Source organism: Ornithodoros turicata, chromosome 1 (genome assembly GCF_037126465.1).
Source record: "Ornithodoros turicata isolate Travis chromosome 1, ASM3712646v1, whole genome shotgun sequence".
Classification (NCBI taxonomy): Eukaryota; Metazoa; Arthropoda; class Arachnida; order Ixodida; family Argasidae; genus Ornithodoros; species Ornithodoros turicata.
The window spans coordinates 121,500,830-121,765,222 of record NC_088201.1 but is presented as its reverse complement, the minus strand read 5'-3'; the positions used below and the strand labels follow the sequence as shown (position 1 = coordinate 121,765,222).

Here is a 264,393-nt window from a genome sequence, read left to right as displayed (position 1 = left end):
TCAGAAACTGTATCTAAATATAACGAATGAAGCTTATAAGAAAACTTTATTACACTAGATTTTCTTGTAACGTGCATTGCCTTACATTTACTAGTATTTAAGCTCATGCCCCATTTGTCACACCACGAAACGATTCGACTTACATCTGCCTGGAGAAGTTGAGCATCGGAAAGGTTTAAAATGTCTTTATATCAAACGCAATCGTCTGCGAACAGCCTAATTTTGGTAGTTAATTGACTGTGTTATGTCATTAGTAGAAATAAGAGAGGTCCCAGAACAGATCATTGGTGGGACACCAGACCGCACAAAACTTGCCGATGATGCTTTACCTTCGACTATATTACACGTTGAACCCTATTACTTAGGTAGTCGGCAAGTGTTGGACATAAACAAAAACGATTCGATCTAAGCGTGTTGCACTCCTCCGCAGGCAACTCAAGGTCTAACTCAACTGCTCACGCATGCTGCACCTGACTACTGCTATTTTGTGTCCGAAGTAACTTGGAAGTAACTCGTTCTTTTTTTTAAGTAACTCAGTAACTACGAGTTACATTTCAGGCTGAAGAACTTCGTTATTAACTTAGTTACATTTCGCACACGGTAACTTAACTTGTAACGAGTTCTTTTTGACGGGGAACTTCTCAATCTATGGTTTTTTCCAATGATTACTAGAAGTCAGCATAAGAGACATCGTAAACCGTGGATGACTTCTGACCTTCCAAAAATTATACGCCGAAGGGACAAGATGTACAAGGTATTCCTAAGGGACAGAAATGAACGCACTCTTGCCGAGTACAAGAAGTTCAGAAATTATGTCACATCTGAAATCAAACGTACAAAGAAAGATTATTATGGGATGCTATTTTCCACTGCTTCACCTAGGTGTTTGTGGAAAAATATTAATACTTTGCTGGGCAAGACTGCTGAACGCAAATCTATTGACAGTGTCTTTGTCGGAAACAGGGCTGTGACCGGACAGGGAATGGTAGAAAGCTTTAATATATTTTTGACGAACCAATTCTTGTCCAATGATGAAACGACAGCAGCCTCTGCGTATGTGTCTTACAGCTCTCCTCACTCACTTTTTCTTAGTCCAACAGATGAACACGAAGTTACCCCTTGTATTCTTTCTCTTAAAAATATTAAAAGTACTGACGTATATGATATGCAAATTACACCGATCAAAAGGGTAGCAAAAGATATTTCACCTTGGCTCTCATGGCTATTCAACTGTTGTATTTCATCTGGGGTCTTTCCACGCAAAATGCAAACAAGTAAGGTGTGCCTTATACATAAAAATGGTGATACGCGCATAATGTCAAATTATCGTCCGATATCTATCCTTCCAGTTTTTTTCGAAAGTTTTCGAGAAAATTATATACACCAGAATGGTAGATTTCTTCGAGCGCTTCCATATGTTAACACTTGCACAATTCGGTTTCCGCAAGTTTAAATCCACTGAAATGGCGCTTATAAATATTAAGGAGCCCATATTGCAGAATATTGAAAATAAACTCCTCACACTTGGCATTTTCGCTAATTACTCCAAAGCATTTAACTGTCTAAATCACAGTATTTTAATAAAAAAACTTTCGTGCTATGGTGTACGGGGCTCAGCACGGTCCCTACTTCAATCTTACCTCAGTAACAGAGTTCAAACCGTAGTTATTGACAACCTTCGGTCATCACCACGCCCTATTACGTGTGGAGTTCTGCAAGGTAGTTTGCTGGGACCCCTCCTCTTTAACATCTATATTAATGACGTCGTTAATCTCTGCTCCCGGACCTAGTTTGTGCTTTACGCTGACGACACCAGCATGCTTCTCTCTGGAACGGATATTAACGAATTAATCGCAAGAGCGAATTCGTTGCTGCACAATTTGTTGACATGGTCTGAAGCGAACATGCTGAAACTAAACCCCACCAAAACAAAAGCAATTGTTTTCCGACCAAGAAATAAGAATATTAATGTACAGAATTGCCTCTACTTAAATGGGAGAACGGTTGACATAGTGATACTGTCAAGGTTTTGGGTGTGCACTTTTCAGCCACATTGTCTTGGGATGCCCACATACAGTACGTTCGTTCGAGGATTTGCTTCATTTTGGGAATACTGCATCGATGCAAATATTTTCTCTCACGTCAGGCACTAAAATCAATATACTACGCGCACATCAACTCGCATCTTAGTTACTGTCTGTTAGTTTGGGGAACAACTTCCAGGCATTCACTTTCCAAACTACTGGTTCTCCAAAAGTAATTCTTACGTATTCTAGAAGACGTAAGCTACAACTATACGACAGCGGGGCTATTCGAGAAGTATCGCCTACCCAGAATTCACAACCTTTATTGCTATAGGCTCATCCTGGCGTACCGAAGGGCAGTTAAGGAAACCTTCAGTGACCTCCTGGACGTAGCGAGCTTAGAAATTACTAATCCTGTTTACAATTACCGCCACCCTTTAACATACAAAGTTCCACAGTGCCGGACGTCGTATGGGTTCCACAGGTTGCAATATAATTTAGTTAGATTACTCAATGATAATACATGCGATCTGCTCTCTTTACATAGAAATGATTTGCTAACATACTTTTGTAATTTAGAATAATCACTACTGCATATAAACGTTACATTGCTGTAGCATGAGTAAGGTTCGAAGCTGATCTCTATTATTGATGACTGAGTGACATTTCTGTACTTGTTTACCATTGTGCATAGTGTTGCATATATTGTGATTATTTAATGTGCTGCTGTAGGGGGTAGAGGCCTTGTCAAGTCTCCTGTGACTTTTTAGCCTCCGCTCCTAATCACTTGTGTGATGAAATAAATAAATAAATAAATAAATAAAAGTACTTATGGAATCTTATAATGACCGTCGGTAGTCACAAAACACTGTATGACACTGTTTGAAGCAGCGGTAGTCCCTTAAAAGCAATTCATGGCACCATATCATGAAAATAGTCATAATGACAAAATGCAGTCCTAAACACCGCATGACCATGCAAAAACCAGGTGTTGTTGGATCAGTATTCATAAACTTGTGATACATTGACGTAACCATGAAAGTCTTAGTCATTACAATTACCATGACGGAATAACACAGAATACCTTTACACATGTTGCTCGTATTAGATTACGTAGCGTTTACATTAAATTTGTTGGTGTTTGTATTATTTTGGTTGTCCAATGGATTAACTTGGGTAGCGCTTGGATGAAAGTGAGTGACCAGTGGATTAAAATGAGCGAGAAAACCTGTAGTAATTACACAACAGTCGCACAAGTATGCAGTTGAGGCAGTGTTTCCATTTGGAAGGCACAGTCCCTTTGCATATGGGAACTGTATGAACATCTCAGACAACATTTGTCCTAGATGATAACAGTTCTCAAATTGTTGTGCAAGTTCCCTGAGCAGTGAAAGAAGGACGGGGTCATATATTTGTGTACTACAATTCTATCCAATGTTCAAGGCCACACTATTCACACCATACGCATTCCTAAACCTGTGTTTCCCCTTTCATAGGATACACATGTGCCAGTGACACCGTGCATCATGTTCGCTGGGAGCAGCATTGAAGAAGCGGAGCATATGGACCTCTATGTCGGCGAGTAGCGCCTCCTCAGAACCATAGACCTTGAAGAGGGCCTGGCTGCCATTCGTGCAGCTATTGGTTATTTCATATTGTCTGCAGTTCAAAGCCGCACCGTACATCTTGAAGCCTGGAAGAGCGGTGCCTGAAAGTGAGTGACTGTCGTGCAAGAAGCCCCGTGGATCAATTTTTTCAACAGTTACGGAAAAGAGCTTGTGAATGCTTTGAACACCTAAAACATTTGCTACTTTAACTGACTTGTAGTGAGCCCTGCATCTCCCCCCCCCCCCCCACCCACCTCCCAAACACGCAGCCATTTCGTCAAGGAATTGGAAATTCTTCGGAAGCACGGGTGTGTTCTTTCTTGTTCTTTGGCACTGAACTCTCATAAGCATGGGGGATTACCATTCTTCTGGCAATGTAGCCGTCCATTTGTCAACATACCTGGCACAGCGCATTACATTTAGGGAAATTACTTTGGGTATTCTGTGCTTCCATTTCTAGTCTTTAGTATGTGCTCTTGTTAAGAGGTAGTCTTCTATCCGTTTTCTTTCGTTTTTTCTTTGCTTGCCAGAAAAGCTGTTTTCTTTTGTAAACGCTGTTTGCTGGCTGTTTTCATTACCCTTTCGCGTCAACGTGCTATATTTGCACTAGCTTCTTATTTTGTGTACTGGATCTGTAGTGGCCCCTTATGTGGATTTAAACAATTAATATGCCGTTTCACCTTATTTTTTGTCTCATTGCTGCTGTTTCAATTAGTTATGTTATCAAGAACTCAGTTCTGCTTTGCCTTCCTGCTACATACTGTGCATATTGTTTCACTCTGGGCAACGTTATAAGGAATTTAGTTTCACATGTGTACATGCACTTGTACTTCGCCAATAAACATAACTTTGTCTTCATACATTGTTCCAGGCATATTCCTCACATTCAGGCACGCTGTTGAGCTGGTCGGGCTATCCTTCTTTTCCAATCTGCGGAACATCAGTCCTCCAGTGACCTGCCATAATGGTGTTCTATTGCTCGTCTGGTACGCCAAAAAACACGGATTATACAAGGTGACAAGCCGAGGCCTCGCAAGATTTCCGTGAACAGCATGTGCAGCTATGCAACAACCAGCTCAACAGCGGAGGTCCGTGCAATGCTGCGTCCGAAACACTCCATTGTAAGGGTGTTTGTTCTGCAAAACACCCCTTTCAATCGGTGTTTTTGGCAGCTTACACCTGATGGAAGGGGTGTTTTGTGCACGTTACACCTTTTGAAAAGGTGTTTTGTGCCGATTACACCCTTTTAGAAAGGTGTAAAAAATTACACCTTGATGTGTGGTGTAAAATTTACACTGATACGGAGTGCGCTATGGGACAAGCCATTTACACCAAAATGGTGTAAAAAAATTTACTGTGTAACGAACGTTTCCATTCCGCATATGTTTCCATTCCGAATAAGAAACAAGGAAACTGTGTCAGCTTGATGGCTTTATTTGCGGCTACGTACAACACTCGTTTCCCCAGAGTTCGCTAAGCCGCGTCCCCATGGATTTGACGAGCTTAGCCTTGTCTCCGTCCCAGCCTGCTTTGCGTGTGTGCTCAAGCGCCGTGAAATCTGCAAAATTCACAAGATGATCAGCATAAAGTCAAATGAAACGGTGTATAAACAAGATGGACGCTAGCACTGCGTGCCTAGAACGGCTCGTACTCCCGGTTCGTACAGTCCAGGCCGCTGTTGATCCACCTTGCCCTTTGGACCGTTTGCGATGCCGCCACAAACGGAGCAGGTTCGCACCGCCTCCTCCGTAAAAACACGGGCAAGCAGCGCCCTTGCCATAACCGTAGCTGTCTTCGCCAGACTAGCTGCTGCGATGACGGTGTATGGCACGAAGATACCGGACCCCACTACCAGCTCGGCACCTGCAGTTAAGCAGAGGTGAAGTTAGTCGCCAATCTACATACTGATAGATGCTGATAGGACAGAGATGAAAGTGGCCATGAGTGCACTGAAAGCATGGAGAACGCTGATCACCAACATAAAACATCCATGTGAGTGAACATTTGTCTATCCAGCGACGATAAGACACCCCTTCTTAAGTGCCATGATATCGAAGATGACACCTGTCTGCGTCTCTCTATGCCGATAACTGCCGTGCGGATCCAGGAAAAGCAGCGCCCAAGGTATTGCGCTCGGAGGGCTGGCTTTGGGTTTGATTCGTTAGCAAGCTGCAACACTTGTGACGTCGCCTTCGGCGGCCGATACTTTCTGTAGCTTCCGCACTCGCCCGCGGACGTTGCGAAGAAGATCGCTCAAGTCTATTAAAATATGACGGTATTACGTACTTACTTGATATATCCAATAGCATGGCCGGGTAGTGACCACGTCAGTTCAAGCGCATCTTCACCCTGTCTCCAACTTGCGGGTCGCTCCTCTTTCTCCTGGGCTTGATGCATTCGATTTTACATACATCGTACAGATTTTCGTTAAAGAAATTGACAAGTGAAAAAACCATGCTGGATCCGCTCCACGTTGTGCCCGTTGCAAAGTGACGTCCGTGTACAAGGGTTCCCGTGTCAGCCGAGTGTTAGTTCTACAGGTCAGGGATGAATAAGGGAGCAGTATCCGTCAGCCAATGGCCAAATGGGGCATGGACAACGGCTCCGAAATGTTGGAGGATTATGACCGTGGTTATGGCCATGGAGGCTTATGGTGGATGGCGCGAAGCTGCAGCACTAAGCAAAATGGCCAGCACATGCATCTCCCTCTAACTCCTTGCCGAGCTCAACTGCTGGGGTCTCAATCGGCAAAAGAAAAAAAGAAAAGGGCAATAAATAAAGAATACTAAACTAATAATTAAAATAAATAAAAAGAAGCGAAAATTTGTATCGTATATCCCAATTTATGCCCTGTTACTCAGCGATACTCTGCGTACCTCACGGTGTACCGTATCCCAGCCGTTCATTGTGTCATCGCGGAGCTTCCACCTCTCCTGCGCAAGAGATTCCAGATCCTGTCATCGCTATGGTTCGGTTGCAAGCCACACAACAATACCTTCTCGTTCCGTCCTGCAGAGAGGTTGCAGCATTGTACTCAACAGGACTAAAATGGTTACACACAAGAGAACAAATGGTGTCTTATGTCACAGCACAAATTTGTTCAGCTGATGCTGTCACAAGAGCAATGATCCAGAATATTAAGCAATTCAATGGGAAGTATGGATGTTCATTATGCAAACACCCCGGGCAATCCAGCCCTGGAGAAGATGGCACGGGCAAGAGATCACATGTTTATCCTCCCACTTATGCACAGCGCTTATGCAACGGGGCCAGAATGAAGATGCAAGCTCTGACAGCAGTAAACGAAAACAAGATTGTTAAATGTGTGAAAGGCCAATCGGTGCTGAGCCTGCTTCCACACTTTGACCTTGCCTCGAGCTTCCCAGTTGATTATATATGCATAGTGTCCTCCTTGGTATGATGCGAATGTTTCTCTTAAAGTGGTTGGACAGCAAACATAGGAAGAAAGCGTGGTACATAGGAAACCAGAAGCAAGCAATCGACAAGAAACTGAAAACAAGAATCAGCTTTCAGAACTTGAACATCTCGCTCTGTGAATGACAGGATATACTGGAAAGCCAACGAATATCGGAGCTGGCTGCTGTGCTCCCGGTTGCCAGTGCTGTATAGCATGTTACCGCAACAGCACTTTGACCATTTCTTGCTCTTAGTCACTGCAGTTTTCATGTTGCTTCAGGACTCCATATGTCGGGGTGATGTGAACTGTGCTGAACGTTTGCTCAAGTGGGCGACCTATATGGACATGAATTTTACACGTTCAGCATGCACCAGCTACTCCACACAGTGCTCTCTGTTCGACGGTAGGGACCACTCTGGGCAACACCAGCTTTTTCCTTTGAGAGCAGAAATGCTGACGTTCTTCGAATGGTGCATCTGACGAAAAAACATAGCCGAACAGGTAGCTTCTTTTGTTGGAGTAGGGAACGGACTGGTGTGCTTGGAGAACCATATAAAAATGCCATCGTTATGTAATGCACTACCCCAAGAGCTATAAGCAGTGCACTTCTCCAAAGCAACTCCAAAAAGTGGAGCCATTCTGTTCCACAGGAAGCCATGTAAAGCCAGAGAATGTGTATCATCAGTTGTAGAAATACTTCGACAGCCAGGAGAATGTGTGATGTTCTGATGTATGCCTACGAAGGGAACATGTACTTTCACATCAAAGCTCTACAGATATGAACATCGGCGGAATGATCAGAAAGTGATGTTCGTCAAGACATCGCAAAAAGAGTACGGTAGCATTGTGTGGTTTGCTGAGATGGACAGTGGCGAGTACGTAGTGACTGAGAAGCTTCATGTTGAGCGTACTGGATAGTTTCTCAACAGAAACATGGACATGGCTGTGCCCCACATTGCCCTTGTTACAGACACTGAGCAGATCATAATTACTCCTGCAAGTATTCCTTTTGTTAAATGTGTTCGTGCTTTAAATTATCTTTATCACAAACCGAATGTAGTCGAGCAAAACTTTGAGACGACATACAATCGTTAAGTGGCTTCTTATGTAGCGGCATTGAAACCTCGCGGCCAGTTTGGTTCTGGCCGCCGAACGAACTGGCTGTCTCGCTATGACTCCTATTGCCTAGTCGCGACAACTGATGACCCGAAGTTCGAACACCGGCTTTACCCCAGCTGCGCCGCCATGGCCTCGGGAGACGTAACGTGCAGCCCGTCCCCCCCCCCCCTCCAACCGGTTCCCCCAGCCAGGCTCAGCAGCCCGCCGCCATCTCCGCCGTCAGCACCAAGCTTTTTGGGATCGGAACCCGGTCACTTGGTTCGTCAAAGCCGAAGCTCAGTTCCATCTGTCCGGCATTACAGCGCATGCCACCAAATTCTATCATGTCATCTCCGCGCCCTCTTCATCTGCCGCTGAACAGGTGTATGATATCACTGCTTCGCCTCATTTGGATTCTCTGTACGACATGCTCAAGCACGCCCTGCTTCAGCGAACGTCTCCTCACGACTGCTCACGACTGCGACAGGTTCTTTCTGCTGAACACCTCGGGGACCGACGCTCTACGCGGCTGTTGCGGCGTATGAAGCAATTGTTCGGTGGCGGGCCCGCCTCAGCGAGTGACGGTTTTATTCGGGAGCTATTCCTGCAATGGTTTCCGCGCTACGTGCAAATGGTTCTCGCCGCAGCCTCGAATCTTTCCACGGACGCGCTTGCCACCCTTGATGACTCTGTAATGGAGGTCGCCTCACCCTCTGTCATGAACGTGGACGTTTTGCCCCCCCCCCTCCACACACACATCCTAGGGTTTTCCTACGCCTTCTTCATCAACTCCACAAGCTCTTGCGGCTTGCATGTCCGCCATAGAAACCCTCACGTAGAAAGTCAATCACCTCAGTCAACTTGTCGCGGCGCTCACGACACTCAGCCGCTCTCCAAGTCCCCACCCACGTCGCTCCCGCCGACGTTCTCGCTCTCCTCGGGGTCGTCGCTCCCGAATTCCCCAGTCCACCGCCATGTATGGTACCATCAGCAGTTCAGCAGCGAGGTCCAGCATTGCTTTGCAACCGTGTTCATGGACGCGAAACGCCCCGCACAGTCATTAATGGCGATAAATGGACGTAACGGAAAGTCTTTACAGAAAGACTTTACGGAACGTCGCCTCTTCTACATCATAGACCGTGTTCCTGGCATACGCTTCCTCGTTGATACCGGTGCCGATGTGAGCCTCCTTCGTGCGACTCAACTCCATCGCCGCCGTGAGCCTTGCTTTTTACTGAAAGCTGCGACTGCTTCGACAATTCCTGTTAATGGCCAGCGGTCCTTGACCCTCAGCCTCGGTCTCCGCAGGGCTTTCCGTTGACTGCTACACGTCGCCGACGTTTCCCAGGATATTATCGGTGCCGATTTTCTCACTCACTTTCAACTGCTGGTCAACGTCTCCCGAAAACGCCCGGAAGCGTCACTACGTTCACGGCATTCAAAGCCGTGTACGAAGCGGACACAAACTTTCATACTCTGTGCCTCAGTCGGGGTATTCGGCGATTCTCGAAAACTTTCCCGAACTCACCAAGCCACGGTTCTGGACACGCCCTGTATAGCATGATGTCGTCCATCATGTCGTTACTTTCCTGCTGGAAATAGTAGGCACGATCTCTTTCATTTCTTCCCGAAATTTTATTGAGGTTCAGTGAGAAATCAAGCTGCCAATTCGTTCAACGTGTGAAAGCCGACGCTTTCTCATTGACTGAATTGCAAGTTAAGCAGGGAATCTGCCTTCGAGAAACCGGGCTCCGCCGTGTTCTGTGGCGAAGGCCACATCAACGAAGTAAGGAATCAATTCAACAAATTGATTTAGGGGGCGTCAATGAGAAATGTTGATTTCCAAAAATTAGCTCCAGAAAATGAACTAATTCGAGAACGCGTACAATTCAAACAAATGAAATTGCAGAACACGAATCGTATCGCAAATATTGCAAGTGAAATTTGAATGAAAATTTTAAATTAAAATTTATTCCGAACATATCAACTGAGGATGCGAGCAGACCGCCGGCCGCGATGGAGGTAAGAAACTAAGGAGATGCCCTAAGCGCCTCTCCCAATGCAAGCGAGCGTGCTGTGACCCGCGCATGGCATTGTGGTTAGTTGCCCACACACGGACCCATAAACGTCACGGCAAGACGTCATAAAACATGGCGTCCTCCATGTCCGCGGCGTATCTTACCTAAATACAGAGACGAGCTGCGGCCGAATAACTTGTTTCCGCTTTCATAACATCTTCGGAGTTAGAAGTTATCACGCCCGTTGAAACACAAGATAGATCATCTCAGTGCGGAAGCAATGAATCACTAAATCGCTAGAAGACGTACGTACGTCATCGTGACATTGCCTGGCTTCTCTTCTGTTTTGCTCAACTTTTGCTGCGATTTATCACGCGGCAAATGTTGAAACAACCCATAACCTTCAAAGTATTGTGCGAAAGGACTCTTTTAAGGTAAGGCATTTGCTGACGATGAGGTTTGCTAAACTTCAAAGCCTCCGCGCAGACCGCCATAACGCCGAAACATGTGGGGATCGCGTGACCGGGCAACTAGATGGGCGTGGTATTGCCAGGAGCGACCGCTAGAGGGGTCCCACAGCCTTCCGCTATTATAGCCCTCTCCTTGGTTTCTCACCTGCATGCCGGCCACGATATCGCCAAGATGGCGCGTTGCAATACATTTCCGTGTCGCACCACATAGTGGCTCGTGCGAGTTGAAAATAGTTCGCGTTATTTCAAATGTTTGTGACATATCCTCCAAAGTACATGTGCCGTGGTACCTCGGTATTACACCTTTTACTGTAAGCTATGGTTAATGCATTCCGTACAAGATTGGGTGGATGTATGTGGACGCGTCCTCCGGAACCGACAGGACCACCACCAACGGATTAATCAGTCTCTCACGAAATGTTGGAGCGTTAGGATGTGCGCGGTCGCTCACGAGTAGTTGGCGTCATTCGCGCTTGATTTCGAGGATTTTATCCGTGCCTGAGGTAAGTAGTCAATTTGTCAAGCATTACCGTTTTTTCAACGCCACTTTGCATGTATTTACCCCTGCGCGCAGGCACTACGGCCGTTGATGGGAGGATCGTGCAGTCAGTGTGTTGCCACACGCGCTGTGTGCAACGGTATGTAATATATTTTGACACTCACTTACGTTGACATGCTGCTGCTCCAGCACCTTTTGCATTATTTTTCGAAATGGTATTACTTGAAGGTTAACCTCGTACAACGCGACTGGCATAGGGGCGTCGGCATTTTTCAGCAGGTGGTCAAAATGGAATCTCAACGACGCTGGATGGCCTTAATTTTCACGCAAGAAAGGCAAGCTGGACGGGGCATTAGAAATCTCCTAATAAACACAGAAGAGCATTATGCCATCGAGTCTTTTTTTTTTTTTCGTCAGCACTGTTCGGACATGGGGATACATCTCTAGAATTTACTCATTGCGGATTTATGTTGCGTGTGTTGGTGATGGACAGAATGCTTTCACAACATGTAAGTGCTCTTTTAGTTTTCTATTATTGGTGTTTACTATGTCTTGCTAGCGATTTCCAACCGCTTGGTAAATATTGGCTCTTATAGAAAACATCACAAATAACTTTCACCTTTGTATCTCCCACTTGCAATATTTTCACATCTACTGTATTGTTATATGTGTAAGAATAAATGTTCACACGGGGACGGTATTGTGTGTAATTCATTTTTACAGCGAAAGCATGCTTTCTGATGCAACAGAATAGTCACTGCACATTCAAAAAGTGCATCGACAATGAGAACTTTAATGTGAATCTAATGGGAAAATCTTTGCTGCTGTACATTTGGCCAATAGGAAACTAGGCTGGCCTCCAATGCGTACGACCGAGCGCGGTTCCACTTCGTTCCCATTGACATTTTCCATAATTTCTTATTGAAAGCCACTAAATTATTGTTGGTTTCTATATGGTATTTGTCCAATATTGTCGATTCGGAATGAGAAGTTTTGGTCACTTTGAATGAGAAGATGTGAATGTGATATCCACTTCAACCGAATGAGATTTCTGGTCCATTTTGAATTGGACTATTTCCAGCAGGGTCGCCGTCCACCAGTCCACTTTCGCGCGTCGGTGAAGAAGAGGAAGTAGAGAAGCTTCTCCTGGTCGTCGATCCGTCCATGAGATTGATGCGACCGAAGGAACAGGGCCCGCTTGCACGAAACATTCCTAAGTGCAACACTTGGCAAGTGTTGCACTAACGCGTTAGTGCACTAAGTTTAGGGTTGCGGTTAAGTGGCTTGCACGAACACTTCGACGACCGCCCTAAGTTAAGTGTTCTAAAGTGGATCGTGGCTACGAGCAGTAGCAGTTTTCGGAGGCTCTCATTGGTAGAAAGAGAACTTCCGGAGTTCATCCCAGGAAGTCGTGCGTCACGGCATGTTTGGATTGTGGGAAGTCGTCTGCTTCTGCCGTCGCACGTAAACAGTTTGTAGAACCAAAATAAGGTATTGTTATATCATTGTAGCGGCAAGAACGCGTTAGGTCACTTGTTGCGTACTTTCGTTAAATAAAATAAAGCCTGTGGCCCAAAGTATGTCTCGAATTGCTCGATGATTGGGAAATTATCGCCACTGGCAGTGCCGGTGAGAGGCACTTCGCGCGGCGATCATTTTGAGAGATGTTGCTAACGAAAAGCACAAAACGTACGGCACCCACAGCATAAAAAAAGACGTTGTTGGTATTGCGAGGAAAATGCGTACTGTATTGTGAGGCACAGTTGGTGCCGACGACGAATCTTCGCTACACGGTTCATAGCGGCTGACATGTTAGTTCTAAGCTTTAGTGCGGTAGTTTAGGGTGCTCCTAGGACCCTTGGCCAGCGTCCTAAATTGGGCGCCACCACTTTAGTGTTGTAGAAGTTTCGTGCAAGCCACTTACGGCTCCGGCACTACACTAAGTGGGGAACTCGTTAAGTATTACACTAAGCTTGTTTCGTGCAAGCGGGCCCTGATGCTTCTGGAAGCATCGCTCGCTAATCAGCGTGTCGTGGATCTTAGCCCGTCGCTCGACGCCTCCCCTCCCGCTGCCGCTCTTCGGTGCAGTCGCTTCAAAGATGATAGGTGGCAATAATAACAACATTCACTAATACATACACTGCATGGGGGGGGGGGGGCAGGGCAGTCTGAAAACACAGACAACAACTATTAATATCATCTACATATAATGATATGACAATAGACCTACATAATCTGAAAGAGAACATAATATTAATGGCGGCATTCACTAATACATACACTGGGAGGTGAGTGCTGAGTCTGAAAAAAAGATATCTGCTATTAATACCAAATATGGTAACATCACTATGCAACTACGCTCAGATTATGATGGTGGTACCCACTGATTATTTAAAGATATTTACAATTAAGATCAGCCAGTCAAAGTCATATGCTGGTACATACTTGCATTATTTCCCAGACAAACCGAGTCGTCTGAAATGAAATTCATGTATTAACATCAAATCAATGAAATGTCGTATAATACATGCAACTTGGAGGTGGTGATTCAGGCGCTGAAAAGAGAGGAACTTTAGATACTTCTCACTTTTCATATTCGCCATTTCCTTCCCATCTCCGAGGAAGAAAACTGGACTTGTGGTGAATACTGAGTAAGACAACATTCTTAAGGAAACTAACTTGAGGAGAAAAACCACCAAAACTCACCACTATCATCATCATCATCTTCAATTGTAATAGAAGATGAACTCGAGAAAACTGAGAAAGACAACTTTCGTAAGAAACCTAACTTTAAGGTAAAAAACACCAAAACTTACCAGTATCGTTGGACATGTTGCTTTGAAGTGATGCTCTAAGAAACAAATCTTCGTTTTTTAAAGCCGACACATCCTCATTATCATATCACATCCTCTCCTCCCACATTGTATAAATGACTTTTAGCAACAAGGTGGGGGACTCAGCTGTGGGAAAAATCTGTACGCAGCAAAGTCTTTGTAGTAAACAATCAATTGCATACTATGGAAAATGCAACCAATATGGAAAGTGCGCACATCCTTTCCATCGGATTCCTTTTCAACATCCCCCTTACAGTTGACGATGGAAGCGCAGAAGTTTTTTTTTTCTTTCGTTTTTCCCATTCTAAAAATGTGATTCTTTGTTCAGATTGTGATTGTCTTCTGATGGGGGCCTTCCTCTTGTCAAGGCATTGAAGACACCACCCAGAACTTTCTTTATACAATATGATGAGCATCTGAGACGCTGTCGTTATGGTGTCGTCTCTGCTTCAATCGGTGGCACACCAAAGCTGTATGGAGTCAGGTCATATAGTAATCGATGGAGTGTCCAATTCACGATTCCGTCGAATTTCGTGGAATGTCGTAGACCTTAGCTACCGTATCTGCCGTAGCTAGCTGTAGTAGCTAGCTTAGCTGTCGTAGGCCGTAGAACTTAGCTGTTTGCCAAGGACAATAACCAACAAAAATGTCCAAGCACCGCACATTGAGATTGTCGGCCAGGTGCATGAAGTGTAATAGCTGCAGATGTCTTCTCGCATCCTGACGCTAGCTCTATTTCCTTTTTTTTTTCTGACTTTTGAATTTACCAACCCGTTAATCAGCGCAGCTCATTTGTAGTAGGCAAGGTCGTGCTGAAGCCTGGGATGCGGCGGTTTCGAATCCTGCCTGCCGCCGGCTGTGCTGGCTGAGGTTTTCCCTGGGTTTCCCGAAGACTTTCCAGACGAAGGTCGGCACAGTTCCCCCTGAAGTCGGCCCAGGGCGAATACCATCCCTTCCTGCTGTCCTGTCTCCATCTGTCCACGTCTCTACACCGCTCATAGCGGCAGTTGCTTCGCGGCGCTAACTAGAAATAAAATATGCCGTTAATGGATAGAAAATTTAGCCTTGGAGTCTTCCTGCTGTAAATTGACTTACCCATTCATCAGTCATCGTTCAGCGAATAAATTTTGCGTCGTCGCTCTCGATGAATTCCTTTATCAATTATGCTGTTTACCATAAGGTACTTTAACGATAGTCTATCTCGGGCTTCTAGGGACGCAAAAAATATATTACACTGCAAGATTGCGATATGCGAAATGCAGATCCTACGAATGTTTGATACCAAATACTCTCTGAAATTCCTGGCAAGTAAAAAATCCGCATTTCCAGAAAACGATTCGACGTTCCGACCGCTGTGGTGTCGCTCGTGATCATGTAGTTGTCTCGCGATGTATAGTAGTGTCTTTCTTCTCAAGGCACTGTTTGCAGGCACAACAATTAAGGCAGGTGCACAGTACATTCAAAAACACCCTTTCTGGGTAAAAAAAACGGTGTTTTTAAGCAAATGCACCTTTCTTAATACCACAAATGTAAGCACAGGGCACAAAAAGGTCGCTAAAAAAGGTGTATGGGAAAATACACTCTTTATTACACCAAGTGCTGCTATCAAACAGGGTGTTCTTATGCGTTTTCATCTGTTTCTTCCCCTTTTACACCCATCAAGTGACACTTGTGTAGAAAATGATGTTTTTACGTAGCAATAAGGCTGACCGCTTTCTGGTCTAACATGGTGTGTGCAGGTGGTCATGCACAGGAAAAAGCAAACGCCACTGACTGTAAAATTTATCACTTGGTATCCAACAAGTTTATTTTACACTTTTGAAGCACGATCTCGTAGCAGCAACCTGACAACAATGTGGTTTGCCTGCACAGTAAATCATTTTACACCTTTATTCGCTCAAAACAGGTGTATTGCTATAAAAACACCATTTTCTATCCTGCAGATTGAAGAAAAGGTGTAAAAAGAGCATCTTTGAAAGTATAACATCGACATACACCACATTTTATCCCATGTCGATCATTAAGGGTGTAAAAAGATGTGTCGAAAAATGTGTTTACGTTATATACACCCGTTTTACACCCCATTTGAACTGTGAATATGGTGTTGAAAATGGTGTTTTAATTCGTGAAACAAAAATTGTATTGGTTTGGCAGCTCCGCTCATTAGGTAATCACATTATAGGCGATAACTTGAGTTAAAAACACAATATTTGATAGGGAGGGATGTCAGGAAGTTAGCTGATATCTTTGACTCGCTGCAGGCGTGCGCGTTAATTGCAAAGACACATTTCCGTCACCGTTACAGACGAGTTCTGCCGTACTGAGCTTAACGAACTTACCCTAACAAATTGTATTTCAGTATATGATCAATCTGGTACGGCAATATAGGTTACAGAGAGTGCCCAGGCTCATTGCTGGCATCGTAACGCATCGTAACATTTCACGAGCACGGACGGCGTTACGATGATGCCATCTTCACCTCTTCCCTTACGCATGTCCCACAATGTTGTTTCCATTTTCTTTTTCTTTTTTTGCTCACTCGCTCACTCACAGTGTTGCTAGGACGATGAGGGGTGCTTGTGACGCGCTGCGCTCCGGTGTAGGTCGTGCGTTGGAACCACGGCTGGAACTGTGCCGTCTCCACGGTAGTTGTTGCCATACAAGCAAAAACGTCGTACTGCACCCTCGTGAAAATAAATTTGTCCTGTCTATTGACGCTCTGTGGACATTTTTTGTCCACTTTGGCTTTTCTTTTTGCCTTGCTTTTTTATAGACAATTGTACAAATAACGTCTGAAGACGGCCTTTAGACGCCCCTTTTCCGATATGTCCGAACCGCTCTGCCAAAGGAAGTCTAGAGACGTTCTTTGAAAATTATTTTTCTCCACGTTTAATAGACAATAGGAAATTGAAATACAAAAGACACTTCATTCGAAAACTTGGTGGAAGGAAAGACAGCATCGTGCTGTCATGCTATTTCAGTCCCTCCTGTTTCTACATATACAGCACATTTTCAGAAGCTTGATTATAATTTTTAATTTGTGTTTATATGCACATCAATGTGTGACTACCGCATGTATAAAGGGATGAATGCACATCACCACACCAAAAATGTGTTGTGTCCTCGCAATGATGAAAGCTATAACAATCCTTTACGGAACAGTTTATGAATTAAAACAGGTGTTTTAATGGTGTCACTGTACGAAAGAGGTCAAACAAACACTAAGGTCATTACACAATTACATGCGAAAGAGATTGACAAGCAGACCTGCCCAAGGTATTGGAGGAGGTCAGCAGAACAGATCACCTTACTTGGTCTCATGAACAAGATTTTCATGTATAACACACATGTACATTGTTTCGTCAATTTCAAAGAACAGACACTTCTTGGTAGAGAAATCATAGATTTCTTCAACTATATCAGTAGGCTGAACTTCGACAATAGCATTGATCTGTAACTTTTTATCCAGCACTGAAAGAATATTTATTTTCACCCGATATTGCTGAGCTCTTAGAGCAACAGTTTTCTCACAACTGCAGTTACCAGGATGTGTGGGAGTGGTACAGGAGAGTGCTAATTGATGAATGCAGCTGGAAGGCATTTTCATGCAGGAAATATGAGTTTTTGCGCCGAGACTTCTTAACTTTATTAACGGAAGACGTTAGGGAGCCAAAAAGACACTTTCTTAAACAGACACTTATTGTTCTCTGACACCCCTTTGCCATAGATCATGATGTTCCCAATTTGCTGTGCGAACCTGCGTGGCTTGTACCCCATTATAATGCTGCCGAAAACATTCATGAAACTAGTGTCTGGCTTTGGCAAGGAAGCGAACTTCTGAAGCTGAACCGACATGAGATATTTTTCGCATATTTGCTGTCCCACGAACCGTGTGCCTTGAAATAATTTGAGCAGCTCGCCATTCATATTCTCAAAAGAGAATGCTGAATAATTCAATAAAGTGCCCCAGTTTTTCACACTGTCTGTCATACACTCTTAACTTGGTACCCTTTATTGTAACTTTTAGCAACGTGTAACCTTTATATAGATGTAGATTTCCAAATATCGTAACGGTTACACGTCAGATACCTCTATTTAGAGGTTAAACACGACTTGTAACGTGACACTGGAGGAGCAATAAAGGTTACTTCAGAGGACAACGGAAATCCAGTCATCGTAACTTATAACTGTATCCTTTATAGGAACGTTGAACTTACGTTTTCGCTGGACAGTCTGGGAACATTAATCGCGGCACAGTTTGTCTCTCCAACACGGTTCAACGGTTCAGTACAGTGTGTACGTGTGTATGTTACGTCGTTATTTGCTTAGTCCTTTGCCATCCTTGTGATTTACTTCTTCGTGTGCTTCTCATTAACCATAGCCGCGTTGCCGATGTGTCATTTTGACATACGAGAAAATAATAGAAATGTTTTCGGCGTACTGGAGAGGGAGTTGCAACAACGTGAGGACTGTAAAGAGCATGCCTCCTTGAAACTAAATGTCGTTCACCACAGCTGAAGTGTTGGTATTGTGACGTCTTCGTGCTCTTGCCTCGGCTGTAGTTCCAGGTTTGCCAATTAAATAATACATATGCTCCAGTTGCAATTATTTCTTTCTTTCATTTGTTGTGCATAAGAATCTGTACATGTAGTGATCACTCGCTTTTCGCCACTGGATGCCTTTAGATGAATTACGTGTATTATATATATATGTTGCGAATGACAGCATGCGTTCAGCACTGATGATATCACATTTTGAGCACCATTTGTTCTGTAGCGTCTGCTAAGAGACCGACGTCTTAGAGACAGCCATGCCTGCGAAACTATAACTTTTACGTCGGTGTGGCGGTTAGGAGACAGTAACTTCTATTTATAGGTGATCTGTGTAACGTTTATAGAGGGTATTACGGGTTAGGTAAGGGGTATTAGGTTAGGTAGGTAAGGGGAGGTTACGGGGTAACTTCTGAAATAGAGGGTAAAATTTTGAAATTTTTACCTTTTACTAGAAGGTACCAGATTTAGAGTGTATGCAAAAGAATGTGTGCATTGAAAGTCATTTTTTTCTTTTCCATACAGAGTCTGGTACTCTGTTAGGAAATTGACCAACTCCTTACGGATCAGGTGAATGTTATGAAGAGGGACAGGCTCATTCAACAAAACATGCATTGTTTGCACAAATTTCATCCAGTTCACGTAGTACCTTCTAGGTAGTACGCCCTTTAAGACAATTGGCGAAAAAAAAACAGTAAGAAGTTCCGCCACTCTGATGCTTTCCAATACTTCCACTGTTTAGTTGATAGAGGAAGTCGAGGAGTTTGTGAAATAGAGCTCAGACTTTCAATCCTGAAATCTATTTCAGATAATTTTTTTTCCAATGTTGTATTTGTGTGGCCGTTTGTGGTTAAACCACATGCATCCTGTCGCTCAACAAAGCCAAGACGCACAGCATGCATTTAGTCAACCACAAACCATGCGGTCAGCCTGAAGTAAGAGAGCAAGGAAAGTATGCTTCAGCCCTTCACCCCACCGCTAACTTCTCCAGTATCGTGAGCTTTCTTCGCATGGCTCTTAAAACTTTGATCAGTTCTTTGTGCCAATGGCTCCTGCAGGATCAGATAAACTCTGCAGTGGCCGTGCCCTACTTGGAGAACCTCACCTTCTCGCTCACACCAAGGGCATCCTTGATAGCCATTAAACTGAACCATGTTTAACAGCTGGCATCTGGCCACGCTGTCCACACTACAAGGACCAGGGAATACTTTTGACCTCTTTTCCTCACCAGATTTTGACACCCACGTGAAGCCAATCGTGGGAAGTATGTTCATTGTGTCTGTTGTGACTCTTCACTGGACGTCGCACGGCTGAACCAGGCTCGCCAGTACAACCGAGGACGTCGGAACCTCACCTACAGCGTCGGTGACCTCGTCCTTCGTCGGACTCACCCGCTAAGTGATGCCGCACGCGGCTTTGCAGCTTCACTCGCAGATAGGTGGGACGGCCCCTTCGAGGTAAGTGCGTGCTCCTCCGGCCTCACTTACAGGCTTCGTCGCTGTGGCACGGGCGAAGAAACTGGGCCAGTACATATCTCGGACCTGAAGACTTACCACCTCCGAGACCCCGAGGGCGAAGAAGCAGACGGTCAGCTTCCTCCTCAAGACCTGGACCAGGATCCCGTTACCGGACCCTCCAGTCGCTACAGTGTGCGTCCCCGCAGGCGGCGCACGTAGCTGCCACTATCCTAGTCGCTAAATCCTAGTGCTCTTGTATAGTTGGTCTTTCTTAGTGTGATTTCTGTTTCACACTCTTCAGTTATAACCTTCTGGGGGAGAACCTTTTCAGGTTCTCACGATTTGAAATTTATTTCTCACCGGATTCCCCTTTTCCTTTCCTCGCAGACTAGGATGCCTCATCAACGTAAGAGGTCCGTGGGGCCTCATCCCCCAAGTGCCGGTCACTCCTCTGACCCTCCCAGGCCACCAGCTGGAACCTCGACGGGTACCAGGCAATCCGTCGCAACGTGGACGGTCGTGTCGGAGGGACGACCTATTGCTTGGGCTTCCCGGTCCCGGTGGACCGCCCAACCACGGCCTCTACGCTCAGATGACCCCAGGAGGGCCCTTCCGAGGGCTGCTGCTCACAGACCGCCATCTAAATGATCCACCCCTCCCGCTATCAGAAGAAGCAAGGCGCCTCCTGTGCCCGGTGTGTCGGGTACCGGAAATTCCTTGCCGGACCCACCGCCGGGGCACACTTCATCGGACAAGGGTCCAGACGGCTTCCCACCCCCGGTACAATGATTTGTCAGCGGCTCTGGACACCATACGGACGCTGCAACCGGAACTCCTGAGGGACCCACCTCCGGCCCACCCAGTCCCCCAGGTTGAAGACGTCCTCCTGGACTTCGCCGAAGACGAGGACTTGTAATCGTGATGGACATTTTGAGGATGGGGTAGTGTGGGAACCAGTTGTTCTGAGCACCACCAGATGGCGACACAGTGGGTCTGTGCACAGACAAGTGGAGGGCGTGTCCGCAAGGACATAAAAACGCGGCCATATAAGATACCAGGGCATTCCAAGGTAAATATTGTTACATGAAGACGAGTGGGTGTTTTCCCTGAGCGCGTGCCACCGTCCCCTCGGCTCGCTCTCTGACATTCTCTCTGGACATGAAAGACAGTCTCAGCGCCAGTCAGTCTACCCGCGTCATTTTGGTGGAGGTGCTGGCTCGCCCCGACCGACCTGCTGCTGCCATGGCCATCGTCACCCTAGCCCCGACCTGCCGACAGACCTACGAGACCAAAGATGACCCGACCTGACCAGAAGCCCCCCGGCCCCGTTGAGAACCGACGCCCGTGACAGCAGCACCCAGTGATGACTCAGCTCCCGCCCTCGGACCACCGACGTTCCAGCGAGCAGCACAGCGTCCCCATCGCCTCATCGCCCCATCGTCAACATCGTTGCCGAACGTCATTCCTAGCCCTGTGCCTTGTCGTCCACGTCGCCACCATCCATCAGGCGGCACCGGGCTACTACTGCGGGCAGCACAGCGTCACTTCATATTTCGCTCACTTGACCACCATTGTTCATCGTGCCCAGGAGGTCACAACTTCGAGGGGGGGGGGGCGTATCATTTGCCCCGCACCTCCACCAAATGATACGGGCAGCACAGCGCGGCGATGGCAATGATTTAATGGACAGAATGATAATGCGCGTGGCATGAGTCGCGTGAGATGAGTCCTCATTGTCGTCGTCATGATACACATGATACGTGGTTGTTGAGGGGCAAACTACGAAGGTAAACAAAAATAATGTAATCGGAGGCGCGAATAATGTATGTACTAATACAATATGCATGTTTTTAATGTAGCAATTCGCGCGGTCTGCCAGTAATACGTAGGATTATAGACAGAGCCGCGTACTCTTCCGGTTCCTGTCGCTCTCCATGTTGTTAGCTACGAGTTTGCTGTACGTTGACTGCGCACTTTGTGACTGTTCATAGCCGTTTTCTTCTTCATCGTCGTCTTTTCAATTTCAAACCACCAAGTCCAACTTGGGACATTCGTCGGGGGAATGCCACATTTCAGGACAGTAGCCAGCTGTTGCTTTATTTGAGTGTCAAGAATGTGGACAGTACTGACTTTGGAGCTGTCGGTTCCTCTTCCTCCCTTTGCGACGTTTGTGGGTGCGTGTGAGGAAGCCTTCAAAGCCAACGTTAAGACATTCCTCACCTCCCAAGGCGTCAGGTCCAAGCTGTGTGAAGCGTTGGACATACTTGTGCCAAAGACATTGAGTTTGTGTTTTTCATCCGTGTATGATGATCTATTTCACTTTTTTCTGAGGGTACGACTGTTCTGGTTTGCACGAGAAAGGAATGAGGAAGCACGAAGTAGTACGTTACGTCAGAAGGCACTGCAGCAGGCAGCGAGACTAAGTTCGTAATCTCTGCACGTTGTTGTGATGTAACCAGACGTTTTCTTTCCGTGCAAAGGGATATGCATGGTTCTGTTGTCTATCCAGTGCTTTCAGTTGTAACCTAGATTACACATGATCTCTTGTAATTCTTTAATTCCTGTGAAGCATACGATTTCTCAAAGTGCACTTTTGCACATAGCTCCTTACTGTGTTGTTTGTATTTTGACAGCCATGCAGAGTTCAGTAGTCTGTGCCGATTATTTATATGTTTAGTGTTTGTACACCTGTGTACAGAGATACCTAGCATACATTTTCTATTTTGAATCTTCAGCAGTTTGCCTATTCTTTGATACGTATTAAGAGTATACTTGTGTACATAGATCCCTAGCACGTAATTTTATATTTTGAATCTTGCACTGAGTTCAGTAGTTGTGTGCAAGTATGTAGGAGCAGTTATGTGCAGGGCTAAGCACCTTGTGCAGCTTGCAAATCTACACCACATGGCAAAATGTGCACAAAATAGCAGAAGCACACAACATTGTCGATGCTTTTACATTCCTTTAATACAAAAATGCTGTTGTAATCAAAGTAGAAGTAGTCATCAGCAGGGTATGTACACACTGAACAAGGCTGTCATTGCTGAAGTTGATACTGTTGTGGCTGCTTTGCAAGATAAAGTGTCACAGACTTCTAAAATGAGCTAATGGACCTGTGCCTTCTTATTCCCCCATAGCATACGTTACAGTGCCAAAAACTGTGGGCTGACATAGCACCACACAGTATGCAAATATCATATAATGTGATCTTCAAGTGCAAATATGTTCACTTCCACCTTCTTTGTACGAGAGATATGTGGAAAGTTCCAGATGTACATGAGGACAGCTATAGCAGCATGCCTTGGACCCAGCTGTGTTTGCTGGAATTAGTACATTATCCTTTCGTGCTTATTCAGTACATGGACTGTCATACTGGTTATTTTGCACATTATTCTGTCGTGGGTATTTATGATGAAAGATGGAAGTTACTGAAAAGTCACTGTGTTCCAGCCTCAGAACATCAATTGTCTCATGTGGGTATTTATACTGTTTACAACGGCATGGCGAATTTACCTGTGATAAAAGAAAGCAAGCCCCCGCCTGGTCTCCTGTGTCCTTTGTTGCACGCATGTCGCTAGTGTTGATTCTTCTCTGTTTACAAATTGTTTGAGTTTTTGCTCTTGGATTTGCTTTCAACAGCGGTTCTGACATTCCGCGGCTCGACATCGCGATGGAACGCACGCGCAGCGCGAGCGCCGGCCCCGCGCTATACGTAATGGTGACGTACCAGGTGACGTCATTATGACGGAATTTGTAGTTTGCCCCGCAACGGACGGATGGCGCTGACGGTCTTTATCATGGCCGCCCTTGAAGACGTGGTGGCCAATGCAAGCTTCGCTACCATCTATATTTACCTTGGGCATTCCCTCTTGGGTAGAAGGCAAGGCTGGTCGCGAGAGCCGTTGTAAGTCATGGAATAAACCTTTGTTATTGTTCTTCACACTTTTCGCTTGCTCCACTCTTGCGCCACTCTCCAAAGCCAAAATAAAGTTGTTGTTGTTCGCTTGCTGTGTCTTCCTTGGCGACGGAACGCTGACGGGCTGACGCCCCGAGGTTGTGGAAACACGGCTTCGCACAACTGTCGCCCAACGTTTCGGGGTTCAAGGCTCGTCCGCCCGGCCGTTGGGGGAAGCGCAGCACCGCTGTTTGTACTTGGTTAAGTTAGCGGGAGACTGTGATATTATCTTGTTTTCCGCCGTTTTGTTTTTGCGGGGCTTTCCGCTTTGTTTTTAGTTGTTTTTTTGCAGCTCCCGGCCGTATAGGCCACATCCTTGGAGGAGATGAACCATACACCGCCTCCGTTCCAAAGTACGCCAACTACGGTACCTGCAGTGCCGCAGTTGGACTCCGCTATAAAGACACAACTCTTGTCACGCATGACGGAGTTATGTTCGATGGTGGCACAACGCCTTGATGCCGGGTCGGTTTCGCCGCCGCAGGCACAAGCGGCCCTGCGACTGAATTTACCGGTCCCTACCTTCTCAGGGTACACCGATAAAAAGTCGGTCGCAGACTTCTTGGATGACCTTACAGCCTATCAGACTGGTATGGGAATTTCTGATGAAATCCTGATACAACGCATCCTGCAGGTTGCTTTGATCGGAGACGCCACTCGCTGACTTCGGCTGCAGTCGAGGTTTACATCCGTTAAAGGAGCATTAAAGTGGTATCTAACATGGCCAAAAACTGCTGTCATCTTGTAAAGCAGTATGTGAAAAGCATTCCCACAAAATATTTCTGTCCAAAGTTGTTTCACCACGGTGCAATTAATTCGGAAAATCGCTGCCGCGGTGACAGGCCGGAGCGCTCCAACTGCAGACCACACCCACTCTACTGTGACGTTTGTGGCAGAGAGCCCCTCATTCGTTCGTAGGAAAAACCGTCTGCTACGAACATTGCGAGCTGTTTCTTGTTGACTTCTATTCTTTATATGATTTATATCCCGTGTTCTAAAAAAAAACAAAGCATATATGCAGCCTGAGAAAATAATATTACGATTACAAGAGTAATATATCCGTGGCTTCTGTGCAATCTCAGAATTCACAGTAGCAGAAAGCAAGCGATGGCGGCGGTATTGTGGCGCCACCGTCGCATTCACGCATAAGAGCGGAACGAAACGTCGAACTGGCCAAAAATTTGGTAATGTAATGACACATCCGTGAAGCATAATCGTCAAAATTACGCACTATGCTTTGCTATCGCCGCGTCATCGGAGTTTAGGTTCCAGGCCAGTCTCAAGGTCGAGGCTCAAAGTTATGGCGACCACACGTGCCCTTACCGAGCGCCAGTGTTGCGCCATTTCTTACGCGAGAGCAGAGGCTTCAAGGTCCTAGCTCTACCGGAAGAAGCAGACGACAGCGGCTCACATATCCCGAGCCGAGCGCTACCGATGCGCCATCTGTTAGGCAAGAGCAGAGGCCGCAGCGCTCCGCCTCCCGAGTCCTCCTATCGGCGCGCCATTTGGAGGCGGAGCCTTCCTCGCTCTTGGTCAGCAAAGTCAAGGATAGTCTACCTCGATCATGTGATCCCAGGTCCAATGAGGAGCGTGCCTATTGTGAAGGCGAAGGAGGGTGTTTCGCGCACGGGAGGTTCGGGGAATTATTGAAGGCGTCAAAATTTCGCTACGGTTGCACTAATTGTGGGAAAACTGTTTTTGGCCGCCTAACATTCCATACTGACCAAAAACAGAAACAAGGTTGTGGGCCTCTAGACTGCTCCTTCAAGGACTTCCAGAAGCAGTTTTAGAGCGAATTCGTTCGGGCCTTGCAAGACCTGTATAGCAGAGCTGAACCTACTGCTACAGAGGAGCAGCGTGTGGCACGGGCTATCCGTCAGTGTCATCCTCGCTACCGGCCCTATCTTCGAGCCCATCGCTTTAATAGCCTTGAAGCGCTGGCGCAAGAGGCTCGCACAATTGAAGGTGACCCCTTAACGGAACTCGAATATCGGCCCCCGCCGCCGCCTGAATTGGCGTTAGAACCGCGCTGTGCGTGGTCAGTGGGAGCAGCCTCGGTTGAGCGCCCTCCTGCAGTGGGACTGGATGAGTACAAACCGCAATTATCATGCGGAGCCATCACGCCGAGCACCTGATCTCTTCCGTCATGAACAGAGGGCGATCCCCGCAGGAACGAGCCTTGGCTGACCCGTCCTTTGACGCCAAACTGCTATTCCATGAACATGTCACAGCGGTCCGCATCTCTTCGCACGCTGGGCCTCCTGTCATATACATGCCAGGAGTTTCAGACTCCTGCTGTCTTCGTTAAACTTTACAAGTCCCATGTTCTTCCTAGGCTTGAATATGCCTCTGTTGCTTGGAACCCACTTTCAGGTACTGATACAAAGCGTCTTGAGGTTGTACAAAAACGAGCGCTCCATATCATACACAATGGCTTTTTACGAAAAAAGTTATTGTATGACTATGACACACTATTGCAATATTTTCACCTTCACCCACTGGCCACACGTCGCTCTATCGCCGACGCCCTATTTCTGTACAAATGTGTCCATGCCCGTGTTGATTCGCCACTCCTGCTGAGCCTCCTAAACTTTTGTATTCCTCGCGCGGCTTTTCGTAATCCACCAGTCTTCTACGTTAAACGCTTCTGCCCCAGCGATCCAATTACCCGATGACAAATTCTTCTGAACTCGCTTCCCCCCACATGTGATATTTCCCACACCTCAAGCGCATCCCTTAAACGCGACGTTATTTCTTTCCTTCATCAGTGAATTTTCAATCGTGATATTCTTTCCTTTGTTTTGTACAGTATATCGTCTCATTCCATCTTATTACTTATGTGCTGCGCGTAATCTATGTATTGTAGTTTTGTTGCTGATATTTCATTGCATGTACTGCGTGGTATACTTGTCTGTAGATATGTAAGTACGTATGCGTGTCATGTAGTTTTGTTGCTGATGTTTCATCGCGTGTACTGCGTGGTATATTTGTCTGTAAATATGTAAGTACGTATGCCTGTTATGTTTGTAAGTACCTCTGCTAGTATCCCACTGTATATGTATTATATATATGTCTGTACATAATTATTTGTGCGTTTATGTCTGTATTGTATCCACTGTTAGTTATGTGTATTGTGTGCGCCAACACCATGGCCTTAGCGGCCGTTCTTGGGCACTAATAAAAATTATTATTATTATTATTATAACCACGGTCGACCCGGCTATTTAGCTGGCGAAACCCCTAGCTGGGAAAAAGCTGGGATAGAGAGTAATGGGGAAGCTCATAGGACTGGTACGGAGGCGATGCCTCATTTCAACATCGAAGTCCCGGTGCCGCCATGGTCGATATGGCCACGGCTTTTCAATGCGTCTCAACGCCAGTCTGCTTCGGCATCTCTGGTATCCAATTCAATCCAGGTCCTATTTTTCCTGCTGGGCTCCGTGCGTGAAATGCCTGAGTTTTGTCTGTTATCATCATAAGTTGCTTCGCATTCCGCAACGAAAGGGTACACTGTTTAAACCTTCTGCTGCCTTCTGCTGAACGGCACTCCGAGGTTATCCGAGGTAGCGTTCGTAGCACGTTAGGACTACTGTATCCATCGCGGCAGCTCACTTGCTGAAATACGCCTCTTTCCCACCTCGGTTTCTACTTATTGTGAACCCTATGCTTTGTGCGTTCTATCGAATGCGTTGCAATGCGGCATCTTCGTGTGCGTTTCGTACCACTGCAACTCCCTTCTCTTCGCACTGGTCGATCACTTGAAAGTGTGTGCGCCGACTGATCCCAAGGCTGCGGATTCGATCCCGGCCGAGGACGCCAGCAACTTGGGTACTTGCTTGATATTGTTCGAGTTGCTTACTTGCACACGCCGTCTTTCGCATGGGAAAGTAAATACGGTGTTCAATGTGCTGAAATTTCGACTTACGTCAAATAACATTCTCGTGAGCAAAATCAATCCACGGACAGGCTGCTGTGACATCACTCATGATCATAGTTGCTGAACACACCAGAAGAAGGCAAGCGAGCTGGTGGTTTCGTGGAACACACAACATTTCCTTCAGTCCGAGGAAGATAACAAATAAGGGTGGGGTCTCCCTGTCAACTCCGTTCGTGTCTCTGTCCTTATTTGTTACCTTCCTCAGACACAAGGAAATGCTGTCTGTTCCAACTTTAGTTGTCTCGCGACAATCCATGGCGACAACCCATGCAGCTACAAAGTAAAAGCCTGCACACATTTGCCCTTTCCACTTGGTCAGGCTTATGATTATCATCACTTTTTCTTTTCTTTCTTCTTCTCTCCCCATAACTGTTATGGACGGACCTACACGGCTGTCGACATTGGCTCACCCTGTTATGCAGTCGCTTTAAAATGAAAAAATACAATAAAGAATATTTCAGGAGGAAGTGACAACGCTATAATAAATTTAATACAAGGTATCGAGAGTCATATCTCAGCAGCCAACTTCCTTTTCTCAACTGCCAACAGATATTTTCAACAAAGTCTACAAATTATTTTGATGATACATTAAATAGGCCATAAACAGGCTGCCAAACATTTCACAATTAATGGTACCCCACGAAAGAACGCAGGTCATAATACCCAAATATGCATTTCATTATGCTTGTGCGAGCTCTGTGACTCATATAACTGCTCACAAAGATGAGTAACCAGCGCGCTTCTCTCCACCACGCATACGTCACATAGCTACGTAGCTTTTGCCGTCCAATCGGAGGGCCGAGCTCCGAACATGACGTTTGAAATTACCAGCCAGTAAACAGGCTTCATTATCAGCTATGAGGCGGAGTGCTCCGTTTGTTGGTGTGGAACTTCATTTTGCGCTCTGTGGTTCCGAAAGTCAGCGTCATGACCTCTCCAACAACTTCGGTTGGCGCAAACGTCAACAATTGGACTGCTGTCATATTGCGCGATTCGAACCCGGGTACCTCCCAGTCACGACATGACATGGCCAGCATGCTATGCACTGTGCCACGCGAGCTGGTGACGCGATGCCGCGTGGCTCAAACCAAAGTACGGCAGCCCAGTCGCCAGAACCATTCGAGGATATCGAAGATGGCCCATCGCACATCAACCTAATAGCGGCCTCGATAAACTTGCTCCGGAATTGCCCCGAAACCACCGTGGCGCGTGGCGTTCTACACTGGCGGTGCCCTGGGCGGAGGCATTATCGAACATGAAACTGCACCGCACTGGTGGATCTCGTGGATACTAGCGTGCGCCACCTAGAGATCTGTGCTCGCTGTGGTTCGTAGGCTGCGCGACCAGTAGCGAGCGGCACCTGGCGAGCTGCACCGATCGAATGCCATTCTGACGATGGCTGTCTGCTGCTGCTTGCCCGGCTACACCTGGCTACTTGCCGCTTCCGCCTTCCTCCGTGCTTCCGGCAATCGCGATGCTTCTTGGGATTGCACTCTGGCGCTCGGCCGATTTTCTCGGTGTGGGTTCGGGGCAACTCAGTGCTGCACTGAACGGGTGCATTCCTGGACGTTCAGTGCGCACCAGTGCAGTTTATCGAGGATGGCAAGCCGCACTAGGTCGCACCGGGGCGCACCGGTGCAGTTTATCGAGGACGCTATAAGATTCCGGAACTGTAGCGCCCGATATTCATTCGCACTCGTGGAGTGCCGCGTCCTACTGCGCGGAAAACGCAGTGCGCGTGTGATACCTAGATTGGACGCATTTCTTTTCCAGTTTGAGGTTGTAACTATTTAGATTTTGAACAGAAGAAGACTTACCAGTGAAATAAATTATACGTGGAACCTTCGATCGTAATTGGTGAGGAAAGCTCCACGTCAAAATGAGGTAAAGTTCGAGTGCAGGGCGGAGCTGACAAGCGGAAGAGCGCAGTGAATATTTCACCCGCTGCCTAAGTTGCAATAATATAAGGCAGAGAAATGCGCATCTTATATACCTGCTTCTTCAATTTTTTTAACCATTCCTTTTCGTAACTTCTTCTACTTTTTGTAACTTGATAACGTTTTCCTTTTGCGCACATGGTTTATTTGGTACCAGTTTTTACACCTTCATGAAGTAAAAAGTCTGTTCCAACCAGATTGAGGTGATGTGCACACAATTTTCTTTTTCTTTCTTTCTTCTTTTTTTTGAAAACCAGTGCAGTGCAACATACTTGTACACTGAACAGCGCAGTGCAGCACTTGTCGGAAAATCCCTCCCTAGTGCATGTTCCTAGCGACGAGTGAAAATGTGTGACTTTTGAGAAGTCAGAAAGCGTGATCTTGAACTTTGCTGTTTGTAGCACTCTTCGGATGCTGTTATTCATTCCAACGTACTGCTCGGGTGATTGAAGGAGACGAATAGGTATTCCATAGCAGCTGTAGCACCTCGTCAGAACAGCGCTTTGAGAGATTTTTGTTTTCGAACAGCTGCCACTTGCGTGCTCGAGCGTTCTCATCGAATTAAAAATAAATGTCAAAACGCGAGCAAATTGTGTCTATAAGCAGTCTCTGATGGAAATATCAGCCTCTCCCCTCCAGCTGAGACATTATTCTTGACACTAATCAACGTCAGTTAGTAGAAATTGTTTATGCCTACTCAAGATTCCAGAAAGCACTTGAAAGCATATCTGTCGCACTCGAACTTCAGTTGTATCCCGCATGCTCCTTGTCGCGTAGTTGACGTACTCAGCGTTCGACGCACATGCAGGATCTGTCTATTAAATAACGAAACAGATATCATAACCCATCTTTATCTATATGCGTTACAATTCAGCTCATCTGCCATACGAATCCCTGAACCGGCTATGCTGTTTAAGGCTTCCCCTGTGTTTTCGCGCAGACTTTCCAGACAGAATGTCACCACAGTTCCTCAGAACACGGCCGAGAATACATAGCAGCCCCCGTGTCCTCCACGCCTTCCCGCTGCCCACTGTCCACTTTTGTACGCCGCCCATAGGCACACTTGCTTCGTGGCACTAACAGGGTATTAAAAAGACGTAACCTTCTATTTAGACACGGCGAAGGTTGACACGGCGAACGCAGTTTTGTTCACACAACGCACAGAATCTGAGCACCTGTGATGGCGAAGTCTGTAATTAGATCCAAGCATTGAACGGCGAGGCAGGACGGAACACGGCTAGACGAAACGGAAACGTCTTGACGGAAACCTTTTTTAAGACGCGTGTCTAAAGATGATAAACAATGAAGTAGCTTAATCACTTCCATCGTTCGCTAACGAGCCAACGAGGGGCGGACCTCTCGTTAACACGAACACGTGACGCGTGACGCGCTTTTTTCGTTAACGGGACAAAGGCGTAATCTCTTGCTCGCGCAACGACCGACGGTGTCGTCTGCCTAACAAATGTGTTCACGTGCTCACAGGCTTCATTGCCTACATGGCTCATGATCTAACGAGGCGCGATGCACTCGGGATCTCGAGCACGTGGTGTATGACGCGCTCTTTTCGTTAAAGTGACAGGGGCGTAATCCCTCGGTCCAGTTCCGATCAAATTAGATCGTTTGCCTAACGAGTGGGTCTACCCACTCGTTAGAATGTGAAACATCTTCATTTGGAGATTTGCAGAAACGGAATTTCTGCAGAAACGAACATGTATTGCTCCACGACTGTGTACAAAATGACATGTTCCCCCTTTCATCGTATTTACACCAGTGGTTACATGAGGGCTGTCAGATATTCTCGAGAAGATGCAGATGAAGGCGAGAAAGAAGACGAAGAAGTGACAACGACAAGCCATAGACAAACCATAGACAAACCATGCGAGCAATCCAAACAAAATTAAACAACCTCATTGGTCGACAAGATTACAGCCTCGTTGGCAGCTGTAGTTGGTTCAGGGCGGTGACATCAGAACACGTAACGGCTCGTTACGAGCACGATAGCCTCAACGAAGAAGCTAAAAGAGGAGCAGGGATTGTGCCACAGCAGGGCGTCGATAAGTTTCTTCGTTTCGTTATTCGTAACGACACGCTGACGTTGAAGCTGCCCAAGAAAGATGGCGGAGTGATTCTTCGCTTGGGCGATCACACAAGCAGCTAACTGTGCCCCATGGACGTGATGGCGTCAGGATGCCTTTCAACTGGACGAGACAGATTCTGTAAAGTTCTTCCGTCCGCCAAGAAAAGCTCTCCGCACCGTTTGTGAGGACTTGTGACCGTGTAGTTCACTCCGTCTTGATAGCTACGGGTGTTGTGATGAACAACAAAGGCGAAATGGATGCATATAGTAGTGTCCGAATTGTTCTCTTTAATAGTACATTGCGGACATAGTGTTGATGTAGCAATGAAAGGAAGAGCAAAGGATTCTGTGGATTTTCTGGGGTCGATTGTCTTGAATAGTTTCATAACATTCTCTTGCTTCGCGCTGCTAACATGGAATTAAAACAGTTCACTGGCATTCTGTACAAGCTCACTAGAAAACTGTTGCACTGCGGATTTATTTTATTTTAGGCGTCAGGATGCCTTTCAACTGGACCAGATAGAAAGTTTTTCCGTCCGGGAAGAAATGCTGTTCGCACTGTTTATGAAGCCTGATTGTAAGGCTGCGCGTTGTACTTCCATGCTTGGAGAAAAAGTTACATAAAGTTAATGAAATAAGTGTACACGTACAACTCTGCAAAATGGAGTGGAGAAAGTTCGACATGTCGAACTTCTTGACTCGGTGGCTATCCCCTGAGAACGCCCAATATGCAGATCTACCTCCGCCGCCTGCAAACGATGCCACGTCCTGCGTCACCAGGAAGGAACTGGCCATTACAGTTACATCTTTGCCTGGCAACCTCTGTAGCCGGTGGCATGTCTACCTTATTCGATTCGTCGTTTTCTTCGGTCCACGGGTGCGCACTTCAGTCAGCCTTTTTCTTTTTTCAATACTCTCAAACACCTTCTTGCCGCTGCTTGACACTGCGCAGTACTGGTGCACTGTGAGTAGCAGTTGTCTCCAGTTGCAGAGCTCCTGGAGTTGTGTCATTTGTGCCATAAATTACCAGGACACTGACCTCTTATCCGATATTAGAGAGAGTGCCCAGGAAGGAATGAGACTCAAGCCAGTATGTTTTGAGGCGTTCAGTCAAATGAAGCTAATTTGAACAGCTGTGAATAAAGAACCCTCATATTATAACTGCTATTACATAAATCACGAGCGAATGGGAATATCACCCAGGTAGCACATGGTGGGATAGTAAACGTCTAAATGACGTCTAAAGAAAGAGATACGGAATGTCTATATAATGTCTAGGCACTAGACCAAATGTCTAGTATCCGTCCACTAGACGTCAAATAACACGTCTAACATTACGCCACCTAGACATCTAGCCCTAGACATCCGATGTCTATGTACCTAGCCGTGATTTAGACATTCTTTTGACCTGGATGTCTGGAACAGGGTCAGACACTTAACCATGTATTAGACATGAAGTCTACAGCTAGACCAATTTTATCCCTCCATTCAGGCGACAGGTCTAGGGTTATAGATTTCCTGTACCTTACTTTAGCCACCTTTAGACCTACTTTAGACCATGACTAGTCCTGCTACCGTCCTGGCATGCATTCATGCAGAAATGTGATATAATTGGTAGCAACACGGATCTCAGCATAAACATTTATTCGCAGTAAACCACACACGAAGTCTACGGTACAAAACTCTGTCTAAAACTGGATTGACTTTGCCGCCAAGCAGGTGTCTTGTGTTTTGACTGAGGAGTGTTGAACTGGCAGCAGGGTGTTGATGGCCACCTCATTCCTTTCTTCCAATGAGTGATTGTTGGTGCTGCAGCACTGCCTCCAATGACTCACTGTGGCTAGAAAATAGAACAAAACATGTCAGAAAGCATTATGTAGCCTGCTAGTTTACATTATGCATCATCTTCACCAGCTCGCTTGCTTCCTAGCCATTTTTTCATTGTCAGTTCTAACTAGTTTGTTTAGTGGCTATGCACACTCTTTCACGGGATGCTTGTCTGGCCACATAAGAGCAAAAGCTGTATCAACACTGATCTGAGAGACACAAAGAAAAGAAGCTGCACGTACAAAAATCACAGGACCGTTACAGCTACACAACACAAATTGCAGCAACAGCTGAAAATCTGTTTGCGCGTCACTACCTGATGTGGACGCTAGAGCCCTGCACCATCCGCGGATGGAAGCGGATATCCGTAAGATACTTGCGGATTCGGATGATAATTTATCAGTTTCTGCGGTGCGCGGATCGGATGGCTCGAGGTCGGATGCGGATATACCGCATGCTGTAATTTTTCTACTAGCAATTTATTTGTATTGCGCACCGACAGCGAGCGCATGCAGGGGTTCACCTTTGACAATGCACGGCCAAGACGGGAGAGAAGGCATTTTGGCGTCCACACGAGCACCGGTTAGGAAGCGTTCCAGAAGTCTCTCCATATCGCGTTTGTTGAAAGGTTTACCTTTGCTTGTCGCCGTGAGTCCTTCCATGAGAGCATGGAGGCATCCGAAATTATACCAACATTCTTCCGGCTGTGTTTACGCGTCCTTCGAAACTTGCGGATCTAAACGGTTATGTATGCAACGGTGCGGATCGGATACGTGTGCGCGGATGCTAAAAATCTTATCTGCGCAGGGCTCTAGCGGACGCTGCCAGGATCTCAGGGAAATGAGGAGCTGTCACTGTGAAAGTACATCAATGTGACAGGCGTTTTCTCGTGACACACAACCTTACCTAGTGGAGCAGGCGACTGCTAAGCACTCCATGATTGGCGCAGCACTTCCATCACTGCATTACGCTAAAACAACATCTGTGCTGCTCTCATAACTTTGGTGCAAAAATTCTGTACGGGATAAAAATAAACACCGTGTATATTATAAAAGACAATACAAAGCAAGAGCTGTATCACCACGTCAAATATTATAAGTACGTACAAGTAGTATACAAGTTTATTCACATGACGTCATCCGCAGGAGACCGCCACTGTCGCTAGCAGGCAGATTTGCTGCCATCGGCCTTGGTAGATCTCGGCCTTATTGTAGATTTCAGTCAAGCTGTTACCCATATTATACTCACCGTATATCTGTTATTTAAAACTTGTTGCTCTGTGATTTGTAGAATATCTGAGCAATTTCCATATTTTTGGTGTTAATAGTCAGCTAAAAAGTATAATGCAGCGAACAAATGCAAGGACTAAACATTGAGGGACCTATAGTATGGCGCTGAGGTGACTTCAGTGAATAAACCTTTTAGGAACTCAGATCTTGCACTACTGCCAGATAGCTGTTTGGGCGAAGTAAGACGGAATGACGTAGTCACGCTTTTCTCCATACAATACCAAGGATGTTTCGAAACGACCAAGCACAAAAATACTAGTTTTGTACCGTTTGATGAATATTTTGTCTGCTGCCCATACAAGTTGTGCAGTTCTTTAGCAAGCTTCTGGCAGTCGTTTCTTCTACATCGCACTTCCCTGCTGACTTTCACAGCATCTGAAAAAAAGTTCGATTTCGTTAACCACAAGACAACCATGTAAATGGAAAGCAGTTAGAGTCTTCCACCAACTGTATTTGCAATACTTTGTTGACAAAAAATTTAAAGAGGCTCCCTCTAGACTAAGATTAGGGGGCACATCGAACACCAGGAACATTGGGGGACAACACAGTCACACGTCAGAGACAACTGCTTCCCCTTACCTCACAGGGAACTGTCAAGCTTATGGGCAAACAGATGTTTCGTAGGGTAGGCTACCACTATTTTCATATCCACTGATGCAAGATAGTCCAAGCACCTATAGAAAGAAAAATGCAGTTACTATGAAACCAGGATATGCAAACAAAACTACTTGCGCAAAATTTTCAGTGTGTAGTTTCACTACCAGCGAAAAATGCAACAAACGAAGTCGGGCTGACAAGACAATGAACTAACCAGCATTTATGTTCCGGCATGTCCGCCCTGCAAACCGTAACTGTCGACTTTCGTTTACTCAAGACTTCAACAGTCATCGAAAACTCGAGAATCTCGATGGTTAATTAGTGATACCGTATTTGTTTTAGCACCAAGACGAATCAAGGCACCTAATGAGACGTTGTACTGCCGAACATACAACGTTAATCACTACTTTGAATGCAAGTGCAGTCACGTCAACCCACACTTCCAATATGTTTCAATCGGTGATACGAAGCCGAAATAAAGGAAACGATATTCCGATATTATGCCACGCATCTCTACTACATGCGATTTGGTGCACAGAAAAGGCACATACTTTAATGAAGAGTGAACTCACCCCTTAAACTTGAAAGCCAGAGAACAAAGAAACGTTGTCCACCACAGTACTCTGGGAGCTCTGTTGCGCTCAACAGCTTTTATCATTGGACAGCACGGCGTACGTTCTCGCTATGCTCAAAAATTGCAAGACAAAACGCGCGGGAGATTAGAACTTCGAAAGATTTTCGTATAACAACCAGTGGAATGCAGCCGCGAAGACCCCACCTGCTACCCGTTGCGCGTCCGGAAAGTTTGAAGTTTCAACTGTTGAAACTGAACTGGTCCGAACTGGCTGGATGGATGGATGATGGATGGTGATTGGGTAGACGGGCAGACGTCATTGCCATTGCTTTAGCTCGTGCTTATTGAGTACTTATTTTTTGTAATATCTTTAATTTCCGTGGCCGTTCATTATAATTGGGTGGTGGAGGTTAAATGTTAAATAACACATATGCCAATCCAGCGGAAGTGACACGAACATCATCATCATTATGCCATCGCCATCGTTGTTGCAGCGACGAGTGTCGTATTTTGTGATGTGTGTGTTGAAAATCGCTGTTCTTTTTACAAACATTTTATCAGTGCCTTTGCTACTGAGCTACACGTGTGCCTAATATGTAGCGCATTGCCTGTTCAGCGGTTTCAAAGAGATACCATGGGCAGTTTCAAGATTTTTTGAAGGGTCCTGAAATCCCTGAGTCACGTCAGATTCCATTTTACTGCTGCAGCTATGTAGCTTGTGGGAAAATGTTATGTGCAGTAAACAAACACCTGCTATCTAATGCCCACAGTACGTGCAAAGTGCTTCTGTGTTTGTGGAGCTATGGTTTATAGTGCTGCGCTGCACGATTCGTCGGAGTCGTCGACTTTTTTATTGACGTTTCAGTGATTCGATATTTAGTTGCTGATTTCTTTAAGTTGGTGTAGCGTAGTATTCTGCAGGGGAGTTACTAAAGTACAAAATTTACATTTACCAGCAACGGTAACGCCATCAGGAACGCTAGTTCAAGAAACATTGCCCCGAACAAATGCGGGCTTTCGTTAAGAAAAAAAGATAAAATGAAATATTACTTCACAGCCGTTAGATTCTGGTAATGTCTTCTAGTTGTGGATGCTGTCAGTGTATATGCATGTCAGTGAGCCAAAAACACTCGGATCATCATATGTAAGGGCATTATTTAAATTATCTACGTACCTCAGTCAGACTGCCTTCATCTGACTGATCTTTTGTTACAATATATGGGCATACAACTCACATAGCATGAAAGACTACATACTATCCATTTGGTCATAATATAATTGGACAAAGTTAATGTGGTCCATTCATGCATAGTTTCTGAGGGTTGTTGCAGAGTCCAGTTTTATTACCTCAGTATGATCATTTGCAAACAGATTATACTTGCTGCTCCACACACGTGTGACGGAAAGTAAGAGAATAAGGAATTTCCTTCATGTATGAGGATCATCCAACAAAATTTCCTCTGCTGTGAACAAAATAATAAAACTATAGCACAACATTGAAAAAAAAATATGTACAGATTAGAGCTCAGCGTTACTCCCTAATATAGTCACTTTATTTTAGCTGAACATTTTTGATACTGTGATACCAAGTATTCAATACGATGTCTGTGCCATGCTATGCCCTGTTTACAAAATGAGGCATTCACTTTGCGTTTCACCTGATCAATTTGTGTTTCATGATCACTTGCGAATTGGTTACTGCCGAGGGGTGCTTTGAGAGGAAGATGGAACAGCAGATTGGGCATATTTTCATTGAAGTAGGAATCATCACCTTGAGCACGAGGAGAACGAAGAGTACAGGAAGCTCACGAAAAGGAAACTCACGTTTGTGAGTCTCCTGTATACTTCATTCTCCTCATGCTCAAGGTGATGCTTCCTACTTCAACGCGTGTGAGATAATCTACAAGTTGCACACAATAATAGTCCTAAAACATTGTCGGCATAGCCTTTCCAGACGAAAACGCAAGTTTGGCCTCCTTCAGAATGCTTTCACCGGGCACCCATCATGACTTCCTATGGTATTTTGTCTCAGCACTTGCATAATGCACCCACGTTTCATTAATAATAATTGTTCCAAGAAATTCGTCTTGACCGTCTTGATACCATTGAAGGAAAATGCAAGCTGCATTCATTCGTTGCTCTTTACGAACGTTACCGAGCAAATGTGGCCCCCATCTCGCATAACTTTCGTTTGCCAAGCTGAAGGAAATTTGTTCCCATTAGTATCAGAGTGCAGTACCAGTGACCCGCCAGTCTCCGTTAACAATTTCTTGGAATTTCAGAAAAGAAACGTTGTTTCGTGGTGTTATAGCTGATCTCCCACTGTACTGTTCATTGTGCAGATTTTCATGACCCTGTATACAGGACACACCATTTCAATTCCTGTAAAGTGTTTTGTATAAACAGCTGCTAACTGTCAGTGGATATTCTCTAAAGCACTCTTTTTTTCTTTAACGAAAAGTAGGATAACTCTTCCTTATTCAGATAGTCAGACGTACTCGGAAATATTACATCCATGCTTGAATGCCTGACACATAGGTGAACGGCACTCCATTAACCAACGTCTGCAGTGCCGGGATGTCACACCCAACTACTACACCATTCGGTTTGTCCTGTGGTGTTTCCTTTGAATAACAAATATCGGGAAACTTATTTTTGGATGACCCTCCTAATTCCAGTTATCTTTCTGCATTTGGCTATATTTTTTAGATTTCTTGCGACGACTCTAGTGGACAGATACCAGCATGGAAGACTTACTAATAATTGGGGTTTACATTGCCAGACTACTGAGATCATGAGCGACGCCACAGCAGTCGGTCTGTGGATTGCCCACCTGAGTGTCCTTAAATGTGCAATGAAAGCTCACCACACAACACACCGTATTTAATGTCTCTTGTGGAAGATGGCATGTCTAAGCAACCTGTATCCTGGCACTAAGTTGCTGGTGTTTTTGGCCGGGTTCGAACCAGCGATCTCGGGATCAGAAGGCGAACAGACTCAGTCACCAGGGCCGGTTCACGGACAACTTGAACAACACAATTATGTTAACTCTTCCATCAAGTAATTCAGTTTCCTGCATATGTTTTGTAACAATTGAACTTCAGTTTTGTAAGCCTGAAAGCTAAGCTTAGAACCACCTCTTATAATATAGTGACTGTATTTGACGTGTGAATGTGTTCACACCTCTTAAAAAGGTAATAAAACAAAATCTTGATGATTTCTAATATGTGGTATATACAAGGCCAGCTACAAGACGTCTACAATTAGACGTCAATTACTAAATGTCTACCAGATGTCTAGTAAATCACTAATTTTAGACGTCTAAATAATGGTAAGACTTTTAGACGTCTAGTCAACGTCTAGTTTGGGTACTATCCCTAATGTCTAGGGCTAGAACAGGTCTGGACGTCTAGTAGACTACCATGTGTTCCCTGGGCAATGATAGCGGCATAATAAAGGGCCGGTACCAACAATGCAAGTTGGGCTTGCTGTTTGTGTTGTCCTGTGCATTTAGTTTGCCTTTTCATGTCGCTGCTGATATGACACAAGTATGCGGAGCGAATCCACAGTGGCTTGGAGTTTCGTAAGGTATCAAGCGCTCCAGACATAGTTCCTCCAGTGCTACAACTATACCTACCCTAGAAATGGGAAATAAAGGGCGCACAATGCTGATTTCATGCGCCGGGAAACGCAAACAGCTAAACAACTGGGATCGAGTGACTCCATCAAAGGCTACTCCCGCCGATGACTTAGTATCATATAACTGCCGTAGTAGTTCTAGCTCAGTTAGTGTACACTCAGGAATAAGTTTAAGGTATCAACCTCGAACACATGTACTGGAGAAAATCCAATGTTTATGCCTGTCACTGTGTCAGAAGTACGAATGTCCCTAGATGCACTTAGAAGAGGTTTTATTCTGAAAGCAAGCGGAAACGCCAGTCTAATCAGCACCTGTACAATAGTATTTTTTCCAAGCTACGCCATCTTTACCTCGTGAACGTAAGCGGCAAGGGATTACGTACAGATGTGCGATAATCTTACCGCAATCTCTCCTCCACGTGTCAAAGTCTTCGTAACGCGGTATCGCAGAAACCTAGCTTTTTTATGTGCATGTTTAGTGGACAGTAATCAATATTTACGACGACATTTCTTAAATGTTTGGAAATGGTCACACAACCCCTTTAAAAGGACCATGGAAGGATATCTGACAGGCCTACGATCGTTTTGAATATGACGCATAATGTAAAACCCCGAGACTAGGGAACACGGAAGGACAGATACAACACGTGTTCCCTTGACTTCCGTGTTCCCTAGTCTCGGGGTTTTACATTATGCATCATCTTCACCAGCTCGCTTGCTTCCTTGCCATTTTTTCATTTTGAATATGTTCGTCTGTACCAAATCATTCACCCTGTGAAATATGAAGTCGAAAATCGCTGAAATAGCGCAAATATTCTATATTACCAGGGTCGTAAACGACCCACCTTCGAGGCGAGCTGGCCATGATATCCTAAAAAGGGGATGCTGCCGATTCGCGGACCTTTTGCGAGCAAATTGCAAAACTTCGCAATGAAATATGTTTTAATTTGACCTGGAGCTAAGATCGTATCTAATCGTTGGCACAGAATCCTACCAGAAGTGTAATACAGCCGTTGATTGTCAGCATGGCTACCGGAGCACGTTTTCCTCTCTGAGCTGCTTTGTCGTCAGGAAACGTCACTGTCGGTGGTCATTTGGGAGCTGCTGCATGCGGAACGTTTCCTAGACGCTGTATGCGTTGCATAATCTCATTATCCATCACTGACAATTTCCGTTTCGCATTATTTATGCTGATTTCGATGGCAGATACAGGACGTCGTTGTTGTCCAAACCGTAACCTACACTAAACTACATTTGCGCGGTAAATGCGCCCCCGGTGCACTGAATTTGGTTACAAGTCGGTTTTTGTGTGTGATAGTAAGTGATCACGAGAACCGTCTCCGGCAGAGTACTCCGAATTCGCGAAAATCATTTCACGGACCATTTAAGGTATTGTCTCAATACCGGATTCTATATTGCCGAAGAAAGACTCTTATTGTTGAGGGAGGGACTGTGGGTAGTAGAAGGCGAGATTCCTGTCACACATTTCGCCAAACCCCACAAAAATAAAAATATTTAGGGCACACAGAAACCCTACTCCAATTTATCGAAGAAACTGTAATACGTCTTGGAAGCGTAACAATAAAGGATAGCCCTTATTAATCGCGACACACGCGCTATTCACATGCTGCGGAGTGTCTTTCCGGCTCACTGCCAATAATAGCGAGTTTTAGTAGATCGTACGCAAAGGCGATAGCGTACGTAACGGATAGCGTTGGTGGTACTGTGCACTGCACGGAGATCTCTTTCTCTTATACCGCAGAACCATCAACGCTGTCCCTTACATCCGCAAAGGCGATAGCGTACGATGTACTAACACTCTCTATTATCTTGGCAACGGAAATTTCATTGCACATTGCTTGCACTCGTGACCAAGTGCAAAAGAGAACTATGAGAGGAGCTACCCGGTGCGGATGCTGGTACATGCTGGTCTGTCTCCCTGTGCCTACTCTTCAAACTCAAGGATATGTTTTCCTCATGCACACGAGAGGGATTTGACATTCCTTCACACTGACACTGTGTCCACTAAAAGGCTTGCGATGTTCAATGGTGCGTGTAATTGTGCCGCTGCATAGCTAGCATCCTTTATTTAGCACTGCCTTCAAATCCGAAGACATTCCTGCGGCAGCGGGCGCTTATGGACACTTTTGCATAGTGCAGCTCTTAGTGTGTATTATTTCATCCTAGTAAAAAGATACGTTTCAGGTCCATTCACTGACTGCAGTCCCCTTTCTCTAATTCAGACTATTGCTCGGCACGGTGGAATATATAAGCTGCGCAGTCGACGTACACAGATTAAAAATCGTGTGTGTACGTGGTACCACCTAAAGTAACACCTACCATGGAAAGTCCTCAACGATATTCGTGGGGATTCAAGGACAACGGTAAATGGTGAGTATTAATGAACTGTAAGAGATGGAGTGCATGCTCGTTTAGTGACATGATGAATTAACGCAAGAGCGACATGGAATAACACCGGAGGACACCGTTTACTAGCAACAACATCATAGGAGAATAGGGCGCCCCGTCAGGGCCCAACAACTACCCATAGAGCCCATAGGTTGAGGCAGTTCAGGCAACAGCGGCCATGCAACCAATGAACATGAGCTATGATGCCTGCTAGTCGGCCAATCAGCAGCCTCTCCGTTTCGCTCGCCTTTCGGCCGGTCCTGGCTGCCATCGACTTCTAATGATTTTCACGCCTGACGCTCGTTATTCCGTAAAGGCCAACCTCCATGGAGCGAATTCTTTCCAACGAAGTTCGCGCAGCAGACTGTGACGCGCCTTCAGCCGCCAGTTGTTCGCCTGCACTACCTTCCATGGCACGAAAAACCAGCGGACGGCGTGGGAAAGTAACGCTCTGATGTCGCTGCTATCAGAGTACAAAGTGAAAGCTTAGTGCAATCGGTTGCTAAAAAAAATGCACTTCATGTCACAAATTTTGCAACTAAATCCAACAACTGTCTAACAAAATGCGCCTAGTAATATACCGATGGGCATATTTAATACTGCGAGAGGAAAACATGTTTCTTGGTAGAGGATGCCTGGCGTTGTAGAGGTGCAGTAGGCGACACAGCGAGCAGACGACAACACCCCATAGCAAGAAGGCGACGACGACGACGACGACTCACGAGAACGAACAACCACGTGCAAACGACAAGGCAGCGCCTTTAGGCTACGTGCCACTTCCTCTTGGCACTCACTCACTCAAGGCAGCGCCGCTTGCAGAGATTCGTAGCAGAAGGGCGCTTCGATTGGCCGATTGGGCAGAAGGGTTGTGGAAAAACATGTGAGAAGCACAAAGAGTAAAATATTTCCTGCGTACTGCGAGCTCTTGAAGACCAAGAGAAAGTTTTAATTGCTGTGATACTCCGGTAACTCTAGTTGTTAGATGTAAAGTGTGTTGCACGACTCTGGCATGTTTCAAGGACTGTAGTAAGGTTAGTATAAGGGTGAGGTGCCAAATACGGCTAGCGTACTCTAGCTTCGAGCGAACGATTGTGGTGTATGCCAGTTGTTTAATGGAAGATGGGGCGTGCCTCAAGTTCGGGCGAAGAAATCCAAGCTTACGATTAGCGTCACTTACTATGGAGTAATGTGAGTTGTCCAGCTGAGATTGGGAGTGATATGCAGCCCCAGGTACTTCTATGAACCAATGAACCGTCCAGTTTGTAGTAGTTGGTTTAGGGCTGCTTTGAGCAAGAAAAGGAAACGTGCGAGCATTTGGTGACGTTTAGAGAAAGCTTCCTGGTGGATCACCATTGGAACACGTTATTGAGGTCGCTTTGAAGCAGTTGCTGGTCTGAAGTAGTTGCGACACTGGCTTAGACTACGTAGTAGTTTTAGACGAATAAGACGTTTAGACGAAAAAGACGAATAAACGCTGAAAAAGAATTAGGTAGGTCGTTAATAAAAATAAGGAAGAGGACGGGACGGAGCAGTGAACCTTGTGGTAGGCCAGAGGGTACGGGACGAAAGGGAAAGAGAGAGTCGTTGATTAGAGATGCTTGCGAACGATTCCGTATATAGTTTTTGAGCCAGGCGAAAACGAAAGAGTTAAAGTTGAGCCGTGAAAGCTTACGAAGGAGGAAAGCGTGACTGACTGTATCAAAGGCTTTAGCACAGTCAAGAGAAATGGCGTCTGTTCGCACAGCAAGAGCCAAGTTCTTCTGGATATCGAGAGTGAAAGAATACAGTTATGTATCACAGGCGTGACTCTTACGAAACCCATACTGGCTGTGGAGAAAGAAGTTATTAGATTCGAGATGAAGAGAAACAGCCGAAAATATTATGTGTTCGATAATTTTAGAAGCAACACTTATAAGTGATATTTGTCAGTAGTTCAGGGGATTCGATTCGTTATCCGTTTTGAAAATTCGACAGCCGCCAGTCAATAGGTGAACTAGATCACAACTCTGTGATGAATGGATTGCTAAAAAATCAAAGATAAATAGTGGGGCGACATAATTTTTGTGTTCTTAAGCACTTGTACGTTAATACCATTACTGCCGCAGGTTAATGTAAGTTTAATTTTGTCGATTACGGTAACGATATCATTAGTGGAAGTAACAAGCGGATCGATGGGAGAAACACAGTAGGCTTGCGGCATTGGTGGAAGGGCGGAATAATCTTCAATAAATACACTTGCAAATGCGTTGTTGAACACGTTAGAGCACTCTCAGCATCAGGAATAATGGATGCATAGTGACGTTGCTGGCAGATGTCGTTAGATGGGAACCGGTTTAGAATCGTGCACAATTTTGGGTGTTCGACTCGAGCATGCTAGGGAGAACGTTAAAGTAGAAATTACGTTTGGGTATTCGTATAGTAGTCTTGAATAGTTTAGCACGTGAACAATGAAGCGCGAATGTCGACTCGGATTTTTGAATGAATGTTTCTTCCTGTTCCCAAGCCTCCTCAACTTCATTTGTAAACTTGGGCTGAGACGAAATAGTTATTGATTGGACATTGGTGTTAACAAGACTATTGAAATTATTCTTAAATATTTCAGAATTCCGATAAACAGGCAGGTTCTGATAATTGGCTAGTAAGGTGGGATAGCATGCTGCTAGATCACCATTTATTGTATCAAAATTCCTCTTTTCATAGAGCTTAATCGTTTTCATCTCAGATTCGCGGGGTTCAGTTGCGTGGTTAAGCTGGACATAAGTCGCTTTCTGATCACTCAAAAATGAAGGAAAGCACAGAGTGCCAGATATATCAGGATGACTTCTAAGAATTAAATGTAGAATATGTGAAGTGGATGAAGTAACTCGCGTTGGTTCCGATGTTACTGGGTAAGCCCGAATGTCAAGATTGAATCAATAAAATTATTTTTCCCGCTGAGTCACAAGACGTTATCGACCAATCAATACCAGGGTCATTGAAACCGCCGAGAATGAAAATTTTATTTCTGGGAAAGTGTGAGTTAAGTGACATAATAGTTCTGCGAGCAGTGGCACAAAGTCAATCCAGCCTGGGAGAGGATAAAAAGTTGCTATCAAGGATTCTGCGACCCCAATTTTCCCAGTTACCCAACACATGGAACGGGCATTTGTATCGAGCAAAGCTGTATTGAACCCGAGGCCGAGGAAAGAACGAGGAAAGCGTATTGTGGTCCTCATGCCGATAAAAACGCCGCCCCCTCAACGTGACATGCGATCATGGGATGCGATGTGCCAATCGTATCCTCGAACCTAGGCAGGGATTCGAGATTCGGGAATACGAATTCCAGTGCCCGAAACGGCGGATCGAACCTTTCCCAAGCAGCACAATGTACTGGGAGTCGAGTGCAATAGGGGTGGACGGTATGTGTCTTAGCAATGTTCTTTAGTTTCACCAGTCTGTTCAAGGCCTTCCACCTACCCGTCCACCCCTACTGCACTCGACTTTCAGAACATTGTGCTGCTTGGGTTCGAATCCGCCAACTACGTTTTTTTTTTTTTATTCATGTTAAAACTGACGCCTCCAGAGTCCGCCGAAAGCCTAATTGACCGACGGGCCCCGGGCCAATTAATTTAACACTTTCAGCTGTGGTTTCTAGTTTGTTTACTTAGATTGCTCTGCACTGAAAAGAGTTCAGGTATGAAATTTAATAGCGAATTCAGCTGGTCGTTTGAGTGCAGGCCAGCGTAGTGCGGCGGGGTACGGCCCCTGCAGGAAAACTGCGCCAGTGCTGCTTGCATCGAATCGCCCAGCAGATCATGCTGAATAGTGTCGGTGTTGAGCAAAAACTAATGCAACTGGTATACCAGATGGAGTCGCAGTCGCTGGACCACCACTTTAATAATCACTTTCAACATAAAATACATGACAATGGGAGAATCCACATTCACAACCCACATTCATACCATGCGAGTCCGAGTTCGAGTCCATCACCGTCCGATTAGCGGGGAACAGTGTCCACGACGCATAGTTCTCCACTTTCGGACGCAGTATAGGCCCGTGGTTTCCGTAGCGACCATGTTGAACAAGTGTAAACGTGTAAACCATGGAAAGGAGGGTGAGAAGGAGCCGAAAGCGGAACTCCAGAGCTCGTGTTCCGGCCCACACGACGGATACGCTCGGTGTGGCCTAACCTGCGCAGATTCAGTGCTCGCGAGCGCACGATGCACGCGAACGACCAGCGGAAACAACTAGCGCCTTCGGATACAACGAGCACCGGTGCGTACGAGGATTACGAAGCTTGCAGACGAAAGAGGTCACTCATGCAGCGATCTTCTCCACCGGGGGAAGAATTAGAAGTGAAACTCACGTCCTAACTACGAAGGCTTCGTTTCTTGCGGATCTTAACTTAGAGATATCCTATATAATACCCTCAGCGATATCTGATTTCGCTGTTGTTTGCGTACGTAATCGTGTTAAACTTAGCCACCTTGCCAATTATTTTGATTAAGATGCGAGCAAGACTCTCAAATTTGTAGAACCCCGCATAACAAACAATATACGCGATATTGTATCTGTTATCTTTTTAGAAGGAAATGCAAATGCATTTCTGAGTGAGCTGCGACTAGGCGCATTGATATTTCCCTCTTATTGCTTTTTAAAACGTCGCGCTCATTGTCCTTCATGAGAAATTCAAGAAACAAAGCAACAACAGCAACAGAGAATGAAAGGTGCGGCACTAGGTAGTGGAACAAAATGGCATAAAGAAAAATATCGATTTTAACGTAAACGTTAGATAAATGTATTACTCCTATACAGATGCTTGTAACTCCGTACAGCCCTGAAGCTCTCTGCAGCAAGATACACGTACATGAGTAAGTCCGTAGAGCGTCCACAGATCTCCTTGCAACATCCTTTGAAGGCATGACCGATATATTTGGGAAGTCCGAACCGCGGCCGCTCAGATATCTGGGGGATGTCCGTCGGAAAAATGTCTCTCTCCCAAAAGACAGGAATTTCCGTGAAATTATATCCCCAGGAACACCACAGTAGTATTTGTTCTGTTTGAGAAGAGGATGTTCTCATTCAGCCTAACCTTGTTGTTCATGTCCCGTCATGCTGCAGTGCTACATTAGTTACGACACCCGGTCACCTGAGCACCATTTCCTCCATGCTTTCATCCCTTGTGCGTCATGCCCGTTCGTTTTACTTTGTTCTACTTTAGTTCTTTTTTCTTTTCTGTGTGTATTAGTGTTGAACAGTAAATATATTCCGTACAATTTCAAAATATAATGATGCCGTACAATAAACGACGGTCCTCAATCATCATTGAAAACACTTGGTATTGAGCACGTGTTGTATATTTGAAGGGGTTTAATGCGCCTAAAACCAAATGCCTATACACTCCTAACTCGGTACCTTTTATTGTAACGTTTAGCGACGTGCAACTTCTATATAGACGAATATTTCAGATTATCGTAGAGGTTACGTGTCCGATACCTCTATTTAGAGGTTAAAAACCACTTGTAACCTTGCATTGTAGGAGCAAGAGAAGTTATTACTGAGTTCAACCCAAATGCAATCGTCGTAACTTATAATGTGTCCTTTATAGGGACGCTGTGCGCTCTAAGAAAAAAAAAGGGAGTATGGGAAACTCCCTTAGGGGTGTTCCCGCTCATCACACATATAACTCAATTTGCGGTGTTTAGGCTACTACTAAGGGTGATCTCCTGACTCCCTCGCTAAGGGTGTCCCCTCAACTCCTCTCCCTGAAGGTGTTCCCCTGACAGTCTTCCTGCAGGTGTTCCCTTGACGGCCCTACCAACCACATTCCACAGAACGCTAAGCACTGTGCTTTCCACTCTGTCCTTAAGTGATGTTATCTCATTTGATTTTGTGTGTGTGTGTGTGTGTGTGTGTGTGTGTGTGTGTGTGTGTGTGTGTGTGTGTGTGTGTGTGTGTGTGTGTGTGCGTGCAGGTGCTGACCTGCGTTGCACCGTGTTACAAAAACAATACTGTCCTTGCCCCAAAACACGAACTACAGGTGCAGTGCCTCTCCATCTTGCTCAAGAGTTTAGGTAGTCCCATAGAACTTCCCAACTGGAACATCCCTCAGAAGCGGTCATTGGAATTACACTACTATGCCGCCTAAAATTTTACAACCCGCTCTTACACTCTCAGCCAAATGTATCCCTTTTGCGGTATAAACGGCTTGTCCTGTGGCTCATCGCCCAAAAGGGATAGATGTATGCCTTCAAAGGAAGTATAAAATAATTATCCCCTCTCTGTGGTATATAAACTTAGACCTCAGGGTGCAAAATTATACCACGGCGAAGATGCAAACGTTATACCTGTAGGGCTATATAATATACCTGCAAGGCGGTGTAATAAGTAAGCCTCGTGGTACAGTTTCTGCACCCGCCGCGAGGGATAAAAGTATACCTTGGGGTGTTAAACGCGCGTCGTTTATAAACCCTCGATGAGGTATAACTGAAGTATGATCTCCGTTTACACCCATTAAAGCACCCATCAGGTGCAAACTTTAAGCCCAATGGACGCGATAGTTTTATACCTTCACTTAAACCTTTCAGATACCATTTGATTACGAATATAGCTTTATCACCACAGAGACGTGAAAATGCGCTCAAACTTTTTATTGGTACTTAGCAGTAAAGAAGCTGATAAGGTTCAGCCATTTTGCTCGGGGCTTCGTCACGTTAAGTTTACATATTGCCCTTTCAATGAAAGTCAGGGTGTCACCGCCTTTTTTGGGATATTTAACATTGAAAATCCAGTAGGCCGCAAAGAGTAGCGACAGCGCAATCGTCATCGAGGAGCAGCGGCACACATGTTGTCCATCAACGAACAGACTGACGTCGTCGCCACTGACGCGCAGGACAGGGAACAGTGGCAAGTCCTCTTTCTGCAATAAAAGGTTCCGTAAACATGTGTTGCCCTTGGAAGATGATAAACCTAGCTCTGTGATAAACACTGTCAGCTGTTCTTTCACGATAGGCAAGCCTGAGCGATCGGCAAGAACACGTAAACAAACACAAACGCGAAGGCTATCCACGAAGTCTTATGCACCAGCTAGCCTGCATTTACGCCATTCTGTCAGCTGTTCTTTGCACCGCTCTGCGACCACCCTTAGTGCGAGCTGAGACGTGTCATCTGAAATATTTTACATGTAACATGTTAATGTGGTAGAGAACATCAGGAAGCAAGCCTACCGATGCTCTCGGTGATGAGCAGAACTTCCTCTTCGGACCCGTGCACGGTCACGACATCCAGGAGGCGCTTCAAACCTCTCTCCATCAGTGGAAGGATGTCCGTTTGATAGAGCACCTCGAACTCCATCAAAAGCTACATACAAAATGGCCTTACCCCAAGAACACTCGCGATCCTCAGGACGTCCTCAAACTGTCATCGCGTCCTCGTCCGTGATGGGATCTCCGGAGGACATCCGGAGAGTGTCATCATGGGATCTTCCAGTGAGAGTCATTTGCGTACATCTTGCGGCCGCCAGCCGGAGGACATATATAGGAGAAGTAAATTAGTTTAATAATGCAATGTGCATTTCTATGCCTGCGCCCATTAATTAGTTTTTCGGTTTGTTTGTCATAACCGAATTCAACCAAATCAGCAGTGATCATTTATAAACTACAAGAATACTACAAAGCGAAAATACAAAAAATACAGTGGTACAAATACAAATTGAATGATTTCAATGGATACTCCACGCACTGGGTTCAACGTGCGATAAGATATAGCTTGCTAGACCTTTTATTGTGATCTTGTTGCCATGAACATCCGTGCAACGTCCCTGAGGGGATGGTGCACGGAGCATTTTCGTGGAAGATACAGAAAAGTGATGGCATTTTACAGCGCGTGCTTGGCTTTCGTTGGATGTTTTGAATCAACTACGTAGGAAACACGGACGTTATCTTGGTTGTATCGTTATCATCAAAGGAATTCGTCACTGGTGTGTTGCTAATACATGGAATTGAAATAAACTTAGGTACCTGACCCTTGGTTTTGACTGCGATGCTAGGCATAGTTGTGGCATAAAAGTGGCATTTCCTTTCTGCGAAAGGAAATGCCACTTTTGGATGTTCCACTGCATTGTTCGTCATCGAAAAACAATCAAAAATGAGAGACGGAAAATGACAATCTGGTGGCCGAGGTTGAAAACTGCAAGAGAGAGAGTCCGTTTCCACTGTAAGCGTCTGCACACTTCTAGATGTAAGAAATGAACGCAGATTTACTGGAGGATTTTACATGATCCTATAGTGCTCCTGAGTGTATCCCAGTCTTGTCCGCAGATGTTGTCCCTAGGACCATCTCTGGAGTCTCATTCTAACAATTTTCTAACAAATTGAGGATCATGTGGGGATATTCCCAGGATGTCACTGCTGTCCCGCAATGACCAGCATGGGTATGTCAACATGGGTATGTCAACTTTCTCCTGAGGCCTTCTTTCCATCTCTCCTGTAAGTGCAACAGGGATAAGCTCTTGATGACAGGCATGAATAGCAACACAGCTGTAACTTATTAATACGTTTTCAATTTGAATTCTGTTACGCAACATTCCATGTGGAACTGTTTCAGCAGCACAAAATAAAACGCAAGTAACGCGTGGAAGATGCTAATATGGCGTCGCAGAGCACACAAGAAAAGCATTACCATGCCATCTTCCAGATGGTCATTCAAGTGCGGATGCTTTGTGAGCAGCATGTCAATCACTCGATGATACAGTCGCTGAGATGGGAACCTGCATATGTATAACAAAAGCCATTAGTATAGCCAGGAAAGAATGCAATAATTGGAGTCAATACAAGATATATGTTGCTGCGCTACACTGTTGTTCCCAGCCTGAGTGATCTTTCCCGCTTCTCTGCGCTCACATTTTTAAAATACTCTGAGAAAACAGAAGCTACTTTAGCCAGCTCGGTTACACGCTGTCACCATCTCTCAGAGTATGCTTATTTTTGGAGAGTTTGTTTGAAGCAGTCCGGCTGTAAATCGTATAAAAAGACTCAAAAGGCAATGAAATGAGAGTGCAACACGAACGCAAGTAACTCACCATGTGATCTTCACGCATGATTGGAAAAGTTCGCAGATAATAAATCTACGAACTTTCCTACTTGGGGGCTTCCCAGCTTCCAGAATGCGATCCTACGATCCAGACGATGTGAGAACTGCTTTCTTGTAATCGTATGGGTCTTTCAGGAAGACATCCTCCTGGTGAAATAGAGGCTGTGGAAGCAAGGTACTAAGAAGAAGTAAACATAAAGGTCAAACACGAAATTTGTAACTGAAGGAATTTAACAGCGCATCATTATATACCTACCGAGGCTCCGGAACAGCAAACGACACACCATGTGGTTCTGTAATCCCTGCGCTCCGCCCTGCCACCTGAGCCTGCACAAGCATTTCAATGCATTACGAACCCATGTCCACTTGTAGACTTACAGGGCAATGATTTACTGAAACAGTTGAAAAGCTAGTTAATAGCAACGCGCGAATAACGTTGCACGCTCATGTACATATTGCCGCTACGTTTAAGCTGAAGAAATTGTTTCATGTCTCATAGCAAACTCACCTGCGGCATCAGACCTGCCTCAGAGACCTGTTTCCTCGTCAGCATTATCTTCGCAGCATCTGGAATGGCTTCCTCCTCATCGATATCTATGTAATCTTTTACATCCTCATCGTAGATCTGGCAACAAAATATGGTTAGGTTAGTGCATGCTGGGGATTTCCATAGCTTTAGCACTAATGCCAAGCGTTTGTCCTGCTAAGCCTTCCGTGTGTGTTTTCTTTTCGTTCTTCTTTTCCCCCTGCTAGTAAACACATTGCTCCGAGCTTTCGCAGATCGGTAGTTTTAACGCGTCGCGATCAGCGCTGCTGGCGCAATGGCCGTTTGTTAGTATCTACAGAGCACAAGTAATTGTCACGCTATGAAATAACAAACGGCAGCGCGGTACATAATTGAAAATGTAATACTGCGCAGGGAGTCGTCCAATGGCTATGATTACTTAAATAGTAGCTCCTATCCTCAGTGCCAGACGACGGTAAGCTATGCATGGGGTAACCCATGTTTAAGTCTATCACTCCTGCAGTCAGCAGTGGTCGTTACTGTTCATTATGGGAGCAAGGGGGTAAAGCATCCACCGGTTGAAATTAGCATCAACTTATCGGGGAAAGGTTATAGTTACACGAGCTATTGGTGCTGAATCTCATACACTGCCACGACATATGGCTTACCCTTGACTTTCCGGCATTATCGCGTAATTTATATCCTTGTGCTTACCAAGATGTTGCAGGCGCTGCAGTCGATGAATACCGACAAACTTTCAAGCAAGTTCTCGTAGGTTGGGGCTACAAGCTTCACCTTCTTGCGGCTGCCACAAGGCAAGATCAACATGCAGAAGAGCGGCATGATTCCTGGGTGGCACTTTACCGACTGACTTCTGACCCACTGACGATACTGACTGCTTTTGGGCAACCACAACCGACCACTGAATGGCCTTGACGGACGCAAGCCCTCGAACGAAAAAGAAACAGCGAAAAACCGTCGAAGAGCACAATGCCCCTTGTGGGCCATACATGTTCAACTGGGGCACTGACAATGACGAGTTCTCAGGATTATGGCAGGTCGTCCAAGGGAGGTTACCCCGAGGGGAACACCAGGGAAGAGAGCAGTGCATGGCAAAGAAAAGAAGGCCCCGTTAATTGTGCGTTCCCTGTGGTTTTTCCAAAACGTATGTGGATGGAAGCTCGAACTGAAATTAAAGACACGTGTGTACATTTCAGAAATTCGTGCGCGGGAAAAGAAAGAAAAAGAGAGAGAGAGAATTGGCAGTCATGATAATGGACGATTAATTGAAATTACGGCTATAGTTGGTAAGATGTAGAACCGGCGCTAAGGACGGTCCTAGAGCTGGCGTCAGTTTTCCATTGAGGACTTTTGCTTCCTGAAACTTTCCCGTCCACTAAATTTCACGAAGTTTGCTGTAAGAGGCCCTGCAGGGCCAATCCTGCCAAATTAGGTATACTGCAGGTAGAAGCTACACAACACGTCCCGTTGATGAAACCAGGTCCCACGAGGTGCACTATTTGTCAGTGTACAGCAACCACTGCTGCCCCGTTTGATAGTAGTCCGAGCCGTCTACTACGTCGCCAAAACTCGCTGGACCAGCTAAAAGCTCGCTATAGCTGCCTTCGTACTGAAATTTCTGCGAGGGGCCGCTGAAACATCAACTGATATAATTATCGAAACCGTTTAGAAATTGCATGCGGCCGCAAGCGCTGAGGAATTCGAGATTATGACGAGAATGGGATCTGCTGCGACGCGAGCTGCACTAGCCACACCTGTATTTGCACTGACCACAAGCGGTGCGCCATGATGACGACGTGGAGGTCAGCCTGCTAATGCGCTTGTTGGTGCAACATCGATCATTGTTTTCGATCGTCGTGGCGGTCGCGTGGCTGAATGCTGAATTGAAAAGCTTTTGGATGTCTTAATTGCTTTTCGGCCTCGTCACTGAACAGTTTTCAAGCTTCCGGAGTACAGATGTAACCACTGTCACTGAGCAGGGTATTTTTTCACAAAAAGCTAAAAAATATATTGCGCTATAGTCTGAGTCAACATTGGAGACAACGCGGCACAGCATGACCCGCGCTGTTATTAAGCCAATAAACCCGCAACGGATAGTAATCCACATTGACGGACTGGGTACACCCGCGTTCAGGGTGCAGTAAAAAATGGTCCCGGAAGAAATGTCCCGAAGGCAAGGACGGCAAAAAATAAAATGTCCAGGGGCTAACCGATGCCGGAATATAATTTAAAAAAAAAAACCTCAACGGAGCGTTTCCCCAAGTAAAAAGTCTGGTTTTTGTGGATAATGCTATTTAGCAATACTGAAGTGCAAACATAACGGCAGAACACGGAGGGTCCTAGGGTTACCGTGTTCCATCCGTGTCCCTCTACGTGTTCTGCCATAATCGTAGCAGGTTGAAGAAAGCGGTGTTGTGACAAACAAATAAAAATGACGAGCACAAAGCCCACCAATTTGTGCCGGACCAGATGATGCGCCGATTTCTATCTTTTATTGTTTTCCATGTTTGTATTATTAGTTTTAATATAGTCACCCCTCAATTTATGAACAGCCTTGGATTCCCGAAAAATCGTTCAAAGGTCGAGGGATTCGTAGTCGTGGTGCCAGAGGAAACAATGTACACAAGCGGACGCTGTACCCTTCCCTTTAGTTATTGTGTTTACGTGTCTGTAAGTGGGCTTGATGACATCAGTTACATAAATCCGTTCGTGATGGCATGTTGTTCGCCTACAGCCGTGCTTGTCAATTTAAACCGGTTATTTGCCGGTTATCGCTGGGAGTGCAATTTCATGCATATGCGGCAGTCAGTAAGGCTCAGGTACCGGAGTTTATTCCGCGCGCAATCCAGACAAACGGTCCCGGCAGGAATCGAGATCAGCATGGTGTTAGCGTTTCCTGAGTAGCAGCAACATGGCCATTCACCTCGCTGGCGCCAACGATCCTTTTGCAGTTGTTCCTTAAGGGTGAATCACAGTTTTTTTTTTTTTGCCTGTGACCGCGTAACATTGGAGTTCACACTTGTTATTTCTCAATCTATGTAGGCCCGCTGCCTTTTTCTCCCCGTTCGTTAACCTCTAGATGCCTGAGCTGACGTCACTCCGTTCATACATCGAGTTCAAAAACGCATGGGTATTCGAGGTTGCCCCGAAAATCCGTTCACAGTTCGGATAACGAGGTGTTCATAAAACAAAGGAGAGATATACATAGAAAAAGTTTGGTTCCACGAGGTACTGATCATAAACTGAGCGAATTCATAATTCGACGGTTTATAAAACAAATGTTGACTGTACGTATTTATGTACTGACTGTATCCTGATTATTTATTTTATTAGTCTAGGTTTTTATTTAGTGCCAATTTATATTAGCTTAATTTAATTTTAGTTTCTTAGTTTAGTTTAATTTCTATAAAGTGACAGGAATTCAGGATGCTGCTGTGTAGCGGCATGATCAATAGGCTTTTATATATCTTGTCAAAAGGAGGAGTAAAAAACAGCCTGGCTAACCTGCGACGGGGAGCTTGTTGGACAATGTCACGGCAGATTAATTCCCGTTGGAGACCCTTTTGTTCCATTTATGTAGACTGGAGTTTGTGTACTCGGAGTGGACCGCTCCAAGCAGTTACAAACCAAAGCAATTTACAAATGAGTGTCCTGCCCCACATTGCCCAAGAACAACTTCCTGGTTGTCAGAGAATGGAGATTTTTTTTCGACACCTGGAGCGTGTTTATTTGGTCATCTTCAAGCGTAACTATCGTCTTTATGCACCTGGGAAGAAAAATTAAGTTTGGGACATCGATAAACATGATATCCTTCACATGAAAAACTTGGCATCACTAACGCAAAACGCGTTGGACCGGTTGGACACACCATGACCAACCATGACCATGAACCGGAAGGTAAACAAGGCTGTCTTGAACGCAATACCTCGTATATTTATCTTAATTAATGTATAGCTGGTCTATAAAAGAGCCCATAGCAGGTCTGTATTAAAATGAAAATTTGCTGCACAGCAGAACGTGGGTAAATTAACCAAGTGTGAGGTTCCGATAATCTTCTCTCAAACCGAAAAGCACTGCAAGTGCGGTTTCCGAATTCCGATACCTATATTTTGGCCTTGTCTCTTACACACAAAAGCTTCTGATATATGTGCGAGCAGAAAAATCGTACCAAAGAATAAAATGAAAACCCGAACAAGCAAACTTCGCAACTGCTTTCAATCCGGATCACTGCCATCTCACCCGTCACCGTATCACGACTCTGTCATGCAGTTTGCTTCCCACCCACCAAAATTAGCGGCATTCCCCTTTGTGGCATTTTGCGTCAGGGGCTTTTGCGTTAGCGGGTTCCCGGATTTTGTGCGTCAAGGTTTCGACGGGCTCGTCCTCTGGCAGATTGACAACACTGTATAGCAACCACCGCGGTATACGAACATCATGCATCATCCAACATCATCCATGACGAACATTGTTTTGCAGCTGCTCACTGCTCATCTCGGTGACGGAATGTACGGTACGATATTTACACTTTCTTTGAGTTAGTGGAAACCTTCGTTCTGCGTTTTCACTGGTATACAGAGACAGTCACCTTCTTGCTGCGCAGTGTCATCGCATGAATTAGTAAGAACGCCGTGCGCTCAGCGGAGGATTGATCCCCCACGCCGGCTGGCAGGTAAGGCTACCGTGTGATTTTCTCTACAGTATGTCCTAATTTCGTTGTGCTTCGTTTATTCTCACACTTTATGACCTGCCGAAAAACCGATTCAACTTTCCTTTATTTTTGTGCTGCTTTGGACGGGGCAGCAAAACGTTGGGGTTTTAGACGGTTGTATCTGTATCCTGAACACTTGTACTATGTTCTGCTGTAGGTGTGGCCGCCGTGCAAATGAACCATTTTTCTTTTTTCGATTTTCAGATGGAATCAGTGCCTGTCTACGTTTGTAGAAGATGCAGCCAGAGGGCACAGACGGTTAAAGCGCTCTTCAGACACCTTACAATTTGGCACAGCCATGAGAGCAATTGGTCCTGCTCCTTTGATGGATGTGCAAGAACCTACACTGTTAGAAAAAAAGGTATAAGTAAGGTATAATAATGTGGTCTTATACCTCTTTTATACCTTCTGCTTCAGATATATACCTTTGGAGGGTATAGAAGAGGTACAAATTTCCTATTTATACCTCCAATCCTTCTCAAGGGTATGAAAGAGGTATAAAGGAGGGCTAACGTACCATATTTATACCTCATCACCACATGTTTATATCCGGTACCAGGAATATAGATCACCAGGCTATGCCTTTCACGGTATAGATGAGGCTGCTATACCTTCTGTTTCTTTATACCTTTACGGTTTTTTATACCTTTACTTCCGCAACGTGCTGTATCACATCATTATTATTTTTTCTTGAGACGGTATCAGCTGAGTTAAACGGATATTTAATTAAGACACACAGGCATCAGTACAGTACTATCTGAATCCACACGGTTAGTTTATGGCTGTATAATATCTGTATTGCTGGAATGTTGAATCTAGATGTCCTCACCCTTAGGGTTGCGTACCAGACGAAAGCTGCTCCACAGGTTGTCAAGTCGACACCGGTATATCAGTATTTGTTGCTCTGTAAATGTCTATCTCGCGATACATCGTGATACACACTTGATGACTGCGCGGAGCGATCCTGCTCCTTGAAAATTTCCTTTAGTTTTTAACTCCATATTTTCTTTTTTTTTTTGCTTTTTTTTACATGGCGAGTAATGCGCATGAGCTTTGCTTTCTACTTCACAACCATATGCGTTTGCAGTACGTTTGTGTATGTGTGTATGTCAAAAACTTTTCTTCCCTCCAAAAGTTATTTTTCTAGTTCCCTCCTCTAAAAATGCCTATGCCTAGGTGTGATTTAATACCATGATGGTACTCTTGCACACTCTCACAGGGGTATAGAGCTGTACCCCTAAAGGTATGGCATATAGCCCTTTGTTGAGGACTATTTTTTTATACCTGTAAGGGGGGTATAAAATAATACCTAAGAAGGGCTAAGTTATTGAGCAGGCGATCTATACCTCTAAAGGTATAGATTTTTCTCTGAGTGTACCAGTTGTACTCATCGTTCAAAAAGCATGCGGACCGTCATCACAGCCACATTTTTGATAATGCCTCTCAGTCCAACAGTCACCGTAGTGTCCACGTGGGGACCACACCTGAAGTACATCAAGGAAGCCAGGATGAGCCTCTGGAATACTTTCCTGACGCCTCCACCAGTGGCACATGCCTAGAATTGCCCTCATCATTGACTTGCCATGAACGTGACCCTGTTGAGCAGCTTTCACTGTTGGTGTTAAAGTGTAAGGAGCAGCGACAGCTACCAGAATCTACAGTAAACGAGATTTGTAATGATATCATAGACTACCTGGGGACCCTCAGACAACACCCTTCATCTCAACCATACGACTTCAGCATGTTAGCTACAAGGCGACAAGGAGAAAAATACTGGACAAGTGCACTGAACTACATCCCTCCTGTGACCATGCCACTTCCCAATGCCGAAGGCCGCTGTAAAAGGGACAGCTTTGAGTATGTTCCCATATGTGATGTGATCTCAGCATTGATGGAAGCTGAGACGTACAAGACAGGTGACCGTGGCAGTAACGTTTTGCTTCAGGATGTGTATGACGGCTGCTATTTTAAGTCATACCCTGTTTTTGGACAAGGGGATGAGAAAATTATCATCCAGTTGTACTTTGATGAATTCGAAGTCTGTAACCCCATTGGCAGTAAAAGAGGGAAGCATAAGATATTAGCAGGATACTTCACCTTGCTGAACACCCCACTGCAGTGTAGATCAAAGGTAAATGACAAACATCTGGTCCTCCTTGCAAAGATGTCATCTGTGAACTTCCACGGTCTCAAAAAGATCATGGAGCCATTAGTGAACGACATAAAAAGGCTAGAAACTGAAGGGATACTAATACGTGGGAGACGGCTTACTGGCACAGTGTTGTACGCTACAGGCGACAATATAGCATCACACCAGATTGGCGGATTCCGCATGTGTTTTTCCAGTGGTGCTATGTGCAGATTTTGCATGGCTATAAGAGATGAGATAAACCTCAAGTGGGAAGAACGGGACTTCAATCCCCGGACACCAAGTGCTCACGCACGCCATGTGACGCTTGTTGAGAGCGATCCGTCACTTTCCAAGGTGCATGGAGTAAGTCGTGAAAGTTGTCTGAATGAACTGAGCAGCTATGACGCAACACGGAGTTTACCTCCTGACATTATGCACGATCTCTTTGAAGGGGTCATACCTTTTGTTCTTAAACATGTTGTCAAGAAGTGACGGATGGTGTGATAACGTTAGCAATGTTGAACAGCCGTTTAGAGCGGTTCAAGTTCCAAGGCAATGATAAAAAGTCGCAGCCTCCAAGCCTGACACGTGCTGCTATATTTGGTTGCACCAGCATAACTGGATCAGCCTCTGAGAAGTGGTGTCTCTTCCGCTTCTTTTCATTTCTTGTTGGAGACATCGTGCCTCCTGATAATGAGGCCTTTGATGTGTACCTATGTTTGAGGGAGTTGATATTGTTGCTGCGCCGCAGTTGACGCCTCACATCATTCCATTTCTGCAAGTTCAGATTACTCACTTCTTTTCTTCCTTCACAGAAGTTTTCGCTAATGTACCCTGTATTCCCAAAATGCACTTCATGATTCATTACCCAAAACTAATACTGATGTATGGTCCGCTGACAAGTTTGTCTTCGATCAGGTTTGAAGCGAAGCACCAGTACTTCAAGTCACTAGCAAGGAAGGCTCATAATTTTTTTTTAATATATGTCGGTCTCTCAGCAAGTGGCACCAAATGAACCAGATGTATACTATTGCCGAACCAGTTGAAGAGATGGTAACCTAAGGCTGCAGACGAGTACCCTATGAAGCATTGCCACAGCTGCTGAAGGAACGAGTGGAGGACCTCGAAAAATGGACAATGAACGAATCAGCTCTCTTCTCTCTATTACTGTAAAGGGTCGATCCTTTCGGGTTGGATGTGTCATTCCAGTGCGAGTGTTTGATGATGACCTGCCGGACTTTGCTCACGTGACACTTATTCTTGTATGCAAGCAGAGGCTGTTTGTACACTGCCAGCTGCTTGATACAAAGGTCTTCGGCGAGCATTTTCATGCTTTTGTTGTAGAACGCAAACTGGAGGCCATTGTTATTGAGGACTGCGAGCACTATTGTGAATTTCCTGACTTGGTATACCTATACGAAGTTTGCAATAGGACTTACCTAAACTTGCGTTACACAATGTTCACAGGAAGGTATGTCTACTGACCAGCAGTTGTGCAACAGTGCATTTCAACTACATAGAGTTACATTATGCAGTCAGTTTGTTGTCATGTGTTCAACCTCAATCATTTCCCTTCGCGTTCATGGTTTAAGCCCATTTTTTCTCTTTGTCCAGAAGGTGATTTTAGTTATGCATTTGTGACCTTTACAAGAAGTGACCTTTCATTGTACTGTCGGCTGCTTTTGAGTTAATAAACATGTGTCTGTTTGTCGAAACACAAAACCATATTCCGCTTGGCTCTAATTTCTTGTCACGTAATGCACACTTATTATGGAATTCCCCCAGCGTTGAGCACGGTGCAGGGGAAGCAAGGAGCCTTCATGACACGCAAAAGCTGTGTCATTGACTATAAAATTGTAACTGACTGTGACGTACGTATTGCATGACAGTGCCTCAAGGAAACCGAACACATGCTTGGAGCAACCGTTGCTGGCAGTTGTTCGGAGCAATGAACCCCACCAAGGCAATGTAGCTTGTGGAAGATTCAGTGGCAATAATTGTAGCTGGCCCTAATTTTTCATCATGTAATGCACACCTATTATGGAATTCCCCACAGCATTGAGCACGGTGCAGGGTAAGCAAGGAGCCTTCATGACACGCAAAAGCTGTCATTGACTATAAAATTGTAACTGACTGTGACGTACGCATTGCATGACAGTGCCTCAAGGAAACCGAACACATGCTTCGAGCAACCGTTGTTGGCTGTTGTTCAGAGCAATGGACCTCACCAAGGCAATGTCGCTTGTGGAAGATTCAGTGGCAATAATTGTGGCTGGCCCTAATTTTTCATCACGTAATATACACATATTATGGAATTCCCCACAACATTGAGCACGGTGCAGGGGAAGCAAGGAGCCTTCATGACACGCAAAAGCTGTGTCATTGACTATAAAATTGTAACTGACTGTGACGTACGCATTCAATGACAGTGCCTCAAGCAAACCGAACACATACATTGAACATGCTTGGAGCAAACCGTTGCTGCTGTTGTACAAAGAAATGGAATGGCTTTCACTTTTCATCATGTAATGTGCAACCATCATACAGAACATATGAGTAAAATTGTTTATAGAAAATAATGTTTACAGAAAATATATGAATAAATGTTCATTCCTATAAGCCATTTATTAAAATTTTAAGACGTTCTGACCTTTTCGTAGCAGAGACGTGTTAGGCATACCTAATATTTTCATTTTGAAGTACAGAAGGTACAGTACCCTACCTTCCAAGAACTTGTTTTTATTTTTCAATGTCTTTCTCTCTATAATACTTCAACTTAGCTGATGTAATGAAACAACTCGTCAAACTTAACAAATGCACACTCACATTGAAATAGCCAAAGCAATTTTTGATTGTGAAAGAAACATCATAGATGATGACATTCCCACCAAAAGAAAAAAATGTTTTCAGTACCTTTATTTTGTTGCGACTTACGGGCGGATTTGTGTATATTTTAGAGCGTAGTTCAATCACACTTTATACGATGAAAGTTGAAAGTCACTGAAAAGGTTAGCCAGCTGTAGGAGTCGAACCCACATCTTCTGGATCTCTGGAGCCTCAAATTGAGGTTTTGTATGTATTTGTCCCTTCTATGTTGTTCCAGCCTCAGAACATCAGTTCTCTCATGTTCACACTTTATACATTGTGCTATCGGAGATGACACCAGTTTCTGCATATTGCGTTATACATAGGTTCGCAACAAAAGTGGGCAAGAGCGCTTCACAAAGACAGCGATGAACATAAAATGGAGGCTACCTTTGTGGTACCTGCATTACAGATGCTACTATTCATGTTGCACCTGTTTGTAACTCAAATACCATAAAGACAGCCTAAAGTTTTCGTTTATGGCTCTCTCCGTGAAGCGATCTGCTCCGCTCTTCCTGGGACACCCTGTGTGACGATGAACTGATGGACAGCGCTGGCGGGATAATGCAGCTCTGACGCACAATATAAGTGGTTGCAAGTTTGGAATACACATGCGGCACTGAACACGACAATCACAACGTGATTGGCTTCGCCGGTTCGCTGCAGGACAAACAACTCTCATCCACGGAGGAGCTGAAATTATGCGAGTCGATCAAAACACGCGAGTGAAACATGCCCGTATGTCGGAGAACTGTACGGAAACGTACGTGGCATGGATATCTTCTAATATAGCACTCTAGAGAGAAGAGAAGATCAATGGGGGAACATTTATTCACTTTTATCTTCGACGGAACAGAAGAACGAGAATCACTGACACAGCTATTTAAATTATACCTTTGAGTTTGCAGGTTGCCAACCTCGTCCACTACTTGGAAACGGATATTTAAAAAAATCCCAGAAGGTGCAAATGAGAAATATCTGTCCCTCATTATACCTTCCGGCTAGGCGGAAGGTATATTATTGGGACATGGCACTAAATTATACCTCCCAAAAGGCATAAAATTAGTCCCGGTGGTATAAACGACGGTACTTGATCCTCAAATAGACCTCGCTGGTCCCTTTTTCACACCTTCTTGGCTGAGAGTGTAGAGTACAAAGCAGCGAAACACTTTCGTAACGGTTTCAACTCGCCCTGCAACTGCAGTAACTTCGAGGCGCATAACTTTACCGAACAGACATCCCGCTCTATCGGATATTCCGTTTCTTACTTGACTTACCGCTTCCCTTGTCATTAGAAAGTATTCCCACGGCCATTTTACTTCGGATGAGACGACCGATCCGAGCGTCAATACAATTATAACAAAAACACTGCATTGTAGAAACAGGCATCTTTATGGGCAGAAAAAAGAAGATATAGGCATTAGCTTGTTTGTAGTGTTGCAGTACCTGTTTCTCAGCACGTTTTTAATTTTGCGAGGATATCTGCTACCAATGGTTTTTCTTGCGGACTTGCGAAAAGTAAATATCATCCGCAGGGAAACAACTACTTTGGCGATGGCAAACACAGGGTTGTTCATCTCTCTTTTCATTAGTTGCAGGTGTGTCTCGCTAGGCTTAACAAACGTACACAGTAAACTTTTTTACACTTTTTTGGTGTAAATGGCTTGTCCCATGGCGCACACCTTTTTGGTGTTGCCTTTGCACTCAAATGATGGGTGTTTTCTAATGCACCCTTTAGTTAAGTGTATTCCTAATAAATCACTGTTATAATGGGTGTTTAAAAACAAACACACCCTTAAAATGGAAGTATTCTATTGAAAACACCTTTTATGATGGAATTATTTGCTAGCAAATATTCCCTCGAAAATAGTGTAATAGGAGCTTCCGCGGCAGCATACCGACACCACTGGCCGAGACATACAGTTCGACGTTCTTGCTTCTATGGCAAGCAGCACCGCAAACGCGGTAGACTTCCAGCCGTGGTTCCATCGTAGAACCTAAACAGGAGTGCAATGAGTCGCAGGCACACCTCGTTAGCTTTTTAACACTGTGGGACCAACGTGAGTGCAGAGGCATAGAGAGACCTGGGGCACGTGTCGGATGTATCATATACTGAAATAAAATTTGTTGGGGCACGTTCGTTACATGTGGTGGGGCGGGAAACGTTTGTAACGGTGGCGGGAATGTGTTTTTGCAATTAACACCCGCGCTTGCAACGAGTCAAAGGTATAAGCTAAATTTCTAACATCCCTCCCTGTCAAATACTGTGTTTTTAACTCAGGTTATCGTCTATAATGTGATTACTTGCTGAGCGGAGCTGTGAAACCAGCATAATTTTGCTCTCACGAAATAAAACACCATTTTTAACACCATACTGCCAATTCAAATGAGTGTAAAAAAGGTGCATTCGACGGAAAACACCTGTTTCAACACCCCACTTTACATACATAAGAATACACTTTGTTTGAGCAAATAAAGGTGTAAAATGATTTACTGTGATAAAAGTACGAGGCTGCACTGTTGCATAGTCTGGAAGGACGTCGTCGTGTACATTGGGGACTAAGGCTAACACCCCTCCATGAAGAAAGTGCATGCAACACCCGCATTAAATACGGCTGAGGAAGGGTGTCGCTGCAATGTCATCTCTGTTCGCGAGGGTGTCCGAGCATCATTTGACTCCCTTTTTTCTGACAGTGTACCTCCTGGGTTGATGGTTTATCTGGGCCGCGAAGGGGTGTATCTGGCCGCGAAGTCAGTGCCTACTCCAATCAGCCTCATTGCGTCAACAGACGTGGCCGTCGGACGTGGGCAGGCGTTGTTTTTCCTGCAGTCCTGACGCGCGTGGTTATGATTTCGGCTCGTTTCTATATCAAAGCGCATAATTCTATATTCGATTTGGTTTCCAAGACGAATACGGAATTCTATCTTCAAATTTGGAGCGGGATCGATATTTCATCCAAACCAAATTTCTGTGAATAGTCCCGAAGCCGCACACGCGAGTGTGATGATACACGGTTACGGTTGGCACCTGCAAACGCGTTCACTTTCTGTTAAGCCGATGTACTCTTCGGTGCGCGTTTGTGAGCATCTGCGCTGTATCTGTACATCGATCGGCACGAGTTATCGCAAGTCGCTTTCTGGCATTATCGACCTCACACCGCTTACCTTCCTCATTTTGGGCCATCGCGTCTACATCTCCCGCAGCAATGAAGGCGAACTGTGACTTCTGCAGACCGGCTACGGTGAAACCCCACGGCGTCCGTGTTGCAGGACGATACGGATCACATTACGCGAGCCGCCCTATGGAAACACTCAACCAGCGTTGCCAACCTGAACCTGCATCTTCCCCAGAGCAGACAGCCAAATTTCCCCAGGTTTCCTTACACTGCATTTCCGTGCTCTCTGATTTGACACTCAGATTTGTCACGGGTTACAGCCACTCACCTGTATCCCACCCATAGATATGTTCACATTTGCATTCATGAAAGAAAAAATAGTTTCCGGTGTATTTTATTGGGCATCGTATGTGCGCCATTTAGTTCGACTTGCATATCACCATATTATCATAGGAGAGATACAGTGCCAATTATTTTCGCTGATTTCTTATAGAAAGTGCCTCAAAAGCACATTTAGGAAAAAATGAAGTGACAGTGCATTTAGTTCGCAATGCGAGTGATCCAGTGGAACAAACGAAGTTTGGTAAACACTGTGGAAACGTGTACAACGGTAAGCTGTTACCATTACCACCGCCATCTGCGGAAACGTGCAGTGTACGTATTGTACGGTGTAGTATTTGTAAGTACGTAGAAAAATGTGGTTATAAGTCGGTGCCAGCCCCACCACCATCGCTCGGTATGGAATAATGAAAAGTTGAGCACCGAGCCCCTGATCTTCTTTGGTCCTGTACGAAGTCTTGTCTGGTGTCTGAATGAAGCGACACATAACACACTCACCACAGACGAAGTCGCAAGCGCAACACTGAACCAGAAAATCATAGTAAATAACGTAGGCAACGGAGAGACATGCTTTCAATGTCTTTTTTCCGCGATGAACATTGTCACATATTGGTACCATTTTTATTTCATTTCAGTTGGTGGAAATTTAAATTCTTTAATTGAAGTCCGAAATGTCCCAAGTCAACCTACCGTTTTCTTTGCCGAAACGGGATCCTCGTAGTCATTTTACTCAGTATGGCACCACAAGATAATGACGATTGCTGAAATATATTTGCCGAAAGGCCGGTTAATGAGTTCTTGGCTCCACCTCTTTCTTCTGGGCTCTAGTGTGAGCGCCCACGTGCGACGAAAGGAGCGTACAAGGCCGTGGGAATAAGTGCACACGCCATACGGGGGAGGGGGGGAGGTTAGAATCCCCCCACACAGAACAAACACGAGCGATGGGTGCGGGTAAAACAGAACTGTCTTATGAAAAGGGATGTCACCCGACGTTTTGACAGGCAAGGAAGGAAATAATTTTTTTACTCAAATCAAGAAATCATTTTTTTTGCCAATGCTACATTTCCGCCGATTTTAGGCGAAATTATTTGTGTAATTTTTTCTTTAGAGTGCATTACAGGTGCTATACTGAGTAACATGACAGCGAGGAACCCATTTCTGAGAAGAAAAAAAAAACGGAAAATCGTTAGGCTGACTTGCTAAATTTCGGAGTTCAATTTAAGAGCTTCAGTTTACCCACCATTATGCCAACCAACACACGTAGGAATTCGTGGGGAGAGCAACCTATTTTGTTCATGAAATTCACCATCTGTACCACTTTCTTTTCCACCGGGTTCAATTCTTTTTCATGTACTTTTTCTTTTTTCTTTTCGATGTCTTTTTTTCTCTATGTCCTTTCCACTAGGATCGAGCGTGTAATACGTCGCTTCATTTGGAAATATGTACCCACCTGCCTGGTGCCTACAATCATGTCTAGTCGTCTGCGCAATGTGACCGTCTTGTTAATTGTTGTTGTTAGGCATCCCCGTGTAGGATATTGTTTTTCGCGGTTTGATCTGTCTGTAGCACGGTCTGTTGCCGGCGGAAAAACAGGCTTGGTCATGCAAGAGTGCCCCGCTTTTTAATGCAGCTCACTACATTACAAGTGTTATAACGTCGAATTCTCTGCATGTATGGTGCCACAGCTATGATGCCAACTTACCTTATGCAGCAGATGTATAGCGATGCCTTATGCACAGCACTTGACATCTTTGCTGATCTGAAGCTTTTTAAAAGAGTGTGCCGTAGTCTTTTCTGCTAATTTGTGCTCGTTTTTTTAGTCCATACTTATCATGTGTTACATTTCCTTCATTCCTGTTGTGACATTACTTGTGCTTTATTGATCCCGTTTACAATTGAAAATTTACGTGTCTGCTTTTAGGTGTTCCGTTCAGGTTCCGGTGTTAGGTTTCTTTTAGGTGTTCCGTTTCTGCATATAGGTGTACTGACTTGTAGGCTCTAATCCAGCTATTGTCAAGCACCAGGTCAAATAAATTACAATCAAAATCATAATCACAGCGAAATTCTCTAGATCTTGGAAAGAATACCCTTTTTCTGAGTGAACTCAAGATTAGGTGAGATCTAGGGAATTTTCTCCACAGTTGGCAACGCTGCACTGATTTAGCGCTTCTCGTTGCTTTCTTCTCAGCCGGGGTGGCACGGGGAGAGGATGTGTCTGGACAGTGAGAGGGCCTCTCCCCGGGCATGTTTTCTTATTCAACCCGAGCTGGATAATCACGTGAAACCAAGTGACCCGAGCGTAGCCACCTTTGATCGGAATTTTCGAACGGCTAGAGTTACTCTGCGCTTAAAATGGCGGACTGGGCCTGATGGGCGAGAGGATGTGGAAGTGGTGGCATTCTCCAGCTTCGTCATACTGTCTGTTTAACGAATTACTGTTTAATGCAGATGCGTGCACTCCATGCACATTTTGAAAATGTTATGCAGTTTTTAAGCACCACCTCCACGTCCTCCACCTAAGCACCTCCTTAAGTCCTCCATTTCCAAATCACAGAGGGAAGGCCACCCAAATTGTCTGTCAACAGGACGGTTCGTAGCAGACGACAGGTAGCTTCTGTGTGATGTCATAATTCCGGCTTACCCTACATCAGTGTAGAGAAGACCCAAGCAGCACGCAAATATTGGTCCCATATGGGCTGCCAAGGTTGCCAATATTGGACCAATATGGGGAGTGCAACCAGGCTCCATATTGGACTAATATGGGCTGTCCATATTGGCAAGCCCATTTTGCGCCAATAATGCGAATATTCTTGTGATAATGCCAACGGGGAGTCCGTGTAATAATAAAGCATTATCCGGTTTAATCCACCACTGATGTTATTTCTTTTTTTTTTTTATTTCTGCAGATCTCATTGATCTACTTTGCATACAACTCCAAAAAAGAAAAAAATGCTGCATCGCCCGAAAACGAAGAACGGGTGCTACGCCCGTCTTGCTGAAGGACACCAGCAGTCACACGGAACTGCCAATGACAAACATCCATCAGAAGCCTTCATTGGGATCGCAATATGAACCAAAAACTTCCAACCCTCTCCGAGAGTACAAAGGAGCAAAACACTCTCGTGACGGTGACAGACATACGCCAGAGCAACTCACACTGCTTGCAGCAACTTCAAACCACCTAACTTTATAGAAGAGTCATCCATTCCTATCAAACATTGTGTTTTTTACTTGACCTGCCGCAATTCCGTTATCATTACAGGAACCAGCGACATTTCAGCCCGTATGATACGTCCGATCAGACTGCCGCGCATGCGCATTAGTTGTAGGACGCGTGATTTCGCTCAAACGACCACGCTCGCTCTCAGTCGGCTCGGCCGATTGTCATTGGCAATGGCATCGCAAAGCAAGATGGCTGCTGCTTCCAGAACGTGGAAAGTTGAGTTGTGGAGTTCTACTGAACGTTACAATGGAATTGCCACGTATGTTGACTGTTTCGAACAATTGTATCTGCGGAAAGTTGTTGGATGTAACGACGTACAGAATTGGGCATCTCACACGCTTCAACGTCCAATCTTGCCATGCTGCTTGGGCATTTGTGCAACACGGGTGCCATTTTCTGTATTTTCAGTCAATATGGGGTGTACATGGGCAATATGGGGCCCACATTGCCGGGATTTTCCCAATATTGGCTCAAACTGGGCAATATAGGGCCCATATTGCCCAGTTTCAGCAAATATGGGGGCAATCTTGGCGAAGCGTGCCCCATATTGGACCCGTATTGCCAACGACCAGCCAATATGGGCCCAATATTGTGTGCTGCCTGGGGAGTTGTTATTCCCTGGCTACTCTGGCTAATTTTTGCCGCAGAGTTATGACATCATTTTCGCTACTCTGACTATTTTTCGCCGGCTCAAAGTAACTCAGAGTTGCCAGGCTTGAATAACAAAACGCTCCCTTCGATGCCCCTCTCTCTGAAACTGATGCAGCACGGATTCGCTTCAAAGGAGATGTTGTCGCAATTGAAATAATTATTCGCAAATGTCTGCTCACTTCAACAGCAAAACTGGGTGATGGATGTCTCAGAGTACGTGCTTGTGTCAGCATGTTAAAAAGATGAGGGTGGCTTTTAATAATAACAGGCTCTGCTATCTGACACTTCCACGGAAACCTCCGAATGAACAGTTAATTAATTCAAAAATTAATTCTAGGCATCATTCGTCATGGTATTGATATATTCTGTTTGACAGAGAATGTCCGTGTCGCCGTATAACCGATCTGCATAAACGGCATCTAGGCTGTTCTCATATATTTTTTAAATAAATAATCCGTATCAACTGAACAAAAAAGCTGAATGCGAGACTGTTTCCCGACAGTGTCCTATGAAATCCAGAAACAGGAACGAAATAACTAGAAAGAGAAGAGTTAAAATCTGAGTGCTTTTATAGATTTTACACTGGAGGTAAAATTACAAGAGGTGGAGCTTTTTTTAGGTAGGGAAATTAGCTCGATGCTCTCTAACTACATTTAATTGCTAACCTTTGTTGTTGTCTCGACCATGATGATGCGGACCAGGAAAGAACGCACAAGTGAGTCGCGATCAGGTTCGCAAAACTCCAGTACTGCTTTATACACTAACTAATACATCTTCACTGTTGTACGAGCAAATGTTGTGCCCATAGACTGGAACAGCAGACTTCCCTGAAAACACAGCGAGTGGTGGTCAACAGTTAGGCGGTTACGACGCTGAAAATATCCACATCCTGCGCTTTCAACGTTAGGAGAGAAACAGAGCACTTACATGCGATTGGCGAACCCACGAAGACCACAAGGAGGGTCACCTCCGCGCTGGATCTAACCTAAATGTACACATTCGCGGTATCGGAACACCCAAGAATTTGTCACAAATATGAACACGCCATTGTAAACGTTGCAAATAAGCGTACAGTCCACGAATGTCGATACAAGGAAAGATTGAATAAATACGTTAGAATAATGACTTACTGATATGGACACATACGCAGCATGTTGAGCCGTGTGAAATTTCCACTTGTGCATAAAGCGCTAACTTGGTTCTGCATTTCTCTAAAATTGCGGTATTGCTTACGTAGGCCAATCCTAGAAGAATGCGATAGGAGTCTTTGTTCGATTGACCTTATCCTGACACGGCGAATTGAATTGGTTCATTGCATATGTATTACACAGTTATTTGAATCGTTATGAACGTTTCAATTTCATTGTACGTCACATCATTATTTTCTCACGAAGCCTAGCCATGTGGCATTCAAGTTACATCGTGCCTCATATAACCTACTCGTTTGGCATTGAAACCGCTTTGGCGTAATGTCACAGAAAAGTTCACAGCTGTATTAAAGTTGACGTTGTTGATACAGACGTCGGCTACAAAGTACCTATTGTTCCTTAGCATTTTGTGAATCGTTGTACGTAGAACTTACTCGTAGTCTTCCAAGAAATATCGACGTCTAATAAACAGTGTCCGACTTGCTGGAACAGACGTCCTCTCTATCCTTGACATAGGTTTTTTCTAATGACATGTTCTCTTTGAAGACTATGTATAGTTCACCCTGACTGGTATGACCATGTAGCTGTGAGATAGAAATACAGCCACAATGAGCCGTGTTATCTTCGTTCGTTGGGACACAAATCTCATGTGAAGGTAATATGATTTACTGCACCTTTCCGATGGCTAAGTGGGAAGTCTTCTTCATCATAGCCTAGACAGCGAGGAGATATTTGCCTCAATACGCTACATGATGCAGGCCTTCTGGTAAATGACGCGTTTAACGTTACATGATGCAGGTACTTGCTAAACATTTTAATGCTCAGTTCTGCGCACAATTAGCACGTTTTGATACTTCAAATTGTGTATGTCATACTGCACTTAAAGCACTTTCTGCTACTTTAATACTCCACTACAAGTACAACTATTTAAATACTTAAATAACTTAAAGTATCTACAGTCATTTCCCTTTTTTAGTACTTTGCCGTCAAGTACTGAAGTACCCAACTGGGTCTGCTGACACAGATTGGAAAATATCAAGAAATTAAGGACAAAGGAGAGATGGTACAGGCAAGCTGGTATAAGCTCATGGTGAAGGACGCCGAGAGACACGGTCCTTGTCCTTGTTTGACCGTGTCTCTCGGTGCCGCTCACCATGTGACCAGGTCATGTGATCAATAAATTGCTTGTTATTCAACGTGCATTTTTGAAGAAGAGAATCTATTGTTGGCAGGCTCAAACTGTTGACAGGTTGTTAGGCCGAGTTAGGCCGAGGATTTGGTGTCGCAAAGTTGTAGGGTTCTGACGCCTTTGACCACAGTGTGCTGCACGCAGCTGGCATCGCTTTTCAGGTTTCTGTATAAAACCCAAGAAATACATGTTCTGCAATCGTGATCTTGATTTATTTAGGCACGTATTATATAGGCACGGATGTTCCTTAACAGCTTCGATCAAAGACTCAATGGACGACGCCATGTTTGGAAATGCGAGTCCACCGGAGCCCGCGCCGTACACAGCTCGTTGGCCACCACAGGATGTAGAACATTGCTCTACTCCCCCGACGGCGGCTGACGTAACGCGCGTAGCTGCCACGCCGCGCTTCGCCGAGTGTCGTTGAACTATGAACTCACCGACGGTGGCTCGCGATGCGCGGCCGTGGGCTGCGCGTCGTTAGGCCCCGCTCCGCCGGACTCTAAACCAGCCTTAAAACAGCCTTTAGGTTAGAGCTGGGCGCATCTCTCTCAGAAACGGACGACGAGCCGATAGAGAATGAAGACTAAGCTTCGTTTGGTTGCTGGCGTTGTTGGTACAGGAGCAGTACAGGGGGAACGGTGATGTCATGGGTGACAGACATGATGCGATCCGAATTTGGAAAATGAGCTACTTTTTGCGGACAGCATTACTTCAACAGTATGAAGCAGATATAGGCATTATGCGCACAGCGTTCATCGAATCTTCTTCTACAATTCTTTGTACCGACTAAGCCAAGAATATGAAAGCTTAACGAGTAGAGCCTGAAGTTTTCGGGAAATATTTTTTTTCTAAATTCGGGGGGTAGAAATTCGGTAACTAAACATGTGCCCTAAATTCACGTGAATTCGGGTGGAAAAACGTCCAGTATGCTAAATTCGGGGGAAAATTGGGCTCAGTTACTCAAACTAACTGTACTGGCTTGATACAAACAGTGATGTAGCTGTATTTGCTGCCAAACAAGTATGTTAATGCATTCCTACAGACATCACAGTGAGGGGAATTTTCCGGGTAAAAATCGAGTTCCCAAAAGAGGCAACCTTCAATTCAGGGTGCAAATTCGGGGAAGAACAGGGTAAAACCCTAAAACTTCAGGCTCTGTTAATGAGCAAGAAGTGTATATTGTGTGAGCCCGAATCCACGTGTCACGTTACTTGGTCATAGTGCTCAGTATTCGCAAGATCCGCATATTTGAAGCAAGACGTAAGTTGTGTAAGCAGCAATGGCAACGATGGAAGAAATACAGAAGTGGGTGAAACATGTGTAAGGATTTGCTGTGAGCCAGACTAGAACAGAACTCTGACGCCATTAGTGTGGAAAGCTTCCAGAAAACACCCACAACAACATTCTTTGCACAGTTTGAAACCAAGGAGGTCTCTTCTATCGAACAGTTTGAAACCTACACTTCCTCAACTACTGCATGACATTGACACACTTAATACTATGCCTAGTTTTAGCCATGAGGATAAAAATATCTATCATCAATAATTTAAAATAAAATATCTACCATCAATAATGAACTAGATAGCATGTGACAACAAAACAGAGGAACAAAGTGAGACCAGCATATTTACCTATGACAGCATTGACGCGTATCGGGTCGAGGGCATCTTTAGCTGGTCTCTCTTCTGAGCATTGCTCTTCATACCAAAGAGGGATGTTCCTCGCCACTCTTCTTCGGCAAACACATGACGCAAGAGAGAGAGCGCAAGCTTCCCAGGGCCACTCTGACAATTGCGTTCCAATCTCTCAATAATGTTCTGTTCAACGAGTACTCCGCTGCCAATGTCGACCCGCAAGCACATTTTTGTTTCAAGATCAGAAATTTTCCATTTCAGTTTTGCTCAGGCACTTGACACGCAAACTGGAAAAAGCAAAGTGCCTATAATGAAATGCTACGTTCTAATTTGAATTTCACTTAAACTGCAACTAGCTGGAAGAGGTCTACTGGGCTACCTCAATGAAGGTTGACATACCATGTGTTCACACGAACGACATTCTCACGGAATATACTAGTGGAAGAAAAACGAAAACCGTGCTCACGGAGCCGAAGTTCCGTCCCATGTTATGTTGAACATTCACAAGATGCCGGGATATTGGAAGTACAGGGTGGGTGCCCTAAAAGGTCAGTAATATTTTCTTGCGTGAAGCGATGCTTCCTTGACCGATACCCTGTTGACGCGAAGGCTTCCACTGCCTCAGAGTTGGTTACAAAGCACTTTGCAAGAAAATAAGTACGACCACGCAAACTTTCGTCTCAATCCATCGGTATAGCGCATAGGAAATGCCAATAGGAAATGGTGCCAAGTTTTGTGGTGATGTTTTCATCCATTCCATTTAAAAGAGTATTGATTTGTGTAGTTTCCAATTCTTTTCGGAAACACGCGTCCTAGAGTAGCCAGTCCAGAGTGGCTCGAGACTAACATCTCCATTTTTTTCTTTTACAAATCAATCAATCAAATGCACAAAGACAAAAGTCTGCGTGGTCATATTATTTTTTTTACATAGTGCATGGCAACCACGATCTTTTTTACATTTCTCTGGCACAAATTATTTACTGTGTGGTGGCAAAAGTTTGTCTCTCAATCGATATAGCGTCACAGGCGAGAATGTGAGTGGCCTTTTATAGCACCCACCATATAGCGTACAGCACACTTAACAGACGACATCGTCAGCGTCTTTTACTGTCGTCTGCTACTGAATATCTTGTGACTACGTCGCAGGATATTCCCCACGGTTAGCAGTGTACGTGAAGACACGACGTTGAGCGCTTGCGATCACGTGACATCAGCAAACTTTGACGTTTTTCGCATGTTCCGCTGCAGCATTGTGGGGAATGTCGATCGTGTGAACACACGGTTACACGTCTGTCCACGAAAAACAACAATAACTGATGATGGATGTGGAAATTGTCCACGAAAAAGAGACAATATCTTCTGAGTTTGGAGTTGATGGCGTGGTACACCTGACGTTGCAAGCATCTGCATTTAACTGAGCTTCACTAAAAGAATAAAGAAAAATAGATGGGCATGCATCCGAAGTGTCAAAAAATATTTTTTGTCAGACTCAGTGTAGCAGCTTGCTGCGCGATAAGTACCTCCCTGGCGCAGTTGTCTCGCCGTTTTATTTATTTGTTACATATTTTTTTATTAAAAAGCGACGAGATCTGCAGAGATGCAATGTTTGCAGTTTCAGTTACATTCCCAGGCAGATGCCGTCTCGTGGACAATATATAACTAATAGATGACAAATTACCTAAAATTCATTAAGTATTTGTTTAAGGTCTTCAGGGCAAATGTGAGGTAGCAGAAGGGGAGCAGTCCTGGTTGAGATCCATTACATTATTAATCAATAATTAAACAAGCTCATGTCACGGTGGATAATTGTTATCTGCACTCTGCTGAAGTCAACCAAGCCTTAGAGTAAGTTGTTTAAGTCATTGAAATTATTGATTACCAGTAAGTAGACGTGAATACACGCTAAGCTGCAAACAATGCTTCATGGCAGTTAGATTGACTCACTCTAGCTCCCCGGTACTGGTGTCGACTGGTGGTTTCAGAGATTTTAATTAAGTTGTGTTGGAACAGTGCGATTCTGAGCCAAAGGGCACGTTGTCGTTGTCACTGACCGCCGCTGTGCTATTACGTCGTCGTTAGAGTGAAGTGGCTGTAGAACAAAGACAGAGCACGGATAAGAGCAAGTGCAAAGAGAGAGTTCGACCCATTTTCGAATCATTAGCGATTCTTTAATACGATGTCGGTATGGTTGTTCTTACACCTTTTATTTCAAATGTGGAAGGACAGCCTGTGGGGTACACCTTTTTCGTGATGCTGACCAGAACGAGGGAGGCTGGCCCTTTACTTTGGAAGGAGCTCATATAAGGTCCCACGCATTATGTGTGAGTGATCACATCTGCAGCTACAGTTAGGGTCGACACCCTACATAGCTGAGGCTGATTAGTATACTATTATTATATGGCCCTTCATGAATGCTACCAAAAACTGTCGTTGATCCCTAATCTATATATACAGGGTATTCCTAGCTTTCACAGAATGTTTATGAAAAAAGTCTGACAGCAGCATAGACGTCTTTTCCCAGTTGAGCTCTACGGCCATGCGGACATCCTCTCGAAAAAAGAATGTGGAACTACAAGATGAGCTTGTTACCTAAAATTAATTATTTAAATTTTAATTAGGGATTTCGTGCAAAAGCGAGATAGCAGATGGAGAGACTATCCTAGATGCAAGCTATTTCACATTTAACAAATCCTGAAACACGTACGTTTAATATCCATTTCCCAATTTTGATATGCAAATGCGCCAAAACCGAAACCACTGCGACCAGGAACGTGGTGAGTACAGCCAACACCACCTAGACAAAGAGAGCCTGCTTGCTCATCAACGTGGCATAACAGTAAAGGAATGTGGGCTTGTTGGTACACGAACACGACGAAAAGCGCGCTGCAAGACGAGGACAAGACACGTAAGAGACACACCAGTGCGCTACCGGTGTGTCTCTTACGTTTCTTGTCTTCGTCTTGCAGCACTCTTTTCATTATGTTCGTGACATAACAATTAAGAGTCAGCCAATCAGGATCATATTTTAAATGGTTTCAAATGGCCGTAGTCAATCATGAACGTGCTTTCGGTCGTCTGCGAGTTGTGATTGAACGTCCCCGCGTACTAAATGGGAAAGCTTGGAAGTAAAGCGCAAAACGGTCTCAATCATTCCCTATGACTGATTTTCTGGAAAGCGTCTTGCACTTTTTGTCTAAACATTTAGGTCTGCGTGTTCTTGGAGAGCTTCAATCATTTGCGGATTCTCACAACGGTGAATCGCAGTAGGAGACGAAGTCTCTTAATTGAAGGATGGAGAGGAGGCAATGCACAGGTTTTCTCTATCTAGGTAGTGTTAGCACCTATTTCACATCAGAGGGCCACATGCTTTGGAGCACTGGAGATAATTGGAGTACGTGCAGCTAAGCTGGTCAGAGGAACCGCTTTCCAGCCCAGATAAGCTGCTGACGGTGAGGATAACGTGATCCTCAGCCGCATTTTCAGTTTCGGTTCACCTGTGTATCAAAAGTTGAGGATGGATATTCTGGTGTGCGTACATATTTCAGGATTTTTTAAACGTGGTATGGCGTTGAACGATAGTCCTTCAATCTCCTATCTCACTTACTTTTGTCCAAAGTTCTCTTATAAAAAAGTTAATGAATTTCAGGTAATTATTCATTTGGTAGTTACACACCCTGCTTGGCCGTAGAACTCAACTGCAAAACCTACATCTAAATCGCTCTCAAAGCTTTTGTTACAAAAATCCTGTAAACGCTAAAAAAAAGGGACACATCATGTATTTGTGTGTTTATCTAAGACATTGGTAGTCATAGCAGTTTTAAGTTACCATCTTTCCTGCTGTTATTTCGCTACTCCAGAAAATGCAGAGCATTTTTGCAGGGCATGACTTTTCAGCAAGCATGCAAGAAGGATACGAAGCTAATTAAAGGAGAGAAAAAAAAGAAGAAGAAAATACTTAAAAGCGGATTTTATATTCATGTGGAACATGCACAGTTCCGCCTTTAGATTCCGCATGAACCGTTATTTGAATCGGTCACCGGTATTTTTTAACGGCTATGTTACAAGATGGCGTAGACAGTTTCGATTCGGTTCAGTTCAGATTCGAACAAAAATAACGCTTATGTTGAATTTCAATGGCAGAGTCGGAGCAAGTGGCAGGCTCCGCAGTGGAGCGGCTTGATCTGGCCTAGAGCCAGTGATCCGAATCTGCGACTGGAACACTTCCGCACAACTTGGAGTTAGCGCTGGGTAACCTCCCTTGGTGGATGGCGGCCAGAGACGGAGGAAGAAGAAGAAGATGCTCATGTTCCATTATAACGCCATGTTTTGCAACATCAAGGTCCTCCTAATCTCCTAACGTTGGCCTGGTAATGTCTGATTCTCGCTTCCTTCATGAAACAAAATCGCCAACGTACGACGCGAAATACTAGTCACGGCGAAGACGCGTTGCAAAGCAGCCATGTTGGCGAAATAGAGACAGGAAATAGGAAGCACGAGGGACAAGTGACACGTCACGTAGAGTTCCGGTTGAATCTGCCTAGTTTGGCGGAGCAGTCTGGGTTGCTCCCTGGAGCGACCTTGGCTCGAATGCCGCTCCGAAGCTCCCATTGAAAGACTCCAGGACTGTTCTCAATCTGCCATTCGAACAGACTTGCTCTCGGCGGAGCAACAAAACTTGCTCCGGAGGCGCTCCGAATCTGCCATTGGAATTCAACATTAATAACGGTTTTTGGTTCGGATTTGGTTCGAATCTATGATCCAAACTACTCTGTTCAGAAGCAACTGCAGTTATGGAACAGGCTCATCCACTTGCATGGTTACAAAGAACAATCACGCGACAATGTAACTCTTGGTTTTGCTGGTACCCACCTTCGGTGATTGTAGTACAACCTCTGGCATGTCTCTCTTGTCTAGTATCTTTCGCAGCCTTTTTACCATTTTGGCTGGCTCTGGAACAATCAAGCAGGGACATTGTTCTAGGTAATACGTGCAATACCCAGGTCTCCTTTGCACTGATGTAAAGCTGGCTTGCGCACACATGACAATTAATAATATTACTCTGGTATGCACAGCCAATGTATTTAAGCAGCACTTACAGCTCAAGGGGGTACCAGAGTGAAAATGCATCATATATTCAGAAACAATACACTGCTAGGCTACTCCATACCAGATGCCTTCTCAGCTGCCTCTAGTGACCTTTTCAGGGCGTCATTTTCGTCCTTTAGCCCGAGGTTTTCAGCAGTCAGGGCCTCAATTTTGGTTGCACACATGCTGCCGTCATCCTATAAATTACAAAGCAGATTCACCTCTACAGAAATACAATGTAGTGAGTAAAGTAACAAAATGCTGTGGCACATTCATACAGATGCAGAAAAGTGTAACACACGTGAAAGACCCTGAGTACAAAATATATAGCTCGAAGCCCTTTCTCGACTACTGGAAACTGAACATATGACAACACTTCTATTGAATGAGCGTGAACTGTGCAGATAAATTAAGCAGGGAATAGGATGGATAAGCCACTCTAGGCTAGTGCATTAACCAGCAGTGATGGGCAGTAGTTCAATTACATGTAGTTGAATTACTAGTTAAATTACTTTTCGAGTAGTTACTTGGTAATTATAACTACTCTGTCATATGTAGTTGCAGGTTGGTAGTTAAATTACATTTTTTGTAGTTAACTACTGTAGTTTAACTACGAAGCCGCGCCCGCGACCTCGTGGTGATCGCGCGAAGCCGTAGCAGACGCCTTAGCCCGAGGCACCCGCTTGGTCGCGGCCGGAGGCAATCCAATCCAAGTATTAGCGTTCTAGGTTGCAGCGAGCATGCGTTCGTTGTTGTTTACACGTTCTTCTTCTTGTCGGCGTTATTGCCTGTGTCACTGTCGGGATGGACTCCTTCGTGATTGAGTACTGCTACAAGAATATTAAGGTCAAGGAGGGAAGCGCAAACTTCACTGCAGAGTGCCGGTTTTGCCCCTGTCGTACGTTGTCCGGCAGCGTGAGAAGTTCCAGTAACTTCTTGAAACACGTGCGGGTGAGTAAATTCACTTGCGTTAATAAATGATCTGTGTATTCAAGTGCTTTGCTATAGACAATTTCCACCGATTAACGGCAACTCCTATTTTAATGGCAACGCGGCAGTGCACATTCGTTTAGGATTACCATTTTCTGTTCGCATTGCAAATACCCTCTTTCACTACATCGCGTGCACCTTTGCTGAGACATTTGGTTGTCGTGATCTACAAGGCGTCAACCATAAAAAATGTCCCGGCTCCTTTGTTTCTGAATGGCGTTGGACGATGCATACCCTGTGTTGATGTAGCAAATGGCGCGCACGCCTGTATGTGGTGAGATGTTGCTCGTACCTGCTCGCAGGACGTTTTCTTCTCTTTTTCTTTTTTGTTCCTACGCGTCTGTCGCCAGTAGTCATACTAGGTTGTGTGACGGTCTCTTGACGTTCCCGTTGTGAGGAAGATTTCAGTTTCTCGCCCGACAAATTTCCCAACGAGCTCCGATATGACCATTATTTTTATTCCTCTTCATCCTCAGGAGCAACATCCTGTCCAGTTCACGGACTACGAGAGACAAAAGAACAGCAAGAGACGAAAAAAGAAAGGGGACGTCGACGGTGCGCAAAGGAGTGCTGACTCGAACCAGGGTCCCCATGGCAGCAAACAAGCGAGCCTGTACCAGATTGTGGAAAATGCGTGCGACAAGAAGATAACACAAGAAGCATTTGACAAAGCTGTTACAGAACTGATAGTCACTGACATGATGCCAACTGCAACAGTTGAGAGAACAGGATTTGAGAACTTCTGCAGAACAGTGGCTCCTAGGTTGTCAATTCCAAGTCGAAGAACAGTGGTGCGGCGCATAACAGCAATGTTCTATGAAAAGAAAACGGAGATAATTGAGGAAATCTCAAACGCACTGTGGGTGTCTTCAACAGCCGATCTATGGAGCTCTCATCATCGGGCATATATGGGAGTAACAGTTCACTATGTTGATGCAGCTTCCCTCGAGAGAAAGGGTTTCGTGATAGCATGCCGACGATTTAAGTATGAGCACACTGCTGAAAGGATTGCTGAAATGCTTATCGACATCTACAATGAATTCAGTATCATGGAAAAGGTCAAGGACTGCGTCACTGACAACGCAGCAAATTTTGCAAAGGCATTTCGTATGTTCAGCAGAGACTCTGCAACTTCTGAAGCCACTGTTGAGGAAAGTGACGAGGATGAAGAAGATATCACCGACATGTCTGAATCAGTGGAATGCGAAGAAATTTTTGGATTGCTGAACAGTGTTACTGACGACGATGCTGGTTTGACTTCACTGCTTCCTCCGCAAAAGAGGTGTGCAAATCATTTACTCAACTTAGTCGCCTCGGTGGATGCTCCCAAAGCAAGTTTTGTCAAGTTTAACGCTTCACTGCCCAGTAGTGCAGTTGTTGAAAGGTTGTTTAGCTTAGCTGGCCAGATATTGACACCGAGAAGGTGCAGAATTTCGGACACACTGTTCGAAAAGATGGTGGTGCTGAGATCACTGGCTTCGTCCGCTAAGAATCTGATTCAAGCGTAAGCACAGCCAGCACAAGGCATTGGTGCTTTTGTGATATAATTTGGAAGCTGTGTGCAGAGTCACCGATGCCAGTTCAGTTAGAGCACTGGACTAGTGTTATGTCAGATGAATAGTAATGTGGCATTACAAAGGTGATGGCTTCGCTTAAACTGTAATGCGACTTTGGGCTGAACAGCCAATTTTTCTTAATAGTTCACTATGTTAACACCTCGTTAGTCAACTTGCCCAAAGGAACAGGAAGGCCTGAAAATATTTTCCTTTGTTTTGTTGAATTGCCTTCTGGAAAAATTTGAAGCTCACTGGAGCACTAGAAGAGTTTTGTATCTGCTCTGTACCAATTTATGACCGCAGACAGGTGAGCGCTTTGGGACTCAGGGGCACCAGGATGGTGTGAACGCATTACGAATGTACATCGAATTAAATTATTACTTCAACCGATATTGCTGTCTATTATTACTTATTAGTGACACCTTTATTGTTCTTACAGCCATTTTCCACAAAGTAGTTGGAAAAGTAATTGAAACTACTTTGTAGTAGTTACAAATATAGTTTAATTACTTTTTGCAAGATGTAGTTAATTAGTAATTCCAATTACTTTTAAGGGAAGTAGTTAGTAGTTGTAGTTAAACTACCTCATGAGTAGTTACTGCCCATCACTGTTAACCAGTGCACATACGAAAGCTACGTAATCTAAACTCAACTAAATTTACTGACAGTGCTTGCAGTGGAAGTGAGTGGCTCGGATTCCTCCCACGGTATGTGTGGCGTCTCCTCAGAAGCTGACGCCACGAGTTTGTTCCGCTTTCTCTCCAGCGTGTGTGGTTTCCCTAACAGAAAAATACGACCATCACCACACGAGCACACCATTAGACTTGAGGTGTACGCTTGAATGAGCAGTACTCACCGAAATGAAGCAGCGTTGCGGAAGGCGGTGTTTCGCCTTCTTTCCAGCTTACACGCACAATTGGACCTCGCAAATCCTTGATTGCGTTAGGCTCTGTTAGCAGCCGCAGACCAACCGATGGATCCACGATGCTTCGCACAGGGTAGACATCCCATTTTTCTTCTCCGAGCCGCTTCACCAAAACATGACTCATAACAGAAACTTGCTACGCTAAAGAGACGCTACGACGCTATACTGAACCACGCCGCCAAAAACCGCTTCTGCAACGGAATGGATCGGCCAGCGACACAATAGCCAAGTGAAGGTCACTGCATTGGTTGCCGGTTGCTTGCACGATTGTTCCATTGTTCACCGCGCGTTCGCTGGCAGAAGTAGGAAGAAGTAGATACGCTTGGAACAAAAGTTTACGGAACACTGTCATATTTCTTCATCGGAGCGACTGTTGTATAAGAAACGGGTGTCTGGCCGTTCTGTGTACCTCTCAGTATGCGTGTCCGCTCCTGTTTGGTGCTAGGCTCTCGCTCCAATGTTCTGTGTTCTGTGAACTTTTGTCCCAAGTTGTACATCACTATTTCCACTGCCGATAACAAGCACTATCACACCAGCGATGTCGATAAAATGATTATGCATGAAAATGTTGGAGGCAACAACGCAACTATGGGATTATTGTTTCTTGCACGAAGGCAGTCCGTTTTCCCACGTTCATTTTTTTTTTCGTCTTCTTCTCTTTCCTTTTTTTTCTCTTTTCTTTTCTTTATTTTTTAATGGAATAGCATGTCGACCTTGGTCTGTCAGATCTTTCCTTTTAATAAATGTATATCCTCCCCTTTCTTCGAACACACATGTGTATCGACATTTCATTCTGAAACCACGAAACATCTGAGGAGTGTTTTCACTTTTCGGTCACGTCACGATTCCTGAGTTTCCAAGCAGGACAACTGAACGCCTGGGACTTAAATTGCTCATCTTGTCCACAATGCCGCCAAAAAGGCAATTTCGAACGTATCTTTGGGACTCGCAAGCCGCGCAAGGGGAACGGCTTTTGTCGCGTCTACCCTCCAGTGTGTACAGCACCAAAACTGAGGACCCCATATTCCTCCGCAGAACATGCTGAAAAAGCAAGGGCCCAGCAAGCGTCAAGTTGCGGTGTAAAGGGAAGTAGTGTTGTTACACTGCTTGCTTTCTTCTCGTTTGCCACAGGATTTGTGGTTGACTATATGCACTCGGTATGCTTGGGTTTCGTCCGGGCAACTTTACTCATGTGGCTCAAGTCTAAGAGGTGTCGGCACTTCGAAATTCGCCGTTCCCTTGATGCTGCAGACAAGTGCTACCTCAGCCTTACTCCGACATGGGAACTATCAAGGCTGCCGGCGTCATTGCGTAATGTCAAAGACTGGAAGGCATCGGACTGGAGGAATTGGATGCTTTTTTTACTCCCCTATTGTCCTGAAAAATTATATCCCGCCACGTCACTACAAACACTGGATGAGCTTTGTTTCAATTATGCATTATTTGCTTGGACCATCAGTTTCCATGGAAGAGCTACCTAAAATTCGGCATCAGGTAACAGACTTCCTTGTCGATTATGAGGCACTGTACGGAACTGAATACTTGAGCTACAGTGCACACCTTCTTATACATCTTGTTGACAGCGTCATGAACTGGGGTCCGCCGTGGGGATATTCATTGTTTCCGTTCGAGTCTATGAATGGCACACTTGTGAGATTTGTCCAGGGTACTCGATACCCACACTACCACATTGTACAGAAATTCTGCATTCTACAGGGACTTTCGAAACTGTGGTCACAAAGATGCGCTAAGCAGGCGTTGTCCATTCAAGAACGTGACTTTAAAAGTTTGCTGAAGGGGTATATCCTGCGAAAGAAGTTTGTACGACATGACAGCATGATTCTTCTTGTGAAACGTGAACCAAAACCAGGAGGGACAGATTTCCAGAAAATTGTGGTTGGTAGATCAACCTTCTGCACCGCACGACTGGATAAATCAAGGCGAAAGAACTCCTATGTGTATGCGAATGGTTGCTTCGGAGGCATTTCCAGGATCTTTTATAAATCCAGCGCTCTTGGTGAACGTGGTCAAATTGAAGTGCACTTACATGTCTTCAGTGTGGAAGAAAAGTTGTTCTTAGATTTTCCTCAGGGTGGCTCCGTGGAGTTTGTAAAGGCACAGCCAACAGACCAAAGCCTGGCTGTTGAGGCAGAATGTTTCAAAAAGTGTATATGTCTCCAAAATGCAGCACATCTCTTCCTGTTCACACTACATGAAAACATCATGGTAGAGGCTCTTTAAGCGTGTGTCTTACAGGGCCGACATTCCCAGGCGTCCATAAATATATACTCTCTTCTTTTTTTGTGTGTGTGGGGGGGGGTTCGTCATAAGACAACGGAGATCATGAGCGACGCCACAGAGGTCGCGGTATATGCAGATTGCTTTTGCGCACCTGAAGGTTCTCTAACATGCAATGAAAGCTCACCACAAGGCGCACCGTATAACGTCCCTCGCGAAATAAGACTGCGTGTCTAAGCTACTTGTACCCTGCCACCAAGTTGCTGGCATCCTCGGCCAGATTCGAGCCCCGATCACTGGATCAGAAGGATACTCACACCAAGGTTACTGACCAGGTGTTGAACTGCAACGACTTTTAGTGACTGCGTCCCACGTTCTGTGTCAGTGTGTTTTTGTAGCATTCTTTCAACACGTCTCAGTCAAACCAACACGCTATTGTTGTCCTATTTTTAATCTACTAAGATAACACAAAATGAAAGGATGAGCATGTATCGGCGCTTTATAATATTGGGCCTGAACATATCTTAGTAGCTTGCTTGTTATGGAAGCGTAATACTTACTTATTTGAGTTTATTTATGTGCACCTTGAAAGACAGCTCTGTATCTTTGTGAGAAAGCACCCTGCACACATGTTTATTATTAAGTGTGGCATTACTTGTATAGAGTGTGATATGATATGCTGCTCTTGAGAGACAGTAAGGAAGAAGTGCATCTCAGCACGTTTTACGAAATAGCAGTTTGCATGGTGTTGTTTGAAATTCAAAAGAAAGCTGGAACTGCACAACAGGTTTTGCATCGAGTAATGATATCGAACCGCTCTTGAGAATTTATGAAGTGCGTGACAATAAAAATAATGTTCAGCTAATGTTGAGCAAATTTATATGAAATGTGTGACAATAAAAATTATGTTGAGCTGTTGTTGAGCAAATTTATATAGAGTGCTTGGCAATGAAAATTCTGTGGATTATTGTTGAGCCCATTTATGTAAACAGTTTGGCAATAAAAATTAAGTTGAGCAACTGTTGAACACATTTGTATAGAGTGTTTGACAATAAAAATTCAGTTGGGCTACTGTTGACCTTGCTCAATTCACATTGCAGTTCTGTTGAGTTTATGTTGACTCAACAAATAACCAACAAGATGTTCATAGAAATTCAACTTGTTTTTGTAAGGTGTCAGGGGCCTGTGGTCTGTCAGGACATAAAATGAGCGGCCCTCAAGAAAGCACCTGAAGTGACTGATGGTAAGGTATACGGCGAGTAGTTCGCGACTAAAGGTACTGTAATTTCGCTCGGCGGGTCGAAGGGGTTTGGAGAAAAAGCCAAGTGGCGTCCAGGCGTCATTGATCTCCTGTTGAAGGACCGCGCCGACCGCTTCTGTGGAAGCATCGACAACGAGGTTTGTCGGAGCATCAGGAAGCGGGTGGGTCAACAGCGCTTTTTCCGCGAGTGCGGGCTTGAGCTGATGGAATGCCTGGAGGGGCAGCGTCCGACCATGAAATGCATGCCGACCTTGATTTCTTCGGGGACAACAGCACGTGGAGTGGCTGCATAATCTGAGCGCAATGGGGGATAAAGCGCCGATAGAGGTTGATCATCCCAATGAATTCCCGCAACTTCTTGGATGACTGTGGAAGTGGGAAATCACGGATGACCTGAACTCGTTGTGGAAGAGGCTGTATTCCGTGTCTGTTGATAAGGTGACCGAGGAATTCTAGCTCTTCAACGCCGAATAAACACTTGCTGGGGTTGATGATGAGGGCGTACTCTTGGAAACGTGAAAAGAGCTCTCGTAGATGGGCGCGATGTTCTTCAGCTGAGGAGCTGGCTACGAGGATGTCATCGATGTACATGTTGCAAAAATGAAGGCCTCGCGTGACTTCATCCACGAAACATTGGAAGGACTGCGCTGCCTTGCGAAGACCAAAGTGCATGCGATCATACTCAAAGATCCCGAAAGGTGTTGTTATGGTGGTCTTCGCGATGCTATCAGGGTGCATGAGAATTTGGTGATAGGCCTTCACCAGGGCAATTTTTGAGAATGTAGTAGCGCCGTGGAGGGAAAAGGTGAAGTCGTGAATATGAGGGATAGGTTAACGGTCAGGTATCGTGACATGGTTGAGTGCACGGTAATCTCCACAGGGCCTCCAGTCGCCTGTCTTCTTTGACATCATGTGGATTGGAGACGCCCAAGAGCTGGAAGACGGGCGAACGATCCCAAGCTCCAACATGTGCTCAAATTCGGCACGTGCGATTTTCTGCTTCTCAGGAGTTAGGCGTCGTAGTCTTGCGAAAATGGGAGGCCCCGTGGTTTCAATATGATGGTAGATGTTGTGCTTCACGGGACGAAGATCGTTGGATGGTGACGTGAACTCAGGAAACTCAGCGAGGAGGGCAGAAAATGAAGGCTTGGATTCAGGCACCAATACGTCTAGTTTAGTTTAGTAGTAGTACAGTGGTCGTGCCGTCAGTGAGTCGCTTGTGCCGCATGTCAACGAGGAGATAGAAGTGCCGCAGGAAGTCGGCTTCAACAATTGGATGGGCCACGTCAGCGATTTAAAAAAACCATCGAAATTTGCGACGGAGTCCCAGGTCCAAGGCTAATGAGCGTTCGCCATACACTCTGAGAAAAAAAGGAGTCGAACCGGAGTTTTAAGTATTTTTGTGCCCCCTACTGCATATAAACTCCCAGTTAACACCCTTGCAACCCCTACCCCGTATGCAATTTTCTGTTTTGCTCTTTGTTTACTCCCACAACTCACATTTGACTCCCCAGCCGGAATAACGCATATGTCAATTCTATGATTTAACCGATGGAAGACTTAGTCAATTGATTTGATTATATAGAAATTACTTTTATGCCCTGTCGTTTAACCCGATATGCTGCAAGATATTATCAGGGACAGATTTTGGTGCTGTTTCATTTTTTTTATAAAAGCTGTAATGCCTGCATGCACTATAACCTCTTACTCGCACAAAGAGAGAAAGAAAATATATGTATATGAAAAGCTCTTGCTTTATTTGTAGTAGGACATCATGTATAGCAAACTACATGTTATATGTGAGAAACTTGCAATACATGTATACAAATACAGCATGACAATATCGAGATTGCAAAAACAATCAAACATGTGTTTATAAACATAATCAATTAGCGCAGGATATTTCCACAGTTGAAGCAATTTAGAAGGTCTCTTCACTGCTACAGGAAAGCAAAAAGAACATGTCAGTGATGTTTGGCTATATATCAGCAGGGTCCCTTGGTTCTTTTTTTCAACCACATAGCATGTTACTCTGATCATGCCTCCATGTACTACCCGGTTCCACTAGCAGGATCCTCTTCATACAGCTCGAAGTGTGGAATCACCTCATATCTATCCTGGTGTTTATATAAGTCTAATGCACTGTATTCTGGATGCTGCCCTGCAGATAGCAGTGTGTGCACACCTGAACGCCTTACCTCATAACTATGCCTATGTTCATTGAACTGAAGTGTGTCAAGCAATTCAACGAATAACAATAGCGTTCCTCTGTGAATAATCATTACAGACAGCTGTGCAAAAACTGGAGCTTCTTCTTTCCAGCTTGCACAGTGCACATCCTCAACTTGGTAGGTGTTAGCATCGACACTTGCAGATCGGACACTGTAGAGTATTTCATTCTCGGAAACACCTGCAGGGAACACAGACTTTACTGCATCTGGAAGTTCTGACCACAGTACGCTCTTCCCTGTACTCGTAGAAAGAGGTTTTGAAAAGCGAGTTGCCGAGAAGTGATAGCATTGTTGCAGCTGTGCCCTGGTTGACATCGTCTTGCAAATGCTCACGAAGGATTTCGACTTCATAGCAATGTTCTTGAAATACGAGTGCTTTGGCTCAAATCGCATTCTCCAGTACCTTCTTGGTGGCCCATACAAGTACATAAAGCGGGGATAGTGGACAAGGAAATGCATTTTTGGGATTAACTTCTGGTTTGGAAACATCAGCAAACTTTTGAAGAAAAACATCTACTTTCACTTGCAAGTATTGAATGCACTCTGCTGGAACCTTGTCTGCCAGAATAATGTCAACAATGTGCCTGTATAGCAGGTATACTTCCCATGCTGGATGTCCTTCAGGTACCAAGTGGCTGATCATCTGAGGCAAGATACGAAGAATACACCACTTCTGGCTTGCGGTTCCTTTGATGTGGCTATTTGATCTAAGGAAAGAATCTGGCAGGGGAACGGGCTTAGATTTCTTATCATTAATCCCATATTTAAATGTGGATATCACCTTCAGACTTGACGCACTGATTAATCCTGAATCTGCCAGTGACATCAACACATGTTTTAGAACAAAAGCAATGCCACCTTCAAGAATGTCATGCATTGCGTCCGGTAGCAGCTGTTGTGTGACATCAAAATCAGGAATGTGCAGCAAAGGCGACCTGGCGACAACTCCATAAAGCCTGGATTTGGTGTGGTCAGCCTCAACAGCAGCAATATGGTCTTCATGCACAGAAGCCGTACGTATTTGACAGTTGTGTTCACTAGTCACCTTGTTTATGTACTTTGAGTCTGTCACACAAAACCTGCAAAAGTGGCCACTACCAAATGAACTGCTGAAGCCACCAATTCGATTAAGTGACAGGTTGTCACCGACAATACCCAATATGCATATCTTGTCTACTCTTGTCCGTCCGTCAACTGTGATTTGCAGTCCATGCTGCTGCAGATGTGAGATTTCCTTGATCAGTGGATCAAGCACCCTTTCGATTCCAAGAGATTTTACATGAGCGTACTTCACCAACATGACCTGATGAATAGCGTTTAGTCGTGACCTGTATTTGGGGTGTAAACTAATCACAGAAAAGTATGCAGCAAGAATCTTGTGTGTGCCTGCAGCAGACCCTAATGTATTGACAAGTTCCAACTCGTCTGTGTACAAAAGAAGCACTATAGTTTCAGCATCACTGTTGCGGAGAATGGCCCTCTGCCTTGCATAATCACCATCCAGAATATCAGAGAGGACACCCGAGTTACTTGGCTCACAGTTTGCGCCCAGTGTGTTCTCAACTGCATCATCTGCAGAAAGCATATTGATCAAGACTTTGCCTATGGGCATATAATATAACAAGCGGCACGGAGTGACGGATTCATCCAGACGAATCTCCTGAGGTTCTGTGTATGGCAGTGATTCTTTAACATACTTCATGAAGATGTAGTCGCTCTTTATAGTTGTCCACAGCACATCTAACACATCACTCGAGAGAAACATCAAGAGTTTCTCGTACGCGTCCTGTGGCGTGTTCTGTTCGGCAACAGTTTTCAAGTGACGCTGAAAAAAGTCAAACAGCAACTGGACGAAAACTTGAAAGTCCCCGAAGATGCTACGTACAACGGTGCGTGGCAATCGGTACTCCTCTCGTGTCTCCAAGAATAGCATGGCGAGATGTTTCTTCATCATGTTCAAGAATGACACTGGGTCTGAAATATTCTCCTCACTTTGCTCTTGGGGGTTTTGTTCCCGGGCTTCCGACTCCCTGCTGGACGAGGGCTGTGTATGCGGGCTCTGCACGGAATCCTGTTCGATACTTCCCATGCTGTCATCTGCGCCTTGATTCGTGCTGATTCTGCTGTCATTTTGTCCGTGTGCTCTTCCATGCACCGGGTGGTCGCGTTTCACGTGTTTCATCAGCCCTCTGTAGCTGTGAAATGTTCGAGCACACCCACGAAGACCGCATGTGACGTCGAATCCAGGTTCCGTATCCATCTGAATCCATCCGTATTGGCTTCTGGCTACGGCAAAGCTCACAACTAAGACCGCCAAGACAACGTTGCAAAAGCAGCAAAGATCAAAGAGCAACTAACCATAGTATGTATAGCCTTCAAAAACGTGCGTATCGATAAACAAAAAAACTTGATGCGAAGGAAGAATGAAGACCGGCTCCGAATCCGTCTAAATCTGAAATCCAATTCAAGCCAATCACAAGTTTTTGTCTGTTGCCGCCAATTCACCGGTCGTTCGTTGCGTTCGTAGGTTTTCGCGTGTCGAACCTTCCAAATTACACTGCTGTTCTCGCGTATGATAAGTACAATTAGCTCATTCCTTGGCGACCTCAACTATGGGAACCGTGGAGTGCCTTTTTATGTACAAGGAACATCAGAAAAAAATACGTGTTGGCGGAGATCGGCGTATCAACGATGTCCGGGACGCCTTTCTGAGGTCGGAGCTGGGAAGTGCTGTACCGCCGGGTTCATCACTAATTATACAGGTGGGTTCCTACATTTGTGATTACGTCTGGTTGATGTCACTCATTCTTTCGAGCATTGAAAGTTCAGGGCAACGAAAAGACTACCCATAACTACAAATGTTTGCTCACGTGTAGATCCTTCTTTGCGACTTTGCGAAAACGCAGCATAAATGTTCATCGCTATTCTACATCTGAATTATTCATATACTACTTCTTACAGCTCTACAGGAAGAAATTTTCAGAGTATGTAGACATGGAAGACAGCGACCTTATAGAGGACCTCGACAAACTTAATGTCGTTCTGAAAGTTAGCTCACACGAGGAGGCAGGGGGCTCATCTGAGGCACTTCATGTTGTCACGTGAGCACAGTAAAGCATGCAGCAACTCTGACAATGGCTGAACTAGCCAGCTGCCTACCTAGACTCTCGAGAGAAGTGCATGATTTTGAACATGAGCGCTGCGCGGGGTCTCAATCACTATTTGTGACTGTGCGCGATCTGTGACGTGCCTTGCATTGGCACTCAATACCCCCATATGTCCCACCTTTTTGTACAGGGAGCAAACTGTTGCACAAGCTTCTGGACCGTACAGGCTTCCTGAACCTACGTACGATGTCCTTCAGTGTATTAAAGATGTGCAGCAGACAAACATCAACCCTGACCTTCGCAACAGACTTGTTAAATGGCTCCATGCCGACATTTTACGATATGACCTGTAAGTTCCTACTTTGCAAGACTGTGCAACGTTTGCTGCAGTTGTGGGTGCAAATTAGCCAGTACATTGCATGTGCTAGCTTTCATTTGCATATCAACATTTTTATTTTTGTTTTTTTTAACATAGATACCCAGGTCGCAAGAATCTCTACTACGAAGCTGCCCGCCAGCTAGTGTTTGCATACCCAGTGCTAAAGGATGCGGCAGGAAGTGGCTTTGTGAGCTGAATGTTCAAATGTTTCACTGTTTCATAGCACTCAGAAATTTCTGGCAATTAGTCTTATTCATGGTTATGTTCATTCTCTTTCCTGGGGCTAGCAGTTCGGCTCCCATGCTGGTGTTAATGTGTGCTGTGTGCGATGTAATCTCAATGTATTAAAATCAGCCAAACATGGCTTTGAAATGCAGGACTCATGGCAACGGGCCTTAAGATTCCGCACAAAAAACCAAAGAAAAAAACTATCACATGTGCCAGCTGTCCAAGAGCAACGAGAAAGATTCCAGCTGCATAAAAGGAGGGCGGTGCCTGAGTGCAGTCAAACCAAGAGGCAGTGATGGCCACTAACTACGTCTACAGTAGTTTAACTATAACTACTAACTACTTTGTGATTGAGTAGTTTAACTAGTAGTTCAACTACTTTTCAGGGGAGTAGTTAAAACTACCTTTTTAACTACTGCAATGTAGTTTAACTACATCTATAACTACCTAAAGTTGTCCACCAACACCAATCCCTTGTAGTGTTCTTGGACACCTAAATATCAATCACATGCAATAATAAACTTTGGCTCAAGCCATTGCTACGATCGTCAAATACAAAGCTTGCGGCGGGATTCTTTCTATGCCTACGCGATAAACTAAGTTGCAGAATTATTTCACAGCATATGAGGCTTCACTAGACAAGCATTAAAAGTAGAGGTATGCAAATATTCGAAATTTCGAATATTTGCGATATTCGATTCGTAAGTTTTCCAATATTCGTAAAAGTTCGAATATGTATTCGATTTTTTTTTCGCATATCAGAGCAGCTTATTCCGAAGCTGTTTCGGGCTGCGCACTGGAATTTGTACGTTGTGGCGACGAACATGAATAGTAGAACAGCTGCAAAGCGACGCGCGGAGCTTCCCAGGTACGCTCGTTTGCGAATGCGTCGCTATACGTTCGGTAACCGAAACCGAAACTAGTACGGAGTTGTGTGCGGTCGCCATTTTAGAGTCCGCCCCAGCGAAACCCGAGACCGCGGTACGTTTCATACATCGTCAGCACTGTCGCGGCTTTAGTGGATTGCTAGCGAACGCTGAACAATGAGGCCTACAGTTCGGTGAAATTACGGTTAAATATCGAAATTTTTTTGACGTTGAGCTGAACACCGCTGTTCAGCGTCCAACTGCATGCATAGCCAAAACCTGCGTTTCGAATGCGTCTTTTTCGGTTTCGTTTTGTGGTTGTCAGCGATATATGATAGACTCATGGTCGGGTGCGATGACGGCGATAATCGAGGAGTGGGACGTGTTGATAATTCGACATAGTTTCTCCAACTCCGGCGCTCTGCGACCGTATGAAAGCGCAAACTAGGGCGACAGTAACGCTGCAGTCATTTGAAACTGCGCTAGCTGTTGTTACAGATGATAGCAAGACGCATATGTAGCCTTAAGTCCGACCTTCACGGAGTGATTTTGCTCGCGACTCACGCGCGTCGCCGTCGGCGCGACAAAGTTTGAGGCCCGCGCGCATATTTCCCCCGTGAAATGAAAGGAGCGCTGAACACGAACGTCGCGGAAACAATCACGCGTGATGCAGCCATACAACATCGTCGAGGATCGCAGTTTTACTGCGCTATAATGCATGAGGCCGTTCCAAACTATGCATTACCGTAAGTAACGGTGGTCTCACGCGTGATGTCACGCGTGAGAGCAGTGAAACCGTGCAGTTTCTCGCCTTCACGACAAATGCGGAAGGCATTGTCAATGCAAGAAGAGATCACTTGCCACCATCATTTTCCTTCTGAGGTGCTCATCACTAAATCATCCCACACTCTGAACATGTCATTGCTCTTCACTTCCATTCTGTCTGTTTCACCAGCACTTTACAATGCCAACACAGGTGTTCACTGTTCATGAAAGATTTTTGAAATGAAAGTTTTTTTCTTGTAGTTTTCAGCTTGCCTCATGAGAACAGGACACTGTTTCATTTTAAAAATAATTTTACTGTACATGTGCATATAAGCACGTATGCCCTATGCTAAGCCAATACATTAATACATATTCCTCATTAGCACTTGGGATATTTTTCTAAGGATCAGCAGAACACAACTGTGACGATGCTTGTTTTCGGGGCTTAATTAACTTAATGAACTCTTAGAAGCCGTTATCCTATGTGTGACATTCGATATTCGATTCGTATTCTAAAATTTCAATATTCGCACACCTCTAATTAAAAGTGAAGATTTAGTACACATGCACGACACAATTGCTCTGCACCCCCGTTCTCATCAAACAAGTAGCTCAAGGCAAAATTCGGAAGCACAATCGTGCCCTAGAGCTTGCGGCAAAATTGGAAGTAGTTGGCTCCTTCAGTAACCTAACTACTGTAGTTAACTACTTAAAATAGTAGTTTAACTAGTAGTTGCCACTACATTTCTGCAAGTAGTTGATAACTACTTTTTAACTACAATGAGATAGTTTAACTAGTAGTTTAACTACATGTAGTTAACTACTGGCCATCACTGCCAAGAGGAGATGCTTACATACTGTGGTGTGTTCACAATAGTAGCCAGAGAAGTGCGACACATATCTTTGTACATTTGGGGGTGCGTAATTATCCGTGTACATTAATGCTATTGCAGAATGCACAAACTTTTGTGGAACGGTCAAGTGATGATGACAAATTCCCTGAGAGACGAGCATGGTTGCAAAATGATGCACCAGCTGTGCAGGAGGTGGTGCAACGGTATCCAACACTAGGAACTGCCACTGGGGTTGGTATTTGTTGCTGTTAATATTCCTTTGTCTGTACGCCGAAGATGAGTTGAACCAAGTTTTGATTGTGTCATGACTAATTGTTTCAGGTTCATGACGAGTTCATGCGGCTCACTGGGAAAGATTCAGAAAAAGAGTTTCTCGAATTTATTAACACAAAGGGAGAACGCATTATGAAGCTCGCGAGACAGAAAAAGAGCACAGCGAGGGTGATGTCACTTATAAATGACAAGCTGAGTGAGTCATCAAGTCTTGATGCACAGAAATGTAAGTCCAAGGCACATAGACAATTTCTGCAATGTGTCATGTAGTACTGTCGTTTGTGTGGAAAAAAGATAAATTAGGCCATAACATTTACAGCATACTGAGGGACTAGGGTCGTTGGTACTGAACATTCATACTGTATGTGCAATTACGATACAGACGCAAAATGACAAAGACCAGCACGTACTTCCAACGTAGTTTATAATTCCAAACATTCGCATATCCTGAATACACATATATGCAAACAAACAACGCCCCTATGATCTACCAGTGGCTGCTCTGGTTGTGGTGAGCTCTTTATCTCTGAGCGCAACCGAATTGTGGCTTACGCGTCCGCTCATCATTCTGATAAACGCGGCCTCGACTACCTCCCTTTCAATCCCATTATCAGCCTTGTATACAACCTTTCTATGTTCTTACATTTGCCTGCACCCCCGTCAGTGGGTACGTTCTTTTTAGGTAGCCAGGTCATTACCAAGCAGAGTTGTACGTAACTCGTTACCCAGTAACCAGTTACTTTTCGGTAACGAAGTAACGACCTAGTTACTTTTCTAAAAATTGTAACTAATAACTAGGGCCCGGAAATTTAGGCACTAAAAAGGACGGAAATAGGCAGGCATTTAAGCCCCCCAAATACCAAAATAGGTAATAAAAAGCAAAAGTAGGCACGTTAATCTGGTACGCTCTTTGGCATTGTTGGTGTTGGGTGTTGGTTTGAAGGGTACAGTACCGTACAAGCCTTGACGTTTGGTACATGAATGCTGAGGCAGCCGGGAAACACGCGATATTGAATCATATTTTTAATTTTCCGCCCTCGGAAGATCTTGAAAGGCACCGAGAGGCCAAATCTTTGAATCAAATGTACGCAAAAAAAGAAAAAGGAAAAACGAAGGCACAGACACGCAGTAACGAAAAGCAAAATGCAGCACTCAGCACGAGCCTGAAGGCCCCACTGGAACTTACACCTCTAAAAAAAGGCTTTTATGGCGTCTAAAAATGTTTAAAAAATGCTACAATTCAATAGAGTCGATAAAAAGGCAAGCAACCCCGAAAATGTCGTATTTAGGCGTTTCTAGACATTTCTAGGCATTTATAGGCAAATGTCTAAAAATCCGGGCCCGACTAATAACGTATTCAGTTACAAAAATCGGTAACTCGTTACACACGTTACTCGTTCCTTTCCTACGTTTACACTCGGCTTCAACATGGACTACATGGTCAATTACTATGTGGAAATTCCCGAAATCTCGTACGCTTCTAACACGAGGTGACCTGGCCTGGATGTTCAGCTCCTCGAAGCCTCTGGTCGACAGTCATTCTTTTGTTGAGTCCTAAAGTGGCCTGCATGACGAATGCCGAAACAGTTCCCGGTCGTGTCATTGACCATGAAATCATTCTTGGGAAAATACCCTGGTTTTGTTTGTGTGTGTATGTGTTGTCTCCCAGCAGCTGCCAATGGAGATACTAGAGTAACTAAGCTCGTCGAAACTCTGATCCGGAGATGGCATTGTCATTCTCTGCTGATTCCCTGTGCTGTTGTAAAGTCGACCCACCCGACCTGACCACGAGATCCTGGGCTTATTATATGCAGCTCGCGCGTGTCATTGGCCTAGCAGCGTATCCCGGGAAGAAACCTTAGTCCCTGTATTTTCTCTTCCACCTCCACACTTGTGGACTCCAGTGAGGATCACTCGTTGGATTATAAGGTGGTACAGATGATAATCACGTGAGTGTGGCCTGTGTTGTACGAGACGTTCAGGGTGAAGGTTGCAAAAGGTGACGGTAATATAGTATTTTAGTGTCTTCTTTGCCTTCCCAAGCTAAAGTGACCGAATATTCGCATTCGAATTTGGAGAAGTGTGCTCAGGTAAGAGCCTTCAATATTGTAGTTAGCTATAGCAGTTACCGTATCGAGGATTATACGTTAAAGGCACTGCTTTTCACGAATCAATCGAATACCTCCTGGAGCCAATGTCGTGTTGTGAGGAGGCAGCTCAAGAACCCTGACTGATCTGATGGTTTACAACGGAGGGGGGATCATGTTTATTAAAAGAAAGGAAAAGTTAGCCATGCAAACAGCCAGCTTATACACCGGCTTGTAGACGTTGGTGTAGACATTGATGTAGCGTTTATCAGTTCAAATAAATGCACAATATTGCACTGACGTCGTGTAGCCTCCTAACAGTGGTGCCAAAATAAGGGAATAAAATCAGCTGTTGACCTTGAATTCACAGAACAAAAAAAGAAGGAAAATCAGCCTTGTTACTGATCAGGCACATCAAATACGTGCATCAAACAAAGGTGGCCGTATCTGATGCAGCCATGCCTTTCTACAGTAATTTTTCAGTCTTGCCACAGAGACTCTCGAGCAAACGCACCAAAAATAACCGATGCCCATTTCGAGTGCCAACTATTCTTGAAAACGAATTCCATGGAAATTGTCGGACCAAATAAAGCACGTGTCAGTATTGATGTTGACATTGGTGTGGCTCTGTGACAGAGTGGTAACGTAAAAGTTACTCGTTACTATCGAGTAACGGGAACGCGTTCCTTTTGCTGCTTTGGTAACGTATTTAGTTCCTTCTTTTTTTCGTGGTAACGAGTAACGGTATTTAGTTCCTTTTTTTTCGGTAACGTGTACAAGTCTGTTACCAAGCAATGACCTTCTATGCTCGTTTAACCTATTGTTAATACATCGGCCAGTTTGGCCGATGTAAGACTGCCCGAGGACAGTGTAAATTTATACACCACACCGCTGGCACATGTGGTGTATTTGCTAACATTCTGTCTAGAACACACTGCTCGTTCTACGGGGATCATTAATCATGCCCATGAGAGAAGTCAGTCTACCGTCTGTGATCACCATAGATTGAGAAGTTACCCGTCAAAAAGTACTCGTTACAAGTTAAGTTACCGTGTGCAAAATGTAACTAAGTTAATAAGGAAGTTCTTCAGCCTGAAATGTAACTCGCAGTTACTGAGTTACTTAAAAAAAGAACGAGTTACTTCCAAGTTACTTCGATTTGTTTCGGTTTCAGTCTGTCTACCAATGTCATGATGACGTTTCTCTGATAGAGGTCTATTCGAACGCTAGCATCTTACTCCGTGTGGGCGCACAATGAGTCAGCTTCATTTCAATGGCAGCGGTTCTTACTTCCTGAATAAAGTACTGTCATTGATTGAATGTCACGTTTTATGGCAAAATGCCATGAAGGAACCAGAGAGAAAGCAAGAAAATATGTGGACGTGAGTGAAAAGCCAGTTAGAAGTAACTTGGAACTTAACTTAACTTACTCTGGCAAAGCTACCTGAAAAAGGAACGAGTTCCTCTGAAAGTTACCACGGCGCAAAAGCACCGAGTTAAGTTACAAGTTACCAAAAAAAAAAGGAACTTAGTTACAGTAACGAGTTACTTGTAGCGAGTTACCTCGAACTCTGGTGATCACCAAGTGTGAACCCCGTGCCCATTAATTAATTGAACTATATTTTTTATTGTTTTGCATGTGGTCTTACATCGGCCAAACCAGCTGATGTAATAATAGGTTAAAAGAGCGTAGAAGGTCATTTCTCGGTAATGACCCGGTTACCATGAAAGAACATAGCGGCAGACGTTGGTGAAGTCAATGGTAGAAGATACCAAGGTTGTATACATTGGCTGATACTGGGATTGAAAGGGAGATAGTTGAGGGCGCACTTATCAGAATGACAAGCATATGCATCAGTAATGAGGTGGTTGCGCTCACAGAAAATGAATTAATATGAACCTGGACAGCTGCTGATAGACCATAGGGGGTGTTGTTTGTTTGTATATTCAGGACATGTGAATGTTTGGAAGCACTGTACATGTTGGAAGTGCTGGATTTTGTCCTTTTCCGTCCATGTCTTACTTTGCACATACAGTATGACCATTTACAAAGCGGTATGTCCAGGGGGCAGGGCAACAGACAGGGACAGTGTTTGATGCTCTTCCTTTGTGTTACACCCCTGCTTTCTCCTCTGTCACCAGAGGTTTAAAAAGATAGGTGGCAGTCCACAAGTCAGTGGAGTGGGCTTGTTAAACAAAATGTTTCTACAAGCTACGTGCTCTAACTTTTCCCCTTCTCTTGATAATGTGCTGGAGCTATAGGTTCTTTACACACGGTATCTATTAATGAGTGTTATCATGTGTACAACAGTGAAACCCGAGACACGGAAGAAAACTGTCGTAATTATGTACCAGCTCGCCCTTGCCCTTCTGCTGTTATCATATGTGTTTTGTTCTCCATTTGACCGACCCTCAGAAAATTGAAAAAGCTGCCTGTTTCACCTCTTGAGTTAGGCTGTGTTAGATTTGTTGCGCTTCCTGGTTTTGCATTGCATCCACACTAGAATTGAAGTCTGTGCAAAAATAACACACATCCCCATCGTACTAATCTGCTCTCTCTCTCACTTCTCTGCACCAATTTCATTTAGGAGGACACAGCTGTGTATCCAACAATTGTGACACAGGATCCTTTCAAGTTCCAGTCATGTCGATTTGCAGTGGAAGGCTGCACTTATGAGGCGGTTGACACCATAGCAGCCATATGTATCATATTTGAACTTTACTGGGTTTTTAATTTAAAGTATGCACCGTTACTTACAAGAACACTGAGCCTTTTTGAACACTACCTTGGACTCGGCAGCAGTAAAAAAAATTGTATTCTTGTGTCACGAGTAATCTCTGACCTCGCCGCACTAGAGGCTAAGCATTAGAGTCAAAGAATTACCACAGCGGTAGTCTGCGAGAGCCACTGATAGAGACTGATGCAGACAGAAAGACCACAGAGCTTTTTGATGTCATTTATGTTTGTTGAAAACTTCTGTGTTTGGAGTTATCAAGCTCTAATCAAGTGTGTTTAAGCTTAAGTGTGTAAACACCAGGGAAGGTCACTGGGTGGTTACTAGTCAGGTGAAATATTTTTTATTTTATTGGTAAAGTGTGCAATCTACATGTAATGTCTTAACTAACTTAGACACAAGCTGTTGCATGATGTATTAAGTCTTTGGTCCCACTGTAATTCAAGCTGAGTACTGTAGGTTATTTCTTTTTCCACCACGCTATTTTTTAAATGTAGTTTCCTGAGAACGCCCAATTTTACCAAGCTCCCCCTTCGGCCTGTTTGAGATAGCAGTCAGCTGCTGCAGTAAGTTCATATAACAGGGGATAACTGTGATACTTTGTACTGTTTTGTTTTCTCATCTTATAAATTTGTAATCGAGTTATAATAAATGTATTTCACTTGAAATTGCTGTGGTCAAGAATTTTGTTGCATGGCTATGGAGGTGGAACCAGAAAACTGGAGTAATTTGTACTCCATTGCTGGAGTAATAATACTCCTTAAATTGGCTTACATTAACTCCCAAATAGCATTAAATTTACCTTATATGTGGGGTTATACTTACACCTCATGGTGGAGTCAATGCAGGAGTTTCGTTAGAGTAACATTAACTCCCTTAAGGAAGTGTACGTTTCACTCTGTTAGAGAAATATTAACTCCCTTAGTGAGATGTACGTTTTACTCTCTGTTAGAGTAACATTAACTCTCTAAGGGGGTTTAAGTTTCAGTCTCTGATCCCTGGAGTTCTTGTTACTCCTAAAAAGGGGTGTTATTTTGCACCCCGGAGTTAAGCCGTTTTACCCCACAAAGGCATTGGCAAGACTCCTTTTTTTTTCAGAGTGTACACAGTAAATCATTTTACACCTTTATTTGCTCAAAAAAGGTGTATTCTTATAAAAACACCATTTTCTATTCCGCAAAGGGTGCAACAAGAGCATTACTAAAGGTGTAATATCGACATACATCACGTTTTATCCAATGCCGACCATTAAGGGTGTAAAGTGTGGTGTTGAAACAGGTGCTTAACGTCTAATCACCTTCTTTACACTCCATTTGAATTGGGAATATGGTGTTAAAAATGGTATTTTATTTCGTGAGAGAAAAATTATGCTGGTTTCACAGCTCCACTCACCAAATAATCACATTATAGACGATAACAACCTGTGTTAAAACACAGTATTTGACATGGAAGGATGTTAGGTATTTAGCTGATATATTTGAGTCGTTGCAAGCGTGGGTGTTAATTGCAAAAACACATTTCCGTCACCGTTGCAAACGTTTCCCGCACCACCACATGTAATGGACGTGCCCCAACAAATTGTATTTCAGTATATGATCCATCCGACACGCCCATATAGGCTACTGAGGGTGCCCGAGGTGTCCTTCAAGCCTCGGCACTCACGTTGGCTCGACAGTGTTACCAAGCTAACGAGGCGTGCCTGCGACGCATTGCGCTCCGGGTTAGGTTCTACGATTGAACCACGGCTGGCAGCCTGCCGTGTTCAGGGTGGTGCTTGCCATAGGAGCAAGAGCGTCGAACTGTATGTCTCGGCCACTGGTCTCGGCATGCTGCCGCAGAAGCTTATATTACACTAGCTAGGGAATATTTGCCAGCAAACAATTCCATCATAAAAGGTGTTTTCAATAGAATACTCCTTTTTTAAGGGTGTTTTTGTTTTTAAACGCCCATTATAACATCCGTTGTATCCATCCGTAGTATCCGTCGGTTTGCATTTCACACATGAACACCTGCACGACGAAAAAACAGCGCTTGTTTCGGCTTACACAAGTGCTTCTCCCTGATACATAGAAATTTCACAAAGCAGTCCATGTTCACGGCACGGTGAGCTATTGCTGAGGACGAATGTGACTCCAATTAATCTCTGGACGAGGAATCTTCTGCTGCGAAGAACACACTTTCCACCACGCTAACGCACGAACAACAGTTCTGCGTGAGCGACAGTTCTCGAATGCGGAGTTCCAGCACACTCATGTTCAAGAGTACAGTGAGCTAGAAATACTGTATTCAAGAGGCTCGACATTCTCGACGAAGAAAGTGGTCACAAATGCCCACTGCCATTTTTGTTTTCGCCGGATTAGCGCCCGGAAGTTCACGTGTTACATGCGTCCCCGACAGATGGCGCGGGGTCATGCAATTGTTGACAGACTGCTCGGTTTCCTACTAGGTCCCTGGACATACAATTATGGAAAATTCGATTACAGAAAAACTACAGCAATTTCAGCGGAGTTCTTTGATATTTGAACTTTCAATCCCAAAATTCGCGGTCACCCCCCTGCCGGCGCACTCCGCCACTATGCTCAGCCGCTATGCGGGAAGCGGCCTTACAGCATGTGAATTCAATGGGAGACAGGGTTTATACCAATTAACAGCAAAACAGAATACAATTTTTAAGATGTCATCGTCTAGTAGAGAAGAACACCATGTAAAGAACCCCTGGAGACACGAAAGGCGCTAGCAGAATATAAACCTAGTGCACCCTGGCCAAATGAATTTTAATGCATTGCGCCTATGGGTATTCCGTCGATTTTTGCACAGCGCCCATGTTTAGACTACGATTTTTCGACAATGACAGTCAAATTTTCGAAATGTCATCACCTATTTTTGTTCAGTACGTCCTCCAGGCTACATACGACAAAGGCACAGTGTGTGAGTGTTAATCCTGATGCACCCAGTGCCTTCAAAGTTGCGACTCAGACAGGGTTCCCCTCCTAGGCCGCTAGACGGACTAAGTCCCGAGGAGGAGGAGGAGGAGTGTCGTTGGGAGGAACCGAGAGGTCTGCCTGCCTGATTAGGCGGCATGTTTCTCGGGAAGGGAAAGGTGGTGGATAGGAGGAGAGGAAAGGGTGAAGTGGAAGACCGAGCGGAATCCGCTCGGGGGGAGGATAGCTGCGTCCATGGGCCGACTTCAGGGGAACTGTGCCGGCATACGCCTATTACACATCTGGGGGAAACCCAGGAAAAACCCCAGACGGCCCAGCCGGCCCGCGGATTCGAACCACGGACCTCCCAGTCTCCAAGCGCACGCGTTACCGCTGCGCCACCGGAGCTGGTGGACTAAGTCCCAGTGTTATCGTAATACGCATTCGCTTAGACTGTACGGCCGGTCTGAAGGAGTTCGAAAGGCGAACGGTCATTTTTTCCAGAACTCGAAAGGGCTGACAGAACAGACAACTTTATGTTGAGTGAGTAATATACAAATGATACCGTTTGGTATTTTATATCGCTTTTATATGAAACGAGGTGAATATGAACGAGGTTATATGAAACGAAAAGTGATTTTGTCAAACGCGACCTTTCAGGGTGCAACAGGAGAACAAGATACGGGGTTCAAACGCCGTGATCTTACTTTCACACATACATATTACAAAATCAGTTTCGGACATCTTTAATATTATTTTTATATCAAATGATATTAAGCCCCGAAGTTGACGAAATTGGCCACTTGGCCATTTTGAGTGCCGTTTTGGAAGCGATTTTGTCAAACGCTACCTCTCAGGGTGCAACAGGGTAACAAAGTACGTGGTCCAAACCCCGTGATCTTACTTTCTCATATACATACTACAAAATCACCTTAGGACATCTTTAATAATATTTTTATATCAAACGATATTAAGCCCCGAAGATGAGGAAATTCGCCACTTGGCCATTTTGAGTGCCGTTTTGGAAGCGATTTTGTCAAACGTGACCTCTCAGGGTGCAACAGGGGAACAAGATACAGGGTTCAAACCCCGTGATCTTACTTTCATATATACATATTACAAAATCAGCTTAGGACATATTTAATATTATTTTTATACCAAATGGTATTAAGCCTCGAAGTTGACGAAATTGGCCACTTGGCCATTTTGAGTGCCGTTTTGGAAGCGATTTTGTCAAACGCGACCTCTCAGGGTGCAACAGAGGAACAAGATACGGGGTTCAAACCCCGTGATCTTACTTTCACATATACATATTACAAAGTCAGCTTAAGACATCTTTAATGTTATTTTTATATCAAATGATATTAAGCCTCGAAGTTGACGAAATTGGCCACTTGGCCATTTTGGGTGCCGTTTTGGCGATTTTGTCAAACGCGACCTCTCAGGGTGCAACAGGGGAACAAGGTACGGGGTCCAAACCCCGTGATCTTACTTTCTCATATGCATACAACAAAATCACCTTAGGACATCTTTAATAATATTTTTATATCAAATGATATTAAGCCCCGAAGATGACGAAATGGGCCACTTGACCATTTTGAGTGCGGTTTTGGAAGAGATTTTGTCAAACGCGACCTCTCAGGGTGCAACAGGGGAACAAGATACGGCGTTCAAACCCCGTGATCTTACTTTCACATATACATATTACAAAATCAGCATAGGACATCTTTAATATTATTTTTATATCAAAGGATATTAAGCCCCGAAGTTGACGAAATTGGCCACTTGGTCATTTTGAGTGCCGTTTTGGAAGCGATTTTGTCAAACGCGACCTCTCAGGGTGCAACAGGGGAACAAGATACGGCGTTCAAACCCCGTGATCTTACTTTCACATATACATATTACAAAATCAGCATAGGACATCTTTAATAATATTTTTATATCAAAGGATATTAAGCCCCGAAGTTGACGAAATTGGCCACTTGGTCATTTTGAGTGCCGTTTTGGAAGCGATTTTGTCAAACGCGACCTCTCAGGGTGCAACAGGGGAACAAGGTACGGGGTCCAAACCCCGTGATCTTACTTTCTCATATATATACTACAAAATCACCTTAGGACATCTTTAATAATATTTTTATATCAAATGATATTAAGCCCCGAAGTTGACGAAATTGGCCACTTGGCCATTTTGAGTGCCGTTTTGGAAGCGATTTTGTCAAACGCTACCTCTCAGGGTGCAACAGGGTAACAAAGTACGTGGTCCAAACCCCGTGATCTTACTTTCTCATATACATACTACAAAATCACCTTAGGACATCTTTAATAATATTTTTATATCAAACGATATTAAGCCCCGAAGATGACGAAATTGGCCACTTGGCCATTTTGAGTCCCGTTTTGGAAGCGATTTTGTCAAACGCGACCTCTGAGCCTGCAACAGGGGAACAAGGTACGGGGTCCAAACCCCGTGATCTTACTTTCTCATATACATACAACAAAATCACCTTAGGACATCTTTAATAATATTTTTATATCAAATGATATTAAGCCCCGAAGATGACGAAATTGGCCACTTGACCACTTTGAGTGCGGTTTTGGAAGCGATTTTGTCAAACGCGACCTCTCAGGGTGCAACAGGGGAACAAGATACGGCGTTCAAACCCCGTGATCTTACTTTCACATATACATATTACAAAATCAGCATAGGACATCTTTAATATTATTTTTATATCAAAGGATATTAAGCCTCGAAGTTGACGAAATTGGCCACTTGGCCATTTTGAGTGCCGTTTTGGCGATTTTGTCAAACGCGACCTCTCAGGGTGCAACAGGGGAACAAGATACGGGGTTCAAACCCCGTGATCTTACCTTCACACATACATATTACAAAATCAGTTTCGGACATCTTTAATATTATTTTTATATCAAATGATATTAAGCCCCGAAGTTGACGAAATTGGCCACTTGGCCATTTTGAGCGCCGTTTTGGAAGCGATTTTGTCAAACGCTACCTCTCAGGGTGCAACAGGGTAACAAAGTACGTGGTCCAAACCCCGTGATCTTACTTTCTCATATACATACTACAAAATCACCTTAGGACATCTTTAATGTTATTTTTATATCAAATGATATTAAGCCTCGAAGTTGACGAAATTGGCCACTTGGCCATTTTGAGTGCCGTTTTGGAAGCGATTTTGTCAAACGCGACCTCTGAGAGTGCAACAGGGGAACAAGGTACGGGGTCCAAACCCCGTGATCTTACTTTCTCATGTACATACAACAAAATCACCTTAGGACATCTTTAATGTTATTTTTATATCAAATGATATTAAGCCTCGAAGTTGACGAAATTGGCCACTTGGCCATTTTGAGTGCCGTTTTGGAAGCGATTTTGTCAAACGCGACCTCTGAGAGTGCAACAGGGGAACAAGGTACGGGGTCCAAACCCCGTGATCTTACTTTCTCATATACATACTACAAAATCACCTTAGGACATCTTTAATGTTATTTTTATATCAAATGATATTAAGCCTCGAAGTTGACGAAATTGGCCACTTGGCCATTTTGAGTGCCGTTTTGGAAGCGATTTTGTCAAACGCGACCTCTGAGAGTGCAACAGGGGAACAAGGTACGGGGTCCAAACCCCGTGATCTTACTTTCTCATATACATACTACAAAATCACCTTAGGACATCTTTAATGTTATTTTTATATCAAATGATATTAAGCCTCGAAGTTGACGAAATTGGCCACTTGGCCATTTTGAGTGCCGTTTTGGAAGCGATTTTGTCAAACGCGACCTCTCAGGGTGCAACAGGGGAACAAGATACGGGGTTCAAACCCCGTGATCTTACCTTCACACATACATATTACAAAATCAGTTTCGGACATCTTTAATATTATTTTTATATCAAATGATATTAAGCCCCGAAGTTGACGAAATTGGCCACTTGGCCATTTTGAGCGCCGTTTTGGAAGCGATTTTGTCAAACGCTACCTCTCAGGGTGCAACAGGGTAACAAAGTACGTAGTCCAAACCCCGTGATCTTACTTTCTCATATACATACTACAAAATCACCTTAGGACATCTTTAATGTTATTTTTATATCAAATGATATTAAGCCTCGAAGTTGACGAAATTGGCCACTTGGCCATTTTGAGTGCCGTTTTGGAAGCGATTTTGTCAAACGCGACCTCTGAGAGTGCAACAGGGGAACAAGGTACGGGGTCCAAACCCCGTGATCTTACTTTCTCATGTACATACAACAAAATCACCTTAGGACATCTTTAATGTTATTTTTATATCAAATGATATTAAGCCTCGAAGTTGACGAAATTGGCCACTTGGCCATTTTGAGTGCCGTTTTGGAAGCGATTTTGTCAAACGCGACCTCTGAGAGTGCAACAGGGGAACAAGGTACGGGGTCCAAACCCCGTGATCTTACTTTCTCATATACATACTACAAAATCACCTTAGGACATCTTTAATGTTATTTTTATATCAAATGATATTAAGCCTCGAAGTTGACGAAATTGGCCACTTGGCCATTTTGAGTGCCGTTTTGGAAGCGATTTTGTCAAACGCGACCTCTGAGAGTGCAACAGGGGAACAAGGTACGGGGTCCAAACCCCGTGATCTTACTTTCTCATGTACATACAACAAAATCACCTTGTAACATCTTTAATAATATTTTTATATGAAATGATATTAAGCCCCGAAGATGATGAAATTGGCCACTTGGCCATTTTGAGTGCGGTTTTGGAAGCGATTTTGTCAAACGCGACCTCTCAGGGTGCAACAGGGGAACAAGATACGGCGTTCAAACCCCGCGATCTTACTTTCACATATACATATTACAAAATCAGCTTAGGACATCTTTAATGTTATTTTTATATCAAATGATATTAAGCCTCGAAGTTGACGAAATTGGCCACTTGGCCATTTTGAGTGCCGTTTTGGAAGCGATTTTGTCAAACGCGACCTCTGAGGCTGCAACAGGGGAACAAGGTACGGGGTCCAAACCCCGTGATCTTACTTTCTCATATACATACAACAAAATCACCTTAGGACATCTTTAATAATATTTTTATATCAAATGATATTAAGCCCCGAAGATGACGAAATTGGCCACTTGACCATTTTGAGTGCGGTTTTGGAAGCGATTTTGTCAAACGCGACCTCTCAGGGTGCAACAGGGGAACAAGATACGGCGTTCAAATCCCGTGATCTTACTTTCACATATACATATTACAAAATCAGCATAGGACATCTTTAATATTATTTTTATATCAAAGGATATTAAGCCTCGAATTTGACGAAATTGGCCACTTGGCCATTTTGAGTGCCGTTTTGGCGATTTTGTCAAACGCGACCTCTCAGGGTGCAACAGGGGAACAAGATACGGGGTTCAAACCCCGTGATCTTACCTTCACATATACATATTACAAAATCAGCTTAGGACATCTTTAATGTTATTTTTATATCAAATGATATTAAGCCTCGAAGTTGACGAAATTGGCCACTTGGCCATTTTGAGTGCCGTTTTGGAAGCGATTTTGTCAAACGCGACCTCTGAGAGTGCAACAGGGGAACAAGGTACGGGGTCCAAACCCCGTGATCTTACTTTCTCATGTACATACAACAAAATCACCTTGTAACATCTTTAATAATATTTTTATATGAAATGATATTAAGCCCCGAAGATGATGAAATTGGCCACTTGGCCATTTTGAGTGCGGTTTTGGAAGCGATTTTGTCAAACGCGACCTCTCAGGGTGCATCAGGGGAACAAGATACGGCGTTCAAACCCCGCGATCTTACTTTCACATATACATATTACAAAATCAGCTTAGGACATCTTTAATGTTATTTTTATATCAAATGATATTAAGCAATGAAGTTGTCGAAATTGGCCACTTGGCCATTTTGAGTGCCGTTTTGGAAGCGATTTTGTCAAACGCGACCTCTGAGCCTGCAACAGGGGAACAAGGTACGGGGTCCAAACCCCGTGATCTTACTTTCTCATATACATACAACAAAATCACCTTAGGACATCTTTAATAATATTTTTATATCAAATGATATTAAGCCCCGAAGATGACGAAATTGGCCACTTGACCATTTTGAGTGCGGTTTTGGAAGCGATTTTGTCAAACGCGACCTCTCAGGGTGCAACAGGGGAACAAGATACGGCGTTCAAACCCCGTGATCTTACTTTCACATATACATATTACAAAATCAGCATAGGACACCTCTAATATTATTTTTATATCAAAGGATATTAAGCCCCGAAGTTGACGAAATTGGCCACTTGGTCATTTTGAGTGCCGTTTTGGAAGCGATTTTGTCAAACGCGACCTCTCAGGGTGCAACAGGGGAACAAGGTACGGGGTCCAAACCCCGTGATCTTACTTTCTGATATATATATATACTACAAAATCACCTTAGGACATCTTTAATAATATTTTTATATCAAATGATATTAAGCCCTGAAGTTGACGAAATTGGCCACTTGGCCATTTCGAGTGCCGTTTTGGAAGCGATTTTGTCAAACGCGACCTCTCAGGGTGCAACAGCGGAACAAGATGCAGGGTTCAAACCCCGTGATTTTACTTTCACATATATATATTACAAAATTACCTTAGGACATCTTTAATAATATTTTTATATCAAATCATATTAAGTCCCGAATTTGACGAAACTGGTAATTTTGCCATTTCGAGTGCCGTTTTGGAAGCGATTTTTTCAAACGCGACCTCTCAGGGTGCAACAGGGGAACAAGATACGGGGTTTAAGCCCCGTGATCTTACTTTCACATATGCATACTACAAAATCAGCTTAGGACATCTTTAATAATATGTTTATATCAAATGATATTAAGCCCCGAAGATGACGAAACTGGCCATTTCGGCATTTCGAGTGCCGTTTTGGAGGCGATTTTGTCAAACGCGACCTCTCAGGGTGCAGGGTGGTGCACGATTAAAGGGGTTTCGAACGTTTTAAAGCGGTCGATCTGCTGCCGAACGTTGCGGTAACCTCTGTTACAATGCCAGTACAAGCCGTTCATAGTATCTTTTTGGCACCATGATACATGTCATTTGAGTCATAGTAAAGGGCCCTGCTGCCGCCTTTTCCAAATTTTGCGGTGGTTTCCGATGCAATCACAGGAGAGGGGCATAACATAAGCCGTCGCATCTTTATATGTGTGTAAAATGTCTGCCACCATGTTTAAAGGGGTTTCGTCCGTTTTAAAGGGCTCCGCTGGAACCATTTATGGAGTTTGCGGCTGCGTCCGTTATAATTCCAGTAGAATGGCAATAGCATAAACCGCTGCGAATACGTATATGACTTTGGAACTATGACACAAGAGGTGTCGACCGTTTTAAAGGGCTCTGCTCCCGCATTTTCTGTATTTTGCGGTAGCCTTTGTTACACTCGCAGTAGAAGGGCATAGCACCAGCCATTGGTGATATGTCATTGGCAGCATGATACAAGGGGTCTCGCCCGTTCTGAAGGGCTATGCTGCATCCTTTTCCGATATTTGCGGTCGCTTGTGTTATGATCTCGGTAGAATGACATAGTATAAGTTGTTGATAATATGTCTTTGGCAGCATGACACAAGGGGTTTTGCTCGTTTAAGAGGGCTCTGCTGCCACGTTTTTCGAATATGGCGATCGCCTGTGTTATAACTCCAGCAGAATAGCATTGCACAAGCCACTGATAACTTTCTTTCTTTCGCTCCATGATACAGGGAGTATCGCCCGTTTTAAAAGGCCTTGCTGCCGCCGTATCCAAATTTTGCGGTCCCCTCTTGCGCAATTCCGGTAGAAAGGCACAAGCCGTCATGAATATGCCTTTGGTACCATGATACAAGGGGTTTCGTACGTTTTGAAGGACTCTGCTGCTGCCTTTTCCGAAGTTTGTGGTCGCTTCTGTTGCGATCCCTGTAGAAGAGCATCATAAGCCCTTGATAATATCTGTTTGGAACCATGATTAAAGAGGTTTCGCCCGTTCTAAAGGGCTCTCCCGCGGTCTTTTACGGATTTAGCGATCACCACTGTTAAAATCCCAGTACAAGGGCATAGTATAAGTCGTTGATAATGGCTTCGCTATGCAGAATACACCAGTGACGCTTTGTGGTGTATTCCTTGGTTGCCCCTGCCATCATTGGGGTGGCAGAAAGGTTACTTTTTACTTTTCTCAAAGAAGTTGGCAAGTGATGCAATGTTTCAGAAGGATACTGTGGGTCATTTCTTGCAGGTCGACGTGTAAGCGAATCATGGACTTCTTTATGCGTGCTGCACTTCGAGAAAAATTGGTTGATTACCATGAACAGTGAAATTCAAACGGCTGCGTAACGGATATGTATTTTCATCTATGATGTCTTTTCCTCACACTTTAGCACCAGTGCTCGTTGGTGTCTGTTGCCGTGTAACCGGACTGCCGGCGATTTGCTGTGCAAGTTCACTTTTGTGCCCCGTAGCTTGACAAGTTTTTTACCTTGCCATATCGTCGCGGCTCTCTCATGCTGAATTCAAACGGAAGGTATCAGCTTTTAGTCCGTTGCGCAACTCGTATCAGCAGCGAAGAGGAACGACAATTTCTTTTTTGTCATTGTTGTTGCGGCTGGCACTATCATCAATGCGCATAGAAGCCAAGATGCGGTACCCGGCGTGATAAGATGTCTGCGTGATTTCTAGTGGAGCGAACCATAGGGTGGTATATCTACAGGGTGTCCCAGAAAACGTGTCATTGAATTATAATAAAAAAAACTACGCCACCTAGACTCATGCGGTCAACGGCATTTGTTCTTATTAGGTTTTTGCCACCTTGTAAAGTTAATGTCATGTACCCCAAGTTTAATTATGCAAATATTTGCGAACTGAACTCAGAAATTTGCCAAGGGAAGGTCACTTTTTTACCCCACCAATATGAAGAGCGTGCCGAATTCACTCCAATTCATGATAATTGACAGTGATATTCACGAGCTATCCCATCGGAAATAGCCGAATATCATGCTTTTCAGAGCACCGGACCATAACGCGCGATGTCTTTTTGAGCGCAATCGCTCGCAGTGCGACGAAAGGAGGTTCCGAAGCCAGCCCAAAGAGTGATAGTAGAAAAAGTAGTGTTCCTAAAATTGGGGGAGGGAAAGCATTATCCCAGCGAAAGTCGGACGTGATAAGCCATGCCTGCGTTATCTCTTTTTGCGATGCCGGGGTGGGCTGGGTTTCCAACCTCCTTTCGTCGGACTGACAAAGATTGCGCTGAAAAAGTCATCGTGCGCTATTCTGTGCGACATCCGTAGAGCATGATGTTCGGCTATTTTTTCCGATGGGATACCTCCTGAATATCCCTGTCAATTATCATTAATTTGAGTAAATTAGACACGCTCTTCACATTGGTGGGGTAAAAAAGTGACATTTACTAGGCAAATTTCCGAGTTCAGTTCGCAAAAATTTACATAATTAAACTTACGTTACACGACATTTACATGAGGAGGTGGCAAAAACCCAGTAAGAACAAATGCCGTTGACCGCATGACTCTAGGTGGTGTAGTTTTTTTATTATAATTCAATGACACGTTTACTGGGACACCCTGTATATGGATACATATCTATGGGTAGATGCAGTGGTGGCCAAGCTGTATCGGGAAACCTCATGAATTACAGGGGAGTGGTTGGAAAAATTCAGGGGGAGTGTGCACCTCCCTGGGGGGTGGGAGTTATAACCCTGGAAAGGACCGCAATTATAGCAAAGTACCTTAGCGTAAACAGCTGAGCGGTATAGTTATTAGGCATTCGCACATACAATTCGTCAATGAAAAACTTCACTTGACTCGCCAACAGCAACAAATGAGCTTCTTTTCCAAATGAGACATTGAAAATTTGAAAGGCGTTGCAAGTTCTTCGTTCATAGTTCTTCACGAACGATTATCCCAACGTTCAGGGGCACTGAAATTGTCGGTTTACACACTGTATTGTTGATTTTGCTTGCATTTTTATCGTGAAAAAGAAAAAATCAGGGAAAGAGAAATAATTAAAAATTTTCACACAATGACCCTCGTACATAACTACTCCATCTATTTCTTTTTTTTTTTCTCTCTCTCTGCACCTCTCTGTGCTCCGTATATAGTTTTTCGCGCATGATATCCGGAGAGGCTGCTGCTATGCTGTAAGCCCATACACTTAGTGTAATAATTAAGATGATGTCATTCTCTGCACTTGTCTCCACTATTACTTCTCAGTTATCATATTACTTACAGTGTAGTTTATCAAAATGCACGTTCAGTCCAGATCGCTAGAACTACATGTTGAGGTTCATGAGTCACAAGAACTGCTCGAATGTGAATGTACTTCCTAACGTCGACAGGAGCAGCACTACGTCGAGCAAGGGCAAAAACAATGCCTGAAAACCTGGTTTCATTCCAAATTCTTCATTATTGGTGTGTGCGTGTGTGTGTGTGTGGGGGGGGGGGCGGCAGCTTTATTCCATTTAGTGGTCAAGAGCCCTCGGGACACAGAATAGCTGACTTGAAGCCATGCACATGCGGCCCGCGTGTGTGAGAGCCCTGATTGCCCTGATCTAAGCATTGCTTCATCTTAAGCGAGAAATAAATACTGTACTCGAGGGCGCGTAGCACTTGTTTAGCGTTATCTCCAAATCTGGTATTTAGTTCTGCTCCAAAATCTCTGTTCCAAAGAAGTCGCGTTTGATCACATAATTGCCACTCGCAGACGCCACCAGTCGCATCGCCGCAGTACTCGCAGACGCCACCAGTCGCATCGCCGCAGCACTCGCAGACGCCAAATTGTCCATATCTTCCATTTCATTTAGTAATAATTCTGGATATAAACGTGATATCGAAGATGTCATCACTTAATTACGTAGTATGTATATCCATGCTTAATAGCTATGAGTCCTCGGCCCATACCTGTTTCCCTTGCTAGAGCCTGCCAAGTAGCGTTTGGTCAAATCATTCATTTTCAAGCGACCAAAGAACAAACAGAAGACAAGATCACACACAAGTCGCTCTGTTGTCGTTTCGTGGTTGTTCTTTGGTCGCTTGTGGATTTACACCAACCAGCCCAATCTATATACTTCAGACATTTTGCCAAATCGTCGCCCAAGTGGCACTCACTGGCGCCAATTTGTCAGTTTCCTCTATTTTAGCTCGTAATAACTCTTGATACCAATTTGATACTGACGGCATCATCATAAAATTACGTAGTCTGTGTGTCGTCTGCGGACCGTAGCTGCTGTCCTTGCTGCACTCTTAGAACTCGCATTTAGTCAATTTGTCGTCCAGAAGGCTATCAAAGGCGCCAACCTGCCAATTTCATCCGGCAATCTCCCGATGTCTGGAAAGTCTCATGCTCGTTCCCACAGTTATACATGACTCCTTATTCTTTATCTTACGCGAATGCACCCGGGCGTGTTATCGGTGTTGTTATCAGGTCGGGACGCGAAAAGGGAATTGTTCGCTTCATATATGTCCTCCTCTTCCTGCCCAGATCTGTTCCTCCTCACGTACTCACGCACCACCCTGTAAACTTAGCTTCCTTGCGTAGTCCTCTGCTATCAGGTCAAGCCCGGTTTCAGAGGGGGTGTCCCTGAATGCTGCTCTTGTGAAGGTTCAAGCTTTTCGCTGAACATAAAGTTTCGATAGGTTTATATTCATTCAGCTTCGGTCCCTTTAAGTGTTTTTACTTGGAAAGCTTGGGCCACTTTCACTTACGATTCCGCGTGGAGAATACACTGCAATCAATTGTAATGTTTGTTGAGACAACGTGCACGCTTGGCTGGTATATTCTTTTGTTTCTTTCTTCTTATACTAAGAAGTATATCCTGCGTGACGTCACTGGTGTGCAATCAGAACGCCGGGACTTTGCGGCTGTAGATTTTAGGCCTGATGACACAGCTACCTTTTCAGGTTTGAGGGAATTAAGAGCGGGACGTACATTTTTCTGTACCAGCTCCCGTGGAGTAGCGGTTAGGATGATCGCCTTTCACGTCGAGACCGGAACGTGGCGCGGGTTCGAATTCCTGTGCCGGCTGCTGTCTGAAGGTTTACCTGGGTTTTCCGTTGCACTTTCCTCACGAATGCCGGTACACTTAGCCCTGAAGTCGGCCCCGGACGAATACTAACCCCCTGTCACCCTCCTTCCTGCTGTCCTCTGTCCAGGCCACCGCGTACAACAACAGTTGCTTCGCGGCGCCAACACGGAAAAATATTTTTTCAACAGTGTCACAGAAAGGAGTACGCCGCTCAGTTTCAACAAATCAGGAGAGAAGATGTCATTCGGAATGGCTAGGATCATGTAAAGTTCTTTTTTAAAAATCGACGTGCAGGGTTATACGTAAAAAGAGAAATAAAGTGCGGGGGGAAAGCAACAAAATTGACAGGCAAAAATGTATTTCATTATGTCTAGCGGTGTCACGCGTTGCGTGACGGGGGCCCATGACTGTATAGGCCGCTTTATTGCGAGACACGACGAAGTAAATTCACCAAAACTGACCCTGGTGACCCACAGCGACAGGCAAAGAAATGCTATGTGGGAATAGTCATTTTAAAACGAAATTCAATACGAATAAATGAAGCGACTCGTTGAATAATCGTAATTGGTTCCATATACAACATATATTGGAATATAAACATGCACGATATGTATGCGTAAGTATATAGCTCATATAGCGCTCACTCTATTTTATGCCCTCCATGTGCCGGCCTTACGTGTGCAGCTTCGGGATTATTCAAATATATTCAGTTTAGAAGAAACATCAATTAGATTCGGTATTCGAACATTTAATTCCACATTTGATTCCGAAATGGAATAGGATATACGATTTCTCGCTTCGGTGCTCAAAAATCCAAATATTCACATCGTCCTAGTAAAAAGTCAACGCTCGAAGTCAACCAGTCCACACGTACCAAAAGTGAATTTCCATCGGGGAACATTTTTTTCGGCGGCATTTCTTCCTGGACCCGAATTTTTCACCCTCCCGGGCATTTTTAGACGTCTCTAGATGTAGAATTATGAATCTGACAATTAATTCATTCCAATTCATTAAATGGGCACATCATTAATCGGATCATGTCACTGCAACCATCTAACCCACAGTAAAAAGGAGCTGAGAAATGTTATACGCACAGAAAATGGCACTGGAAACGAAACGCTCACACAGAGGAGTACACTTTTTAAACTAATTTAATAATCCAAGTCATCACTATGTATATTTAATTCATTAATGACTCAGCAGCAGCATCAGGCTAGGTAACTGCATAAGGCCATGGACGCCGCCATCACTGGATGTGACGTCATCATCGACAGGTCTGGGCAGGTCAGGACAAGAATGGCTCCGCTCAATCAAGGAGAAGGAGACTTTTGTGGAAGGCATAACAAAATATGCTAAAGAGGGTAATGCACAGCAACAAGATTCACAAGGGCTGTCACAAGGGCTGTTTGATCGAAACGGCAGCGGCCGTTTGATCGATTTTGTTTTTTTTATTGGTTCACCTGGAGCGTTGCAGAAGAAGAAGAAGAAGAAGAAAATAAACTGTTATCCTAAGAAACATTTCATTGTGGGAAATCCGCTTGCCTGTAAACACATTCCTAATGCAAAGCCACTTTTTTGCTTCTAAAAAGCGGCCCCAGCCTCCAAGGGCCTGGGTTTTTCTCCTGTTCGACAACTTCATAGGTTTTTCCGCTCTGACACATATACCCATATTCACCAACTTACATTGGTTTCGTAAACCATTGGTTTCGTGACGGCGGGTCTAAACAGATCACGTGGGACTTTCGTTCGCCAGTCCTGGAATCACCACCCAATGCCTTATGACCTGCGTTGTCAATGCGCCATTAAAACTCCAATCATCATCATCATCACCACCCAATGCCCTACCCATTGCCCTACCACCTGCTCCTGCGAAGCCTAGGGCACCGCACATAGCGAGCTTTTTGCACGGAGCATGTGCATTTCGCGAGAGTCTGCCAGAAGCGATGGTGACCGGTAGGCCTAATCTCCGGCTCACACAAAATTTTTCATAAAATATTGAGTAAGTTTGGATTCATATACTTATTAGAAGCGCCGAGGAGACGAATTTGATCACAATGGGACGAATATTGGCCTCGAATATTCCATTTCGATCATCCACCCAAGCTACTTAAACTTGTGGTTTAAGCCTCAAGTATTTGAATGGGGCATATTTTAAACTAGGGGAGGGGCTAGAGTAACGTCGGTCTAAGTACGTTGCAACTGTGAGCGTGTGTGTTGAAAAAAAGAAAAACTATCGTAGAGTGGTTGCTGTAGGTGATGTTGCACTAATTCGAAGTCTAACTGGTAAGAATAAAGCAGAATCGTTTTAAATGCACGGTTAGTAAAGAAAACGGCGTAAAGCTTGACGGGGAGCACGAAATATGGCAGTTGTTTTTAGAAGTCGCGCGAACTCTTGCATGGGAAAACAAAAAAACAAAAAAAAACCGTCAAAGTGTGGTGAAAGAGAAGGACATCGCCATGTGCCACTGAACAAAATCCCTATACCAATACGAGGGACCGAGAGAGCGTGCGGATGGCGGAACGTAAATGTACTTCTTCAAAAAGAAGTATAAATACACACTGTAAGTGCCCCCGCCATTGTACAGCAAGAGCAATAACATGCTAGGTGGCTGTTGCGGGCCCCGATGGAGAAATTCAGGGGCGTTATCCACTGGCATGATTATCAACCATCCCAGTATTTCTTCCTGGTATCATCTCTTCGTAGCGTGTCTAATCTCCAGAGACGTTTAACAATGCAATAGGATTGATCATAAAGAGCATTAGTGTTTTGCGGCTGTTGTGTGCATACTATCGAGGCATCGAGATATTGAATGTTGTTGCACTACACTGAACACGAAATTTGAGCAGATTTTACGTTCCCAGATTACGAAGCTAATGGAACAAAAGCGAACGAGGACCCCATTCCACCGGAGTCACATGCAAGCGTAGATGAAACTGAAATGTGTGTTTCAGCACGCCACAAAACTATCGAACAGAACACACAATACGGCCACAGCCACAGCAGAGCATACCAGTGAAAAACAATTCTTCAGGTATCGTGTTACTACTGCTTCATTAGTAAATGTTCAAAGATGATGATGATGATTAGAGTTTTTATGGCCCAGCAGCGACGAAGGTTATAAAAATGTTCAAAGAACCAGCTGCTTATTTCTATATTGATTTATCATCTGGTAACATTAGATATGCTTTTGTAGGGCTCATTCTGCAAAATGACACTACACAGCAATGTGCCAAAGGAGGCCACAAACCCTTTCGAAGCATCATTAATTTTGGAGGTTAACTATTCCAGGTAAATAACCATGACCAATCACTGACATCTTTTGTACATTGTATAAACACAGATATTCTTGCGATCCGTTCTCGAAAATTCTGTTCTGGACATATTTCATCACAACAACTTTGTATTCGTAAATTTTTTGTTTGCTTTCAGACAATAAGTGCTATTACGTAGTTCCACAAGGATGACTTCTTTCATAGAAGCGTGCACTCTGGATGTCCTGCTCAATTAGTTGCCAAGGGCACATGAGAACATGAGTAAGCAACGGCGCACAGGGGGAAAAATCCTTGCTACATTCCGCATGCTGACTCCGTTAATATATCTGAGGTGTCGTACTGCAATAGAGTTGAACTGCACAGGAATAAAGAGAAACGCGTACAGAAACTTTGAAGCTCCCTTGCTCCCAGTGCACTCAAACTTGAAAATTAGATGAAAATTGCAATTACGGCATATAGGACCTTCCAGATGAATATAACAAAGCATAGCCTATAGAGTCATCAACAGATGGTATTGACAATTATAATAGTAGTCAGCTGGTACATGCAACAGCAAAATGGAAATGTAGTCCTGCCATAACTGTAGCATGTGCACATAGATAAATTGCACATGGTCGCATGACAGTTATCAACTAATTATCAAGGATAATTTGAGTTTACATGGAAGCAGGTTTGTCCTGCTAGTACAGCTGTCTATACCCACACTGAACACACAAGTAGGTGGAAGAACAAGGACCCATGTTAACAGCAGTTCTCGTTCTTTTACGTATTGAGGGCGGCCGTATGGCCGCATAGTTTATTTCTGTGCTGATGCGTTCAGTGTGGATATAGCGCTAAAAGAGAGAGAGAGAAAAAAGTGACCATTTTGTTTCTCCTCAAGCTCAAGGTTTTTCGTTCAAGCAAAAACGTATGCATCCTGTTCTGCATCATTTTATGAGCGGGACTGTTAAAAATTGCTCGACGACACTGCAGTTTTAGACTGGTGTGATCTATGCGCTCTTGTTGTGTAGCCTCTTATCCTGTACAGGTATTCCTACGGAATCATGCCACATGATTTATCTTATACACCTGCATCCACATTGTAATCATGCCTATATTTATCACGAATCCCGCAATACCTCTAATTTAACTGCTGTGCCTGTCTTGAGCGTGTTCCACAATAGCTGAGTTCCAAAATGGAGAAGCAGACCAATACCCACTTCTAGTATGCATATGTGTAATACTTAACTGTAGTTTCAATTATATTACAACTTGTTCTCCTTATACCAGCTCAGGTGCACGCTAAATGTCCACGTTTTTCCTGTATGGCAAGTCCTGTACATTACGTACGTAGAACAGGTACTCTCACTTCACACCAGCGCCCCTGTGCCTTGACTCACACTCCACCCTAAATGTATGGCAGTGGATGGAGGATGAACAGAATATGGGCACACTACGGTCAAAAAGTTCTGATGTAACTAAGTGTGTCATCAGCGCCATGACAAATGATTCTAACATCTATGGATCTGCCACTCCAAAGAGAACCTCAATGCTGTTGCAATAACGACACCACGACATAGATTTAAGTAGTAAGAGGGCGGTCAGAAACTACGGTGGTGAGAGTTAGAAACCTGGACCCCTGGACCCTGCCCTGAGCCCTGCGCGTATTTTTCCTCGCGCGGCGGGTGTGCGGAGGGTTGTCCGCGCGCTTATCGGCGGGGGAGGGCTGCGTGCGCGCTTACACTCTCACATTTTTCAGCCCTGGCAGACTTCTTTGGCCATACGTGCGCAGACTTCACATATTTTTTCCGTTTACATGCAAAGGATAACCATACACAAAAGTACAAGTGAAAATACAGGGTGTTACCCTATAAAAGTCTACCCGTGCCGCCATGCCGTACTCGCCAATTACTCAATGCAGGTGGCACATTGTGCGATCTTCATATAAAGCTCATAAGGACATTTAATCTTGGTGAATTTCGAAGTGATTAAGCGCCGCAACACGAAGTTATAACTCAAAACGTGAGATTCCCGTAATCAAAACAATCAAGATGGCGGCGTTGAGAAGAGCACTTGCCATGCTGCTCCCCAGACGACGACATGTCGCATATCCTGCCAGCCGGATGGAACTGCAGTTTTCATTGCGCATTCGTGTAACTGTCGTATTTTGCTCAGAAGTAAGCAAGTGAGGTACGAAAAATGCCGACGTACTCAGCAGACGACACCCAAAAGGGATGTCGTCTGCTTGCTGAGAGGAGCCATCTTGGCTGTTTTGCCTACGGGAACCTCACGTTTTGCGCTATAACTTTGCGTAACGGTGCTCAATCACTTCGATATTTCCCATGGATAAATGTCCTTATGAGGTTTATACGTAGACAACACATTGTACCGCCTGCATTGAGTAATTGGCGAGCACGGCATGCCGACGCGGGTAGACTTTTATAGGGTAACACCCTGTATGTTTATTAAAGTCAATAGTGCAAGGAAATGTGCTGTGACTCTGTGTGGAGGAGAAAAACTTAGCCGAAAACCTGAAGCAGAAGGAACACAATACACATAACAAAGAATATACTTATTACAGGTACGATACAATAACATTGAATAGGTATCACAAATCAAACACAAAATTTTTTATTAACTGTAATCACACAAGTTTTCAATGAATCAGAAGGGATAGCACATTTAAAATATTCTTAATCAATACGATTACAATCAAAATTACAAGTTTTATTATAAAAGCCTGAGATGTGAGAACCTGATAGATGTAAGTAATTTCGAGCACAATATGGAAGCTAAGTTTAATATTCCAACATGACACAAATTTAATTAATCAGTTTCTTATGAAGTGAATAGCACAGACATAAGGAAATAATTCGAATCAACAGATAGCATTAATATAGAACCAAGCATCCAACATGTAGGGAAATAATAGCTACACCATATCAAAACGAGAAACGATCACCACACTTAATCAAAGAAGATATTCTTAATCAATATGATTATAAAAAAAATTATAAGTTGTATTATAAAAAGTCTAATATTCCTATACGTCAGAACCATCAATGCAATAGCGGGAGGTTCTGATAGTTGTGTGTAATTAACTGTGAACAGCAGAGACCCTGGAAGACTATGGGACACGAAACAAGAGGAAATAAAATCTATACCACTGCAAAGAAATAGATGTCGATATCACTCGCCGGGATCACTATGTTTTCGCATCCTTTCCTTGAAACGGAAATCTTTCGTCAAAGTGGTTGACAAGTCGACTAAGTTTGTAGAGATGCGATATTGTTCTTGAACATGTAGAGAAAGTCCAAATTATTCATTGATAGCAACGATACTCAATCAAAAACGAGAAACAAATTTAATTACATCAATTTTTGTAATATCTTGCAACACATATTTCTAATGAACCACACAGACGGAATATCAAATATGAAATGCAACTCAGAGTTATGAGGCATTCCCATCTTAGAGGTACTTACTTATGTCAATCGAGTGAACAATTGAAACAAATACAAGACAATAATTATTTCAGGCAGTAAGTTCTCAACTCATAGAATATCAGTCGAGTGAATACTTGAAACAAAGTCAAAACAATAATTCCCACGACAGGTGGAGATTAAGCATTCTAAAGCAGATAATAAAATTTTAATCAATAAAATAAACATAGATATGCTTTTAATTAAGTGTAGACGTGCACTTGAAAACAGAAGAGACAATTGCTCTACATTGAAAAGATGGACAGATTTTGTACTCGATACCATAAGTCATGGGAAGATGTGATAAAAAACTGCTTCGAAAAGGAGGAGCCGCGAAACGATTTCATTATCACTGCATTTCAATACGTCCTAGACATGGTCGTATTCGGAGATATGGTACAAACTACAGAACTGAAGGTGCAAGAATTTATATGTCGAATCTACAATACTTATAAAAATATCTACATATCAACGTCGGAAGGGCCACTGGGATTGATGGCGGAGTTTTTGAGGTTTGCTAACGAAGAATTCAAATACACTAGACCAGATGTAAGTGTAATCATTGCAATATGCATTGCATTCATCAAGAAAGCAGTCGGATCAAATTATCATATACAAGCGGTCTACATCGTACGGTTCATTACGGATTTGTTGAAATTACACATATCTGAGATGGAAAGTACATAAAATCTGATCAAGTGATATGTTCCACTACCACGGCAACACAATTATTTTATTCTACCAGTCAGTGATGTCGAACGAACAGAACTTCAATATTGTCGTGCAAGGTCTGATATATCATCACTTATTGAAACTCAACAAACATATCAATTGCGGTGGACCACCGGACGATTTTCATCTAATACTCTCTTGTACGCCATTCAAGAATCTTCATACAAAGAAAAGAAACATCAATAAGAGACTGTGCAAGTTCATCGCGACAAAGTGCAAGTTGTTGAAGCAGTACAAACACGGCGACAACATATCACCTGCGTTAATCATTCAAGCGCCCAATAATCAGAATAAACTACTTGATGTCTTCGGAATTCATGAATCAAGACAACAAACGAAACCTTACGAGTTTGGAATAGAATTGTAATTTATCGGAATAAACAAGCATATAATTTAAATAATAATCGTATTCTTTGTCATCATTGTAATGTATTCTACACATCGCAACGGAAACAGCTTATGATTAGATTGAAGATTGCTAAGGAGACGAATATTCCACACTGTGTGTAAGAATTCTCATATGGAATGAGACCTGACCATCAAATAGGTTTTACCCGACGACACTCTGTACAAGTTCAGCATCCAAAGGATAGAATTGCCGGAGAAGGATCGGTCATTGAAATTAGAGGCACGATACATCAGTCTATGATTACAAAAAAGGATCACTAATCTCTTGTGAAAACCTATCATACTTCATGAATTAAATTCCACAGTGCATGTATATTTCTCAATCAGTCGCACTAGCCCAGACGTAGTAAAAGAAGAAGAAAAGGCGTCTTTGACAAGCAACCGATTGGAGTGCGGAATAAATAAATAAATATCTTCGTCAACGCAGTTGTCCATTTGTATGACTGGATAGGAAAAATGAGTGACTGATTGCGGCGGGATAAGTCAAAGTGTTCGCGACACAGTGTCATCGACTTTTACAATCGCATTCGGGTTCAGTGCCTGCGAGATAATACGAAGCCTTCGCGAAAAGCGAATTTATCAAATGCCGCGATGCAAATGGAGGATTTTACAAGCATGATGTGCAGGCGAAGTCTACATTTCTAATCACGTAATCTTCCAAACACACGGCACACAAACGTATATGAAATAATTTCAAAGTGGCAATCAGATTTTGTGAGAAACGGATCACACAACCGCCATTGGAAATGATTAGCCAGTATACAATGAAGATGAGCGTTATGCATAAACACAATGAAATATATGTTATATTAATTATAATAAGCAGTTCAGCGCAGGTCACACATGAACGTAGACCCAATTCACAAAATATACTCGAGATTTCCCGTAGCCATACAGAAAAACTATCACATTATTTTAGTGTCATAGCATCCGGGCACTAGAAATGGAAAGGCCATACTTTAATTTATCAATTAACGCTTTGACTTATCCCGCCGCAATCAGTTATCTTGCCTTATTTCCCGTTTTGCCCTATCTTGGACGGCTCATTTTTCCTATCCAGTCATACAAATGGACAACTGTGTTGACGAAAATATTTATTTATTTATTCCGCACTCCAATCGGTTGCTTGTCAAAGACGCCTTTTCTTCTTTTACTACGTCTGGGCTAGTGCAACTGATTGAGAAATATACATGCACTGTGGAATTTAATTCATGAAATATAAGTTTTCACAAGAGATTAGTGATCCTTTTTTGTAATCATAGACTGATGTATCATGCTTCTAAATTTCAATGACCGATCTTTCTCCGGCAATTCTATCCTTTGGATGCTGAACTTGTACAGAGTGTAGTCGGGTAAAACCTATTTGATGGCCAGGTCTCATTCCATATGAGAATTCTTACACCCAGTGTGGAATATTCGTTTCCTTAGCAATCTTCAATCTAATCATAAGCTGGTTTCGTTGCGATGTGTAGAACACATTACAATGATGACAAAAAATATAATTATTATTTCAATTACATGGTCACGAAGCGAAATGGGTCGGCGAGTCGTCGAATAAACAGCGAACGGTTTATTAGACTACTTGGTAGCAAAACACAAGAGTGATAGCTCTCTGGACACAACTGAGTCCAAAGAATGAATGCTCCAGCTTGGAGCGCACAAGCATTTAAGCGTCGCGCCGAAAAGTCTAGAAACAGCACGTGCGTTTGCCAGAGAGCAGGCGATGTATCTGGAAGCTTCTTGCTTCTTCTTCAGCATGCGCCGGGATGAGATGTACCGTTTCGTGCCTGCCCTGAAAGTTTCGCGATGATGATTCGTGGCATTGCCCCCTCCGTAGACGTGGCACCGTCTCGATGCCGTTTCTTCTCCTTCTTTTTTTTGTCATGTTGTCTATTTTCAGCCAGTCTTCAGCGCTACCTGCTGTAGTACGGCTTGAGTCGAACGACGTGAACTATTTCAGTCCTCGGGGGTCGTCGAGAGGGAACGCTGCCCTCAGGTACCACTTCGTAACCCAGGTCTCCAATGCGTCGAAGTACTTTGTAGGGACCAGAGTACCGCTTCAGTAGCTTCTCGCTCAGGCCTCGTCGTCGAATCGGCGTCCAAACCCATAACAAGTCGCCTGGACTGAAGCGTACGTCTCGTCGGCGCAAATTGTATCTTCTTTCATCGACGCGTTGTTGTTGACCAATGCGTAGTCAGGCCATCTGGCGGGATTCTTCTGCTCGCTGTGTGAAGTCCAGAGCGTCGTTTTCCACATCACTGGGTTCGTGGGGCAGCATCGCGTCCAGCATAGTCGATGCGTCATGGCCGTGTGCAAGGCGGAACAGTGTGAATCCCGTTGTTTCCTGGACAGCCGTGTTATAGGCGAACGTGATGTAAGGCAGTATTTCGTCCCATGTCTTGTGCTCGACGTGGACGTACATCGAAATCATGTCGGCAAGGGTTTTGTTTAGGCGTTCGTGAGCCCGTTCGTCTGCGGATGGTACGCCGTTGTCCTCCGGTGAGCGGTGTGGCTGAGTCGAAGGATTTCTTGTGTTAGCCTGCTTGTAAATGCCGTTCCCCTATCGGTGATTAAGGCGGTCGGAGCTCCGTGCCGTAGTACGATGTTCTCGATGAAGAACTTCACCACTTCTATTGCTGTGCCCTGTGGAAGTGCCTTAGTCTCAGCATAGCGTGTCAGGTAGTCGGTGGCAACGATTATCCAACGATTTCCGGAAGACGAACGTGGGAAGGCCCCGAGTAGATCCATCCCAATCTGCTCGAACGGCGCCGACGGCGGTGCGATTGGCTGAAGGTACCCAGAACGTCGTACCGGCGGCGTTTTTCGTCGTTGGCATTCCTGGCACGTCCTTACGTAGTGGTGTACGGTCTTGGCCAGTTTTGGCCAGTAGTACTTTTCCCTTATACGGGCCAGTGTCCGGCTGTATCCCAAATGACCTGATGACGGTTCGTCGTGGCAGGATTCAAGAATCTCGATGCGCATGTCCCCAGGCACCACGAGAAGCCACGTAGCGCCTTGTGGTGCGTGGTTTTCTTTGTAGAGGACACCATTACGTAGGGAGAAACTTGGGAGTGATCTTCTGAAGATGGGAGGAACATTGTCGGCGCGGCCCTGCAGATAGTCGACGAGTGTCTTCAATTCGGGGTCGTTGTACTGTTTGGTAGACATGGTAGTCGCGCTTATTAGACCGAGGAAGGCGTCGTCGTCCTCGAGGCTGTTGTCCTGTCGCTGGAGTGGTGCTCGGGACAGGCAGTCGGCGTCGTTGTGTTTTCTTCCTGACTTGTAAGTGACGGTTACGTCATACTCCTGTAATCGGAGACTCCATCTCGCTAGGCGTCCTGAGGGGTCCCTTAAACCAGCCAGCCAGCACAGAGAATGGTGGTCTGTTACCACCTTGAACGGCCGCTCCAACAGGTAGGGACGCAACTTTGTGATGGCCCATATGAGTGCAAGGCACTCTTTTTCGGTCGTCGAATAGTTCTTCTCGGCCTTGGTTAGCGTTCTGCTTGCGTATGCGATGACACGTTCGACGCCGTCGTGAAGTTGAACGAGCAAGGCTCCTAGACCATCGTTGCTTACGTCGATGTGTATTTCTGTTTCGGCGTTTGGATCGAAGTGGGCTAGCACGGGTGTGGTCTGTAGACGCGTCTTCAATTCATCAAACGCCTGTTGCTGTGCTTCACTCCAGATAAACGTGGATCCGTCCTTCGTGAGGGCATTAAGGGGTGACGCAATTCTTGAAAAGTTCGGAATGAACCGTCGGTAGTAGGCGCAAAGGCCAAGAAAGCTTCGAACGTCTTTCACGTTAGAAGGAACAGGGTAATTTGCGATGGCCGCCGTCTTCTCGGGGTCGGGGCGTACGCCGTCGCTGCTCACGAGATGGCCGAGAAATCTGAGTTCCTCGTAGCCGAATCGACACTATTGAGGCTTCAACGTCAGCCCTGCAGTTCTGATAGCCTCGAGGACTTGCTTTAGCCGTTCAACATGTTCTTCGAATGTCCTTGCGAAGACGACAACATCGTCGAGGTACACCAGGCAGGTTTTCCACTTCAACCCGGCGAGAACTGTATCCATAACACGCTGGAACGTCGCTGGTGCTGTGCAAAGGCCGAAAGGCATAACATTGAATTCGAAAAGTCCATCCGGAGTGACGAAGGCAGTCTTCTCACGATCCCGTTCGTCGACTTCATTTTGCCAGTACCCTGTCTTGAGGTCCATGGAAGAGAAAAATTTTGCGTTTTGAAAGCGATCGAGCGTGTCGTCGATGCGCGGTAACGGGTAGACGTCCTTCTTCGTTATCTCATTGAGTTTCCGGTAGTCGACGCAGAACCTGAGTGTTCCGTCCTTCTTCTTCATTAGTACCACCGGCAATGCCCACGGACTGGTCGACGGCTGGATGATGTCATCACTTAGCATCTCTTCTACTTGCGTTCGGATCGTTTCTCGCTCTTTGCACGGGCCTTTTCGTCGACGATGATGCGGTGCTTCGCAACGGGCGTTTGTCTTACTTTCGACGATGCAGCGAAGCAGTCACTGAAATCGTTGAGCATCTGGAGAAGGGTTTGCTTTTGAGTTGTATTGAGTTGAGGGTTTACGTCGAAATGTCCGGCCTCGTGTTCCGTGGTGACCGCGATGCGAGCAGTGTCGATTAGGCAAACATCCGTCGTGGAGTATTGGTCTACGGTGACAGCTATCTTCGTGCCGTTCGCCAGGTGTTGTGGCTCCGGGCGAAAATTTGTGACCAGGAGTTCGAATATTCCGTTTCTTACGGGCACAATTCCTCTTGCTATCCCAATTCCTCGTTCGAGGAGCAGTTGCGTGTTGCCTTCAGCCAATAAACAGCCAGTCGGTGTCGAAGAAGGAGAAGAAACGGCATCGAGACGATGCCACGTCTACGGAGGGGGCAATGCCCCGCACCTCCACCAGAAATGTCACGAAGCGAAATGGGTCGGCGAGTCGTCGAATAAACAGCGAACGGTTTATTAGACTACTTGGTAGCAAAACACAAGAGTGATAGCTCTCTGAACACAACTGAGTCCAAAGAATGAATGCTCCAGCTTGGAGCGCACAAGCATTTAAGCGTCGCGCCGAAAAGTCTAGAAACAGCACGTGCGTTTGCCAGAGAGCAGGCGATGTATCTGGAAGCTTCTTGCTGCTTCTTCAGCATGCGCCGGGATGAGATGTACCGTTTCGTGCCTGCCCTGGAAGTTTCGCGATGACGATTCGTGCCAATATGCTTGTTTATTCCGATAAATTACAATTCTATTCCAAACTCGTAAGTTTTCGTTTGTTGTCTTGATTCATGAATTTCGAAGACATCAAGTAGTTTATTCTGATTATTGGGCGCTTGAGTCCAGCGTTGATTAACGCAGGTAATATGTTGTCGCCGTGTTTGTATTGCTTCAACAACTTGCACTTTGTCGCGATGAACTTGCACAGTTTCTTATTGATGTTTCCTCTCTTGGTATGAAGATTCTTGACGAGTATTAGATGAAAATCGTCCGGTGGTCCACCGCAATTGATATGTTTGTTGAGTTTCAATAACTGATGATACATCAGACCTTGCATGACAATATTGAACTTCTGTTCATTCGACATCACTGACTGGTAGAATAAAATAATTGCGTTGCCGTGGTAGTGGAACATATCACGTGATAAGATTTTATGTACTTTCCATCTCAGATATGTGTAATTTCAAAAAATCCGTAATGAACCGTGCGATATAGACCGCTTGTATATGATAATTTGATCCTACTGCTTTCTTGATGAACGCAATGCCCATTACAATGATTACAATTACATCTTGTCTAGTGTATTTCAATTCTTCGTTAGCAAACCTCAAAAACTCCGCCATCAGTCCCAGTGGCCTTTCCGACGTTGATGTGCAGATATTTTTATAAGTATTGTAGATTCGGCATATAAATTCTTGCAGCTTCAGTTCTATAGTTTGTACCATATCTCCGAATGCGACCATGTCTAGGACGTATTGAAATGCAGCGATAATGAAATCGTTTCGCGGCTCCTCCTTTTCGAAGCAGTTTTTTATCACATCTTCCCATGACTTATGGTATCGAGTACAAAATCTGTCCATCTTTTCAATGTAGAGCAATTGTCTCTTCTGTTTTCAAGTGCACGTCTACACTTAATTAAAAGCATATCTATGTTTATTTTATTGATTAAAATTTTATTATATGGTTTAGAATGCTATCATCTCTACCTGTCTCGAGAATTATTGTTGTGACTTTGTTTCAAGTATTCACTCGACTGATATTCTATGAGTTGAGAACTTACTGCCTGAAATAATTATTGTCTTGTATTTGTTTCAATTGTTCACTCGATTGACATAAGTAAGTACCTCTAAGATGGGAATGCCTCATAACTCATTTCACATTTGATATTTCTGTGTGGTTCATTAGAAATTTCTGTTGCAAGATATTACAAAAATTGATGTAATTGAATTTGTTTCTCGTTTCTGACTGAGTAATGTTGCTTTCTCTACATGTTCAAGAACAATATCGCATCTCTACAAACTTAGTCGACTTGTCAACCACTTTGACGAAAGATTTCCGTTTCAAGGAAAGGATGCGAAAACATAGTGATCCCGGCGAGTGATATCGACATCTATTTGCGCTGCACAATAAAATATATCGCCTTTGAACTCTCTTATCTGACCTCTAGAGCGCCCCGTTTGCTTGACGAAGTAATATAGCCCCTAGCCCTTTGAGTGATAAAGCATGCGCGGCCCTATGGTCACATAGAGACAAAGTCTCCTGGCTTTGAGGAAAAGAGTGAAAACCGAGATGAAAACAGTGCATATTTTCTACGTCTTGGATACCTCCATCAAGGTTCGTAGTGTTTGTTAGAATGAAAATTGTATATTGATCGATTTTATGATGGTTCAATGATGGATTATTTTCCTCCGTTGCTGTTTACGTGTCGCCGGGTGTTCCTCTGTTCTTCAGGGTTAAGTCTGTGCTATCTCGCCTTTTGATAGATTGATTAGCTATTATTTCTCTATGTGTTGGATGATGCGCAGGTTTGGCTCTCTATTAATTGTAGCTGTTGATTGTGCTGTTTCTCGTTATTTCCTTACGTCTATGCTGTTCACTTAATAAGAAATGGATTAATTAAAAGTTGAGTAATGTTGGAATATGAAACTGAGATTCCCTATTGCGCTCGAAATGTTATGACAGATATTCACGCTATTGCAATGATGGTTCTCATGTATAGGAATATTAAACTTTTTATAATACGACTTGTAATTTGATTGTCATCATATCGATTAAGAATATCTTCTTTGCAGTGGTATAGATTTTATTTCCTCTTGTGTTCTTGTCGTTCGTGTTCCGTGGTCTTCCAATGTCTATTTTCTGATGAGTTTGATTTTTTCTTCTGATTTTCTGAATGATAGATTGTCTTCAACAAATCAGGGCATATATCATTAGTTCTGTTTGTTGGCTAGGAGCGTGCTATGTGGTGAAGTTCATTTTTAACATGTCTTTTTTCTGATGAGTTTGATTTTTTCTTCTGATTTTCTGAGTGATAGATTACTCTGTGGTTTTGATAAGGAATATCTTCTTTATAGTGGTATAGATTTTATTTCCTCTTGTGTTCGTGTCGTTCTTGTCGTTCGTGTTCCGTGGTCTTCCATACATCTATTGGCAGCCGTCTCCATCAAATCAGGGCAGATATCATCAGATCTGGTTGTTGGCTAGGGGCGTGCTGTGTGGTGAAGTTCATTTTTAACATATATATTTTCTGATGTGTTTGATTTTTTTTTCTTCTGATTTTCTGAATGATAGATTACTATGTTGTTTTGATTAAGAATAACTTCTCTGTAGTGGTATAGATTTTATTTCCTCTTGTGTTCGTGTCCCATGGTCTTCCAGGGTCTGTGCTGTTCACAGTTAGTTACAACTATTAGAACTTCCCGCTATTGCGCTGATGGTTCTCACGTATGGGAATATTAGACGTTTTATAACACAACTTATAATTTTGTTTATAATCATATTGATTAAGAATATCTTCTTAAAAATGTGGTGATCGTTTCTCGTTTTGATATGGTGTAGCTATTATTTCCCTACATGTTGGATGATTGGTTCTATATAAATGTTATGTGTTGATTCGAATTATTGCCTTATGTCTGCGCTATTCACTTCATAAGAAACTGATTAATTAAATTTGTGTCATGTTGGAATAAGTTAGCTTTCATATTTTGCTCGAAATTACTTACATCTATCAAGTTATCACGTCTCAGGCTTTTATAATAAAACTTCTAATTTTGATTGTAATCGTAGTGATTAAGAATATCTTCTTTGATTAAATGTGTTATTACTTCTGATTCATTGAAAACTTGCGTGATTAAAGTTAATAAAAAATATTGTGTTTGATTTGTGATACCTGCTCAGGGGTCCAGGTTGCTAACTCTCACCCATGCTTATACGACACCCCCTCCTACTACTGATTTTCTGTTGGAAAGCTTTCCATCATCACCAGGAGAACATGTGGCATCTCCTTCATACTATGTTCACTAAATGACTGGCACCGAATGCGTGTGACTATGGTTGAATAAAGTTACACCTGGTTATTTATTAGGGTTCAGGTAAGCAGTTTTTCAACGCCATATGTGAAGAAAATTTATTCTATACAAATATATGGCTCAGATTAGCTTAGACTTATGGCATACCATGCCATCCCCAACAAAACTAACTCTGACGAAACACACGGAAAATATGTCAGTGTAAGAGCAGAAACCATAGCTTCAGAAATGTTGTGGTTGTGTGTGTGGATTTTTTTTTCTTTTTAACGGAAAATTCACACTACTTCTGTTTCTTTTGAGAACACCCCCTCCCCTGACATTTTCTATTGCTCCCTTATGGGTGCATAAAGTTCGGTAAAGTGGAACAAAATAATTAGTAATATTACTACTAATAATAAGTATGCGAAAATGTCAGGAGGTTGCGCTGTTCGACAAGCCGTTCTTTCTGCTTGGCGACATAACGCCATAAGGTGGTCTATTGCTGGAGAATGACCGACGTGACCTGCTATCCTTTTAGACAGGACCCCCGCGTCCTGAATGGCGCAACGAATGGCTTGCGAGGGGGCCTATAGGTATATACCGGTCTGCACAGATGTTCGCACGAAGGAGTTTCCAGTTCGTGAAAGTAATCAGTCCGGTAGTGGGCATATCATGGTTCTGCAATGGGTTCTAGCCCATTCCGGTGTCGAAGGGAATGAACAGGCCGACAGCGCCGCAGAAGAACCTCTCTCTTCTCGGAGATCGACGCGTATTGGGCTGTTGAGAGGAGATTGTCGTTCCATACTTCGATGCCTTAGGACTCCTCTGGCTTCTCACCATTGGACTGCTGACATTCCCCCCTCTCCCCAGCGATGATGAGCAGAGTTGATCCAGTGCTCGTTTTCCGTATGCCTCGTCATACCTCTCGTCAAGATGCTGCATTAGTTCATCGAATGCGCCTCGACGTGGCTCTTACAGCGCAGTGGCGTAACCGCTTGAGACAAGTTGACGGGCGACGATGGGCGACGATTATCTCAGTAGCGTTGTGACTCTGCTTCCAGCTTCCAGCGTTGTGGCTCTGCTTCTGCTGACCGCTACGTGTTAGACGTACAACGGCAGAAATATCCCATCACAATGCCCTTAAGTTGCTATTACACAAGTACACGTCATACCAAGTACCGTTTATGTAAACACGTCACGGTGCAGCCTCTGGTTCACTACTGCATCGAACAAAATACCTGGCTGCATGAGTACAGCTCCGGTCAACCTTAATAATAACACTGAAAAAATTCTGTCTGATTTCCCAGCGAGATAACAGCAACCTCTGAAGCACTGGGGAAATGTTAAGTGGACAAAATCATTGCGCTAAGCTAACACAATAATTTTGTTCAATTAAGATTTCCTCATAGCCCCAAGGGTCGTTGTAATAGCGCTCGGGAACGAGACCACATTTTTTCCAGCGTTATTATTAAAGTTGACCGGAGCTGTACCAGGTCAAACAACATAGCACAATTACTCGATCACTAGAATACAGATGAGCTTCTGTCACAGATCGATCGTCACAGATCCTGGATGCACCGAACTGAATTCCATTGAACATCCTACACAGCATCACCGCACCACCACCACCGCAGTCCGGCGTAGCGACGTCATCGTCCCTTGGGGACGTCATGGTGGCTTGAGGGATGACGTACATAAAGGACCCTTGGGGCAAGGAGTACGTGTGGGAGCAAACCGAAACCGGATATCGGCAGCGGAATTGTTTTGATTTGGTTTCTCGAAAATCGCGCCATTTTGTAATGTGAAATTTTGCACACAGCATGTCAGCTTACGTAGCGGTTGGAGAAAATTTGTTTCAAAAGGTCACCATGTTTTCTCAGACTGTCACATTAATAATGTGCCCATTAATGAATTCTGGTGCATTCATATGCGTCCGGATTCGTCTTAAAATACTTGAGAACGCCAAAAATTGTAGCGACCGAACAATCGAAAACATTTAAATTTCTTTTTCCAAATTTTAAATCGAATTTTTAATGGCCCTATTAATTAATAAAGCGGATCATATTACTCTAATCATCTTAACCGCACACTACTATTGATAAAAATATCTTTGTTGCTTCCGGCATCGATACTTTACGTGTTCCTCTGTACCTTTACTGTAAAATTCACTTTGATGCCAACACATCTATCAGGGAATGCCACTGCTAGATATGCCTTTCGAGCTGCACATGCTACGTGCTCAGAGGTAGACGATCTGAAAGCACTGGCAAATTATGTTATTGCGAATGACACTGAAGATCTTCCTCGTTGATCCTGCACCCATGCCCATAGTGTAGCTTTCAGCGCAGGTTTAATAAATAAATTATACTCTTCCACCAATCCCGAGCTCAACGGAATTCCCACAGGTACGCGGTGGCAGATTTTCACCACCTGCCAATATGTCAGTAGCTCTGACAGTAGGAACTTTGGGATATTTCCACACAAATGTACAGGCTACAGATCAACAGAATTTAAACAGAATTCCCATAACAATTTTCATGAGGGACAACAGGGTGTTACATCTCAACAGAAAAACAATACGAACTCCGCAACTGAGTGTGTATTGAGAGTGGTGCAATAAAAATTGAGTTCTTTCTGAGCAACTGAACACTGTTAAAGCTCAACAGAAAAACTCTCTATTGAGCATTGTGCGATAAAATTAATCTTGAGTTCCACTGTTAACGTTCAACAGAAAAGCAATAGCAACTGCGCAACAGTCTCAATTCATCATCTCGAAATAGAGTTGTTGTTGAGTCTCTATTGAGCATTCTGCAATGAAATTTCTATTGGGTTCTTTTTGAGCTAACGCGATTCACCCTGATATTTTACTGAGTTTCTGAAAACAAGATGTTCGGAGAAGTTTAAAACTCATTTGCGTAATGGCGATGGGCTGTGCGGAAATCCAAACATGATGTGACGTTGAATGAATTCTTGGGAAAATGCTGACCAATGGTCCCCAACTTTGAGTGATGCTCGGTTTGACCAACCATCCTGCACAATAACATAACAGGTGCAGTTAACGTAGGGCAACACACGGCCAGAGTGAACGTGTGTCCGGGTTTTTGTGAACGAGATATCTGTATGCGGTCGAGAGTGCGATGTTTGCGTAGTGCAATTGGTAGCACTCGTGAACAGCAATCATATATGGGTTCGGATCCCTCCGCTCACTGCCTTTTCGACGACTGCCGCATTTCTATGTGCAGTTATTTAACGCAAACCCTGTTGCCAAACCGTGAGCGGTGTTGCCCCATCGTTATCCTTGGCGGCACGTAAATTCCTACGACGGACACTTACGCCATATAACTGGTGTTCTGCCCGTAGCAAATATATCACCGAGAGATATGATGCGGCTGGGATATCCACAGACGAATATTACAGAGTATCTCTGGCCTCTTGCGCAGCAGCATGGCAAGCTATCGTACAGGCGGTCGATTACTTCCGTTTCATCTGGCTCGTGGTAGCTGATTGATTAATTGCGCAGGCATTTTACTGACATCCTGTACCTTATCCGCATGTAAACATTCGCTGTACGCACTCCTTTTCCAAACACGCCTCAGACCCCTCAGCCACCAAATAAACAATACCCATGAACACGACTGGCTACAAATTATTCAAGGTTTATTACACAGCTATATGAATTAATTGATAATGCTGCCGTCATAGGATACCTCCTGCGTTACGGTCACGTAATAGTACAGTTTCCAGAAAAATTACGGCAATCAAATGCTTCCCAAAAAAGCGGTTGTTGTCGGACAGAGAATTCGCACAATAGGCTTGGCTTCATAATATTTAGATCTGTAGTGTCAAGACGCGTGTCATCACGTCGATCACAGTACTGCTGGCATAGTCGTCCAAAGAACAATCGCTTCGCATTGCTGTCTGGGAGGGGAGAGGCCAGTCCTAATGCCACAGACGTCCCACGGGCAACTTCGTACGCTGCTCCCAAGAAGCTGTCACCCGAACGCATCCGGGGTAGCTTAGTTTGCCTTAGCATGCAGCTGACACCCCCTTTCCATTTCTTCTTAAGCTGCAAAGATTAAATTGTACACTTAGTACCAATAGTTTAAAATCAACTTATGCCGTGCACGTTTGGAACTCAGATATGTATTCCTGGAAATCAAAATGCAAGTGACACATCAAGGGGCGCTAAAGGGTTCGGTGTTTTTTTTAATCTTCTTAGCCACTGGAAGCGGCTATATCCTGTACAGAAGCTCAGTTCGAATACACGCATACTGCAACACAGTACACTTATGCGCTGTTTTGCCATGTGCGCCGACTGATGTGGAACGAGGATTTTCACGTCCAAATCCCATCTGTTAATAAAGGTTTAATAACGATACGAATTTGTAACAATGATTGTTTCAGTTGATGCCGTACTTTTGTTGGGTAGAGGGTTGTAGAAAAAGCGAGCGAGGGACTTCACAGCCGCAGAACAGCATTATTAAATAGTCCCAACACTGCTCTAGCTTCCTGTGGGCACGAATGTGCAATCTGACTTGTACTCCCCCACTTGCAGTTGCGAACGGCTCTGACTGCCTCTTGTGTAGAATGTGCGTCGCGCTGAGGTATATCTACGCGTCCCAGCCAAGTCCATCCGCAACACACTGGTTGGAATCTCCCCACTGGGGTGCCTTACCGTCTACTGCTGGTTGGATGGTTGATGATAAGGCTATCGTGCGCAGGGGAATCCCCGACTCTGCACGTCACGCTCTGATTGGCTGGCGTCCAGAAACCTGAAGCAGTCTAAACCCAGCGCGGGACACTCGCGAGAGCTTCGCGCATACGGCAAATGTGTCACCACTGTAGTGCCATCACTTCGCGAGACTTTTTCATCACAAAAAGCAAATCCAATATGATATGAGTATTTATTCGACCAAAAATTAATAATGTGTAAGACTATGTTTCTTTGAGTAAACTGCTTTTCTTCAATTTAGAATGTTTGTGTCACGTGGCTACATTCACTCACCACCGGTAAGCAGGCAGGGAATTCGAAATTTTCCATGCGTGCTTTGAACCGTTTTAGTGGAAGCTGGCCGCAGTGGAAGCGGCTGCGTTAGTGTGCGCTTTGTATCAACCTATATTTTTTAAAAGTAACTGTAAACTGTAGAAAAATTCTGATCGTAGCGACGAGTTACGATGCATGACCAGAATTCAGGGACATCTCCTCTGATGCAGGTTCTGCCTGATAACAGAAGAACGTGTAAGAAAGCTACGCTTCAAAAAAAAAAAAAAAAAAAACGAAGAAAAGAAGAAGAAACAACAACCAGAGATTGGGCCACTCAGCCGAAATGCTTTGGAAATGAGATTGCATTCACTTCCAAACAGGGAACAGACACTGTACATTGATGTTCTCACGAGCTTCTACACATTCGAGAGCCTTGTTCGCCTGGCAGTCGAAATGGTGGGTGAGCTGTCCAAGTTTAATTCGATTGCGTGCACAAACAACCGTGAAATGAGAAATTGTTTGGCGCATTAAGTCGGCGTAGAGGTAATGTCTCTGTTTCTTACTCATGTAGTTTGACAAAGGGAGTTGGGTTCATGGAAGGTCGAATTTCTGCAGTGCTACATCTCCCCGCGTTTCTCTCTCTCTTCAAATACATCCGTACAGCATCCCATCACGGAACTGATTCGGACAATCCGTGAAACAGCCGCAACAGGACCTTCTGCGGATATGCGGCCACGGATATCCCTCCATAAATATCCGAGGAGAGTCCCACGGAGGTCAGTTTTCGGATATGGACATTGGGGTCTATTTCGGACGTCCGTAGGAGATGGTGTTTTGTCTGGGATGTTGTCGATACCGACTCTGAAAAGCTCGGGGCCTTATGGATATTTCTGCAAGTCAATTCAGTGATAGCTAAGTGGAAGGCAGGTCTGCTTCGCATTGCTTGATGCGACAACGATTCAACAAGGACGAATACTGCGTTTTTCCGCTACCCACTCGATGACAGGTAAGTCAGTCCCTATTCCATTCTGCCGCTTAGCATAGCATAGCGTCACACCTGTGGCATATACGCAGCATTTTGACAGGTAGAATTTTTGGTTTTCACGTTTCTGATCGCCATCTTTCTTGTTCAGGCACTCAACCCATATCTGCTTCAGAATAGCATCTGCATGGATACAGTAGAATGGATAAGCCACTCAGAGTGGTTGGAGGATCATCTTTCGGCATAGCAGCTGCACAAGTTCCTTTGTGGCGGGTCAACCAGGCGCCTACTCAAGCAGCAAAGGGATATGGACATGTTCTCTGTCATGCCGGATCTCTGAATGTGTGTGCCTGTGTGGCCAATATACTGTTGTTCTACTGTGAAATCTTCCACGTGAGACATCAGCTATCAATGAATGCAAAGTTGCTTCGGCATAACATTCGAACTTCAGAAACAATGTTCATATCACGTTCGTGTTTTGCACAGCTACAGCAGACTGCAGTTTGTGATTTGGAAATATCTATCTCGAAAAATAAAGCAGTTTGTGTAACAGAAAGAGCCAACGCTTCCGCATTTTGTTATTTATTTCACTCGACGCGAACAAAAATCCACAACCACCCAGAACCGCCAAAGCAGGGGAGAGAACAGATGAGAAAGGGAAAGGGGGAAAGCACCGCCAGCGTCACAGGTCACCCAGGGAGATAAAAAAAAAGCAGACAAGCTACTCAACCGTCGTCCAACGATTGGCCCAACCCTAGAGGTCACGTGAGTTTTTCCCGACAATAGAAATATACTACACGTTCATCCCCCTGGCGAAGGGCGCATACATCGTCATCGCCAACGTCATTTTCAAATTGACAGACGGCGTTTGCAAACGGCGACGGGGAAGTCGATGCAAGTTCCATGTGTCCAAATGCGGCGGGTTTCAGGTATGTATGAAGTGTTATTGTTTCTCAACACTCACCTCACATTGCGCTGTGATCATAGTTCGCATTGCCGAAAGGTGTATCCGCAGCGCACGTTTAATTATTGCACGATTACGTCGTCCTTGCGAAGCACAACGGAGGCGCCTCACGGAGCAGATTAGAAGTTCAAATCCCGCTGGCGGAGCAAAAATAAACTGTACTCCCAGAAGACGCGTACTTTCGCGTTATTGCGCGCGAAAAGGAAAATGATCCCGTGTATTATTTCCAGGCACCGTTACTTGAAGCTGCTGCCGGCTAAACTGAGCAAGCTCCGTGCGCATATGCTCACTGATGTAGCTTGGAGGTAAATTATCTTGCTGAGATTTACTTCTTTGTCCCACTTCAGAGCTTCAAGACACTGAATGCTAAACCGTTCTGCTGCAAATTGTAAATTTTTCTAGGTGAAAAGATCTAAGAACATGCGTATAGGACATATGTCCCAGGCAGCACAGCGCGACGACCCAACCCGGTCGGCTCCCGACCATGGTCCAGCATACGGTTTGCAACACGGGGATGTTAATGGTCCGTTATCGGCAGGCCTGTATCGTACCCCAACGATTTCCCGAGGTGCAGCCAATGCACACTTACGGGTACCTCCTACCCCCCAAACAAGAGTTAATTTGCGTGGTTTTTAAAAACAAAATCAATATGTCACTGTAGAAAATTATTTATTGCATCATAGTCACAAGATACAAGGGTTCTTTATGACATCACTTCACCAGCAATAAGAAAAATGAGTGTTACATTGAAAGTATACAATCCCCAGTCACGCATAGTAATATTTACTTCACAAATATTCACTTAACAGAGGTTATATGGAACAGAGATAAAGGTTGGAACTCGTTGCCAGTTGAATTGAAAGATGAAGTTACATGAAGTTAACATGAAAGCCAGTTGATAGATAGTCACTGAAAAGGTTAGCCAGAACATAATTGTAGGCCGGTTCCACGTTAGCTCAGACAGGGAGGAACCTCCTAGATTTTCATTATTTTTATATATATTTAGAAGCTCATCGGACATGATCAACAACATTGGTAAAATTAATCTTCCTACCGAATACTTTCCGTGCAAAAATTCGAGAAATCGAGCCCTGAATTCGATTGTTGCAATTTTGCTGTGTTTGCACGTGTATACATCCTGAGTTTTAAAATATATCGTATTGAAAAATCTTTATGCTTCAGTATGCCTACCTACCAGCAGTCAGAGCGCAAATTTTGGCGCACAGGTGCAACACTCTGTTGTATAAAAAGCGGCGAACATGCTCTGTCGCCCAGTTTTGTTCCAGCTTCGACTCTTCTTGCTCTGGCTGTAGATATCTCCGACAGGTTCGTACGCAGTAGGGCCGCGTTTTAAAGCGCTAATCACCAGTATACGTCTTTGGAGAATAATTTTTTGCGTTAGATGAAAGGCCTAACATCGGGCCATATCCTGGCGAAATATATACGAAATCAAGTAGGACCTTTTTGAGAAATGCACGCGCAAAATCCATGTTTTCTCGAAATATGCCTAAAATTTGCCTATTTCAGCACATGCCGCTAGGAAGTATATGCAGGACAGACGTATCAGATGAAAGAGCATTAAAGGAGCATTAAAGTGGTATCTAACATGGCCCAAAACTGCTGTCATCTTGTAAAGCAGCATGTGAAAAGCATTCCCACAAAATATTTCTGTCCAAAGTTGCATCACCACGGTGCAATTAATTTGGAAAATCGCTGCCGCGGTGACAGGCCGGAGCGCTCCAACTGCAGACCACACCCACTCTAGTGTGACGTTCGTGGTAGAGAGCCCCTCATTCGTTTGTAGGAAAAACCGTCTGCTACGAACATCGCGAGCTGCTTCTTGTTGACTTCTATTATTTATATGATTTATATCACGTTTTCTTAAAAAAAAGAAGCATATACGCAGCCTGAGAAAATAAGATTGCGATCACAAGAGTAACATATCCGTGGCTTCCGTGCAATCTCAGAATTCACAGCAGCAGAAAGCTAGCGATGGCGGCGGTATTGTGGCGCCACCTGTTAGCCACTGAACCAACTGCGCGGTGAAAACTGTTGGACAGGCTGCACACTGTCGAGAAGCACGGGGTTTTTGCTGTACAAACGCAGTTAATTTCGGGCTGCACCACTCGTTCTTCCCGTGGTGCCTGCGGTCCCACAAAATCGTGGTTGTGTCGTGGACAGCCTTCAAACCGTCCGTTTCGGACATCACGAAGCCGGAGAACGCATGGCGTCTCCGAAGCGGTAGCAGACGCTCCGGCCTGGGCGATGTTGCTCACCTCGATCAGGTGATCCCAAGTCCAATGAGGAGCGTCCTCACCACTTGAGTCACATAGTGACGTGTGTGGTGGCGCTCATCACGTGCCTACCGTGAAGGCGAAGGAGGGTGTTTCGCGCGCGGGAGGTTCGGGGAGCTATTGCAGGCGTCCCAATTTAGCTACGGTTGCACTAATTGTGGGAAAACTGTTTTCGGCCGCCTAACATTCCATACAGACCAAAAACAGAAACAAAGTTGTGGGCCTCTAGACTGCTCCTTTAAAAGCTGAGTGAGCTGATACCATAAAAATCTTACGGAGAGAGGCTAGAAGGAAAGGCGGGGGAGGAGGATCGGAGGAGAGTGAAGTACTTGAACGGGGCTCTTCCCTTTCTCATTGTATGCGCTCGGAGGCAACCATATTGAATCAGCCGAGGAAACGTCGCGTATTTCTAGCCCGTGAAAGCAGCCACAGTTCCGAAAACTGTTGCAACACTTGCTCGGTTGCTCCTATGCTTCCGTTGGCTACGTATTTTGTCAGTGTCCGCCCCTATCGAGGCTTGTAGTCAAGGCTGGTTAGTCTCGTTGACGCAGCGGCGGAGACGGCGTCCACATGTGGCGTCCGTGTCGTGTCTTGGTTTCTTCGTGTGTGTGCGTGTGTTTTCATATATCTCACGGTTTCATGGATTTGGGCTGTGTGTTACTGTTCGAAAAACATTTTTGGCGTTATGTTTGCTGTATGCTTACTGGATACCTTTTTTGCATGCGCCACGGCAACAGCAGCCGATTCAATATGGCGCTCCCCTCGCCCGTACGTCCCAGTTGCGGAGGTTTCCTTCTAGCATACTCCTTAAGATTTCTATGGCTGATACCAAGTATGGCAATCAGGAACATCTATAGCTAGAGATATCACGCGTCGAAACTGGGACAAAGCTGCGCGAGAGGGCATGCCACATCCGCCGCACACAGAAGGTCACAGAAAATTTAGGAGTAAAAAATATTATCCCGTGCTCACGACGGATCACCAACACAAGGAATGCTGTAAGGTCCAGATCCCGAGATTTTCATGTTCCGAAATTCCGGAATTTCGCTAGGTGCGGTGACAAATTTCGGCTTTCCTGACAGAGAATCGTTTGTAGTGCGTGTGAAGAGGAAGTAACTGTTCGCCATTTTTTTTAGCACACAGCGTTGCACCTGCGCGCTAAAATTTGCTCTCTGACAGCTGGCCTGTAGGCATATAAAAATATCAAAAAAGTTCACAACAATATCTTTTAACACCCGGGAGATATACGCGTGCAAACACGGCAAAACTGAAACACCCGCATCGAGGGCAGGATTTTCTCGATTTTTTTTACATGAAAGCTACTCGGCAAAAATGATTCATTTTACTGCTGTAGATCATAATACAAGATGAGCTTATAAATATAAAAAATATTGAAAAACCAGGAGGTCGTTGGGACCTCCCTACCTGAACTGACGTGAAACCGGCCCGTAACTAAATTTCAAACCCATGCAGTTACACGTAATAAAACGTAATGAAAATTGACGTGAAGTTCCTAAGCTACTTTAGAAATGTAACAAGTTACCTTCAAGGTATTTGCTACTCAATATATGTACTTTTTAGTTCTTGACCTGTCTATATTGTTAATTCAGACCTTGCTGTCACAATGGGCGATGCAAGACGTTTCAAAATAGTCTTGATATGCAAAAACGATATCAATATCTGCTACGACGAAAGAAGCATATATTTATAGGTTGCTTCAGGGGGGATTTGATGATTTTCATCTCGTAATAAGGTACGTGAAAGGAGCCAAAGCAAGTTATGCTCTATGAGTTGTCCCCAACGCACATATCGTAGAACACTGCCAAGTTCTAACCCTGCTACTCAATGCCCTGTATCATTATCAATACACTGCCTATCGTTAAGATGCGCGATACCTCAGCTTCCTAATGCTCGGCTAAAACATAATTTGTAATATTCACCATGTATAACAACGGGAGTTAGACGCGCCGTGCACGTGTCATCTTTCATCTCAAGTCATGGGGGGGGGGGGGGGAGGACTCAGCCTGCGATGTTTGCAGACCAGAATCGAACAAAAGGAACGAACTCTTCAAATTACTTTGACGAACTTAACCCCCCCCCCCCACCCCCGAAACAAAAGAAAAAGGGAAAGGAACGAACTCCTCAAGAAGTTACTGGAGCTCAAAAGCAAAGAGCTATGCAAAAAGTTACTGAAAATAGCTAAGCCGAGTAGCCTGGTCACAGTATCGAGTACCTGGTAACGAGTTACCCCCAACAACATGGAACACGTGAACAACTTGAGAATCCGTACTACATGTGTCATGATCGTTCTATACCCTCTTTAAGAAAATAGAAGAAAATATTTGGGCACCTTTGCTAATACGAAGGCAACATACATACAATTTGAGAACCACAATCTAAGAAAAAAGGTGTGATAAGATTGTAACTTCCTTAGTTACTTCCTAGGTCAACATAGCGTCTGATAAAGATTGTAAAAGGGTGGTGAAAGAAATTATCATCCATCCAAATTGCGACAAAAAGGCCTACGCCCCCCCTTGCTCACCGAATCAGAAGCGGTAGCTCTATCATTCGTAGGTAGCAGGTAAAACTTTGGAACATTTTAGGCACAACATATGCGACAAGTATTACCTCCTAAAAGGTGTAATTGCTCCACCCTTTTTTTCTGAGAGTGCAGTAATGCACATGTGTGACTCGTACCTTTGTCTTTAGGATACTCACACACGTAACATGAAAAACGGTTAGGAACAACTAATATTTATTCGAACAAGAACTTTCGTGCAAGAGACTGCACTTCCTCAGGTTACACAACTGAGTGCGTCACGAGTGTATATACCAAGTGAACAGATACAATAAAACAGGTTTCCAGAACTAAGTAAACACAAAACAACCAGACAGTAATACAATGCATCACGTGAGCAACCGTCACATAAGAATCAGGAAAGAGAAGGTGTACGGGTAAATGAGACATTCGGAGAATTGGGGTTCAAAAGATTTGGTGGTGAAAAGACGGGGGCACAGGTGGATGTCTAGCCCTGTACGAGGGGAACACAGCTTTTGTTGAACTGCGTGGGAAGGTCCGAGTGACCTTATGGGCTGAAGGGAAAATGGAGCTAAGAATGCTAAGAACAGAAGGTGAATGGAGTAGCTTAGCTGGATGATGGGTTGAACAACTGCAGAGGACCGCCATGAACGTTTAGTCCCCGTGGTTTTAAAGAAGAATTAGAAATGAAGCAGGACTCGCGATTTTTGCGTTTGCAATCAGTGGTGTAGCCAGATTCCAGAATTGCAATGGACAGGTGCGTATCCATGTCGTGCCCGGGAAGATTAAAATGTATAGCAACGGGAGTGGGGCGATTATTGACAATGTCGGATTTACGACCGTAAAACCTCTGACGCATGGTGTTAGAGGTTTCACCAATGTACTGAACATTGCATTCCATACATGTTATTAGATAACAAATGTTAAAGGAGTTACAGTGCAAAGATTGTTTAATTTGAAAGGTGTAGTTGTTAATGGTACTGGAGACCGAGGTGCAGGTAGAAATAAGATTACAAATTTGGCAGCGTGTGCCGTTGCAGGGACCCGATCCAGGTGTTGTAGTACGGCGCAAACGCGAAGAAGTAAGGATATTCCCAGAAGGAAATAGTTCTTTCAATTTTTCGTCACTGTGTAGAATGTTAAGATGGCGCTGGAAAATAGTTTTCGTGTTACGAAGGGCTTTGTTGTAGGTGGTCACGAAAGTAATATTTCTGTGTTCCACGTTAGGTTAACTGGAAAGAAGTAACTCTCTGTCCAGCGAGCATGATTTGGTGAAAGCATTTTCAATTAGATTGCTGGGATAGTTACGCTTCCTGAAATCAGCAGACATTTCGTGAGCGCGTCTGTGGAAATCGTCGGTATTGGAACATATGCGCTTGAGTCGTGTGAACTGCCCAAAAGGAATATTTCTTTTCTGGACATTGGGGTGATAACTACTAAAATGAAGATACTGGCGTCTATCGGTTGGTTTCTTATAAAGGTCGGTGACTAGTTTTCCAGACCGAATGGAGACAGTGACATCAAGAAAATTGATTGAAACATTGGAATAGTTGCAGGTGAATTGGATAGTGCTATGCAAGGAGTTGAAGTGTTCAAAGAAAGACAATAAGGAAGAGTTGTCACCTGGCCACACAACAAAAATGTCGTCGATGTATCTCAGGAAAATGAGCGGCTGTACGGGGAAGGATTCAAGGGCCCTCTTTTCAAATTGACCCATGAGGAGGGTTGCATAGTTAGGTGACACGCGAGGTCCCATCGCTGCGCCATGTACTTGGACAAAATGTCTGCCATTAAACTCAAAGTTATTATACTTTAGGACCAATTCAAGTAGTGGGATGATCGCAGAAGTGTGGAGGATGTCGGAGGGAAAAGAAAGGAGAAAGGATTCCACTGCATTCAGGCCCTCATCGTGGGGGATGTTAGTATACAGTGATTTTACGTCCATGGTTACCAGTGTCATATTGGTCAGATCTGAGAACTGGTTGTTGATAGAATTAATTTTAAGGAGAAAATCATTTGTGTCCTTGACGTATGAAGGAAGTAGCGGAGGTACATGTTTTATACAATGGTCTATCAGAAGGGAAATCTTTTCTGTTGGTGTGTGAATGCCTCATATTATAGGTCTGCCAGGGTTATTTTCCTTGTGGACTTTTATAAGGAGATAAAATGAACCAGGATTAACGTTTTTAGGCTTGATGAATTTTGCTATGTGGCGTGGAATTAAATTGTCATCAGCGAGTGCGGAAATCTTTTTGTTGATTATCTGACAAAACAAGGGTGTATGATCATTATCAAGAACCCTGTAGAAAGTAGTGTCGTTGAGATGTTTATTGGCCTCATTAATATAGTCGGAAGTGTCCATGACCACAATTCCCCCTCCTTTATCCGCAAGCCTGATCACTATGTCATCCCGTGTTTTAAGATTACGTAAAGCAATCCTCTCAGCTTTGGATAAGTTAGGATTTTTAACGTTAATTGACTCGCCGACTAGCTTATTGATATCGTTATAGACCGCCTTGATGTAGTTGTCGATCATGGGACTAGTTTGTGACGCGTCAGAGGTCCAAATGAAGGGTTTCTTAAAAGGGTTCGTGTTGGTAATTGCACTGCAATGAAAAAATGTCTGCAAATGCATCCTCCTACCTAAGCTTTGTAAATCATTCAGTATGTCGAACTCATCAACAGAAGGTGGGGTGGGGACAAAGCTAAGACCCCTAGACAAAACACTAATATCAGCTTGATTTAGCGTGGCACTGGACAAATTAAAAACTATGTCATTTGAGCATGCCGTGGGATATGTAATATCAACAAAAATATTGCAGATATTGAGATCATTAACGGGTGTGAGGTCTAGCTTGTCACGTTTAGCTTTCTTGGATTTTACAGATTGCAGTTTTGAGAGCTTATCAGACGCAAAGATTCTTAGTTCCGTCACTTCGTTGGGCCGTAGTGTTAGTGCTAGTTGCCGTAGTTGGTTGTCAATGTCCTTAATTCGGTACGAACTCTCAGTACGCAAAATTTTTAACAATTCCATGGATGCATGCTTTAATGAGCTAGACCATCTTCTAGAGCTTCGAGGAGAGTGGAATGTAAATGCTGGGGACGGCATGAACAAGCAAACCTTTGGGAACAATACTCTGTGCTATGCAGTCGGAATAGTAATGAAGATGAGACACAAATCTAGCTTTCTTATCGATTAATTTACGTGCTTTGAGGAAGGAAGCAGACCTGTTATTGTCCATGTCCAGTCACCGAGAGCCCCTGGTGTTATACCTCCTAGTGACGTTCCGAAGTTTCTTGGTGGGTTCTCTACGCGCACTTAGAGCAGATGTGGTTCCGGAGGGGATGGTGGACTCAACTGAGTTCACTGGAGCGTTCACACTGTTTTGCGGCACTGTAGCACTGTCGTCCACGGATTGGTGTCTGTGATCATGTTGATGTTCTTCGGGGGAACTGGCCGTTCCAGGTGAGCTGGTGGGACTGTGGCGGTCACTGTGACCACAAACGAGAAGCGCAGGACATAACGAAGGATGAGGTACTTGGTTAGGTGGGGAGAACCGGGGTGAGGGGAGCACAGGTGAGGCAGACGAGGAGCGTTGGGTAGAGCTCGCGGGGGGAACTGATGGAAGGTGCGGAGTGTGCGGGTGTAGGTCAAGAACTTTGCACTGTAACTCCTTTAACATTTGTTATCTAATAACATGTATGAAATGCAATTTTCAGTACATTGGTGAAACCTCCAACACCATGCGTCAGAGGTTTTACGGTCATAAATCCGACATTGTCAATAATCGCCCCACTCCCGTTGCTATACATTTTAATCTTCCTGGGCACGACATGGATACGCACCTGTCCATTGCAATTCTGGAATCTGGCTACACCACCGATTGCAAACGCAAAAATCGCGAGTCCTTCTTCATTTCTAATTCTTCTTTAAAACCACGGGGACTAAACGTTCATGGCGGTCCTCTGCAGTTGTTCAACCCATCATCCAGCTAAGCTACTCCATTCACCTTCTGTTCTTAGCATTCTTAGCTCCATTTTCCCTTCAGCCCATAAGGTCACCCGTACCTTCCCACGCAGTTCAACAAAAGCTGTGTTCCCCTCGTACACGGCTACACATCCACCTGTGCCCCCGTTTTTTCACCACCAAATCTTTTGAACCCCAATTCTCCGAATGTCTCATTTACCCGTACACCTTCTCTTTCCTGATTCTTATGTGACGGTTGCTCACGTGATGCATTGTGTTACTGTCTGGTTGTTTTGTGTTTACTTAGTTCTGGAAACCTGTTTTATTGTATGTGTTCACTTGGTATATATACTCGTGTCGCACTCAGTTGTGTAACCTGAAGAAGTGCAGTCTCTTGCACGAAAGTTCTTGTTCGAATAAATATTAGTTGCTCCTAACCCTTTTTCATGTTGCGTGTGTGATTCCCTCTTCGCGGGCTCCTTGACAGTGTTTCATTTTTTTCCTCTTTAGGATACTGTGAGAAATATTAATGTATTAAGAAGATGCCTTTCCTTATACATTGGGCCTCTTATTAAGGATACCCGAAGTCCTTTTAAAAGAAGAACAACAGCATATCAGATTGTATTCCTTTCAAGCAAACATCACAGCGCGATACGTTCATAGTGTTGTAACCGAAGTGCGAAATGCGGGGTGGATTCTGAAAATGGAGGATAGCTTGAGGTCAGGGTTACACTGAGAAAAGTACAACACAACACAAGACGCACACGTTACTGAATACAGACCAAATAGCTAAACTTACAGTTTTTAGCATGACATGAGGAGATCTGCTAGAAAAATCTTGACCATCATCTTTGGCTCTGAGGCAGAGATCTGGTGGTGGGCACTTCAGTGATACCCCCATCAAGGCATTGATTTCTTTAAGCACGCTCTGGTAGTGGTTCAGCATGACATTCTGAATGAAAGATTAGCATAGCTTTCATTCACTCACAATTTCAAAGAAATTGACATATCATATGCGTCGATCATATTACACAAACGGATTAAAGCGGAATAATTGATTCACTTCGGAAGTTTTTTTTTTTCTTTGTATTTAGAATCACTACAGAAACGAACTTTGAGCGGAAGTCATCCATTCCAGTTTTGTAGGCACGCAGGAGGTGGAAAGCACAGCTGCAGCACGCAGTCGTCCTGAGAAATGGTTATATTTAATTTTATGTCAAATACACAATACATACGATTCCACATTTTACTGAACCATATTTTCACCAAAACGTAGTCCATTATCCTAAAAGCAACGCATAAACCACAATGGATCACTGAAATCGGAACTATGCGGTGCTGCGCTGCCAAGTTTCTGGAGAAGCCTTCTAGAACGGTGTCACTCATGTTGAAAAGCGTCTATGAGTAACGTGTATCAATGCGAGGAATACCACAAGAAGAAATTGCACTTACCCCTCGATAAATCGCTTAAAAATGTCGGAATTCCTGGAAAGTTTCGGGAGCACTGCCGGATACGTTCGGTTCCCGCAGCGAGGCAAACAGTGCAAACACGGCTGGACGATCGAGGAACATCACTGGCCAGATTCGAAACTGTGGGTCACGTGATTGCAACACTCGGCGCCTTGCAGTCTGGGAAGAGAAATCCGTTGCTGCACCCCGGTCATGTGACTGATTACCCTGAAGTGATGAGATCAGCATCGGGGAGCGATCCTATGTTATTATTTACATGACCAGAAGGAGACCAGAGCGGGGAACCATCAAGGCACCGCAGGGGAACTACCTTATCTTCTCTTATGTTCTACCTCCACCGTTCCCACACCGCTGGGAACCAGTCGGGCACTATCGCCCGTTCAGGAGCCGAAGCCCCCATTGCGTTCTCACTCTTTTGCTGAGGGTTTGTGCTGCCTGGGGTGCTTCATATGCGTATGTACTTGTCGATGTGGTGTTACTTGTACGATGTCGTGATTGTTGAACATGTTTTACGTGTTCTTGACCCCTGCCTAATTTGTTCGGTTCCAATCCGTTCCAGCAGTGATGGTCACTTCTGGGCACACCATCCTTCCTGTCCAAGTCTCGTGGAAAGGCATCTAAGACACGCTTGGCCTTGGATCACTTGCTGAAAGAAGACCCAGGAGGGGGCATCTCTTTCGCATGGTTTCTTGTGACACTGAGTGAGTATTTCAATTGTTATCATCAATCAGTCTTGCACCACTTTATCGTTTCAATCCTTCACTCTGCAGCAGCACATTTCAACTTAAAACTGATATCATTCCTGCTTTTATTTAGCATTTTATTTATTTTATCATTTTATCATCATTTTATTTAGCCGTTTGTACCGCCGTTCTCTAGTGACTAACACATGCTTGTAGTGTTCAGAACTTAAATGCCACACTTAGGTCTAGAAAGGTAAAATTTAAGGAGCTGTGTCCCTTATAACTTCACATGAAATTAGTGTATTTTGTTGGGTTGGCATGCTGCTAGTCCACCCTTGAACATCAGCATTCCTTTGCGACTGAAATCGCGCCTTTTTACCCAATTAGAATTTGCTGCAATAAGTGCATAGCATGGCGGATAATGTCTGGTATCCCTCTCCCTATTTTTTGTTGGAAAACAAAGTCGTTGAGTAAAGTTACTGGTCGCTGGCTACTAAATGTAGCTGCCTATCTTAATATATTGAGAGCTTCTGATTCTTCCTACCAGTAAGAAAGCGTGGTACCCTCTGTAAGGCTGGTGCACCGGGATGCTGTGCTCTGCTCTCCATAGTATTTATTCATCCAGAATGCAATAAGCATTACAGAGTTGTTTCTTTGTTATGACTATAGTCTAAAAACTGAGTAGCAAAGAAAGTCCACTTTGGTCACAAAATGTTATACTGGTGCGAAGTAATTGCAGTATGCTGTTTTAAAATGATTAGTGGGTGAAGTGGATGCGAGGCAAATCGGGAGGTGGGTCCAATCATGATTTGTGCGCGGAACAATTCAGCATGGAAATTGTGTGCTTTCTCTCCCTTTTTTTTCGGTGATGGGTAGTACAGGTGCGGGACGTGCATGTGGCAGTATGAAGGACATTAGGGTGCAGCGAATTTATGTGGAACATATTTTATGGAAAAAACACAGGCGCGCAATTCTCTGGTGCATGATGAGATTAGTGCAGTGATTTGCTATCAACTAACCATCGCATTCCTGCATACATCACCCGTGGCACTGGTTATCAAAAGGAAAAATATATACTTTCTTCACCGACGGCGTTGCTGATTCTTTCATTTAACACATATATTTTGATTGTAACTACCCCTTCAATTTCTTGGCATGTATTTCCTGGAATAATCTCAGTGACATTTGTGATTATATGACTGAAGCGTGGTTATTTGGTAACCAATCATATTCTTCTTTACAATAATACTAGATCACATCTATAATGACAAACACGCTATCATCATTGCGTCTTCACACAGTCACCCCACAAAAAATCATCAATATCTAACAAGATTTAAATCAATATATGTACTATCCAAATATGAGTGATTTAAGGCCTTTATAGCTAGTATAAGACCTTAAGATATTTCTTCGCTTGTATTGGAAAGTACTCAGCCAGCACCATAAAGGTGTCTGTACTAGTGCCACCATACTGAATGTGTAATGTGCAGAGGTGTGTGCATGTGAAGCTGCACACACTGGTAGCAACTGTCGTACTACATATCCTGCATTTTCTTTCTTACAGGAGTATACCGTGTATCAGCCCTGCAGGGGCAGCAAGCTGAAGAACAGAGCGACAACCTACGTAGAAGTTCTGGGGATTGTTTCGAAAACAGCAGAAGTGTAAGGGAACGTTTTACTTGGTAAGCAGATACACTTAATGTACTTTGCAACGCTAAGATGTTGTTTTGATCGTCTGCAGATTCAACACACTTCACAGATTTTTCCACCCTTTCTCTGTATGTACAATAAATGCTCGATCCTGTACTCTATGACTTGTGTCACACATTACTGCATGACTTGCAATTCCATTAAAGGAAGAAACACACAATTACACATTCTACGGTGCTGTTCCCAAATTTGTGAGGATTAATGCACTCCACACTTCACCCAAAAGCCGACTCTCTCAGGTGGCCGTGAAAATTACGGGAAAGAGCCGGCAACATAGCTGCCATTAAAATCCCTGTAAATTTTACGGCTGCATTTTTTGTAAAACACCGTAATTTTCACGCGGAAAAACCAGCATTCTGGTTACATCAAAATTACTGTAAATTTAACGGCAGTACTTCTCCCGAAGTGGCCGTAATTTTAACGGGAAAAGTCTTCAACGTAGCTGCCATTAAAATATACGTAAATTTTACGGTAGTTTTTTTACAGTGTAGCAAGCAACGACAGTCCTCGCTGTCCCATATGAAGGCACTTTGTAATATACGAGAAGCGGTAAAGGAAAACACGGTTGCGAGTACAAGTTTTCTCACTCGTCGGAAGCACTGTAATGCTTAATCCCCAGTCTCCGTGGGACGTGCATTACTTGATATGACAGTTTGATTAAAGTGAATGGAAAGCCGTGTGAGTGCGAACAAGAGTACATTCTAAAGGATGAACAAATAAAATTGAAAATGAGAAACAAAAATCTCGAATCCACGCACCTTGCTGTTGTAAAGATAGCGGTTAAAGATGCTCTCTCTGCTGTTGTTCTGCAATGTTAACACCTTGGCATTCTGCAAAGCGGGGACTTCTGTAGCATTGCAGTAGGTAGGTACGGATGCGATGGGAATTGGTCTACCTTTCATATACTAGTCATGTTATGTCATGGTGCCTAATAATAAGCCATCCAGGAAGTAAATTGTGACGCCTTTGCCTTGCCGCAATCTCAACACACTCTTCATAAAAAAGAAGAAAGGCATGACCCTCAAATCGAACCAGGGAACATGAAAAATAGAATCGACGTCTGCACCACTGAACCAACAGCCCAGAATGTCGTCATTGTGAGGGACCACGACGCAACCGCATCGGAAGGCACACTGAGCAGTCCTTACTTCTTTCGTCGTAGTTGAAGAAGGTAGAGGGTTGGGTCAAGGTCTACTTGGCAGAAGTTAACAACAAAAATATAAAACACTGAAGCTTTCCTTTAATGGTTACAAACTTTCATTCGTCAGGTCCACTGCAGCCCACTGCATGAAAGCTTCTAGCCATTAGAGGAAAGCTTCAGTGTTTTATATTTTTATGTTTGTTATTTCGTCGTAGAAAAGAAAAAAAGCAAAAAAGTGGGGCACACTAGAGTTGCACTAAAAGAACAGAAGAAGACAGGTTCGCGTTTCGTGCATGACATCGACGCTTTCGAAGAGGAGGACACTTTGTGGGGAACACATTGCTTTCCCGAAATGCAAGCACAAAGGCAAGCCAATGCAATTGAAACGGCGAAAATAGATACCACAGGAACAACAACAACAACAACAACAACAAAAAAAAAAAAAAAAAAAAGAAAATGACGCACTTGGGTTTCCATTCCAGTTGTACACCATCGTGGGACCTCTCATAGAGTACCTAAAAGTTTACACGTCTTTCGAAAGCTGAGGGCCAAAGTATATTCCAGGTGAAATGCTTAGTTTCAATGCAGGGCAGGGTGTACGCCAGTCAAGTCAACTTGGGAAGGGTGTGTCGTGCAATTCTGGGAACGACTGAAATATCGGAATCACTATTAAAATCACAGCACCTAAAGGCACTGTGCAAAACAGGGATTCCTGTAACAGTGAAGTAAGTCGGAGTGCAAGGGAAAGTCATCTGCTATTCACATGTTAAAGGTCAGCTATGCCGATATCCCAAGTAGTCGAAACTGTTGTGATATATTATAAGTCCACATCGAGCTCTCCCCAAAATGCACCCTAATTCTCCCAGTTCGGTACAGGACCATGTCAAAAAAGAGATAATTCATTCCGAAACACACATGGGCCCAGTCATTTTTATGACGTAGATGCACCCGAACGGGTATCGTGACGTGTACGCGCCTTCCTACTTGTCAGTGGATTCCAGCTACGGCTGTTCGTGGCTTCACGTATCTGTGCTTGAAGATGGCGGACAGCCGGGTTCAGGTGGTTCCACGACAAGTAAGCAGTGCAGCAGCTGCGAACTCATTCGTGAACCAAGCTCTGTGTGATGTTGTGACTGGAATTCGTCAATTGTGTTTTGTGAGCATGTACAATTTGTATCAGGTCGCGTCTGCGTTCGCCCCTTTACAGCGCTTGCCCATTGTAGGGTCAATTATCTTGGGAAACTGACTGACGTTTCGACAGCCGTTTTAGCAAGAAAATGTTCAAGGAAGGAAGAAATGTTGGGAAACTGACTGACGTTTCGACAGCCGTTTTAGCAAGAAAATGTTCAAGGAAGGAAGAAATGTTCAAGGAAGGAAGAAAATTTTTCAAGGAAAGAATCGTGCTGTGTATTTGAGAAACCGCATACTGCTATGCGACATGTTTTACGTACCATTTACCAATGTGCAACACCGTCGACGATGTTATGGAACGACGAGCGACATAAATCACATTCTAAACTTTTTGTGGGATTCTGCGCATTTTCCAGAGCTTTTTTTTTAATCACACACTCCCATGTCATGCTGCGTCGCGTGGCACGCTACAAACTACTGCATTTCATGTCTAACTGGATATTGTTTGTAATGACCATTGTAGCACAAAAACATGCACACCGAAGCTCCTGAAGCCATGTGGTTGCACACTCTGCAGATGCAAGAGAAATACCAGAGCACATATTTCCAAAGAAATGGTGTTTTTACAAATGTGGGGTCTGAAGAGTTGGGGCATAGCCTAGATCCTAGAAATCAAATCAGTGGGTGCACCTTATCCCTTTGTAGAGTGCTGTTTCAACTCACAACTTAGCCCACGGGGTGTAAAAGTGTTAGAGGCAATTTATGTGACTTGTCGCCCTGGTTGACATCACTAGCCAGCCTTGGAATTAATTGGAATTAATTACTCAGGAATTATTGCACAAATCACCTTGTATTTAATATTTATCATGCAGTACATCATAAACAACACGTAAGTTGCAACCCTGTATCGTCTATCTAATCTTCTGAAACATGTGTGTGGCTGCATGCGAAATTAGTTTTTATGCGCATGCTGTACCTTCCTAGTCGTACATGTGCACACGAATAACAGTGAATGTATATGAAGTGGCAAAAAACAATGCTAAACTCTACCATCATTGTGCCCGTTTAACTTTTCCACATTTATGTCTGGTGAACAGGGAATATATCACTAGAAAAGACGACATTTGTGGAAAATAAATATATTTATTACCATTTTTTATCAATCAACAATGTTGGGACCTGTTGCACGTATAAATGTCAACAAGGAAAGTACTAACAAATTATTCCTATATATTCAAATACAGATATGACAATTCTCTTTTTGTACCTCAGCACAGTACAGTTTCAAAATTAACACACTGCATAGCATCAGCAATTTTAAAGTATCTCAAGAAGGGAATCACATACAAAATGTGTCCCAGTGAAAAGGTGGCTGCTGTCAAATAAAATGGAAGGCATCAATAGTTTTAATTTTTTATGGGTCATTCAAAGTAGTCCCCCGCCGACTCAATGCACCGCTGGAACTGCCCGTGAAACTACTTGAAGCAGTGCCTGAAGTCTTCCTTCGATATGGCTCTGATGAACTCGTCGCAACGTCCTGAATGTCCTCTATGGAGTCATGCCGTGTCCCCTTCATGGCCAACTTTAATTTTGGGAACAGCCAGAAGTCCGCTGGAGCCAGGTCTGGGGAGTAGGGCGGATGATCGAGGACAACAACACCTTTCTTCGCCAAGAAATCGCGCACAGCCTTCGACTTGTGCGCAGGGGCATTGTCGTGCAACAACGACCATGAACCTTGTTTGCGGTACTCCGGGCTTTTGCGAAGAATTTTGCCGCACAAGCGCGATAAAACACCGACGTAGTATTTTGCGTTTACTGTCTGACCCTGTATAATGTATCCAATATGAATTATTCCCTTTGAATCAAAGAAAACGGTCATGAGTGTGTTAACTCGACTCATGCATTCTTGGCTTTCTGAGCTCCTCGTCATCTGCCGATCTCCACTCGGCGCTCTCCCGTTTTTTTGGCGGTTCGTACTGGAAGCCCCACGTTTAATCGCCCTTTACGACGCTTGGGAGGAATTCAGTATCCTCTGCTGCGATTACCTGCATGTCTCTGCAGTGCTCCAGTCCGGCGCGCTTCTGGTCGCTTGTCAGCCCATGAGGCACAAATCGCGCGCATAGCTTTCGTTTTTGCAGGTCTTCCGTCAAAATGCGATGCACGCTCGTTTTGGGTAGGCCGGTGAGCTCCTCGATGAGTTGTACAGAGATACATCGGTCTGAAGCAAGCACTTCCGTAACTCTTTGCACGTTTTCTTCATTTCTTGATGTCTTCGAGGCTACCGGCCGTGGATCATCTTCCAGGCCATCCCTGCCGTCACGAAACCTCGAAATCCACCTGAAGACACTTTTACGACTCATTGCCTCAGTTCCATACGCAGTTTGGATCATCTCAAAGGTTTCTGTTGCGGACTTTCCCAAGTTCAAACAAAATTCCACATTGCCACGCTGCTCCATCGTTGAAAAATATACAACGCGATTGTCATGCCAACGCAAATTCAAATTCAAATCCGGCGGTTAAAAAGTGCCAACCATCTGAAATTCACTTCAGCCAATAGCTGAGGGACTGCGCTACGTAATCCATGTGCTCGACAAAAAATAGCGCCACAAGCGCGCTCGCGAGCGCGACAGTCACCTTTTCACTGGGACAGACCTTAAAGCTCCAATAATACGCTGGGCAATCGAAACTCTACTGAATAATCAAAGAATGCAGTAGTTGAAGACAAATCTGAATAATCGGTTGCCATTGTGATGTATACTACTATGTACAGTTCATTAATGGAACATGTTACCTCACTGCATTGCCTCCATGTGAGCACTAGAACAGGCAGCTTGCCAGGTTGCTGTTTTCGTGTTTTTCTATGCTCTTTTTGTTTTTTGCAATAGCAAACATGGTATTAGTGAAACACAAGCAGCCAAGCACAGGATGAGACAGCTACAATGCGACTGCTAGTTCTCAACTGATATATTTATTAGCGGACTCTCGAATATACACATATATGCTGCTAAACAAATGACAATTTAACCAACACAATAACAGACAAGAAAAGGGGTTTATATATCTTCCCCCTCTCCTCATTCTGTTTCACAGGCAGCCCTAGTATCATTCTGAGTGTGCTCGTGCGTCCCCTTTGAGATAAGTATCTCGGATAGAAGCAAATCCAACAGCGGACTGCTTACGCATGCAACTGTCTTGGATTTCTATAACCGCTTGTTGTTTAAACGCAGCCTTGATCTCTGTGTTCTGGAAGTTTAGGCAGCCTCCAGAGTCCCTGCAATGTGTTGCCAAGTTTCCCGAGGGCAACAAAAGTCTGTCGTTGGCTGCCTGTGTTTCACTATGGCTCTCAGGTACAGACTACCCGATTTCAACACAGTAGGAAACAGAGATTCGTAAATAGCATCTGTTGATTGCACTGTACATACCCCCCAAATAAAGGATCATAGTGGATATTACATCTTGTGCGATAATGTTAGGAACACAAGAAAGCTAGATTTGAAACCACTCTTACGCCGTAGTAGTAGTATTTGTGTGAAGGTACGCAATTCCTGTCCTGCAAATAATTTAAACCATATGTTTCATCTGCCAGCGTGATGATCCCCTGAGAAGCAATTCTCACTTGGTTGGTACTACCGGTTCTGAAACCTATCCCTGACATGTGTAGCATCAGGGAGGAAGACCGAGGGCAGCGGCGGAAAAAAGAAGCCAAACGCACACGAGCTATGTTCTTACTGTGTAGCAGCTGCTCTGCCTACTAAAATGAACGTGTTCCAAATTAATACAACATGGCTGACACAATACGCCGGCGAAAGCTAAAAGTAAAATTAGTATTTAAATGTACAATACATAAACACTTGCCATAACATGACAGTTTCCTTCCTGCATTCATGCACTGCCATTCATCCCACTTAAAGGAAGTACTGAACTATATGATAGCATTAAGTGCTCGTTTGACAGACCTTGAACAAGATTACATAGCACACTATAAAAGTAGAGTGAACATAATGTGCAGCTTTCCATTCATGCTTAATGGCCACAGCAGTAATGCATGAAGGCCACTGCTAAGTTGTATTGAGAAACACCACTTTCTGTTTGCCATGTCTAAATGAAACGTACCTGACCTGATCCAAAGTAACAGTTCTGAGTCTGGAACACACAAAGAGAAAAACACAACACACGCCGCAACATTAACAGATAGACAAATGAGCTGTGGCGAGCTCCACCTCTGGACAAAGTCGATTCACCAAAAGTCGATGAGTTCCTAAAATGTAACATCCCTGACTGGTAGCAGGACGGTCCATGTAGAATTCCTCGTGCTAGCACCGACTGGCTTTTTCATGGATTATTTGTTGAAGTTCCCATGTGCTTGAGAACATGAACCATTCATCAACCACTGTACCCTCATGAGGTGATGAGGGTTAGTTATCTCAAAGAGACTCCCTTTTTTGCATGTGTCCTTATGGTTGCTCACCACTGCAGAAGAAAAAGGAAAATAATTTATTATGACCAGAAATGGATAGTCATGTTTACTTTATAATGATTCTTCACAACAGAAAGACGACTTTCGCACAGAAGGCTGTATTTCTTCAGGTCGAACATAAAGTTACAAAATTCCAGAATATAAAGGGCATGTTGTAAGGTAGAGAGCAAGTAGAGCGTGAGCTAGTACAAACATACAAATAAAAATACAAACACAGTAGAATAAAATAAAAGAGTACGACGCCATCAGTTTCAAACAGACAAGGGATGAGTTGTGTAGCACAATACATGAATGTCTACGGTGGCCAGATAAGTACTTGGCACAAAAGGCTCACGGGCGACACATCCAGGGAAACATTGCTACAGTGTCTTGTCAACTCATTCCTTGCCGGCTTGAAACTGATGGAGCTGTACTCCCTTTTTTATTATATATGTTTGTATATTTATTTTTATGTCTGTACCAACCCTCGCCTTACAGTATCTTTTATATATTCTGGGACTTTGCAACTTCACGTTAGACATTAACAAGAGCAGCTTTGTGCAAGAAAGTCTCGTCTCATTAAAATTTAGATGCTCTCAACAGTCTTCTTTGTCTTGTGAATCTCTATCGCAGGATACTTGCACATTGCTGTTCTACGTACTGTGACTTTGCAGTAAGATTATGGACTTTGGATAAAAAGACTACAGAGCACTGCTCAGGTATTTTTGCCTAGCGAACAGCATGTATGCAGTATGCACACAGTATTTGTGCAGTGGACCCACTAAAAATGTAATGAATGTGGAATTGCCCACAGTAATGCACCAAGTTCAACACATTGTAGAATCCAGGAATTTTAGCTTACGTGCCAATCCAGTACCACTATCCAGTGTGAAGTTGTGACAAATAAATAGTTCCCATATTTCTTAGCTCTCAGAACACAGACATTGAATTAAAAAGAGTAGACAATGTTAACATGAATTCTGGGCTGTTCTTCAATCGAACATTCACAGATAGTAAAGGCACCTTCCTCAATGGACGTTGATGACAGTGAAAATTCTAAAACGCTATCAGAGACGACATCAGCTTCTGCGTGCCAGAAACGACTGTATGTCCAACAGTAATCCAGCTAACAGTAACAAAAATGTGCAAAAGACAAATTAACTGAACTAATGTAACGTACCTTCTATATCAGACAGTGAAGCTTGTACCACCCCATCCACAGGAACCAGTGTCCGGACAGCAAAAGTGCTTGAACTGGGAGATAGCAGCTAAATGAAATGGCGATCTTTGTTTTCCACCCTGAAAGGAGAGGATGTAACGTTGAGGGCACATTTAAGAGTGGTGTCAAGATGTCTGCATGAGCGCGCCCATGAAAAGTGGAACATAGATGAATACTCAAATTATAACATCACATTGTCATACCTATTGGTTGCAGCTAGACTGCAACTAACGTGTCAGCAATTTCTTCATGCACCAGATGCAAGCCAGATGTTGCTTCATTTCCGCCTTCAGCGTGCACCTGTGGTAATTCACAAGTTAGATTATGAATACTGTTGTGTTGTTAATCGTGGCTATATCAGAGTAAGCGCAGTAGGACAGCTGCACAATCGATTCATGAAGCTTGCTATTTTTATATCTGAACTACGGCTTACCTTTTTGCTCTCGTTTTTCCCTTGATCCTTCGTGTCATGTTAAAAATTTCTGTGTCAGGCATCTCAGATTTTCATCAGACGATTTCGTGCAGCTTATGTACGATGCGCAGAGGTCGAAACGAAAGAAGCCAAGCGGCCAAGCCAAGAGTCCATGCCGAGCCAAAGAGATAAACCGAGAGCAGTGACGTTGGTGCGCCCGTGCGCAGGGTTTGCCGGCGGTCTGACAGGCGGGCGTGGGAACTCAAAAAAATGTTTTCTAAAAAACTACAAACACTTGGACCAAGATATTTCGCATACATATTCAGTGTTCGCTAATGAACACACAGCGCGAGTATCGCTCAGTTCTGCGGCACTTCAAAATCGGCATATCTGACCTTTAAGTGCACAGGCGATCGCACAGCATTACCGCAACAAAATCAAACCGAACGCCATGCAGTACGATTAGATGCAGTACGGCATTATTAAGCCAAAACTCTGACGCTCTCGCCCTGCCGTTACTTTCATAACTCCCTCTACAAAAGAGAGAGAGAGAGAGAGATTATGGGTTTAATGGCACAAAGAAAGAAAGAAATAATAAAAGGAAAAGAAAACTAAGCACCCCCATGGATCGAACCACGGCCCTCGAAAGCTGTGACCAACGTCTTCACTACTGAGCTAACACTAATTATGATACACACGCTTCGTCAGCCACACTGAGCCTGTCAACACTTCTTTCGTCGTGGGAACAACGTTGGAGCGTCCCACAGTTGCGCACAAAGTTGCAAAGCGTAGAAGACGAATTCAACTTTCATGCCTTACATGCACATTTTCATACACACCCATTGTTTTCGCCAAGTATAACAAAATTAGCACAGCAGTGCATAGTGCCATGAAGCTAACACGGCGAAAATAAGTCCTCCAGGAACAAAACTGACGCTCTTGGCCTTCCATACCACTAGTATGCCATGGGAGGGCCTCATACAGCAACACCCATGTGGGGGCGTTTCTTTCTAAATCTCAGGGTCAGCAGATATTCAAACAAAACGAGATGGATCGCATTGCTTCAATGAAGGGCAGCGAGTACGCCGGTCAAGCCAACTTTAAGAAACTGTGTCCCGCATTTCTGGGAATGAACGGGTTTCGGACGGTGCGTGAACTGTTGTGCCATTTTGTAATGTACAGATGTAATAGACACCTGCTCCGAAATAACACTTAGCAAGAAAGCAGTGGTAATAACACTACGGGAGTATCCATGATTTGCCCACTTCGCCAACTTTGCGGCGGCGGAGGGCGGTAGATTCTGCATCTTGTTCAGCATGCTGGGGCGGCAGTCACTTGCTGGTCTGACGATTTCAAAACCGAAAATGGCACGCAGGGAACTCCGTTTGTGTTTGTGTATGGGCTGTGTTTGTGTATGAGCTGCGTTTGCGTGTGTTCCAAAGCTCCAGCTGAATGGCAGCTGAGTTCAACCACATCCTGCGCTACGGTGTCAATGACCGACCTATCCTATCGCTGATGCAAGTTTTATGTTAGTTTCCGCCTGTGCCCGTACATTGTATTGGTATTTTTGCGGCGTATTTTCCCACGTGGATTCATTGTATTGACCCTGGATGCTGTAGATATATGCTGAAGAAAACGAAAGAAAAAGGCACACTTTGCTAGAGGACTGCATTTTTGCATCTAGTGCACACTTTGTACTCCTCACTAGTGACCTCCTTTGTTTGTTTTGTAATCAACCACAACGTGTCTCTCAGCCGGCACGCAATCCTTCAAAGTGAGGAAGTACTGAAAGAACGAATGCTTACCTCTCTTTCGTCATGCTAGTTATTTTTTCCTTACAGCATCTTACAACATTATTCCACATTCCACAACTTACTTATCTTACAACACTACCAACATCTTACTACACTTACAACAACACTTGCATGTGTGAGATGGGATAAACGACGGGGTGTCGATTTCAGACAACCGTGTCGCAAGGAACTATGTTGTACATTCGCCGCCATAGTGTTGGTCGTGAGAGCTTGGTATTCATTATTCATTCGAGCCGTCTCTCTGGTGCTGCAGTGTTAACACCGACAATGTAAGAATTATGTGGTTTTCCTCAGAAGATATGAAAATGTGGTTATGGCATTGTTAACATGACAGAAACATCGCGAACTGAACGATGGGTGTACCTGAACATTTAAATGGCAGGTCATGGCCCAGAATAGGATGTAAGTCCGTTGTTGACATCAGTGCTCAACACGAATTCGATTACCTCAGTGGTGCGCAAGCTTTCGTAACTGGGACCCATCAGAATAGAAAACATCCCCCCCCCCCTCTTTTAACCGACAGGGTCTTCGCTGTGCCGCAACCTTTCCGATTGCGTGGCATAAACGCTAATACACAGCTTTGCCGCAAAGGACTTTATTGAACAGGGAGTAGAACCTGAACCCACAACCACAACCAGCGCATTAAATAAAGCAGTAAATGACACACTACAAAAATCACACTTTGTGATGGCTCGCTAAGATTTGTTGCTATAGAGCGCAGTATCTTAGTTTTGGTGTTCATAGCTCTTGGTGTGCGCATGATCCTGCGGTGCAGTCGAGGATGGGCTATCTTCATCCACGGCAGAAATACGGCATATACGTGGAGAAAGTGATGTGGAAGGCTCCCATGGCGCAGAGGTCTGCTCGGTTCGCAATGAGTGTGTGCTATGTGATTTTCCCGCGTAAAGCTTGTCTCAGATTAAAATAACCTTGGAGTCCTGCTTTTCGGGTCGCAAAAGAGCTCTGCGACCTCCCGGGGATCGTTACCCGCTGTTTGGGGATTACTGGATTGAACCCTATAGGGAGTTGATAGGTATATGATGGGCACTTCAAACACATTTCTTATTACTTCATATGGAGTGAAGTGAAGGTATATATATATATATATATATATATAAAGAGGGGGGAAAAGCCATTAGAAAAATAAGAAAATGATGCTAGACGTGTTTGAAATTCCAACTTACAGATTAAAATGGCTTCTATGGCTTTACGTAGAGAAACAGATACTCATTGAACGATGCGACAGCACCAGAGGACACGTGTTTCGCCGTGTTTGCGGCTCGTCGGCCCTGGATAGCTGCGCATCGTTCGGGATTGGCAAACCAGGGGTCACTCAGCGAGCGATATACACCTGGGAGGGTGACTGAGCACTCCTCAATGCCACAGTGCAAGCCAGTGAATTATAAAGAGGGGGGAAAAGCCATTAAATAAACAAATAAACGACGCTAGACGTGTTTGAAATTCAAACTTACAGATTAAGATGGCTTCTATGGCTGCACGTAGAGAAACAGATACTCATTGAACGATGCGACAGCACCAGAGGACACGTGTTTCGCCGTGTTTGCGGCTCGTCGGCCCTGGGTAGCTGCGCATCGTTTGGGATTGGCAAACCAGGGGTCACTCAGCGAGCGATATACACCTGGGAGGGTGACTGAGCACTCCTCAATGCCACAGTGCATGCCAGTGAATTATAAAGAGGGGAAAAAAGCCATTAAATAAATAAATAAATGACGCTAGACGTGTTTGAAATTCAAACTTACAGATTAAGATGGCTTCTATGGCTGCACGTAGGGAAACAGATACTCATGGAACGATGCGACAGCACCAGGTGACACGTGTTTCGCCGTGTTTGCGGCTCGTCAGCCCTGGGTAGCTGCGCATCGTTCGGGATTTGCAAACCAGGGGTCACTCAGGGAGCGATATACACCTGGGAGGGTGACTGAGCACTCCTCAATGCCACAGTGCATGCCAGTGAATTATAAAGAGGGAAAAAAAGCCATTAAATAAACAAATAAACGACGCTAGACGTGTTTGAAATTCAAACTTACAGATTAAGATGGCTTCTATGGCTGCACGTAGAGAAACAGATACTCATGGAACGATGCGACAGCACCAGGTGACACGTGTTTCGCCGTGTTTGCGGCTCGTCAGCCCTGGGTAGCTGCGCATCGTTTGGGATTGGCAAACCAGGGGTCACTCAGCGAGCTATATACACCTGGGAGGGTGACTGAGCACTCCTCAATGCCACAGTGCAAGCCAGTGAATTATAAAGAGGGGGGAAAAGCCATTAGAAAAATAAGAAAATGATGCTAGACGTGTTTGAAATTCAAACTTACAGATTAAAATGGCTTCTATGGCTGCACGTAGAGAAACAGATACTCATTGAACGATGCGACAGCACCAGAGGACACGTGTTTCGCCGTGTTTGCGGCTCGTCGGCCCTGGACAGCTGCGCATCGTTCGGGATTGGCAAACCAGGGGTCACTCAGCGAGCGATATACACCTGGGAGGGTGACTGAGCACTCCTCAATGCCACAGTGCAAGCCAGTGAATTATAAAGAGGGGGGAAAAGCCATTAAATAAACAAATAAACGACGCTAGACGTGTTTGAAATTCAAACTTACAGATTAAGATGGCTTCTATGGCTGCACGTAGAGAAACAGATACTCATGGAACGATGCGACAGCACCAGGTGACACGTGTTTCGCCGTGTTTGCGGCTCGTCAGCCCTGGGTAGCTGCGCATCGTTTGGGATTGGCAAACCAGGGGTCACTCAGCGAGCTATATACACCTGGGAGGGTGACTGAGCACTCCTCAATGCCACAGTGCAAGCCAGTGAATTATAAAGAGGGGGGAAAAGCCATTAGAAAAATAAGAAAATGATGCTAGACGTGTTTGAAATTCAAACTTACAGATTAAAATGGCTTCTATGGCTGCACGTAGAGAAACAGATACTCATTGAACGATGCGACAGCACCAGAGGACACGTGTTTCGCCGTGTTTGCGGCTCGTCGGCCCTGGATAGCTGCGCATCGTTCGGGATTGGCAAACCAGGGGTCACTCAGCGAGCGATATACACCTGGGAGGGTGACTGAGCACTCCTCAATGCCACAGTGCAAGCCAGTGAATTATAAAGAGGGGCGAAAAGCCATTAGAAAAATAAGAAAATGATGCTAGACGTGTTTGAAATTCAAACTTACAGATTAAAATGGCTTCTATGGCTGCACGTAGAGAAACAGATACTCATTGAACGATGCGACAGCACCAGAGGACACGTGTTTCGCTGTGTTTGCGGCTCGCCGGCCCTGGGTAGCTGCGCATCTGGTGCTGTCGCATCGTTCAATGAGTATCTGTTTCTCTACGTGCAGCCATAGAAGCCATTTTAATCTGTAAGTTTGAATTTCAAACACGTCTAGCATCATTTTCTTATTTTTCTAATGGCTTTTCCCCCCTCTTTATAATTCACTGGCTTGCACTGTGGCATTGAGGAGTGCTCAGTCACCCTCCCAGGTGTATATCGCTCGCTGAGTGACCCCTGGTTTGCCAATCCCGAACGATGCGCAGCTACCCAGGGCCGACGAGCCGCAAACACGGCGAAACACGTGCCCTCTGGTGCTGTCGCATCGTTCAATGAGTATATATATATATATATATATATATATATATATATACATATATGCACACACCTTGACAGCAGTAGCCGCTAACGGAAAGTTCGCTGTGGTTGTATCACAATACCCTCCGCTTCGTCTCTCTTCTTCTTGTGTGTCCTTCTGCCGGTTTCGGTGATGCAAAACAAGCTAAAATAATCTGAAGCTAACAGAAAGAGTTACGACACATTCAGAGGTGGGTGGGTTGTCCTGGAAAGTGTCCTGATTTTTCAACGTTTCCTGTCCCGCTTTTAGTAATATTTTTGTCCCGCTAATCCCAGCTCTACACATCACCACTCACTTCACAGATCACAAGGCAGTACTCGCCACTAGTACAAGTCACTCATCAAGGAGTAGATGTGCAAATATCAGCGTGCTATATAATACTGTCAACATCCAAACATAACAGCTACCGCTGAAATACGCGTTATGCTACGTCCACACTGCATCATCGAGAGCCACGAACGCGTGAAACTCCTTCACCGCTTTTGCGGCTTTCGCGACCGTCTCGTCCACACTGTGCTCCGAACGCCGGGAATGCCGGCTCGGCCGGCATTACTGTCCTCCCCCTCCAAAAACTGATCCGTTTCATTCTTCGAACTGTAATCAAGCTCCGCACGTGTAATACATATAATATCGTTGTGATAAATCAAGATAATTGCAAAACACGTATTTATTGTGTTTTATACATCAACCTGAAAAGCGATGCCCGCTGCGAGCAGCAGACAGCAATCGTCTACACATACGAGGGGTGTCAAACCGGGACTTTTCATTTTTCGCAAAAGTAAAATGAATTTACAGGCGAGAAATTTGTTTTATTTTTCAACGTAATCTCCAGCTGCACTAATGCACTTGTCCCAGCGTTTCACGAGGGCTTCGATGCCAGCAGCGTAGAGATCCTTACCAGCGTGTAGCAGCCATGATCGGACCGCATTCCTGACCTCGTCGTCGCAGCTGAAGTGGCGTCCCCCAAGGAACGCCTTCAGTGGCCCGAAGAGATGGAAATCGCTGGGGGCGAGGTCTAGAAAAGGGGGACGTGGCAGCAACTTCCAGCCAAGTTCCTGTAAGGTATTTGTCGTGAGATGGCTGGTATGCGGGCGTGCATTGTCCTGTAGGAGGAGCACTCCTTTGGTGATGAGGCCCGGCCGCTTTTGCTTCAGCGCCTAATGCACATCCCTGAGACCCTGGCAGTAATATGCAATATTGATAGTGGTTCCACTGGGCAGAAAATCAACATGAACAACGCCATCCTTGTCCCAGAAAACCGTGGCCATAACCCTACCGGCAGACGGGGTGCTTCAGAACTTCTTGGGAGCTGGCGAGCCCGGATGCTTCCACTGTGTTGATGCGCGTTTAGACTTAGGCGTGAAATGGTGCACCCACGTTTCATCGCACGTGATGATCCGATCAAGGGACGGCAGTCCTTCAGTGTCAAAACGATACCTTAGCTCTTCGGAGATTTTCAGTCTTCTCTGCCGGTCCAAGACAGAGAGCTGCCTCGGGACCCAACGGGCACTAACTTTCCGAAACTGGAGGTGTTCATGAATGATAGTGTTCAACGTTCCCACAGAAAGGTCCGTCTTTCTAGCCAGTTCGAGACATGTTATCCGCAGGTCCTTGAGGATCAGGCACTCTACAAGTCGGATGTTCTCAGGAACTCAGACACTTGGCTCTGAGCCGTCCCGGCCGGGATCGTCCTCCACTGATGTACAGCCGTCTCGGAACCGTTTGCAACTCTCAAACACTTTGCTGCGGCTAATACGCACTAGCGCTCTCAACCACGGTTGAATCGACCACGGTTGAGTTCAACCGTAGTCGAGAATGTTACACGGCAGCGCCAACCATGGTTGACTACACAACCATGGTTGAGTTTCGACTGAGCCCCACAACCACGGTTGAGTCAACCGAAAAGCAAGATGACCGCCTCCATGGAATCTTCGCAAACACCGCTCGCCGAGCAAAGTAAAAAAAAAAACGATTTGTTTGGTCGGAGGCTATGACGAGACATTTGATCAACCTGTGGGAGGACTGCATTTCCGACTTGCGCAGTCAAAAGCGGAACGCCCCGCTGTACGATCGCATTGCAACGGCATTGACAGAAGGCGGCCATGGGGCTGTTTTCGCTGGAAGACAGGTTAGATTGAAAATTGAAAACCGTACCAAAGAATACAGGTATGAAACAACCTGTGTGATTTTCTCTTATTTGGATGCCGTAGTACGATTTCCTTCCGTTAACTGTCTCTGTAGGGTACGTGAAGTGCAAAACTTGTTTGGTAATTGCAGGGCCCTAACGCGATGCGGGACGGACTCGGCGGCAATTGCCTGGCCGTATTTCAGGCAAATGCACGGGTTTTTGGGAACGCTGCTCATTAATGACATATCGTTGGTGGAGGAAAGCATCGAGATAAAGGCCTTGCTTTGTTTTTCTTTGTTTTAAGTTTACTACTATTTGCTACGATTGGTGGCATGTAATAATTTGTATTTCCAGCTGCATCTAAGAATTCTTCAGCTACACTACATCGGTTAAACACAGCTACAAAACGTCTACTTCGTTCATCATCAGGAACAGTGAAGTCATGATTGGCGTGCATAACCACAGTTGGAAGTAGAAGCTCTGTGCTGATATGCTGTGTGGAACTCTGCACCTGACTGAACTGCTTCAGGATGATGAGGGGACAGAGAAATGGGGACTTTTTTATATACTTCGCCATAACACATATTGCAAAGGCATATATCACTACTAATTTGGTATTAGCTCACATGGATAAAGCATGTGTGTGTAAGAGAGAATGGCTTGTGGAGAATAAGAGGTGCAAAATAAAAGGGCAAGAAATGTTTAAAACTTAGCAATAAACATGTGTGTTTGTTAACATAGCAACAATACCTTCTGGAGGATTAAAGAAAAGTAACAGATGGTCATAGTTCTGAACAACTGGCCGAGAATAGGCTGTGTATCATTGTGATTCTTCGACAATTATACCAGGGTGCAGTTAAGCACAAGGCCATAATTGAAACTTGTGCAGCAGATATGACAAATGATTTAAGTAAAGTAAAGAAGCCCATAGCTTTTGTTCAAGTATATAATGAACAAAATATATTAACATATATTTTTACATGTTGTTAATGCACTTTACTACACATTTTTAAGGTTCCTGTCATTCACGAGGCACCAGAAGGTGCGGAGGCAATTGCTTTCGCACCCCAGGATTAGCTCCACCCTACAGGATCGCAGGAGGAACAACAGGAGAATGCAGCTCCTTGAGCTTGCAAAGTCAGCTGAAAGTACAGCAGAAGAAAGCTACACAAAAAAACGTTGCGCCTCCAGCAGGAGGCAAATGAAATGCAGCGTGATATGCTGCAGATGATAAGCAGTTATTTCGTCTGCAACATAAAGTGACAGCCTGCATGGTTTTGTAAATTGCAATTGTAAGTATTAATAAGAATGTCATTTTCTTGTTTTCATTATTGTCCCCTCTCTGTTGTGTATATTTGTATATAATTTCAGAACGTATTGTTAGGATTTTCACCTCATCAGGCGCTTTCTGTTCACATGCAGCATATTGGGCAAGTGGAACTAGTTTGGCGAATCAATCCAATTTCACAAAACGAGCTGGAGTAAAAGCTACAGTTGGTAATGAAACAAGTATCTCGATAACTAATTTTCAGCGTTGCGGTATTCTATCCTGAGTACTACTGATATTCTCACACCTCATCCTGGTGACAACTCGATTGGTTTCAACCATAACTCAAACACATTTCTTCTTCCCTGCGATTACAATGTGCGCCGTACCACGGTTGGACCAGAATGAGTGCATAGAATACATTGACTGCAGAGAATGGAACTTTCTTGAGAACTCTGTGATTGTGATGTTGACTGCAAAGTGAGGTCATGGCCCGCAGATCGTACTCTGGATTTTGCTAGCTTGAGATGCAAAGCGCCCGATCGAAAAGTTGGTCTGTTCATCAAAGATGTCAGACTTCAAAAAGCATATAAAGGTATGCCCAGTAGAGTCATGTTCAGCGTAAGCTGGGTTCTTCTATAGCAATGTTTTTCATTGTTCTTGGTACAAATGCAATGTACCAAATGCCAATTTTTGTTGAAAGTGACTCTTATCAGGTTAGGTATTACAGAGTAAAATATATGCACCTTTGTTCCACAGGACACAGCAAATACTACTTTCGCGTGAGATATAAATCTTGGAGCTGAAGACTTCGCGTTCGTGATTCATAAAATAGCGTAAATGCAGGCTAGCTGGTGGACAAAACCCATGACGAAACAAGCCTGAGCATGAGCAATACTAACGTACATGTTTGCTCGTGATTTTGGTGTTGCCCGTGCTCGGGTTTGTTTTGTCATGGCTTTGCGTTCTACACTGCATCACGCCAATTAAAATGCAAATGCTGCCCATCTTTATAGTGGTGGAGGCAGTGGTGTATGGAGCAGCCAGGGCTGAACACCAGACCTCACCCCAGCGAAACATGGCAAATGTTCGATTGAGACCAGAATTTTTCAAAAAGGCGACCCAACACCATTTTGACACCAGCAAAAACATCCATGAAAAAAAAAGCTAAGTTCTCGCACCTCAAAACATAGAAAATATGCATTTTTTATGTAAGATATGCCACGACGTGCAAAATGGATAGAAAGGAGGAGAGCATAAGTGAGATCAAAGCTAATGGTAACTGGTTCGCTCCTGGTAGCTTGGATAACAAAATGTTCTGGATACCCGAATTCCGGATAAGGGAAACATGACTGGCCACTTTTCAAACATGACAGTTGTTGAAAAAGCTAGACATTGTTTGAGCCTCAAAAAAGTTACTTTCTACCATGATAACTTTCAAATTTTACTTCGTCCCTGTATAGCTAGCACCTATGGCATATCTACGGGAACATTTCACCGTGATGATCCATGACTTGAAAACCCGTGACGAGGTAGGGACGAAAACAGACATACACAAACACGGTCTCAAAACAGACCGTGAGAGAGAGAGAGACCGTGTTTGTGTATGTCTGTTTTCGTCCCTACCTCGTCTCGGGTTTTCAAGTCATGGATCGTCACCACCAGCTCGCTTGCTACCTAACTTTCCTTTCGTTATCATTTCACCGTGGTTTCCCTTCATATGTGCTCTTTAGCTGAGCTGTCCATCATTCAATTTCATGTTACTCTCAGATCGGTTGTAATTAGGGTTTCCAGTTTTCGGTAGTTACCCTAAAGCACCGATAAACGTACGCCGGTAAAATTTTCTTATGTCCAATGGAAAAGAATTTTTCACCGATAGCCACCGTAAATGACCTTCTCAGGCTGCTCGGTTTTGCACCAAAGTAGGAAATCACTCATGCAATTGATGAACTCCACTTCCCACAAAGGCATGAAAGCTGAGAAAATTGCGGAACCTGATGTTAGGAAACTCTGCAGTACTGTATGCTAAGTTGACCTTTCTGTCAGAAACCTCAAGCATTATTGTTTAAATCAGGAAACTGATTGAGTCAGGGCGTACAGTAGTAACTGATGTTTTCTACATGCTTGGACTGCGATTGGAAGCGAAACTGCAGACGTGGTGTGAAGCAACACCGTTTTTCGATTTTGGAAACAGAACAACAACCCTTCTAGAGACAATGACGACGGAGTTACATTGGGGGCAGTGCGTGACAGCATTCTGCAGATTTTACGACACTGTGGGCACAAAGTGGATCTCTACAAGGGGAACGAACCTGCCTCTCAGAATGGACATTTCAGATGAATCCTTCTGGTACAAAGTCAGTGTTATTCATCTCACCAACATGTCCGAAGTAGGTGGTAGCGCTGAGCACATTCTTCACCTTTTAAGTGTCGTGTCATCCAGTGACCTACGAGAACTCCAGGACGAGCTGGCTGAGCATCTTTTGGTGAATCTGACCTCAAAAAGTAATTAACTTTTCTATTGCCGGCTTCTGGGCGGCGCACAAGGAACAGTGGCTAGTGCTATCGGCCGCAGAGTTGGACTTGCATGCACTTCCGGTATCAAGTGCTCATGTAGAACGCGCGTTCTCACACCTAACATTTTTGCAGCAAAAAGAGCGGTATGCGATATCTGCCGAGCCTCTTAACATGCACCTGGCTATCTATTACAATAAATTCAGGCCCGAGCCGTTACAACTCTTACAACTCTTGTAAAATCTGAAAATAAAGTGCTTTGTTACTGTATGTATAGCTAGCGCCAGTATCGTTTCAAGCCGATTGTCACAGAGTGTCTTGATGTTTAAAGTATTTCCATCGAAAGCCACCGCATCGTGTTGAGCGGAATAACCACCGTTTTTTTTCCACCGTTTCTCTAAAAAAATAAGCACCGAAAACCGGAGACCCTAGTTGTAATGAAATGCTGGGGCCTCGCCCCTTGGTGGACACACTTCAATGTGAGAGCCGCTGAAGACCCAAAGAAGCTGGGCCCTAGGCTGCACTGTATATTACTGCATAACTTTATGTAATTAAAACATCTGTGGTCTTACACTCTATACACAATTACTTTGCCTTAATAAAAGGTCTCACTAGTTGCACAACCTTATGCTGTGCTATTCTCTCGTACTGCCATGCCGGCATTTTAATTGTGTTTCCTTCATAACATGTGAATGTTTGAGTAGGGTTTGTTCTCCGCTGGCGTCGTCTTTGGGCAGACATTTGTGGTGGCCCTGAAAAGGGCCTTTTTTGAGGGGTGATGAGTTGCCAGATGTCGTGTTCATGAAGAGGTTGCACTGTAGAGATGCGATGCAATGGCATCACGCACACGTGCCCCACCTTCGGTGCAGACGGTCGTGGAATGTTGCGGCATTTTCCTGACGCGGTGGTGGTATTCATCCATCCAGCTGCTTTCTACACTGTTGTTCATATCTTCACAGATGTTATTCAGAACGCAGCAAGCTCTGATTACTGTTCCACAGTTCTCAATGTCGCATTCAAGTCCCTTCAGAAGTATCCGGAACCGTGCTTTCACTCTGCCGAAGGCATTTTCAACTATGCGTCTTGCACCTGAGAGCCGAGCATTAAAGTTTTGTTTTTCAGGAGAGTCTGCTGCCCTGTCAGGGTATGGCTTCATTAGATGTTGCTGCAGGGGAAATGCTTGGTCACAAAGAATGACCGGACCCACGCTGACACCTTGCATAGTCACTGCACATGTCTTGAATAGTTAACTGTTCAGCACAGTTGGCAACTTGGACCTCTGGAAGACGGCCGAGTCATGGCTTCTCCCCGGTGATCCCACGTTCACATAGATAAACTTGTAGGTGTGATCCACGATGGCAAGGAGGATGACGCTGTACCACCCTTTGTAATTATAGTAATCGGAACCTTGGTCTTTTGGAGGACAAACCTCAATATGGCATCCATCCAAAGCTCCGAACCCTTGAGGGAATCCTGTGACAGCGTCAAACCGAAGCAGGTGCTCCGGAAGTTCTGCCTGTGTTGGGAGCTTCACAAACTTTGCTTCAAGTTTGTCCACAATCACAGAGCAGAACTCTCTGAACACAAGGTTCACGAAGGGCCTACTGGCGCCAAAAAGATTGCCCACAGTCCTGTCTTCCGCGGACGACGACAGTCGATACAGAGCAATTGCGATGCGCTTTCGCAGTGGCACGGCCTTCCTCAAGTTCGTGTCGCTCCTTGTCATGGTTTGACAGACCTCAACCAGGTAGCTGAACGTCGCACGGGACACGCGAAAGTCGCGGAACTCGTCAGGGAGGTCGGGCAGTGTGGTTTCCCACCACGAAGCTGGCCGTCGATAATTCCGTAGCTGCTTTTCCCTTGTGCATAGTCTCAGCGCAGCTGTTGTCAGGACATGCATCTGTTGTTGCACTCGCTTTCGCTTTCGACGCTGATGTTTGATCTGACTGCGGACAGCATCAAGCTCGGCTTGCGTTCGTCTCAGCTGAGATTGGGAGTAGGCGAAAGACAGAAGGAACTTTCTGTGTCTCTCGCGTACACCACTGTCCGGTTTACTTAAAGACATTGCACAACCTTATGTTGTGCTTGTACACAAAGTACACTAAACAGTAGTAGAATAAATATGGACACAAAATATATACAACTTAGTAAGAAGGACAATAATTACGCAGCAAAATACAAGACAGATGAAAGCTGGCGCGGCCAAGATCACAGAATGGGTTGTGTGAAACAGTGTTGTAAACATCATTCTGCGATCCGGTTGAAACCGAATGCGTAGAAGACGTAGCGACGAATGCGAATAGCAAAAACATCGAGTTGCATACGAAAGCGTTTCAAGACAGCATAGAAAAGCTTTCTACGGTATTGTACACCTCCGCGAAGTGTTAGAAACAGCAGATTGATTTAATCATCTATTATTCGAAATTCCAACACGTTTAGGAGCCTGTCTGGCAACGCTGTCAGCGCTGCCCTCAACTGAACTTGCTGCCGCCCGTGTAACTCATTTCGCTCCTCAGTTCACTCGACCGTGGTTGAGAAAGCTAGTGTAACTAGGGTATTGGCCATACTGAGCCTGAGGTCTTCTGTGAATTTCAGATGACTTTACGCCTTCATTCACGAGAAACTTCATGACAATTCGCTATTCGATGTGCGGGCTCACGTAGTTGTCGACCATCTTGTCCAGCACGTGTCTTCTGTTTTGCACAAACTTTGGACCACCACGTGGTGAACGCGGAGGCCTGTCGCGTGTGAAAATGACGAAAAAGAAGGAGCGCAAGCCATTTGTACACTCAGGAGACAGAAAGTCCCGGTTTGACTTGAACACTCTCGTAGCTCCACACAGTCGACACACTTAGTTCTTTTCTCAGCAGCTGCTATGATGTGGTCTTCATGTCTACGTTTCTGCTCCTCTTGCGTTTGCTGTTGTACGACATTTAGCGCTACATTGGAGCCTTGATTATAATTTCGTAGACTAGGCTGTGCATCCGCCATGTTTGTTGTCCACGCCGCATCTCTTACTTCCCAGCGTTCTCGCTCGTGGAGCGCCCTGATTGTCCCGCAGTTGTGACTCTCCCGGCGCTCCCGGCAAAAGTAGAGCCAATATCACCTCTCGTGTCGCGTTGTCCGGCGCCTTCGCGGCTTTCCCAGCCCGGCTCTCGCGGATTGCTGTGTGGACGTCACAAGTTGTCCGGCTTTCCCGCCGTTCGCGGCTTTCGCGTCTTCAGTGCCGTAGTATGGACGTAGCATTACACAATCGCATCCTTCCTGTCCTTTTTTTTGTACTTTAGTTCTTTTCTCAGCTCAGACAGGACTTAACACTGTTCTTTCAGTACACGTTTTCACGGTGCTTTGCTCGTCAGTGAGAACCCCCGCCTCACAAATATACGGTAGAAGCACAATTCTCGTGGGAAGAGATGTGCGTCTTTAGGACGAGTATTCCCGTTCTATAACCCGTAATATTTCATGTTAGTGGTTGTGTTGTTTAACAACCAAATGCGGTGCTACAAGCAGTGCACCGAGTGAGGTTTTTGTGAATAAAAATGAGCAGCAAAGGCTCAGAAGCGCACATAACGTTGCAAAGAGATGACACATCACACATGGGAGCAAACTTTATTTCACGACTGGCCACTGTTGCGTGGCCATGGAGGAGATTGACGTCAAACGCCAACATAGACAACCACATGCCGAAATGCATTGAAAAATAACTAGTATGACGAGACAGAGGTTAGCGTTCGTTCTTTCAGTACCTCCCCATTTTGACAAATTGCACGCCGATTGAGAGACACGTTGCAATCAATTACAAAATCCACAACAAACAGCGCGAAAAGCAATTTCCTGATTTCTATAGTCGATGCAATGTGCGCTTTTTCTTTCTTCCTCTCCGTCATAAACCTACAACATGCGCGCTCAGTACACTGAATGCACAGGGTAAAATACGCCACAAAAATGCACGGAGACTGGCAGGAACAAACATTCAACTCGCAGCAGTGATCGGATATGTCGATCATTGACAGCGTAGCACAGGCTGTGGTTGAGCTCAGCTGCGATTCAACTGCGATTCAGCTGCGATTCAGGAGCTTCGGGACACAAGCTAACATAGCCCATACACAGACGGAGACAGAGATCATATTAGACTTTGGCAATGCCAAACCAGCAACTGACTGTAGAAACTGACGCATAACCTGTCAGCAGCCTCCGCACCATGCAGAGTCTTCATGCTTGCTAGAAACGTGGTAACGTGGCGCCCAAAAGTTGAGGAACGAAGAGCGATGCAGGATTATCAATCAATTTATTTTTCTTTATGAATCGTTGCAAAAAAGTGGCGCTATACACACATGTCTTGCAACAGTCTTCACGGGAGCATTGCGCAGTTCACCACATATCCAGTAGTCAGATGTGAAGGTATTGGAGACAGCTATGCTAGGTGTGTCCGTTGTCGACGATGATGGCGGGAACACTGCAAAAAAGAGCATATATCATGGTCGACTCTGGAAGAAGAAAATGACTGTCCTGTTTATGAACCGTATTTAGCAAGAAAATGTAAAGAAATTGCTTCATATACACAACAGCCAATACTTTGAACCCGTACTGTGTTACTGGGCCCGTTTCTCATCGTTGGCATTGGATTGCTAATGGGCGTTGTTAACGGTTGGGTAGTCAATTGAAAGATTTCTAAGAGGTAAGTTCAGAGACAAGAAGCAGAGCAACTGTAGAATCATATTACTGCATATTACTGAGCAGGCTCCTCCAGATGATCAGCTTCTTAACTTTCTTGTTTTTGATTCCTCTTGCTTTGCTTACCTTTCGTTGTTACTGAGCCATCAATTGATTTTCCAACCATTTACATCACCCATTAGCAACCTAACGCCAATAATGAGCAACGATTGCATCAGAAGCAATGATAATATTCTCATTCCCTAAGATTCAAAATAGCAAGAGAGCTTTACATCTGTAAAGTATATTGTGTGAATCTCACGTTAACATTACTTCACATTTTAACTGCTTAATCTAATCATCAAGATGAAAAACCGGGCGTGTTGGTGTTGACCTTGCATGACGAACTAGCACTGGGAAAGGGACAGAGAGAGGAAGTCTAGCACCTGTCCTGTCGACTCCTCTCTCTGTCCCGTTCCCAGTCCTAGTTCGTCATGCATAATCTAATCATATATGAACTTCGCTTCGTTCCCTTTAATGTGCTATTATTAATCTGCGGCATTTAATACTACGTACATCATGCACAATATGTTCAAATGGCTACACATGTATAACAACTCTGTTCAAGGAAGGCACAGCCATAGCATCTACGTCTATTTTACCTTGTTATGTTTCATGTTAGTAGAGGAATAGGATACAATGTTCTGCTCATAGCTACTGCGTTGTTTAACCAGGACTCAGTGAGCCATAGCAGGCATAGTTGAAAAATGTGTAGTATGAAAAACAGCCAAAGAGCTTCTGCTTCATTTTTCCCTCCTTGTTAAAAAGAAAAAAAAAAACTAGGTCTTCTCTTCCTACTAAGTTATACTCTCAATATGCAATGACAAGCCTATGTTTGGATTCAGCATGTAAGTTTCCCGCGCTCTCTTCTGCTCTGTTGCTTCTTCGTTGAAATTCACCTGTGTGCAGCATTTCTTCAACGGTAAGTGGCACTCTATGCGCAGAACAACAAACACAGAAAGGAATATTGTCGTAGGAAATCGCCATCTCAAACTTGTTCAGAATTAAACAGCTTTAATATCTACAGCAAGCCCCGTTTATGTTTTTCTTGTAGAATAAGTCACCAACATTTTCCGGAAATGTCGTCTCAAGTTCATACATTGAAAGAAGGCAAGCGTTTGCTCCTTATCACACAAAGAAGGAAACCCATGAAAGGGGTACTGAAGGTCACCCTCTGTCCCTTTGAGGTGTTCCTTGCAGTTTCCGAATTACGTTTCTGCCGTTAAGTTTCTAGCGTTTTCAGGAAGATTTCAAACAAGTTTTCCAGCATATGCGAAATGCTCACTTAGAGCAGCGGGATAAATGTCAGAGGATGTATCTGTTGTAGCGCAGATCACATTCTGAAAGTGGTTGATCTGCTGGAATATATGCAGCTGCAGAAACAGGCATGTGTTTCAGTTAATTGAGGGCCATACAGCAGCCTCGCAGTTACCTTTACCTGTCGATTTTACAATTTCGCTAGCCAACGCACGCTTCAGTCTAGCAACAAACCGGGACGCATTTGGTGTTTCATTGGTCCCACGTATTTTCTGGTTTTCCTTATCACGAATAATCTGTAAAGTGCTAGCATTTCATTCAATAGGCAAATCGTTCGTACAGGCAAATTGTAATGGTACCGTGATGTTACACGTAAGGTTTGTCTCCGCAGTGTGGCGACATGTTGCACGTGCCGCAAGGTAGGACTGCGGATAATTTGGACCACCTGGGGTTCTTTTGACGTGCGCCCGAAATCTCCGACACACGGTGCTGGAAGCAATGTTTACCTCCCCTACGTTGCTACCGCCCTCGGCCGTGATCGAACCCGCGATATTGAGCTCAGCAAGCCAGCACGTTCCCGCCTGAGCATACTGATAAATGACTACATACCATACCAGCCCGCTGAATGAGAAGCCACCACAGGTGACTCGACACCCCCCTTCAAATGCTGTTTAAGAAAAAATGCAGGAATGTTGAATTGCAAACTCACGGAGTAGTGGTAGAAGGTCTACCTTTGCACTGCTTGGAGCATCTGGCATACTGCTACGAGAATCTACAAAAAACGAAAAAAAAAACGATATACATAAATGCATGAAGGACTTGGAAACAAAATGCTTTGTCAAAAAAAAAAAAAACGAACAGAGCACCTTTTGATGTAGTGGTAGTGGTAGATCGTAAGTCTAAATGTAAGTCACACATTTAGGCACACATGATATTGAAGAACTTACCTTGCTGTGGAACTGTCGGGCAAGGTGTCTTCTTCAGCCCCAATCTGGCAGGAGAGGCAATCCAGTGTGTAGTGCTCACCGCACAACAGTGTATTGAGAGGTAAGTGTGACAAGTCACCCAGCTCAGGGCGCTGTGTACAAGCGATCAATGCTGACACCCTGTTTGAACAACAAAGCACACAGCTCGTAGGTCACATTGACTGCGACGAGAGACACAACTGGTATAACCGGCACACATGAAATCCGATTAGCGACATCCAAGCTGTACAGATTACGGCTCTGCAGTATGAAACGCTCAAACGTTAATGACTGATTTGGAATACACTTCACACGCTAGACCTATATTGCTTACTTCACTGGAAAGTAACCAAACTTTCCTTACCTTTCGATGGGTAAAACGGAAGAAGGAACGCGAACTTCCACACGAACGATTTCTACATCCTTTGTCTCGGTGTTCTGTGATCTCCTTCTTCTCCTTCCTTTCTTCGATGTCCATTGTTTGAATGATGACCAGCTGGATGAGTAATTCCGTGTTCACGTCGACAGTTCAGGGTAGTTCATCACAATCTAAGTCGGAGGCACTCGAAACCGTAGAGACTACGCACGGACGTCTACGAAGACAAATTACCATCGGAACGCATGCACAAGCAAGGAGCCGCGAGCACTGAATCAAATGATGATCACTCAATCAGCGCGAAGAACACTGACATGGGTTTTTCAAGGCCAATGAGCAACAAGGAATTTGACGCAGCCAATAAGTGGTTATTTGCGCTTATTTGCGCTAGTGGCGACACTGTTTTCGAAGTGGCGCTTTTGGCTAAGGTACCGGCGGCTGGCCAAGTCACGGCGTTGATTGGACAAGGAAATGCGGATAGGAGACTTTCTGGCAATATGTACCTTCGACGATTGGACCGGTGGATGTCATAAGGGGATAAGTCGAGAAATCCCAAACCCAGAAAACTTCAAATGAATATTTGATAAAGTAATTGCAGCTGAGTTTCATCGAATAAAGCAAATACAAAATTGTGTGGCACAAAGGTGTGTATGTGTGTACTCTAGTGCATATCCTGTTAGCATTTTTTTTGGGGGGGGGGGGTGATTTAGCAGAAACTGAACAAAATCCGGAACTTAACTTGTCCCCTTTTCCAATATAACACCACAAGCAAGCACAAGAGTTTTTGTGCAGAAAAAAAGCAGTTGTTACGAGTCAGGCCTTGGTGGCTGAACAATGGTGATGCTAAGTAAGATGCAGTGACACGTGTGTAGTCGAGCATCCATGACCGGGGGGGTGATTGTGGTGCTAAACGAGCACACTGTTGAAAATGGCCAACACGACTTATTTGTGTAGTGCACGTGTTTTTCCGATTACAATGCTCAGTAGCACTGCTGGTCTCGTGGGGTAGAAAGAACGTGTTTCTCTAGTGGAAGCCGAAGGTCATTTGGTAGGAATAACATTTTTTACAAGTGGAAGCTGAAGGTCATTTGCACATCGTAGCAAAATTTAAGCTAACATTTATGTGTGTGTGTAGAAAAGGGGCCTGATCTCATTGTCCATCCCATTGGCACACATGCATTTCACGTTTCTTACCCTCGTGTAGCGGGTCAATAAATTGCAATGCGGTCCTTTGTCAGATGCATACAGGTACGTAATTGCCATTGCAGCGAAAAATACTAATTGGGTCAATACGTATACTTCGATCAATACTTGGGGCAAATACTTATTGCATCCACGGGTTCAATTGGGTTAACCTGACGTGACGTACCCTTGGCGTGTATCGCTCTTTAGAAGGAAGAGAAGATGGCACTTTATTCACGTTTCGCTGAACGAATGAACTCTGCCCCCTTCGCGTTACTGCCAGGGTGACGGGATCTTTCGCACCGCAAAGAGAATTTTTTTGGAGACTTGTCGGGATGCGCGAGAGGAAAGCTCCCTGTAGCAACAATCTTTTTAATGCGTTACTATTAAGAGTCAGGGTTGCGGAGTTGCCACTCCGGGGTTAGAATGATTCCGGAATCATTCCAGATTTATCAGAGCCCGGAATGGAATTGGAATGGAATGGCGGAAACTGTCCTACGAATGGAATGAAATTAGGCATGTTTTCGCAGGCGGAATGAAATTGGAATGGACTGACCTGGGTGCCACACGGTCAAGGGCGAAATAACCTTGTCTTTTTGCTTTTTCCGTGATGGGTAATGTCAACTCCTCTATAGCACTGCTGGGCTACCCAGCACGGTTACCGGTCTCTTTTCTTTTATTGATGGAAGTCAAGGAATGGAATGGGGTGCCAAGCCATTCCAGGAGTGGGAATTGGCCATACCTTTTCATTCCAAGGAATTGAAAGGAACGGAATTATCGCAAGTCTCCATTCCTCGGAATGGATGGTTCCTGAAGGGCCGTGTAGCGTTGTGAAGGGGTTCCAAAAGGGTTTTCAAGTTTTAATGCTAACGCATTTCCGTCAGATCCACGAATGGATTGGTCATGATTATTTATAATCACGGTTTGAGCGCTGCCCCTAATATCCACAGCGCAACGTTGGAGGCACGATATCGACGATAACTTTCCCGTACAAGCAACTGGTACGCGATAAGTACGCCAGATCAAGCAGTGTCTGAAGAACGGCTTCTCGCACGTGGATGACTAGCGCGGCGATATACGATCTTTCCCAGCCTCCAGTTTTGGCGATGTTATAACAGCAACACATATCATTATTCGGAGATTATAGCTGAAATATGGCCCGACTGCAAACACTCGTTGGTTTGATGTACTTTGTGCAGTCGGAAGAAAACGCGACGAAGTGCCTCGTTCGGTTCATCGGATAAAACTAGATAAAAACAAAGGATAAATGGGAACACGTCGCCCTTCTTTTTATTATACCGTTATTGCTCCACGAAAATCTGAACATTTGTAATGCAACGTTTCGGGACTGACTGGAAGTGTGCTAGCTACTCCTGAGCACGGCAGCCTCGTTACGTACGGTCGCGACCTTTGTGTGGTCATTCAAAAGGAGTTAGCATGGTTGAAATGCAAACTCGCGAGGATTCCACCCCGAAAAAATAATTCCATCATCGGTACATCATCTCCGAAAGCGGATTGTGTGACCAGTATGACACTTGCTTCAATACTTACCTCGGGAAGCAGAACTATGTACTCCTTCATCAAGAACTTCATCAATTCAATGGCTACCCGAACTCCCACAGTGGCGTAATTGATGTAGGCGTCGTCTTTTTGGTCGTAAAACCACGGCGTCCACATTATGGCATTAGTGATCTCCAAGTCATCGTCTTCTATTCTCACTCCTGCACGTAGGGCACGTGAGAAGTGCGTCGAGAATTTCAGGTACTTGTTTTGGAGTCCTCGGGTATATTCGCTCATATCAATGTAGTTCTTTGTGAACTCCGGAGACATCTTAGGCACATCTTTGCTTACTAGTGGTGGTAGTGTCTCTGGTACCCTGAGGTCGATCTCTTTCATCTTGTTTCTTATTGCTTCGAAATGCTTTGTAGTCATCCACGTCGCCTTCGCTATTTCCTTGATAACCTGACGTTGAATGCTTTGTATGAATTTAGTGAACGAATTTTGAAGCGTAGAGACAATCCGTTTCTCGCTGAGAAGGTAAACCGTGTTCTCGGGAAAGTGCTCCATCGCCAAACTTACGCAGGTATCTCGACCGTGTTCCCGTTGGACACGATACCGAAATATGTTCGTAATGGCAAGAAGTGAAAGGAAAGACACACGTAGCTTGGAATCAACGCTAAACAGCTCCTTCGTCACATTTGTCAGAGCACTCATATCGTGTACATACACTTTGCCCTCTATTTTGCTCGCATCGACGAGGTTTACTTCTATTGCCCTCTTCCAGTCCCCCAAATCGAGCTGACCCGGAATGATGGGAAATGATGCGTAATTAAGAAGCGTCTGCGAAGACTTTCTGGATTGGCGGGATTGCTTCTGGAAATTAGCTTCAAATTTTATCAAAGCTCTTGTGAAAGGTTCAGTCCCGTTCTGGATGACAGCTTCCAAGATTGAACTGACATAGTGCATCACGTCCTTTGGGCGGAACTTGTTCGCTGTTGGCATGATCATGTCGCTTAGAGATTCACCCAGTTTGATAACGACGTAGTATTTCGATTTCCACCGTCTTATGCGGATATCAAAGGCTGTCGATATTCCTTTTGCAAGACTGAGGCGAATCATGGGCTCGAGTAAAGTAGAAGCATCGTATCGGAGCCACTCTTCTGTCTGCAAGTATCGTTTAGTCTTCCGGATCTCATCAAGACTGGTTTGATTCACCCTACGAGGAAAAAAATCTCATATGTAAAGTTTGTGTATGTTTCCAACGTTTCCCGCAATGGAATGCAACGGTAATCTAAAAGCTAGTCGAATGCTTGAGTCTTCAGGGTATACACGCTGAACACAGCGAGCACCAGTACTTTAATAATTGGTGGATTCACGTCGCGAGACAATTGATCATAAGCGATGTCACTGTGGTCGGTCTGTTGATTAATTTTGCCCTCCTGGGGGCTCTTTAACGTGCGCTGAAATCTCAACACACGGCACACAGTATTTAAAGGGACATGGAAAGACTCGAGAATGAATATATCGGAATAACTAGAGATTAAAATTACGAGCCCAGGAACCCACATTCGCACAAAAACTACCAGTGTAGCGTGTAATCCTGGAGCGCAAGAGAGCTTTCAATCTCGCGTGCCAGAAAACGTGCTCCCCTCGGCTGCCAGTCTGCGACGACATGTTCCTCGCCAATACTGAGGTGAGCGATTTCTTTTTCCTTTCTTTCTTTTTGGAGTCGCGTTTTGCGTCGCCTCTATCGTATCTCGACTGGTCGTTCTCGCTAGCAGATGATTCTTGGTGGCCAATGAAGAGCCCTCCTCCTCCACCTGATGTCACGAAACGCGAGGAGCCGCTCGACGAGGTCTTCCAAAGTAACTTTCTCAGTAAATTCGCACTTCCCAAAGGAAATATTCTGCGTGACCGTTCCTGCAAGCAGCATACTTATTTGATGCAGAAAAAAAAGAAAAGAAAAGAAAAGAAAAGAAAAGAAAAATGTTCCGGGTCTTTTCCATGCTCCTTTAACGTCTGTTGCGGAAGACGGCATATCAAAGCAATGTCAATGCCGCCAAGTTGCTGGTTTCCTCGGCCGCGTTTCTTTTTTTCTTTTTTTTTTGATTGCGTTTTAGTGCCGCGAAGCAACTGTGGCTACGAGCGGAGTACAGATGTGGACAGACGGAGAGAGGACAGCAGGAAGGAGTGGGGAAGAGGGGGATTAGTGTGCCTCCTGGGCCGACTTCAGGGGGAACTGCGCCGACGTTCGTCTGGAAAGTCTTCGGAAAACCCAGGGAAAACCGCAGAGAGCACAGCCGGCAGTAGGATTCGAACCCACCACCACCCAGTCTACAGCACGACCTTGGTTTCCACCAACGAGCGGGCGCCTTAGCCGACTCGGCAATGCCGCTCGTGAGGTCCTGCTTGGAATGAGTTAGCGAACGCGCTACAAACTGAGCCGCCGAGTGCGTTCGAGCACGGAAACAGAAATGCTCTCGGACTCCGAGAGTTCCTATACTATGAGTATTTCACATACATCGTATACAAATGCCTGCGTGACTCTTCGTCAGCTGGACTCTCGCCCTTTCTCCCTACCGAAATTGCTTGGTCCCTGGCCCAATCCAGCCCAGCAACGCTCTGCGCTCAAAGGTCTTCTGACATTTCTGGACACCATCGGACTTCGATCGTTATTGTAAAGGGGCACGTTATTTTATTCCCCCCATTCCACCAAGCACTGGGGTAGAGTATCGCCTGTTGCGATGAAACTCCCCACTCTCCAAGGCCGAAAATAAAGTTGTTGTTGTTGTTCCTGCGTGACGTTGGTTGTCGTCTTCGTTGGACTCCCACAAAATTTGAAAAATTAAATGAAATTCAGAGACATCACATATTGAGGCTACACGTCAACTCAAATGCTGGTCCTACAGCGGCAGGCGAAAAAAAAACAAAAAAACGCTCAGCCATCCCCAAGGGCGTGAAAAGAAGGGTAGCTGTGGTCACGCTAAATGAGACTACGGGCATGTCCTGTGCACAGAGGGTGGAAAACAGACTTGCTGAGCAAGTCGAAAGGTTGTGCTGCAGGGGATACCCCGGAAGTGTTTTGGGGGGAATGACTTAGGCTATCGTCGGTGAAGCTCAATTAGACCTCCGAAACTGCGCGCCACCGTCCGACGTGCAGTTCATTTGGGATACCCCGTGTGCATTCAACCGGCAAATAATTTGACACAAACAGTTCCGGAATGGAATAGTGTCCCGGTAGCGTATTTTCAAACCCTGACCGATGCAGGACAACGGCGGCAGCAGCGGCAGAAACCCCTAAAAGCCGGTGCGTTGCTGTACGGCTGTACATACGCGTAATGGCGGCCGCTATGTTTTGAGTGGTTTGAGGTTCGGAGCGTTTACGCGGATGGTTGACGCCAAGTGAAAAGTAACAGATAAATTTGTTCAGGTGTCTTGGATTACGATAATCAATGTGCAAGTTCTTCGAACAGTTTATACTTTACTTTTGATAACGTGAGACCACGGATGGTCAATCTTTTCAGTGACGTGTGTACATCAGTGACGATGTGATGCAGCTTCGTGTCTCCTGTTTGCGATGGCAGGTATAGACAGTAGGATCGTTCAAAATATTCGACAAAGAAAGTGCGAACAGTGAAAAACCGAATATAGGCTAAAGCTTTGTTGGGTGTAAGCACTTTCGATGAAGTGTAACACTATGAGATGGCGCTTGTCAATCGCGTCGTAAGACTTCGTTCTTTGCTGCGATTCTTCATAGCGACAACTCTCTCTGGAGCTGTTTTACGGAGAACGTCGGAATTCAAATATTAAAGAAATATGCCATCGTCGATTTGTGATGTCGTCAAGGTGTGTCTGCAAAAACAGAAAATGTAGTGCATGCACTGAAGTCTGTACGTAGTGCATACAAAGGACAGCACTGTACTGTGTATGGATACATGTACGCCCGTCTGGCCCGTACGCCCGTATCTAGAGTCTGATCTTTTCGGGTTCAGTGTCTTACCTGAAAACGTTTTTTTTTTTTTTTTCGAGGTGGGGGGGGGGGGGAATTCGGGCAGTAGTCTCGAACTTGCAATTCAGTGTGCATTCGGGTCCTGTTAATACATCCAGATTGTGTCCTTGTTTCAGTACGGCCATTGGCTCACAGTGAAAGATGCATATCACGGTGAAACACATATTCCTCCAGAATGACACTCATGAGCACCAAATATTGTAACATCGAATGTGCTTTGCATTCTTTATTCTCACACCCAACTATTCTTTGTATCAGACTTGAGTGTTGATTGCAACCCAGTAGTCTGCATCCAGTTTAGTTAATGATTGATATGTGTTTGGAATTCGGAGAAATGGTTCAACCCAAACTCTCCTGGGTACTGATTCGGGCATTCCTTCTGCTGTCATTTGTGAATCATGTAGGAAATACACTACAAGACTGGGATTTGCTAGGATTTTCTTCTTGTAGGAATGTTGGGATTCAACTGGGCAGGTGTAGCACTCTAGTATGACAATGAGGAGACCCGAGACAGGGGAAAATTAACAGACAACAATTTCTCAGACACAACAATGAATTCTACTGGCACACCACACTTATATACACAAAAACCTCCGGAGAGAACGAATGGGCACAAAGGATGGTTTGCTAACGCAATTGCCCCATGTAGCTATTTCCAATGACTTCATAAGCAACCTACGCATAAGTCCCTTTCTTCACATAGTACATCAGTTCGAAAGAAAATGGGTTCAGAACCGTTACATTCACACAAGTGTGGTACGAGTTCAAAAGCAAGTGAACTCCTTTCACACTTGCGTGAATGTAACGGTTGTGAACCCATTTATGGCGTAGGAAGGATGGAAGGATGATGGAAGAATTTCTGAAGCAAATTTAGGCTTTGCATGTATTTGTCCCTTCTATGTTGCTCCAGCCTCAGAACATCGGTTCTTTCATGTTATTTCATCTGTCATGGACTTATGGCGTAGGTTGCTTATGGAGTCATTGGAGACAGCTACACGTGGCAGTCGCGTTAGCAAGCCATCCTTTCTTTCTTTCTTGCCCATTCATTCTCTTCAGAGGTTTTTGTGTATACAAGCGTGGTGTGCCAGTAAAAATTGTTGCTGTGTCAGGGAAATTGTTGTCTGTTAAATTTATCCTGTCTCGGGTCTCCTCATTGTCATTATGAACGAACTAGTCTGCGCCGTTTCAGTGTTATCAATTACACCCTAGTATGCAGGCTGCTGCCTTATATTTTTACGCATTATCACAAAAAGTAAATTTGTATCAGATAATTCTCGGCGATGTTCAAAGATTTGTGGGAGTGTACGGGTGAGCTAGGAAAATACCTACATTGCCATACAAGATCCTGTTTCGTGACAAATTGCTTGAGACTATTTTATGTAATGTATTCTAGTTGTCATTTGGAAGAAGTATGCCACGAATCTGGTCAGTGCATGTACATTATTCAAGTACACTACATACAGACACTTTCATTGAAAGAGAGAATTCCTGTAGACCTGCAAATTTTTAAAAGCACTTTGATGCAGCATTTTGTCTCAGCTAACTATGAAAGGAAAAAGCTGAGATAACTTGGCTTAGATAGAAGCACTTACGTAGCTGGACTTCCGCTGGACCCAAAACCGTCATAGTGTACATCCGTTTCTTCCATATCAGCTCTTCATGCAATACCTCATACACGTGTCAGAATGCATTTTCGAATAGTCAAAGTCTCAGTTGACGTGGCCACGTGACGCCCTCAACATAGTTTTCACGTTTGGCTGGGGTCACCACCGGTAGAGTCTTTCTGGGAGCCCTCTGCTTTGTCAACTGACATGTTATCCTTGTCAAAGATGTGGAAGTTACCCGACAAAAGGAACCCATTACAAGTAAAGGTGCTGTGCAAAAAAAAAAAAAAAAAACTAAAATAAGTTAAATAACTAAGTTAGAGGCAATGAAAATGAACTGAATTCCTTTGGAAAAGTAACCAGTTACTTTCAAGTTACCAGCGACATGGCCAACCAGGTTAAGGATCCCGCTCGTTGGTGTTAGCCAAGGTCGTGCTGAGGACTAGGAGGTGGTGGTTTCGAATCCTACCACCGGCTATGCTGTCTGAGGTTCTCCCTGGGTTTTCCGAAGACTTTCCATACGAATGTCGGCACAGTTCCCCCTGAAGTCGACCCCGGGACGCATACTAACCTCCTGTCCCCCACTCCTTCCTGCTGTCCTCTCCACATCTGTACGCCGCTCATAACCACAGTTGCTTCGCGGTGCTAACACGGAATAAGATAAGTTACTTTCAAGTTACTTGCTACTAATAGACACTTTTTAGTTCCTGACCTTTCTACAATTCAGATACTGATATTGCAATGGGTGATCCACGATGTTCTTTGCTAGCTTTGATACATTGAATTCATACCAATCTTTGATATATTAAAAGAAGCCGCACCTTGATGTGCTTTTGTAGGTTTGCAGTTGATGATTCTAGTTTTGCAATAAATTCCTTTAGTGGAACACAAAGTAGACATCAAAATTTTAGGTTCCGTGAATCATTGTCTTCACGCGTATTGCGTAGAACCATGCATGCCACGTTTTAATATTGCTTCACAGTTCCTCCTGCCATTATAAATGCACTGTTCAAGATGGTGAACGTCACCTGAGCCTCCTAGCAGACTGCCAAACAGAATACAAGCTTCACGACAGGCAATTGCGTGCTTCAGTTGAACAGTGGCAGGTTCTATCTATCACCTAAGTTTTAGTGAGATGAGACTTTCGTGCAGAAGACTGCACTTCTTCATTGGTGTTAGACCTGAAGAAGTGCAGACTTCTGCACAAAACTCTTATCTCATAAAAATTTATTTACTCTCAACCATCTTGTTTTTGTTGTAAATCTATATCGTCATATACTTGCACATTGCTCTTCTACGTATTGCAGTGTGAACAGCTAAACACGGCCTCTGAAACATGACTCAGCAACGCGAAGGGGACAAGGATGGACACTTCCTTGTTCAACTACAACAACTTTATTGTGAGATGATGAATGGGGAGTTTCATCGCCAGGGGCCATACTCTACCCCATTGCTCGTGGTGATGTGGCTTCCTTGTCCTCTTCGAATTGCTCCCTCAAGTTTTGGACTAACAACACTGCAACTTTTTGCACACCCTCCGATTTCTGGTCAGAAATGCTACCAATTATTTTTATTACAAATTTTTTAAATTATTTTTATTAACCAAAGTTATTTACAAAGAGTGATATATAGACAGTGCACCTACTTGCCGTCCATTACCAGTCACACCATCTCTGACCGTAAATCAGAGTGTGTGGTTCGAATCCCACTGCTGGTCCCTTTTCTTGAGCTGCTGTTGTACAATTGAATTTGTGTCATTCACCGTGCAACAACAAGGACGCAGAGTCAAACTGTGCGCCAATCACTCATCTCACTGTGGAGGTGGTCCCGCACTGTAGTCAGTTTATAACTAAACTGTGAGTAAAGTCACTCTTCCTCTCCAAAAAAGTTAAGAGAAAAAGTAGCCTAGCTACAGAAATCGGTTACCCCCCCCCCCCCCCCAAACGCTGATTCTTGCTATTATTATTATCCAGAAAAGAAGTCATACAATGGGCGAACAGGCTTCTTGGTTCACACGTTTACTGGTCAATACATAGGGTTAACTGAAAAAATAAACAATACCATTGAACTCACTTGACCTCATCTTGAGCATACTCAAAGCATCACGTCAGTACTGAAGCACGTACTGAAACGCTGCACACACAAGCATGTGTCTATAGAGTGAGGGTACAGACCCCATCCCAATTTCTGTCGTCACATAGTGCTCAACTGATGTAGCTCAGTGTATGTAGCAAGCTTTCCGAGGCTTGGGCCCCCTCCTCAGAAAAATCCGGCCCTGTGCACAGGGTATGTGGGGCCTACATTGTTTCCTCCAGTGCCTAGGCAGTTATGTTGATATGCTGAAGTTGGCTACAGAGCTATTTTGAATAGTTAATAAACGGTTGCTTTGTGTTACCCACCAATGTCTGTTTCTTCACTACATATGCTCATTGTTGCCTGTGTGATTAAATCTTTGCATAATGTTGAATGTACAAACAAAGTGTAAATTTTTTTATCTGTCCTCATGTAATACTGAACAACTGCAGCACTAGCTTTGGCTTATTTTCAGCACTACCTTCTTCCCAGAGGAGAGAGTATATTTCTAGTGCATCATGATCTATGCAAACTTTTTCTCATGTACAGTGCTGGCTGATAACTCCCTGACCTGATTTCTGTAATACGCAGAAGAGCAATATGCAAGTATCCCGCGACAGAGATTCAGAAAGAAGACGGTTTGGAGCATCTCAATTTTAAATTTAGATGCTCTCAAGCGTCTTCCTTCTGTTCTGATTTCTGTAGCTGTGAATGGATGCAGACCATACACTGAATCACAAAGGCCTAGTTATGTGGCTTACATTCATGTCTATTTCACCCAATGTAGTTTTCATTTACTACTAGTCCAGGCTATATATGTGGTTTGATCGGCTGGACTACAACTTTGTTGCAGTTGTTTCCCAACCTAACTGCGCTCTTAATATACCCTATAGTGCACGAAAAACTTTACCACATTAATAGTACGCATCTACTTGAAGGTGACAACTGTTCAGACAGTGTGTCAGTGCTCCCACAGCTGTGCTAACTGGGAAACAAACAGGGCTTAACAACTGTGGTGTCACCTTTGGGTAGGATGCATTTCCTGCCCCTCTGTTAGGCTGCAGAGATAAAAACCGACACGTTTTTCATTTTTCGTAGCTTACACTTTAATGAACAGTTCTTGCTACGTCTTCGCCATCTACGTAAACTACAATATTTCTTCGCTCCATATGCTCGAGATAATGCCTACGTGGATTACATTAATTTCGAAACGTTCCACCGCATCTACAACATGACAAGAGGCAAACTTGACCCACTCGGACTTGTAATCCAAAGCGATAGCAAAGCAATTAAAAACTCCATGCCACCCACCGATGTCTCGTTTACAAATGTATACGGAGGCCGCCATGGCGTTTGCGAATTCGCGTCTGTACAGCAACGCACAGGGTTTTCAGGGTTTTCTCCACCTTGTATGCGAAAGAATAGTTGGTTATGGACATGAACATCACTGGCCTGGAATGTCAGTGCTTGTCTGACAGGTGTCAAGGACAGTTAAGTAACATAAATGTCTTTACTAAATGCCATTTAATTCACCGCCTGACAGGGGTATACATTGACAGTTGGTACCTTTTCTATACCGTCCTAACGTATACGCAGAATAAAGCATCACAAAAGGTACAGGGGCCTGTATATATTTTTTTTTCTAGTTTGGCAGGGAGCCTATATTCGCTGATTGTTGAGATAACATAACGTATACATAAGAGCAAGCGTAACGCCCTTATGGGGTTGCGGGAAGACCCTTGCAACCGGCCTTCCAATAGACGCGTTCTGCTAAATTATCTCAACATTGAGCCAGCATAGCCACTCAGATGTATTTGTAAGGGTGTGTCCTTTTCCTTGTTTCGCGGTTGTCGCTCCCAGTACCAACTAGAGCACTACACGGGCCTAATTTTCAGGCCCGTGCCCGGCCCAGGCCCGGCTGCTACGGCCCGCACCCGGCCCGGGCCTGACGTCTTCCATAGATTTCCAGCCTGGCCCAGGCCCAACTCCGCCGGCCCGGGCCTAGCCCGTACCCGACTGTTCCCATGCTCAGGCCCGGTCCCAGCGCGCCTCTGCTCTATGTGCTCTCGAGGTCCGGAGGCGTATTTAGATTTACTAAAGAGTACAGCGCAGCGAGGAAAAGGACGCAGCTAATTGGTAGAGAGTGATGAGGTGCACTCGAACGGAGCGGCTGTGTTTCTCTGCCTGCAAGCCGCTTGGTGCTTCGTGCTTGCTTGCTTGGCTGGTGACCGCCTTCAGCGTCTCACTCACGGAGAGAGCGGTGCCGCGTGCAGACGCAGTACGCGGCTACTCCTCTCTGGCTTTGGTGAAGCGAAGGACGCTCCTTGTGTTGCCCAAATCGCCCAACTCCTTTCGTCTTGTCGGCAAACATATCAGCGCGCCCGCCCCAGCCGCACCAATCGACCCCTAATGTGTGTGAGTGCACGTGTGAAATCCAGACCCATTACACGAAATAAGCATCACATATAAAAAGTGATTGTTCTCAGATGAGAATGCCATGATATCACATACCTGCTGTCCAGTCTCGTGTAATATGTTCGCGTACATGGCCGACCATGGCCGGCATTGTCAAGCTCGTACCCGGCACGGGCCCGGTTGCTGAAGCCCGAGCCCGGCCCAGGCCCGCATAAAAAACGCAAAGCCCGGCCCGGCCGGGCTCCGGTTTTCGGGTAAGCCCCTGCCCGTGCAGTGCTCTAGTACCAACTTACCCCATCTTAATACTTTGGTTTGGTTCATACTTGGTAGCTTATGGTAAAGAACGAGCGATTAAACGCGAGAGCGTTGTTTTGCATCACTAATTGGGTCATTCCAAGTCTTTGAGGAAACATTTTACATGGGAGTTTCGCAACTACTCGTCTGCGTGGGTACACACGATATTTTTAAATATCGGAGATGGTCGTGCAGACAGATTGGATCATCTTCCATTCTGTGACCATGTACCGTCTGAAAACAAAAGAGTGACATATAGGTACCAAAATACTAACATCGCAGAGTATGCACTTGCTGTAGGCACATGGCCGGATTTACATTGACTGACAAATAAAATTTAATCATACTCAAGTGACGTCGTCCGAAACGCACAAGTGTAATAAGCAACTATGTAGTCCTGACGGTGTCTTGCTTTGTCTGTGCTTGAACGTGGTGCAGATATATTCAAAGAGAGTCGGTAATAATGAGATACCCTTATGATTAACGGGACATGTGTATCGACTTACATAACGAAGTCGTAGCAGCTCCTGTAGAATGTCACGAGGTTCCAGAAGGGATCAATTGCTGCTACGCCGAGCTGACGGTCGTACAGAAAAGTGTGCGCGTCCTCGCTGATAGCTTCATAGATCTCTTCTACGTATGAGTTCTCTTTAGACCTTCCAGCAAGCCAACCACCACAGGCGTACATGTAAAAGTTTTTGCACGGGTCTATGTTTTTGTTGATCATCGCTTCATATTGCACAGTAGCCAGCTTGCAAGCCTTGCTCGTACAGTGCTTGACCTTCTTGACCGAGGTTGTCCGTGAGAGGTGCCAATACAGAAAGAGTCCAGCAATGGCCACTCCGAGAAGAGCCATCGCAGCTATCGGAACTACAACTTTCTTTCGAGGTTTGGGACTTGTTTCCTCTGTTCGATCGGCTTGTCTTTCGGGAGCTTCTATTTTCGGTGTAGTCTCTAGTGGAAAATTCAGGGATATTTGTGTACGTTAAGAAATCACGAGTCACTTCAAGGACACAACAAAATATATCGCTCAATTGATAAATTACAAAGCCGACTCATTCATCACAGCACGAAACCTACCACCGAGACGGTTAGCATCAGGTCAGACAATATTACAGGTAAGCATCACACAGCTGTATAATTAAGCACTGCGCAAGCAGGGGTGGGTCTCTTGTGACCTATTTGATAATTAAACTACTGCTGTTAGTCCAGCGTGTGTGGCGTATTTTGTTGTGTGTGTCTGCGTCTGTTCAGTTGGTTTTAAACTTCAATAAGTCATGTGCCGAACACCATACACTTGTACAACACAACTGACATGCTAATCGTTCGACTAAATATATTGCAGTAGTGATCATTTAACGTAATGTATACTGAATAGGTGAGACGCAAAGAGGTGTAGAATGGGCCCAATGGGGGTCACTATGTAGCCTTTGTGTTCTGGTGCTGTGCAATGGCTTTTCGAGGGATTCAAACTACAAAAAAGGTTAATAATAATAAAAAATTATTGGCATACCTACATACACGTGCCGGACAGCATGTAAGAAACTCAACAGAATATAAATGTCATCATGACATTGGTAGACAGACTGATACCGAAACAAATCGGAAGGGGAGGGCTGGGTTCCACGAATGGGCACTTGTTCACTGCCTCCTCTTGAAAGAAAAGTAGGACCGAAAGTCGCGTGCTCTCTCAGAGACCACCGTCATCCCCTCAAGACCGTGCCTTTTAGACGCGAACTCGTCCCCCCTAGCTTTGAGCGTAGCTCAACTATACCAAATTGGTGGCTCTGTTGAACAGTATGATGTCATTTGTTTTGATGATGAACAGTATGATGTCATTTGTACCCTTTCCAAGGCACTTTGTACAGTGGTTTTGTATGCCAGCAGTGTACTGTCTGCGAAAGGTACTTTTCGTGTCGACTTCAAGAAGGCAATGTTTTTAAGAGGCTCAAAAGGAATTTAAGAAGAGACAACTTATCACCAAGATAGATTAGTGTGGGAACATCGCAAAGGAAAAATAATTCTAAACTATTATGGATTCCTATCCTATTTAATGGTACAGTATCAGATGAAAGTTATTCAAATAATATTAAAGAAGTAACCGTGCAAATTATCAATCAAACAGTGAATCTGGCTGCAGTACACTACAATGTGTCACATGTAACAATATCAGTGTTTCCAAAACTGACACATAAACGTTAGGGATGCCGCAATAGTCAAAGGGTGGGTTACACCACTTGGCGAAAAGAAAAAGCAGATGAAGTGAACGCAATATGCGACAAAACCAAGGAAACTATCTCGCTACAACTGCAATATATTGAAGTTGTTTTTAAAAAATAGAAGTTCAGTTCAGCGCACAAACACTCGGGAACCGAGCTAACGTGCTTTCCGTCAGTTCCATCGCATTATTTCTCACTGTGTCATGACGGACCCCCTAACCTACAACATACGTCACTTGCGCGCAGTAGTATAACACTTATATTATTTTATATGTGCCAGGGCGCACACAGGCACTGAAGAGGAGAGATATAAGCTGTCGCACACACAGCCAATCCGAAAGCTATGTCCATCTTCGTTGATGCACCCACGAACCCACAGGAAGACCGCCGAGGCTTTCCCACTCGGATTAAGTACCTGTACCTTGAACTGTGAACAGTTTGGTGTACACTCCAGAAAACGAGAACAGCTGATTGCCGATTTCATGGGCGCGGCCATGCGAGCCGACAAGGACAGTTCAACAGAGGAGCAATTTGAACGCGAATATGGCGCTAGTGGTGGGCGCAACAATTTGCACTTCAAACGACATAAAACACCAAAAAGTGAGCAGCGAGGATGCGTGCTTGCTCATTTGTCATTACTTGGGCCTGTAATCCACATCAGGGCTCAGAAAGGCTGCTAAGTGCCGATGGCCAGCACAAGAAAAACGTAAATGAAAAAATGGCTAGGAAGCAAGCGAGCTGGTGAAGATGATTCAAAATGTAAAAACCCCGAGACTAGGGGGGGTTTCCCATTATGCAAGAAAAACGTGTTTGCAATGTTTTTTGTCCCGTTGCGGTTCAAGCGAATATACCTTTTTTGTGCTTCCTTCCTCACTTTTGTTTCTTTTTGTTTCTTTATCGTTTTTTACTCTTGTCTGTTCGTTCCGGAACCCTAGCTTGGAAAGCTGCTCCTGTTTAGTTTCGGTATAAATCGGAATGTGGGGGCGGTGGACTGTTCCCCGTCCATCGCTCCTCGAGTTTTCACGGTAGCTCTGCCCCCCCCCCCCCCCCCCGAATTTTCCCTCTGGGGACCTCTTTGCATATGCCGTACTTCTCAAACTCCATGTCCCGCAGTGCTCTCCTTCAGGTTAGGTTAGGTTAGGTTGGGTTAGGTTAGGTTAGGTTAGGGCTCGCTCTTGCAGACTTTCGAGTTAGTGCGAGCGCGGTGTTTCCATAATGGAAAATCTGATACGGTGCACTACAAACAAATGTCACCTCTGTGGATAATAATTTGAAGCATACAGATGAAGGATTCATCTTATATTTAAAAAGATTGCCAGCATTTCTGCTCTTTCTGTTTCTCGAAAGAAAGGAAAACAGCTTCATAAAAAAAATAGATCTTAGTGAATTATGGAAATTAGAATGCCAAAATACCTTTCAGGTAACGTTTTCCTCCACTCGCATACGCGTAAGTGCGAAACTAATGTACACGTAGTCCTATAGTTGTTTTATTTTAATAAAATCTCTATTAAAAATGGCTACGACGACGAAGTATGCCTTTGTGGCACCCCGTTTATTTTTCATGTGTGCGTGCGCGTTTCAGCTTGGACAAATTTGTATTAAAAAGTCACGAGAGCACGTCATTTTCACAGTTGAGTTCTACGGGCGCGTATCTTTTCCAAGAAAGACTATAATGACTAATAAGGATGACTAATCAACTAAATGCATTAATTAACTCTAATAAGGATGTCTTGAACAAAAGCCAGATACCGATATAGGAGACTGTCCTAGTTAAAATCCACACCACGTTTAAACATTGTGAAACACGTACGTGTATTAAAATATCCATCCCTGAATTTTGACATGCAAATGGGCCAAAACCGAAACCGTGGCAACCACGTTTGGGGTGGTGATCTTCACGGCTCGGGATACTTCTGTATGTCAACTGCGCTCGCAACAATATTGTGTTGGCTCGGAAACCGTATGTTTCTGGAACGTAGAGAGGGAAAAAGGAATCACAAAACACGAATATACTTCAAGTACTCTTCTCCTTAGGGAAGCGAGAGATTTATTGACTGTACGTTGCACTAATGTCAGCGCGCTGAGCGGTTGAGCTGGAATTGGAGATGAATCAAAAATAATAATCAATAATACTAAAAAGAAAAAGAATGAAAAAGCGTTATCTGAGCTGATCGAGGTCGGTTCACTCTGGAAATTGTTGCACCGACGACTAGGGCCACGTTTGAACTTACCTCCTCTGTTGAACTGTCCTTCTCGGCTCGCATGGCCGCCCCCCCATGAAATCAGTAATCAACTGTTCTCGTTTTGTGGAGTGTGCACCAAACTGTTTGTAGTTCAAGCTACAGGTACTTAATACGAGTGGGAGAGCTTCGGCAGTCTTCCTGTGGATTCGTGGGTGCATCAACAAGATGGGCATAGCCTTCGTGATGGCTGTGTGTGTGACAGCCGGTGTCTTTCTCAGTCTGTTACGTCGCGAGACAACTGAGATCACAGTCTGTGCGCGCTCAGGAAGCTTGAAATCTGCCCTGATACATATACAGTAATATATATACTTTCAATATGCGCTGATACATATACGGTCAATACATTGGGACTTCCTCCACTGCAATCTTTCCCAGAGTTCACAAGAGACACTGTCTGTGGATTTATGCCTTACATTTAATCTATCGCAGGTCGTTCCACATCCTACCCGAATAACTCATGCCACACAGTCAACCCTTGACTTGGTTTTAACCTCCCATCCTGAGCACATCACTTCTTTGCATGTCACTGATGGTCTCAGTGACCGGAAGGCCATTTTCTTCGATATATCTTCAAGTCGTCCAAATGTTCGTAAATTCAACGATAAAACCATATACGACTACGCTGAAGCTAACTTCCAAGCCATCAACGAGGGTCTTGAAGCTCTGTATGAAAATTCCTTTCATGGCACCTTGCCTCACTCCATTGAGGATAACTGGTCCCTCATTCGTGACAACATAAACTACCTTACCGAGTACCATGTTCCAAAGATAAGAGTGAAATCTTATGATCACAATCCTTGGTTCACGAAAAGTCTCAAAATCTTGCTAACCAAGAAAAAGCGTTTATTCAGGAAGGCAAAGCATCTTGGCGACGACGTATCATGGGCTAAATTTCACTACTGTGAACGGGAATACTGGCGCTCGATCAAGGAAGTGAAACATAAGTTCTTTACCATCGGCCTCCCGTCTCTCTGGACGAATAAACCAAAACAATTTTGGAAAATTTTATCTCCGCCAAAATCCCGCCTTATCAGTCTAACTGACACCCGCCAACAACGACTGCGCCAACGCTTTCGCTTCCTTCTTTTCATCCGTTTTCAATACCGATAACGGGTACACCCAAACCCCATTATCAGTAATCGCTTCCTCATCTATGGTCCCCATTCATATCAGCACTCATGGCATTTGTAAAATCATTGAGTCACTTAAGCTGTCGTCAAGTGCTGGTCCGGACTCTATTAACCCGAAGGTTCTATACAACACCAGATCTATTTCCAGCAAGATTCTATCTCGCATATTTACTCAGTCACTCCAAGATTCTGCTTTACCGCAGGACTGGAAGACGGCGAAGATTGTCCCTATTCACAAATCAGGCAGCTGCCTCATCGTTAATAACTACCGCCCCATTTCACTCACTTCTATAGTATGTAAAGTTCTCGAACACATAATCTTCTCCAACGTCGTTAAGTAGCTTGAAGAAAAATGCTTCTTCTATCCCTTGCAGCACGGGTTTCGAAAGCTCTTTTCGTGTGAAACTCAAGTAGCCAGTTTTGTTCACGACATCTTTCTCCATGCGGACAATAATCGTCAGACTGACGCCGCTTTCTTAGACTTTCGCAAGACCTTCGATATGGTGCCGCACTCTAAGCTTCTATACAAACTCTATCTGCTTAACCTCGACCCGTATGTCGTCCGTTGGATAGCTCAATTTCTGACTAATCGTACGTTATTTGTTACTTACAACAACCACCTATCCCCAAATGTACCTGTGCTTTCTGGTGTCCCTCAGGGTTCAGTCCTCGGCCCTCTCTTTTTCCTTATCTATATAAATGACCTTCCTTCAGGCATATCTTCCACGATTCGTCTCTTTGCTGACGAATGTGTAGTGTACAGGCAAATCCTCTCTCCTTCTGACCAACTAACCTTACAAAGCGACCTTTCACTAATCCGGCGTTGGTGCAATGAGCGGCAAATGCCTCTGAACATTGCAAAGTGTCGCATTTTGTCGTTTTCTCGAAGACGGGTCTCCTGTCTTCCTCCCTTCCCCTACACTCTAAGTGATATCACATTAACCCGAGCAGATTCTTACAAATATCTTGGAATCCACCTTTCCTCCAACCTAACTTGGAACATGCACATCAACCACATAATAACTAACGCTTCTCGCTCCCTAGGCTTTATTAGACGCAGCCTGAGGTGGTTGGCGCCCTCCATCTTAAGCTCCTAACCGTCACGGCTCTTGTACGAAGCAAGCTGGAATATACATCACCTATTTGGGACCCTCCCCAAAAGTATCTCTGCGACGCCATAGAAGCCATCCAGAATCGGGCTGCCCGTTTCATTTCCAACACTACTAATTCGATACCTCTGTAACCGCATTAAAATCAAATCTTAATTTCGACTCACTCGAACATCGTCGACGTCTTGCCAAGCTAGCCCTCTTCGATAGGTTCTTTTTCATCTTGCCACCGCACCAATCGCCCATCACCCGCTCGAGTGTCATTTTTCCTCACATCGACCACACTAATAAGGTCACACGCTTTCATTGTAATGCCAATACATTATCCAGATCATTCTTTTGTTCAGCTGCCATCGAATGGCACAACCTCCCATCAACTCTCGTAACTATTACCGACCATACAGTATTTTGTAATACCCTCTTCCGTTCACTCCACCCACAAGACCACCACGCTTGTATGTCAGTTGCTATGAAATTTTTCTCCTCCCCCTTATCATATTTGTTAATTATCTGTACTTATGTGAACGAACTCCCTGTTTCATGCTTTAATACCTGTTTTCATATAAGTCTGTACTGTCGTTGTTCCTTTATTTTCCTGTTTACTTACTGCTAATTGTGTTGTTCTTTTTTGCTTGCTTGTTTGTTTCTATCAAGTTGCTGTAAATGTATCTTACGCTCCAGTTCCCACCTCCATGTAATGTCCTCCGGACCCTTGGGGTTCTCGAAATAAATAAATAAATAAATAAATATGAATGTTATAGTAGTGCGTGCAAGCAGCGTCTGATGTAGGTCCAGCGTCTCGTCATGATACAGTGAGGAATACTGCGACACACTTGATTGAGAGCATTGCTGCGAGTAAGCTTTTTTCCCGACTGATTGTGCGCTGAACTGAACTTGCATTGTTGTAAAACAACTTCAATATAATGCAGTCGTAGCGAGATAGTTTTCTTAGTTTTGTGACATACTGTGCTCACTTTCTCTGCTTTCTCTTGGGCCCCGTTTGGGCTATCGCGGCCTCAATGGGGGTCCTGACGCATGGTTTGGGAACCACTGAGGCATACTGTATATTGTTACATGTGACATATTGTAGTGTACTGAAGCCAGCTTCACTGTTGTATTGTTTCTTCGCATGGTTACTTCTTCAACGTTACTTGAATGAGGAATGCGGAGAATGAGGAAGTTTATGCCTTGTATGTTCTGGATGTTCTCTAATTTCTGACCCCTGCTGTTGGGCTAAAATCCAGCAACTACACAAAAAGATTAACAAATGCAGAAGAGGAGACAGAAACACGGACACAATGACATGATTGAGATCATGATATGCTGTCAATTTTTTTCTGTGTCTCTGGTTCTACATCTTATGAACATGTGCCACATTGCCAGCACCCTTTCCGTCTAGCTACGAAGAGAGCCTCTCAGTAATAAAAATGCTTAAAAAAGGTTGTCAAATGCACGTAAACAGTGCTTACATTTTTTGGGGTCTTCGCTCATCTAATGTTTATGGCAGAAAATGCTCCTCTAGTTCACATGGCATACTGAATATGAGTGTGCTCCACAGTCACAAACTACATTGTTCACAAATTAGCACTGCAGTATGTTTATCGGCACACATGAAATTACCCTTTATAAGTGCATCATGCAGGCTCATTGATTCTGATGCTAATTCCTCGTGAAATAACATGGGGTGGGGAGAAAGACACTGGAATCACATGTTGCGTCACTAGCAGTGCCGTACTTACTCAGCAGTGACGTCACAAGCAGTGATTTTTCACTGAAGCCTGCAACTCAACGATGTAATTCACATCTTGATTGCAGAAAAAGTAAGCCCATGTTTGTTATTACTTGGTATACAGTTGAAACTTAATTGTTAATGTGATGACGCTCATTCTCGTGGATTTTGGCAATAAAACAATTTTAGGATAAAAAACACCTGTCAAGGTGTAAGCTATGAAAAGTAGTAAATTGAGTAATGCATTTTAAATTGCCTTTTTCCCTTTATATTTTCAATGCTGACATACATCAGCTTGTGTAACTGTTAATCTGGGCTATTCCAGCCAAAACCAGCCAGAGATGTAGCTTGACTCTCTTAAATATCACTGAAAAAAATTGTGTGCATTTTTTAGACGATGCATATATCGAATGCAAATCATCATTTTGTTTTCTTGAACAATGGGGGCACATTAAACTGTGCCGAAATATGAAGTTGTCCCTTACGAGCTTCCTTCTGACATCTACATATGCATCATTTGTGCGCTTTCCTTGCCTGGTGTTAGAGGGGAAGCACGGGTCTGCCATCCCAAAGGGCATGTAGAACGAGAATAAATCTGGTGACGTAGTGAAAACTCAAGAACGGAGCATATTTTGGTAAGTTGAGCAAGTTTACGATAAATTTTCAGCAAATTAGCATGCTTGAAGGAGCCCCAGATTATTTAGGCTTGTAACTGATTGCTTGTGATTAGCTTCACATAAAAATATCAAGCTGATCTATATTCATTGTTTAACCAAGTGTTTGAGAATATCAAGCACTTGCAAAAAATTACTTATTTTTCAGATAGTATATTCACATATAGGTCGTCTAAAAGAAATATTCCCTTATTTGTATAACTAGTCCTCTCCTGTAGCATATTGAAAATCTACAGGTCTATTTTTCTTTAAAAAACAAAAAAAAATTGTCATCATAATGTGCTGCAGCTTGTTCGTCAGTTGGGGCCATCTAGGAAGCAAAAGAAAAAGAAGATGCCTTTGTGGCTGTCTCCCGCGAAAATCGACACTCTGCTTTTCCATTTTGAGAACCTACAGGTGTATTTGTTCTTACGCAGGAAAAATGTTTGTTCAGCTCATTCATATCCCATCTGTATGACGCTATAGCACACTTTGAACAAATTTTGCATTCAACTGTTCTGCCCAGTTCTACAGATTAGTTGCAGTCGCTGCTTCATAACAGCTTTGTCAACATTTACGATTGTTTTCACATACTTGAAGTCATCTGGAAAGTGAACAAATCTCATCATTTCAAAGGCATACTCTCTCCTATAGCATGTTCAGAATATTCTGGCATGTGTTTTCTGTAGGTCTTATAGCATCAGTTCACCATATTGGCTTTTTGCGGTGGGCTGGGAATGAGAGTACCGAGTCTGGACGAATCGTTTACTGTATTCTCCGCCGGCTCTCAGCATTCTGTTAACACTGCAGTTATTGCTTTGTTCTGCTGCTCGCCTCTCAAATTTGAGTATGTCGAACTCTGAATTCGTGTCGTGTCACAAAAATGAGTTCCCGGTGTTGGTTCCAGCTATGGTGGACACCTGCTATGTTATGAACATTGTCGCGAACATCGCCATTCTGCCGCAGGGCTATTTTGGTTGTGAAATCGTAGAGTTGAAAAGTGACGATCGACGGAAAAGCCTGATTCCGATACCGTGTGGATGTGTTGTGTTTGTCCGTCTGTATGTGTTTGTGTGTGTTCCAGCCTCAGAACCGTAGAATAGTTAAATCGGAACCTGCCTGTGGTTTTCCTTGTGAGCCTACGATTAGTGTGAGCCTAATTCTGTGAGCCTAATTCTGATAAATGCAGGGAACAGGTACTGGACAGACTCTCGAAATGCATTTCTGCAAATAACCTGTATATGAACGTGAAGAAATTGTTTGTTTGTTTGCAAGAAAAAACTATTTTCTCTCGGATGAATAACTTGAGTCAGCAGAGGTGCCCTAATTTTTTGTAACCAGCATACGGTAATCTCAAAGTGTAACGAAATAAGATTCTAATTTCAGGAACATTCACATTGATTCGCGCACCTTCCTAGACAACGATTTGCCATGCAAAAGCTGCACGAGATGTATCTAGACATAATACTTCAAGCACTTCGTTTTCACAGGTCTTTGAATACACTGGAACCTAAGAATGCTATTTTCAAGGTCTTAAAAACCACGAAATTTTCTCACAGAAATGTTTGCACTTTTTTATTCGCGTGGATATACAGTGCAAATTCTGGTTACCAGATGTCGGAACTGAAGAAAACCAAGCGCAATGAGTAACTGAAATCAGAAGTGTGATAAATGAATGGCACCCTCTGTTGTATTTGTTTGCCTTCCTTTCTGTCCTATGATCTTCACATTCAGAAATCCCCAAGTACGTTTATTAGCAGGTCACTCTTTATGCCGAGCACCCACGCCAAGAAGAGGTCTAAAATTTACGGTACCAGCTACTTCATTGTATGGTACCCTTGCACCTATATTTACAGCTTATAAATATTGTGCTGAAATATGAAATCGCTGTCAAACTTGCATCCTGCACGACATTACATTAAATGTGCTGCTTGCAGTTCTGCAGCGTTCTTTCTTCCTCACGTTCAAGTGAAAAGGCAAAAAGAACGCTCCTAGACTTACTCTCACACAACCATTATTTCGAGGCCATGTCCTCGCACTAAATGGTCACGAGCATACATTTGAAAACTATAGCGGCACATAGGGAAACCGACGTTGCATTTGCACCGACCTTCTATTTCCAATAATTAAACGAGACCTAATTAGTACATCCACTTCGGATGTAGAATATGTTGTCATCCCTTATAACAGCAAAAATATGATTTCTCAAAGAATAAAAAATCAGTCGATGGACACGCTATATGCACCGCACCTACTAGAAATTAACCAGTGGGTGCTGAAAATATACTGGTATTTGTGTTTTATGTGATGTATGGCCCACATTTTCTTTTTGACCAGCTATGCCAGTGTGAGAACTCCTACGCCAGAGTAGCTAATTCCTCCTCTTTGTCCTCCATGCGGTCACATATATGTTACACTACAAGGAAGCTAGTTGGCACCACAGTACCAAACAGGTGAATTAACATGAACACAATCACATAGCAGAGTGAATAACAACCACCATTGTTGACTTAGTTTGCTTGGTCGATGGCAAGTGAAGGTGGCATATTTCTTTCCTCAGATTTTTTTATCGGTTTGTTCCAACTAAAAACAGAAGCCATACACTCAGCAGCAGGGCATAATAAAACCGTCCAGAAGCATCACTTTGCCTGTTTGGCTTTGGCAAGCATGGCTTTGTCTCCACAAGCATGACTTTGACATACTTGCTTTGTGCCGTGATAAAGGGTACTATGACTGTGTTCGCAGTACCATTTAAAACGTTGGCGCCTATAGGGCTAGATTGCAGCCCCGTATTGCGTGCAGATATTCTGACGCCTGCAGAGCTGTAAGCTGTTCTTCCTGGTGAAAGAAAGCTGAAGACTGCATGCGTTGTGGATCACTGCCAAAGAGATACGGTTGGAGAAGAAATTACTGGACATAAAACACAGTGAGGCATGCTCCACCCAGGCCACAAGGAGGTACTATTACTCTGAGCCACCTTCTGTTAATGCAGCAAAAACACCTATTTCGACTGAGAGAGAGACTGTGGGCTTTTTTTTCTGTTGTGGTTGAAGGGAGTAGTATAGAGATAGACTGCATAATATTGGTGCGGCATAAGAACCGAGCGGCATAAGAACCGTGCGCTATAACGACATCCTTTTTCTAATCCAAGATGGCCGATTCTAAGCCAACACAATCCAGTTCTAAGCCAACACAATCCACTTGTAATCCATCACAAGCCAAATCCAAAGCCATCTGATTGGTCGCCATTAGCTCCGCCCACTTCACGTTGATTGGCCCACGCTAAGCCCCACTGATCGTCGATTGGTTGACCGTAGCTCCATTATGCTAATTAGTCGGCTCAGCTCCACCCCCACTTCACGCTGATTGGCTCATGCTAAGCCTACTGAGCATTGATTGGTTTACCGTAGCTCCACCCCTTTATGCGTAGCTCCACCCCTTCACGTACGATGCGGACTTTCGTCACTATGTACGCAGAGTTCAAATCGAGATAGTGGTGCCCCAAATTCGAAAGCTGGAACTCTATGACGGAGGATATGTCAGCGACCGGGTAGAATACCTCATATTCCCCTTTCAGTATATGCCACTGCATTCCCGGCACGGAAAATAACTGTTTCCGATTTATCCAACAGAGGAGTGTCGGGATGTACGACGTTAATCGTGTCCATCTCGCAACTAAATTGTGGTCGCGCAACCAGCATGATTTATGCCATCGAAGACGTCCGGTTTTCTCCCCTTTCTTCGCCCGCCAGCCCCTCCGAGGTCGCGGAGAATTTCACGGCCCGTATCTTTCGCCGATCTTTTAAGCGCACTTCGGAAAGAGTCTCCCTCCGACAGATTTTTGGCCACGCGCTTAGCGGCCGCAACAGCCGTCTTTTTTAAGTAGGGCGATACGCGTTTAAAGAGTGGTATAGCGAAACGCCCGAGCTGAGAAAAGAAATTGCCTCCCCTCTGGTACAGGTGCGACCTGTATACCGTTGGAACGCCAGATCCGTAGATTGGTACCGCTTTAGTGTACATGCTTAAAGTGCAGCGTCAGCGTCGATCTACCGCGATTTTGTAGCGGTAGCTTGCGACCCGTGTCGTCGCATATGGAGACGGTGATTGAGGAAATTTCGCGCTGCACTAACTTAAAATACTGAACGGGTAGAAAGCTGAAACTCAGTTGTTCTTTCGTTCTATCGTATACGAATGGAATTAATTTCCGTATCGGATGCCGCCCGTTTCCCACTACGGAGGGCGTGACGAGATCCGTGTATATCATAATACAGTTAATGGGAAGATCTATGGTCACTTCGTCGACGCCCGTATCGTTTTCCGTAAATACGGTTTTCGCGCCGAAACCCAGTAGGTACGCAAGGTAATCGGATAATGTAAGCGACACGTTTTCCCGCAAGCTCAACGAACACTTCCTCGCCCACGCATCGTACGTGAGGGAAGCCTCCGGCTGCAGACGCTCATGAATGGCGCTCACGAGAGCTTCGGGTGTTTCGTAGTAATTCGGTGGAAGTGAAATGTGCCGACTTTCCGTCTCTCGAGTGTTTATGTGGATGCGGTACGTCTTCACTATGGGATTACACGTGATGCGCTTCCGGGATCCTTCAACATGGATATGCTTCACCTGAATGAGGGCCAGGAACTCTGTCGACAAGTTGAAATTCGCTGGGAGAGAAAGCGAGTAAGTGTTGTCTTTGTATTCCACCCGTGATTCTGTATCGTTCGTCGCTCTGAAGAATTCGTTGAATGTGTCGGTAATGAGCGATCGGGGTTCTAAAATTAGATCGTTATTGATCACTATCACCCGGCGAACTCGCATCATAACGGCTCTTTCCTCCGCGAGCGGTAACACGTTTGGGACGGCGCGTACTTTACCGCCCTCCGGGTGATCTCCATCGATGTCGACGATTCCAAAGGCGAGATGCAGCGGTCTGTCGATTAGTTTCGCCGAGCGCACGCGCGACGGTAGCTTATACACGTAGTGATCTTCCTCGTAAGTCCACTCTATCCCATATTCGGGGAATATTTTATTCAATAGCGTGTCCGTGTCTTCGAACGTGAGCTGTTTTGTTTGCCACTTCTCCGTTGATAGCGTTATCAGGTTATCAGGCGCTTGGTTCGCGTTCAGGAAGCTGTTGGGAATGGAAAATCCCTCTAGACCGACGACGTACGAATCATCCAGGTGTAGTGGCTTATCTAACGCGATCGTGAAGTCATTCAGCGTGTTGGACGAGTACAGGTCCATGCTGGCGTTCGAGAGCAGATACACGTAAAATTCATTTTCTGACATCGCTGGCGGGCACCCAAGAATCGTGATCTTTGGCGTATCCAAACCAACGAACCAAGTAGTGCAATACCCCGTTAATTTTCTTCTTTCTAATCACCGCGGATATGAGTCGCTTATCGTACGAGGAAAGATGGTGGACGGGCTGCAGCTCCTGCTCGTAGAATGATCCCAGTATTTCTTTTCCCGTCGAATCTTTCACGTACACCCCCTACGGGCGGATCGGTCTTTCTCGTTCGCGACACCTCGAACACTTCGGCCGTCCACCTTTGATCGTAGTCTTTGGCGAACACGCCGCGATCTAACGCGAGCCTCACCTCGTCCCCCGCTTTCTACTTGCTCTCGCGCGGGGTCGTCTTACGATTCAATCTGTTGAACAGAGCTACTTCATTTCCGGCGTTCACGTTTTTCGGCTTTTCACCCGTGACGGAGTGTACCGAGTCGTTATAGTCGGCCACTATCTTCGGCAGCGCGTTGATATAATTAAACTTCCCCGTACTAGTGAAATGCCTGGCTGTTCTTTCCCTAATTGTTCTCTGCACGCGTTCACAGGAGGCCGCTTTCATTCCGCTTTGCGTGCTATAGTGATTTAGTAGCGACTGAAAGTACTGACGAATGGGGGAACCCCAAAATTCGCTCCCGCGATCAGTGAGCAAATTCTTCGGAATTCCGTGACGGAAAACTCGTTGGAAGGCTTTCTTTACGTCTTGCGGGCGCTTTGTGCGAATGGGGACCATGTACAGGTACCTCGATAGCGTATCTATGACCGTTAGGATGTACCTGAAGCCCTTGTTAAATTTCTGATATTTACGCATATCGAGAAGGTCTGCCTGATATAAATCCCGCACGTGAGTTGTGATGATGGAGCGTCGCTCAAATTTTTTCTTCGCTGGCTTGTGAAGGGTGTAAGCATCTTTTTTCAGCTGTTCCACGGCTTCTGCACGCGTGAGCTTGTGATAACGTCGGTACCGATCCACTCCACCTAACCCTTTCTCCTTGATCTTTCTATAGGGCCCCATATTTGCTCCAGCGAGCAATGTGGTGTATTTTCAACGCGCTTATAATTTTCGATACTTTTTTGTACCAGCTGGGTTTCTTGATGAGCGCGCTACGACGTGCTAAGTAGCTCACGAGAGCCACAATGTTTGAGCGATTGATTCGCTTCCCTCTATATACTAGCACATTATCTGCCTGCCAGGTGAAAACTTTCTTCAATTCTTTTAGCACAGATTTCGCGCGTGCTTTATCAACGCCGGAGGGTAGAAGACTAAAATCGAATTGATTGGGTTCCGGTTCGGGCTCCGAATGGACAGGTTCCAGAGGAGGAGGAGGAGGAGGATAATAGTGAGCACGCTTCAGCAAGTAATAGAGGGCTTCCAGTATTTTGCCCACTTTTACATCGTCCGAATCGTTAGATTTCAGAACTTCACCTATTTCTATTCTATGAGCCATGACCGATGGCTTTGGATATCGCTCGCCCGGCGACTCCCGCCACGAGACTTGATAGCCCTGAGAGGAGCAGTGGAAGTATGGGAATGAGACCACCTCGTTGTCCCCTAATATATTTCTTCAACTGCCGGGGGCACTTATGAAGTGACCTGTAAGCGAGGAAGCGGAGGATTTTTTTGTGTTTCTTCAGGTTTTTATGAAGTTCCGTCGAAAGTGGGATATTTCCACGTAGAATGTTCAGACAGATTTCCGAAATGATTCGAATGTCGTCGCAGCTGAGCTCTTTAAGTAACTCTGCTCGGTGCGTCGGTTTGCTGGCGGCCAACACTTTGAGGAGCGTGAGATGTCTTCTAAGATCGGCCGTCATTTCGCGGGCGTAAACAGGAACTGCCGGTCGTGCGGTAAAATACCCGTTCGCAGGCTACGAGAGGGAGGTGTTTACGCGTGCAGATCCACAACTAAATAACCGTGCGCCTTCTCCGTCGCCTGGTTATATGCGTCGAGAAAATAGGAGAGCCCCTGTTTCCCGAATACCTGACGTCCGAAGGTTTCGATCTGTTGTACGGACAATACGATATAACAATTCCGGAACAATACGATATAACTGGCGTTCAGCGATATCGTTCGAAAAGCGGCGTTATGATAGAACAAGGCTTGTGTGATCAGGATCACTGACGCGTTCTTATGGTGGCTACCACGTACAAACAACGACTCTACCTCCGATAGAACCCCCTTTTCCGTGATTTGGTCGTCAATAACTATGAGAGTGGGATATCGCTCATCCCAATCTGCGGGTATCCTGTCCATAAACTCCACACCGTCGAAATCCTTTTCCCAGCCAGCTGCATACTTTCATACGTAGAGTATCTTCTGCGGTGGAATGCTAAATAATTCGGGGTGTCTCATTATATTCTGCGTGAGCACCGTCTTCCCACACATGGACGCGCCGGAGATGAGAATTCGAGCGGGGTGCTGGAACTGCCTGCGCATCGTGGAATAACTTGAGCAGACTGTGTAGCGAGGTGTGATGCATCTTTATTTTCATCCATAGCTCCTAGAGCGATTGATGATCGTCTCCAGGACTCTTATTTCTTCCTGACATAGTTCCTGAAGCTCGCGCAGTGATTGCTCCCTGTAAGCCGACAGGTACTCGTCCAAGATTTCGCGTATGATTTCCCACAACTTGTTTGCGGTGATACGGGAGCGCAATATGTGGCAGCACATCTCGACGAAGTTCTCTCGCTCGTGTGACGCCTCGAAGCGGAACCGCGCGGAGTTGATGCACCTGAGTCGCGCCATCTGGTGGCACGAGGTAAGTTTGGATGTATGAGATAGAGACATTGGGTTAGGACCATCTGAAGCGGAGACGTCTACATGATCCGTCACTTCCGTGGAACCACGCCCAGCATCAAAGGAATCAACCTCTCCAAGCCTGCCATGCTTTTCCTCAAACATGTACTCAATAAACGTTGAAAGGTATTTTTTCCCCTGTCTGTTCGATCTCATAAAGCTATCTGAGATAGGTTAGAACCATCTGAAGCCGCCGCCGAGCGATCCGCGCACCATCTGGCGGGCGCCGGTGAAGGCTAGGCCACCCGCTAGCCCGGGTAAGTTTGAACACCCGAGATAAAGCCGCAGCGGGGTCGCTGCCGTCTGCCGGGCGCTAATGAAGGCTATGTTCAGCGGGCCCCAATCAGTGGACCTGGAACGGGCCAATCGGCGGCGGCGGCGGCCAATCAGAGGGGGGGGCTGGGAGAGTGATCAGTAGGCTTAGAATGGACCAATCAGCGGAGGCGGTTAATTAGCGCGCCGGGGCGTGCACCAATCAGCGTGAAGCAGGGGGGCGGAGTCAAGTAATCAACATAAAAGGGGCGGAGCTATGGTGAACCAATCAACGTGCGCGATCAGTAGCGGTGGCCAATCAACGTGAAGTGTGAGGGGCGGAGCCAAGTAATTAGCATAAAGGGGTGGAGCTACGGTAAACCAATCAATGCTCAGTAGGCTTAGCATCAGCCAATCAGCGTGAAGTGGGGGTGGAGCTGAGCCGACTAATTAGCATAAAGGAGCTACGGTCAACCAATCGACGATCAGTGGGGCTTAGCGTGGGCCAATCAACGTGAAGTGGGCGGAGCTAATGGCGACCAATCAGATGGCTTTGGATTTGGCTTGTGATGGATTACAAGTGGATTGTGTTGGCTTAGAACTGGATTGTGTTGGCTTAGAATCGGCCATCTTGGATTAGAAAAAGGATGTCGTTATCGCGCACGGTTCTTATGCCGCTCGGTTCTTATGCCGCACCAATATTATGCAGTCTATCTCTATTCTACTCCCTTCAACCACAACAGAAAAAAAAGCCCACAGTCTCTCTCTCAGTCGAAATAGGTGTTTTTGCACACCTATTCCAATTCAGACCTATTCCAAACAGGAGGTGGCTCAGAGTAATAGTACCTCCTTGTGGCCTGGGTGGAGCATGCCTCACTGTGTTTTATGTCCAGTAATTTCTTCTCCAACCGTATCTCTTTGGCAGTGAGCCACAACGCATGCAGTCTTCAACCTTTCTTTCACCAGGAAGAACAGCTTACAGCTCTGCAGGCGTCAGAATATCTGCACGCAATACGGGGCTGCAATCTAGCCCTATAGGCGCCAACGTTTTAAATGGTACTGCGAACACAGTCATAGTACCCTTTATCACGGCACAAAGCAATTATGTCAAAGTCATGCTTGTGGAGACAAAGCCATGCTTGCCAAAGCCAAAGAGGCAAAGTGATGCTTCTGGACGGATTTATTATGCCCTGCTGCTGAGTGTATGGCTTCTGTTTTTAGCTGGAACAAACCGATAAAAAAATCTTAGGAAAGAAATATGCCACCATTTTTGCCATATGCCATTTTTTATTCTTTGAGAAATCATATTTTTGCTGTTATAAGGGATGACAACATATTCTACATCCGAAGTGGATGTACTAATTAGGTCTCGTTTAATTATTGGAAATAGAAGGTCGGTGCAAATGCAACGTCGGTTTCCCTATGTGCCGCTATAGTTTTCAAATGTATGCTCGTGACCATTTAGTGCGAGGACATGGCCTCGAAATAATGGTTGTGTGAGAGTAAGTCTAGGAGCGTTCTTTTTGCCTTTTCACTTGAACGTGAGGAAGAAAGAACGCTGCAGAACTGCAAGCAGCACATTTAATGTAATGTCGTGCAGGATGCAAGTTTGACAGCGATTTCATATTTCAGCACAATATTTATAAGCTGTAAATATAGGTGCAAGGGTACCATACAATGAAGTAGCTGGTACCGTAAATTTTAGACCTCTTCTTGGCGTGGGTGCTCGGCATAAAGAGTGACCTGCTAATAAACGTACTTGGGGATTTCTGAATGTGAAGATCATAGGACAGAAAGGAAGGCAAACAAATACAACAGAGGGTGCCATTCATTTCTCACACTTCTGATTTCAGTTACTTATTGCGCTTGGTTTTCTTCAGTTCCGACATCTGATAACCAGAATTTGCACGTATATCCACGCGAACATTTCTGCAAACATTTCTGTGAGAAAATTTCGTGGTTTTTAAGACCTTGAGAATAGCATTCTTAGGTTCCAGTGTATTCAAAGACCAGTGAAAACAAAGTGCTTGAAGTATTATGTCTAGATACATCTCTTGCAGCTTTTGCATCGCAAATCGTTGCGCGTAGGAAGGTGCGCGAATCAATGTGAATGTTCCTGAAATTAGAATCTTATTTCGTTACACTTTGAGATTACCGTATGCTGGTCACAAAAAATTAGGGCACCTCTGCTGACTCAAGTTATTCATCCGAGAGAAAATAGTTTTTTCTTGCAAACAAACAAACAATTTCTTCACATTCATATGCAGCTTATTTGCAGAAATGCATTTCGAGAGTCTGTCCAGTACCTGTTCCCTGCATTTATCAGAACGTAGGCTCGCAAGGAAAACCACAGGCAGGTTCCGATTTAACTATTCTACGGTTCTGAGGCTGGAACACACACAAACACATACAGACGGACAAACACAACACATCCACACGGTATCGGAATCAGGCTTTTCCGTCAATCGTCACTCTTCAACTCTACGATTTCACAACCAAAATGCTCGCGACAATGTTCATAATATAGCAGGTATCCACCATAGCTGGAACCAACACCGGGAACTCATTTGGTGACACGACACGAATTCAGAGTTCGACATACTCAAATTTGAGAGGCGAGCAGCTGAACAAAGCAATAACTGCAGTGTTAACAGAATGCTGAGAGCCGGCGGAGAATACAGTAAACGATACGTCCAGACTCGGTACTCTCATTCCCAGCCCACCGCAAAAAGCCTCAGCCTGTGGGGAACTATTTTTTTGACGCGGGAGCCAAAAGTCTTCGCTGCTGTGAGGCTGTCGTGCCTGTCAACCAATCAGAGACGATTTATTTTGAAAGTTTGAATCTGAAGCGTTTTGAAGCGAATCTGAATCGCAAAAGTTGATTTTTACGGCTTTATCTTTACAGCGTGTATTTTTTCATGCTTTATTTCGAGGAGTTTATTCTCGAAGTTTATTTTGCGAAGTGTAAACCAGAGTGATCCACTGGGAACAGGTTGCCAGATTTCAAATATACACACAGATGGCATAAACTGACAGAAAAATACGTGCCAAAAAGGAACAGGGAAACAGGACAGGACTGCAGCGTGTAATGTTGCTGACAGCAGTGTAGCCGCGTCGGCGTCGGCGGAATTTGCAGAGCGAACGATGGCGAAGGGCGCAGGGCCACAGGGGTGGCATCCAATGTATTGCTCCGTAGACGAAAGCGTGCTGGGCGAACGCAATGCATCCTGGACAGGTCCTGGTTGCACGTCACAGCCAACGACAAGGCACACGCGACCTTAAAAATGGCGGCGCCCGTGATCGGCTGCCAAACCGTATGTAAACAATGCGGTTGTTGTTTCTACGCAACGTTTTGGATGTCTTTCAATCACGGGAGTTATTTTTATCCGATAATCTCGCACTAAAACGCGCAGTTTTACACATAAGGCCTCGTATTGTTGGTGACTTCCAAAGATGACGACCCCGCGTTAAGACTCACTGTGAAATGGGCTACCATATTGCGGAAGAAGCACAGCATAGTTTACGCTGGCAAAATAGGTTCATCTCTTCGCGTTATGATGCCGGAAATATGTCGGTAAGCGGCAAAACGACATGTAAACAAAGTCACATGATCTCAAAATGACGTTTTTTATGACGTGCGACCAGGACAAGATGGCAGTTTTGCAAAAAGCACACGCTTGAGGGTAGTTACAACAATGGCGGGTTTGTGTCACCCCTGTGCGCAGGGCGCGCACATCGTCATCGCCATCGTCATTTTCAAATTGACAGACGGCGTTTGCAAATGGCGACGGAGAAGTCGATGCAAGTTCCATATGTCCAAACGCAGTGGGTTTCAGGTATGTTTCAAGTGTTATTGTTTCTCAACACTCCCTTCACATTGCGATGTGATCATATTTCGCATTGCCTAAAGGTGTATCCGCAGCGCCCGGCTATTTATTGCATGACTACGTCTTCCTTACTAGGCATAACGGAGCAGATTAGAAGTTCAAACCCCGCCGGCGGAGCAGAAATAAAGGTACCGTACTCCCAGAAGATGCATACTTTTCGCTTATTGCACGCGAAAACGAAAATGACCTCGTGTAGTACTTCCAGATGCCGTTACCTGGAAGTAGCTGAGGGCTAGAAGAAACTAAGAGCTCCGAGCGCATATGCCCCTTGATGTAGCCCGGAGGTAAACTATCTTGCTGATGTGTTACATTTACTTCTTGGTCCCACTTCAGTGCTTCAAGATACTGATTGCTAAACTATTTTGCTGTAAACTTTATATTCTAGGTGAAAGAACATGCCTACTGAACATATAATGTGCTTCATATCCCTATGCACTTGTCGATGTGGTGTAATCTACTCGTACTTGTACGATGTCGTGATTGTTGAACATGTTTTACGTGTTCTTGACCTCCGCTTAATGTGTTTGGTTCAACTTTGTTCCAGTAGAGATGGTCCCTTCTGGGCACAGCATCCTTGCTGGCCAAGTCGCGTGGGAAGGCATCCACGACAAGCATCGCCTTGGATCACTTGCTGAAAGTAACCCAGGAAGGGGCATCTCTTTTGCATGTTTTCACATGACACTGAGTGAATATTTGAATTTTTATCATTAATCAGTCTTGCATCACTTTATCGTTTCATTCCTTCACTCTGCAGCAGCACATTTCAACTGGAAACTGATATTATTCCGGCATATTTTCTTTGGCCGATATACAGTGGACTCTCGCTATTACGACCATGGTCGTTTCCGAAAATTTTGGTCATAGTGCGTAATTGTCATATTAACCGGGGCGATTTGCAGAGGTTTCACTGCATTGTTCCCCAGGAGTATGGTCGTAAAGCGTGTCAGATTATCGGAGGTCATATTAACGAGAGTTCACTGTACCGCCGTTGTTTGGCGACTCTAACACATGCTTGTAGTGTTCGTAATTTAAATGTCTCATCTATGTCCAGAAAGGTAGGACCTAAGGAAGCTGGTGTCCCTTCTAACTTCACATGAAATTAGGGTATTTTATTGCGTTGGCATGCTGTTTGTTCACCCTTGAACATTGGCATTCCTTTGCGTTTTAAATCGCCCCTTTTTACCGACATAGAATTTGCGGCAATAAGTGCATAACATGGCGGATGATGTTAGGTGTCCCTCTTTTTATATTTTTGTCGGAAACAAAGTCGTTGTTGAGTAAGGCTATTGGTCGGTGGCTAGTACATGTAGCTTCCTATCTTAGTATTTTGACAGCTTCTGTTTCTCCTTAGGAGTAAGAAAGTATGGCACCCTCTGTAAGGCAGGTGCACCGCGATGCTGTGCTAGTAGTATTTAGTATTTATTCATCCAGAATGCAAGAAGCATTACAGAGTTGGTAACTTGTTATGACTATAGTCTAAAACTTAATAGTAAGGAAAGTCCTCTTTGGTCACAACATGTTATACTGGTGTGACGTAATTGGAGAATGCTGTTTTAAAATGATTAGTGGGTAAAATGGGCGAGGCAAATGGGCAGATGGTTCCATTCATGATATATGCGTGGAACAAAGAAATGAGTGTTAGATTTAACATCGAAATTGTTTGCATTCTCTCTTTGTTTGCGGTGATGACGTAGTACAGGTGCAGGAGGTGTGTATGGCTGGAAGTACATTAGTTGCAACGAATTTTTGTGGTACATATTTTACGAAAAAAGCACAGGCGTGAAATTCTTTTCTGCACGGTGAGATTAGTTCAGTGATTCGCTATAAACTAACCTTCTCATTCCTGCATACATCCCCTGTGACACTAGTCATCAAAAGTAAAAAAACAATATACTTGTTTCACCAACGGCTTTGCTGAATCCTTCATCTAACACATATCTTGAGATTGGAACTACCTGTTGAATTGCTTGGCATGCATTTGTTCGAATAATCTCAAACTGACATTTGTGATTATATGACTGAAACGTGGTTATTTTGTAACCAAACATTCTTTTTTTACAACAATTTTAGACCACATGTGTAACGTCATTGCATCTTCACTCCACACAGTCATTCCACACAAAATCATCAATATCTAACAAGATTTAAATCAATATGTGTACTATCCAAATATGATTGATGTCAGGTCTTTATGACCAGTATAAGACGTTAAGATATTTGTTCGCCTGCATTGGAAAGTGCTCAGCCAGCACCATAAAGGTCGTCTTTCCTAGTGCTCCCATACTGAATGTGTAATGTGCAGAGGAGTGTGCATGTGGATCTGCCTTTCGATGGTAGCAGCTGTCGTACTACATATCTTGGAATTTCTTTCTTACAGGAGTATACCGTGTATCAGTCCTGCAGGGGCAGCAAGCTGGAGAACAGAGCCACAACCTACGAGGAACCTCTTGGAGTTGTTTGGAAAACAGCAGATGTGTAAGGGAACGTTTTACTTGGTAAGCAGATACACTTAGTGCATGGGACTTTGCAACTTTAAGATGTTGTTTTGATCGCTGCAGATTCAACAGACTTGAGATTTTTCCATCGTTTCTCTGTATGTACAATAAATGCTCGATACTGTACTCTATGAGTTGTGTAACACATTACTGCATGGTTTCCAATTGCATTCAAGGACGACACACACAATTACACCTACAGTGCTGTTCCCACATTTGTGGGAATCAATTTACTCCACATTTCAACCAAAAGCAGACTCTCTCAAGTGGCCGTAAAAATGACGGGAAAGAGCCAGCAACATAGCTGCCATTAAAATCCTTGTAAATTTTATGACAGCATTTTTTGTAAGACACCGTAATTTTTACGGGGGAAAACCAACATTCCGGCTACATCAAAATTACCGTAAATTTAACGGCGTTACTTCTCCCAAAGTGGCCGTAATTTTAACGGTAAAAGTCCGGCAACACAACTGCCATTAAAATATGCGTAAATTTTACGGTATTTTTTTTTACAGTGTAAGCCAACGAGTACTTAACGAGAAACAACGCTGAATTCATGACGTGTTCAGTACGCAAAATGTCAGGAGGCTGCGCAAGACAGTACCGCATTCCCGAACGACGCACCTCTGATTGAACGTTCTGGCGTCGCTGCACTGATCACGACAAGAACAGATATTGTGTCCTGTGAAGTTTTGCAACTAACCGACTTTTCTCTCAACCTGCAAGCGATCAATTCCACATGATTAATGAAACAGTTGCTGGACGACATGACTTTCATACCCGATGTTCTTACTTCAGCAGGAACCGAACAAAGCACGTATAAAATGACTGACGACCTGAACCAGACTCATGTACACCAGCATATACGACTAATCATGGGGTCGTCGAACCGCTATTGAAAGAAGACGATACGCAAACAGAAAGACCGCATCAGATTGACCGCTCTTCTAAACAGCCCATGAAAGGAACAGGAAAGCATCGGCCACACTTGCACATGAACATGGACTAATTCTATACGCCACCGCAGTGCCAAGTACCGAACCCTGCTGACATGAAAAGAGGGCGGCTTCCTACGCGTGAGAGAGTGATCATCAACGTAGCCACTTTTGGGAAGGTATTGGTATATCACCGACCGTATATACAGGCTCGGTGACAGCATACCAATACTACGTGAAGGAAACCAGGTCTTGGATGTATTATGCTGCTAAAAGTACTGCCAATTGTTCAGGGTCACTGGCCAGGAGAGCCATCAGAATACGACAGGTCACTCGACCTGAAAAGCAATGTCCTGAGGACACTGAGCAAAAGAACATTGTAACTAGCAAAGACTCCGCAGTCCTCTTCCGAAGATTATGACCTTGTATGCTAATGGTATGTCACCCGGTGTGCAAAGGACCACCCTGGCTTCAATCATTTCATGTTATCACACAAGTGCAAAGTAATGGAACGTAATCGCCTATCGGAGCGCATTGTCGCATGACCATCACGATGGTGGAATACACCAGAATCCGATATCTCATTTTCACGGGGGTGCAGTCTGTTAAATCTTTCCTGACGAGGACGACGACGCCTCCTCGTGCTTCTTCTTCTCTGGCCCTTCCATTAAAACATCGTCACCTCTGTTCCTCCGTTGTACTCTCTTCTAAGGGCTTAAAGGAGCTAGGTGATGACCTGCACGAAACCTTGCCCCATTCGTCAAGCTGTCCATCAGGAGCCACCATGGAAACTCTTTTCTCTCTTTAGTGTATTGTGACTGCGCAATCAAACTAACACACGGAGTGCGGGAACGCTGCCGCACACATTGGAGAGGTTTAGTATATCGGAAGCCCTCTACGAAAGCTGTACGGCCACCCTCGGTGAATAAGTTAGTAGCATGTTAAAAAACGCTAAAAACCGGGTTGTTTGGTTTATCGCTTTCAAAATTGTAGCGTGTTCGCATAATGACTCCTAGGTAACAGGGTAGAACCAGGCCCAGGACGCCAGCAACTTGATGGGAGGGTACAAGTTGCTTTGGGTTGCAGTCTTCAGCGACAAACCTTGAGTCTAGACGGTCCTCGTGTTGAGCTTTCGGCGCAGATTAAACAACCTTCAACTTGCAAAATGAATCCACATACCGACTACTGTGGCGTGAGTCACGATCACAGTTGTCGCGTCTCGCGACTTAGTGCAACAAAGTATTATATTACAACTATACGACCTTCCAATATGCTAAAACACCCTATACTGAGTCAGGGCGTCCGCCGGAACGTTTCGTCTCAGCGCAGGCGGCGTGATAAAGAAACAAACGAGGGACAGAGTGCGCATCGCAAGAGACCGTGGGAGGTCCCTTCTCTGTCCCCAACTTGAGTGACTGGCCACGACTACACCAATGCTTCAAAAGTGCGTTAAATAGCGTTAAATCGCATTTAACGCACGGAGTGTCGGTCACCAGATTATTTAGCGCACCCTGTGAAGGTTCCTCGCTTGTAAATATTTTGTGCGAATGAAAATACGGTCAGTTTATACCGCATAAGCCGCTTACCGTTAAATCCGCTGCTCACGCTCCCTTGAGCCAACACCTCCTAGATAGCAGAAGGCGTTCGCACTACATCTCACAGGGAGGCCTCTTCTTACAACCGTTGATGCTGCTATGACGTCAATAACACAGCGAAGAAGAGAAAAGTTCGAATGAACTCGCAAAACTCTCGCAGGCCTCCGTACGTGACGCGGGGCAGGCTTTCTGCTATCTAGAGGGTGTGGCCTGAGTTGCACTGGTTTCCTTCACGAGTCACCCCTTGCAGAAGTTTTCCACTCTCTATAGACATTCTATAAACGAGACACCTACGAATCTTTAGTCTGTGTATAGAGATCCTATACACGTTGCTAACACGTTTGAATAGACAACGAACATAATTGGCACACCACATTCTATAGAACGTCTATTTATTTCACCACCAATGGACAGTCTATACAATCGTATTTTAGGCTCTATATACATAGTAGGTACGCAGCCTATATTAAAAATGGTAAGGATTTCTTATCTTCTCTGTATATAATTTCTATAGAATGTGATAGAGACTAACTACTTGCAAAAGAATTACCTAAGCCACAGGTTTTCGGTAGAAATCAACATTGTTCTTTCTGCCTTTTTTTTTTTTTTCAACATCTGCCGCAACACATTTCGTTTTCTCCAGCTCCTTTTTGATTGATCGTTTCCTGTACTTCTAATAGCGGACAATGTATTTAAAGTCGAAAAACAAAACAGAAAAGGTAATAGGGCTCCGAAGTTGAAAAAGCGCGCGCAGAAACGAGTGACGCTTTCTTCCTAAGTAAGAACAGATAGTATACAGGGTGTTTCTCTAACGTGACCAGAAATTTTATTTAAAGCGAGGGATAAAAATGAAACGAGCGCTACTTTTCAGCTACTTAACTAAGAAAGAGGTGCTACTAGTAAAGTAGTGCCTGTTTCTTGCTCAAGTAGCAGAAAAGTACGACTTGCTTTTCTTTTATCGCTCGCTATAAATATAATTTCTGGACACGCTAGAGCAAACACCCTGTATAGTGCTTGTCTTGAGAGCTTCCGCGAATCCGAGGGTCTTGCTCACCACTGAGTCAAATCGAAGAGTGATGTGTCTAAGATTAATTCAGTTACACATACAAACAACGGTGAAGTGAGCAGTAGCTTGGATTATTAATTCACCATCAACATACCACCTGTGTTTCTTACTTGTGTTGGTTTGAGAGATTCAGTAGGACAATAGAAAATCAGGTATACGCAGTACCACACAATCGCACGTTTCCCTCTCTCACTCGCAGTAAACGATCCATGTATATAGAGATATCCATAGAGATTTCCTATAGGTTTCTATGGGGTGCTGTAGGTAGCTGTGGATCCATATGGGCCCCACAGGTACCCATAGGCTTTCCCACATACTCCTACAGTCCGACCTATAGGTCTCGAATGGGTTCACGTGGGATTCCATGGGTAGCCATACTCCCACATACAACCTATAGGTCCTATAGGTCCTGACCCACACAGCACCTGGAGTGTCCTATAAAGTGGAATTGAAACAATTTGTGGTTTTTATGACTCAAAACCTCCTTAAAAAAAGAAAAAGTCAGCGGAGCGAAGCAGCTGTGACTTATTATAAGCAACACGCGGACATTGACAGATGCAGAAAGACAGCAGGAAGCGGGTTAGTGTGAATCCTGGGCCAACTTCAGTGGGAACTGTGCCGACATCCATCTGGGAAATTCCACATGTTATCTCGTGTGGTACGCAACATAGAACGGTAGAGCATTCCTTGGAATAGGACGATGTTGCCTTGTAACATATGATTCCGTCCTCCAAGGGACATTCGAATGAAAATCGCACATGAGTCGACACAGTGTGCAAGATATATTTACAAATATATACACATCAAGCTAAAATGAGAAAATTTACATGTACACTTCCACATAACAAGAAAAGTTTACACTAAAAGCACAGGAATCAAAATATGTAGCAGAAACTGTGTGACAATACGGTTCTAAGAGTAGTTCAAATTACCTATCCAATTCAAATCTACTACGAACAAGTGAGATATACAAACCACTCACACATGAAACATTTCAGATGTCAAACGAAATATAACACAAAGAACGCGCAATGCCGCATTGCACATAATGGAACAATATTGATAAAAATACACAAACACACACCTGAAATTGCCATGTGCTATGAACATTGCAATGCAAAATATTTACAGGCATCAGAGAGCTAGAAAAGTATACTTATCTCCGAACCAATTGCACAAAAAAGTACAAGAATTAACAAGAAAGAAAACACTGTGCCATGAATTATCGGAACATGATTGTTAATTCACTTCACAGCTGCTCGGAATCCTAGATACATAGCTGATGCCATCAACTGTCACGGATATAGCTTTCCCAACTATGGCACTAACCGGAAAAACCCCTTTCCTCATGCTTCTCAAGCCACAAAACTGTATCTGGAATAGCAGAAACTCTTGTACAAGCATGGCTGTCTCTTGGTGCCCATTCTCCCTGTACACAAAGATTAATCGTATTCTTGCATATGTTCCATCATTCAAGATTACAACACAGTCATCTGTTCGTTTTGCCAGTGTGTACCCTGTGCAGTGATATACTTTTCTGTTCACAATGATTCTTGAAAAAAATGTCAACTGCTCTGGGGACCGTCCTAAGGCTGTGCGTAAGAAAGTTCTTTCGTCTGGTGTGCACCTTGAGGCTCTGCCTTTTCCCAGCAACGTCACCCCGGACACCTGCATTGCACATGTAGATCTCTTTTCAGCTGTGAGGGCTGATATGTAGGCTTTCAGTACACGAGATCCCTTTGTCTGGGCATAACTGAACAGCGACTGCTTTAACGCTGCTTTCTGCAAAACCTGCTGAGCTACACCCCTGTTACCTTTTATAAACTTCAAGAGCGTACCATTATAGGATTCAAACACAAATGTCGAGTGAGTCCACAAGGGACCCCACTGTGAGACGCCCTTTGCCAGGTGGAGCAACAGGTGTACATTGTAAACCATACTATAATCTCCGTACAACATGTTATATTTCACAACAAATTCATTTAGGAGCTCCTCTGCAGTGTTGAGGTCTGTTCCGAACAAAGATTCTTGCAGAAGGAAGAAAACTGCTTGTACCAATAACGCTAAGTGCAACAGGTATGATCGGGGCAAAATACCATTTAGAACTGGCAGAGAGTAATAAAGAAGCCATGAACGATATTCTTGCCCCTTCCACAGTTCTCTCTCAGAAACGCCACGAGGGCAGCGGCCTATCGTAGCTGGAGGCCTTATCTTCTGCATCCGCGAGTCGATAAGGCTCACTAGAGATGGGGTCCCGATATAAAAACATTCATTGCTATTTTTTCCTTCGAACCAAAGTTTCATCATGGTTCTTGTTACACCAAGGAGTACACTATGCAAGTAGTCAGGTACAAAGGAATGGACAACGTTGAAGGCTGGCAGATTGAGCAAAACAGAAGGACCTTTGTAGCCAAAGCAAATGACCTTCTGTCTTGCTGCATGGGTCATTGACCTCACAGCTGTCTCCGCTGTCCTCTCCTCATATACCTGTGTAGCTACTGTATAGCGTACCTCCCCATTAACAGTACACCCAGGATGCAGGCACCAACTGCAACCGTAGAACCCATTAAACTTGATCATATTCTGCAGCAATGGCCTTGCAGCAGAGTCAACGGTGCAGCAGATAACGAAGGCTCGGCTTACAACTTGCACACCATCTTTCATCCACCGAAAACCTTTATCTGCCAGGCGCTTGCACTGTTGCACAAAGCTCTTTAGGTAGATTTCCATGTTAGGTTCTCCCTTACCAAACCATATCCCTCCAAGAATATTTCTGAAGCGTTCAAAAACAGGCAACTCATTTATGATCAGTTGGATGGGCGAGATCGAACAGTGCTTACTTTTAAAGACAGGGCATCCATCAACATTCATCGTGAGCGATATGTTAAGTGGGTTACCAAGACATGAGAAGTCCTTAACCAAATGCTTGTAACACTGCCCATCATAGATGTCAGACAGAGTTCCTGGTCTCCTGCTATACCTCTCCGCTAAGAAGTCAAAGTTGGTCATGTTTTCTAGCAGTCCTCTTAGTTGCGATTTCAAAGACATGCTGAGAAACATCGCTACGTTATCTCTGTCACTGGTTTGGAAAGACCTGTTGCAGACGCTGCATATTCCTGTTTTCTTCGTCACACTGAGAAAATTACAACATGCGATACAGTAATAAAATGTCTTGAAATTCTTTGTGAACTTCACTGCACTGTGAAACAGGTGAATTGTGGTCGGCACCACGCACTTGCCGAAAAGAGAATTCACCAAAATAAGCAAGTCCTTCAGAGCCACCTCAGAGAGATTGTGCCTCAACACAAAGAGGATTATCAGAGCCAGGGCCTCTCCTGTAGTGACACCTGAGTCACAAGTACGGTCTTGTCCTTGAAAAGGGTTCTCAAACTCACTGTCAACATCATGGTAGTCGGGGCACTCACTATCGTCCTCGTCGGTAGAAGCCTCACTGGATTCTTCACATGATGTGTGGAGCTCCTATAAGGTCAAAGTACTTTTGTCAACCACTCATGAGTGCTGCATCACTAAATTATTTTAATCACCACATATTTTAATGTACATGTAATTCTGTTTGGATTTGCTTTTACTTGCGCAAACAATATCTGATGTTATCCTCAAATTGTAACAGAGAATTTGAAATGTAGGTACCATAGATATTTTTGCAGGTGGCATGTTATGCTAAGGCAAATATTTCACAGAGGACAATATGTAGCTGCATGTGTATATGATTGAGTAATCACTTGTATTTTACCAATGTACCTTTTATTTAGAATGGTGTAACTGCTCATTGAGAGGCTGAACGAAAGCTGGAAATAACTGAAAGGATGTCGCATAGAGAGAGACACAAAATCTGCCACATCATGGCACCAGAAAAACCTCGAAAAGCAAACTTGGTAATGTCATAGTCTACTAAACTAAGCATGCATGTAGTGTGTACTCACGGCGGAATGATTGGTAATATCTGAGCACTGTGAGGCTCTCTCGTCCTGTGAGGCAAGATCATCCTGTGTAATGCCAGAAGAAAATTTTTATGGACACCAACGCAAAATAATAACCGCAAAATATGATAACGTATCACAATACCATGCCACAACAAAAATTAACCCACCTCATTTTCAATTTCGTCACTGTAAGACCTTCCCAAACCATCTTGTGGCTCAATATCACTGGTGTCAGGCTCCTAGATTGGAATATAAAAAGAGATTAACAAAAATGTCCAGAAATCATAGTATTCGGACTAAACAGGAAAGAGATACGAACACAGCCAAAATGACTACACCGCTACAAAGGACACTCAACAAATATTCTTGACGGTTCCGTGAGAGGGGCCATACACAGGTATACAAGGTGTGCATTTCTTTGCGCTATATTATTGCAACTTAGGCAGTGAAAGCTTCTTGTAATTACTAGCACTCAAATCCAAAAAGGGCTTGCATATGGAGGAAATATTCACGGCACCATTTTGCTTCTTAACTCCGCCCTACGCTATAACTTTAGATCATTTTGACTTGGCATTTCCCTCACCAATTATGATCAAATGTCCCATCTGTGATTTCATTCCACTTGTGGAAATTGACTAGAAGAATGTGAGTCTTATTCTATTCAAAATCTAAACAGTTACGACCACAAACTGGAAAAGAAATGTATTCAACTTAGATATCATAGGCATACGTTTTCCGTGCTGTAACACGCAGCACACCACGACTCAGTGGTTAACATGCTGGCCATGCCACTTTGTGATTGAGAGGTACCCGGGTTTGAATCTAGTCATGTGACAGCTTTGCTGTTGTTGATGTTTGCGTCATAATTAGGCGCCCAGTAGTCCAGTCGAAGACGCGAGAGATGTCACGATCCTGAATTTCAGAACCACAGAGCGCAAAATGTATGTGCAGGTTCGTCATTTTTGATGGCATTTATGTGGGTCAGCGAGCTAGCACGGGTCAACTGAAATGTATATTTGAGTATTATGACCTGCATTCTCTAATGGGATACCAGTACTTGAGAAATGTTTGGTGGCTTGTTTACAACACTTTAAGCCCATACTGTGGACATACTCAAGCGCTGACGTGTCGCTTGTAAGTGTTCCGACTATGGTCATTGCAAAGGCCAATATGACACATGGGTCAAGAAAAAAAATGGCAGAGCAGCTATTAGAGGGGACTGGAGGTTATCCAAGAGTATGACAAAGGGTCATACGTATTGCGTATGGCATTAAGTGGGCAATCTATGAAAACAAAATGGCCAATAGAAATGTGAAACTGTTAGCACGGTTAGCATGCAACATGAACACTGGAAACATTTCGCAAGTTGAAACAGTCTCTGTCTGCCCACGTATATTCGCTGCTCATAGCCACAGCTGCTTCGTGGTGACAATACAGAATTTCAAGAAGAAATCTCTGAATCTGTATAGGTACAGTACACTGACATACAAGAACACAATTGAACACTTCCTTCATGACATGCGGGTATACAGAATCTGCTTTCAATACACAATGCAGATGCATTTTATTTTGAGCAGAGGCGTTTAGTTCGTGCAGCACCAATGAAGAAAAGTCCCTCTGCTTTTTAATCTTTTTGCGTTTAGTTCTCGTTTCATACTGATTTTTCTATACAATGGTTATATTAGCTGGTGCTCATGAAGCTATAATAAAGGATATTAACTTCCAGCTTCACAGTCACATTCGTTGTTATTGTGCAAACGCTAACAGTGCATCATTTTGTTTTTAAGCATGTTCTCATTGTGACAGGCCAGATTAGCAATTTATTTAACTTCCTTGTTCCTCGCACGTACTGAAACTCATGAGGAATATCAAATGGAAAGCATGAGGCATATAAAATAATTAGAGCTCACAAACCTACCGTCTCAGAGGGCACACAGTCAGCCAAAGGAGACGCAATGGAGGGATTCCCGACATCAGCTTCTTCAGCAGACAGGCTGCCGCTGTGTCTTTCTTCAGATGATACCTCACTTTGAGAATTACTACAGCCTGGGTGGACAGACTCGTTGGTGGTTACCGTAACATCCGTTTGACTGTGCTAAGAAATGCAATACAAATATGAGAATAACGCTGATAACCGAAGGCTATGAGCAACAAGCAAAAAAGAGGTAGATACGTGCAAACTCACCGATTCTTTATTTTGAACTGTCGCTTTCTGTGACCCTGCCCTCCTCATTTTGTTGTTTTCGGCAAAACGTAGTTTTTTTGCGGCTCAAGATACTGCTTCCGCCTCTTTGGAGTTGTCAAGCCCATTCCGTTTTGAACAGAATAGACCTGGCAATAGAAAACACATGCGAACCCAGGGTACCTCTTTTTCTCGGTGCAGAAAAAGATACAAGTGCGGATAAACGCAGCAGAACTTCCGAACGAAACAAATCTTTCAAAGATTGTCCGTTGAAAGAATGAAGCAAAGTGCAAGCATGGATAGACGGATGGATAGCGCGTGCGGCCTTTCCCGTGATATGGATGGGTTGGCGGCCTAGCGCTATGGTGGCAGGGCCGATCGTGACACCTCCTGCACAAATAAATCGCTCCTGTGTATATATGTGCAACGAATCATAATTAATATTGTGGCGTTTTTTCTACTTAGCACTTACATTGAAAACATTAGAACTTTGATTGCATGTTTAACGTTGCCGCGCATCGGCCTCGGATCTACGCTCATCATCATCAATTTCCTGTTCCTTCATCCCCTTGGTGCTTGCGGTGCACGTTTCCACTTGGTGGTTGCTGTCACAGGTGAAGAAGTTTCCAACGTTCCGTTGTTTTCGTCGCTTTTGCATCGCTTGTCGGGAAGGATGGTGAACAATTTCGCGGTTGCGAAATACTGCGACGATGTCATCGAAGCCGTACCAGTTGGTTATATTAAACAGAAAGACAACGTGGAACTCCGCGTGCTTAAGTGTTACAAAGTGGATTGGGTAGAGGACATCGATTTGGAGCATCTCAATTCCCTCGAAGGCGCCCAGTACTTCAAAGCGCAGTTGCTACAATTCGCAGGTACAGCAGAGTCGATTTCTTGGTCCTATTTCTTGGTTTTCCCTAGTCCACTCCTACAATGTGTTATACATCGCAATGCACGCCAATATTTGCAGACACTGTTGAAGAGGCGAGGCTTCAGAAAGTGGCTTGCATTAATTCGGAAGCAGATGCAAACCCTACAGCCTCTAAGGTAGGTGTGCCTTTACTCCTTTTGCATTTCAATGGCCTGAAGGGCAGTGAAACTTTACTTGTCCTGTTACACACCCTGTATATGTTGCTGAACATCTGCCTGTTTTCTTCAGAGTGCAAGAGCCAAAACAGCAAAGGGACGAACCTCGCAATGGTCCCACATCTTGAGCCAACACCAAAAGGCGATCAGGAAAAACCCTGCTTTCCATGCAGGTGCCAGCGCATGCAGCACGAGTGAACAGGATGACGAGGTAAATTAATGATACCGATAATTACAACGTGTTAAAAAAATGGCACTTCTGCATAACTTAATGTTCTTTCCTGTTACTTCCATTCTTCCTTGCCCCCTGTGCAGATATCTTGGATGAGTTAGCAATTGGTCTTCGCAGCCTGTGGTGTGCCGTGCAATTGCTTCATTGATTCTGTCTATGTTCTCGATGTCTCCTGTGTCTTCATTCATATGCAATCTTCAGGTTCTTCCAACACAAGCCTTCATGCTCTACACGATTGATCGAAGTATCACTGCCTTCAATGATGAGACTTCTGTGTGCCCTTGCATTCCATAGTCTTCAGAGCGCTATAACAAGTTGGAACGGAAGTACCTCAAGCTGAAAGACAGACTGAAGGACACCAGAGCTGAGCTTGAAGAGGTCCAGGAGCTCAATCACAACCTACAACGAGCCTTGCTGGAAAAAATAGGTATGCATGTGTCACTATTGCTTGATAGGTCTTTTCACCATGTTCCTCTTATGGTGAAACATGGAGCTGCCCCCCAGCTGTCTGTTAGTTTTAAGCTAAGTAAGCGTCTGTTCATGTCGTTCCTGTGTATACTCCATAATGTAAAAACGCAGGTTTTTACATGGAGTACAGTGAGGCCTATTGGTGGGTTGTGTGAGCCTTCTGTGGTTTCTCCTGTGTTTTCTTGAGGCACTGAATTGTGAACGGATAGGAAACCGTCTATGACCACCTATGCTTTTTCCATGGACTAAGCTCGCCTTGGCTCGTTTCCAATTTCTTGTCAACAGCATTAGTATGTGACTGAGTGGGAAAACATCTGAGGAATTGGAAAGGGAAAAGGCAGTCATGTCAATGTGGTGTAATTTATCCAGGTACAACCTGGTGCTGGCACACATTGTCTTTTTCTTCAATTGTTGATTTTGTTGAAGTAGTTGTGCTATGCTTTCGTTATCCCAGACCTTGTTATGGCCTTTGCTGCCTTTGTGCCATTAAATGCATAATCTCTCTCTCTCTCTGTTATCCCAGATGTGTAATACCTCCTTTTCATAATAGGTACTTCAAAGGACCATCCTCGGCCATTTGTCGCTGCAGCCTCCCCAATGTTGGAGACTGGATCACCTGCATCTCAAAGGCCACCCTCACGGGATGACATTTGTATTTTTGAAGAAGATGATGGATTGGTAAGATAATAAGAAACTTCAGCTTATCTTCCTCATGTTACTAAGGTGCAGCTCCTCTGCTAATCATTTAATGTATTGAGTGCTCGATTGTACCTCAAAAGACCAAGTTATAAAGCGTGAATTGCATGGCAAGAAAGCCATCGATATTACTTCAGAACTGAAATTGGGACCAGGCCATTTAGGTGCGTTGAGTTTTGGGCTAACCTGGCTTTGCGAGATTTCTGCTCAGAAATCGCAAGCGTTGGTAGCCAAAAAGCTAAGACAGTTAATCAATCGCACGTTGACTGTTATTGCATTTTTTTCCTCAGCACTACGGTTAAAAAAAGATCAGACCTGTATGAAAAATAACGCTTATTGGCAGTGGCCATTAGGATGGTAAAGAAGGAAGAATTGGCAGTAACCAGTTGGGAACGAGAACATGTACTCGAACACATGTCAATCTATGCAGACGTCTTTTGACCTCATGGAGCGACAGAATGGGTGGCTGACAGTCATTTAATCCTTAATTAAATTCGTGCTCTCTGACCAGTACATTCTCTAGCTTCACATTTTGCACTGCAACAACAGATGCATCTTGAATGTATCAAGTTGTGGCATTGTATAGACATGCAGCATCATGTACATTGCTGCTCTTCTAAAGACTCATTCGGTTGCCATTTGGAAGCCTTTGTAAAAAATGTTTCCATGCAAGTTAAATATCTTTGGCAGCTGCCAGTGAATGGCACAATTCTGCTTCGTGAGCCTTAGTATTTCTTTGAAGTGATGTTGCCCGCGGTGGACACGCATGCGCCAGTAGAACTATGGCGAGCTATAGTGCAACTTCGCAATGCGTAAAGCAGAGTGAATTTAGTGTGGTAGTGCTGCAATAGGGCAGAGAGCTGAGTGTCGCAGTGCAGACTGCTTGATGTTTATGTGACGTATGTTCATATCTTGCAGGTCCGGTTCCCCAATGTTGGGATTCAAATATGCTCGCAACTGTGGCAGGACCTGCAGCAACAGAAGGATAGCCACTTTGTAAAAAGCCTTGCTGTGGCAATATGGGGTACCGAGACTCTAATGGAACGCACATTGACAGGGTCCCTCTGCAACAGCAGAAAACAGGCGGACCAGCAGCCATGGCCGCGTTTGTCTCCTATCAAGGTGTCACTAATTAAGGGTACGTAGCAAAGATATTACTGAAATTGAAATCATGTTTCATTTGGCATATGGAAAAGACAACATGGTCACTCAGTGCTGCACTAACGCAGCAGCTCATCGCAGAGCTCAGCTGCGCTGGTATATTAAAGTAGATTCGTTTAGTACATGGGGATAACCAACACAGAAAAGAGAAAAATAACAAAGCACTGGCCCCGATTAGAGCCCAGTCATCTTTGGCTGCTAATGTGCCATAAAAACACCATCAACCAGGTTATTTCTTAGAGATCTCGTAAGGCTGAGCGTTCACAACTGTTGCAGAAGCCAGAAGTCTCCTCAACAATGCTTGTGCAGAAAGGGGCAAGGGTCGGAGGGGTCCATTTCGAACCTCTCTTAGCACTTCGCCTCTCACAGCAGTCATCTTTCAAGGTGATCAGCTAGTTTCTTGCCCATGAACCTATGCCTGGGTGTCTTGCCTCTCTTCGTCACATTTCTTTACATATTATATTTGTTCGCTCTGGAAGAGTCAAGATGGTCATGTACTAGCATAAACAAGGTTCCTAATATATACTTTGTTTGATAGGGAGCCTGAGGAGGAAGTTGGAGGCTGAAAGTGAGCCTGCAGCAAAGATAGAAAGCAGTCTCGAAAAAGTAAACAGATACCTTGCAGAAAAGATCAACGATCTTCGCAAGAGTGCAAGAAGAGTAGCTGCTATGTCTACAGAATAAAAGTGTTAAGTTTCATTTAGTCTTGACTTTTCGCTTCACTGCACCACGTTGCATGCGCAATGGCACAATCCTATAGCAATGCCCTAGTGAGACCTACAGGAGTCCAACCTATACTGGAAGACTACCGATTGGACCTACATGTCCACCAGGACCTATATGGTCCAGTAGGTACCTGTAGGATCCTATGAGTTCAATAGGTACCTATAGGATCCTAAGTGTCACATGGGGCCTATAGGATCCTATGAGTCCTACAGGTCCTATAGGGTTTCATAACACCACAAGGTCCTATAGGAATCTGGACCAGGGTTATACACTTTCTACAGACACATCTATATACACAACTTATCGAGAAGTTGTGTACATACAGGTTGTCCACCGTAACTATATAAGCAATTTTTAAAAAATAGAAAAATAACTTTACGCCAGTTTTAACCAATGGCAATGTACTCTCCGCCTAAACGGCCACCTTAAGACGGCTCAGGCAAACTTCTGTGACGGTGCATTAATTAACTTTCGTTAATTAACTTCTTAATTATCAACCATAGAGGATTGACCCAATGATAACATCGGGCCCCTTGCGGTCACTGGTAACGCTACCGTTTTCAGAACGAAAATTGGGGCAATTATAGCGCGTTTAAAGGGCCTGGAAATAAGATGTTCTGGTGGTCATCTTTCGACGCTCCCGTTTTCATTTCCTGTGTATGCGGGGGAGGGAAGAAGCTGACGTACTACTCTGTCCCCTTGCAATGTGTCCCCCATGCGACAATGTTTTGCCTCCCTCGCGTACAGAGCAAAAAAGGTAAACGGGAACGCTTCTAGTAGAGGGAGGAAAAACGACCAATCATATCGCCTTATTTCCAGACCCTTTCCTCGCGCTATAACTTTCTCGATTTTTGTTCTGAAAACGGTAATGTTACCAGAGACCCCAAAGGATTCGACGGTCTTATTGGGGTCAATCTTCTATCGTTGGTACTTAAAAAGTCAATTAACTAAAGTTAATTAATTGATCCACACAGAAGCTTGCCTGTGCCCTCCTAAGGTGTTTACAGTACAACCGCATTGGTTAAAACTGAGAAAAGTGATTTTTCTATTTTTTAAAATTACTGCTACAGTTACGGTGGAAATCCTGTATATGTGTCTGTAGAACATGTATAGAATGTCTATACAACTCTGCACTAGTTTGAAAAGTCATAGCTTGTTAATAGGGCTTCTATACAGTTTCTTTAGATTAAGTGGATAGAAAGTAGCAGTGATAGATACTAGATAGTCTATAAAATGAAGTTAGGAATTCTATAGACAGGAGAAGCCAACTTTTGTAAGGGACATGCCCGGGGAGCGAAATTACTTAACGCAGGCTAGTGTACGCATAGGAGAATGCGCGCACGCCTATTGGTTGGCGCCGCGGCAACCTGAAAACCTGCGGCGGCCAGAAACGAACGGAGTTGCCATCGCCCCATCGCGGCCAGCATGGCTGCCAGTACTTGTTTACACACTGCAATGGGAACTGAATTATTGAGAAGAGAAGGTGCAAGTAGCAAAGAAAGCGAGAGATGAATAGTATGATGAATAGTAATAGATGATCTTCTAGTACAGTGTTGCAATTGTGGAAGTGTTGTGGTCAGCTCTCGTTCCGTGCGGCATTCCGTGTTGTTTGGCGTGTGTGTGTTTGACATAAGCCGTTGTACAACGGTGGAAGAATTCAGTATTGCTTGGCTGCACCTAAGTGTACATAAACTCGACGCCCGCTCAAGACGCACGAAGTAGAAGTCTCAAATTCGTTTTCTTTTCTTAACTGCGCTTCTCGCTGGCTACCGTTATTACCGCAGGTAGTACAACCATATTTCAGCTGTGTTCCGTACATTTGCTGAGATAATTTAAGTGTTCTGTTATTCTTGCGTATTTAGCCGACGCCTGAAAGGATCTTGTCGCTTAATTAGCATCTGCAAAAACCTAGATTCATAAAAGATACAACAGTATCAGGCAGTAGTCTTTTACTTTGAAAAAGACAAACGCAGTGTCAAATAAGATCACATGTACAAATGCGTGACACAAATGACTATTCAAACATATCCTTCTGCAATCATTCTACCATTGCATGCTCTTAAGTTAAGTCTTGAAGTCGTTTCAATGAGACATTTCCCATATGATCCACTTACCGTTCTTCAAGCTCTGTAACACAGTACCCTCTCCAAATACATATATACTATGACAAATGGTTGTTGCTGTTGCACGCGCCTGTACTGTCATCCAGGGGATGGTTTTGGGGGGGTCGACCCCCTCCAATCATGCCCTTCGTAGTGCATTTTGGAGAGGAAAACGAAGGGGGAATCATCCTCGCCCATGTAAAGTCCCCATAGAAACTGCCCTCCCGAAATATTTTCTGGCTACCATCATGTCAGCTAACTACAATCTACTCAGGAAGGAAGTGGTACCCCATGGTCATGGGCGTACCGAGAGGGTGGCCATGCTCCCCCCTTGTAACTCCAAGATCGCTTGTGAAAATGGTGCTCTCTTTAGGCATAGGTTGTAAAGTTTATTCTCAGATGCCATGATAGGAACCTCTGAACGCCCAATGTTCGTCTCCAGCAAAAGAGGTGTTCGGGGGGGGGGGGGGGGGCTGCACTCTTGCTCCCCTTGGAAAAAAACCTGGGAACGTCAATGCCCATGGTTAATGCCTAACACCAAAGCTGTCACACCCTATGGGCTAATTTGTAGAGCATTGGATGTGTTAGACGTTACACCTATATATCTACTTCCTTGACACGTGGTCACGTCTTTATGCCAAGACGTGGAACGTCTTTATGCAATAAGGGGATAAGTCGAATGATACCAAACCGAGATAATGGGCCTGATCTGATTGTCCGTCCGTCACCTGCTCAGACTCCCCATATTACCGTGGTACACACCCTTCTCCCTTTCTGACCACGAATGTTTCTGTGTGTTGTTAAAAAACAAGCTAACCCCCTTTGCTGGAGCGAAACCTGCATTATCCTGTATCGTCCAAGCAAGGCTACTGAATGGTGTGTCACTACTCTTCGCACACTAGGTCCGCATTAGCACATACTTCTTCAGCGCCTGCACCAGAAACCTTGCCGAACCAACCTTTCAGGGTCTCTTAATCAGCCGGACCCTCGCCCCATCCCATTGTCAATATTTCTTGGTCCACGGCCAAATACAGCACACCAAAGTTCTGCCCTCAAAGCACTTGTGACCTTTTTTGACATCATAGGACTTCAGTCCTCACTGTTAGGTGACTCTGTTGTGTCCGCTCAGCCAGACATCCCATTCCAGAATCCTTTATTCATAGCGATCCTCATGGTGCTTCCTACACTCGCGCGCTATGGTCTCTGCGCGACACCACATTTCCCCCTCGCGACAAAAACAACGATAACACACACAATAAACCCATTCAACAAAAACCCAAACGTTGAGGTCGCTTCCTCGTTCTTGAGCTACGTCTAAGCTGCACTTCCTGAGCAGGAACGTCCACCTTGTCCGTCTTCGTTTGCTGAGTCGTTCCGCTCGTGGTGGCAGAGTTTTGAGCAGGTTCGTCGTCAGCTTGCCTGGACTGGGCTGTGGCGGCCCCGGATCCAGATCCGTTGTCATCCGGCCAACTGGGGTCTGGAGAAGTCTGGTGAGGAGTTTCATCCGAAGGTACGTTCCAGTACATAGCCACTGGTGTTGCATCCGATCCGGAAGTAGGCCTTCGGAGTAGTCTTGGCAACGCTTCTTTCGGAACCTTAGAAAGCTTGCTGCTGTTCCAAATTCTGTTATCGTCTAGAAGGAACGAATTGTTGCTCCGTTTTTTGATGATCTTCCTCGGTTCGGAGTACCGGAGTTGACCTTTGTAGATGTGTCCAGGAAGCTTGACACGCACAAAGTCCCCTGGTTCGAGGTGTTGTTGCTTTGCGCTTCTTTTCTCATCAATGTAAGCTTTAAGACGGGCTTGTTTCTTCTCAATTCTCTCTCGGAGGCGACTAATTTCCGATGCTGGCTCGGTCAAAAATTTTCGTGTTGGAAAACCGATGGTATTTAGTCGTGTTCGTATGTCTCTTCCATGTAACAGAAAAGCTGGGGCTAGTCCCGTTGACGCGTGAGGTGTAGCACGATACACCCCGATGTATTCCAGTACGGCCTCTTTGATTGGACGGTTCTCTAACTGTGCCACTTGAACGAAACTTTTTAGTACCTTGTTGAACCTCTCGATCATACCATTTCCTTGTGGATGGTAGACTGAGGAGCGTATGTGGCGAATTCCTCGTTCTTGGAGAAAAGCACGAAACTCGTGGGAAATGAATTGGCAGCCGTTATCAGTCACAATTTCAACGGGATGACCTTCCCTGCTGAAGATTTGGCGCAGAAACCCGATAACAGTTGAAGTTGTGACTGTATTCGAAAAGCACACTTCGGGCCACCGACTATGGTAGTCTATCAAGGTGATCATGTACCGGCAGTTCTGTGGGGCCTTTTCAAAAGGACCAACAACGTCCATGCTGACTTTTTCCCAAGGTTCCTCTGGAAGTTTCACAGGAGTGAGTGGAGCAGGTGCCGTCTTCGCGGACTTGTCCGCTGTTTGGCATATGTCGCAGCCCCGGATAGCAGTTTCGACGTTGCTGTCCATCGCAGGCCACCAGTACAGTTGACGCAAGCGCTGCTTTGTACGCACTATGCCCGGATGTGCCTCATGCGCCAGACCAATTACCCTTGACACTAACGCAGGTGGCACAACAATCCTATCCCCTCGCAGCAGCAGTCCATCAACTTCTGACAGCTCCGTGCGAACCTTGAAGAACGGCACAGCGTTGTCTCGAAGAGCCGCTTTCGAAGGCCATTCTGTTCGTATGTAGCGCAGAACGTCCTGCATTACTGAGTCGGAAGTTGTCTCACGCTGGAGCTGCTCCTTTGAGATGCATTCTGTGACGATGCACACCACGTCGTCTTCGAAGGGCTCCTGTGCATGATATGGAAGTGGCAGTCGCGACAACGCGTCTGCAATCTCGTTATCTTTCCCTTTTTTGTAGACGACAGTGAAATTGTAACTCAGAAGCCGTGAGACCCATCGTGATATTCGAAGCGGTCGGTGTCCGGTGCCCTGAGTGCTTAACAACGTCTGAAGGGCTTGGTGATCAGTCTCTAATGTGAACGGACGACCCCAAAGGTATACATGCCAGTGTTCAACTGCCCAAATGCATGCGAGGGCCTCTCTTTCTCCAGCTGAGTATTTCCGTTCCTGGGGAGTTAACGCCCGGGATGCGAAGGATACCGTGCGGAAAATGCTGCCATCCCGCTGACGCAAAACAGCACCAAGCCCATAAGCGGATGCGTCGGTAGTGACGGTAACAGGTAATGCTGGCTCGAACATGCTGAGGGCTGAACATGTGGAGATGTGTCTTTTAACCTTCTCAAAACTTGCTTGAGCTCGTGGATTCCAGTGGAAAGCGTCTGCACCTCGCAGCAGTTCACGCAGAGGTTCCACCACATCTGCATAATTCTTTATGAATTTGGCGTAGTGGCCACTCATTCCCAGAAATGACCTCAGTGTACGTAAATCTGATGGTGCTGGGGCTTCTAAAATAGCTTTGACGTTGGTGTCGAGTGGAAACAGTTTTCCTTCCTTTACTGTGTGACCGATAAAAGAGAGCTCGCTGACGCCAAAAACGCACTTGTGATTTAACCGTAACCCTGCATCGGAGATCCGTTGCAAAACTGAACGTAGATTCTGTTCATGCTCTTCTTCATTCTTCCCAAATATGATGATATCGTCCAGATAGTGTAACGCCCCTGTACATCCTTTCAGCACATTAGCCAAAAGCTTCTGAAATGCAGATGGCGCGGAGGCCAGCCCGAAGCACAATCTCTTGTACCGGAATAGACCTTCGTGCGTTATAAACGCAGTGAGATCTCTACTCTCTTCGGCCAGTACGAGCTGGTGGTATGCTGCTGTTAAGTCCAACTTGGAAAATATCTTTGCACCGGATAACTTGTTCAGCAGCTCTTCCATATTCGGCAATGGGTAGCAATCTGGCACGACAGCTTTGTTTGGTGCCCGCAGATCTACGCATAGCCTGATCCGACCATCCTTTTTCTTGGCCACGACAAGTGGCGATACCCAGGGCGATGCATCAATAGCCTCAATGACGCCCATATCCAGCAGTTTCTTTAGTTCTTTAGACACATCGTCACGTATCTGTAGGGGTAGCCTTCGGAGTTTAGTAGTTGTAGGCTGCACGTCTGTCCGTACTTTGACTTTGTGTTCGTAGCCTTTGGCTAGGCCCAGCTCCGGTGAAAACAGGTTCGCAAACTCGCACTTTGCTATTCGCTCGCTGGCACCGGTTGTAACTGCTGTCTCCAGGCACTGTAAGAGTGCCCCGTCAATCCGCAAGTCTAGCGCAGCAACTGCGTCGAGCCCCAATAGTGTCGTTCCATGATGTACGACGTAAAAGAGAAGGGTCGCGCTACGTGTCTTGTACTTGACAGGTAGGATGACGCACCCTCGCACTGGGATCTCTTTCCTCGAATAGTCGTGAAGTTCGATTGACGCAGGCTGCAGGGTGAACTTCTCGGCGTATGTGGACTGATACACAACCGACGAAATTATGGAAACTGACGAACCCGTGTCTATTAAAAACGTGACGTCCTTTCCACCGGCTTCTGCTGTAATGTGGATAGCCTTTTTCGCAGATGATTGCACTTCCAATAGTATTGCAGGTTCTGTCCTGGACGGGTAATCCTCGTGATGTGCGCCTTCAGTTACGACTTCGCGAGTGGCACCGCGTTGCTGCTTTTTTGCACCTCTGCATACGGCTCCGAAATGCCCAATTTTCTTGCACTTGAAACATTCTTTGTACCGGGCTTTGCATTCCTGCGAGTTCGCCAGATGGTACGGTGAACCACAACGAAAGCAAGTAGTTGCATTCTTCCCTTGAGCTTGGGGCTTGGGAGTTGCGGGCTTGCCAGCTGATCTCTTGGACGGCTTCTTGAACACTTTTTCAACCGCAGCTGTGTTCTCCTGCAAGATCCGCTGGGCTTCCTTGCGGCTCTGCTCAACATGACTCGCGATCTGTGTTTCGTCAAGCATGGTCCCGTAATTGCAGGTAATGGCGAGACCTCGAAGAGCAGTCACGTATTCCTCGATACTTTCGTCCGGCAGCTGAGAACGCTGACGGAATTTCCTGCGCTCCACCATAACGTTATAACTCTCGGCATACCGCTTTTCAAGTGTTGCCAAAGCTTCTTTATACACATTTACCGTGGCTGTGGTGGAGTCTCCGCTGCTTTGTTCCGACGGTACGGCAGGAACTGACAACGTGTAGAAAATTCTTTGTCCCTCTGTCCCAAGAGCATGAAGGAGCATTGCCTTTTGACGATCAGGCCTGTAGGATATTCCGTCGATGGCAAGCATATAATTATCGAACATCCGCCGCCATTGACTCCATGGAACGGGAGGCTTGCCTGGTCGCTCAAGAAACGGCGGCACAGCAGGAAGTCCGGGGCAGTTCATGACGTTTAGAAAGTAACGTTGGCGAATGAGTCCTCAATCCAAAAACATCTCGCAGAAGGTAGGTTCTCCCCGACGTCGCCAAAATGTTGTGTCCGCTCAGCCAGACATCCCATTCCAGAATCCTTTATTCATAGCGATCCTCATGGTGCTTCCTACACTCGCGCGCTATGGTCTCTGCGCGACACCACAGACTCATTATGATATTTTACAGCACCACCACAGTCAATGGGTTTGAGTATCACCCCTGGTGATGAAACTCCCCAATCATAATCACCAAATAAATTAGTTGTTGGGTACACACTAGCACAAATTGCACAATACGCATTCAGAGTACATGAGGGGTACCAGGGCAGTTTTCTTCCTTATATGCACCTATACGTAGTCTCAAGCGTTGGAACATGCACCACCACGACTCCATCACCATGGGCAGGTCAGTGATGCAACGTGCAGGAGTGAGACGGGCTCTCTCAAAAACCATGCGAAACATTTCACAGTCCAAACGAATTATGCAGGGTAGAATATACGCGACGGCATCGTGTGAGGTGCAATCAGTGTAGAAATCTTCAGTAGTAGAATGTTCCAGTATTCACAAATACAGAAAAGTCACAAAAGCTCCGTTCCTCCCCATACCGATGTGGGAAACTCAGTAAGATATCCAAGCACTGCAGCCCAGAGGTGAAGTGCTGCCGTTTTAATATGAAATGCCGCAGCAGCATTGAAAATTGAGCTCACCGAAGCATCGTTCTATGGTTACAGATACTGTAGACCTTCACTGAACAAGAGAACATATCACTTGACTGCAGTGGAACATGGCCAAAAATTAAGGCAGGATACTGCAGATCAAACTATCACGCCAAATCAGCATTGCGTCAACTTGATAAGCATTTGCAAGCTATCCGCCATGCTAGAATGCCTAGAACAATAATATGAACTGCCATAACAGCTGTTGCTAGACCAGCTAATCCTAAACGCTATATAATAATGTAATGGTACTGCGATGTTACACGTAAGGTTAGTCTCCGCAGTTTGGCGACATGTTGCACGTGCCGCAGGGTAGGGCTGCGGATAATTTAGACCACCTGCGGTTCTTTTGACGTGCGCCGGAAATCTCCGACACACGGTGCTGGAAGCAATGTTAACCTCCCCTTGAGCTCGGCTTGCCGAGGTCAAGATCGCGGGTTCGATCCCGGCCGAGGGTGGTAACGTTATCCGCACCCACCGCGCTATCTGCACACTCCGTTCGTGACACCTTGTGGTCAGTTTAATTTACTTCGATTAACTCTTCCACATTAATGATTTGTGCCACAAACATTGCCAGGAAAATATTGTTTTATACTCACGTAAGAGGGTTGAAAGCAAAGCTTTACAAAATGATAGGTCACGTGAGTCTACGGATTCAAACAGGTGAGCTGTGGTGCAAGCAACACGATGCCTGAGTAGATATAATTGGGACACGTTCCAATTGGAAGCAGTGTCAGTACCCTAACGCATCATTTGTGTTGAGGACGAAGCATCTTCAAATTCAACTTATGTTACGAATGTCCTTCTTTCCAACTTGTTATGAGGACGCTCAACGATGGCTGGATGACTGATGATGGTTGGATGACTGCACTAAACGTACATCTACCTCGTGGATTATTAGCACCGTGAAGAGATCTGAACGGTGAGTTCTTTGCACTTTCGGGGAATTCTGGTGTTTCAGTCTCTTCATTGCTTACCCACTTCCTGAAAGTAATACCATAGGGTAGGGGTTTAGGTATGATGCTGATTGATGATTAGGGGTCTTGAGGTGCATTATTGCAAGGCAGTGCACTCTCATGTTACATAGCTAACTTACAACATGCTATTTGTTGTTCATTTGTTCCATCTTTGTTGTCACATTCGATATAATTCGAGGTGATGGTTGGTTAGTTGCGTGCTATGCGGTGAAGTTCATTTTTAAGAGTGCAGGCTGCTTCCTTGGAGGCATAACTGTGTCAGAGGCCATACACCTACATGAAACTGAGCTGGAGATGTAAAACAATGCCCATGAACTGCTTGCAAGTGCAGCTGTTAACCCAACGCAGAGAACAGTGTACCACTGGTATGAAAAGTGGCGAAAGGATGCATATGGCGATGACAGAAAGCCCATTCAGAAGCTGAAGGAAAATATTTCTTTGTACAGACAAAACGGTAACCCCTGTCATGCTTATTTTAGTTTATGTTCAGTTGTTTTTGTGGTTATCATATTTTTAAACCTAGTATGTAATAATGCTACATATCATGGTTAGCGGTGTTGAATAGGAAGCACAGAATGTGTTAAAAAATATTTTGAGGGACACAGATTTGGAAGACTATCAGAAAAAAAATATGAATTTGGGAAATGTTGCCTTTTACCGCATATTCATCCGCTAATTGCACACTGAGGTAGTTTTGATAAAAATATGAGATAAATTTCATTTGGAAGTATGCCCCTTGTACAACGGTTCATCAGCAGCAGCAAAAAAAAAAAAAAAAGAAATATTGAACTCGACCAGCCCCATACTCATGCGGCATTGCCTTGCATGGCTCCTTTACCCCAAGTCTGCTGCCAAACACACATGGTAGCAGTCCAAACAGATTTACGCTGCCTGCAAAAACATTTGGTGCAAATTACCTTTCACAAGAATGGCCTTCTGCGGCAGCACAGTACACAAGGAGCACTGGTGACCAGGATGTACGTACTTCAGCGACGATAGGTCTTCACCAATTATCTAGCTCACTTCAACTGGAGGCGACACCAGCCTGCTGAGCTGGCTCCTCATATCATAATTTTTATTTTTACTAGTGTTTAGCAGGGGGTGCAGGCAAAAAGCTACGACACTGTAGCTTGGCGGAGTCTCACCCTCTCAATTACTTCACTTGGAGAGTCCGAGGCTTCTGTTATTGTTTTCTTTTGTGGTAGTTGAAAGAGTTAAGTTTTTGTGCTTTCCTTGTTTATTTCACACCCATTATTGCCTGGCACCGTAGTGTGTGTGTGTTAGTAAGCATTGTGTCCGTCATCGCTTAAACAGATTATGTTTATTCAATGGCTCGCCAGTTTCCAGTGATGACCACTAACTACTTCTACAGTAGTTTAACTATAACTACTAACTACTTCGTGATGGAGTATTTTATCTAGTAGTTCAACCACTTTTCAGGGGAGTAGTTCAAACTACTTCTTTAACTACTGCAATGTATTTTAACTACATCTATAACTACTTAACGTTGTCCATCAACACCAATCCCTTGTAGTGTTCTTGGACACCTAAATATGAATCACAAGCAGTGATAATGATATTTAAAATATACTCTTGTGCCTATGTCGCTTAATTCACACACTGTCGCAAAGTCCACTGCCTGTCTCCTGTATATTATGCGCTGTCAAAACAGCTTGCGGCGGAAATATTTTCTATGGAGTGAAAGCTTCCGCTATAAAGGTACGTACAACATACGATGGACCATGTACGAGATTTACACTCAGGCTCCTTCGTCACAGATCAATGCTCCACGCACAAATATATAAGCTAAGTTGCAGAATTATTGCACAGCCAATGAGGCTTCACTAGACAAGTATTAAAAGTGAAGATTTAGTACACATGCAAGGCACAATTGCCCTGCACCTCCGATCACATCAAACAAGTAACTCAAGGTAAAAGTCGGAAGCACAATCGTGCCGTAAAGCTTGCGGCAAAATCGGAAGTAGTTGGCGCCTGCAGTAACCTAACTACTGTAGTTACTACTTGAAATAGCAGTTTACCTAGTAGTTGCCACTACATTTCTGCAAGTAGTTGATAAACTACCTGATTGTAGTTAAAAAGTAGTTAACTAGTAGTTTAACTACATGTAGTTAACTACTGGCCATCACTGCCAATTTCCAATGGTACATCCGTAGGACCAGTGCTCCTGTTGAACTGCGCCGCAGAAGTAGGCTGTTCTCGTGAGAACCTGAAATTTGAAGGTTAATTTCTACAAGTTGTTTCTAAATAACGCAAATCGGGTTGTGCCGCTCCAGTGTGTTTGGAGGAAGCAGCGACGATGCGTTGTGGGCTGAAGCAGCCTTGCGGGGCAACGCCGGATGTGTGTGACGGTGGACAAGTTCTAAAATTATTTTGCTGCAAAAGCAGTCTTTCAAAGAAACTTTTTGGAAAAAATAATCAAGGTGTGTACTACGAAATGCAGTTGTCTCAATTTTTATCAGAACCACCTCAGTGGGCAATTGACGGCTGACTATGTGGCAAAAAGCAATATATCTGAACTTCCGATTTTTTTCCCACATACTTTTCCAAATATGCGCGCCTCAAAATATTTCTAACATGTTCTGTGCCTCCTAGGCAAGAGCGCTGAACAGTTTAAGTGGCTCTGAAAAAATTGCGTAGTTTCATAAAAAGTCAAAGAAGTTTTGAATTTTTATTTTTCTCGGGGCATCAACTATCGATCAGCCACCGACCACAAAGTGACGATTAACCTTCAGTGCGTATGGCACGAAAATGTTACGCTTTGTCATCACTGAGAAGAGATCTGGGTAGAATTTCCAAAAAAAAAAAAAGCTATTTTGTTAGATTTTTTTTTCAACAGGTTGGTCACATGTCCCTTCAAGTCCCTGTCATGTGTATTCAAGAAGCGGCCACAGAACCATTTTTTTCTGCAAGCGGGAGATCATTGGCTGCATGGGAACAATCAACCACAATTTATTTGAAAGAAGTCGGGGACAGTCTAGCGCAACATCTGGGACATGGTATGACCCAGAACATAAAGATAGAATGCAAGCGAGTCAGTGTAGTCTTTGAGGAGGCAATATTACCCAGAGTTTGGGATATGCGGAGACGGAGAACAAGAGATTTAGACGGGACAGGACTCCCGTCTGCATCTGTTGTCCTCCGTCTCTGTACATTGACTAAGTAATATTGCCTCCTTTAAGACTTGTGTACCTCCGCCAGCTAGTGATGATCATACTAGTAAATATGTAACGCCACTGTCTTCTTAGCTTGCATGAAGAGCCTGTTTATTTTTCCGTTGTTTTAAAGTGACGTTACTTATTTGTTGGCGCCTCAACCCTTCGTGACAGCTGCTCAAAAAGGAGCTCTTCATAGCATCTGGCCAAAAGTGAGCCAGGTACTTTGCCACCTCCATGTGGCTCAGACAGAGTGGCACTGGCTAACATCTGCCAAGAATGTCCGCCCAGAACAGCGGAGGCAGCTGATGTCAGCATTTCAAAAGGTTTGTTGATAAAGTGTGACGACAACCATGTTTGTGTGTAGCAGTGAGCTCAGGCTCATTGCTACGCGTTGCGATTGCTACGCATCCATCATACTAGCTAAGCTGGTCAAAGTTGTACAAAGTTGTCTGGGAGCACACAAAAATCCATTTATGACAGGGCTTACAGCTCCCCAGGGCCATTAAAAATTGGACAAATTGCATCCTAATTCCAATGGTGACGTTTGCTATGCTACTCTCTATTTTGTCTGGGTTATTCATGTAAAGATATCACCTACTTGGTAGTCCTCTGTTCTCAATTTTGTGTTTCGTTTTAACTTCAAATTCACGATCTGCACTACTCAGATACAGATGTGAAGACCTCTATCAGCAAAGGTCTACCATCAAAGCTAATGGCTGCTCAATCCCAGAGGATCCACTTTGGTCTGTCAATTAGAAAAACCATAAATTTTTAGGAAGCTGCAAAAATGCTGTACAGTCAGGGCTTGCGCGACTCATTTTATATCTTGATTATTCGTTGAATTCGATTTCAAATTATTCATATTCAATTTGTATTTGGTTTGAACTTGAAAATCTCTATTCACGCGGCCCTATTTTCTAATTGTGTCAAGGTTGCGCCGCTCAGTCTAAGTCCCACAACAGTGCTTCTAGTTGCAGTGGTGCATGCCTGTCTCCTACTCACAGCTGTGGCTGCTATTGCTAATGATGACTGAAGAAACTGGCATCGTAGAGTGGTTTTAAAAAGGCTATTGCGATACACTTGTCTGAAACTGCGAAAATGTGGTAATGCGGTAATGTAGTAAACACTCCGCGTTCCACCATTGCAATTGAACAGGAGTCAATATGGCAGCATACACGGCAAGAGTGGTGTGTCGTGCACTTTTGGATATGCACTCTGTTTCCAACAACAAATTCTTAGAAACAAGTCCAACTTGCTACTCCTATTTGAGTCGATTAGCAGAGCAACAGGAGGAAAAGAAAAAAGTAAACAATGTAGAGCAATGCTTTTCCAGAAAAGCAAAAAAAAAAAAACTCTTTGCCATATACTATTTTTTATGTTACCGTCAAATGCCATTTACAATGTGATGATCCATTTCATATCGTGTATGCTGACACTGCAGATGGCTTGGAAAAAGCAAAGGAAGAGCTCCAAGCATTGCCCCATGACTCCTACAGAGCACGTGTGCAAGCATTCTTGCAAAATGAACAGCAATGGGTGATGCTCTTTCGAAAAAGCATCTTAATGCGAGGCCCAACATGTACAAAATAATGCGCAAAAGTATTTAAGGTAAGATGCTAAATACGCAGCATAAAAAAATATCTAAAATAGAGTACAAGATACTCAAAACTGAAAGTAATTTGAGTAAAGCACTAAATACCCAAGTATTTAAGATACTCTTTAAAGTATTTTAGTATTAGCAGTAAGTGAAACGCCTATTCTGGCTGATGTGGCCGTGCAACTGAAAGGAGTAAACTTCACCTGTCATACCTAAGCACAATGTTTATTTACCAGGTATTTGTGTCAAGTAATGCTTTGTGTATTTTGGTGAACTCAAGTAAACTTTAGTGATATATTCTGAACCAAAACTTTGTAACCCCCTCCTGTATGGCAGCTTGGGTCTTTCAACTTCTGAGGCGTGTTTAATGCTTTGGTGACAAAGGAAATAAATGCCGGGATTTTCTTGTACCTAATCCCCTGGGGATTCACCTGGGAATATGAATAGGAACAGTTTTCTGATGAATGGATCGGGCTATTGACGAGCAAGGCCAGGCATGGGACCAGCTTATTGTACAGGAGGATGAATGATAGATGCGCGAATTCCCCAAAACAAAGAATGAAAAACGGGGGGAAGTTCCAGTGAGCTGAAAATCTGGACACTGCATGTCGAGGAATGAGCGTTTTGAGTACTGAGTAGCAAGTAGTGAAAGAAGTATTTTAAATGCTTTAAAAATACTTGTCACAAAAAGTATTGCATAGAGCATCAAAATACAGAAAAAAGTATACTGTATTTTGAGTACGTACGTAAGTCTGTGCGAGGCCGCAACACCAACTTTGCTGATGCTGACATGGCAGATTGGTTGGAAAGAGTCAAGTAACAGCTCCAAGCCATGCGCGTGTGCAAGCATTCTTGCAAAATGAACAGCAGTGGGTGTTGCTGATTCACAAAAGCCACAAAAGCATCCTAATGCAAGGCCATAACACCAACAACTTTGTCAATTTTCTGTCATGCCAATCCACGGCAGAAAATCTGTTACACTAAGACACCCTAGAAGCCACTGTGTTCTTTCCAAATACATGTTTATTGTACTTTCTAGGGAGTGTTATGCGAAACGAATAAGATGGGGTGAATATTGTGGTGAGCTGTGCAAACTGAAACATTCATTCTGCAGCAGACAAAACATTGAAATGCACTTGAATCTTACTATTACAGATGCCAAAGCGGGCAGACTTATGTGAAAACACAGCATGCCACATTAAAGATCCATTGCAGCTTCTGCGCTGTGAAACCTTTGCTGTGCGTTGCCACCTATCAATGCAAAACCACAACATTCAGCTTTGGATACATGAGCTGCAGTCTGGTTCTTGCTTCCAAATCATCTGAAAATGTACACATGGTGTGTACCCGTGCAGTACGAGATAATCATTTGACTTCAAGATGTGTAACTAGAAGTTTTGAGAAAAGCTGCTAAAAAATGTACAAATTACAGTATAGCTGCATTATCTGATGCAGAAAAGTAAGTTTCAGTTTCTGTACGGTCACTCGCAAAATTACCAAATGGCCCATGGTAACTGGACAAGTGCTACAACTGCCCAAGAGACCATGCTGCATAGGTTACCACAACTAAAGGCAGCTGTGAATTTTATTATTGCAAGCAGATTCCCTTTCAGTTCGCATGGCATACACATGGTAATTATTCTTATATCGGCTCTTGGATGCACACAGACGACAGAACAAAAAAGAAAAAAAAAACTTCTAGAATACTAGACTCTTCCATCCAGATACAGGGAAGGCATACATCACCACTCCCTTCCGCCCCCTCCTCTTTATTTGGAGGGGTGTGCGAAGCTTGGAATATTGCTCTCGAAACCGCACAAATTGACTACATCCTTTCAATCGTCGATTGAGGACGCAAGAATAGCAGCACTTCAATTCTCACGCCAAATGTACGTAACACAATCGAAATGAAAATAGTAGTTGCCCTTAATGTTTGGCTATACGGAATACTTTGCCCTCATTCAGAATCTCATCACAGCAAAAAGGAGTGTTCCTAGTAGTTCTACTTCCTGCGTCCATGACAGAGGCCAGGAGCGAGAAGTGCAATTAAGAAAACGCAACGAATTTCAGAATCTCTTGCGTCCTGAGCGGCCGTTGAGTTTATTGACACTTGGGTGCATCTACTGATCGTACTTGATCCGTGTGCGCTCAACACACACACAGCAAACAACACGAAACGCCACACGGAACGAAGGCTGGCCCAGAACTTTCACCACTGCAACACAGTACTACGAGTTGTAGTTCATCTCCCACATTCTTTGCTCCTGTTCCCCTGTTCCCAATTCTGTTCGCATTCCAGTTGGCAAACACACACTGACCGCCATGTTGACCGCGGTAGCGGCTGCGTCCGTTTCTGGCTCCCGGAGGTTTTCAGGCTGGCGCAGCGCCAACCAATAGCGATGCAGCGCATTCTCCTATGCGTATACTAGCCTACGTTACGGAATTACGCGCCCAGCGAATGAGCTACTTCACGACGTTCCCTCGTTCTTCGATACGCTCTCTCCAAGAGTGGATGATTTTTCTAACATGTGCAGAACAGGGGCATCGGCTGCTCTCGTCGTTCTACCGCAGGAGCTCATTTTATTCGTGTAAGACGCGCCGCAGTCCAAAAATAAAAACTTGAGGATCACCTCAGCGCTCCTTTAACTTAAGAGTACCAGTATAATTTCGTAGCACATGACAAGTAGAACTGTCGAGAAACGTTTGTAAGCTATATATGTTCTTACCTTTAGCCGGCTTTTTCGGGTGATCTGGAACGAGCAAAAGTGGGCAACATTGCCTTGATCAGAGTTCATTTACTTCACGTCTCGCTAACAGTCAATACAGAACTCTCAAAAGTGTCGAACCATCCATGTGGGTATAGCGTGTAGAAACGGTAAAAGTTGCTTACCGAGAACCATAAGACTTCTAAAGAAATATGCTCTATTGACACGCAAATTCCATCTCTACGAAATTATACCCGTTTAACACACCAAAATGAATGACACCGAACGTCATTTGTTTGCATTGCATCGAGTGATACGAAGAAGACGAATGTCCACCAGAGCCGAGCATATGAAGATATATACAGGCACACTCACTATGTTTTTACTTCTTTTTCTCGAAACTAGCGAAACATTAGATTATTTCACAAAACCGTTGCGCTCCGGACGACGCTCCGTTGGACAAGTATCAAGCGAAGACGAGTGTCAACAAGCGAGAATCACACGGGCGTGGGAGTGACTGGGAAGGAGGGTGGTTCTCCCGCATGTCAAAAGTTACTAAATTCGTGATAAAATGCTGCAGTTCAACTTTTCGTTGGTGTTTAATTTCTCCTAACGGTTTATCGACGTTGTTTTTGGTACCTCTCTGCTGACGAAGGTACGCAGTCGATGCGAGAGGGAAAAGTGAATCCGTTCCTGGATTCACCACGTAATAGCGATGAGCCATTCGCTGGGCCATTCGTATGTACCGCAATTTAGTTTCACCGTGTGACACGGAAGGACTGTCGTTCAGTGCGAATGCAGTCGCTGGGAATGACATTAAATTTGCCGTATGAGAGGGGTATTACTTTTAGGTTAGCACTGTTGAGTTCCAATGTTTTATATTGACGTTTCATGACCAGAATTCAGGGAATTCTGATGCGGGTTTTGTCTGATAGCAGAACGACATATAAGAAAATCAACTTAAAAGATAAGCACGACGTAAGGATAAAAGAAGACGGAAAGAGGAGCGGGAAGACGACAGAGGGAATTTGTACATCAGATATCGACAGATACTGACCGCGAGACAGCCTACAGCAGACAAAGCCTGGGGAGACTGCAAGAGCGCACACGTCGAACGCAGAGTGAAACTGAGGTGAACCAGCTCTGGAAACTTTTACGAAGCTTTTCCGTTGCTGTACTGCTGTTTAGAAGTATGAGCTACAACTCAGGGCGTGTGGAATGCGGTGATTGGCTCGCGTAAATCAGGGCCTGATTCACGATGACAAAATGTCGCTCGAAACAACTACTTTATTTAAAGATAATGAATGTGGAGTTTCATCGCCAGGGGCGATACTGTACCCCGTTGCTGGTGGTGATGTGCGGAATGAAATAATGAGCACCTTCACAATAAGGATCCTATTGTGTTCGCAAAGGTCAAAAGAGCTGTGAGCGCAGAGTAAGCGAGAGTAAGCTGACTAAGTGACCCGGAGAGTGCGGTTCGGGAAGGTTCGAAGTGTGAATGTGTGAAAGGTTGGTAGTGCAGTAGTTAAGAAGAATGTGCTCCAGATCCTCTAGAGCACGGTAATGAGAGCATCGGGGGGGGGGGGGGGTCAACTTTTCGCAAGCGGTAACGTCACTGAGGTGTGAAAGCCACATCGAATCGCATTCGATACATTACTGCAATATATTGACGAGAGGTGTTTCGTGGCATGCGGAAAGCGAGCGTTGGATCAACTCAGCTCGGAATAGAGGAGGGGACGGAGGAGAATGTTGGTTGTCCATTGGCGGGAAGCCATTGGTGTCACGAGGCGTCGCAAAATGGAACGACGCTCTCCTCGCAGCAGCACAATACCGGTCCGCTTCCGATACAAGAGGGCTGCTTCTGCGGCGCTATCCTCCTGCTCATTCCCCACCGAACCACAATGGGCTGGAACCCACTGGAGAACCTGCCTATGGCCTGCTTCGTACACATTGTGGTAAGGAAGCCAGCGTTGTGGCTCGGTTTCATTAAAGGTTCCCTAAACTGAGGACTAGTCCACGAATTTTTGTACAGACTGTTAGCGACGTAACCTGAATTCTATAATGTTAGCTAGTCTTGATAAAGATGAGGTAAGAATCACTGGCGTCCAAAGACGTTTGTCGTTTGTTGAGATATTAGTTTTAGTATATCGTACTCTGTCGCCTTTGCGTACGTAAGGGATAGCGTGGTGGTTTTGCGCTACGCGCAAAGCTCTTTTCTCTGCGCTTGCGCAGAACCACCAGCGCTGCCCCTTACGTACGCAAAGGCGATAGCGTACGGCACACTAAATCTTCCTAGTAATGTGCGTTAGAGGGACTGCACCAGCGTTATACTGCAAAAGTTGGGATTAACTGTGTAAGAAAAATAGTAAAAATAGTGACGAATGCCACATGTCTCCACAATTTTCTCAGCTGCGGTGTATTCCAGAAATTACCCCACATTATAATAGCAAGTGTTAGTATACCGGCAAACGTCACCGTTAACTTGCTGTGCCTTCCGGAACCAATGACAGATACAGCGGGACTCATAATCGTATTGGTTGATAGGGTGTGGTAGACGCGGTAGCCTACTGTGCTCCCGGTAGCAGTCACACTCACACTCAGTAATAGAGAGTTTTAGGCTTTTAGTGCATGTACGCTATCGACTGTACGTACGAAAGGGGATAGCGTTGATGATTCTGCGCACGCCCGCAACAGAAAGAGCTTCGCGCAGTGCGCAGAACTACCAGCGCTATTCCTTCCGTTCGCAAAGGCTATAGCGTACGATGTACTAAAACTATTGAAAAGCAGCTATACCCTATGCGCTACAAAACGAATTCGGCCAACGACGCCAGGCACTTTTGACTCTATTTTCATCGTATCATGTACTTAAGTTTTTTCTTGGCATCATCATGAGTAACAACAACAACTTTATTTCGAGATGGTGAATGGGGAGTTTCATCGCCGGGGGCGATACTCTACCCCATTGCAGGTGGTGATGCGGGGAATGAAATAATGAGCGTCTTCACAATATGGATCGAAGTGACATTGCAATGCTATTTGCAGGATGTTATCGCGAACGATGGTGATAGGATTGTAGGGATCAACGGACGTCATATCAAAGTTTCGTTTCATCGTACCAAGAGTGAAGTCACGCAAACGCCCACGATGTTTCTCGCAGATGGAGTGGAAATTGGAGCACTAGGTACGTTGGATTAGGCCTGCACTGTCTGAACCAGTTCGGGTGGTGCTGCACTCGCTGGTTCGTTTCACCAGTGCAGCCGAGCGCCCCCTGCACCGTCCAGTTCGTTTCAAACCAGTGCACGCGAAGTGTAGCCCTAGTGTAAGGAAACTCTGCACTCCCGCAGGGGCAGTTCAACGGTAGTGCAGAGTAATGGCGGCAATGGCAGCAGACCACACAAGGCAAATGATAGTTGTAAGTTCTTGAATGTATCCCGAGAGAGCCGGAAGAGACGTCTGATTCTGAAGTCGAAATAACGATTCACTACAGTTTCGGTGTACATTGGTACACGGCTCTTGTCAAGTCATAGAAGATTCAACGCTATCACGGTTACCCGGTCGTCGAATTCTTCGTCCTCGCTGTCAGAATCCACAAGTTCCATGGCTGTTTGCACAATTGTTGGACAGTTCATTGTGTTCGAAATTAAAAAGCAGCAATGCAAATGGGATTGAAATGTAACACGCGTTCTTACAATCCGTAGTGCTGTTAAGACTCGTGGAGAGCAGAAGGCCTGCACTAGCACTGCACTTCCGATATTCGTTTCGCGGCGGCACTAGTGTTGCACCGTTGAACTGGAGCTGGCCTAGTGCTGCACTAGTTCAGAACTGGCCCTGCACCGCCCGGAACTGGTTCAGAAAGTGCAGGCCTAATCGAACGTACCTACTGTATGGGCTCGGGCTTATCTGAACGCTCGTGCCTGGCCCGGAGCACGAGTCGGACCAGGTAACGCATTCCTCTTGCGGGCCTGGCATGAGCTCGGGTTTCACATTATTGGTCGGGTGAAGTAGGTTGGCATGCAATGGAAAGTTGTCTACCGTCCAGACTAACCGTACAAGCGAGAGGTCAGCATTACCGCAATTAAAGCGAAATAGAACAGGAATTGATGATGCTGTAGTGCCAGTACGGCATTAATAAGCCCTCCAGGAAGAAAACCGTGACCCTCTCGCCTGCTGTTAGTCTCGGAACTCTCTTTATAAAAGAAGCAGAAGTAATGCGAAAACGCAATGTTCCGCGGATCGAACGAGGAACGGGAAATCTAGGACCGAGCCTACGCCACTACACTGAGCCAACAACACATCAAGTTATCATCGTGAGAGAAGCAAATGCTTCGGAAGCCAGACTGAACTCGTAGTCATTGCTTTCGCCATGGAAAAAATAAATAAAGAGAAACAAACAAAATACTGGAGCACCCTACAGCTGCACATAAAGTTGCAAAGTGTAGCAGGCAGGTGCAGTTTTCATGCCTGACATAGACACTTTCTGCGTAACTCATTGTTTTCGCAAATACAACCAAAAAGGCACACCATTGCACTCCGCCATGAAGCAAACACGGCGAAAGTAAGTGCCCCAGGAAAAAAATTGTCACGCTCATGCGCTTCCATTGCACTTGTACACTATTGAGGGACATCTCATAGAAATATCTAAGTATGGACATTTCTTTCTAAACATCGGGGTCAACCGATATTCTAACAAAACTGGACGGAATGCACTACTTCAATGGAGGGCAGTGAGTGCATAATGACACATCGATGATACTCAAGCGCTCAGAAATGGCTAAAGCTGTACATGATTCTACATAAAGTCAAGGGAGCTATTTTTTCCAAGGAATCATATCGGTCTGCGTCAGAGGTGGACATTTTCTTCCACGACAACTTAGGGCCACAATATCTAGACGTGAGTGCGGATGGGAGTGACAGCATTAGCAACCGCGCTAGTTGAAGTAGCTGTGTCAGCATCCGTATCCGCGATGACTTAGTGTACATACGTACATCAGCAGTTACTCCATCTGTGGGAAAAAAACTGCATAATGTTGGGTTACGAAAGTTTTCACTTTTCAGTATGGAAACTTCCTCGGCAACGCGAAGTCACCCACAGCTGTTGACCAGCAGTAGTTAAAGCAACAACATTGGAAGGGGTGACAGATTTGGACACCATTTTGCATTCATTGTGTACTCAGAATTATTGTTCCCCTTTGGGGACGTTGTCAGAGACACTTACGCTTATTTACGATTAAAATTCGGGTGTCCGCTCATATCGCAGAGGAGTGCCGTTTTCTCCCAATTTTACCCGCGGGGATTTCAGAACACTATATTGAACTCCCAAACCAGGATATGTAATGTAATGTGATTTTATTTCCACAAAAAAAAATTGTGGCGGAAGCTGTGAAAAAAAGCCACTATAGTGACTTGAGGGCCTCACAGCTCCCAGCGACATAAAATTGGCAATGGTGATACACTGCTACACACAGGAACTAGAAATAAAATCAGTTCTACACCACACAAAAGTACACATCAAGGGTGAAAAAACAAACGTATTTTTGACACCTTTACTCCTGCCATTGATCATTGATAACTAACGGTCAAAAACAAATTACAACAGAAATCACGAATGCATGTACGGGACACATTTAAAGGATTGAAAGGGCATTCATTTAATAACTGCGGCAAGCGATGACTGACCCGCTGTTCCCCGTAATTCGTCCTACAACGGGGAATGTTCCACTGCTGATGAGCGTGGGAAGAGTAGTGACGTGAAAGCTCTGTGAGATCGAACATTGACAAGACACCAACCAGTAATTTCTTTACAGCTAATTTATAATAACAGAGAAGTCTGTACTTATACAGATTGTGTATGGGAACCAAACCGTTCCTTTCGAAACGACCAGTTGTTGTGTGAGAATAAGGGAGGCGGTCCAGAACTCGTATGCATCTTTTTTGCAGACTAAATAACCTATCCAGGTTTGTACTTGTTGTGGTACCCCATACCAAAAAGCAATAATTAAAGTGTGCATATATGAGTGCATAGTAAAGCATCATGACAGTTGCCCTTGACATATAACTGCGATATCTGAATAAAAAGAAAAAGGCACGAGATGCATTGCTGTGTACATTACCTATGTGCAACGACCAAGGAAAGTCATGCGAATATATCATGCGAATATCATGCGAATATCCGCGCGGATCCTCGGATATAACCGCCCATCCCTTAGAACTTGGATACTGTGAACATGAGAGAACTGATGTTCTGAGGCTGGAACAACATAGAAAGGACAAATACCTACAAAGCCTCAAATTCAGACCCGGTAATTCAGAAGATGTGGGTTCGAGTCCTACAGCTGGCTAACCTTTTCAGTGAGTTTCATCTTTCTTGATACTGTGCTCAGGTAACTCGCGTGAACAACGGACTCGTGCAAAGACCGATATAGCATCTCCGATTTCTTGCCCGTAGAAGAGAAAATATATGTGCAGGATGCGTCACGAAGAACTCACTTTTTTTTTTATTCGTGGATTATTTTTCCATCAAAGTGTTGCGGCATGTTCTTGTTCCCGATATGGCTTACTTAAAGGTAATATTGTGTCAGAAATGAGTCCGAGTTTTAATTGAGTTTTATAATCAATATCCATAAATAGGTTGATGGTTGGAATGGCACAACCTCGAGTTCCGTAATCTGCAAAACCGTTGCGAGTATCTGTGCTCCAGAATGAAAGATGCGAAATGTAAATCATTTGAACGTGCTGCGAAGTTCCGCATTTTCCAAGTGCCCCCTCTGTCTCGCCCTCTCTCACTGTGTTGACAGGCCTCAGTGCGTGGTGCACCCCCACTTTCTACTGGCGAGTGGAAAGCATCGTCATCGTTATTTTTGGTTTCACACAAAGAAGTATTTAATACACCTATCAAGCAGCGGTGCAGGGGATCAGTGATTTTATTTTTCTTAACAGCATATGCTTGTTTGTCAGAGTTATTAGATTAGCCAGTTTTTATCACGTGACGCTATAAGATGAAACCGATAATGAGGTGAAGTGCGTTGCGAGTCGGGGTAATTGCTACATGCTTGCAAAAAAAATGCAGCGAAAAGCGACACACAAAAGAATACACAGGCAAAACGGGACACAGCTGCTACTCTCAACTTACAGCATTTACTTTTCATTCCAACGTATATATACACACTTCTTAGAAAAACTGGAAAAACAGTATTTCTGGTGAGTGATTATGTACACGTGCTTGTTCTTGTTACGTGCTACACTTAATAGAGAGTTTTAGTGTACCGTACGCTATCGCTTTTGCGTACGTAAGCGATAGCATTGGTGATTCTGCGCACGCGCATACTATAAAGAGAGTTTGGTGCACTGCGCAGAACCACCACGCTATCCCTTATGTACGCAAAGGCGATAGCGTACGATGCACTAAAACTCACTAATATCTGTTTTTACTGTAAGTATTCTAGTTCTTGAGGAATTGGTGTAATGGCTGGCTGGATGGCTGACGTATTATTGTCCTGACTCTTCTATCAGGGACGCTTTCAGGATCTCCCGGGAAATGCGATATTTCAATACTTCTTCCACGGAAATCTAGTTCAGGCGAGGGGTACATCTACAATCACGACAATGTAGGGCGGGATGTCCGGAAGGTGTGCTGGTGTTGATGGTAGTGTTATCCTCTTTCAGTGTGGCGGTCATATATCTCCCAGTCTGTCCTATATAGGCCCTGCCACACGTGTGTGAGGGGCATGCGGTATATTACGTTCTCTTTGTATTTCACAAACATTTTCTGTGACGTGTGTTTGATATTTGCCGCAGGGAGGGTTTGTTGATCTTTGCGCAGAGGGTTACGAAGCGTCACAGATGCACGGAAGACGACTGCCATTCCGTGTCTCTCGCCAACTTTCTTCAGATGATATGACATGTGTATGAAGGGGACAACTACTGTTCTGCCCCATAGCCTTTCTCGAGGATAACTTGTGGTGCCCTTTAGGTTTGCCAGAAGACATTCTGCTATATACTGTTTAGTAAATGAATAGAGTATCCACTTTCCTGCAGTCGTTTCACCTGTTGTTCGAAACTTCCTGAACGTTTAGTTCGCAGGATTTTCGTAGTGCTGCCCAAAGAGATATATGCTGAAGGAATTCCTCCTTTACCACTTTTGAGCGTGATGAATTAAATGGTAACAGTTCTTTTTTCTTTTTGTTTAACTGGGCCGATATGCCCAGCACACATGGTCTGGTGTATTTTAATCGTAGGTCCAGAAATTGGTTCTCATATTTTGTGACCGGTCGTCGTTGCGAAAAAAAAAACAGCTGAGAGACCGCACGAACCAAGAATAAAGCAGTGAAGTTGCAGAGAATTGGAGATACGGTTGCCTATGGGGTCCCGCTCTTTTTCTTCAAAGACGAGAGGTTTCCTGGGGGCTAAATTTCCGACCTATAGTTCGAACGTCTTCCTCACGTTGTCTGGGACATTGAGCTGACCAATAACCGTGATATGTCCGGTGTATTTTGGACTGCTTTTCCTTTTCCGAACGTCTTGTGGACATATTTTAGCATGCATTTCGAAAGGATATCCGTGAATCCTTTTTTCTATTTGAGTGCAGTGCTGAAACCGCGATAATGACACCTGCTCCGGCTATTGCAACATGTTTTTAGGCAGTCTTGTAGAAACCCATAATATTGCCTCGAAAGATGTTTTATATGAGAACGGCGTGCTTCTTACGTTGTCCTATGAATGCAAGCACGTTCCCAATTTCTTGCGGTATACGCTGCGATGGTGTAGGGTGAAGGAAAATACAACGTACTTTACACGCAGCCAGGGCGGAGTAGAATATACACTTGGAGATGTCTGATGGAAACGCACAATGCAGAACACGAAAAAAAGAAGGATTCCCCTTTGTACTGGAAATAAACTTGAAATGTTCCTTTTTTATGCGGTATGCGTGCACTTATGAGGGAATATTGTAACAACGAACGCTGTTGCACCATTCGGCCCGCAGTATAAGGCATGTCAAGCGTCCCCATGTTTTCCCGATTCACGTGGTTCAAAGGCGCTCAAAGGTTGCGGGTGACCCAATGTCCACCAGCCTCATTACTTCTTAAAGCGTGTTCAACAGCTGTAAATAGTAGACCGCCTAATGTGCATACTCTGCAGGTTTGTTGTTACTGTTTTTTTTTTCCTCTTTCTGCAAATGTCAAACAAAGGATGGATGCACAACACATTCAGAAACATCCTGTCATCAAAGTGAGGGAGGATGACACCGATAGGCAGAGAGGAGGATATGAACTCTGCACACATACTGCAAGCTATTTCCATACCCCAAACACTGCTGCAAACATCCATTTAGCCTGTCTGCGTAGTAGTGCTGGCAACACATCTACTGGAGTACCGAAGCCCGCTGCCGTCTCCTTTTTTTCTTGACTTTACGTCAATGTTTTCCTCAAAGCTAAACCATCTACCTATTTTTACTTATTAAGGATATTAATTATTAACGTTAATTAAAGCTTGCACTAACTACTGACACAATTTTGCGCTTAAGTAGGCCATTGGGTGTGACTATACGCAGGAACTCTCTTAGAGGAAAATGATCCAACCGAAAAATTATCACTCTTGAGAAAATTTTATTTTAGCGATATTCTCGTGACGCACCATGTATATGTGGAGGAGAATCCAATACATGGGCGAGTTCAGCCTGATATCGTTGGTTACCGCTGGTTAGAGAATAAAAAGCAGGTTCCTTGAAAGCAATTCGCACCAATATCTAAAATTTTGTCGCCTCGCACAAATGTGATTCGGCGTAGGGGTCACGTAAGAAGTAGGGCTTCCCTGCAATGTGGCAGGCGCTCTCCTCAGGGCAATGCTGGCGTCTCATGTGCGAAACAACGCACCTCAGGTACCTAAATTCTGTAGCCTTTTCCGATTATATTTTCCGTGACTAATATGAGGGCAAATTGGTGTTGATGACCAATGCGAAAGGTGGTGATGCAACGTATACAGCAGAGTACTGATGCGAGGGTCAGTTAAATCGGAAGCCTTACTTAGTTAGGCCGAAGTCGTAAATCCACATGACGTCATAGTGCCGCAACCTCTAAGGGTCGATTCACACGATGAAACTTTTTGCTGCAATTCGGTTCTCGCTGCAGTTTCTCGCAACCGAGCAGTTGCCCGAAATAGGTTCCTTTTATACGGCGAGCAACTCGAAATGTCGTAGTGGTCACGAAGCTCGCTGCATGGCGCGAAAAGATATTATCATCATTTTCGTTCAGTCGTACTGCGACGTCCACTCGTTGCGACTTCAATCCGCTGCGATTTCGATAATTTCCACGGGTTCGTGATGATTTCATTGTCCCGCGGCTGCAATCACCGACACATGGAAGTTTTCCAGATTAGACGCGCTTGCAAGGAGAAGCCGTGTGCACATAGAGCTGCAGAGAAATAGCTCGTGGAGCGATCGGCTGTGCAACTCCTGCAACGCGGGTTGCGCAGCCAGCGCAGCCGATCACATGATGCAACCTGGTGGCACAACCTAAAGTTGCATCGTGCGAATCGACCCTAGAACACATTCAGCGGGCCTTGAGTAGCTCTTCGTGCGCCATTACGAATTTCGATGCTCGTCTGTGGCGTGTAAACCAGTCAGTGGCTTCGCGCTCGAATCAACACGGACCTCCCGGAAGGCTCTTGAGGGCCTCTGAGGGTCCGCCGACAACGGTTACTTCAGGAGCGGTGTGCTCCAGTCCTGTTGACACATAGAAAATAATTATAAGATGATTTGATATTTTACGGGGGTCCGTTCAGGATTCGCTATTTCGGGGTTAAAGAGCGCGACTCAATCTTGGCTCCTATTCTTTTTGCGTGCTGTCGCAAGCACCAGTGAAACGACTGCAAACTGTACCCCAACGTCAAATGGTTCCCCGCAAGGACCATTAGCCATGACAATTACAATAATAGCGCGTACTGTCCCCATACAAAGATATTCAATATGCAGCTTTTCGGCTGAAGGCCTGGAACCAAATCCACACCAATGCATGCAGACCTCTGGGAAGTTCTGATTTAGTGCAGCATTTTTACATGTAGCACTAGGCGGAATGGTTCTCTTACGTGATTATGGTGCCGTGAACGTGAAGTTGTTGGAAACGGCACAGGAGTAAACTAGGGTCTAACAATTCAGTGAACCGTAGTGCTACAACAGGACGAACAAAATGTCGATTTAAAGTCGCGGCATCCTTGTTCCTTATACTTAGACTGAACCCACATCGCATAGTCAAGATTCGACGCACAGCGGCTTCGCAGAAGGAACTTGGAGACAAAACAAAGTGACTCCTGTAGTTATTTAATATTACAAATTAATGATATGGGCGCAGATATCACGAGCCAGAGACAAATAATTCAAGTTCTCATGTGAAAGCGACAAGGAAGGACGGCGGTTGCATTTTCGTACTTTGTCACTCACTCACTTTCGTTTTTGAACGTACGTATTCCGTACGTTTCGCATTAGAGATCTGCGCTACACTGGTGAATCAGTTTGATATCTACCAGGGTTGAATCTCACTCACAGATTTACATGTAGTCAGCGTAATATTCCGTCTGCATTGAATAATTCCTGAGCATGGCCACTCTGACGCGACTCCATATTCGATTTCACTACATTAGCCCCAACAATGGGGTAGGGTATCGCCTCTGCGATGAAAAGTCTCCATTCGTTACCATTTAAATAAAATTGTTGTCCTTTTGCAGAGCATGGCATGCCGATGCGGGTAGGCTTTTAAGCGGTGCCATCCTTTAGATCTTGCTCCGGGGAGCCAATTTTGCATTTTGGATTCGAGGTTCGTAATTAGGTGCCGATAGTGTCACTTAACAACAAGCGTAATTATTTATGCTGCATAACCATAATGACCATGATGACATATAACCATAACCATAATGACATTGCAGGTGAACCACGAGCACACATTCAATACAAAACGAAATAACTCTCATCGTCCGTAATCAACTCCAGAAAAAAAACACTGAATTCCAGTTTGTGTGGTGCTGGTGAATGGCACGTAATCAAGATTCCCCGATTTCCTCAAAAGTTACCGAGTTGCGTCTGTGCCTTTGGGGAATAGTGCTGCTAAGTCACCTACACACACATCCAAAAAAGGGGGGGAATGACTTAATAGACAAGAGGAGAAACAAAAACACCCGAACGCACAATTATCGCCCGATTTTTCCCTCCTGAATCTGAGAAAGGCATTTAACCCAAAATGTTATGAATAGCAGAGCGTCAAGATGGCAATGGTTTAATGAGAGAATGACAATGCGCATGACATGCTCCTTGTCATCGTCGTTGCTACAATATAACACCTGTATTTAGTAGAAAAATCATGAGTATGTGACCTTCATACGTTTTAACCACACGGTACTGTTGGTATGATTCATTTTTGTAAATACCTGATGTTGTGCCAGTGACCTACATGTTTAGAATCACTGCTTTGCTTAATAAGCCTATGTAAAATTTATTTCCACTCCCGTTAAGATGAACTCGCTTTGTACGAATTCTCCGATATGCCAATGTGGTGTCATTGTAAGGCTCCTTGGTTGTGTCCCACAGACACTGGCAGTTTTGTGCACTCCTGTGAAGCTCAACTTACTAACCTTACTTACATGTTTGTGTCGTCCATGTTTTGTAGCCGGCCTGGACAAATTCTTATTATTTATGTCATTACTACCATTTCTCACAAGGCAAATAGCTCTTTGCACACCAGAAGAAAAGCTGTATTTCAGGTTGTCTGGATGATTTTTCCGTCTGAATGTGTATTTTAAGTACCACAATGGTTGGAGGATGCTCAGCTGGTGAACTGTCAGCTTGAGAGCACTGGTAATAGGGATGGTAAAATAATTTATCTTTCCTTATATTTCTTATAGTTGCCTTCACTTTACTTACTTACTTCACTTCAAAAATGCTATGTACAGCTACCCTTCTGTTCTGTGTATGCCTGTGTAGTACCTGCACCTCACGCACAATGTGTTGATCCTCCTAGGTGCTATCAGCAAAGCAACAAATGAAGGGACACTCGCCGAAGCAGAGAAAGCAATACAAACGTGGCTGAGGCATGCACGCGAAAGGCTGAGCAAGAAAGCAGCAAAACAGTGTACAGCATAGTGGTTCTACTCCTCCAACCTCATCAAGAGAGTTCAGGAAACACTGAAGAGCTTAGTGCAGCTGGACTGAATGGTTTTCACATTGTTCTCACATTGTTGTCTTATATGTACAGGTCCCGACAAAAGTTTACGGAACACGCGAGCGGTGTATTTCTCCTCGGTACGACACCCTAGCGGCAAGCGGAAGCTGGCGAAATCAGGCCAGTTCACTGCGTCAGAGGGGTGGACGACTGCGCTCTTAGCGACACACAGCGGGAATTTCGGTATTATTACTGTTGTAAGTGCCGCGAAGTGAGTTGAATTTAACTGTTGTGCTCGTCAACAACTCGTGACTCAACATCAGTTGTTTATCAATCAATCAATTATGAATGACAGAGTTCAATTTTTGTATCAGCTCGTCACGCGTCGTCCATATAAACTAACTGTTTACAGGATATATTTCTTTCTCTTGTCTACATATCACGGCTTTCCAATAAAGCAATACACCGTAAAGTGGTGCCACCATGATTCATACTTGTTATCACGATGATAGCGGCGAGCTCCCGTCTCAACAATCGTTGAATCACGTGTTGTTGGCGAACACAGCAGTAAAATCCAACTCACTTTGGGGGCACATGGGCACATACAACAGTAATCATGCCGAAACTACCGCTGTGTGTCGCCAAGAGCGGAGTCGGCCACCTCTCTGAGGCAGTGGACTGGCTGATTTCGCCAGCTTCCGCTTGCCGCAAGGGTGTCATACCGAGGAGAAAATACACCGCTCGCGTGTTCTGTAAACGTTTGTCGGGACCTGTACGTGTATACACAAGTCCCGCAATGCATCTGCATTTTTTATAGCTTGGAAAACGTGAAGCCAGGGCTTTTTCTGCATTATTCTTAAGCGTGCTGGAAAAATTTGTTTTGTGAAAAGTGAAGTGAAGTGAAATGTTCAGAAACACTGGAAATTTTTTATGTGGCTGTTATGTTGTACAAAGTGGATCTTTCATTGTTTTTTCCATACTTTAACTACACTTTTGAAGATCTGTATGTATATATGCGATTTCTGCCACATATATACTTCTGTGATATTTATAGCTTAGAGAACATATGTCAAGCTGTGTGGAGCACTAGTCATTGTCCAGCTTTAATGATACTACAAGGCAATTTTGATTCCTGTAGGTAAGGAAGATTTCATTGGTTGTAGTATGGGATAGGATGTGTGACGAAAGTAAAACAAGAAAATGAGTGTGCTGGTCCTGCCTTTCCAAAAGTAACTGCTACTAACATCATGCCTATATCCATCTCTCTATGGCAGTCACACGTACGTCGACCACTGAGTGCACGGAAAACGTGGACCGTGTCCAGCTTAGCAGTGCCAGTCAATTCCTACCCCGAAATCAACATAGCTGATTGTAATTATGCAGCATACATCATATTTTGTTATAATATGCAGCGGTCAGTTCCACAAATTCTACCAGAGACCAGTTCCTCAGAAAAAGTTTCGCTAGCAGGTGGAGTTCACCTAGGAGTGCCTTCGCACACCTCGCCCCTTTGGCAGCATGCTTTCCCCTGTTCTCTCACTCCCATTACCGCTGGCTAAGGAAGTGCACTTCATTGCTTACATATTGGTTCTCAGTGACGAGTGGATAACCATTTCAGATGTTTCCAACTGGCTGCTGCCAGAGTACACCTTCTATTACATAGACCCTTGTGAGACATCTGAAACTGCATCCGTCATCTACTCAGAACCAAATCTAAGCATGAGTCCTACTCCTTAGCCAGCGCGGCTGTAGTGCATTCCTAGCAACGGGTTGAGAAATAACAGGTGAAAAGCATGCCGGGAAAGGGCAAGGTATGCGATAGGTACTACTACGTAAGGCTATGGATAATGCCTGGAGATAGCGTGTCCACCGCTGACGAAACTTTCTGTGAGATACTAGTCTCTGGAAGAACTTGAGGAACCGACCGCTGCATATTAATAATGATTACAATGCACCTTGCATAATTACATTGAGGTATATAGCTTTCAAGGTGAAAATCAAGTGGCGCCTGCTAAACTAGACGTGGTCCGAAGTGGTTATGGATGGATGCATTGCAAACTCAGACCCATACCCTGGCACGGCTGACTTTGTCATGCCGAGGTAGATAAAGGCGTTTTTAGTTTTGTTACACGATATCGTCGCATGTACTGCAGCCAATGCCCCTTGTCAATAACTGTCCCCTTCAAGGACTTTTTTTACATTCCTTTAAACAAGCTGTAAAAATTTGTTTAACGAAAAGTGAAGTGTACAGGAAACGCTAGACTTACTTTCAGCTGGCAGCTGGTATTGTATTGTATACCTTTCATAATTTTTTTGCAGATTTTCACGTGTACCATTTCGAACGTGTGGATGCATATATGCAAGTGATATTTCTGTGATATTTGTACCTGAGAGAACTTACGTCAAGCCACGTCGAGCACCTCTTTGTAGCGTATATTTACAATGACATTTTTTCCACATTTTAATACTTCTTAAATACTCAACAATTTTGCTGCAACTGTTTCTGTGCAATAAAAAACATTGAATGGATCCCACTGTCTCAACTCTGACATAGTCGGTGGCTATATTATAAGTGTGCTCATTCAAAAAGGGATACAAATAGAAAAGAATGGTTCATCCTAGAAGTGCTCTAGCACTGTTCTGAAGTTGTCCTCACGTAGCGTCTGGGGATGCTCTGAGGATACCGTGGGGACGGCATATAGTGCCAAAATGACATGTTGAGGATGATTTGAGGATCAGATTCACTCTCCTGGGGGATGTTATCCCTGTCCATGCATGATGTTCTTAGGATATCCCTGGGATGACAGTGTGTTGTTGGGGTTGTTACACAGGGTGCGGAAACTGAGAATGATTTGCTCCTGTATGTCTCCAACGAACAACCAGCAGACCACGCGGCAGTGGGGCGGAATAAAAGCTTCCGGGCGTAGAAAAGTGAATTGAAGAGTAATATACGGAACCTCACGAAGTGAATAAGAATGAGCACTGCAATTCATTCCTAATGCCGAGTTGAGGCAACGTGGTTTAACAATTAGGTATACAGCCTGCGCGCTCACGAAATTGGGGGGGTCCCAGGAACGAGGTATTCGAACGGATGGCTTATTGTTATTCCATTTCGTTCCGCTATGAGACGCTACAGTACGACCGCACTGCTCGGACAAACAAGATATGTGGGGCAGAGTGCGAGAGTAATGACAGGAATTGCGTCAATGTTGATGTCACTGCGCTGGCAGACCATAGCAAAGGAGCTGCGAGGATTAGGGTTCGGTTTCCAGTATTCCGGGATCCTGAAATCACGTGATTTCGGCATTATTTTCTGTCCCGAAATCCCGGAATTCGCTAGGTCAAATTCCAGGATTTCGGGCTAATAAATTTCGGCTTTCTTGACAGTGGATACTAGGCGGCATGGAGTGACTTCACCTTCACTCCCTTCACTCCCAGTTCCATTCACCGGATAATGTCACTTGCAATGCGGAACCGAACCATGTGCCGTAGCCGCGAACAACCCTCAAGTATATTAAACCTCCTACGAAATCAGAAGGAGTCTTCCGGTCCATAAGGCTACACAAAATGGTGCTAGATTCTCTCTCTCGCTTTGCAGAATCTCTTTTTTTTCTCCTTTTGATCCTCACGAAAACGATGTTTGAAAGTGAAAAGAATAAATGGAGGCAGCCTTTTTAGAAAACTAGATTCGGCTGCTCCATACGAGAACACAACAGGCGTTGTGGAGGATTAGAAAAGGGGAGCAATGCAAATCACACCATTCTATGTATTCTCGCAAGCGACATCCAGAATACTCCAGCGGAAGACGCAAAGACGTCACAGATTTTAGCTGCAGCTTAAGTACAAGTGCTGAACGTCACGCACTGCAAACGGCGAGAAGTATCCTGGGGCACAGCCACAATATATTCCGTAGCTGACGAAAACAAGAGACGCATTTCAGCGCAAAGTTGATATTACGGCACGGTGCGACGGGCCTGTATAATACGCGGCGAAACTTTTTTCAACTTTTTTTTTTTGTTGCCTTCCACTAGAATGTTCTGTGGGGGTGACTGGAAACGCGCGCTGTATAGGAATTTTGTGATAGGGATTGATGTGCAGGTGGGTACAGTCTCGTACGGCATCCTGGGGATAGTTGCAAAAAATCCCGACTCCGTCCCGGGATCAACATTTAAAATCCCGAGATCCCGGGATTGTAAAAACGGCTCGTGATTCCGAACCCTATGGAGGACAAATGAAATGAGTTCAAAATCATACCATCTTTGATGACGATAGTGCTTATGTTGTCTCATCACGCTCATAAGCTACTTCACCGAGATCTGAGTTGCACACAACTTCCCTGCTCTAACCTCCTTTCCAACGTTCCTGGTGCATGGAATGCCGGCACATGCGATCATCTGTGACAGCTGAATACGAACCACAGTCGTGGTTCCGTTAAAGGAGCGGTCCCATCCGTTTGAGTCGATATTAAAACTCACTCATCCTTCACCACGGGACACCGCATCGAAAATCGCACCGGAAAGGGTTGCATAGTGTGATTCGATGCAATACATGACAACAGCATCGACGAATGCTGAGGGTATCCCAGAGTTCCCTCTACGGGAAAACGAGAAAACGCCACCCGCTAATAACCAATGAGGGCGCTACATTGAGAAAAGAAATGCCGCGTCCGTGCGGGCGTCTCATAGAGTTACGAGGCGTCTGGATGACACCTTTCCTCCTCTGGGCGCCGCACTCACTCGTCCGCTTACGGAGTGGCTTGACGCCGTCGGAACTTCTGCACCCGTGGAAGCAACGACGATCTTTAAAATTCATTGATTGATTATCTAAGCACTTTTCGGAAGAGGAAAATTACTCAGCTAGATTGCAGGCCGATGCCAACCTGCACCTAATCTAACTAATAAATGTTCACCTAACTGTCCATCCAACTAACCAAGTCATGCCCTCCTAACTGCGAAATCAAGGTTGCGTACCAGTACTCGGGCGTTCTCGCAGCTCATATACACAACCACATGTGAAAGGCCAATGTAGGTGTGGAAGCCCAATTCGTTCATTGGTATTTTAAAGGGTGGCTGCGTTTCAATATTCGCTACGTTTCCTTCCGAGTTTCTCTCAACGGAATATATAGACAAGGAATGCGGGAAGAGGACGGGTAATATTGTTCATTTATAGCATGTACTTACGACTTTTTTGTGGTTGTCTCGGTGGATTTGTCGGCGTGTCTGGAATGGAAACGGTTGTAACTGCAGACGTTTGATGAATAAATTCCATCGACCACAAACTGTACCTTTCTTGGTTCTCAGGCGATCGAACGACTTACGATCCATAACGTTTCTTGTGAATGGCTCGCATCGGTAGTCCAAAGTTTCCCAAAATACAAGAATTTGAGCACGTGGATAGCGTGAAGCTAAGCGTGCAATACGTTGATGGTATCGCACATCGTCATCGTCCTACTGTCAGCGGAGTAGGATTTTCTTCGTAAATTGCTCACACAAGTGAATTGTGCATGAGCACAATTCACTTGTGCTCATGAATACAATTCACGAATACATTTAAATCTGAATGTCGTCCTTCAAAGTGCGTTGTGAAGCCGAAGTGAAACCAATCAAACAAAATATAACGTACACCCCCAACAATATCATCTTCAAGGCACGTCTAGCTTAGAGTGATACGAAGAGTAATACCGAGCGTGGCATACGAAGGTGCTAGCGAAAGTTGTTAATTTTTTGTGTGCCAAACATTGTTTTATTATATTGGCAAACAAAACGCCCAATTCTAACTCACAGTATTTCCTTTATTGTATTGCAACCGTCAGTTATCTGTGGGTATTTCTCCCAGAGTTCTGGAACCGTGGAAAAATTTCCCTACGGTAGACGCCCGCTCCAGCCATCCGAAGACATTGACACACTGCTTATTGGATTGCCTCCGTTGTCTCCGAAGGTTGTCCACGCCGTTCATCCTTCACAAACCCTAAGATATGTAAGCATTTTAAAGATTCACGCTTAAACATCAACGCACAAAAATAATCGCTCAAATATCCCCGTGTACGTAAAAACGCTAAGGAATCCCCGGTTCGTTACGTCGTTAAAAATAAATCGTTTCACAATCCCCCACCTTACTGTTGTTTCAGTCACGTGGTATGGCCGCGAGTAAAATAGACAATCCCCTCCGACAAACAGTCCCAAAGTCGGCGAATTTATTTGGGCTCCTACCGTGAGTATACTTCGTACATCGCACTTCGATACTTCGTACGCGAAACAAGCGTGCTTCACTTGAACGTCAGTGTAAAGCGAACTCAAGACACACGCACGAACGAAAGCGCTAACACTGCCACAGTTCCCGTCGATGCTTTGTCATTCGAAATAACGCGAGACATGCATATAATGCATAGCCTTTCCACACTACAAAGAAAAATATAGCAACAACACACACAGAAAAATAATGCAGCCATGACAGACCACTAGGTAGAGGGCGAGTGCTAACAAGGGCAAAAACCACCCATGCAAGCTACGTCTTACTACTATCCTCTGCGTAGAAATACACTTCAATCACTTCGCTGGGTAGTTTCATTTTAAATCGAACAACGTGTGAAAGTCGTATTTTTTAATTCGCCTAGAAAAAATAGATGTTAGATGGCAGCTCAAACGGCGCAAATCGCGCCACGTGCGACGCTCGTGCGTGGAGTAGTTTCCGCGTGGGAGAGGAGGAAAGTCTGAGGCTGCTTGAGCGTGCTTTCTTCTGGACCAACTTTGACGGGATGTAGCACCGCTGATTTTTTGCCTACGAACTGGAGGTTTTTTGTGATTGTAGGCTGCACCATAGACACTGTCGACAGCTACCCACAGAATTCTGAGGACGACAGATTTTCTGTTAAAAAATGCCAAACTTGGCGTAAACGTTCAAAAAGGCAAAATTTGTTACCTATTTGCTTCATGACGGAACGTCTGAGGACATCAAGCTTAGTGCCATTCGATGGGACGTTGAAAGGACTTCCGTGCTATATAAAGTTCATTTTTCTGAGTCTAGTGCTTTCTGTGTTATTAGCTTGAGAATCGCACATGGTAGGCGAAAATTGCCAATGTTGCATCTCAATTTTCTCAAAAATGCCATCTTCGATTTCCTTTATTATTTTTGAAAAGGTGGCGTCATGTCTCTACTTTAGGCCCCAAGGGAGACAATCTTTTATTTTTACCTGAGAGACGCGCAGCGATTTTTTTGGT

General features: G+C 44.5%; 4 protein-coding genes and 1 long non-coding RNA gene across 7 annotated transcripts; 1 reads left to right on the top strand and 4 right to left on the bottom strand.

Moving 5' to 3' along the window:
- Positions 1–87,486: 87,486 nt before the first annotated feature.
- On the bottom strand, positions 87,487–89,193 carry LOC135384580 (uncharacterized). Its single transcript, XM_064613778.1, has one exon. The coding sequence runs from the start codon at positions 89,191–89,193 to the stop codon at positions 87,487–87,489; it is 1,707 nt and encodes a 568-aa protein (XP_064469848.1).
- Positions 89,194–133,411: 44,218 nt separating this feature from the next.
- LOC135368526 (uncharacterized) lies at positions 133,412–262,611 on the bottom strand. Its single transcript, XM_064601888.1, has 6 exons — positions 262,461–262,611; positions 262,357–262,395; positions 244,056–244,079; positions 189,998–190,445; positions 179,148–180,312; positions 133,412–133,835 (listed from the first exon to the last, which is right to left on the bottom strand). Exons 1-6 carry the CDS (start codon positions 262,498–262,500, stop codon positions 133,491–133,493), a joined length of 2,061 nt encoding a protein of 686 aa, XP_064457958.1. The 5' UTR covers positions 262,501–262,611; the 3' UTR covers positions 133,412–133,490.
- Positions 173,342–176,638, bottom strand: LOC135368522 (uncharacterized). The gene is made up of 4 exons (XR_010414807.1): positions 176,403–176,638; positions 176,021–176,179; positions 175,783–175,845; positions 173,342–173,559 (listed from the first exon to the last, which is right to left on the bottom strand). It is a non-coding gene; the product is annotated as an uncharacterized LOC135368522 (long non-coding RNA).
- LOC135378929 (uncharacterized) lies at positions 218,124–223,239 on the bottom strand. Its single transcript, XM_064612104.1, has 5 exons — positions 223,014–223,239; positions 222,747–222,923; positions 220,996–221,067; positions 220,829–220,891; positions 218,124–220,364 (listed from the first exon to the last, which is right to left on the bottom strand). Exons 1-5 carry the CDS (start codon positions 223,059–223,061, stop codon positions 218,124–218,126), a joined length of 2,601 nt encoding a protein of 866 aa, XP_064468174.1. The 5' UTR covers positions 223,062–223,239.
- Positions 223,563–227,352, top strand: LOC135378569 (uncharacterized). Of its 3 annotated transcripts, none has more exons than XM_064611622.1 (7): positions 223,563–223,885; positions 223,981–224,057; positions 224,170–224,307; positions 224,412–224,755; positions 225,347–225,474; positions 226,411–226,630; positions 227,192–227,352. In XM_064611622.1, exons 5-7 carry the CDS (start codon positions 225,394–225,396, stop codon positions 227,335–227,337), a joined length of 447 nt encoding a protein of 148 aa, XP_064467692.1. In that variant the 5' UTR covers positions 223,563–223,885; positions 223,981–224,057; positions 224,170–224,307; positions 224,412–224,755; positions 225,347–225,393; the 3' UTR covers positions 227,338–227,352. The 3 variants fall into 2 exon arrangements, with proteins under 3 accessions (XP_064467692.1, XP_064467694.1, XP_064467693.1); XM_064611623.1 differs by lacking the exon at positions 223,563–223,885 and having other exon boundaries at positions 223,904–224,057.
- Positions 262,612–264,393: the final 1,782 nt, after the last annotated feature.

Bases quoted from the DNA above. Each gene is read 5' to 3' on its own strand.
- LOC135368526 (XM_064601888.1), bottom strand. From the start codon at position 262,500: ATGGATCGTAAGTCGTTCGATCGCCTGAGAACCAAGAAAG. The intron at 262,396-262,460 runs GTACAGTTTGTG...TTTCCATTCCAG, and splicing joins TCGCCTGAGAACCAAGAAAG to ACACGCCGACAAATCCACCG. The intron at 190,446-244,055 runs GTAAGAACATAT...ATTTTCCACTAG, and splicing joins CCCGAAAAAGCCGGCTAAAG to AGACTACACCGAAAATAGAA.
- LOC135384580 (XM_064613778.1), bottom strand. From the start codon at position 89,193: ATGGGAAGTATCGAACAGGATTCCGTGCAGAGCCCGCATACACAGCCC.
- LOC135378929 (XM_064612104.1), bottom strand. From the start codon at position 223,061: ATGAGGAGGGCAGGGTCACAGAAAGCGACAGTTCAAAATAAAGAATCG. The intron at 220,892-220,995 runs GTGGGTTAATTT...GGCATTACACAG, and splicing joins GTGACGAAATTGAAAATGAG to GATGATCTTGCCTCACAGGA. The intron at 220,365-220,828 runs GTGAGTACACAC...TTGACCTTATAG, and splicing joins ATATTACCAATCATTCCGCC to GAGCTCCACACATCATGTGA.
- LOC135378569 (XM_064611622.1), top strand. From the start codon at position 225,394: ATGTTGGAGACTGGATCACCTGCATCTCAAAGGCCACCCTCACGGGAT. The intron at 225,475-226,410 runs GTAAGATAATAA...CATATCTTGCAG, and splicing joins TTGAAGAAGATGATGGATTG to GTCCGGTTCCCCAATGTTGG. The intron at 226,631-227,191 runs GTACGTAGCAAA...TTTGTTTGATAG, and splicing joins CAAGGTGTCACTAATTAAGG to GGAGCCTGAGGAGGAAGTTG.